The sequence below is a fragment of the Heterocephalus glaber genome, unplaced genomic scaffold (genome assembly GCF_053883595.1).
Source record: "Heterocephalus glaber isolate CG9 unplaced genomic scaffold, H.glaber_assembly_v1.0 deba00001745, whole genome shotgun sequence".
NCBI lineage: Eukaryota > Metazoa > Chordata > Mammalia > Rodentia > Bathyergidae > Heterocephalus > Heterocephalus glaber.
In genome coordinates this window covers 182,724-459,407 of record NW_028258451.1, presented here as the reverse complement: position 1 = coordinate 459,407, position 276,684 = coordinate 182,724, and the positions used below count along the sequence as shown (strand labels likewise).

General features: G+C 51.0%; 15 protein-coding genes, 5 long non-coding RNA genes and 2 pseudogenes across 49 annotated transcripts; 15 read left to right on the top strand and 7 right to left on the bottom strand.

Annotated features, from left to right (window-relative positions):
- Nucleotides 1-15,112: 15,112 nt before the first annotated feature.
- Nucleotides 15,113-19,874, top strand: Fpr1 (formyl peptide receptor 1). The gene is made up of 2 exons (XM_004866751.3): nucleotides 15,113-15,257; nucleotides 18,674-19,874. Exon 2 carries the CDS (start codon nucleotides 18,685-18,687, stop codon nucleotides 19,726-19,728), a length of 1,044 nt encoding a protein of 347 aa, XP_004866808.1. The 5' UTR covers nucleotides 15,113-15,257; nucleotides 18,674-18,684; the 3' UTR covers nucleotides 19,729-19,874.
- A 17,516-nt stretch (nucleotides 19,875-37,390) lies between these two features.
- Nucleotides 37,391-50,873, top strand: Has1 (hyaluronan synthase 1). 9 transcript variants are annotated; one of them, XR_015447279.1, is made up of 6 exons: nucleotides 37,391-40,932; nucleotides 42,407-42,632; nucleotides 43,141-43,273; nucleotides 45,500-46,574; nucleotides 47,842-47,972; nucleotides 48,044-50,873. XR_015447279.1 is itself a non-coding variant. In XM_087200896.1 (5 exons), the coding sequence occupies exons 1-5, from the start codon at nucleotides 37,532-37,534 to the stop codon at nucleotides 46,173-46,175; spliced, it is 1,722 nt and encodes a 573-aa protein (XP_087057022.1). In that variant the 5' UTR covers nucleotides 37,391-37,531; the 3' UTR covers nucleotides 46,176-50,873. The 9 variants fall into 9 exon arrangements, 3 of the variants coding, with proteins under 3 accessions (XP_087057022.1, XP_087057021.1, XP_087057020.1); XR_015447278.1 differs by adding an exon at nucleotides 47,168-47,239 and having other exon boundaries at nucleotides 47,842-50,873; XR_015447276.1 differs by having other exon boundaries at nucleotides 47,842-50,873.
- Nucleotides 44,009-63,972, bottom strand: Spaca6 (sperm acrosome associated 6). 11 transcript variants are annotated; one of them, XR_015447281.1, is made up of 10 exons: nucleotides 59,856-60,269; nucleotides 59,386-59,463; nucleotides 54,036-54,104; nucleotides 53,556-53,579; nucleotides 53,204-53,319; nucleotides 53,024-53,126; nucleotides 52,608-52,764; nucleotides 52,315-52,525; nucleotides 52,040-52,201; nucleotides 50,308-51,897 (listed from the first exon to the last, which is right to left on the bottom strand). XR_015447281.1 is itself a non-coding variant. In XM_021246275.2 (9 exons), the coding sequence occupies exons 1-9, from the start codon at nucleotides 63,695-63,697 to the stop codon at nucleotides 52,168-52,170; spliced, it is 834 nt and encodes a 277-aa protein (XP_021101934.1). In that variant the 5' UTR covers nucleotides 63,698-63,970; the 3' UTR covers nucleotides 44,009-52,167. The 11 variants fall into 11 exon arrangements, 8 of the variants coding, with proteins under 8 accessions (XP_021101934.1, XP_012921777.1, XP_021101933.1 ...); XM_021246275.2 differs by lacking the exon at nucleotides 59,856-60,269 and adding an exon at nucleotides 63,625-63,970 and having other exon boundaries at nucleotides 44,009-52,201; nucleotides 53,022-53,131; nucleotides 53,204-53,281; XM_013066323.3 differs by having other exon boundaries at nucleotides 44,009-52,201; nucleotides 53,022-53,131; nucleotides 53,204-53,281.
- On the top strand, nucleotides 52,599-54,900 carry LOC147821284 (uncharacterized). The gene is made up of 2 exons (XR_015447283.1): nucleotides 52,599-52,710; nucleotides 52,954-54,900. It is a non-coding gene; the product is annotated as an uncharacterized LOC147821284 (long non-coding RNA).
- A 26,331-nt stretch (nucleotides 63,973-90,303) lies between the features above and the next one.
- Nucleotides 90,304-115,095, top strand: LOC101708758 (sialic acid-binding Ig-like lectin 5). Its single transcript, XM_087200902.1, has 14 exons — nucleotides 90,304-90,774; nucleotides 90,847-91,227; nucleotides 91,437-91,715; nucleotides 95,086-95,194; nucleotides 95,323-95,354; nucleotides 105,732-106,037; nucleotides 106,110-106,493; nucleotides 106,704-106,982; nucleotides 107,253-107,300; nucleotides 108,034-108,291; nucleotides 108,371-108,655; nucleotides 108,899-108,998; nucleotides 110,155-110,236; nucleotides 114,889-115,095. The coding sequence occupies exons 1-14, from the start codon at nucleotides 90,738-90,740 to the stop codon at nucleotides 115,093-115,095; spliced, it is 2,787 nt and encodes a 928-aa protein (XP_087057028.1). The 5' UTR covers nucleotides 90,304-90,737.
- A 304-nt stretch (nucleotides 115,096-115,399) lies between these two features.
- LOC101701247 (cytoplasmic tRNA 2-thiolation protein 1) lies at nucleotides 115,400-131,658 on the bottom strand. The gene is made up of 4 exons (XM_021245719.2): nucleotides 131,533-131,658; nucleotides 128,567-128,764; nucleotides 127,789-128,328; nucleotides 115,400-127,179 (listed from the first exon to the last, which is right to left on the bottom strand). The coding sequence occupies exons 3-4, from the start codon at nucleotides 128,300-128,302 to the stop codon at nucleotides 126,617-126,619; spliced, it is 1,077 nt and encodes a 358-aa protein (XP_021101378.2). The 5' UTR covers nucleotides 128,303-128,328; nucleotides 128,567-128,764; nucleotides 131,533-131,658; the 3' UTR covers nucleotides 115,400-126,616.
- An 11,191-nt stretch (nucleotides 131,659-142,849) lies between these two features.
- LOC101708523 (sialic acid-binding Ig-like lectin 13) lies at nucleotides 142,850-149,664 on the top strand (annotated as a pseudogene). The gene is made up of 8 exons (XR_015447284.1): nucleotides 142,850-143,626; nucleotides 143,814-144,091; nucleotides 144,309-144,355; nucleotides 144,777-144,903; nucleotides 144,988-145,394; nucleotides 145,732-145,825; nucleotides 146,155-146,225; nucleotides 146,527-149,664. The product of XR_015447284.1 is annotated as a sialic acid-binding Ig-like lectin 13 (transcript).
- On the top strand, nucleotides 146,303-158,991 carry LOC101701613 (sialic acid-binding Ig-like lectin 9). The gene is made up of 4 exons (XM_087200901.1): nucleotides 146,303-146,357; nucleotides 155,728-156,111; nucleotides 156,318-156,590; nucleotides 156,770-158,991. The coding sequence occupies exons 1-4, from the start codon at nucleotides 146,303-146,305 to the stop codon at nucleotides 156,913-156,915; spliced, it is 858 nt and encodes a 285-aa protein (XP_087057027.1). The 3' UTR covers nucleotides 156,916-158,991.
- Nucleotides 158,992-164,847: 5,856 nt separating this feature from the next.
- Nucleotides 164,848-170,586, bottom strand: LOC110346087 (uncharacterized). Of its 2 annotated transcripts, XR_002389886.2 has the most exons (6): nucleotides 170,052-170,586; nucleotides 169,243-169,438; nucleotides 167,868-167,945; nucleotides 167,421-167,614; nucleotides 165,787-165,983; nucleotides 164,848-165,137 (listed from the first exon to the last, which is right to left on the bottom strand). It is a non-coding gene; the product is annotated as an uncharacterized LOC110346087 (long non-coding RNA). The 2 variants fall into 2 exon arrangements; XR_002389885.2 differs by lacking the exon at nucleotides 164,848-165,137 and having other exon boundaries at nucleotides 165,405-165,983.
- Siglec10 (sialic acid binding Ig like lectin 10) lies at nucleotides 166,141-172,227 on the top strand. Of its 3 annotated transcripts, XM_004867190.4 has the most exons (11): nucleotides 166,142-166,631; nucleotides 166,705-167,085; nucleotides 167,201-167,485; nucleotides 167,667-167,714; nucleotides 167,839-168,102; nucleotides 168,347-168,394; nucleotides 168,489-168,746; nucleotides 168,814-169,098; nucleotides 169,350-169,440; nucleotides 169,542-169,653; nucleotides 171,905-172,227. In XM_004867190.4, the coding sequence occupies exons 1-11, from the start codon at nucleotides 166,481-166,483 to the stop codon at nucleotides 172,187-172,189; spliced, it is 2,208 nt and encodes a 735-aa protein (XP_004867247.2). In that variant the 5' UTR covers nucleotides 166,142-166,480; the 3' UTR covers nucleotides 172,190-172,227. The 3 variants fall into 3 exon arrangements, with proteins under 3 accessions (XP_087057019.1, XP_004867247.2, XP_021101698.2); XM_021246039.2 differs by lacking the exon at nucleotides 168,814-169,098 and having other exon boundaries at nucleotides 166,144-166,631; XM_087200893.1 differs by lacking the exons at nucleotides 168,814-169,098; nucleotides 169,542-169,653 and having other exon boundaries at nucleotides 166,141-166,631.
- An 11,443-nt stretch (nucleotides 172,228-183,670) lies between these two features.
- Nucleotides 183,671-185,844, top strand: CUNH19orf84 (chromosome unknown C19orf84 homolog). Its single transcript, XM_013066310.3, has 2 exons — nucleotides 183,671-183,831; nucleotides 184,563-185,844. The coding sequence occupies exons 1-2, from the start codon at nucleotides 183,797-183,799 to the stop codon at nucleotides 185,068-185,070; spliced, it is 543 nt and encodes a 180-aa protein (XP_012921764.1). The 5' UTR covers nucleotides 183,671-183,796; the 3' UTR covers nucleotides 185,071-185,844.
- A 538-nt stretch (nucleotides 185,845-186,382) lies between these two features.
- Nucleotides 186,383-190,171, top strand: Lim2 (lens intrinsic membrane protein 2). The gene is made up of 4 exons (XM_004866755.2): nucleotides 186,383-186,557; nucleotides 189,084-189,233; nucleotides 189,813-189,947; nucleotides 190,110-190,171. The coding sequence occupies exons 1-4, from the start codon at nucleotides 186,383-186,385 to the stop codon at nucleotides 190,169-190,171; spliced, it is 522 nt and encodes a 173-aa protein (XP_004866812.2).
- Nucleotides 190,172-190,921: 750 nt separating this feature from the next.
- Nucleotides 190,922-198,383, bottom strand: LOC110346067 (uncharacterized). Its single transcript, XR_015447313.1, has 3 exons — nucleotides 198,246-198,383; nucleotides 197,492-198,070; nucleotides 190,922-196,622 (listed from the first exon to the last, which is right to left on the bottom strand). It is a non-coding gene; the product is annotated as an uncharacterized LOC110346067 (long non-coding RNA).
- Nucleotides 194,700-195,591, top strand: Nkg7 (natural killer cell granule protein 7). 2 transcript variants are annotated; one of them, XM_004866761.4, is made up of 4 exons: nucleotides 194,700-194,856; nucleotides 194,933-195,079; nucleotides 195,159-195,293; nucleotides 195,381-195,591. In XM_004866761.4, exons 1-4 carry the CDS (start codon nucleotides 194,700-194,702, stop codon nucleotides 195,437-195,439), a joined length of 498 nt encoding a protein of 165 aa, XP_004866818.1. In that variant the 3' UTR covers nucleotides 195,440-195,591. The 2 variants fall into 2 exon arrangements, with proteins under 2 accessions (XP_004866818.1, XP_087057060.1); XM_087200934.1 differs by having other exon boundaries at nucleotides 195,159-195,591.
- Cldnd2 (claudin domain containing 2) lies at nucleotides 196,978-198,333 on the top strand. The gene is given in 5 exon segments (XM_021245845.2): nucleotides 196,978-197,407; nucleotides 197,602-197,699; nucleotides 197,701-197,743; nucleotides 197,995-198,114; nucleotides 198,223-198,333. Coding segments are annotated over 5 exon segments (651 nt in total). The 5' UTR covers nucleotides 196,978-197,091; the 3' UTR covers nucleotides 198,297-198,333.
- A 459-nt stretch (nucleotides 198,384-198,842) lies between the features above and the next one.
- Etfb (electron transfer flavoprotein subunit beta) lies at nucleotides 198,843-211,470 on the top strand. Of its 4 annotated transcripts, none has more exons than XM_087200933.1 (7): nucleotides 198,843-199,025; nucleotides 200,025-200,101; nucleotides 205,024-205,182; nucleotides 205,291-205,449; nucleotides 207,547-207,609; nucleotides 210,251-210,409; nucleotides 211,256-211,470. In XM_087200933.1, exons 3-7 carry the CDS (start codon nucleotides 205,078-205,080, stop codon nucleotides 211,424-211,426), a joined length of 657 nt encoding a protein of 218 aa, XP_087057059.1. In that variant the 5' UTR covers nucleotides 198,843-199,025; nucleotides 200,025-200,101; nucleotides 205,024-205,077; the 3' UTR covers nucleotides 211,427-211,470. The 4 variants fall into 4 exon arrangements, with proteins under 4 accessions (XP_087057059.1, XP_087057058.1, XP_004866813.1 ...); XM_087200932.1 differs by lacking the exon at nucleotides 200,025-200,101 and adding an exon at nucleotides 210,981-211,104 and having other exon boundaries at nucleotides 198,851-199,025; XM_004866756.3 differs by lacking the exon at nucleotides 200,025-200,101 and having other exon boundaries at nucleotides 198,851-199,025.
- Nucleotides 211,471-214,680: 3,210 nt separating this feature from the next.
- Nucleotides 214,681-222,804, top strand: Vsig10l (V-set and immunoglobulin domain containing 10 like). Its single transcript, XM_004867191.4, has 10 exons — nucleotides 214,681-214,790; nucleotides 214,880-215,713; nucleotides 216,107-216,400; nucleotides 216,483-216,767; nucleotides 217,557-217,811; nucleotides 218,263-218,541; nucleotides 218,706-219,002; nucleotides 220,591-220,704; nucleotides 220,939-221,096; nucleotides 221,589-222,804. The coding sequence occupies exons 1-10, from the start codon at nucleotides 214,751-214,753 to the stop codon at nucleotides 221,667-221,669; spliced, it is 2,637 nt and encodes an 878-aa protein (XP_004867248.1). The 5' UTR covers nucleotides 214,681-214,750; the 3' UTR covers nucleotides 221,670-222,804.
- Nucleotides 222,805-223,011: 207 nt separating this feature from the next.
- On the bottom strand, nucleotides 223,012-237,996 carry Iglon5 (IgLON family member 5). Of its 4 annotated transcripts, XR_015447312.1 has the most exons (9): nucleotides 234,248-234,922; nucleotides 230,686-230,764; nucleotides 230,047-230,279; nucleotides 228,578-228,697; nucleotides 227,232-227,366; nucleotides 226,976-227,096; nucleotides 226,507-226,661; nucleotides 223,406-224,958; nucleotides 223,012-223,277 (listed from the first exon to the last, which is right to left on the bottom strand). XR_015447312.1 is itself a non-coding variant. In XM_004866762.3 (8 exons), the coding sequence occupies exons 1-8, from the start codon at nucleotides 237,983-237,985 to the stop codon at nucleotides 224,870-224,872; spliced, it is 1,011 nt and encodes a 336-aa protein (XP_004866819.2). In that variant the 5' UTR covers nucleotides 237,986-237,996; the 3' UTR covers nucleotides 223,012-224,869. The 4 variants fall into 4 exon arrangements, 3 of the variants coding, with proteins under 3 accessions (XP_004866819.2, XP_087057055.1, XP_087057056.1); XM_004866762.3 differs by lacking the exon at nucleotides 234,248-234,922 and adding an exon at nucleotides 237,907-237,996 and having other exon boundaries at nucleotides 223,012-224,958; XM_087200929.1 differs by having other exon boundaries at nucleotides 223,012-224,958.
- Nucleotides 237,997-238,280: 284 nt separating this feature from the next.
- On the top strand, nucleotides 238,281-242,091 carry LOC147821283 (uncharacterized). The gene is made up of 6 exons (XR_015447273.1): nucleotides 238,281-238,410; nucleotides 238,762-238,784; nucleotides 239,459-239,502; nucleotides 239,806-240,086; nucleotides 240,370-240,445; nucleotides 240,541-242,091. It is a non-coding gene; the product is annotated as an uncharacterized LOC147821283 (long non-coding RNA).
- An 8,088-nt stretch (nucleotides 242,092-250,179) lies between these two features.
- Nucleotides 250,180-251,613, bottom strand: LOC147821282 (SIGLEC family-like protein 1; annotated as a pseudogene).
- A 592-nt stretch (nucleotides 251,614-252,205) lies between these two features.
- Nucleotides 252,206-255,018, top strand: LOC110346040 (uncharacterized). The gene is made up of 3 exons (XR_002389816.2): nucleotides 252,206-252,367; nucleotides 253,399-253,483; nucleotides 254,361-255,018. It is a non-coding gene; the product is annotated as an uncharacterized LOC110346040 (long non-coding RNA).
- Nucleotides 255,019-263,661: 8,643 nt separating this feature from the next.
- On the bottom strand, nucleotides 263,662-273,239 carry Siglecl1 (SIGLEC family like 1). The gene is given in 7 exon segments (XM_021245721.1): nucleotides 263,662-263,688; nucleotides 264,697-264,851; nucleotides 266,199-266,312; nucleotides 266,431-266,523; nucleotides 266,526-266,711; nucleotides 266,911-267,045; nucleotides 273,062-273,239. Coding segments are annotated over 7 exon segments (888 nt in total).
- Between the last annotated feature and the right edge of the window lie 3,445 nt (nucleotides 273,240-276,684).

Below are 276,684 nucleotides of genomic sequence, written 5' to 3'. Positions count from 1 at the left end.
ATATGTGTAACTTTTAAACATTTATTGATGAACAATGATTTACTATATGAATACACTGCTACTTGTCCATTCTATGATCGATGAACTTTGGATTGTTTACAATTTGGGAATGCTGTGAACAATTATGCAATAAACATTTGTGAACACGTGTGCTATTAACATGAATATCTACTTATAACTGATAGTATTTACTTAGTTGTGGAATTACAGGGCACAGTAGACCCTTTCTAAAAAAAAAAAAATCTTAGGACCTGGGCATGGTAACATGGTAATGCAAACTTGAATCCCAGCTACCGGGGAGGCAGAAGTGGAAGGATTGCAAGTTTGAGGGCAGACAGGGGAGACCCTGTCACAAAATTAAAAAATAAAAAGATTGGGGCCGGGGATTTAACTCAGTGGTTTCACTGCCTACTGCACAAGCACAAGGACCCGAGTTCGATCCCCGGTACCAAAAAAAATTAAAAGATTGGATATGTATATTGGTGGTAGAATATCCCTGGGTTGAATCCCCAGGACCACCAAAGAATGGAAGTAAGGAAGGAAAGAAGGAAGGAAGGAAGGAAGGAAGACAAAACAATTCAGAACACTGACAACACGAAATACTGCCAAACATATGAAACATCCTCATTCATTGTCTGTGGGAATACAAAATAGTACAATCACATCAAACTAAACACCTACATTCTTACCATTCAGTCCAGCGATTATGCTTCTCGGTACTTACCCAAAAGAATTGAAAAATTTTGTCCACATAAAAACCTACCCATGGATGTTCAAAGCAGCTTACTGCTTTGGCAAAGCTTGAAAACAACCAAGATGCCTTCAGTAGAGGAATGGATGAATAATGGGTGGTACATCTAGACAATGAAATATTATTCAGCACTGCAAAAAAAATAAGCTATCAAACCACAAAAAGACATGCCTACTGCTAAGTGAAAGAAGCCGATTGTAAAAGGCTTACATACTGTGTGACTCCCAAGAGTATGACATTCTGGAAAAGGCAAAACTAGGGAGCCCATAAAACACCAATGTTTACCAGAGATCAGGCAGGAAGGAAAGATGAATTTCCAGAGCACAGATTTTTAGGGCAATGAAAGGATTATTGATGACACTCTAATTGTGGATACATCATTGTACATTTGTCCAGACTCACAGAATGTACAGCTTCAGGAGTGAACCCTAATATAAACTATGGGTCTGGGGTGAAAATGGTGTGTCAATGACAGTTCATCAATTGTAACAATTGTATCCCTTATAGTGGTGTTGGCCGGGGATTTAGCTCAGTGGTTCCGCCGACTGCCTCACAATCCGAAGGTCCCGTGTTCGATCCTGGGTACCAAAAAACCCCTGTTGTTCCAGTAGTGGTGTTGATGTAAGAGTTTGTGAGTGTGTGGGCAGAAGAAGTATATGGACAATTTCTGTATCTTCTGCCAAATTTGCTGTGAATCTAGAGCTCTAAAGAATGAACCAGTAGGCCTAGAGTGTTGATCCATACCCATAATCTCTGCATTCTGGGAGGCTGAGGCAGGAGAATTCCAAATTCTAGCACAGCCTGGAGCAATTTAGCAATTTAGCAAGACACTGCCTCAAAATAGGGAGCTGGATCTTTGGTAAATTGGAAGAGGATTAAGGGGTGGGGGAAGAGGAAAAGGATGCAGAATGAGTTAAGATGTGTCAAGTAGATGTACCCACCACCCGCAGTGAATGTATTCATTATGTGACACAAACATGCACTAATATAATAATATTATTGATGTTAATAATAATAAATGCTGGGGTTGTAGCTCAGTGTGAAGGCCCCAGTAGACTCCCCAGTACAAAAAAGAAAGAGAGAAAGGAAGGAAGGAGATAGAGAAAGAAGGAAAACAAAAGGAAGCATGACTTTTTTTTTGGTACCGGGGATCGAACTCAGGACCTTGTCCTTGCAAGGCAGGTGGCGGAACCACTGAGCTAAATCCCTGGCCCAAGCATGACTATTTTTGAAAAAGAAAATGTTGGGATATACAAGTTGATGTGATATAATCCTTGTATCTTGAATTACTCAGAATTTGCTCACATCTACATAGAAGGATGGCTGGAAAACATGATATTGTAGCTAGATAAATTAACACTTATTTCCTTTATTTTCCAGTAGTGGGGATTTAATGTCAGTCCTTCACACTGAGCTACATCTCCAGCCCATTTTTATTTTGAGGCAGGGTCTCCATATGTTGCCAGGGTAGGCTTAAACCTACAATTCTCTTCCCTTAGCCTCCCTGAATGCTGGCATTACAGGACACCATACCTGGCCACCATTTCTGTTAGCAATGAGGGGATGAATATTGTGTAGCCAGGAACAGTTTTACTGCAGCTCACCCTTTGGCTGCTCAACACCCCTTCAGACTCTTCTCCCCAAACAGAAGAAGTAACCCCATCCCCCCTAAGGGTGATATCCTCCACGTTTTATTTTGATACCTCAGATGAAATCAGATTTGGACATGTATCTTTATGATGAATGTCCTACAAATTTAAAAACATCCACAAAGACAATCAGTAAACAGTAAGGCATCAGGAACTTGGCATCTATAGTGGAAACTCCCAATGAAGACAAGAAAAATGGGGAGGACATAGCAGGTGCTACTGTATTGCAACTGATCAAGGCCAGGAGGGAAAAGCCAGGAGCCGTAAGAGACAGAGTTCAACCCTGTTATGGCTTGTGTCTATGGACGAGTAGCCTGGATAAAATATGAGGGGCAGAAAGAGGGTCATTGCTTGTCCTTTGCTTGCTGCTGGCTGCCTTTTGCCTGCCCTGCTTTGCCATGAACTGTTTTGCCTCAGTGATGCCCCTCGGCCAGGCCACCCTGCCTTGGAGACAGCCAACAATGGACTGAAACCTCTCCTAACTGTGAGCCAAATAAACCTTTCCTCTTTTAACTTTGGGTGTTGGTATTTTGTCTCAGTGGTGAGAAAAGTAACTAAAGCAAATGCCCTAGATAGGAAAACCTGTGTTACTGCAATGACTAAATAAGATAACCTCTACCTTCAGGGTAGGGATGTATTAATCCTCCTGTCCTAGTTGGGCATTAAAGAGTATATATATCTGGAGATCATGGCGGGAAAATATATATTCAGACAAGAATGCCATGAAGTGGCAGGGGGTATCACAATCCCCAACCTGCAACTATACTATAAAGCTACTGTGATAAAAACAGCATGGTACTGGCAAGGAAACAGACTTGAGGACCAGTGGAACAGATTAGAAGATGCAGAAACAAAGCCAGACACACTCAGCCATCTCATCTTCAACAAAGGAGCCAAACACCCTCACTGGAGGAAACATAGCCTCTTTAATAAATGGTGCTGGAAAAATTGGGCTTCAACTTGCCAAAGATTAAAACTAAACCTATATCTCTCACCGTGCACTAAACTAAAATCAAAATGGATTAAAGATCTAAATATTAAAATAGAAACTCTGAACCAGTTGGAACAGAGGTTAGGTAGAACCCTTGAAGACATCGGTGTAGGAAAAGATTTTATGAACAAAACTTCAGTTGCCTGTGAACTAGCACAAACAATCAACAAATGGGATGTCTTCTTATTAAAAAGCTTCTGCACAGCAAGAGAAACCACCAGCAGTGTGAAGAAACAACCTACAATGTGGGAAAAAATCTTCACCTGCTCTTCCTCAGACAAAGGTCTACTATCTCGAATCTATAAAGAACTTAAAAAGATCAGACCTCCCAAATTTAAAGACCCAATCCGAAAATGGGCATCTGAAATGAACAGACATTTCTCACACAAAGAAGTAGAAATAGCAAATAAATACATGAAAAAATGTTCAACATCACTGGTCATTCGAGAGATGCAAATGAAAACAACGCTGAGATTCCACTTCACTCCAGAAAGAATGGCTGCTATCATGAAATCAACCAATAACCCATGCTGGCTGGGCTGTGGGGAAAGAGGAACCCTGCTCCACTGCTGATGGGAGTGTAGACTGGTGCAACCACTGTGGAAATCAGTATGGAGATACCTCAAAGAACTAGGACTGGAAGTCCCATTTGACCCTGCTATTCCACTGCTGGGGATCTTCCCCAAAGAATTAAAAGAATCATACCACAGTGATATATGTGCGGCCCTGTTCATAGCAGCACAGTTTGTAATAGCTAAAACTTGGAAACAGCCCAAATGCCCATCAACTGGAAACTGGATAAAGAAAATGTGGTTTTTTTATAAAATGGAGTACTACTCAGCCATCAAAAATGAGAAATTAGAGACATTTATAGGTAAGTGGATGTACATTGAGGTGATACTCTTAAGTGAAATAAATAGGACACACACATGTGTAAATACCAAATAGTTTCTCTGGTGTGAGAAATTGAAAGTGTAAATAAGGACTAAAAGGTATAATAGGTAACGTGAAATAGGAAGAAAAGAGGCAAAGGGGAAGGAAGTGGGAGGGCTAGGGGAAAGGATAGAAGGGAATGGGATTAATATGAGAAAATGGAAAAATAGAAACAAAATCTTTGTAAATAGGGAGGACTGGAGGGGTTGAAGGGAGGGCTGGGCAAGGGTGAAAAAATAAGAACCAAGAGAGAATATGTAAAGGTGCAAATTTCCAATGATGAATGTCATTATATTGTATACCTAAAATGTACCAATGATTAGAATGAATAATCGATAATGTAAAACAGTAAGAAAAGGTCCAAAGGGGTAGGGGTAGTGGGAGGGACAGGGGAAAGGAAAGAAGGGAAAGGAAAAATGATGAGAAATGGAAAAAATGGAAATAAAGTCTTTGTAAATAGGGAAGGGTGGAGGGCGTGAAGGGAGGGCTAGGAATGGGGAAAAAATAAGAACCACGATGCATTATGTAAAGGTACAATTCCCAATGAGAAATGTAATTGTGTTGTGTACCTACAATGTACCAATAAAAGAATTTAATACAAAAAAATTTTTCCACGACACACCTGATCTTTGATAAAGAAGCCAAAAACATATGCTGAAGGAAAGATAACCTCATTGAAAAATGATGCTGGAAAAACTGGCTATATACATGTGGAAGATTGAATCTAGACTCACATCTCTCACCATGTACTGAACTAAAATAAAAAAGGATTAAAGCTCTAAATATTAAAACACAATCTGCTGGAAGATAAAATAAGTAAAACTCTGAAAAACATAGCCATAGGTAAGAACTTTCCAAATTAGGTTCTGGAATTAGACAGTAGTAATGGTTATACATTCTTGTGAATATGATTAAATTGCTAGAATGTATACTTTAAAATGTTTTATTAGTATATGTTTGTGACAGTTATTATATTCAGCTTGGAGAACTGATACATATACATATCACATTTGATCAGTTTTACTCTCCCTACCCTCCCTTCTCCCTCCTTTACCAGATCCCCTTCCATTTCTACAGGGTTAACACCTTTGATGCTTAACATGGTTCTTTTATTCTTCTCTTTAAAATATTTGTATTTTTGTGGGACTGCATAACTCTGTAATCATAAAACTCCCCTAGCCCCATCTGTGATTGAATGTGAGTAAATAGATAAAGATGCTTCTTAGTTCTGGGACACTAGATAAGATCTGTATCAGCCATAAGGTCCCAAAGTAAATTACTCAACTCTTTGTTTGAAACTGATGTTCCAGACACCGCTACCTATAAAACAATCTACAAACATCTGCTGGCCATCAGTACGTGTCAGCTGACCACAAACCTTTGTTCCTCTTCTGTAAATTTCGCCTGTTAACTTCCCCTGCAACCCCCTATAAAAAGAGCCTCGGACTCTGGGCTAGTCGGCTCTCTAAGCTACTTTGCTTTGGGAGTGCCGTCTGGCCAGACTAAGGTCTATTTTACTTTCCAACTTGTCCGGTGTGTTCCTTCCCAGGTGTTCTTCGCTGAAGTCAGCTCCTTGGAGCGTTTGGTAAGGCCCTCGGTCTTACATTTTGGATCTCTCATATTAGAGAAATCATATAACATTTACCTCAATTTGACTTGTTTCACTTAGTATTATGGTCTCAAGAGCCATACATTTTCATACAAGGCACTGAAATTTATCCTCCTTTATGGCTAAGAAGTACTCCATGGTGTATATATACCACATTTTCTTTGTCCACTCATCTGTTGATGGGCATACAGGCTGCTTCCATGATTTAGATACAGTATTGTGAGTTGTGCTGCTTTAAACAGTGGTATGTAAGCATCAGTGTCTTCTTCATCTCTTTCTTCAGAGCAATATAGGTTTCATTTTACAACTTTTTCACTTCCTTGGTATTATGGTTTTTATCTAGATGTTCCCCTAAAGCCTCATGTGCTCATAGGTGGGGCTTCTGGTAGGTGATTAGATTGTGGAGGTTCAATACTTATCAATGGATTAGTCCACTGATGAGTTTACAGCTAAATGTGATACTGGGAGGTAAAGCCTGGTCAGAGGTAGGTTACGAAGATACAAGCCAGCAAAGTCTGTCTACCTCTTTTCTCCTTGACTTCTCACTGACCTCCTCGATCTCCTTGACTCCCATGCCATGAGCAAGCCTCCTCTGTCATGACATGCCACCCTGCTGTGGAACCAGCCGACTGTGGACCAAAACTTTTACAAACTGTGTGCCAAAATAAACTTTTCTTCCTTAGAGTTGTGGGTGTCAGCAGTATTGTGTCCCAACATCAAGAAACAAAGACACTTGGTTAGATTAATTCCTAGGTATTTAACTTGTGAAGCTATTGTGAATGAGAGTTAGGGTTAGGATTTCTTTCTCAGTGGGCTCCATGCTTTTTGTGTGCCTATTTTGTATCCTGCTATTTTGTTGAATTTGTTTATTATTTCTAAAAGTCTTTTGGTGGAGTTTTTTGGATGTTCTGTGTAAAGGATGTCATCTTTAAGTAAGGATAATCTGACTTTTTCCTTTCACATATACAGAGTCCACCCAAAAAAATGTATATACACTTCAGCAGTTCACCACACTAATAAATGTCTGGAAGCTAATGGCCACCACTATGAGCACCTCTTGTAATTGTAGAGGCCAAAGGTAACTTGTATTAATCTCATGATATCTCAATAAATTTAATATTAAAATAATAATAAAAAAAAGAATACCATGAAGTGGGTAAACCGCTCTTCTTTGGAAATGCACAGAACTTATTTTAGGAGTGAGATGAGGGAAGGAAAAAACAACACAACATGAGAAAAGCAGGAGTGTGAGGAAGAGCCCCTGATGACAGGACTGCCTAATATTTACCTAGGTTGTTTCTTTTGCCAATTTATTAGCAAAGTGTATTACACGATGAAGATAACATTTGTGCATCTTCTGTAGTTATCTACAGAAAGCAAGGAAAAGGGCCGTGTCCTGTGATGGATGGATTTATTTGAATCATCAGACAACAGTTAGCCTAAGTCCTTTATTTGAAGCAGAAACTCAGAACCAGAAATATTCATGGAAGTGTAAGCCACATGCAAATTTATAAATACTGTGTGCATGAGATCAGGACCTCATTAAACAAGGCCTGCTACATGTCATAAGGCTGCAGATCATGTTAATTAGAGATTGCTATGGTTTATCTAGACAGCCCCCAACCTCACACGCTCATAGGTGGGGCTTTGGGAGCGAATGGATCATGGGGGTGTGATATTCACTGAGGAGTGTGCAGCTAAATGTGATGTTGGGAGGTGGAGCCTGGTCGGAGGAGGTCACTGGGGAGGTGGCCTGGAAGGGTCTATCTCCCTCCCTCTTCCCTTGGTCTCCTTCTGCTTCCCACCACCATGCCATGGGCTGTTTCTCCTCTGCCATGCCCCAGCTGACTATGGACTGAAATTAGTGAGCCAAAGTAAACCTTTGCTCCCTAGAGTTGCGGGTGTTGGGTATTGTGTCTCAGAGACAAGAAAGTAAGACAGAAATTAAACATTGTCATTTGACACCTACTTGATATGTTTTATTAATTCACTAATTCAACAAATGTTTATTTATTCATTAATTTAATAAAAAATTTTATTCATTAATTCAATAAACAAAGTCACTCTTCTACATACAAGGGGATAAGGATCCATCAGTGGATGAGCTTCATTGTCAGAGAGCTTACATTCTCATTATTTGAAAGAAACCTTATCAACTTTCATACATAATTATGTTATTTCATGCCAAAGCATTGACATATTTTATTAAATGATTAAACTCCTTAAAAATTATAGTTTTCCTTAACTAAAAGAGAAAGAAAATTGAATAGTCAAGTAACTATTAAAGAAATTGAACATCTTAGTAAAAGCCTTCTCAGAAAGAAAACCCAGGACCCTACTGGCTTAACTGGTGAGTTTTTCTAAACATTTAAGAAATGTACAACACCAGAGAAGAGCATCAGAGGGCTCTCTGCTCCTTGCAGGAACCTGTCTAAGTCTGATGTAAAACAAGGACTTTAGAGGAAAGCAAGACATCTGTATATCAACACAGATATGCTAAGCAAATCAAGTGAGACAGATTATAAAGACAAGAAATATAGATAAAATACCATAAATGAGTGTGCTTTCATCTAAGAGTGCAAGGAAAGCAGAACATTCAAAAATTAATCACTGTAGTTTATGATCACATTGTAAAAGGATAAAAATGATATAATGATCTTAGTATGAGTAGAAACTCACTTTATAAAATCCAACCACCACTCATAATTTTAAAAGACTCAGAAAAATAGTATTAAACTAGAGATGCAAAGACACTTCCATAGTTTTATTTTTTTAAGTTTGGGAAATAGGCTGAGGGTGGTAGTGCACACTCCTAATCCCAGCCATTTCAGAGGTTGAGACATGAAGATCACAAGTTCAAAGCCAGCCTAGGAAAATTAGCCAGGCTCTGTCTCAAAATAAAAGGGGGCCTGAGGATGCAGCTCAGTCTTCCACGGATTCAGTCACCAATGTCCCTCCCCAAAATCCAAGAACTCTGCCCCAAACATTTCATTTAGTGATGAAAGAAGGAGACTTCCATTAATGTGCACTGTCTTATCTAAGACCTGGGACTCAACACCATTCATTTCTCGTATTCTTTCCCCAACTCAGGCACAGGTTAAGGTAAAAGAAGTGACACCAATAGGAAGGAGCCTCACACTATTTCTTCCCCCCAAGTCAGGGGACACGAGTAATTTTCTAGATCATCTTTGGGAAGCAAATAATTTGCAAGCTCATGTTCTGTGTCAAACTGCCTGTGAGCATGAGTTCTGCTAATATTTGTGGGGTCCTCACTAGAGACCTTGCACCCCACTGAGTGTTAGACACAGGGACCAGTCTGATCTACAAAACTGCTCTGCGGTGTTTGTTACTTTCAGTTTCCATAAGAATAAATTGGTGTCAGGGCCTGGGATTTAGCTCAGTGGTGCTGCCGCTTGCCTTGCAATAGCAAGGTCCTGAGTTCAATCCCCGGTACCAAAAAAAGAGAATAAATTGCTGTCAGAACAACTGTGAAGCCTTCTGAGGGTCACAGAAATAGTAAACAGTAGAGGAAATATTTCCATCACCACAGCTCAGAAGTAGTGACTATGGACGATCTGTTCATTCAATATCCATAATAATGTTCTGCAGCAGTCACCATCCTCTCTCTCTTACCCAGCAGAAACTATAGCCCCATTGGCTCTTTTAGTATCATATCCAGCCAGTACATGGGGCCAGTGAGATTTGAAAACCAGGTTAGCCAATCCCAGAGCTATTGCCTTCGCTGCTGGGAAGTGCTGCTTTTGAAAGGGATTCCCCAGGGCTGTTTGGGTTCTGAAATGATGCATTTTCTTCCTTCTTTTCCCATCTTACTTTCTCCTTTCTCATCTTCCTTGGAACTTTCATTGGGGTCTTCTATGGTCACCGTGTAACGTACTGCAGGGTTTCTCAAGCTTGACACTGTTGACATTGAAGCCTGATGCTTCAGTGTTGCTGTGCTGTGTGTGGTAGGATGTTTAGGAGGATCTTGGGCCCCTACCCACTAGATGCTGGTAGCAACCTCCCTGGGCTAACGACAATCAAAAATTTCTTCTAGGAGGCAAAGTCACCTCTCATTCAAAGCCACTGCTGCTGTGGAAAGACTACTGGGATTTCAAGTTAGATAAATCTGTATCCTAATCCCTTCTCTGAAACCTCCCCAATGTGAGTTCTTAGACATGGTCATGTCTTTGAGCTTCAGTTTCCTCCTGTGCAGAATGGAAGTGTTTTGCGGTGAAGATTGACTTTCAAGTGAGGATGGAAGGAGAAAAGACATGGAAATCTCCACTAGACCCTGCGAGTTTCACAAATGGAAAATGTTGTCCTTAGTGGTCTGTGTGCTGTATCCTGAGGCTCACTTCTCAGCTGTGGGTTATGAAAGTTGAAGGTCCACCAACAACAGTGCTTCTTATAGTGGTAGCTGCTATTTATGAACATTATCCATACTAGAACAGCTGCCTTTACTGATCATGGCTCATCTCAGGGCCTCCTGCAGACTGCACGTGTTCATATGTGTAAAGCACTAAATATACCTAAGATATTTAAAATATTGAATAATTGAGCTATAATTAATGTAACCATTGTGTTGGAGAGAAAGTGAAGACTTGAACTGGTGACATTTGTTGTTTAAAGCTCCACCTTAGAAAGCAGCAGAGCCAGAATTGGACCTCAGTCTCAGTGGCCTGATTCTTGCAGACTTGTGCTCTGCACCCTCTCCCACCCCATATTCCTCAATGGACTCAGGTTTTCTTTTCCTATCCTGCAAACATCTGACAAGGCATTTAAAAGATGATGTATTTGGTAATCTCTAACTCACTCATTTTAAAACATCAATGCAACCAGGAAGTACGGTGAGAGATGGGGCCAGGCTAACAAGACAAAGTTGCAAAATGGCGGATCTACCCTGATTGCAAGATTGCGTAGGGAGCCTTGTGTCACCCAGGCAACCTGTGCCAACCTCAGTAGCCCCCTGTGTGGCGAGGTCCTAATATGCACCAGTCACCCTTATGTACAACATCTTCCTTTGGGGCCAAAAGTCACCATCTTCTGATACAAGAGGAAACCACAGGCCAGAGAGAGGAAATTACTTGCCCAGTGTCACAATGATTAAAGTGACCAAAGATTTCCATTCAGTGACCATGGATTCTAAATGGGAACTCTGCAGTTCTTGTGAATTCACCATTTTTTAGTACATTCACATTCCTGTCTTTATGATGATTATTTTAGTGGTTTTGCTTTTTCCTCAGAACCCCTAACTTGCTCCACTACTTTTACACTCAACTTAGGCCCCTGACTGATATTTCACTGAGAAAATGATAATAATTTGAGGTTAACTTTTTAGACTTCTCTCCCCAAACCTTTCCAATCTGCTTACACCTGTGCTATGGCTAAAGAGTTCTTGTACTCTCAGAAGACTGACCTTTTAGTGTGGTCCTATTCTCTCTCTCTCTCTTTCCCCAAAATTTGCCTCCTGCATTTTTCTTTTAATTTTTTTGCAAAATAACTCCCCAGATTTCCTTTCTGCTATTTGAGTCCCAGTGTCATATGCACATTATGATAGCCTTTCCTTCAAAAAGATACAATCCTTGGCCTATGTTCCTTTCCAACTTCAGCTCTATTTCTCTGAAAAGGTCACTTTCTGTGAGAAGAATTAACAGCCAGACTTTAGAAGGGGGTGTCTCTAACTGTCCTCTCCTCTTCTTGTCTCACATCTGCTCCTGGTCTCACTCCACATAGCCTTGGCCCTCAGCACTCACCAGTGTGGTCTCCTGGAGGAGGCTTAACAACTCTGTGTTACCAAATCCAGCAGTCCCTTCTCCGTTCTTGTCATGATTCCATTGCCATAGGATCCATGAGACTTCTTCCTTCCTGAGACAAGTTTTTCTTTAGCTTTGAGAAGATACCATGCTCACATGACCACTTACAGCTCATTTGGTAATCTCTTTCCAGTGCAATATGCTGGTGTTTTGTCCACCAAACTTGAGTCTAAATTTTGGATTGTGCCTGTCCCCACCCGCCCATCCTCTGCAGTCTTTCCATAGGTGATACAACCCAGTCTCACAGCTTAAAATGTCTTACTAATGATTTCTAATCTAAATCATCAGCTTTGCCCTGAGGCCCTATGGTGATATAATCAACTGATTTCCTGACACCTCACCGTGGGAATTCAAGAGATACCCCAGGCCTAACATTGTCCACACTAAACTTTGATATGTCCCACTCTCCCAGTGCTGCCTATTCTGAACTTACTGATGCAGTTACCAAAGCTCCACATACAGATCTCATCTTCAGTTTCTTTCCCTTTACCCTTTCAAGCCAATCCTAGGCCAATGGATCCCAAACATACTGAACATGGAGCCAGATTCATGCCCACCCCACTATCCTGGTCCCCGGCCCTTCAGATTTTCACTGACCTCACAAACAATTTGGTCAAACATGCAGCTCCCTACTAAAATACATTCTCTACAGAGAAACCCAATAATCTTTCGAAAGGACAAATACATGGCATTGAGGATGGCATGGTGGTGCATGCCGGTAAAGGCAACTACTCAAGAGGCTGAGAAAGGAGAATGGGCACTGGGTAACTTAGGCTCTCTCTCTAAGCAAATTTTGTTTTCAAGTGTAGGAGTGTAGCTCAGTAGTAGAGGAGTCCTGACCCATGACACAAAGTCGCTTCCCCAGGCCCAGCCTGTCTCAGGAGATTCTTGTCTATTTGTTGATTAATTTATTTTCCCCCCTCCAATACCCTGTGCACTGGAACATGTTACTAAAATAAAAATTAATCTCTGCATGGTGGCACACATCTGTAATCAGGAAGATAGTGAGTTCAAGGCCACATTAGCAATTTACTGAGATATTGTCTCAAAAAACTAAATACATAAGAATAAAATGAATAAAAATTATTAATGACATCCTTTGCATCCTGTTTTTCATACTCAGAACTGAACGTGCCAGGTGTGTTTTACACTCAGTACATTACGAGTTGAAAGCTCAGCAGCTGTCTGAGTCAGGTGGGTACTATATGGACAGCTCCAAATGAGAAGTTAGGAAGTGTCTGTTATACAATAGCAATTCAAAACATAATTCTTTTTTTTTTTTTTTTTTTTGGTACCGGGGATTGAACTCAGGTCCTTGCTCTTGAGAGGCAGGCAATGGAACCCCTGGGCTAAATCCCCGGCCCTACAAAACATAATTCTTACATCTTCAGACTACAAGTTACCACCAGCTGAGGTCCCCTTTCCTGTGGTGACCTCCTGGCTTCCTGTGGAGTCAGTTAGGCTGTTAGCCTCAGCAGAGATTTATTGAAGGAGAGGGAGGGACAATCAAACCACACCCAATCAGGTGAGAGAAAAATAGAGGTTCCTTACAGTTTCCTGAAGGTACTGCAGATGAGACAGCAGTAGACTCTTAGAAAGTGCAGGTCTGGATGTTTCCTCAGCTCCGTCCTTCTGTGTGAGACAGAGGGTCTGTGAGTATCAGGGCGCAGGAAGCAAATGCCAGGCTCTGTCTTCTTCTTGCAAGACCCTGTCTCTAAAAAAAAAAGAAAGAGAGCCAGAAAAGGCAAGGCAGGGTGGTGTAGGGTGGGGCGAAAAGGAAAGGAAAGGAAAGGAAAGAAAAGAGAATAGAAAAGGGCTCACCCTGGCTACATGGCTTCTCCACCCACATAACTGTTGCCTTGCAGGATTACAGCCCAAACGTTACCATCTCAGGCCCCCAGCTAGAGACTTTGCTGTCCTCAGAGGTCACTGGAGAAGTTCAGCTACTAACAGGGCTGGGGATTTGTGCAGCACCAGCTGGGATTCCCTGCCCTCCAGCTCAGCCCCAAGGCCACTTCCCTTGGGCATGCCTGAATTAGGCAATGGGACCACACAAGGGCACAAGTCTACCCTGAGACTTTCCTCCTTTTCTTCACCCTAACAGCTTTGCTGCACACCCTGTTCAGAGTGTTTTTGCAGACCCTGGTGCATTAATCATTGGCCATTTGGGAGCAAGAAACAAAACCTGCTTATGCTTTAATAAAGGGAGGTCACGATGGGGCACAGGCAGGAGCATACCACTAGCCCAGCCGCAGGAGGAACTGTCCGACTTCTGAAGACTTCCAACTTTGTCCAGCAGCACTCTGTGCCATCCCTGGTCCCTTCTTCTCCATGCATAGCTCTGCCCTTGCCAGTCTCTTCTCTGTAATTCTCCCCCAGGATTTTGCCTTCCTTGTGACTATTGAACATATTCATTCTTATTACCTCTCTACCCCCTGAGAACCTTCTAAAGTGCATCTGTTATGGATGACCACAAAGAAATTTTTATAACATAGAAATCTGTACATAACTCATTTTTTATTTAAAATCTTTGGTAATTTTCTGTTTCATCCTTATTCTTCTGTCTTGGGATTCTGTAGTATGGAGTCAGGAGCTGTGGCAGCTATATTGCCACCATGAGGTATCAATCAGGAAGAAATCCACAGTACTGAAAGTGGCACAGTTAAAATAGGCATGGTTTTTATTATTTTATTCAAAAAGCACTTAGCCTATTGCTGACCACCTCCAAAATTTTCATAATGTGTGCTATAAATGTCCTTGGTTTAAGTCATTGGTAAGTGTAACTGTTTACTAGTTAGAATTAAAAACATCCTTTTTGGAACAAGGCATTGGAAATATTTTTTGGATAACTGCTCTTACCTCTGTCTCTGAACCAGTCTTCATGTTTTTATCCAAAATACCCTGGAACTTTAGTTAAGATTTCCTGAAAACTCAAACCTCGCTGGGCTGGAGCCCTGTGAAGGAGCTCACAGGGGAGGGGGGCTGGGGGGCTGTCTTCACTGCGGTGGCTATGGGGAGTGCTTGGTCCTGTCCAGTTGCCTGAACTCCTCTATCTCCTTTTCAACTCCGTGTGTATTTCTGGTTTGTGTCCCTTTCCTTTTCATCTATGCCTTTCACTGCTTACTACAGATCCTTCTTACCACAATATTTCCCCTCTCTCTTGATTCCTTGACAGAGAGGGACCCTATTCCTTGAGCTTTGATGCTGAGAGAGCTGAACCTCCGCTTCCCATGGAGGACTGAGGTTGAAGAAAACATTCAAGCACTCCAGGTTCTGAAGGGATCCAGGCCACTCCCCAAATGCTATGAAAACAGATGTTCCATTGGTGCATTCTTGTGGTCACTGTAAATCATCAGGAACTTTTGTTTCCTGTTTCATTTCCTAATTGGTCAGTTCCTTTCCCCCTTTCCCCTTGGTATATCTTCAGCTTCCTTAGAGCAGAGTCACTGTCCCCAGGAGATCAGAACTTAGAACCAACTTAGGCAAGGACGGCAGCTGGAGGATCATCCAGGTGAGAGACTCACGTATGGGGCCTGGGGAGCTTGGCAAGGGTGAATGCCATAGATTGGTGGGCACAATAAACACTTTGTAGTGAACTGTAGTGGAATGCAAGAGGAAAAAGTGAATATAGAAAATTCACACCATTCTCTCTGGATGTTTCTCTATGAAGGAAAGCCAAGGACTTGTTTAGAAACTAAAAGTAATATAAAATTGAGGAGTAATATTTTTTAAGATGAAGAAGTTTTAGGAGATATGGGGGTGCTGAAGGGAATGTTGGCATAGAGGGGTAATATTGATGCTGCTGGGGAAAGGGGACAAATGAGAGGGAAGCTCTTAAGAAAGAGGATGGGGTAAGTTTTGGAGGCTGAGTACAGAGCATGTCTGGGCCAGGACACTTGTTTTCTTACATCATGGAGGTGAAGCCACACAGCAGAGTAGGGATCAGGCCAATGGTCAGCTATCGTGGGAGGCAAGGGCATTAGCTGTGTTGGGGCGGAAGAGGAGGCTCCAGTGTCGAGGAGAAGGCAGCAGGACATGAAGTCTGGTCTTGAGGTTCTCGTGGGATCCATCAGCACAATTCAGCTTTGTCAGCTGGAGAACTGCAAACTTACTTCCTCTCTCAAAGGCTGGTTGTTTTTTTTTGTTTTTTTGTTTCTTTTGGGGTTTTTTTCCTTCACTCAGTGTTGAGGTGTTGCTTAGTCAGTATAAACTCCCAGAGATCAGAAGCAGGTGAGGGTGTGGTACAGTGATGGCCAGGCTGAAAAGACTCAAAAAATGGCAGCCATGGTGACTTATGTTCACTGTGAGTCAATTTTTCTCCTCCGAATCTTGGTAGAGACATAGTTCATAGCTTTTCTCTCTGGTGTGCCCTAACCTGTTGTTGCAGAATACCAGAGACTGCCCAGTGTATGATGTGGGGTTGAAGAAAGACTCAAAGATAGAATTAAAGAAAAAAGTAGAGAGCCAGGATGGCCAGTGCTGAGCAATCTGCAAAGGCCCTGGTCAGTCCAAACCACTGATTTTTATTGGTAATCAGATTGCGGTAAAGGGGAACTATGTGCGAGGATGTGCATTCATGCAGTTGCTATGGATACTAATGCAGGCAAGGCTTGTAAAGGAAAAGACAAAACATTCTCAAATTAAGAACAGAATAGACAAAATATAGGGTTCTACTTAGAACTTTGTCCTTCTAGTTAAGAAAGTTTTAGTTATGGGAATGGAATTTGGGTGTGAGTTACTACGACCTCAGCTACTATATGATCTCATATTGAGCTCCAAAGCTTCACAGGCCATTTCTCTGGTCTCTGCTGTGGCCATTAGCAAGAAGGTTGTGCTAACCTGTGTGATACTGTAGTGCTTACCAAGTGCTTCTGTAAGTCACGTAAGCTTCAGTCAAACTCACTTCTTAAAATGAGCCAGTTGCAGGGTTAGCTTTGCAGCCTACACTGCTCACAGCCTGCTTTGAGTAATCAGCAAGGTGGTCCCCTACAGCGGAATCTTCCTTTTTCATTGCACTTATGTTTTCCACCATACTTTAGAGATTCTTGAGAACAAACAGTGCTCAGCCTGACCTGGCAGTTGGAGGGAGGGTAGAGGGGCATCTCAAGTTGTTTCTGAGACTGGAACAATGAGGATCAGCAAGAATGTAAGCTACCTATGAAATTAAAATTGTCTAGCAGGCACTTTAAGAAAGTAAGAATAAACTAATGAAATTAATCTTAATGCCTTCTTTTATTAAATAATTATATATTTTATATAGCCATATTATTATTTCAACAGGTAGTCAGTGCAAAAAATTGAGATATTGTACATTACTCTCTTCCTGCACACTACTTTTATATTAAGTCTTTCAAATCTGGTGGACATTTGCTCTTACAGCCTATGGCAATCTGGACTAGTCACAGGTCCAGTGTGTGAAGCCCCATGTGATGAATGGTACTGTGTGGTTCTTCAGCTGCAGACGTGGTAACATACAGGCCAGGGTCAGAAACAGACCTTTGTTGGAGTTTCATGGAACTGTTAAGTGACTTTAAGCAATTAACTTAAATGTTCTGTTTCCTGACCTGCTCAAAGGGTGGAAAGAAAGGAAGAGAGGGAAGAGCAAAGGCAGGGAGGGAGGGAGGGAGACAGAGGGAGGGGGAGGGAGAGGGAGGGGAGGAAAGAGAAGCATGAAAACTCCTAAAGTTATTCAGTATGGACTCTGTCAATCCACGACTCATGCCTGATGGTGTTACCTCACTACATCCACACAAAAATTATTTGAAGAAGCCTGCTGCAAAGATGAGAAGAGAAGGCAGCTCCCTTGCCCAAGCCTGACATATACTTTGCATATCTCATCACACGAAATCTCAGGCCCAGCTCATGTGTCATGCTGTTCTTCACCCCAAGAACACTGAGCCATGCGCTGGTCAGAGAAGAGCATCCTGCCCACCTACCAAGATGATCACAGAGAACAAGGGGGAAGTGAAGCTCCGTTCTGACTCCTCCTACCACAGAACCAGCCAGATGTAATATGTGCTCTCTCAATCCCTCATGGTTCCATTCTGCCTATCTTGGAAAACTAATCAAATATTTATTATGCTTTACCTCTATAACGACAGAGGGAAGGGTCCTTTCATGGCCCCTAGCAGGAAGCAGCATCTGAGAGTTGTGGATGGAGGTTTTAAATCGTGACTGTGTGAGTCTGGTCACTGAAGCTTTCTACCACTGACTTCCTGATGCTTATAGACCTTTTTTCCTTTAAAAGTTTGTGGTAAAATACGCATAATGAAATTTACTTTTTAAGTATACAATGCAGTAGCATTAGGTGCATTTAAAATGTTTTGCAACTATAACCACTACCTAGAAACTGCTTTCCCATTAATCAATAATCTAATCCCCCAGCCCTCGGAAGTCGCTAGTCTGGATGTGGTGAATTCATAGCAATATGTGGCATTTTGTGCCTGACTTTTTATGTAATGTTCCAAAATTCATCTATAGCATGTATCTGTGCTTTGTTCTTTTTTATGGCTTCGAAATATTCAATCATGTGGAAATACCACATTTTCATTATCAGTTGATGGACAGCTAGGTTGTTTCCATATTCTTTCTACTGTGAAGAGTCCTACTATCAATGCTCATGTACAATATTTGTTTGAGCACCTATTTTCTCTACACACCTATTGCTCAATATACAGTATACAATATCACAGGGCCAGGATCTTCCTTAGGCACGTAATCTGCCTGGCAGGTGTATGGTAACAAGTGCAGGAATATGCGGCACACCGTTAGGCATAGGGGACTGTGGTGAGCTCGTTCTGGCTGGCATAGGAGCTCAAGGGGAAGGTGAGAGAGTGTGGCTGGGGAAAGTGGTGGGTGCTGAAGGAAGACAATGAGAACCCGAATGCAGGTCATAACTAAACAATACCCATTGCCAAACAATTTCAGGTAAGGACAAGATGGTGACCAATGCCTCTCTCCCCATGAACGAGTCTGCAGGGACTCTGACTGCACCTGCCGGCTATATTGTCCTGGACGTCTTCTCTTATGCAGTACTGGCCGTCACCTTTGTCCTGGGTGTGCTGGGCAATGGGTTGGTGATCTGGGTGGCTGGATTCCGCATGAAGCGCACAGTCACCACCATCTGTTACCTGAACCTGGCCTTAGCTGACTTCTCTTTCTCTATGACTTTGCCTTTCCTCATGGTCCAGCAGGCCTGGGGAGGAAACTGGCCTTTGGGTTGGTTCATGTGCAAGTTCATTTTTACCATAGTGGACATTAACCTGTTTGGAAGTGTCTTCCTGATTGCTCTGATCGCTCTGGACCGCTGTATTTGTGTCCTGCATCCGGTGTGGGCCCAGAACCACCGCACTGTGAGTCTGGCCAAGAAGGTCATCATAGTGCTGTGGATATGTGCCCTGCTCCTTACCTTGCCAGTTATCATTCGTGTGACTACAGTGATCTGTTCACCTGGGAAAACAGCCTGCACCTTTGACTTCGCACCCTGGACCACAGACCCTGAAGAGAACATGAAAGTGAACATCTCCATGCAGACTGTGCGAGGGATCATCCGGTTCATTATTGGCTTCAGCCTGCCCATGTCCACTGTTGCCATCTGCTATGGTCTGATTGCCACGAAAATGTACAGGCAAGGCCTGATCCAATCCAGCCGTCCCTTACGGGTTCTCTCTTTTATCGTCATTGCCTTTTTTCTCTGCTGGTGTCCTTTTCAGGTGGTGGCTCTCATAGCCACCATCAGAATCCGAGACTTCTTGAGTGGGATGAGTGGACACCTTAGAACTGCAGTGAAAGTAACAATTTCCGTGGCCTTCTTCAACAGCTGTCTCAACCCGATGCTCTATGTCTTCATGGGCAGGGACTTCCGAGAGAGACTGATCCGCTCCCTGCCCGCCAGTCTGGAGAGGGCCCTGACCGAGGACTCCACCCCGACCAGTGACACAACAACCAATTCCCCTGCACCTCCTGCAGAGGTCCAGTTATAGGAGATGTGAGGAGGAGGCTGGGAATGCTTTTGTGGCTCCAGATCCCCCTCTCACGCAGGGTGACCCACTGATTAGGGACAATTCCTGGTGTCCCCTGCTTTGAAGTGAAGAAATAAACATGAGGTTACTATTGCTGTCTTTTCTTTATTTTGGGATTTCAACCTGGGGTGGTCAGAAGTGAGAAAAGATCGGGGAGCTCATGCACCCTCATTAGCTGGAAATGGTCCTGATTATGCTCTAATATAATTATTACTGAGATCCACTTCTGTTCTTAAAAGCTATGCTCGCTGGACAGTGAATAATTAGCTCTCTCCAGGAAAATGAAGAAGGTGGGAGAAGTACAAAATATAAATTAAGTACTTTCTAAAAAGCTTCAGCTGTTAGTGATCAATAAGTAGATAAAGATAAAAAGCCAAGGGCCAGGGATTTAGTTCAGTGGTGCCATGCTTGCCTTGCAAGCACAAGGTCAAGAGTTCCATCCCCAGTACCAAAAAAAAAAAGACCCCTAATACCTAGAGTTACACATGAAATTGCCCAATCTCTTGCATTATAAAACTTGGAAACTCAACTATCCTCCCCACAGTACCTCTCTTTTCACTTTTTACTCCAAATGTGGCCGGAATAGAATTAATCCAGTATCTGGTGCTTACTGCCCTTGTCCCCAGTGTGATTAACCCAGGGTATGACTCAGGCATCAGCCTCAATTTCCTTGTAAGCTACTTGCACGAGGGCCTTAGACATGGGACATAGTTTGTGTGGAGTTAGGTAATGTGGGATGTGTCCTGCGCAGCCACAGATCATGAGAAAGCATCCAGTTGAACTCTAGTAGCTCTTGTCCCCGAATGTCCTCCTCTGGATTTTTGCTTTTCTGCAATTCAGAGACTTGTACCTTTGACTCTTTGACTTCCTCTCCGTGGGTCTCCTTTTCTAATCCAAGCCAATCATTCATGATCACATCCTCCTTAAGATGATTGCTGGTGCCAGTGCTGAAGGAATCATTTAGACACCACCACACTCGTCATATTTTTGTCATTATCAGGATAGACAAGAGAAAAGAAAGAAGGTGATAAATGGAAGAGGGTTGGAGAAGAGGCCTAGGAGGGCCCAGAGTCAGCAGATACCAGATCACAAACTTTGGTGAGGGGCTGGATGATGCCCGTTGGCTTCGTCCCAGTTCCAGGGAGATTCCTGAGTTCCTGAGATTCCTGAGTTTGACCACACTGTGTGTTCTCAGGAATCAACGCCTTCTCTGGAGTCTCAGGGTGGCCTTTCTGTGCAGCCCCCAGCAAGTGTCATAGCCTTGCAGTGCAGCATCCAGTGCACTTATTAATCTATGTCTGGAGGGCATCGACTGATCCTTGCCTTCCTCCTACCTACAAAAGCCTTCAGTAAATGTTAGTTTAACTGAATATTGTGCTCAGCACCTCTTTTATCAATACTCAGGAACTTGCATATGCATTAACTCTTTGGATCACCAACTCCCTGAGATCAGCTGGGTTTTTCTTGACGTACAAGGAAATGAGAACAGGAACGGGATGTGATACGGTGGGACCCACTGATGGTTAGAGGTCACAGTTCTCACGAAACATTGTCCTCCCTTCCACACCAACTGCAAGTTTACAAGGGTCTCCAAACACGCTCAGGTTCTCTAATTTGCTACAAAGACTCACAAAGAGAATGGAGCAAGTAATCGGAACAAACAAGAGGCAATATAATCCAAGACTACTGGGCACAGAGAAAAGCCACTTGGTAACATTCAGTTCCCATAAGGGCCAGGTGTCCTTTCTGCAGTGGGCTTCCTTTAAATCCCCTTTGTTCTTCCAACAAGCGGGTGAAACTTAAGCTAGCTTTAGTGAGTTTCTGTAAGTTAACTGCGACTAAGGATCCATTCCTGAGATTCCCATACTATTTGTCAGAACAGAGATGGGGTGGTGCCTACAGGTGAGACTGACACGCTGAAAAGAGGGAAAGAGGCATGCATGGGAAGGGCATGAGCCTCCACACGATTTACTGGGGCATCTCTACTTTTGGTGAAACAGCAAACAGAAGAGGAAACGGCCTGTGAGGTGGAATCAAGTGGAAGGTCAAATGATGGCCCTGTCCAATCTCATCCTGACAATATCCAGCTCACCCTTGCATGGTGGTCCTCAGTGGAAAACAAACCCGTACAGCAGAACAGAGATGTTTACACGGACTCTCCTATCACACTGTCTGGGCTGGAATCCCGACTTCACTTCTCATGAGCTCTGTGATTTGAGGCAAGTCGATAATTTTTTTTCTGTACAAGTACTGGTCCCCTCAGGGAAGAGATGGCATACTAAAATTAATCAGTTAAAAAGAGTTTAGTGAGCAGGATGTGGTGGTGCACACCTGTAATCCCAGCATTTGGGAGGCTGAGACAGGAGGATCGCTGCAAGTTTGATGCCAGCCTGGACTCCACAGTGAGTTCAAGTCCAACCTGAACTACATAGGGAGACCCTGTCTCCCCCCCCCAAAAAAAACCCAGAGAGATAGAGAGATATTAATGAGGGTACAGACAGGGCTAGGAGAATTACTGAGGGATGATGATGTACCCAGCCCCCCGCACTGTGGTGTATTAGTTTCCTGTGACTGCTGTAACAAATAACCACAAACTTGGCGGCTTAACACAGAACAAGTTTATTAGCTAAAAGTTGTGGAAATGAGAACCCTGAAATAGGATTTACAGGGCTAAAATTTAAAACGAGGATGTGCTTCCTCTACGTCCTCAAGGGGAGACTTTTCTTGCCCTTGCCAGCTTTGGGAGGCCGCCGATTCTCTTTGGTTTTGCCCCCTCTCTCCATCTCCGAAGCCAGCAATGGAGCTCTTGCGAACCTCTCTCACACTCAGACACGGATATCTCCCCACCCCAAGATCCTCACCTTTGCACAGCTGCGAAGTTTCTTTTGGCAGTAAGCCCACACACTGCAGCTCCCAGTGACCGAGGCGGACATCTTTTGGGAGATCATTGCTCTGCCTGCCACAAGTAGGAGCTGTTACCTTTCCTAACCCTAAAGGGGCAGAAAAAGGAATGATTTACAGAGACAGGTATGACAGCGGGAGGATGCACACCCCCACCCCAAAGCAGAGGTAGGTCCACGTGGGGCCCAGGGGTGGTGGAAAAGATCCCAGACCTCAATCTCTTTTCGTCCTGTGTCTGCTGACCAAACTTAACTGGAAAGCAAGATGCAAGGACACTTGTAACGCAGTCCCTACAACTCCAACTTCTGGGGCACAAAGCAGAACTCAGAGAACAGAGAATGGGTGGAGGGGCACCTTGCTCGTAAGTGGAACATGCTCTGCACCTTTTCCTCATTTGGTTCTGTAAACTGCACCCAAGGATCCAAGGAGATTTTTGTACCTATTTCAAACAGTAAGGATGTAAAAATAAAAAACTAAGCATTTAATATAGGTCTGGACATAGTACAAACTCAGTAAATATCAGCTTGCTTTAATTAATTAGATAACAGCAGTCACCTTTAGTTCTATGCCCTCTCCCCAGGTTAGCACACCTATGCCCCAAACTTCAACCACTGGTTCTGCTAACACTTTCCAAATATCTCTCTCCACCCCAGACCTCTCTGTCTTTTGAGACCCAGGTCCTTGTTAATGATGTCAAGGTATAATTTGTAAGTCACAAATGTACCTATTTTAATTTTGCAGGTTATGATTTCTGGTGGGTTTATAGAGTTGTGCAGCCATCACAACAGTCCAGCTTGGGAATATTCCATCAGGTCCAAGAAATCCCTCATGGACCCCGCAGTCAATCCCCACTCCCACCTCAGTGGGAATGCTCCCAGAAACCACAAATCCACTTCCTGTCTAATTCTGGACATGCCACATGAATGGTTTCTTACAGTGTAGGGTCTCCTGCATCTGGCTTCTTTTATGTAGCATCTTTTCAAATGCATCCATATTATATTTGGTATGTTTTGTTTCTTTCTTTTTGCTGGATAGCATCCCTCTGTGTGGACGTACTGTATTTGTTCATCTATTCACTGGCTCAGCCTTAGACTCCTAGCCTTACTGTTTCCGAAACACTGCTCCCACTCAAGATACTCCCTGTGTACCTCCTTCCAAGGCAACAGAATTCACCAGTCCTCAGCCCATCCCACCCCAAACTCTTGCCCTCTATCCCCAAATTTTACCTGGGGTTTTAATTCATGGAGATGACTGAGATGTGCTATGGACAGGTCACTGTCATTGGACAGGAAATATATTACTGAGGCTTAGGCCACAGGGAAGCATCAGGTTTGGTGAGGAGGCAGAGCAGAAGGGAGAGCAAAACTTGGGACAGAACATGTGTTGAGATTTCCGTGGGAACGGTGAGGTGGCACAAACAGATCAAGATTGGCTAGTTGGAGTCGTTCCCGCAGACTACGGGGTGTGGGGTGATCTCTAGACAACTGGTTCCTCGTCCCGGTGACTTGGGCAGGGAGATACTGGCTCAGTGTGTTAGAGTTCAGTAAAGAACTGGCATCTGACAGGCATGGTTTTAACAATAGTTATTATCTTTAAGAATTAGCCCACCCTGGGAGTAGTCTCGTCCTGGACCTGTAAGGCCCCCAAAATGTCAAACATATCAAAAATAAAGAAACATAATTAACACACTTTTAGGTTCTCCACCTTAGTCGTGACTTTAACATGAAACACATGATTCATCTTCCATCCACCCTTCTCTTCCACATCCCATAGTAAACTGGGAACCCATATCCACCCCTCCTCCCTCCAGATATGCCTCAGATGGCTCCTCCTCTGCCTCTCCAGCCTCACAACCATCACCCTGGCACACGTCTTCGGTGGTTCTGCCCCAGAACTACCCACTGATCCTCACTCCATGTGAGAGGCTGTGGTAGACACGGCTAGGCTGGCTCCTGCATTGGAATGCTCCGGAGAAACAGAATGTATCGGGTGCATGTACATCCTGGATAGAAAGAGCCTTGTTATAAGGAATTGGGCCATATGATGGAGGAGGCTGACAGGTTCCAAGCTGTGCAGGGTAAGTGGGTGAGTTGGAGACCCAGGAGAGCTGATGTTTACTTCCAGTCCAAATCTAGAGGCCAGAGAACCAGGAGAGCTGATGATGTAGTTTAGGTCCAAGGCCAGCAAGCTCAAGACTTGGGAAGGACGGATGTTTGAGTTTGAAGAAAAAGTCAGTGTGTCAGTTTGAAGGCATTCAGGCACAAGGACTTGGTGAAGGGCCAACATTTTCTGTTCAGGCCTCCAACTGACTGGACAAGACTCACCCACACTAGAAAAAGCAACCTGCTTTACTCAATCTACAGAAGCAAATGTTAATGTCATTTTTAAAACGCCCTCACAGGAACTCCAAGAATAATGTGTGAGCAAATACCTGGTCACCCTGTGTTCCAGTGAAGTTGGCACATAAAAGTAAACATCACAGCCGTTCCCTACTCTGGACAACCGAGCAGTACAGACGCTAAGAGGTGGTGCACCCCGACTCCACAGGAACCCAAGCTCGGGATCCTGGGACCTTCCTGGACCTCTCTCTCTGTACCTCTTCACTTGGCTACTCATACGTATTTTTATAATATCCTTTATGATAATCCTGTCATAGCAAGGAAAGTGTTCTCCTCGGAGTTCCTTGAGATCCTATAGCAAATTATAAAACCTGAGGAGGGAGTTGCAGGAACCTTTGTTATGCACCCCAGGAGCCCTCCATTTATGTAAACTGGAGGTTGTTTTAGGGGCTGAGTTTTCCCTTGTGGGGGCTGTGCTGACAGGGGTAGTTATTGTCGGAATTGAATTAAATTAAATCATTCCCAGTCCAGAAGATGACAAATCAACCCCAGGGTGCAGAGGGCCACGAGACAGGGAACTTGGGGGTGAGGGGACTGGTGGAAATCTGGATATCTGGGAGGCTCCAGCCCACCACAAATTGCCCCAACACATCTGGGCTGTTCAGAAATCAAGAGGAAACCCAGTTCCTGTTACTCAAGTAGCCCCAAGTTTACATGCCCAGCTTGTGGGCTTGAGACACAGTTGACCAGAACTCGGAGAAACCCCAGGGCAGAACGGAAACCGCAGTAGGAAGTGGCCTCAGTCAGAAAATGGACCGGGGTTGGGGGAAGTGCCTGGGTGCTACTGAGTCCCAAGCTCCTGAAATTGAGGGCTCCATCCCTTTGAGCCTCCATCTTCTCATTTGTAAGGTGAGTATTCTAACAGTCCTCCCCAGGCAGGACTTTCCCACTACAGAGGTGAAGAGGAGCAGATCCTCACTACAGGCATGACTGTGGGTGTAAACGAAGACGCACTGTACTGTTCCACCCACACGAATCTTAAAGATGGGGCAACTGGCACATGCTGATGAAAAGTAGGGCAGTGTTTACTGTGGGAGGTCAGGAGGGTGCTCTGCTTCCTGATCCAGGTGCTGGTTACAGGGATGCATTAATACTGTAAATTTATTGATTTATGACATGCACAATATTCTATAATAAAATTGTTACTAATGAATAGGGTGAGAGAGAATGGAGAGTGTAGAAAAGGATGGAAAGAGACATAAAGGAGAGAGAAAAGGAGAAGCGATGGAGGGAAAAAGGAGGAAGGAGGAGCAAGCACTTCCTTTGCACACAGGAGACAGAGAGTGGGTTTTACTTCTGCAGCCTAACAGATCAGGTGGGGTGAGTGGGCACAGGCTTAGGAGAGACAATGAGAATCATTTCTGATCTTTCCCTGCCCCGCCATCCTCTACACATCTCCAGACACAAAGGGCAGGTCGAGGTGACACCAGCACCAGACAGAAATGGCTGGATTCCAAGCACAGTGTTCAGGTGACCTGACACATCTGGACGGTGCCTAAGGCAGAGATGGCACCACTGATAAATCCCTCTATGATTATTGTTATTCCCATGGGGAAGGGACAGCATCACCTCCCACACCTCAGAACAGCCAGTAGCCTTGATTTCTGGGATTCTGTCTTTTAGAGACCCGGTGTTTCTCTTCCCTATTCGTAGATGGGGCACAGCCTCAGTGATGTGCTAAAATGGTCCATCAGCTCCCAAAGAGACAATTGTTAAAATTTTAGGAATTTTGTGATCCACCTTTAAAAGTTAAATCATATGAACATCAATGAAATAAGTGATATTAAAAACAAGGGGAATGAATTATTAAAATTCATCACTTCTTGATTATTTTGCTATATTTTGATGAAAAAATGAATCTCAACACACAGCTTGTTTTACCAATAGTAAAAAACATATTAATCTCCATTCATGTAACAGCTACACATGTCCAACTTGACATGAGCCATTTCTTGGCTGAACTGCTCTGTACAAAGTATTCATTTGTAGCCTGATTCTGTGACACGATTGTTGGCAATGGAAGAAATGTCATCCTGAAGTTGAAATTGTATGGAATGTATAACACAGAGAATTGTGTGTTATTATGCCTGCTGCATCCTTTAAAGTCAATACAATGTATCGTCACATTTTTATATAGACACACATTTTCTCCCATGGAGAGCCAGTTGTTAGTCATTTACCAGAAAACCACAGTGTAGACAACACATGTTTTTCGGATTCTGTAAGAGCCTACTTAAATCCCAGCTCTGTCACCACCTGTGTGACCTCAGACCAGTCAGTTCCCTCTTTGTGCCTCAGTTTCCTCTTCTTTGACACACACACTGTAACTATCCAAGGGAGGTCTTTCGGTTAAAGCTCATGAATATGAGGTGGGCAGCTCAGACTTTGTCGGGTACCACGGCCACTACTACATCAGGGCTGGGGACAGGTTCACTCTCACTCTGTGTTCTGTCCTCCAAGATCAAGGCAGGAGTGACATGGTACTTCCTGTCCAACCTGTATTTCCCATCCTCACATCCTCCTTTCCTTGTTCCATTTCCCTTTGCAACCATTAGATTGGAGAACCATTGAGCAGATTTTATTCTGGAACCTCTGGACCTGGGGTTCTGGGAGAGGAAACACTCCTAGTGACCCCTTCTGGTCCTGATTGACTCGGGATAGGAAAATCCTCATGAGCGTCTCCAGAGAAAAGGCCAACAATGTCTTTGTCACGACCAGTTTACCGTATTAGTCTGCTAGGGTCACGGTAACTCATTACCACAATCCTAGTGGCTTAAAACCACAGAAATGTATTATCTCACAGTTGGGAAACCAGTAGTCTGAAATCAGTATGTTGGCAGGATTGGTTCCTTCGGGAAGCTCTGAGCCTCTTTCCTAGCTTCTGGTGGCTGCTGGCCATCCTTGGCATTCCTTGGTGTTATTGATCAAATTGTGGCCCCCATCTCTATTCCTATATTGAGGTCCTAACCCCCAGTACATCAGAATATGTCCTTATTTGAATTTGGATCATTGCAAGTATAATTATTTAAGTAAAGATGAGGTCATTCCAGAGTAGGGCGGACCCTTAATCCAGTATGACTGATATCCTAATGGAAAAAGGAGGTTTGGACACGGACATGACACAAGAAAAACACCCTGTGAGGAACAAGGCAGAGATTGCAGGGACACTTCCACTGGCCAAGTAATGCCAAAGGTTGTCGGCAAGTAGCCAGAAGCAGAGGCCTGGGACAGATTCTCCCTGCCAGGCCCAGGAGGAGCAACCACAGTGAAATACCCTGATCTTGGAGTCCCAGCTTCTAGACCTTGGAGGCAGTGAGTTTCTGTTGCTGGTGGCATTTTCCCTAGCTCATGGTATGGAAGCCCTGGAGAATGCATACACTCGGCTTGTAGGTGTCTCCCTCCAATCTCTGCTTCTGTCTTTGCATCATTTTCTCTGCCGCGTCCAGAGGACACCTGTCATTTTATTTAGGGCTCACCCTAAATCCAGAACAAGCTCATCGAAGAGTCCTTAACTTGGTGACGTCTTCAAACAAGACCGGCAACCACAGCTTCTGGGGGTCAGGACTTGGAGGTGTCTTTTGAGGGTCATCAGTCAATGGGCTACGCGTGGGGATTCATAAGCACCCTTTCCCGTGGTCCTTGCTCCCAGTGTCAGAGGGAAGAAACGGAGGCTGTGGGAGGATTAGCCACTTCCCCACATGCAGGTGTCGGACATGGCATAGGGAACAGGTCCTTCAGACTCACTGCTGAGTCACGCTCTGTCCCAAAGGAGGCTGCACTGCAACTAATGGATGAGGGAATGAATGAGGCATCTCTGTACAGGCAGGCAAGTTACCTGGTGCAGATGTTTCCTGGGAGCACAAAGTTATGGATGGAAGCATTCAGGAGCTCATTTAAACAAGCCAGTTTGCAGAACACTTGGATTTTCATCTTCCGGTGTTTGGGAAATGGAAACCATCACAAGGATCAGAGGGGCATTGTACGAGATGGGATCTGGGCTGAAAACCCATAACCAGTCGCTGAAGAAAGATAGAATAGGGGTTAAGGAACCTTCCCTTTCCCCTCTGGAGATCCAATATTTGAGTCAGAAAAACAGTCAGTAGACAAATTAACAAGAGAAAAGACATGCAAGTGTGTTACACGCATACACATAGGGGCATCACAAGAACAAAAGGCGATTCAGAGTCACAGACACCCTTCTTCATAGGCGAAGGGATGGGCGGGCTGTGGGCGACCTAAAGGGAGCATGTATGATGTAGGGGGAGGGACATGGACCTGGAGAACGGGCACTGGCCAGGGACAACGTTCACTTGAGCTCCAGGTGTGGTCTTTGACCTTCAGTCTCTCTGGTGACAGGAGCTTAAGCTCCCTCAGTTGGTGAAACAGCAGAGACGGGAAAGGCAACTGTGTTCCTGCCTTTCACATCCTGCCTTCAGGAAGAAGAGAGGACCCCGGGGAGCCCCTTCCCTGCGCTGCTGCTCCCCGACTGCTCTCAATTTGAAGGTCAAAATTGCAAATTTGGGGATAATTTTTAAGCCCCAACAACAGACAGGAAACCATGGCAACACTATTTCCTCTTCTCCACCACGCTGCCGATGACATCACTGTGGTTCTGAGACACTGCCCTGGGGCTCCTGCAGCACTGACCACAAGGGGCCCCCAGAGCTCTGCTCCTGCATCCTGTGGGGGGCTGTGCGCCACCCCTCTGCTGGCCTGCCATCTCTGCAGCACACTTCCGCTGTCCGCAGGACGGCCCCAAGATTCTGCTCTGGGACTCCTCTGCAAGGTCTGGACAGGAGGGTCTCCTCAGCCCCACTCAAGTGACCAAGTGACGGGCTAGACCACAGACTCGGCGGATGCCCAATAGAGTTCTGCCCACTCCCACCAGTGTGGGATGGAGTCGCTGGTCTGAGTGGGGCTGAGGTGGGCCAGGAGCTCAGGGCCAGGAATTGCCTAGCTCAAGGCCACTGCCCTTGGAACCTAGTGTGTTCCAGAGCATAGGTGCCTTCCAGAGGACTCCTCACAGGAGGGCTGCTGCACGCAGGGCCGGCAAAGGGCCCCCTGTGGCCACAGTCATGGAGCCTCTTAGCTGCTACTGGTGCAGGAACAGCTAAACTCAACCTCGTGTCCAATGTGCCAAGTAGATGTTCTTTTGACCTGAAGAGCTGCCCTGCGAAAGATGCCTTGAGATAGTCCTGTTTCACAGATGAAGAAACAGAAGCCCAGGGGAATGAAATGGCTCCTTGCCAAGAACATGCGACTAACCGTGACATAGTGAGGTGTTTGCGTCTCCCTAAAATTCGTTCTTGAAATCCTAACCAACAAGGTGATGGCATTAGGATGTGGCGCCCTCATGACTGGGATCATGTCCTTACAAAAGAGGCCCTGAGAGACCCTGTCTTAATGTGTTTTTTGTTGCTACAACATAATACCTGAGACCAGGTAATGTAAAAAGAATAGAAGGTGATTTGGCTCATGATTCTGAAGAGAGGGAAGCCCAAGAACATGGCGCCAAGACCTGCCTGGCCTGTGTGAGGACCCTGGGCTACGCTGACAGGGACAAGTGGGTGCACGTGAAGGGGAGAACACAGGGGGACGCACTTTGTGACAACCTGTGCTCACAACAACAAGTCCAGTCCTGTGAAAGAAAGAACTCGCTCATGCAAGAACCCACTCGTTGGATCTTAGCTTTATCTTTTATTAAGTTTAGTTATTGGTACATTTCAGGTGTATAATACAGTTACATTCATCATTGGAATCTTGTACCTTTACATGATGTATCTTGGTTCTTATTTTTCCCCTTCCCCTGCCCTCCCTTCCCTATTTGCAAAGACTTTGTTTCCATGTTTTTCCTTTTCTCATATTTTTTCTTTTCCCTTCTTTCCTTTCCCCTACCCCTCCCACTTCTCCTACTCCTTTAGACCTTTTCTTCCTATTTCACAATATCAATTATACATTTTGAGCCTTATTTACACTTTTAACTTTTCACACCAGAGAAACCCTTCAGTATTTACACATGTGTGTCCTATTTATTTCACTTAAGAGGATGGCCTCAATGTGTATCCATTTAGCTATAAATGACTCTAGTTTTTCATTCTTTATGGCTGAGTAGTACTCCATTTTATTAAAAAAAACCCACATCTTCTTTATCCAGTCCCAGTTGATGTGCACTTGGGCTCCTTCCAAGCTTTAGCTATTACAAACTATGCCACTATAAACACGGGTGCACATATATCGTTGTGGTATGATTCTTTTAATACTTTCGGGAATATACTCAGCAGGGGAATAGCTGGGTCAAATGGGACTTCCTGTCCTAGTTCTTTGAGGTATCTCCATACTGATTTCCACAGTGCTTGCACCAGTCTACAGTCCCACCAGCAGTGGAGCAGGGTTCCTCTTTCCCCACAGCCCCACCAGCATTTGTTATTGGTTGATTTCTTGATAACAGCCATTCTCTCTGGAGTGAGGTGGAATCTCAGCGTTGTTTTCATCTGCATCTCTCGAATGACCAGTGATGTTGAACATTTTTTCATATGTTTATTTGCTGCTTTTACGTCTTTGTCTGAGAATGATCTGACCACCTCTTAAAGCTCCTACCACTTCTCAACACTGTCACGAGGAGAATCAAATTTCTACATGACTTTTGGAAAGGACAAGCCATATTCAGTCCTCCCTCCTCCCTCTCCCTCTCAGCCAGAGGTTGGCTATGTTGCCCAAGCTGGCCTCGAACTCGCAGCTGAAGCAGTCCTCTTAGCCAGCACCCCCCTAGCTGCAGGTGCACCATGCCGTGCCCATCAAACAGGGTTACCAGGATTTCCTGTCCAACTCCCTCCTCCCTGGTGACTGGGCAGTTGATTGGGCCAGCCCTGACCCTGCTGCCCTACATCCATCTATTTGGGGGTCACACTGTGTGCCCCCTGTGGAGGCTCTTCTGTCCTGGCTATGCGGGGGTGGGGTTGGGACACAGGACGACAATGGGAACCTGGCAGTGAGGGGGAAACACAGAGCTCAACCCAGTGTGAGAGTAACCTAAGTCAGGGAGATTTTGTTAGAGATCAGAGGTGGTAGACCCAAGAGTCCAGGGCCCAGATGTTCTGTTTAACAGAGATGTCCAGGCCGGCATCCTCCCTCAGACCCAGAAGTCTGCATCCAAGCCCCCAGGCCCCACTGTGACCTGCTCAGTAGATAGAAACCTAATCCTCAACACCTGACTTCTATTACCTGGCTCTGCTACCCTGCAGCCTACATCACTTGGAACAGGAAACTCATCTGAGCCCTCTGTTTCCTTCCCTGGGAAAGTAGATTCCTCTCTGCTTGCCTGGAAGAGGATGAACAGCAGCTACAAAAGGAAGTCACCCTCCCTCTTTCACCTGCTCTGTCTCCTTCCAGGGAGAGGGCAGAAGTGGTGGAGGTGTCTTTGGCTGGTCGCACAGCCCTCCTCTTCATGATTTCTCCTCCCTCCAAGGCCTGCGGCTCCCCTTCCTCCCAGGGTTTCCTAGGAGTCCCGGAGACCTAGGTGTTTCCCAGAGTGCAGTGCGTGGGAGGAACAGCCTGGTCTAACTCCAGCCTCCACCGGGAGCGCATGAGTCAAACCCTCTGTATTCCTGGAAATCCAGAGGCTGCTGCCTGCTCCCGGATCCCAGGAACTCCTGCCTAAGCTCCCACCTTCCTGTGAGCTCTGTCTTTCCACACTGGCCATTCTGAGTAGAGCCACGGCCCTGTGCAGCAAGGGTGGGATGGGGACTGTCCCAGCCGTGGGCTCTCTCCCTCCTCCTCATCTCCTTCAGTCCTCCATCCTACCCTCCCTTCTCTCCTTTCCTCTGCCTCCCCGGGGAAACCCAGGGTGTGGGGCCTTGGCTCTGCCAGGCAGATGGTCCAGGGCAATTGGGAAGGGATGGGGCAATGGGAAGACAGAAGACTGAGAAACTCAAACACAGAAACAGTGAAGGAAAGAGAGACTCAGAGGACAGAGAGGAACACGTGTAAGATACGGCCTCAGAAGGAGAGTCAGGGATGTAGGGGTGATGGAGAGAGGACAGAGACAGCTAGATCGATAGGCAGACACACAAGAGAGCACACACACACACACACACACACACACACAATGAGAACTTCAGGGAGAGACACTCAGTCACAGAATAAGGAAGTCAAGGAGACCAAGAGTCAGAAGTTTAGAGACAGACAGCAACCCTCCTTTTCCTTTTCTTCTTTTTCTTTCTCTTTCCCATCCCCATCCTGATTCTCTGTCCCAATCCCACGCCCTCATAAGCCACCTATTTATTGACCATCTATTAGGTACCAAGTTCTGGCCTAGGCTCCAAAGACCGTCATGAATAAAGCAAGTGAAGACCACTGCATGTGCGGGACTTGGTTCTAGCAGTGGAGACACGCTTTACATAAAACTCAAGATCCGAAAGAGCAGCTAGGTGTGGTGTAATCCCAGTATTCAAGAGACTGAGGCAGGAAGAATAATTGAGAGTTCGAGGCTAGCCTAGGCTACACAGTGAGTTCAAGAACAGCTTGAGCTATGTATATAGAGAGACCCTGTCTCCAAAATAATCAAAACAAAATACTAAATAAGCAAGTTCATATATTGTGTTGGAAGGTGATCAATGCTATGGGAAAAAAGGAACAGCAGAGGAGGGTTAAGGGGGTCAGGGATCCAGGGATGGGCAGGTGTCTGAATTAGACGGGTGATCAGATAAACCCGCCTCCCTCTCCCCTCTCACCTCCTTCTCTCTGATCTCCAGTATCTGGATTCTCTCAAAGTATTTCCTTTCCAGACCAGGATATCTAGCAAATAAATCATCTACCTGGATTCAAGCTTTTAATAAAATACAGACTTCTTCACGTTACTTTCTGGGGCCCTCTCATCCCCTCTAGTTCTCCAGGAAACAAGTACAGTGCTTCCCCCCCCTTATTTATAGGGGATACTTGGCAAGACCTGGAGTGGAAACTCGAAACTACAGATAACTCTGAACTCTATAGATAAGAATTGCCACCTAAAGGGAGCGCCTTTCAGTTTCTCTTTGACATATGTGAATTGCCAGAAACATGAGTGTTGTGCTCTGAGGTCACTTTTCCATTTGATCGTATCCAAAAGACCAAGAAATGACTGGGGCCATTTTTAGTAAAATAAGGGCCGCTTGAAGCTAAGCACTATGATACAGCAATAGTTGGTCTGATAACCCAGATGGCTACTAAGTGATGACAGCTAAGTGACTATTGGGCGGGTAGTGTATAGGATGTGGATACACTGGACAAAGGGAAGAGAGAGCCACAGCCCAGCAGGACACAGAGGGACAGCATTGGATCTCATCACATGACTCAGCACAGCACACAATTTAAAACTAATGTGTTGTTTCTATGACTTTCCTATTAGCAATTTTGGACCATGGTTGACTGCAGATAACTAAAACCTCAGACAGCAGCCTATAGTCACCATCCAGGTCTGCACCTCCTGACACTGGGCAAGGACAGGCACAAAGCTAGCCTGGGCCGGCTCAGATGGAGGGTGCAGTGAGTTGCTGGCCAAGGCCCATGCACCCCCAGTCTGCATGCTACACACCCTTCAGGGTTTTCTCCAGCCCCACCAGCCCCCACAGCTCAACCCCTCCAGGCTCAGCCTCAGAGAACACTCTTATCTCTGACAGGACCTCACCAACCACTGAGTCACCCTGGCCAAGAACCCCTGGTCTCGCTGCCCAGTTTGTCCCTCGTGTGGGACCAGAGCTGCTGCTGCCCCTCCCGGCCCGCATGCCCCTGTGGCTCCCTGGAGCCCCAGGACGAAGCCCCGGCCCCCGAGGCTGGTGTGCAGTACCCTGCGTGGTACACACACCAACAGCTCAATGCGGCCACCCTCGAATGTACACAGGCATCACAGTGTCCTCTTGCACACCAGAAATATGTGCAGGAATAGTTCTGCTGGTCAACTGAAATTCTGTAAAACCCTGCTTGGCCTTGCCATGCACCCCCTCCCGCCTGCTGCTATCACCCTGTACACTTCCTCAGCATCGACTGCCCGCACTCAGACCCCATCCCGGGCCCCTTTCCTGTCCCACCTTCCGCACCCGTCCTCAGCATGGCGAACCCCTCACCCATTGGGATCACCTCCTCTGCTCAGGCTGGGTTCACTGTCCCTGCCTTGGTGCGTGGTCCTCTGTTTACACAGCTGTCTCCTCCACCAGACTGGCACCTCCACAAGGGCAGGGCCCCCCACTGAGTCATCTGTGTCCTGGGCATCGCCCGGCCCCAAGCCCCTCCCACCAGCAGCTCTGCAGATGTCCCTCTAGTGAATAAACGCCTTTGCCTCTGTCTGGCCTCTATCTTTCCCTTGTCTCCCTCCACCCTTTGGTCCATTGGTCCTGGTGTTCCATAAACCACATCTAGACATTCTCCGCAATGCTCAGTATCTTGGGAAGAACACTGAAGCCCAGGGCAGGACCAAAAATCGGTCACCATTGGAGGGAAGGGTTCTGGGTGAGATGGCTGCTGGTGTGGAGTGCTGGAAGCCCTGCCTTCTGCGGAGCATCCCAGCTTCATCTCTCTTTGGCGTCTGGCTCTGGTTTGCCTGCTTCTGGCCTTGGTCATCTCCTCCTGGAAGGAATTCTCAACAACTGGATGCTTAGACTGAGGGAGGAGGCTGGGCCTGGACCCCGGGTCTGAGGGAGGAGGCTGGGCCTGGACCCTGGTTCTGAGGGGATGGGACTTAGAAGAAACTTCTTGGGTAACATCCTGGTCTCTCTCTCTCTCTCTCTCTCTCTCTCTCTCTCTCTCTCTCTCTCTGGTTTTAGAAACATCTGGTTTTATACAGCGGCTCCACCCGAGCAGGGCAGGGTGGAGGTTGGACAGCCAAATGCCTCGCTTCTGGGAGGGACCTGGGCTGCCCCCTCCCACGGTGCAGGGAACCACCTCCCCCTCCTCTGGGCTGGGCTCCATCAGCAGATCCATCATTCTGACACCCGGCGCCTGGGCTCCAGGCAACAGTGTCAGGCACCGCCTGGTCTCCTTGTGTGGGTGGGAGGCCCCTGGCTTCTCCCTAATGGTCAGGCCGGGACAAAGCCCTGACCCAGCAACCATACCCTGACTCCCCATCGGGGAAACCCAGGGTGTGAGGACTTTGGCAGAGGAGAGCTCCAGGCCAGGCCAGAAGAGATAGAGCAAGGGGGAGAAAGGAGGATGGAGAGACAAAGTCAGAGAGAAAAGTGACAGAGCAAGCGAGTCAGAGGGACACAGAAAAATTCCTGCAGAGATAGCACCTCAGAAAGAGGTGGGAATGGAAAGAGACTGAGGGCGGAGACAGATAGGTGGGCAGGGAGAGACAGAGCGACAGACAGACAGACACACACCCAGGGTGGGAAAGACTCTGAGTCACAGGATCAGGAAGTCTAGGAGGCCAAGAGTCAGGAACTGAGAGGGACGCAGACCCAGAGAGAAGGGGGGATCAGGCAGAGGCGACGGGGGACAGAGAGATGGGGTGGAGGGTGGGAGAGCAGCAAACAGAAACACGTGGAGCCAGAGCCCCGGGTGGACAGAGGCATGGAGTCAGTGAGTCAGAGGCCAGCGATGAAGACAGGGAGCCCCTGACAGCTGCTGCCGTGGGTCAGACGCCATCCTGACCACTCACAGCGAGAGGAGCACTGGGAGAGTGTTAGACAGAGATTTTTAAACTCACAGAAAGAAAGGCATGAAAACGCTGACGTTTACAATGAGTCTTCCGGCCCCCGGGAGCTGGGGTGCAGGTGGCCCAGGTCTGCATCGCTTTTCCACCCTTGATCTGACTCCGTTTCCTGGCAGCTGTGACAACTCTAAATTCACCCTTGAGTCTCGGGGGAGGCAAATTCCTGCCCTGTGCCCCAAACTCTGGCACACACATGTGCAGACACACACGCAAGCGCGCGCACGCACATCAGTCAGGCCGATGTTCTCGGGACTCTGGTTCCCGGCAGCCCTGCCTCCAAGCCAGTGCACACAGCCACCCCCAGACACACGCGTGTGCGGGCTCCATTCCCCCTGCCTGTGGCTGAGACGCTTCCCTGCAGGCGACTCCAGGGAGAGAAGGGTGGGCCCAGGGGAAGGGGCAGTGTTGGGGTGACGGGAAGGAAGGTAGGAGGGGCGGGAGGAGAGCTGAGGGTGGGGATGGGGTGGAGAGAAGTGGAGGAGAGGTGGGGACCGGAGGGAAGGAGACCTGGAGAGACGGCTGAGAAACACAGCCAGGGAGGGAGAGGGCCGGCAAGACTCAGGGGCGGGGCATGGCAGCGAGAGGGGGCGCCCCACGTGCAAGAGAGGAGGCAGGAGAGAGGGGCAGACGGCTGCAGGGCCAGGCAGGAGGCTGAGGTGAGCGCGGAGCTGGAAGGCAGGTGCCTGGCGGGGAGCGGCCCTGGCGGGAAGCGGGTGGAGCTGCCACCCTGTGACCTCACAGGCCCTGGCCAGCTCCTCCTGACGTCAGCTCCTCCGCTCTTCAAATGACGGGGCTGCAGCTCTGGGCCACAGACTCCAGAGCGCCAGAGCAGCGACCCAGTCCGCAGGATGACCCAGGTGTGTGGCCACGCGTGCCGGCACCCACGTGCGTGCGGTGTGATTTCGTGGGTGTCCTGCGAGTGAGGCTGAGACGGGTGTGTGCGGGACGCGGAGCGTGTGGGGCTGAGCATGTGGGTTCCTGCCTGTCACTGCCGTGTTGTGGGCCGCCATGCAGGTACATGGATGTGCGCTGTGACGTGTCCACGCTCCCGTACATGTCTACCTTGCTCTAAATCCGTGTAAGTCTGCCTGTGCGCCCTGGGACACAGAGACAGAAAGAGAGGGCAAGCAAGCAGAAGGCAGGAGAGAGCTGTATTTGCCTGTCACCCATGACTGTGGACTCAGTAAAGTATTTAGTTGAACCAAATGAAATGGCCCATGTTCAGCTGCACCTTAGCTATAAAAATGGCAATTTCGTATGGTCCGATCTCATCTGAAATGTCTTGTTTTTGTTTTTTTGGTACCCGGGATTGAACTCGGGACCTTGCACTTGTGAGGCAGGCGGTGGAACCAGAGCTAAATCCCCGGCCCTCTCATCTGAAATGTTAACTACTGCTTGTCTTCGTCCCAGACACAGGGGGAGGGGGGTGTGACTGAGTTTGTTGTCATGTGCACACCTCTTATCCATGCTGCTCCTTCCTCATGAAGGCCGTGTGTCCACGTGGATGGTGTATAGTGGGTGTGAGCAGGCTCACCTGTGTGGCTGATGTGGCGCCACCAGGTCATGTGATCTGAGAGAAGGTGTCAGTGGCTGTGTGGTAGAAAACGAATGTTTTTAGTCTGTGTGCCCCGTCACATGTGAGCACACGTGTGTGTGTGGGGGGGGGAACATGGATGGGTATGTGGGTCCATCAGTATGAACTGGGCCACCACCGTGAGCTTGGGAAAGGCCAGGTTTGGGGTAAAAGGACCGAGAAACAAAATTCTAAAAGAAAGAATAATCATTACTGAGCAATTAAGTTCTCTACCTCAAACTGGGTATCACATGCCTGTAGTCCAGGCTGCTCAGGAAGCTGAGGCAGGAGGACTGCAAGTGTGAGGTCAGCATGGGCAGCACAGTGTCCTGTAAAAACAAATCCTAAATGCTCTACCTCACCTCACCTCTGTCCTACAGAGGCAGCACATGGGCCACAGATATGATTTAAAAATTTGAAAAAGTGAAAACAGGTGAAATTAATTTTAATAATGTATCTGTTGTTTAACCCAATGTGTTAGGAGTCGGAAACCATTCTCTGTGAAAGTCCAGATAATAAATACTTGAGAATGTGGGGGTCTTATGATCTCTGATCTCTCTTTTCTCGACTTTGATGCAGTAGACAATGCATACACAGAGGAGAGCAGTGGTGTGCCAATAAAATTTGGTTTAAAGGGCTGGATATTTAGCTCAGTGCATGGTGCCTGCCTCACAAGGGAGTTTGATCCCTGGTACCACAAAAAAAATATATATATATATACATATATAATTTTCATGTGTTACAAACTATTATTTTCCTTTAGGCTTTTTTAACCGTATGAAAATATAAAAAGCTATTATCTTGCAGGCTATCGCAGGCCTTAACATTCCGACCTTTGCTATTTATTGAAAATATGATAGTTTCCATGAGTAATCTATACAAAACTATGAATGAGATATTTTACATTCTCGGACTCAGGCTCAAAGTCCGGTGTGTACGCACAGCACTGCCAAGGAGAGCCTACATTTTCGTGGGAAATACTTAATCTGGGCTTCAGTTTTGTAAAATTTATAGTTGTGAAACAGAAGCTTCGTACACTGAATTCATTCTAAACCTATGTACCATAAACGCTTGCCGATAGCTGGAGTGTCCGTTTTAATTTCTTAATTAAAACTAAACAGAAGAAAAATTTCGGTCCCCACTGCGTTCCAAGGGCGGCTTAATGGGCTCCGTGGCCATGTCACCTGTGGGTCCGGAAGACTCATTTAACTCAGCCGGGAAGCTGCGTCAGGGGGTCGGAGGCAGGGAGAGGGCAGCGCTGGAGCCTCGCTGTCTGAGTCTGAAGCCTCAGGTACTCCTCTAGGTACTCACCTGAGCGGCCCTGGGCAAGAGAGTTCACCTCGCTGGGCCTCAGTTTCCTCACCTGTAACAGAAAAGAGCAGCAGCTCCCACCTGGCAGGGCCAAGGCAGGTTGCTCCGCCTCTGCGTGACTCAGTTGCTCCATCTGTAACATGGGACGATGACAGTCCTTACCCCACAGACTAATATGAGGGTTAAAATAAGTCGGTTCATATGAAAGGTGCCTGGTACGGGCCATTTTACCTTACCCTTCCAGTCCCTTGCGTTGTGAGACGATCTTGACTTCATGTGTCACTAAGACGGAAGAGGGAATCCTGCCACACTCCACTGTGTCTAGAGCTAGTGCATTTAAGGGAAGATAAAAATGTGAAAAATAACTCGTTATCAGGACGGATGAAATCCGGCTTTCCCCTGGACACCGGTTTGCCACAATCGCCCTCACCAATAAAAATGTCTTTCTAGTATCTCTAGTAAAAATATCTTCCTCCCGGGGAAATGTTCTGTAGGAAAGCTGGGACACCTCCCACCCAGCCTGGGCGCTGTCCCCAGAAGCGCCTGGGGCCTCAGCCTGCCCGTGCTCTATGCTCTCTCCCTCCCCGCGCCCGCAGGACCTGCCCAAACCCGCCCGGACCGCGCGCCGCTGCTCCGGGCTGGCCCGGCGACTGCTGACCGTCGCCTTCGCCCTGCTCATCCTGTGCCTCATCACCTGGGCCTACGCGGCCGGGGTGCCTCTGGCCTCCGATCGCCACGGCCTCCTGGCCTTCGGCCTGTACGGCGCCTTCCTGTCGGCGCACCTGGTGGCGCAGAGCCTCTTCGCATACCTGGAGCACCGGCGGGTGGCGGCGGCGGCGCGGCGCGCGGCCAGGCGGGGGCTCCCGGACGCGGGCTCGGCGCGCACCGTGGCTCTGACCATCTCCGCCTACCAGGAGGACCCCGCCTACCTGCGCCAGTGCCTGGCGTCCGCGCGCGCCCTGCTGTACCCGCGCGCGCGCCTGCGCGTGCTCATGGTGGTGGACGGCAACGGCGCCGAGGACCTCTACATGGTGGACATGTTCCGCGAGGTCTTCGCCGACGAGGACCCCGCCACCTACGTGTGGGACGGCAACTACCACCAGCCCTGGGAACCTGCGGCGGCGGGCGCCGTGGGCGCGGGCGCCTACCGGGAGGTGGAAGCCGAGGACCCGGGGCGCCTGGCGGTGGAGGCGCTGGTCAGGACGCGCAGGTGCGTGTGCGTGGCGCAGCGCTGGGGCGGCAAGCGCGAGGTCATGTACACGGCCTTCAAGGCGCTGGGCGACTCGGTGGACTACGTGCAGGTGAGCGGACGGCGGCCTCACCCCGGCCCTGGGCCCTTCCTTCGGTGCAGGCGCCGCCTTGGCTGAGATCAAATGCAGTGTCGAGACTTGAATTCCTTCCTTCCTTCCTTCCTTCCTTCCTTCCTTCCTTCCTTCCTTCCTTCCTTCCTTTATCCATCCATCCCTCAATGGAAGGACTTTCCTTCACTCAGCATCCGCACACGCATCTGTCCACCCATGCAATGTGGAGATCATTTGTTCAATGCACAGAATCCTTCCTGGCGTTCTCATTCACCCAACTGCCCTTCATTCACTTATCTAGTCATCCAGCCATTCATTCAGTATGGAGACCATTCATTCATTTATCTGATCAGTTAGAGTCATTTACTCTCCCTTTGTTCAACTAGCCATTCCAGGCAGAAACTTTTTACTTCCTTGATTCAGTGATCATTCATCTGTCCATTCATTTCATGTAGAGAGCCATTTATTAGTCTCTCATCCATTCAGTATAATATTGCTTCCTTCCTTCCTTCATTCATCAGTGTAGAAACTCTTTCCTTTACTCATTCATTCATACACCCATCTCTCCATCCAGGGTGAGACCAGTCACTCTGACTCATTCACTTATCCATCAAACACAGAGCTCTGTTCCTTCTCTCCCTTTCTTAGATGTTGAGATTCTCTTCATCCATCCATCCATGTACTCAGGGTAGAGAGTTGTTTGTTTACTTAGTCATTCCTTCAGCCATTCCATGTGGAGATTTAGTCACTAATAGACTGCATTAGATTTTTATTGCTGCAAAACAGATTACGATAAATTCAGCAGCCCAAACAACACGCGTCCCTCGGTTGCCATTACAACTTATTATCTCATGGTTTCTGTGAGTCAGGAGTCTGGGCACAGACTGGTGCTCTGTTCAGGGTGTCACCGGGCTGCAGTCAGCTGCCAGCTGGGTCTGGGTCTTATCCGGGGGCAGATGTCCTCTCCCAAGCCTGTGTGTGTTGGCAGATTTTTTCTTGAAGCCACAGAAGCTTCGTGGTAGCTTGCCTGGTCCAGGCCAGGGGGCGAGAGTCTGACCTCCAGACTCGCTGTGTAAAGGCCTTGCCTGATTAGGACAGGCCCACCCAGGATGGTCTCATTTTGATTAACTTATAGTTAACACACTTGGGGCCTTCGTTATATGGGAAAACCCCCTCACCACTTCCATACAAGGTGATAGAATTAGAGGCAGCATCACCCATCACTTTTACCATATTTTGTTAGAAGTAAGCTACAGGTCCCGTGCACACGCTAGAGATGGGTATTGTCCAAGAGCATGGGTCTTGTAGTTCATCTTAAGAAATAATTAGACGTGGAAAATGGCTGAACGTTTCACAGTGATATTCAGGTTGTTTGGAGAACGCCCTGGTCACACATCCCCCACCGGGGATGCCCTTCCTCCAGGCACCAGCCCTGTGCAGGTTCTGGTCTGATCCTGGCCCTTCTACCTCACAGGTGTGTGACTCAGACACAAGGCTGGACCCCATGGCGCTGCTGGAGCTGGTGCGGGTGCTGGATGAGGATCCCCAAGTCGGGGCGGTTGGGGGAGACGTTCGGATCCTTAACCCTCTGGACTCCTGGGTCAGCTTCCTGAGCAGCCTGCGGTACTGGGTTGCCTTCAATGTGGAGCGAGCTTGTCAGAGCTACTTTCACTGCGTGTCCTGCATCAGCGGCCCCCTGGGTGAGCACCTGTGGAGAAGGGGACCCCAGCGGGGGCTGAGGATGTGCTCGGGCTGGGGGCAAAGACAAGCCTGGGGTGGAACTGGGATGGGGTAAGATTAGAAGTTGGCATGGGGCTGGGGATGGGGTGGGGTGGGGAATGGGTTAGAAAAGGGTATGCATGGAGATTGGAGCTGTGCTGGGGAAGGGAGTCTGGAAGGGGATGGGACAGGGCTGCAGTCAGTGACAGGTCGGGCTCAGCTTGGTGCTGGAGGCGGGTTTTGAATGGGGCGGAGGGTAGGTGGGGCATTGGCACCAGAGTGGGCAGACCTACACTCAAGTGGCATGGGCCAGTGATTCGCATGTTGGAATGGGGTTGAGCATAGGACCGGGGCCGGAGCTGTAGCTGGAGACAAGACAGGCTGGGCTGAGACCCTGAAGGATGGGGTTGGAGTTGAAGGTGGGACTGGGAGCGCCCTGGCCTTGGGACAGCGAAGGCTGATCCTCTGGCACACCCCACGCCCACCCAGGCCTGTACAGGAACAACCTCCTGCAGCAGTTCCTGGAGGCTTGGTACAACCAGAAGTTCCTGGGCACCCACTGCACTTTTGGGGATGACCGGCACCTCACCAACCGCATGCTCAGCATGGGCTACGCCACCAAGTAAGCTGAAGAGACTGGATGGTGGGGTGTGTGGGGAGGCAGTGAGCATTCGTGTGTGTGTGTGTGTGTGTGTGTGTGTGTGTGTGTGGTTGGGGGGAATCCTCCAAGCCCAAGGTCATCTGCAGGACAGAGGGCTCTACCAAGTGAGATAATAGGGGACATAGGAAGATACCATCAAGGGCCAAGGTACATTTGCATTGAGCCATGTGACCAGTGAGCTCCACCAAATGAGACAAGGCGAGGGTGGGGAATTCCACCCTAAGAAACAAGCTGGGAGGGGCCGTCAGCTCCACCCTGGAGATCAAGGCAGCCCTGGTCACTGCAGGTAAGGAGGGAGGTGAGAGAGAAAGGTGAGAGATGGGTGGATGGGGTGGGATCTAACTAGTGAGCAAGCCAACAACAAAAAAATAAAATAAAATAAAAAGGAGAGGAAAAAGAGGAAGAGGGAGAAGGAGGAGAGAAAAGAGGAGAAGAGTCAAGTGAGAGAGGAGCAGAGCTCCCGATCTCCAGGAAATGCTAAACGCTTTGGGAGAAGTGGTTCAGTGTGACTACCTGGAGACCTGTGAAAGATCCAGAGAGAGTGGGATCGACCCAGGGAAGCACTGGCGCTGTGGTGGGTTCACTCACTGGACAGATACTCATTAGATGCCTGCAAGGTTTAAGCTCTGGGGACACCGCAGAGGACGGAAGGGACGCAGACTCGTGCTTACACTGATTGAGGAGACAGACAATAAATCAGGTAACACGTAGCACGTTAACCATCTGCGCTATGGAAGAGCCCCCCATACACACACAGAGGGGAGGAGTTCCGGGGGCCCCAGGAAGTGTTAAATGCAGTGCCTGGGGTGGGGGGACTGAGGCTTGAGTAGTGTGGCTCCAAAAATGAGCCAGCTGGTTGAGGAGCTGGAAGCGTTTGGGGGACAGGAGCAAAGAGATGGCAAGCAGGTCCTCAGGAAGGCTGATGGGATTTGGACGAAGGTGAGGGAGCCCTGGAGGCAGCTGGGGTTTGGGTTTTGTATTTTGGTTCCCCCACCTTCACCCCCCCCACTGCCATACTGGGGTACTTGGGATTAAGTACCAGGGCCCTTCATATGAAGCCTACCAACCTTTTAAAAAAACATTTTATTTTGAGTCAGGGTCTCACTAAGTTACTAAGCTGCCCAGGCTGGACTCAAACCTATGATCCTCCTGCCTCAGCCTCCCAAAGTGCTAGCATTACAGGTGTGAACCACCACGCCCAGCTTCCTAGAGGGTTTGGAGCAGAGGAGCGGCATGTGACAACATCCCTCTGGCGGCTGTTTTGACAACAGATGGCAAGGGCAGAAGCAGGCAGGCCACTGTGGGTGCCAGGTGACCTGAAGGAGGAGGCCTGGACACTCCACTCGGCAGTGGCTCTGTGGAGACAGACCCCTCGCAAGGAGCAGACTGCGCGTGGCCCGTGACTTTCCACAGACGGGCTTGGGACGGGTCACTGACGTCCGCCACAGCCACAAGAAGGGGTTCCCTTGAGAACGGCTGACACGAGGTCTCCCCTAGTTAGCAGCCCCAGGCTGTTCCTCCCGCCAGGACCTGCCAGGAATAGCAGGCAGAGTCGTGTTGGTAACGGCTTAATGACAGCGGCATTAGTAACGGCTTCTCAGTGACCGTTAGGACGTTGGCCCTGTCAGGAGGAAGGTGTTAGTCACAGCGACATCACAGCGGCTGACATCTGTTGAGCAAGTACTGTGGCCTGGTCCCAGGCACTTGGCCTTTGATCCCATGCGGTCCTCACAGCAACCCTCCCTCCCTCCCTCCCTCGTCCCTCTTTCTCTCGCCTTCTTTCCTTTTGCTTCTTTTTTCTCTCCCTCTCCACCCTTTCTCTTCCTCCTTCACCCTCTCCTCCCTCCTTTCTTTCTCCTTCCTTTTTTCCTGATCTTCTTTTGGCACTGGGGATTGGATTCAGGGCCTCTGCACTGAGTTACGGCTGCAGATCTTTTCTATTTTGAGACAGGGTCTCTCTAAATTGTCCAGGCGGGGCCCTGACGCCAGATGCCCCTGCCTCAGCTCCCCAGACTAGATCAGCACTTCCAGGGACGCTGTTTTTACATACAGGAAACCAGAGAGGTTGACCCGCCCTCCCCCAGGGTCCGGCCGAGGCGACCCCCCCCCCACGTCCCTCCTGTCTGGCACCGGACCCCTGGTGGCCCGGAGGAGCCTGACCCCTTCCTGCTCCGCTGTCCCCGCCAGGTACACGTCGCGCTCGCGCTGCTACTCGGAGACGCCGTCGTCCTTCCTGCGCTGGCTCAGCCAGCAGACGCGCTGGTCCAAGTCCTACTTCCGCGAGTGGCTGTACAACGCACTGTGGTGGCACCGGCACCACGCGTGGATGACCTACGAGGCGGTGGTGTCGGGGCTCTTCCCGTTCTTCGTGGCGGCCACCGTGCTGCGCCTGTTCTACGCGGGGCGCCCGTGGGCGCTGCTGTGGGTGCTGCTGTGCGTGCAGGGCGTGGCGCTGGCCAAGGCGGCCTTCGCGGCCTGGCTGCGCGGCTGCGGGCGCATGGTGCTGCTGTCGCTGTACGCGCCGCTCTACATGTGCGGCCTGCTGCCCGCCAAGTTCCTGGCGCTGGTCACCATGAACCAGAGCGGCTGGGGCACCTCGGGCCGCCGCAGGCTGGCGGCCAACTACGTCCCGGCGCTGCCGCTGGCGCTCTGGGCTCTGCTGCTGCTCGGGGGCCTGGTGCGCAGCGTGGCGCAGGAGGCCGGGGCCGACTGGAGCAGCCCCGCGCGGCTCGCCGAGGGCCGCCACCTGGCGGCGGGCGCGGCCGCCTACGCCGGCTACTGGGCCGCAATGATGGCGCTGTACTGGGTGGGCGTGCGCAGGCTCTGCCGGCGGCGGGCGGGGGGCTACCGCGTGCAGGTGTGAGCAGGGCCGGCCCGGGGCCCAGGACACCCGCAGCCTCGGACGCCCTCTCCGGGCCTCAGTTTACCTCCTCGGGGGAGGACGGACCCAAGGCTCTTCGGCCTGGACTGCGTGCGGGCTGGGACGTCTGGGGAGGGTATTTATTGATCGGGGTGTGGGTTTTTAGGAAGGGGGGAAAGGCCCCACTTCCGCCCTGTGCTTATTTAATGTTCGTACTGTGATTAGGAAATAATAAAGAACTTTATTTATTTTCTTCTGAGCACCCTGGCCCGTTTTCTGAGAATTTGGTTGGGGAGGCCTCCTCGAAAGAACTGCGTGCTCTGGCTGTCCGGTGCTGGCTGTTTGAACCTGGGCTGGGGATTCTCCTTCCTGGAACCCGTGTTCGCCCTGCGGGGAGCAGAGGTATCAATCCCCGGACCAGCGTCCGTGAGGCCATTCGCAGACCCGGTGGGGCACTGCCATCGCCAATGGGTGATGCCCCTGGCCCGGGCCACCCTTGCCTAGGCACGGAAGCCGAGATCTCGCTGCTGCTTCCGGTTGCAGGGGAGAGCTGTCTTCGCTGGGACCCGAACCCAGCCCCACTGTGACCCCTACCCCCGCTGTGGGTCGAGGTCTCACTCTGGCTCTTTTCCCTACCTGGCCCGCGATAGCACTGTTTCCCCCCCTTGGAGCTCTTTCCCACAACCACCTGAATATACTGTTCTCCCCTATGTTTCAAATTCTCTCGACCTCAGTTTCCCCGTTTCTTTTCCTGTTAATAGCAAAACTTGAGAGCCGCCTGTATTTGTCTCTCCCTTTCCAAATGTACAACCCAGGGGTTTTTAGTAAGTTTGTAGATTTGTGCAGCCATTGACATAATCTAATTTTTGGAACTTTTTCATCACTCCTGAAAAGACTCCCATACCCACTGATGATCACCCCTCATTCCTCATCTTCCATCCTCCCAAGACCTACACAGCCACTCATCTGCTCTCTAATACATTTACCTATTCCAGAAATTTCATAGAAGTGGAGTCAAGCAACATATGCTGTCTCGTGACTTTCTCATCTAGTGTGATGTTTTTAAGGTTTGTTCATGTTGCCACATCTATCTCTGATTCATTCCTTTTTATGGCCAAGTAATATTCCATAGTACGGATACAACACCTTTTTTTCTACCCGTTTATCAGCTGATGGACCTTGGCAATGTTCCCACTTCGAAGCCATTATGAACGTTCATGCACAAGTTTTTCTATGGACAGAGTTTTTTTAGTTCTCTTCAGTTTTGTGTTAGGTTTCCACTGCTGGACAAATGCACAACATACACAACTTAAAGGGAAAAAAAGCTTATTTTTGGCTCACAGTTCCAGAGGCTTCAGTCCACAGTTGGGTGGCTCCCAGGCAGAAGCACTAGGATAGGGAAAGCTCCCATCTTCTGGAAGCCCGGAAGCAGAGCAGGAGGAGAGTGAGAGAAGGTACACCCTCCAAAGGCATGTCCCAGGGACCTCCGACAGCCCACCCAGCTGTACTCAGGCGTGAGTGATCACAGGGTTAGGACCCTCATAATCCAGTCACCCTTTAGGCCCCACCCAAGCAGGGAGTCACTGGGGGAGCTTCATCCCAGCTGCTTACCTAGGATAGCAACTGCTGGGTTCTGTGGTAATTGTTTCATTGTCTTTTTTCCCTTTAGGAATTGACAGGCCGCTTCCCACAGGGACTGTACTACTTCACATTCCCACCAGCAAGGCCACAAAGGTTCCAATTTCTCTACACCCTTGCCAGGGTTCTTACGACGTGACATTCTGATTACAGACTAACCTAGTGAGTGCAAACTGGTATCTCGTTGTGGTTTTGATTTCTATCTCCATAATGAATGATGTTGATTCCCACAGGTTCAAACCCATGCCAACCAGCCAGGCAGCGGCCTGCTCCACCTACTCACTTCCACAGAAGCCACTCTTGTCAAGCTCACTGCGACATCCACACCACTAAGGCCAATGACCAGTTCTCAGGCCTGCTACAGTGTGATCTGGCAGCATTTGGTGCAGGTGTGCTCTCTTCCTCCTTGAAATGGTTTCTTCTCTTGGCTTTAAGGAGGCTGAAGGTGCCTAGCTGTCTTTCTCCCTTGGTTTTCTTCTCTGCATCCTCTTCACATGGCTGCTGTACACTGGAGAAGCTTCTTCTCATCCTCTTTCCCATCTACACTGGCTTCCCGTGATCCACGGCTTTGACCACTGCATCCATGCTCTATGCTTAGAGACGGGACTCCCAATCTTTGACTTTCAGACCAGGCCTTGCCCCTCCATTCCAGATGTGTATCTCCCCATGCCTCTATGGCAGAGCCAGATACTTAACAGTCCCAACACCCACTCCCATCTCTCCTCGTTCCTCCCCTAACCCCTAGAAACTTGCTCCCCCCGTTTCCCTGCCTCAGCAGGCACAGCTGTATTGTCCAAATAGTAGCCACTACTACATGGGACTTTATAATACTTATGTCATTCACTGATCCAATAAGTCACAAACATATCTACCAAGTACTTCCTGAGTTCTGTGCGCTCTGCCAGGTTTGCAACTACAGAACTGAGTAAGAGCTCCTGGCTTCGGGGAGCTTCTCAAAAAGTACACAAGAGTGATTTGTTAGGCATACCCAGGGGCACATGCCCCTGAGACTTCTGTTGTCACAGAGCAGGGACTATTTATTATACTAATCAAAGTGACCGAAGGTTATCTACTCAGTTCCACACTGGGCACAGGCAGTGGGTGCTGCCATACTGGATCGTACAGACCTAGGATATTTCCATTGTGCCAGGGGGTTCCTAAAACTCTTCATTCTTGAGCAAACCCCACTGGGTCTACCTTTCACACAAATCTGAAGCCACATCTCTTCACCTTCCCTGTCACCACCTTGTCCCTGAGCTTCATCTTTTGCCTCAATGACCGCAGCACCTTCAGTGGCTTGACTTCCACCCTTGTACCGAGTAGCCTTGTCCATCAGACCACAACCTTCCTTGGCTCGCAGCTGCCCGTGACTCTCATCCTAGAGGAAAACCCACAGACCTCACAGTGGCCAAACGTCTGGCTTGGTCTGGCCCCCTTCCCTGTGGGTTCTGACCTCACCCCGTACTCATTTCCTGAAGTCCTTCTCCAGCCACACTGCCCTGCTGGCTGTTCCTGCATAGACTCCCCCTGCCTCAGGGACTCTGCTCCAGCTGTTTTTGCCTGGAATGCTTCTAACACAAATATCCAGACGGCCCCACCTCAGCTCCTCCAGTCTTTACTCAAAAGTCACCTTCTCAGTCCGGTCTCCCCGAAAGATCCTTCTGAAACCTCCTCCCTCGCAACACTCCCAGTCTGTTTCTCTGCCTTATCTTCTTCCTTACATATATTCTCATATGACTCGATGTTATTTTAATTTCTTACTGGAACACGGTAAGAAAAATCTGAGGTGTTTGTCCTCAGGGCCTGATCTCCAGCTCCAAACACCCTGTAACTTGCATCTTTCACAGCTCCTAAACCCTGGAATTTCCTGGGTGACAGGAGCAGCCTTTGTTCTACTCCTGAGTCTTGAGGGGCCCCTGGATGGGGGCTGGTCACCAGTGAGACTAAGCCTTGATGAGGTGCATGGAGCTTTCAGCCTCAACTGCCATCCTTGGGAGATTGACAGTCACTGACTATACCTGAATCATGGAGCCACAAAGTGCGGGGCGCCTAGAGAGCTTCCAGGGTGGGGCACACATCCACGTGCCGGGAGGGTAGTGCTCCCCAGCGGAAACACTGCCACTTGAGACCCTACCGGCCCTTGCCCCATGTACCTCTTGACCTGGCTATGAACATTCTCTGTATAATATCCGTTATAACAAAGTGAAAAATGTTTCATTGAGTTATGTAATGATTCTTGCAAATTATCGAACTGGGGATGGGGGTGGGTTTCCAGGGACCCCTAGGACCCACTATTTGTGAGTGGTACCTAAAGGGACAGCAAGCTTGCGGGTCTGAGCCCCTAAATCCTTAGAGCTTGACACTAACTCTGATAGTTGGTGTCAGAATTAAATTATAAACACTCAACTAGTGTCCAGAGAGTTGGGGGATATGTTGTAAGGCCAAAACAACAAAAAAACACTACAAAAACGGCACTACACTTTGCACTTTGGTGTCATGAGTAGAGAAAGTTTTCGTTTATTATCAACTAGAATCTTAGTCTGATGAGAGGCCAGATTTTTTTTTCTTCTTCTAATTTTTCATTACCAGTTCTAGAGTGCTCTGAAAATACCTGGTACATAGTAAGTGCTCAGTAAATCCATGCTGAGTGAATGAATTGATGAAAGGGAACACAAGAGGGATCGAGAATGATTCCATGCTCAGCAGCTTCTCTTAGGGAGAGAGGACAGAACCGATGAAAACAAGAGTTAACACCAGTACACCCAGATGAGCGCTCCACAAGCTAAAGTGTGGGGGGGTGTCAGGCAGTCACAGGGGTGGGGAGCAGTCAGAGAAGGTGGCACGTGGGCTGGAGCCCATGTGAGGACAGCGGGGTGCGTTCCTGGAGATACTTCTCAAGACCAAAGGCCTGGGGATAGGACAATGTCTGGGGGACTAAAATCAGAGGCCCCTGGGGCTGAGAAGTAGCAAGTGGGGTGAGGGGAGGTAGAGAAGCTAAAACAGTGCTGGCTGGACTCACAGTTGTCATGGAGATTAAGGTACATAATGGCTGCTGGAGGAAAATCATAATTAACTGGACAAAGAAAAAAAAGAGAAAAAACACTATCCTAGGCAAGAAACAACATGTATATACAAGATCCTGGGGAGACAGGGAAGGCTCACTAGGAAGGAGAAAAGGCCAGAGAAAACTGCAGGGTAAGAGGTTGATAACTCCACCTTGACCCCTGGGAGGGGGCAAGGCCAACAGAGTCAGCAAGGACTGGAACCTGTGGAGCCCTGGAGCCCTGGAGCAGGAATTGGGTTTTGTTCTACTGGCAGGAGGGAGTCACTGAAAAACTGGGAGCAGGGAAGTGACCCAATCTGATACGCTTTAAGATGTCACATGCAACCCTGGACAGACAAGGCAGAAAACAATGATGTGATATTCAGCAATATTCTTTCTGACTCCACTGCACAGTGTCGGAGCACAGTACTGACACACAGGTGACAACAGAACACTGTAGGGGACGGCACAGTATTGGGGGCCTGAGGGCACCTGCCCCACGCAGTCAAATAATCAAAATCCACGCAGGTCAGACATGACACACACGTGTGACACAATCGCCAGTAACAGTATTCCAGCCTACCTACAGGTGTGTGTGTGTGTGTGCCTGTGACACAATGTTAAGCAGACATGTAAGTGTTCTTAGTTATTATACCTGGGTTTGTAATGTTTTGTAAACTTTTAAGTTCAAATATTAAAAAGGGAAGCCTTGTCACATATTCATTAACCATAGTCTGTATTTTATATGTGACCCAAGACAATTCCTCTTCAACCAGTGCAACCCGGGCAAGCCAAAAGGCTGGATGGACACTCGGATGTAAAATATCACTCCAGGTCCGAAGAGAATGGACTACAGAGGGACAAGGCCAAGCAAGGACAGGGAGGCGAGCTCGGAGGCTGCCACCGTGATTCAGACGCGACACAGTGATGACTGGGACCGAGGGGTCCGGAGTTAGAAAGGTAGAGACCTGGCAGTGGATCTGAAGCTGAGGAGGTATTAAACATGACTCAGCACTCCGTCATGAGCTGTGGGCGGGTGGCGGTCTAAGAGGATGGAAAACAGCCACGTTGGGGGCTCTAGGGGTGTCTCCTGGACAGGGCAATGTCAGGCAATGCCAGAAATGCAGGAGGGGTCTGGGGTGGAGCCTAACACCCTCAGCACGGGCCCCACTGTCACCACAGTCACCTGAGCACGTGGAGTACACTGCCCTTCGCCGAGTCAGCAGTGACCACCTTCAGGAGTCAGAAGAACACAGCGCTGAAATGTACCCTTTACTTTAGGAATGAAAATGGCATACGGACGAGGTACCTTCGTTAGTCACCACTCAAATACCATCGGAAGAATGCCCTGGGGAGATAAGGAGGCACGTGTGTGGGAGGTGGGCTGGACAGAAATCCGGGTCTCAGAGGAGGCCAGGCCCGCACCCCGGGTCTGAGGGGTCAGCCGCACGCAGGGCTCACCACACCAGCACCGTTGCAGCGGCCGATGCCAGGCCAATGACGGCGGCCAGCACGGCCAGGTTGCCCAGCGTCAGGGCCTCTGGCAGGGCCAGCAACTCGCCCAGGCTGGGCCTCCAGGGCTCGATCATTTCCGCATCCCGCGGCGCCCAACGGAGCACTTCCCGGAACTGGACCTGCAGCTCGGTCTCCCCGCGCGGGGGCGGGCCGGTCACTGCGGGGGCGCGCGTCAGCCCGGCCGGCCCCGCCCCGGCCCCGCCCCAGCCGGCCCCGCCCCCGCCCCGGCCCGCCCGCACCATTCAGGAAGAAGTAGAGCCGCGCCAGGGGGCGCTGGTCGTGCAGGATCATGCAGGAGAAGGTCCCGCGGTGCGTGGGCTGCACCGGCCGAATCCGCACCAGGTACCCTCGGGCCCGTGGCATACCTCGGAAGTAGGATGCGTCCCGGGTCCGGAGCTGCGGGCCGGGGAGCGGGTCCGCCTGGGCCGGGTCCAAGAGGCGCAGCCCAGACCGCAAGCCCCGCCCCCGGACGGGCCACGCCCTCGTCCCTGCCCCTCCCTACTCCCAATCCCTTTCCCAGCGCACCCGGAGTCCTGGCCCCACTCTGGGACCCCACCCCTCTAAGCCCCGGGGTTCCCCTTGCAGGAGGCCTGTGTCTACACCGAGCTCCCGGTGGCCACCCCTCGCAGGCGACCCCCTGCGCCCCGACTCACACCTCCCCCCGCGAAGCTCCAGGAGTAAGCGATCTCCTCCTCTGCCAGCGGGAAGCCCACGACGCAGGAGAACATGGCCTGGTCGCCGCGACCCACCGTCACGTCCTGCACTGAGGACACGGGGTCACACCGCAGGCCCCCACCCACGTCCCCAGAGGCGGCCCGGTCCCCGGCGCCCTCACCTGGACAGTCCAGCGGCAGGTCGCACACGGTGGAGTAGCACCCGCGGCAGTGGAAGCGCCGGGAGGCTTCCTGGATCCCTGCAGACGAGGACCCGGGCCTGGGCTCCTTCCGCGCCCTGGCCGGTGACCCTTGTCCGGGTGGGTGCTGACCCCGCCTTGCTTGTGTCATCGTTTAAAAGCTCTAGAGACCCCTACTGACTGGGCTTGGCTCTCGGACCCGCCCTCCGAGCAATATCTAGTTGACTTATTTTCTCCAGGGTTCTTAGGTGCCTCCATATCTGAGACCCACTCATGCTCTCCGACCCAGACCGCCTCCCTTGCCCCAGATGTGAGTTTGGGATTAAATCCTTACCGCAAGGAGGGATGCAGGGCTGGACTGCGGAAAGAGAGGAAGCGTCACAAGCCCCAGGAAGGTCCCTGAGAAAGCTTCCAAAAGACATTACCAAGCAAGACACCTTCCGGAGGGGGCGGGAACAGGCCCACCATGCACCTCCCACGGGGCTGGACCAGACCACATTGTTCCTCCCAGGGGCGGGACTAGGCCCACCTCGCTCCACCCAGGGGGCGGGGCCAAGCCCACAGTGCTCCCAAAAGCCAGGCAGGACCAGGCCTCCTTTAGCCATCCGAATGGGGTGCAGGGGAAACATGCACATAGGACTGTCCCAAGAAAGGTGCTAGCTGGACAGGAAACACGCCAGAGGGGCGGAGGCAGCGTAAGAGTGATGAGGCGAGTCAGAAATCCTCCACTCAGGGCTCCAACTCTGAAGTCAGTCAGGAGATTGGAGAGCTACCGACGGGTCTCTAGTGGGATCTTCTCACTGTGCTACTTTACCTTTTTTAAGCTGCAGAATGGCCCTCTTCATTTTTTCCGCGGCAGCAGGGAAGGCAACCTCAAAGGACCCTGGAGGGGGGAGTGGGCCCTGTAGAACAGCCCTTGCCTATGGTGGGCACAGTCGGTTGGACTTGCTGTCATAGGATCTGCCCCTTCTGCACGCCCAGGTCTCTCTCATTACCAACGCTCTTTCCTCCTCACCTCCTCCTGCCTCCTTAGTCTGTCCCGGATGGAAGCTCTCGCGACATCGGCCTTTAACTTGTTGGGAGAAAAGGGAGCCTAACCAGCAAATTCCTCACCAGGACCGACTAGGCCTTCTGGGGACTGACCTAATTCTTTCTTCCTCTCTGATGCATCCTTCTGCTCACTTTCATTTCCCTTCAAAAGAGAACCACATTTCCGAGCACCTCAGGGCCTTTGCACACGCTGACTTCTGTTTGGACCACATCTGGCCTCTAGTCTTAGGCATCCTCCATGTCTTAACCTCATGTCACCTCCTTAAAGGTTTTCCATTGCCACAAATCTGCTCTAAGCCAGTTTTTCTCATAGTAACCTATTCGTTTCATGCACACTTCTCACCAGTTTGAAATGACAGGTCTATATATGTTGACATTTAAGTCCACCACCCAAATAAATGTCTTTCTTTAGTGCTGTGTCCTCAGAATTCAAGAGAGCCCTCTTTGAAAGAGCTCAATAAATATGTGAAGAATGAATTCCGGAAGCCTGGAACTGGAGACCACAGGCCGGGGCCTGGGGCCCAGATACATCTCTTGGATGTGTTATATTTGGCCTGAGAAGTGCTTTCTTTTTCTTTTTTTTAATGAACTGGTTGCCAACATATAAAATTTGGGGAAGTCACATAAAATGCTTGGCATGTCTTTAAAAAAGAATTTTTTTTTTTTTTGGAAAAGCTGTACTGCAGAGACCGAATTGCCATAAGGCAGCAATTAGCTGGAGCTTGGTGGGCCACTCCCTCTAACAGGGCGCGCCCTGCAACTGCTCCACGCCCCCAGCAGCTATTCCTTTCTAGCCCTCTCTGCTCTTTTGTGTGCTCCATCTGGGGACTCCAATTCTGACTCCTCGAATGGCCTCCCGGCTATAAGGTTTGGTGAGGCCTGCAGAGAACAACAACAGCCAAGTTCATCTCACTGTGGAGGCACTTTTGGAAATTGGACGTGAGGCACAGTGTGATGCTGCCAGGGTGCTGCAGGGTATGAATTCTGTCCCCCCCCCCCCCAGGCGATTGTTGAAGTCCTCAGCCCCAGTGCCTCAGAATGGGCTCATCTTAAAGAGGTGATTATGTTACCGTGAGGTCATAGGGAGGGGCTCTCGTCCAGGACGACTAGTCTCTTACAAGAAGAGGAAACCAGGAGGCGGACATACACAGGGAGAAGTCGGCCATCTGCAGGCCAAGCAGAGAGGCCGCAGAAGAAACCAACCCTGCCTTCACTGACACCTCCATGTTGAACTTCTAGCCTCTGGAACTGTGAAGAAAATAATGTCTATTGTTAAGGCACCCAACCTATGGTGTTTTGTTACAGCTGCCACCAAACGTCTAACTTTTCTCCTTAGTAACAGAACACTGTGTTTCACCTGAGAAAGTGCTTCCCTCCCCTCCCAGCTAAAAGATTTCACTTCTAGGCCTCAGTTATGGTCACATGACCAAGTTCCAGCCACTGAGATGTGTTAGAATCATACATGAACCACACAGGAAGTACCTTTGAAAGGAAGGTACCATGTTACCTATCTCTTCCACTTTCTCTATCCTGCTGCAGAAACTAGGCTGTGACGGCTGGAGCTCTAGTAGCCATACAGGGCATGAGTACAGGGCTATATTCTAGGATGGTGGAGCAGAAAGCCGAAAGGGGCTCCGTTCCCCAAGAAATTGGAACTGCCAACTGGGGCTTGCCCTAAGTGCTAGCTAAATAAATTTCTAGTTTGCTTAAGCCGTTATGAGGAGGGAAGGAAGGTTCCTCTGTGATTTGATGCCGTGAGAGGAAGGAGGGAATCTGAGACTATTGGCAAGAAGAGAGTGGCTGAAGCGCCCAGCATTCAGGGAGGCTGATGCAGGAGGATTGCAAGTTAGAGCCCAGCTTTAGTGACTTAAAGATATCTTGTCATCTGGAGGAAAAAAAAAAAGATTGGGAACATGGCTCAGGGTGAAGGCCCTAGGTTCAATCCCCAGAAAAGCAAAACAACAACAACAACAAAAAAAAACAACAGAAAGAAAGAAAGAAAGGAAAAGAATGGCTGAAGGCTGAAGCACTGATCACTACATGCACAATCAGAGAGAGGGAGCCCTGAAGCCAAGCAGTGGTTCCAAATGAGAAGTCAAGGACTTGGGAGGCCTGTCCTGGGCCAGGAGGATGTGGTCAGAGTGGGGCGCTCAGGTGAGAGGCAAAGATCTTGGAAGAGTGGTTGAAAGCTCCATGGGCCAAACCAACTGACTCACAGGAGGGTGAGTGTGGACTATACCAAGTGACCTGAGGAGGTGTGGACTGGAGTCCGAGCAGGGATGGGGCGCCATGTTCAAAAAGGCAAAGGAGTAGGTTATATCACCGCACCACAAGGCCCTGGAGGATGTTTGAAAGTCTCCCTCAAAGAGCAGCACGCTGCTGGGAGCTTCAGCTCTGGTCTAGCTCACCTGGGTTTGAGTCCTGGCACATCCATCTGTGAGCACACCTGTCCCACACCTGAGGGATGGAGAGCAGGCCTTCCTCCCTACACAACCCTTGCCCAAGAGACTGAATGTCCTGATGCTCAGTCTCTGCATTCACAACATGGGGCCCTTGTCAGTGTCTGGCTCAGAAGAGCTGGGGCATCCCGGTACTAAACCAGTCAGTGGCACAGTTTGGGCCTGGCGTCTATCAGCCCTTAGGAGAAGGTAAGCTATTAATATTACCATTTCCAATGTGGCTTGGGGACACTGAGACAGAAATCAGTTAGGGGCCGTCTGAGCTACATCGGACCCCAGACATTCGGGCTCCAGATCCCCCACTCCTGATCCTTGACCTAATACACTGCCTGCTTTTCTGCAAAGCCTGAGTATCCCTTATCCAAAATCCTTGAGAACAGAAATGTTTCAGATTTGTAGGCTTTTTACAGTTTAGAATATTTGAGATATATTAGGGATGGAACCCAATTCTAAACACAGATTTCCTTTATGTTTCAAGTGCACCTTATACACAGAGCCCATGGGTAATTTCATACAGTGTTTTGAGTGTGGTCTCGGTCACACATCCCTTGGACTGAGGCCAGTCGCGTGACGTCAGGTGTGAGATTTTCCACTTGTGGAATCTTGTTGGTGGCTCACAGTTTCAGATCATGCAGTGCTTCAGATTTCAGAGGAAGGGGAGCTCCACCTGTGCCGCACTCTGCTCTCCATAGTTCAGACACAGACAACAGCATTCGTGGCCACCAAGAGGCAGCCCTATGCCCACTGGTCCCTGTCTCCCGCCCTCCATCCGGGAGAGACCAGGAGCCGCCCTCGCCTCCTCCCATCACTGTAGTCCAGCATCTCCAAACATCTCTAAGCGCCCCCTTTCCGGTCCAGCTGAGCCTGGCTTCCTCACCCACCCCATGGGCTGGTCCAAGGCGTCCTTCAGGGGCACAAGGAGCATCCAGAGCTGGGCAGGCGTGGCACAGTCAAACCCTTCAAGTCCCTCCTCCATCCTCCTGCCCTCAACCAAGAAGGACGCTGGCCAGAAGGAGAGGGCAGGCCCAGACATCTGCATGTTAGCAACACCCCGAGAGATCTGACGCTCCTGGGTCTTGAGAACCACTGGTCTCCGCGGACGGGCACCCTGAGCACCCGTCTGAGCTCATCTCCTCTCCAGCCCCGCTGGCCCCAGGGCCTTCCCACTGACTCATCGCTGCACCCGGACCCTTTGCCCACATTATCAATCGGCCGCTCACTGTCGCCTCGCTCAGCTCTTTGCCCAACTGGACCTTCTCACCTGCACCGCGTCAGCCCAGCCTGTTCTCAGTAGCACCCCGTTCCCTGCTCCCTGTTTTCCTCCCAGCATAGGCCACCACCCAAGACCCGGAAGCACTGTGGGACTGTCTCTGTCTGTCACCCACACGCCCCATCTAAGGGTGGGGAATCCGCAGATTTGGCCCCAGCTGTGTCCCCAGCAGGGCTCCTGTCACAGTAACGTCCAGCCACCCCAAGATACCCAGGGCGTGCACACAATCACCACTCCTAACCCGGCTAACCCTCTGCCCCACTGGGCTCTGCTCCCACACTCATCTCAGGGACAGCCCACAGCCCACTGATCCCTGCAGCCAGGCCCCAGGCACTGTCACCTGCCCCCCTTCCCCAAACAGCCCATCAGACCCAGACCCCAGCACTCCATCTGGGCCCCAACTCCTATTCCATCCTCACAGCCCCAGCGCCCATGCTCCTCCAAGTCTGCCCCATACACCCAAATCCACACCTTATTCCTGACTTCTCAAAGCCTCCTCCTTCCATGTCTCCCTAATCATGCACCCCTCCTTCCAGCTCTGGGGTTCCTCAGGTCTCCCTTTGGGGATGAGGGATCCCCAGCTGAAGCCTGCTCCACCCTGGCGGCCTCTGGAGGCCCACGGAAGGATGGGAGCTTCTCTCCCTTTGAGGAATTTTGACATTGAGTGTGGTGGGAACAAAAGGAACCCAAGCAGATGGAGAAATAAGCCCTGAGCTGCAGACCTAGGAAGTGGCCAGTCTGTCCTAAAATCAGGGCCCCATGGTCTCCCTGCAGACCTCTGACTCCACCACAAGGCCACCCTCTGGCACCTTCGGGGAACCAGGCCTAATGTTGCCTCTCACGACGACCCCAGAGAGACACGTGTCCCCCGAAGGCCCAGGCCCCTCCACAGTACCACCGAGCAGCACACATGTGTCTCACCAGCCTGAGGCTGGCACATGAGCCTGTCCCAGCAGGAATCTGGCCCTGTCCCTTCATAGCTCTCACCTCAGCAATCTGCTCCATGGCTCCCTCCTTCCTGGCTCCCTGGCCCTAACTGCTTTAACTGTGAGGACTCATGCTTGTGTCTGTCCTGTCCTCAAGCAGGCCACCTGGGAAGCAAGGAGATGAGCCCACTTCCCTGGCTGGGCAGGCTGAGGTCAGGTGAGGAGCAGCAACACTGCCGACCTCAGAGGCGCAGTCCATGTACCCAAGCCCCTCCCAGGTCTCCTCCACCCACCCCTCACTTCCTCTCCATCATCGGCAACCTCGTTTGCCTGTGTACCTGTCCTGCTGAACGTGTCTCACTCACGGTGCCAATGTCGCCCCTCAGAGACCACCACCCAAACCCAGAGCCCCCTTCCCGGTCCTGGGGGCTCCGAGCCTGAGCTCCAGGAGGTACTCACCCCGGGCCACGGCCTCCTCCTGGAGGGACAGTGTCATCTGGGTGAAGGTGTCATGCAGGCGGCTCCTCTCCTCGTAATCTGAGGGTGGGAGAGGGCAGGGCCTGGGAGGCAGCTCCACCCAACACCGTCCAGCCTGAAGCTCTGCGGCATCCTCTGCTCTCCGGCCCCAGGCCCCAGTCTCCACCCGGCCTCTCCAGCTCTCCAGCTCCCTCTCAGGGGCCTCGGGCCCTCGCCATCCTCCTCCTCTTCTCTGCTGCCTGGTCCCGCCCTCGGAGTCTCCTCTCTGCCCTTCCTACCTCTCTGGCCCCTTTCCCTGGCTCTGTGAAGCCCCTCGCCACGCCTGGGCTTTCTTCTCTGAGTGTCTACTCTGCGCTTGTCTGTCTGTCCATCTGTCTCTCCCTCCCCTGGTTTTCCAAAGCCTTGTCCGCCCTCCCAGGCCCCGGTCCATGTAGAAGGGTCTCCCTTCTCACTGATTTCCATGTCTGAGAGACCCTGAAAGGCAGCGGTGAAGGCCTCCTCGCACTGGGCAATCCTAGGCTCCTGCACCCCGGCAAACATCCTGCAGATGCCAACGCGCTCGGTATAAGTGGTGAAGCAGAGGAGACAGGCCCACGTGGACACCCTGAGCACCAGCAGGGCCCGCAGGGCAGTTGGGACAGCACTCGCCAGGACCAGCAGGGCCATGGGAGGGTCTCGGCCTGAAGAGAGGCTGGTGACCTTTGTGAGGTCACTCCAGGAGGGGGAGGGGCCAGCGGCCTGGGGTCAGAGGTCAGATCTCGGGAAGAAGGGTGTCAGGGGTTGACCTGCAATCCCCAGGACTGTGGCTGGGCCAGACGCCAGGCTCCCAAGAACCTCACCTGTGACCCTGGACGTCCTCACAGGTTAAAGGGTCTCAGGGACCCAGAGGCCGGCAATGCAGTGGCCCTGACAGGCCCTGGTTGGGGGTGAGAATAGACAGAGGCAGATCCAGGACACCCTGAGCGCCAGGAAACTAAAAGCAGACCAAAGAAGGCAGGAGCAGACGTGGAGAGCCAACAGAAGGTCACGGACCAGAAAGCCTGGGGCAGTGCAGGACCTGAGGGGAGTGAGTGTAGGAGACACAGAGGACAGGAAGCAGGGACGTGGGGTGGGCAGAGAAGCTAGCCCAGCCCCTGCAGGGTCCCAGGGCAGGGTGTGGGCCTGGGGGTGCCCGCTGCCCCGTCCGGGTCCCATCCCGTGCAGGGCGCAGCCTGGGGAAAGCTAGGAGGCCGTATAGTGATCTCCGTGGGTGTCCTCCTCAACTATACAACCTCCTACCTCAGCCCGGGGGGCGCGGCAGGGGGACAGATCGGCCAGATGGACAGACAAGGTGGGGGGCCAGGAGGGCCGAGGAGGTCCCAGCCGCGATGGTGAGCCCCCGACACGGACCCACAGACACGAGCTTGTGTGTGGCGAAGGCCCCGCAAGGTCGGTTCTACGGGTGGGTGCCAGGACCCAGGAATCCAGGCCCAGCCCCTTCCTCCCCAGGGAACCCAAGTCCAGGATATGCCCCTATCCTTCCCAACATCCCAGTGGTCCAGGCCTCCAGTCTCCTCCTTCCAAGGAATTCAGGAATGCTGGCCCAGACCTCCTCCCTCAGACTCTGGGATCCAAACCCCAGGTCCTCCTCCCCCAGGATCTCAGAGGTCCAAGCCACGGCAAGGCACGGTCTCCTTTCCCCAAAACACCCAAGGGTCTAAGCCACAGGCCCCTAGCACCCCCAGAAACCAGAAGTCCTGGATGCAGTCCTCTGCTTTCCAAGGAGCCCACGGTTCCAGCCCAGCCTCCTCCCTCAGACCCGGTCCGGCCAGGTACTTCCCTCCCGGAGGAGGCACGGCCTGAGAGGAGATTCGGCTCCCAGGGTGCCAGGGGGTGGGAACCTCATCTGTCCCACCTTCCCTACTTCCCTGTCAGGCTGCAGTGACTCCCGGCTGGGGGAATCTGGGAGCGTGGACTCTTCCAGCCTGCCGGGTCATTTCTTCCCTATTCTCCTCCCTTCTTTGGCCTCCGGACACTTTGAAGGATAACAGCTTCGGTCCGGGAGGGCTGGCTGTCACCGCGGCGCCCCGAGTCCCCCGCTTCTCTGGCCCCTCCCAGCCCAGCCACCCGGGTGCTGTCTGCACTCGCACCTTGCAGGGGAGCAGGGGAGGAGGCTGGGCCAGGAGAGGGGAGAGCCCGGCCCGGAAGGCCTGCCGCAGGTGGGTGGGGCCCCGCGAGCCGCGCCGCCCTCCAGCCCGGGCCCCAGCAGTCCCGGGAGCCTCCGCTCCCCGCAGCCCCGGGCCTCGAGCTCCCCCTCTCCTGGATCCGTGTCTACCTTCCAGTTTCCTTCTCCGGGCGCTGTTCTCTCTCACCCTCTCCCTCTGTCTCCGCCCTCCCGGTGGCCTCCGCGTCCCTCCCCGCCCGGCCGGGCTGCCCGTCGGTGGCCCGGTCGCGCCCCCCGCCCCCCGCCGGCCTCTCCCTCTCCTCCTTCCTCCCACCTGGGTCTGTCTCCCAGCCTCCTCCCGCCCCCGCTTTGTCTCTTCCCGTCCCCCGGACCCTCTCCGGCTCTCCCTCCCTCAGTTTCGCTCCACCTCTCCTCCTCTCCTCTCCTCCTCTCCCTCGTTTCCTGCCCCCGCTTTTCGGTCTGGCCTCCGGCTCCGTCCGGGATCCCGACCCGCAGCCTCCTCCTCCTCTCCCGGTCTCCGTCTCTCCCTTTCTCTCCGTCGCCCTCCCCTCCCCCAGCGCCTCCCTCTTTCTCCTTCCCTCTCTCCCTCCCTCTCGCAGCTCAGAGCCAGGTCTGGAGTTGGGGGTGGGGGTGGTGAAGCAGGGGCCCCGGGCCGGGGTAGCGACCTGCTGGGGAGGGGGAGGAGAGCGGGAAGGGGCGGGGAAGGAGGGGAGGGACGGGGCCGGAGCGGCTTGCGGTCCCGCACCGGCCCCTTCCCTCCTGCAGCCTCCCAGAGCCTCCGGCGGGGGCGAGAGTCAGGCCAAGGTGGGGAGGAAGGGGAAGGGAGGAGCCCCCCCCACCTGGCCCGGAGCCCGGCCCGGGTTCCCAGCATGCCCCGGGGCTGCCTGGGGCCGGGGGAGGGGGAGCGGAGCGGGAGGCGAGAATCTTGAAGATTCTCGGACCGAGCATCCCTGTTCCCCACTGCCTCCACCCCGGGCAGTTTCTCCTGGGGGAAACTGAGGCCCGGAGACACGGGTCAGGTCTCGTTCCAGGTCACTGGACCAGACGTGGGCGGAACCCGCGGTCCAGGCCCGCTTTGGGGAAGGGGTAGGGGCTGGACTTGCCCCAGATCTGGGTCCCCCTCCCGCTCTTGGCGGACCCTGGAGAGCCCCCAAGGGTCAGAGAGCAGACCCAAACAGTCTGGCACCATAGCAACTAGCTGGCCCCGCCCCCTTAACCCCTGGAGGGCTGCACTCCAGCTGGGACGAAAGGGGAGGGGTTCCGGGTTAGGAGCCCCCCCCCAGTCCGGGCGGCGAGGTGCAAAGCTGCAAGGGGACCCCAGGCTCCTGGGTGCTCCAGGAAGAGGGCGCTGGGATCCACCCTCTGCGAGAGACTCGGAGGGGGTGGGGCTGCAGTGTGGACCCCCAGGTGCATGTGAGGAGGAGGCTGGGGGCCCCGACGCCGGGTCCTGGGGAGACCGCGGATGCTAGGATCCGAGAAGGGGCTGGGTGGTGGACTCCGGGGTCTGAGACGAGGGGGTTGGGGCCTGGAATCCCAGGTCCCCACGGGAGCCCGGCTGCTGGGCCTCTCCCCCGCCAGACATCCCCTGCCCCCGGCGCTGACCCGGGCCTGTCTGGCAGCCCAGACAACCTCCCCTCCTCCCCGGGCCCCTCCGGCTCGCACGGCTCACCCTTGACCCCTCCGAGCCCCGCAGCCCCATCCCTGCCCCTCCCCCTCCCCGCGGCCAGACATTAACCCTCTCGCGGCCGGGCGCTGGCCTCCACCTCCCCAGAGGTCTGGGGCACCTCGCGCCCAGCCTTCTCCACCCCACCCTGCCCTCCCTACCGCAGCCCTGCCGCTCTCCTCCCTCTGGAGTCCAGGAGGTGTTGCAGCCTGTGCAGCCTCGGGACCCCGGAATCCAGCTCCCCAACCCCCTCCTTCACGAAGTCGGGAGTCCGGGCTCCTGGCACTCCCCCCCCCCACACCATCCTCCAGAATCCCAGAAATCCACGCCCCAGGTCCTCGCCCCTCGGGGACCCCGGAGTCCGGCCTGGCCGCAGCCCTCGGCCCGCACTCACCTCCTGTGGTCCGCGTGGTCAGGGTCTCCTCGCCGACCGCCCGCCGGGGCGCAGGGCCGCGCGTCCTCTCCATCCTCTCGCGCCGCGCCCCGCCGGCCTCCTCCCCGCGCCTCCCCGGCGCCGTGGACTCCGTAGCCCGGCTCCCCTCCCCAGACCCCGCCGGCGACCGGCCCCCTGCCCGGGGGGGCCCCGCCCGGCCCCTCCCAGCCTCCCAGCCCAGTCCGGCCTGGCTCCCCCCTTGCCCGGGAGCTGGCCCCGGTCCAGGGGAAAAAATTCCATCCAGCCCCGGGGAGGAGGAGCAGGGCGGAGGAAGGAGCGGGAGGGGAGGCCGGGCCAGGGGAGCGTGACGCAGGGAGGAGGGAAGGGACAAAAGAGAGGCCGGGAGGCGGCGGCGGCGGCGGCGGCGGCGCGCCCACTTCGCCCGCGCCCCCGCCCCCGGCTGTCCTTCCTTCCCTTCCGCCTTTCATCCTTGGCGCTCTCTCGTTTAGGTCTCTCCTTTTCTTCCTCCTGCTTTCCCCTCCTGTGTTCTCCCAGCCCGTCTCCGGGTCTCCATCCTTCCTTCCTCCTCACACCCCCTCCCCAGGCAGGGTCCTGCTCTCCCTCCCTGGGCTTCGTCTACCCCCCCCCCGCCCCCGTGCCACTGGGGACCCAAAGGCGAATCTGACCCAGATCTGCCCCCTGGAAACGGCGCACGTTCTGTCTGGGGAAGGAGGCAGACCCGGTGGGAGAAAGTCCCCAAAAGGGGTGACCAGGGAGTGACCGGGGCGGGGGGGGGGGGGGGGAGCGGCGGCTCTGAGCACCCGGGAGGGCGGGAGGAGTCCGGGCCGCGGGGACCGGCGGAGAAGGCCTGAAGTTAGACCTGAATTGTTGAGAGCAGCAGTCGGGGTGTCCCAGGCCGCGGGCACGGCTCAGGCAAAGGTCCAAAGGCAGGAAGCCAAGGTGGTTCCGGAGGACGACAGAGCAGTCCAGTCTGATCACAGCCGTTGGGCCGGGAGCCAAGGAGCTGGGAGAGGTTGGGATGAGTGGGCGGGGCCGTCCTCAGCGCGTGGAAGGCCAGGCTGGGAACTTGGTCCTGCGAGGGCGCGCGGGAGCCGTGGAGGGTTGCGGAGAAGGGTCAGGTCTGAATGTCCGACCTGACCTTTCCGGAAGGATGAGCGAGGCTGGGATGGAGGCATCCCCTACATTTAAGGATAGGAAGCAGCGAGGAAAGGGTGGGGCACCTGGGGATCGCTGGCTGGAAGGTTTGAGAGGAAGCTGGAGCCTGGCCAGGAGCTGAGGGAAAGGGGGTCAGTCCCAGTGGGGAGCCAGGAGAGAGAAGAGGGTACAGGAGAGAGAAGATGCTGCCTGCCTCTCCCAGCACAGTGGACAGCAAGTGGTGGAGACATTCAGGGAGGACATGCAGGCCGTGGTGCATGTTTGGTCCTGGGATTCCCTTCCAGCCCCGCCTCTGGAGAACCACCCAATCTTCCCCTCTGGGGACAGCTTCTACTTACTAATTTCTTGTGCATCTTTCAAGCAGAATTTTATACATGTATGCATATGTGCTGCACCAGCCTCTTCTTTTTATATTTTTTGTCTCTAGATGGAGTTACATTATTCTTCAGTGTTTTTTAAAAAAACAATACCCTAATGATTCCCCCATATCCACGCTGTTAGAGCTACCTCATTCATTTTAATGGCTATATAATATTCTGTTTATCCATAATTTATACAGCATATTAAGAAATTGGGACTATTTAAAACAAACTAGTTCATATGCCTATTCAAATCCTCAGGTTTGGGTGTTTAAAACATAAAATTTTGTCCAATGCTTGTAAGTCTCAGAACCCAGATATTTAATAAATACTTCTAGGACTTTTAAAATTCATTGATAGTTCCTATAGTGGTCTCCCCTTACCTATGATTTCATTTTCCAAAGTTTCTGTTACCTACAATCAACTGTGGCTCCAAAATATTACATGGAAAATTCCAGAAATAAACAATTCATAAGCCATATAGTGAAATCTCACGCCATCCTTTCTGGAACCTGAACCATCCCTTTGTCAGGCGTATCCATGTGTATATGCTACCCGCCTGGTAGTCATTTAGTAACTGCCTCAAGTTGACAGTAGTTATCAATGGACTACTGAGGCACTGCAGGGCTAGGTTTCAAATAATCTTTCTTTTATTTACTAATGGCACTGAAGTGCTGTTGGGATTTTTATTACAATGCAGTTATAATTGTTCTATATTATAATGGATATATTAATTTGCTAGTGTACCTAATTTAAAAAGTAAGCATTGTCATAGGCATGCATGGCTAGGAAAAACATGCTATATAAAGTGTTCAGTACTACCTGAGGTTTCAAGCATTTACTGAGGATCTTGGAATGTATTACTCCCTCCCCTGACAAGGGGAGAATACTGTAATGATAGGAACAATGATGATTATCAAAATAACACATACTCTTTATTGAATGATTACTAGGGGCCAGACCCTGGACCAGTTATTTACTATGCATTACATCATCTATCACAAAGCCACCTGATTATTAGAAAGTTATTTTCATGTAAGGATAAGGAAACTGAGGTTCTGAATAATGAGTTACCCTTTCACAAAATAAGTGACAGAGATAAGAAAGTTACCCTTTCACAAAATAAGAGCCAGGAATTCAAACTCAGGCTGCTCTGATCCCAATTATTTCTTGGGGCAGAGGGCTGCTGCTTCACAGAATGTGCTACCACTAGGAATTGATGTTGGGCATGCTTAGACTTTGCCATACATACAAATTCACATGTGACTAAGAAGGAGCCTATATCAGTCCCTGAACTGTGCCTCAGTGTCAGAGGCAGTCCCTCTGCATTCGCCCCAGGTGCCCTGTGGACATCAGGACAGTAGCTGCATCACGGGGCTGACCTCTTGTCCTGATCCTGCTGTGTTGTAATGTCTGGGTCTGTGTCTGTCCATGGGAACTGGCCGAGGGCACAGGGTAGGTCTGAGTCATCTCTGTGTCCTCAGTATCACCCAACAAGGGTGTGGCTCGGAGCAGGGGCACAGAGAAATGTTAAGTGACTGAGTGGAGAGATGGTGACTATCAAATGATTTATGGTCTAGGCTGGGATTTGCTTAAGTCCCTGTGATAAAACCGTAGTTTCATTCCTGAAACTTTAGGCCTCCATTTCCATAAGTTAGTAAGTCATGGGGACCACTGTTTCTATCATCCTGTGATACACAGGGCTCCAAAACCTTCAGCACATAAAACACATCTGTTGTAATTCCCACAAATCCTTGAGATTCAGGACCTGCCAATCCTATCAAACCTGGAGGGCTTAGGGGCTACCATTCCCATCAGTGCCTGGAGCTCGGGATCCACCATTCCCATCACTCCCTGAGATGTGAGGTCACCTTTCCCATCGGACACTGGCACACAGTGCCACCATGCCTGTCAGGCTCTGCTACCCTGTATCCATAGTTCCATTCCACTTAGACATAGAAGCCACCATTCTAACAACTCCTGAGACTCTGGTGCCACCATGCTTGCTACCCATTGGAACAGTGTTCCAGTGGAAAGTAGAAACTCCCCACCCTTCACAAGGCCATCCTCAAGTTTCTGACACAAGAACAGCTAGACAAAAGGACAGCTATTCCTTACCTGCCCTGAACTAGTTCTGAGTCAATGACTCACATATTAATACCCAGGGGACACTGAGCTGGAGAACCCTGTGTGAGGGATCAAGCTGAAACCCAGGATACTACTCCTGGGGTGCCAGTTATTCCTTACAGGTGGGATAATCCTCAGATATATAATGATACAGACAATTCAAATGCAGCAGGTACTCCTATTGCTGTATTAATCCAAAATGGTAACTTCTCCCTGGTAGACTTGTAGGGGCAAAATTTTTGTGTTGAAGCAGAAGTGGGAGAATGATAAATCTTGTTCCCACTCTTAGCGCTCTTCTAGACAAGGGGCCTGGGGAATGAGTGTGATTATTTGGGGAGGGTTTCCCACACCTTCTCACCTAGCCATGCACCACACCTCCTGTTGATTTGATGATGTGCTCTATATCAAATGTGTAAGCAAAGGGCCGGGAAGGCTGCGCTGAGGAACAAGGATCCTGAAGTGGGTATGGTTTTTACAAGCCTCTCAGCTGCCATCTATCTCTCCTGCCTCTGGTAATGGCAGCTTTTCCCATGTGGGGCCCACTCCATGAGACTGACAGGAATACCACGCTGAGGGCCGGGGATTTAGCTCAGTGGTTTCGCCTCCTGCTGCGCAAGCGCAAGGACCTGAGTTCGATCCCCGGCACCAAAAAAAAAAGAATGCCACGCTGGAAGCAAAAATATCCTGACTCCCTCTCAAAACTTGGCCCAAACATATGTCACCAAAAGGGTAATCAGCACATTCGTCCATGACCCCCAATAACTGACTAGAAGCCAAGGTTTTATTTCTGATACTGATACTTGATTTTATGTCTTTTAAAAGATGCAAACATTTATACACGCGTATAGTGTTTTTATTTTCCAAGTACAGCCTCATCTTGTGTATATAGCAAGGTGATTAAGAGTAGAATCTAAGGCTGGACTGCCTGAGTTTGGGTCCTGGCTTTCCCGGTTTACCAACTATGTCTCTCAGTGCCTCAGTTTCATGATCAGTAAGAAGGGAATGATAATAACAGTACCTTTCTCATGGATGGAGACGTAAGGGATTAGAGGAGGAGCATGCCTGGCATCTAGAAGAATTGTCTGATATTCCTACAGAGCTAGCTCTTTATTCCAATTTCTTTATGCACATCCACATAATATTATTTATTTTATTTGGGGGGGCTTTTGAGACAGGGTCTCACTATGTAGTGCAGACTGGCTAAGTGTATATAAACAGAACAATTTGTTCTTAATGGAGATTGTTTTTCTTTTTGGCTTGCCTTTTTTTTTTTTGGTACCAGGGATCAAACTCGGGACTTTGCTCTTGCGAGGCAGGTACCAGAACCACTAAGCTAAATCCCCAGCCCCATGCTTGCCTTTACTGACTCTTCTCTTTCTGTCCATTCTCAAGTAACTCTCCACCCAAAATCATTTGTCATGTCTATCTTGACAAATCTATTAAATTTCCCTATTTAATAAAACAGGGCAGTTTATACTTAAGGAGGTATTTTTCTTTACTTACCTGTATTGATCCCTCTCTTTCTGCCCATTTTCCCAGTCCAAAAATCCAAAGCCATTTATCAAATCTATTACAGGTTGACTAATATCTCTGAAAAGATATGTTGATATCCTAATCCCTAGTACTTGTGAATGTGATCTTATTTGGGGGTCTTGACTGATGTAACCAAGACGAGATCATACTGAGTTATGGGATCTAAATCCAGTGACTGGTAGCTGTAGGAGAGAGATCAGGATGCCCTGCCGTTTGTTCATGGTTTCCGTTTCTGTGGTTTCAGAATGCATGGTATCTGCATGGCCCCAGGAGACTCCTCCTGACAAATGGCCAGAGGTCCAGCAGCTTAACACTGCATCATGACACCACAACACTCACCTTACTTCATCCCGTCAGCAGGCACTGTGTCATCTCACATCAGCACAGGAGGGAGAGTGTGGGACAGTAAGATGTTCTGAGGGAGGCCATTCCCATAACTTTTACCACTCTACTATTATGATTGTTCTGTTTATGATGGGTTATTGTTAATCTCTTGCTGTGATTAATTTATACACTAAACTTTATCCTAGGGTGAATGTGCATACATCACACACACACACACACACACACACACACGTTTTAGTACTGTCCATGGTTCCAGGCACCCACTGGGTATCTTGGGATATAGTCTCCATGGTTAAGGGGTCTACTGGACCCGAGGAGAGATTTGGAAGACGATGTGGCAATGGAGGCAGAGATTAGACAGATGCACCTCTGCCCCATGGAGGACCAAGGATCCCGGCAGCTACCAGAAGCTGGAACAGGGGAGGAAGGAGCCTTCAAAAAGAGCTTGGTCCTGCAACACTTCAATCTCCAAAGTTTAGTCTCCATGCGCATAAGACAATACATTTATGTTGTTTGAAGCCACGCAGTTGTGCTTTGTTAGAGAAGTCCTAGGAAATCGATGTAGTTAGAAAATCCATGATAATCTGTGGTTCTTGATATACTTTCATTTCATGCTTAAGAAACAAACTCACATGTAGGCACATATTTGGGTTGCATCAAAATTCAGTTTCAGTCACAGTGTCTGTTCAAACTTTTCTGTTTAATTTTGCCTTACTTCAGTCTTCTGAAGACCGAAATATTGACTGCCAGCCTAAAGGTCATTTCTGGCATCCCCGAACTTGTGTGGTCTCGATTGTGTCAGTGTCACGTCTAATCACCACAATGCCATTAATAATATGGACAATCACTTATTTCTAGTGAATCTTTAAGATCTTAATAGTCAATTTCAAATTTAAACATTCTCATGTAACTTGGCGAATCTTGTGTTCATTCCAGGTCAAAACTGTGTCATTCAGTGGAAGGCTAAGCATGTGTGCGCACACTTGTGCACATGCATAAGCGCATGTGTTTCTGTGCATGTGATTATATAACTACCAGGAGCGAGAGGCTGAAGTAATTGATGATGATTGTGAAAGACTGTGGGCTGCAGGTGTTTCTTCAGGAGAGTGACTCTGAACCAGAAATTTGAGTTCAGCAAATTAACTGGGGGCCTTCAGAATCCACACGCATAGGGGAGAGAAGGGAACAGGACTTGGGGGTGGGCAAAGTTGAACCTCTGTGCAGTCCTAAGGAAGGCCTCAGCCCATCCCACAGGCCTCCTGAGTAGGGGGAAGGGGACCAAGCCCTACAATACACGTCAACCTTTTAAAAGAAAAGAACTTGACAATCAATTTTTTATTTTTTAGAAACATTTTTATTAGTACACGTTTGCCAAACATAATGAGTACACTCATCGTGGGGAGCTGGGACATAAACACATCACTTCTTAGTCCTTTGTACTTCCCTTCCCCTCCCTACCTCCCCTCTCCCTCCATCCCTGATCCCGTCCTCATTTGCAAAAAGCTAGACAAATTAAATTTAACAGCGTTTATTTAAGCAAAGTGTGATTCATGAACTGGGCATCACTCAGACCCAGGAGAGGGTCAGAGAGCTCCGCCCAGCAGTGTGAGCAGTGAGCTTGCACAGGCAAACGCAGAAGGAGAGCGGAGAATTTCCCTGACTGCTACCACTAGATGTCTGCCTTTTGGGGAGCCATGCAGTGATTCCCTACCTGCTTGTGATTGGCTGAAGCTCTGCTGTTTGTGACAGGCTGAATCCTGGCAATTTGTTACCAAAAAATACTATAAAGTTAGTGCTATGGGAAATGTGTCTCCCAAAAAGCGGAGTTGGGGGTGAGGCCTAAGCTGTTTGGGTCATGAGGGTTCCCCCCTCCTGAATGGGTCAGTGTGGATTCTAAAAGGGCTTGAGGCTACAAGGTCAATTTCTCTTGTCCTCTTTTACCCTCTTACATTCCACCATGGGATGACAAAGCAAGAAGGCCTTTCCAGATGTCGGCAGCTGCACAGCAGACTTTGTAGAACTGTGAGGAGCAAATTAATTAATCTCTCTCTCTCTCTCTGTCTCTGTCTCTGTCTCTGTCTGTCTCTCAGGTTTTGGTGTAGTTGCACTCTAAGTTAGGCTGCAATTTGTTAGGTAGGAACTCAAAATACAGGGGCAGCTGTAGTCCCGTGACCTCCTGCCTCCTTTGCTCGAACAGACCCACTGCTGGATGTGGGCTGACCAGGAAGGGCTGTGGCCTTGGGGAGGCAGCTGCCCTGCTCTGATGGCTTCTTCGGGACACAGGAATCAGCTGAAAGCTGTCAGCCACCAACTTCCCCCACAGCTGGGCGAACAGGGTCCCCACTACACCGTGCCTTTGACACCCACAAAGAGTAACTGAGGATTTCTGCAGAATTACCCAACACAGGAAATAGACTTGGGTTGGTAAAAATATTAGAAATGCTTTGGTTAGATCTCTCATTAGGAAGAATATTTTCTCCTCTTGGAACCAACAAGTAGTTGCAAAAAAATGTAAATAATATCATAAGACAGAACAGCAAAGATTAGATAAGATGGAAAGCCAAAGATCATTTTTTGTGATAGGCAGCTGGCTTTGTAGAATTGTTTGGTATTCCAGCATCCACACTGTTACAGAAAATAATCTTCAGTAACTATATTTGACGTTTTAGTTATTTAATTCCATTTAGGTCATACATCTTTTAAGATGAAAATTTGTCACGTTTGTGAAGATGAATTTTTAAAAGACTGACAACTCTGCCAACTTAAGTTTCTTGAAGTGGAAATAACACCATCTAAAATCATGTACAACAATTTCTATGATAATCCATCTTTGATCCAGGCATCAAAGACTGCAAAGGGGAAAATACAGTGTTAGCAGTGAGGTGCCCCAAACACATTTTGTTCTCACTCATCAAACTTCAAAACAACAGGTTTTGAAAGAATACTTTAAAAATATAAATTCTTTGTAGTTTTCAGTCTACTGAAGCCGAAACCTTAAATCTATCAAATTGACTGCATAATACTGTCAACTATTTTTAGAAGTGGAAGATGGGGGCTTTTCAAAATTTGCCCAAACTATGATTTTTGAAAGTTCTTTCTAGACAACATGTTTTGAAAAATTGTTCTGGACATTATTAAACTGTATACAGAATTATTGTAGTCATTATGTACAGCTTCAGCATGTTGTATGGGAAACATTTGGGTATGAAGAAATAATCCAGTGTCTTATTTGATTTATGACTAATTTAGCTGTATTTCTACTTGGTTGCTAAGATATATCTGGCTCTTGCACATCGTTAAAACACAGTGTAGGGCTGAAGATTTAGCTCAGTAGTTCCGGCGCCTGCTTTGCAAGCGCAAGGTCCCAAGTTCAATCCCCAGTACCAAAAAAAAAAAAAAAAAACCACAGTGGATAGGAATTACAGAATATATGTAGAATGGAAAATGGTAATTGTCACTGACAATGGAACCAAAAAACGCAAAGGCTATGAGTGGATTAGAACTTACAGACATATGATGTTGTTTAACTGTGTCCACAAATGAGCTCAGTATCAGGTAAAATAAATGACTGCTCACAGCAAAAACATGGGACAGTCACATTTGCATCCATGTTGAGCTCAAATCAGACTCATGTCAGATCTGTATTCATACAAGGCATTCAAGCAGGATAGCCAAGCAGCTTTGCTATCTTCAAGGCGTGATTTAAGCAAAACAGAGCCACTGTGTTATGCAGATGTCAATACTGATACAGCAGGACTTGCTGAAAATGAAAGTGAGCTGCAGAAAAAGTAGCTTATTTGAAGAAACGGCTGAAGAAGGAGCCAGACCAGTGCACCTGGAGGGTGGAACTATTTCACACAGGACACATACAGTAGAAACTGCGATCATTCTGTCTCTTCAAGACGCTGAAATAAGCGCTGAAAGCTCAGATGGAGGTGGAAATTCAGAAGTCGTTTTCACAACGTTGTCCACCTTCTAAAGTGTCTTTTAGGGCCAGGGATTTAGCTCAGTGGTTCCACCGCCTCCATTGCAAGCGCAAGGTCCCGAGTTTGATCCCCAGTACCAAAAAACGTGTCAAATTTTAATGGTCTCCACTTCCTGACGTTCATGTTCATGCCAGATTGCCAAACACTGTGGCACCTGACTTGCTGGCAAACTCTCTGCTGCCTGCTTGCTGTTTCAGGTACTAATGATTTATGAAGTAAGTGGTTATATTGCAGGTGCCATTTTGGTAATGCCTACGTGGACAGGAACTGAGGGGAACCTGTGGCAGACAGCCAGCCAGCCAGAAACTAAGGCTCCCATCCCAGTACCTTAGGAGAACTAAGTGTTGCCACAGCCCAGTAGCAAACTTGGGTCATGCATGCCCCAGGGGTCTTTGATGAGACCACAGACCCTGATTCGGCCCTTGATTCCATTTGCCGAGAGACGGAAGCAGGGGATCAAACTAAGCTGTGCTCAGATTCCTTCCCATGGAAACAATAGGATAATGGATGTAGCCTGTGCTGAGCTGCTTCATTTCAGAATAATTTGTTATGTAACAATAGATACTTAACTGACTTTCACTTCTGATGTCTTATAAGTCAATCCCTTGCTCTATCATCCTATTTCTTTTTTTTAATCTATCATCCTATTTCTCATCTAAGATTTAAGGACAGATTCTTCCCAAGTGACCATGTGAACCATCTAGTGTTTGTTAAGATCTTAGGAAATGTAAAAGCAGGCTGGAGTTCCTCATCTTGGACAATGGTGAGCCAGGCTAGGTAGATCAAGCATTCTGCTGAAAACAACTCAAGGTACTGCAGCCTTTATAAAAGCACAAAGCACTTGTAAGTTTTAAGGGTTTCTTTAAAGTCAACCGAGAGCCATGACAATCTAGTGAGGAATTTCCCAGCTAAGATTTAGAAAGTGAGAGCTCCCGAGAAGCAAGCAAAACATACAAAGCTGCTTTTGATTGAAGAGCATTTGCTTATTCTGATTATAAAAATGAGCTGCAGTTTTAACAGTCTCCTGGGGCGTGGGAAAGAGAAATAAAAGTGGTACCTAACTGGTGCTGCTATGGCACCTGGAACCCTCGCGGATGGAAGACATTTCAATTGCAGAAGAAAAATGAGCACGTGTGGAGAGTTGAAGACACAAGGAGCAAGAAAATGGTGAGTAGAGGACTCGGGATCTCAGTAGGAAAGCAACGGCACATTCAGGGGCGTAGTTAAGCAAAGAATAATGGAGGGGCTGGAAAGAGACATAGGCAGGATCAAGAGGCCCAATAAGGGGTGGTGCAGGATCCAAGGCAAGCAGTGGTAGAAGCAGTTAGCACCTAGAGGGAGGGAGGGTAGTGCTTGCAGTCAGCAGGAGCTACAGGCCTGCAGGGTGGCCCATGGGATAGAACTGGGGACCATATAATAATGCAGCTACTGTCAGAACCATGGGGAAGGAATGGGAGGAACAAAACTCTCCTTTCCTTCCACCTTCTAATGTCCTGCCATGGCCTCCTATTGACTAATCCCAGTGGGCAAGGGGAAGGAGAGGATGCAGTCCTGAGAGGCAGCCTCCCAGTGCACAGAGCTGAGTTAAGGAGCACCCACATTGTCATTTGCTGGATGAACAAGCTCACAGAGGATCCCAGGCGCTCTTCTGCATTGCCCAGGATGCTATTCTAGCGCTATATCAAGTGAAACCTACATGATTCCAGCAGCCACCTGCCGGGCTTTTTACATCCGATAGCAGGGTGAAAATGAGGTGGGAATGAGACAATTAGTTCCCGTAAAACACCACAGCAGAGTTGTGTGTGAGTCTACACTGACAATCACTCTTACACCCTCCTTCCCTTCTCCTATACTTTGACTTGACTGGGGATTTTTGCCTAGCAGGAAAACCTAAAGGAACCAAATTATCAGTGTTTCCTTTCTATTGCTTTGCTGCAGTTTCCTGTTGACCATTATTATTCTGGACCCAGGAGTACAAAAAGTTTCTGCAGTGAAAGTTCTGGGTGCGGAGAATAAGCCCTCTTTATCCCACTGTATGCAGTAACCCAATTTCCTCATAATATACTGGATCAGTCGACTACCTTAGTAGAATTCTTTTTGTGCCTGTTAGTTTAGCATCATGTCTTGCCCCAAATAGCTTCCACTTTAAAGGACTCACGACTGTGTCCTTTGGTAGAAATGTTTCTCCTTTTGACACTAGGACTCTCAAACCCACTCACTCCAAGTTTGCAAGCTTGGGAAGTAAAAATGGCTTAAGTGTGTGATTATGTCTGTCAAAAGGCAAAACTACAACACATTTAAAGATTTTTTTTTCAATTATTTGAGACAAGGTCTCACTATGTAGTTCAGGTTGGTCTTGAACTCACTCTGTAGCCCAGGTTGGCCTCAAACTCACAGTGATACTCTTGTTTGTTTGTTTTTGTTTTTGGTACCGGGGATCAAACTCCGGTCCTTGTGCTTGCACTGCAGGCGGCGAAACCACTGAGCTAAATCCCCGGCCCTCACAGTGATACTCTTGCTTCAGCCTCCCAAGTACTGGGATTATAGACATGTACCACCACACTCAGCTAATTTAACGGTCTTAATCAGTTTTATTTGTCATTTTTGAATCAGCAACACTTCATTCTTTACAGTGTTCCAATGAGCAGAGCCAGAGGAGTTTGGTTTCAAAAGTAGACCAATGAGGTCCAGGGATTTAGCTCAGTGGTTCCGCTGCCTGCCTCGCAAGCACAAGGACCTGAGTTCGATCCCTGGTACCAAAAAGAAAAAAGAAAAAGTGGAGAAGGGCCAAGGAAAGCAGAAACAGAGAACAAAAAATAGATGTGCTGTTTCCATTTTACTTTCCTTGTAACAGTTAAAAGCCAAGGAGACTTTCTTATCAAGTCAGCTACAACCGGTCTGTTTGGGGATTTGGCTACTACCTCTCTCTCCTTATTTCTCAGAAGATAAGATAAACAACTTGGCTGTGCTTTGGTGACATGGAACTTTGGCATAAGTGACTCCATTTTCGTCAGTTTGGTCTGTTGGGCCTAGAGCAGGAGCTCACCCAAGCCAATGGCCCCCTGGGCATTTCACCAAACAGGTGGAAAAAGCAAGAGGGCTCCTCCTGCCTGCCCTCCTTGGTGTTGACATTGTATATTCCACCTCGGGGGTGGGAGGATGTATCTGGTGTTGGTTTCAGACAAAAACTGTGCTGTGCGACCCCACCCGCCTCACCAAGCACTCACTCTCTGATGGCTCCATGACAGCTGGAAACAGGTCGCCCCTCAGCAAGCCATCTCCTGTGTAGTCACATATAACTCCACTTCCTGGGCCCTGACTTTTTGTTCACTTGTTTAGTGTAGAAGACCAGGAATTGAGCCTTAGGTGGCATCATGATAAAGATAAGGGATTCTTTTAAGGTAGCCATAAACACTTTCCGATATTTCCAGCACGTGTCTTGAGCTGCGAGTTCAGCCTTCACTTATCTCTTCATTTCTGTTTGGTCTCCCAGTGGGTGAGAGGCCGCCTATCTGCCACACGGTCTTCACACTGGCCTTTATCACCAAGGTGACTAAGAGCCACTTAATCTCCCAATGATTTGCCCTCCACCTGGCCTCTATCTTATTCCGCCATTGGTAATAATTAGAGCAATTGTAGCATAATAAAAAAGGCTGAGAGGCTTAAAAGTAGGACGGGTATAAAATAAGAGAAAATATTAATATATTGGAGATGTGCACAAGTTTTCTAATGTCTTGGAGAAGCATAAATACATTTTAGACTTTATTAAGTGTGCAAATTATAATTTGTACTATAACTAAAACTTAACTCTAAATTGATAAATGAGAAATGAGCTAAGGAAAGGAAATGTACTTAGTAGTCCAAAAACAGGATAAGGAACAAAATGATCGAAAAGGCAAAACACAAAGGAGGCACAAATATGGTAGACTGAAACCCAAATATGTTAGTAGTTGTAGTAATCATAATGTAAAGCTCCTGTTAAAATCAATTTACACCAAAAAAAGGTAATCTAACTATATGAATTTTACAAGATGCATCTAAAATATACACATGCAGGCATGTCCGACAGAAGACACGCAACGCGGCACAGTCTCAGCACAAAGCTATGTGGCTATATAAGTATCAGCCAAATAGACTTTAAGGTAAATGGCTTTATTTACCAGAAATAAAGAGGATTGTACCACAAGGATGAAAGTTTCAATTCCTCAAAATAGTAAAATTCTTAATTAATATACACTGAATCACAGAGCTTCAAAATATATAAAGCAAAAACTGACAGAGCTACAAAAAAATGCAAATTCACAAACAGTGGGAAATCATGGTGTAAGTATTGCTCATTAATGAATAAGCAGGAAAAAAATCAGCAAATGTATGGAAAATCTTAACAATATAATTAATAAGTGGATTACACTGAAAGACAAAACCTTGCACACATAACTGTAAGAATGCAAGTATTATTTTTAATCTGTAATCTTTCCAGTGCAAATAAAGCACACAAGGAATATTTGTAAAAATTCGCCATAGACTAAGCCATAAAAAAACTTCATACTTCAAGAGATTTACATCACAGAAAGTATATTTTTTGACTACTTTACAGTTAAAGTGGAAATCCAAAACAAAACTATTAGATTCTTGAAGGTTTGCAAATTAAGAAATCACTTTTTAGCCAGGGATTTAGCTCAGTGGTTTCATTGCCTGCCTCACAAGTGCAAGGTCCTGAGTTTGATCCCCAGTACCAAAAAACAAAAGACAAACAAACAAACAAAAAAATCACATTTTAAAAGTTTGTGGGTCAACTGTGCAGTCAAATTGGAAATTAAAAATATTTTGAGGTATATTAATAGCTTAATATTATTAATATTTTAACATTAATATTATTAATATTTGAGATATATTAATAGCTTAAATGCATATTTTAGAAAATAAATAAGCTAAATTAAGTTGGCTATTTCTTTTCAAAAGACAAAGAATGTGGAACAAAATAAATAATAAGCAAAAAATAATGAAAATTAATCAAAGCTCTAAATTGTCCTTTGAAAGAATAATAAAATTGGTAACCCTCTGATGAGCCTAACCACAGTGAAAAAAGAAGGAATATTTAGCTGACATCAGGAATAAAATACGGAACGTAAGAGATGTGCTATACATTGAAAGATAAAAAGATAGTATTTTGAACAATTTTATGTAAATATCTTTGAAATTAGAGCAAATGAAAAATTTCTAAAATATTCAATTTAGGACAATAGCTTCAGGAAAAAAATGGAAAACTTGAATAGTTCTACAATTTAGAAGAACCAGTGGTAAAAATCATCACACAAGAAAAAGCTTTAGGTCCAGAGGACATAATCAGTAAATTATATCAAAAATCAAGGGAAAAACTTCATTATTTTCCAAGTTTTGGGATGCCAGTACAGTATAAACATTACACCAAAGCCCAACATAAAATGAAAGTTAGGTACATTTTAATCAGGTGCAGAAATATTTTTTTAAAAACTAGCAAGCTAAATGGAACTAGCTATAAAAGGCTAATGTATCATATCAAAGATGTCTTTACTCCATCGCATTTGCCATATCGCATGTTCTGAATAACCACACTTAGCTAACAACTCCTACGTTGGACATCACAGAAAAAGAACATTTCTATTATTGTGAAAAGCATTATTACTAGTAGACATACTATATGTAAGGATCATTTATCTATGAATCAGAATGGTTAAAAAAAAACAACAAGAACACACACAGCAAAAAATGGTAAAAAGCCATTCTCTGAAAAAAGGCCAAAGAGAAAAATCAAAACCACTGTATCAGAATATCAGAAAATAGTTTATCAAATCCAACAGAATCCAGCTACCTCACCTGCTAAAGAAATGTAGAAATCATTGGTGATAATGGTGAAACTCTAAAGTTGTCCCATTAATGCCAGGAACAAGGCAGAGTCCCACTATTACTACAATTATCATTATTGTTGAAGTGCCAGAAAAGGCAGCTTGACAGGAAGGTAAAGTGAAGTACAAATATGAGAGATAAAAAGAAAAGACTGTTACCTTTCACAGGCAATGTGATCATTTACCTAAAAACTCCAAGAGAATTTGTAGATAAACCTTAGAATTCACAATCAAGGGGTTTTTTTTGGGGGGGGGAATATAAGACCTGTATCCTAATCAGATCTCACGATGAGTCAACAAGTAGAATCAGATCCCTACCTCACACCATACACAAAACCATTCCTGATGAATATAACATGATCTGGAGGTTATAATTTTCAAATGATTATCTTGTAATATACAGAAGTTATTAATTTTTATAAATTAACTATACAACCTGTTTCAAGTATGGGTATTTTTGTCCTTTCCCCTGGACAGATTTTGCAAATGTGGAGATATTTTTGTCTGTCCTAACTGGGTGGGGGAGAAGGTGCTATGGGCATCTACTGAGTAGAAGGCAAAGACGCTGCTAAACATCCCATAATGCACAGCACTGCTCACTCTCCTCACAGCCCAGCAAAATATTTTCCAGTTCCAAATGCCAATCGTGTCCAGTTGAAAAACTCTGATATAACCTGACACTTAAATGAGTTATTGTACGGCTTCTAGTTACTTTTCCATCTAAGTTTGCATTTTTTAAGTACATGGTCACACTAACTGCACATAATGCTGACACGCCCTTCCCAGCTTTTGTACCTTTTTACTTGGTTCTTTTTGTATTGCATTTGGCTGAGACTTTCAGAAAACTATTTATAGTGAGCAGCTGCACTCTGTTTTGCTGATTCTACCCTTCTATGAGTTATGGATGACAGTTCTATGTCCCACCACTGAGGACCTAAAAAGTAGGCACTTGTTCTTCTGAGAAACTACTACCTCATGTGCACATATCTGCCTAAACCCAGCTTCATATTTTATAAAGATATGGAGAAGGCTCAGCACTCTCTTTGATGGCCTTGGCAGTGAATGAACCTGTAGCAAAATTGGCAGTGGTTCTCCTGTCAGTTTCCTTGGGTTCTGACCCACTTCTAAACTTGGTACTCTGGCTTTCATGTTCAGTCTGTTAGGTGCCCAATGCCCTATGAATGGATTCTTTTTTTCTTTTCTTCTTAAGTTAACCCAGATTGGTTTCTTTTGCAACAAAGAATCCCACCGTTAGAATATTAACAGGTACCATTTCCTTGTTCCTGACTTTGTTGAAAATCATTACTCATTTGCATTCACAGGATCCATGAGTTCACTACTTCCAGTTCCAGTTCAGTACCATATGGGTCATTCTTGTTTTGTGTCTTTCCATTTGTGTAAATTCCTTCTTTGAGAACGCAAAACCAGTTTCCCAGTTGCAGTAATTATGTTCACTTTTGTTATCAATCCCCCTGAGTCCAACGGGTCCTTCATCTCGGCCACTCCTCTTCCCCAGCGTGGCTGTGGCCCTCGTCCTGCTTGGCTCTGCTTCCCCTGGCCAGGATGCCTCCTTTACCACCCCTGGGGGCTCCTTTGTCATCCTGTTCATGCTCTGCCACCCTAGCAGGGCCATCCTTGAGTTTGCAAACACATGCAAATGCCTTTCATGCTCAGGCTCAGACATTATTCTCTGATATTCTTCAGTAGAAATTATCTTTACTCTTCTTTTAAAAATTATTAGTAGTATATGTTTGTGGCACATAATGAACACATTCATTGTGGATAGCTGGCACATGTACATGACACATCTTCACTCTTTTTACATCCCCTGCCCTCCATCTCTCCCCTTTCCCAACATTTCTTGGCCCACTATCCATTTGCAAAAGATCTAGCTCTCTACTTCCTACTGTCTCTTTTATTTTTCTCTTTGATTTATTTATAATTTGGGTTTCTCATGTAAGAGAAAACATACACTATTTAAGGTTGCAAGTTTGATTTATTTCACTTAACATTATGGACTATTCTTCTGAAAACCTCATTGCACACCATCGGTCTGCACCACCTTGCTCTGCAGTACCTAACGATTTGGACTGTGTTGACCAGAAAATGTAGGGAAGGGATGAGAAGGGAAGGAAAGGGAGAAGAGGAAGGAGAGGAGGAGGAGGAGGAGGAGGAGGAGGAGGAGGATGGGAGGGGAGGAGGAGGAGGAGAAATAGTAGAGGTACCTGATATATTTCAAAGGCTGATCTGAGAGGATTTCCAATGGCGGGGCATATGAGAAGGAAAGGAACCAAGTATGACTCCAAGATCTTTGACCTGAGAAGCTGGAAAACGGAGTTAACATTTACCGAGAGAGGCAACAGCTTGTAGTTGAAGTCTAGAGTCTGGTTTGCACATGAGTTTAAGATGCCTGTCAGAGAGTTAAGCAGGCAATTAAAGGCATGAGTCTAAAGCTCCAGAGAAAAGATGAGGATGAGGATGTATACTTGGCAGGCATCACTATTTGGTGGCATTTAAATAATTTGGGCTGGATAAGATTGCCTTGGAAATGAATAAAGAGGCTAAAAGGAAGGGGATTAAGGAGTCCTGGGGTAGACAACATCATGCTCACAGGGAGGCATCTGACTTGTCTTTGGTTCTATGTGGCTAGATAGGTAGACAGATACAATCCTCGAGTATGAAAATAATTTTCTATAAGGAGATTTTTCTTTTGATAAATGTGCCTTACTTTTAATAGATGCCCTTTCAGCTTCTGACAAACTGATACGTAGTTTTTCCTTTGGCCTTTCTATATGAAGATTTATTTTATAGATTTTCTAGCATTCAATTCTACCTGTATTTATGGGTACTATCCATTTGGCCTTGGTATTTTTTTGAATTTAGGAGACATTTTTATTGCTCATCATCTTTTTGGAAAATTTCTGTTAATATTTGTGAAAGATTCCTTTGTAGTTTGTCCTTTTTTCTGTTATCATGGTAGCTTTTTATGTTATGTGATGCTGGCTTTGCACAAATAATTGCAAACCTCTGTTTTCTTCTTCAATTCATGTTGAATAAGAATTGTCTGTTGGTAGTTTTAAATAATTTAATAGGATTTTTCAGTTTATATCATAGTTACAAATCTACTTAATGTGCCAGTTCTTGAGAATATTTCATAATCTACATGTTCCTGAAAAATCGTCAATGTACTTGTATTCCAACTTCTTAAATTATAAGCAAGGAACTTAGCAAATTATTCTTTAAATAATTGGCTTCTTCAGAGCTATTGACTCCTCATCATTTTTATCCTTTGCTTATTTTCCCCATATCCTATGTGATTTTCCTAAATCTGAAATTTGTATCACTTTTTTTTGTTCTTGTCATCTGTGTGCCAAGCATTGCATTTTATGTCTCTAGCTCAATTTGATTTTCTCCCATTGCCATTATTTTCTCCTTAATTATTATCTCTAGATTTTCTAGTTTCACTTTTATGCTGTTGTCTTGTCCTTGCTCTTTTTTTTTTTCTTTTTTGGTACCGGGTTCGAACTCAGGACCTTGCACTTGTGAAGCCTGCGGTGGCACCACTGAGCTAAATCCCCGGCCCTCATATTTTATAACAAAGTTTTAAGTGGGAAGCTGTGAACCTACTTTTTTGTTTCATACAGTTAATTCGATCACCCTTCTCAATTATTATTATGCTAAATTATTTATCTAATTTATTGTTTGGCAAACATTGTGTTGGAAGAGCACTGGAGCCTTGGGCATTTAATTTAGTGCTCCTCCACTATGCAGCCCTGAACATCTGCCCTTGTTCAGCAGGGGGCACCCTTGGACTGGATTAGCTTCCCATCTCTCCTGAGCAGGATTCTGACCAGGGGAACTCTTGTTTGATGGGTCAGTGAATCTGTTTCCAAGGGGTTACAAAAGCACGCATAGAGCTGTGTGTAGTAGGCCTAGGGCAAGAAAAACAGTGGCAGGTATCCTGGCAGGGACACCTGAGCCCTGGCCTCAGTGCCGGGGAGCCCACAGCAGCTGGTGGGGAGATGCGAACAGCACGCGTGGTGGCTCCTGCAGGCCCGAAGGGAACCAGCTGCCTGTTGCCGTGGGGGAAGGCCAGCTACTCAAATATTTCAAGAGAAGCCGTGTATTCTATTACTGGACATCTCCAAATTTTAAGCTGTAATCAGTGGATTTAAAATATTTTGAAAACTTTATGCAAGCTAAATACAACTATGAACTAGAATTTTTTTGGCAAGTAGCACTGGATTCACTGTACTGTGAAGCATGGGCTTCCAGCTATACTGGATCAATGAAATACTCACGTTTCCCTTAAGGTCAAGAAGATAACTAGGATTCGCACTATCACCATGTCTAGTGCACATTATAGTGAAACAGGAAGAGGAATGAAAGGCACAGTGATAGGAAAGAAGAAGCAAAGCATCACTGTTTTCAGTGACAGCAAATTGCATACAGAAAATCCGAAATATCCCATGAATGAACTATTGGCCTTCATATGTGAGTTTAGCAGAGTAGCAAACTATCACAGTGTCTTTGATTTCTGTTACATGCTTTTGATTTTCAGCCTATCCTCTTGGCTCAGGGCTCCCATCTCTGTGATACATTGCCCATCTCTTCTCCCATGTTGTCTACTTCTTCCATTAGAGCTCTTCACATGTGATTCCTAGGTATTTAAAATTCCTTGTGAGTTCCGGCACCTGCCTTGCAAGTACAAGGGCCCAAGTTTGATCTCTGGTACCAAAAAACAAAAAAGTTCCTTGTGAGATAATTTCAATGTCAGTGTCATATCTGAGCCTTGGACTGACCCTTGGTTGTCTCTTTAGATTGTAGTGGCTTTTTTAAAACAGACTTTATTTTTAGAGCACTTTTAGGATCTAGTGGCCTCCCATACTCCTTGGCTTGTGACCCCTTCCTGTGTCACTGTGACCTCTGCTTCCTTCTCACACTGTCTTTGCTTCTTCTGCAGTCAGTCTCCTTCTGCCTGTCTTTAAAGGGCTCCTGTGATTCCATTTAAAGCTCTCCAAGATAATCCAAGGCAATCTCTTTATCTCGAGATCTTGAACTTAATCACATCAGCAACGTCTCTTGCTATTCAAGTTCACACTCACAGGTTCTAGGGACTGGGCGCCTCTATCTGTTTGGGGGTCATTTTCCCGCCCACCGCGTCCTGTGATTAAACCCCAGACTTCAGTGGGCTGTGGCCTTGACAAATGAGTCTCAGCTTTCCTCAGCACATTTTCGGAGAGACAGGAAGGTACCAGTGTGCTGGGAAGAATGGGTCCCCCCTGTGGGAGAAGGTGCTGAATGCTCTCCCCTCAGCAATAGCCTCTGTTGGGGAGAGTGCTCTGTGTGCATTTAGAAAAGTTTGCTCATAAATAAATAAATAAATAAATGAATAAATAAATGTTTAAAAAGCCAGGTATGATGGTGCATGCCTGTAATCCCAGCACTCAGGAGGCTGAGGCAGGAGGATTGCCACAAGTTCAAGGCCAGCCTCAGCTACATAACAAGACTCTGTCTAAAAAAAAAAATAGAGAAGGTTGCTCTTGCTCTTTCTGGGCTCCTCCGTGTGTGAGCCTGGTGGAGCTCCTGGAGATAAAAACCATGAAAGTGTGAGCATCCCTCAGACCCAACCCCGCAGAGTTCCTCACCTCTGCACTAGTCCACGCACAGCCTCAAGCAACTTGTCAAAATTACTGCACAAGTGTCCCTACGGGGTGTACGGCTCCCAAAGCTTCTGCCTGAGCCCAACGTAGCTCCGTTGTAGCTCCAGACTTGCCAACCTCCTCAGATTTGAGGGTGACGGCTTGACCTCAGTTCTCTTGATGTGTCTAAGAACGTTCAGCTCTTACTTGTAAGGATGAGAGTAACGATTTACACGTTGTTTGCCTGCCAGAGCTGAAACCTGAAGTCTCCTGCTTGACCATGTTTATTCTCTCTTATTCTTTTTTTGCTTTGTACATTTTTGTTGGAGACCCAGCCTTGCACATTTATACCTCGTGGATGTTGTCTCCTCAAATTCGATGCCGATTTCACTTGGCCCAGCAGGGGGAGCCCTCGGGCTTTGTTTTCCTCCCTTCTCTCAAGGTGCGCTTGACCTCTGCTGGAAAATTAGAGGAAGACACTTTCTGGAACTTTGGTATGGTCAGGGACCCCGTATCAATCCAAACATGGGAGAGGCAGCTGTGGTAAAAGAGTAAAATATGTTTGGGCAAGAAAATAAAACTGGGCAAGCATTTTGACACATGGTACCTGGGACTTTGGCTCCGCTGGAGGGAAACAATAAGGGCAGCAAAGTAGGTTGATTAGTTATTGCTCAGCCTCCACTGACTTCTACTATTTCGGGATGCTGGGTCTTCCAATTCTTCAAGAAAAACCTGCACTCTTATGTTGGTGTGAGATGTCTCCCACTTTTTCGATGTTGTAAATTAGTTTAAAAATTTCCAAACTGTTCCAAGAAAATAAAATACAATTAGGAGCTGGACTTAGCCTGCTCAGTGGAAGCCAAATCAAAGGGGGTGAGAACCTGATGATAAATGCCTAGATCTTCCTTCAGCTGCAGCTGCTGCTGGTCAAGTGTGGGCACTGCTGTGGCTGGGATCTTAAATATGCCCCAAAGGCTCGTGTGCTGAAGACTTGGTCCCCGGATGGTGGTGCCCTTGGAGGTGGCAGGAGTAGAAACTGTAGGACTTAGGTCATTGGGGGTGTGCCCTGAAAGGGTAAATCTTCTCCCCAGGTCCCTGTGTCCTTTGTCTCTCTTCTTCTTCCCCTCCCTCTCCTCATTTTGCTTCTTGTTTTTCCTCACCGCCATGATGACATCCTGCTTCACCATGGGCCTCAGAGCAATGGAGCCCACTGAGCATGAGCTGAAATCTGTAAAACCATGGGCCAAAAGTGGATTTTCTCAGATATTTTGTCATAGTGATGAAAAATGACTCCCACAGACGCCATGCTTCCCGTGGTGCGTGCCCACGCGATTGGGAGCCCGTCTCAGCTCCGCCCAGGCTGCAACCTCGCGCCTTATGTAGCGAGTTCTCAGACATGGGTTCTGCCTTCGTGGTCGGCTCCTTCTGTGCCCCCCCCCCCAGTTCTCTTCAAATTGTGTTGCACAAGAATGACATCCCCGGGGAGTTCTGCATCACACATGGTACGAGCGGAAGACGCTTAAATCCTGTGGCCCTCAGGATTTTAAAATCTAGAGAAAATAAATGGAAAGCCCAGTCCACAGAAGCATACTGAATTAGAACGTGCCAATGCTGCCCTCCACCAGGGAGGGTGACCGAGAGGGATGGGCTCTCCTGGCATATGCGCTCCGAACCTCTTTACTCTCCTACATGGGAACAAGTATTTGTTTCGCATTCCCCAGGGCAATTAATCCAATGATATTGTGTCAAAAATACTGAAAATGGGGGGAAAGCAATGCGGAGCGACCCCACTAAACCAGAAGCAATCTACATTAGATCTTAACCTCCACCACCCATCTCCACCCCACGGGGCCTCACACCAGCTGTGGAGCTTCTGTCACCACGTGGCCGGGGTTCCCAGAGAAGAGAAAACCAACGCCCCTCCCCGCCACTCCCACTGACCTAGATCATTACCCACCACATTCTTCTTCTCAGCCACAGTCTCAGGGTTCATATTATTTTATTATTTATGTTGATTGGTCAGTGTTGGCTTACAGATTCCCCCAGAGCAAGAGGTGGGCCAAGAGTGATGCAATGGTAGGCCAGTTCACCAAAGGAAAATCCGAATGGGGCCATTAGAGATCTGGGGAGTCAAAACAACAACCAAGCAAGTGAACAATACAGTAACAGCACAGAACAACAGAACTATGAGAAACCCCTGGATTTCATTCAAGCTTGGGAAATTCAGAAATGCAGGGGAGCAAGTGAGGAGGAGGGCAAGTATGGCAAAATTTGTGGGCTGGAGTCAGGGTAGCAGCTGCAGATCTGGACCTGGAAACCTGGTGTTGTGTTAGCATTTCCACATAGACTCAGATATCCTCAGAAGGAGCTGAGGAACCAGGCTGGGTGGACTCTTCTCCCTCAGTCCATGGTCCTGTAGGACCTTGAGGTTGGCCACTCCAGCCTCTTTCCTGCCTTAGGGCATTTCTTCTCTGCAGACATGATAGGGGAACTTCCTTTTCTTCTATCTGGTTCTTATGTCTATGTGCTATGGCTTCTGAATGCAACTTCCTTCCCACTTACTCATCTCTCCTGTGTTCCTGCTTGAGTTAGAGAATGGGATCTTTCCCAGGGCAGGGCGCTGACCCTCCAACCTACGGATGCCCCTGTCCTCCCTGCTACTGGCTGGGGCAATAGCCAGAGGGTAGGGAGGACAGGGAGGGTGGGTTTTTCCTGCTGGCATCCACCTACCTCAGCCTCCCAAGTGCTGGGATCACAGGTGTGTGCCACCATGGCCGGCTTCCCCACGGCATTTTTGAGTTTGGGGCCTTCTCTGAATTTCCACCCTTTTTTAGAATTTGGACTGAAACATCTTCTGTCTCTTTATTAGCCTTCCCAGGGTTTTAAGGTTTAATGTCATCCAAACATTGTCACATAAAGACCCAGAATAATGTTTGACCAAATGGGCAACCCTGTGGCCCAAACAGACATCTAAGTTGCTGAGGTTACACCCTGTGTCTCGTGGGAGGTGAATCTGACACCTGGTCCAAAGTCTCTGGAGCTGGTTTGCACCCCATTTCCGGTTAAGCTTATGCCCTTTGGGATATTTCTCAGGCTCCTGACTTCAGATACCCTCTGTCTGGTGGTGACTGTAGGCTCATATGTCCAGCCAGAACTTTCTCTTAAACTCCAGATCCACATACCTCACTTCCTCTCCTTTTATGCATCTAATATATCTGACCCAACATGTCCCAAGCTGAGCTTCAATTCTCTTAAAAATTTTCTTTCTTAGTTCGATCCCCGGTACAAAAAAAATTCTCTTTCAGTCTTTCCCTTCTCTGGTAGTGGCAGCTTGAAGCTTGAAACTGCTCAGAACCAAAACTTCAGCTTCATCCTAACTTTCTCTTTCTCTTCCTACTTGTATCTGATCTGTCAAAGAACATTGTGAATTCCTTCTCTTCCCAGCACCTCACCAGTACACTGAGACCCCGGCACCCCCATTGCCCATCCCCAGCACTGAGATAACTCTGGAAGGGTCCACGTGAAAGCAAATCATTCCCCATCCTGTATCTGTTCAAGAGCTGTTTTTACAGCTCACTCAGTGTGAGGTGTGACCATTAACCTCAGGGGCTGAACATTTGGTCAAACATTGTTGAATAAGATTAACATTTGAATCAGTGAACTTTGAGTTTGCCCTCCCCCATGTGAGTAGACCTCAACCAATCAGCTGAAGGACTGAACAGACAGCAAAGCTGGCCCTCCTGTGAGTAAGCAGAACGCCCTTCTCTGAAAATCTTCAGTCTGAGCATTAGTTTCATCCTACCTTTGGGCTTGAACTAGAACATCGGCGCTTCCTGGCTCCCAGCCTGCCACCTTGTGGCCTGAGGCTATACCAGCGACTGCTGGGTTCCAGCTTGCCGACTGCAGATCTTGAGACTTGTCAGCCTCCATAGTTGTGCAAGCCGATTCTTTATACAGTAATTCTCCCCTTCTCTGAAGGAGATACACGCCAAGACCCCCATGGGTGCCTGAAACCACAGATAGTACTGAAGCTCATATCTGTGGGGAGAACTTTCACCTTTTCACTTAAAGGAAGCACTTCATGGCTTCTCTTTGGCAAATCTACTTTGTCAACATGATTACTCGGTGCTTTGGCACCACTATTAATGAAAACAAAGGTTATATTTGTAGGAAAATGGATGCAACTTGACACCTTAATGTTAAGTGAAATAAATTGGACACACAAGCTTAAATATTACATGATTTCTCTTATATGGAAAACCTGAAATATAAGTTGTAGAGCAAAATAAAAGATAATAGAAACCAAGGAGCTAGATGGAGGGAGAGGAGGGGAAGGGGATGAAAAAAAATAAGATGTGTTATGTCCATGTAGCAGCTCCCCACAATGAAGGCATCATTATGTACTGCGAACATGGACTAATTAAAAACACAAGCACTGAAATACAGTGCAAAGTGACCTGGCCACTGAGAAGCTCACTGACTGACTAATGAATACGTATCGTACATAGCACGGACACCCTGGACAGAGGGATGATTCACTTCCTCGGTGGGGCCTACGGGGCAGCACCAGACTTCATCACACTCCTCGGAATGGTGTGAAACTGAAACTCACAGATGGCTGATGTCTAGAATTTTCCATTACTCTTCTTGGGTGATGATTGACCACAGGTAACTGGAACCTGAGAAGGCGAAAACATGGACAAGGGGAGCGTCGGTAAATAAATGCACACAGAGATGCCCTGTGGGTCCTTTTCTCTGGTGAGCCCTGATCAGCGCACTCCTGCAAAAGCCTCCAAATCTGTGTGACCTGGCCCTGGTACCTGGTGCCCCGCCCTTCTTCCCCTTTCCCAGCAGTCCCTGCTCTTCTGCCTGTCACCCGGCTGCTGCCCAGTCCCAGGACGTGGTCCCTCCGTGGGACCCTACAAGGCTCCTGCCCTTGCAAGGGCCGCTTGTCTAGTACCTGCAGCACTCACTGTCTCCCTCTCTTCTACCTTTGCTTGAGTGCCACCTTCCACAGGCGGCCTTTCCCAGCGGCATGTTAGGAAACACCAGTCCTCTTCCACCTGCCTCTCTACTTTCCCCCTAGGGTATCTCATGCTCTGGGAGAGGGAACATTTAAATTCCCATATTAAACGTCCATCTCCCCACCAGAGCTTTTGACTCACTCTCCCATCACGAGCTTGCCTTTTGAAGCATCTGCACCTTCTACAACAGGGCCTGGCACATAGTAGGCACCCACAAAACATTAAGGGAAGAGAGAGTCCTCGGCACCAGGCTCCTGAGTGTGTCACACACCTGAACTCCTTTAATTCCCATAAGCATCTCTAGAATTATCTCTGCTTTCCAGATGAGCCAGCTGAGGCACAGGGAGTTCGAGCAACATTCGTGAGGTTGCTTAGCTTGAGGGTGAAGGGGCTGGGTTCTCACTCTGTGTTCTTCATACCTGCAGGTCTCCAGCCTGGTCTGGACATCAATGCCAGGGCTACGGTCCTCCTGGGACAAGGACAACCATGGGATCAGAGACCCCAGGGGTCCCTGGTGGGGATCATATCTCTCATGAATGAAGGGGATGAAGTCATAACCCCCTGAGGTATTTGTGGCTGAGACCCTGCCTTCCCTCCTGTTGGGGGAGACCCCTGCCTGCGCTCAGCCTGGGCTCCCTTCATCACACCTCCCTTCATGGAAGGGTGAAATTCCTCTCTTTTCCCTTTGATTTTCCCCGAGCATGTGGAGCTCTGGTGTCCAGGGAACAGGGCAGGAGGTGTTCTCCTCCCTGTGTTGTCAACACGCACGAAGAAAGATTCCTCACCCTGCACTCCTGGCTCGTAAGTCTGGACACATCTCACACACCCCTGCACCACCCCAACGGGGCCTCGTTTCTCTGTTCTTTCTGCTCTGCCTCCACTGCTGATCTCAGTCCCTGGCTTCATCCCCAACATCACGCGGCACCTAGTTCCCCTTTGATGGTGACCACAGCTTTCCTGCACCCAGTGTTTCCTGTCAAGCTTCCTCATCCCACACCACAGAGGGGATGGCTCCACTGACAGGAAACTGGCCTGGCCTCGACCCTGGCAGTGCAGGATGCTGGCCCTGCTGCTACTGTTTCTGCTGTGCACCCGTGAGTGGGGTGAGGGAGGGGGTTTGGCAGGGCTGGGGGCCAGGCTGCAGCTGAGCGTCTATGTCCCCACAGGGTCGCTGCAGGAGGATCCAGGGTTCCAGCTACGGGTGCAGGGGTCAGTGACGGTGCAGCAGGGCCTGTGTGTGCTGGTGCCCTGCTCTTTCTCCTACCCCTCCCGTGTGTGGTCTTCTTCCGGACAGCTCTTCATCTCCTGGTTCCGAGCCAGGAGCCACATGAACTATGATGATCCTGTGGCCACAAATGACCCAGACTATGAAGTACAGGAAGAGACCAAGGGCCGATTCCAGCTTGTCGGGGAAGTCAAGAGCAGAGACTGCTCCTTGAACATCAGAGGCGCCAGGATGGAGGATGAGGGAAGTTACGCCTTCAAAATAGACACAAGAAAGATAAAATATGCTTACAGAGACAAGAAGCTGAATTTGCAGGTGACAGGTAGGCAGTGACCCAGGAGGGGACCTCGAGTCTTGGATGCCCCAGATGAGAGCAGGAACAGGGTGTTAGACGCTCCGGGGCTTGGTCTTGGGTCTGGGGAGGTCACAGGATTACGGGGCATGGACCCACTCGAGCCCTGAGGAACAGTGACTCTTGGGGTCACACTGTGGTCCCCACGCTGGGCCCAGGCAGCTCTGTCTCCTCCTCAGCCCTGACAGAGAAACCCATCATCCACATCGCTGAGCCTCTGGAGTCCAGCCGCCCCACACAGCTGACCTGCAGCCTGCCAGGATCCTGCGAAGGAGGGCCCCCCCTCACCTTCTCCTGGTCGGGGGACGCCCTGAACTCCATGGACTCTGGGGCCCTGACTTCCTCGGTGCTCACTCTCACCCCTCGGCCCCAGGACCACGACACCAACCTCACCTGCCAGGTGCAACTCGGAGGAGCTCAGGTGACCACGGAGAGGACCATCAGGCTCAGTGTCTCCTGTGAGTGATGGGGGCACCGCTGGGTCCCCAAGACCTGGGGGAGCTGGGTGTGCATGGAGGAGAGAGCTGAGAGGCAGCACCCCCTACCAGGCCCCACAGCCCTCCTCTGGGACTTGCTGCACCCCACGATTCTGCCGTTCACTGACGCAGCCCCGCTTCTCTCTGTCTCCCCACATGCTCCACAAACCCTCCGCATCCACCTCTTCTTCAGAAACAGCTCGGGCAGGAAAGAGCCCGCCCTCTCCGGGCAGTGGGAGCCCCCTCAGCCCACGGGTCCCAGGGCTGGCCCTGCATCACGCCACAGTCTGTGCACACAGACCCGGGAATGCATTGTGGATTTTCCCCGTTCCTTTCCTGTCTTCCCTTCTCCCCTCCTGCCTGTTCCTCTCCGCTCACTTCCTTTCCCTTTCTCTCTTTCCTTCATTCCTTCCTTTCCATTCTTTTCTCCTTCTTCACATTTATTTCCAGTTGGGATGAGATAAATATGGAGAGTTACCGTCTTGGCCCTGCCTGTGAGCACAGCTAAGCAGTGCTGATTCCGTTCCTCTTTCCAGTCACCCTGCAGAGCCTCCTAGTCCTGAGGAAAGGACACTGCACCTGTGGGCCCTGCTCCCGGCGCCACGCCCTCCTCTCTGCCTCTGTGCTGCCGCCTGCCCGGGCCCTGGCCCTCGGCTCTGCTCTCGACTGGGTTTCTCTCTGCCCACCTCCTCTGAAGCCAGTCTCCTGCATCTCTCATCTGATCTCTTCTCCAGGCCCCACACCCCACTGCCCAGCGCCCTCAGTCCTTGCTTCCCTCTTTCCTGAGCCATCGCGCTCCTCTTTACTGCCTGTGCTGATGCCTACCACCACTCACCAGCTACATGCTTTTCCCCTTTTTTGCCCCAGATCTGCACATTTCCCAACCTCCTGCATGGTGCCTCTCCTGCCTGCACGGTCCGAGCGGTGTCCTGGAATCCACTGTGATTAACTCCCTTTCTTGCCAGTGGTGCCCAGACTCAGTGAGTTTCGGAGTCTTCATTTCCAAAATCTCTTCCCTCTTCTCCTTCCCCTTGGTGTGAGCCCTGCCCCAGACTTGTGCCCATACTGGACCACTCCCTGCCTCCTGTCCGGTGTCTCTGATCCGGGCCTGCTTAGCCTCATCAGGGCCTTTCTTTCTTTCTTTCTTTCTTTCTTTCTTTTTCCTTAAGTTCCTTTGTTGGTACATTTTAGGTGTACAATATATTTACATTTCTCTTTGGCTGCTTGTTCCTGTACACGGTGTATCTTCATTTTCATTTTTTCCCCATTACCTGTGCGCCCCTCACCCCGTCCACCCTTCCCTATTTACACAGACTTTGTTTCCCTTTGTTTTCTTTTCTCGTAATTTTCCCTTTCCCTTCTTTCCTTTCCCCATCGCCTCCCACCACCCCTACCCCTTTGCACCTTTTCCTATTTCAAATTATCAATTACTCATTATTAATCCTTTTAATCCTTATTACACTCTCAGTTTCTCACACTAGAGAAACTATTCGGTATTTACACATGTGTATCCTATTTATTTCACTTAAGACTATGGCCTCAATATGCATCCATTTAGCTATAAATGTCTCTAGTTTTTCATTCTTTATGGCTGAGTAGTTCTCCATTTCAGGAAAGAAACACATCTTCTTTATCCAGTTTCCAATTGATGGCCACTTGGGCTGCTTCCAAGCTTTAGCTATTACAAACTGTGCTGCTATGAACATGGGTGCACATATATCACTGTGGTATGATTCTTTTGGTTCTTTGAGGAAGACCCCCAGCAGGGTAATAGCTGGGTCAAATGGGACCTCTAGTCCTAGTTCTTGAGGTTTCTCCATACTGATTTCCACAGTGGTTTCACCAGTCTGCACTCCCACCAACAAGGGAGAAGGGTTCCTTTCTCCCCACACCCCTGCCAGCATTGGTTATTGGTTGATTTCTTGATAGCAGCCATTCTTTATGGGGTGAGGTGGAATCTCAGCATTGCTTTCATTTCCATCTCTGGAATGACCAGTGATGTTGAACATTATTTCCTGTATTTATTTGCCATTTTTACTTCTTTGGGTGAGAAATGTCCGTTCATTTCAGATGCCCATTTTTGAACTGGGTCTTTGAATTTGGGAGGTCTGAATTTTTTCAGTTCTTTATATATTCTAGATAGTAGTCCTTTGTTTGAGGTACAACTGCTAAAATTTTTTCCCACATTGTAGGTTGTCTGTTAGCTCTGTTGGTGGTTTCTCTTGCAGTGCAGAAGCTTTTTAATAAGATGACATCCCAGTTGATTCCTTGTGCTAGTTCCCGTGCTGCTGAGGTTTTGTTCATGAAGTCTTTTCCTATGCCAGTGTCTTCAAGAGTTCTCCCTAACTTATCTTCCAGCAAGTTTAGTGTTGCTGCCTTAAATATTTAAATCTTTACTCCACTTTGATCTTAGTTTAGTGCATGGTGATAGGTATGGGTCTAGTTTTAATCTTTGGCAGGTTGAACTCCAGTTTTTCCCACACTAATTGTTAAATAGGCTATCTTTCCTCCAATGAGGGCGGTTGGCTCCTTTGTCAAACAATGAGGTGGCTGAGTATGTCTGGAGTTGTTTCTCAGCAGCGTCTTTCTGGATCAAGCTTCTGTTTCTATTCACAGCCCCCTGCTGCTCCCCAGAACTCAGAGGACAGAGCCCAATGTCCCAACCCTGACTCTAGAGGCTCGGGAGACCTGGCTGCCTCCTCCTCTCCCATCCCGTGGCCTCTGAGCCGCTGCTTGCACTGCTCGTTGCACCTCTTCCATGTGGGCTCAGTTTCTGGCACAGCTCTCCCCAAGCTGCCCTCACAGTTCTCCTCAATACCTGACAAACCCTCTTTCTGACAGTCTGAGAAGAGCCAGGGTTATTTCCCCTTCAGCTGAGCTGAATCCAGGCTCACCCTCTGCCACATGATCTTGTCTCTGCTGAAGCTCGGTGGAAGAGCAAAGTGACACTTGTCACTCCCACCCGCCCGTGCTGTACATTCCTTGCCAACCCTGAAGATGCTGGGCAATGGCACATCGCTGTCTGACCTGGAGCAATAGTGCCCGTGCCAGGTCTGTGTGGCTGACAACACCCCCACGCCTACCTGAGCTGGTGCTAGAAGTGAAAAGCCCCGAGTCCCTCCCTGGACCTGGGGTCCTGGAGCTGTCCCCTTAGGGGCTGAGGATGGAGGGGACTCACCTGCAGGCTCAGCAGGCGCTGGGCTCTGAGCGCTTTTCCTCAAGCCTCTCTGTGCAGAGTGACTGGCCGAGCAGGAGCTGGGGCCTTGGCCTGGCAGTTTGAGACAGGGAGGTCCTGGGCCTGGCACAGAGCTCCAGCCTCCATTCCCTTCCCCTTCTCTGCACCGGAGTACAGCTGAGCAGCAGTGGGATTCCTGGCCCCTGGTCTTCATGGTGATCAGGGGGATCCTCATGGCGGCTGGCTTCCTCCTCACCTATGGCCTCACCTGGATCTACTACAGCAGGTGAGCAGGCGGTGGCTCCAAGGAGGTCCTGAGGAGTCCTGGGTTCCAGGAGGGGCTGAGTCATCTGCCTGTGTCTCCAGCTAGGGTTCCAGAGGCAACTCTGATCTGAGACCCTCATGACTCTGCAGGTGTGCAGATGCCCAAGGGCCCAGGGCAGAGAGTTCTCCCTGAGCCCCTTCTCCTGGACCTGGGACAGAGGAACGATGCAGAGCTCAGAGGGACAGACTGAGGACAGCAGCTCCTGCCTGGAAACTCTGGACTCGCGCGCTGCTGGCTGCCTGGGTCCTGCCCGACCTGGTCCCCACACTCACCCCATTCCTGTCAGTCCTGCCCTGCTCTGAGCGAGACGGTCCCGTCCCTTCCCTCCCTCCCTCCCTCCTCCTCATTCTCCACCCCCAGCCCCATGATGAGACGAACTTCGCATCCCACTCCCACTCCCAAGATTCCCACGGGAGCCTCTGGCCTCCCGCTCCCTGTTACCGCTGTGGATGCTTACAGCGTCAGGTGCGCAGCTTTTCCTGCTCAGGGAGAGCCCTCCCTCCTTATACCTAGCGTAAGGTGTCCTGGCATTGAGAGATACAGAGATACGGTATTAAACAGTGCACCGCACACACTGACCCCACCATTTCATATCTCTGTGTGGGAGTTTTTCAACATCATCTTACTGTTCTATTTCACTGGCTGTGTTTCAACTAAAATTTGTTGTGTTTAATTTTTTTCCTTTTTTGAGGGGAGGGAATGGAATCCACATGCTGAGCACGTGCTCTACCACTGAGTTGCACCGAGACTTCTCTATTCATTTTGTGACGCACAGGATAAATTCCACATGGAAATCTAAAGGGGACAGCTGGTAGACCTCTGCACATGGACCCACCCTGCCTCCACTCTTCAGCTCAGAGTGGGGATCCATTCCAGCCCTCGTCTCCCACCGTGGGTCTGTTGTCCCCCAGTCCACACACCCCGTGGCGCCACCATTGTCTCCCCATCCATGGGCATCTGTACTCCAGCGACCTGCTCCATATACTTGGAATCAAACCTTATATACGAATCAGTGTTTGGATTCTTGAACTCAACATAGTGTTTCTGGTTTATCCATGTTATTGCTTGTATTTGTAGTTCATGTTTTTGAAAATGCTTTTATTGCTATATGTTTACAACACATAATAATTACATTCATTGATATATTTACATAATGTTAATGCATTAAGAAATCGAGGCACAGTATAATTTTTTTGCTTTACTTGTGATGGAATACACACCCTTCACACTGCACTACAAGCCCAGCATTTATTTATTTATTTATTTACTTACTTACTTACTTACTTATTTAGAAATATGGTCGCACTAAGTTGCTAAGTTGCCCAGGGTGAGCTCAGACTTGCAACCCTCCTACCTCAGCCTCCCAGAGTGCTGGGATTACAGGAGTGCGCCACCACGTCTGTGAGCTGACAATGATATATGCATCGAGTAACTCAAAACCAGCCTGTTTCCAGACCTCCAATGAGGGGACAAAAGGGATGGCTTTTGCAGGACACACACACAAGTAAAGCAAAGAAAACATGTGATTGGATGCAGTTATATCGCTGCTTTATTTGCTCTATCCCACCTGAAAGTACCAAATTATTTAGTCTTTCATAATCCCAAGGTTTTAATTGTACCACCTCATACCCAGGGTGGATGAGATCTTTCTCTTTTTTTTGTTTTTGGTACCAGGGATTGAACTCGGGTCCTTCCGCTTGTGAGGCAGTCAGTGGAACCACTGAACTAAATCCCCGGCCCCCAAATTATTTAGTTATACATGTTTTGGTGCCTCTGACCAGTTGAGATACATCCTGTTTTTCTTTACAAGAAAGAGCTCGAGCTTTCCTCATGTTCCCAAGTCGGGCGAGGTCACTCATGGGGCCCTGCACATCTATCTGCTCTGGAATTCTTTGGGCCAGTTCCACTTTAACTTGCATTCATCGATGGTACTACGGGTCACACCTTTCACAATATCCCATTTTGGTTTGTTATTTTAATATAGGAGTAAAGTTGATTTTTGAAATTTCACAAACCTCTATCAGTATCATGCTCCTTTGAAGCCCACAGATACACCTGGTATCCTTTTATATTTTGGGTGAAATAAAATAGCCTATTGTGTCCTCTCGATGCTTATACCACTGACTTATTTTCAGAGTTTTCTTGCTCTAGGACCTGAGTGAGTGTGCTGTTCACTGAGATGCACTTTGTTATCTCTTAGGGAAATTCTCTTCGGCCCTGGTTAGCCGGCAGTTTCATCCTAGAGGAGCTGGAAGTCACTGTGCTCTCTCTCCTTTTTCACGTCTTGAGACAGAGGCCATCGAGGAGAACAGGAGAACAGAAGCCGCACTATGCCTTTCAGCTGAGGGGACTCATCACACGGATTTGGGATCCTTGTGGAAAGAACGCTTATAGGATGTAACATAAAGGTGTGAGGAGTTTTTTGCTCTCGTCAGAAGGCTGAGGGAGCAGAGCTCACTCTGCGCTGAGTTTGAAGGAATCCCCGTGCCCAGGCTGAGAACTGCTGCACATCTGCTCATGTGGTTTAGTGCTGGCCGCTCCTATGGAGCCTGGCTGCTTCCTCAACTCCCTTCCCTCCTTCGACCCCGACCCTAACCCTAGCCCAGAATAGCCGTACCCACAAAATCATGGTTCTTTGTCGCCCACCTGAACCCCAGGCAGGGCACAGCCAGGGTTTGTGGAGCCAGATATTCATACTTTTGATGAAGACAAATGCATCCTGAGACTAGTTAACCTGGAAAGGGCGATTCCTGGGAGTCTTGGGGAAAGTGTCCAGGCTGTGCAGTTGGGGAAAGAGACCAGACTCAGCCGAGAACACACTTAGGAGAAGGAGAAGGTTACAGGAAGGCACAGTGTCGCAGGAGGGGCTCCAGTCAGCAGGTGGAGAACTGCTAAGAGTATGGATCAAAGGAGCCGGGGCATTACCGCTAAGGCAACTTGACAGGATACTTGAACACGGCCAAAGCGATCAGGTGTCAATGGCAGGGGTTGGCGAGGTGGGGGCAGGATTCTCTCTAAACTGACTTAGCAGGATACTTTCTACAGCTGCACAGGGTGGGCCCAATGCACCTGGATATAGTTGCCTTGTCCACTTAGAGGACGTTTCCTGCTATATACTAGTTATGTACTACAGCGGTACCCCACATCCCCCCATAGTTACTGAGTGCCAAAAATTAGGAGTATCAAATAGATGGCTTGGGCTGGAAAGAGTAGTGGTCACAAGGCAATTGACGCGTCCGACTTCTAGCTTGTATGTTGAGAACCAGAACAAAATGTTGCTGTCGAAGTGCGTCCAGTACCAAATTGGACCAGTTTCAAAGCTGTCCAGGACCAACCTATGCCTGCTCAGAACTGACTGCCTCAAGTTTGGCCAAGGAAAGTCTTTGTCCCACTTTAGGTAAGAAAAACTATAAAATCCGGCACGCATATGTTTGTTCTCAATTTGAAAATATCACATCAAGCCACTAAACCCAAAATGCTGGAAAATAAGAAAATGTAAGTCCACTAGGAAATAGGATACTAGCTTCATTACTAGCATAGTCTGTCCGCAGAACCGGTCCCTCATCCTTCTCACTGACACCCTTCGGTCACCTTGCTGTAGCTCACACTTGTGCCATGGAATTTCCGTACGAGGAATGGACACCGAAGTCAGGATTTCATTTGGAAGGATCGACTGACGTTCCTCTCCTTCGCACACGGTCAGAAACTCTCTTTATTCCCACAACTCAGTATCAGGAACTCCTAAAATTATTTGAAATCACTGTTCAATTTGAACATAGTGTTATTAATTTCTGTCACAACAGAGCAGGAAGATGAGAGGTTATTTCCACACATTTCTCAAGCCAAGGAAAGGTCAGAAGACTGAGCTCCACATTTTCTGCCAGGGAGGCATCCTTCAGCCCTGTGTCCTCTCAGTACCCTGTGAAATGGGGCAAAGTCCTCCTGCACTATCCGGTCCTGAGTGGCCTGGGCCTCACAGCTGTCCGGGGACACCCCCACACTCATGGCAGGCACCCTGCAGTGAGGGCTCCATGTTCTGGTCATCCCCACCCCCAGCGCAAGTGATTGGCCAGAGCTCATTAGTGACGTCTTGGCCTCCACCACTTTGAGATGGAAAATCTGTCCTTTCTTAAAAAATTAATTTTATTAGTAGATTTTACGTATACAATATAATAACATTCATCATTGGAAATTTGCACCTTTACATAATCTCTCTTGGTTCTTATTTTTTCCCCCTTCCCCTGCCCTCCCTTCAACCCCCCACCCCTCCCTATTTACAAAGACTTTGTTTCCATTTTTTCATTTTCTCATATTAATTACATTCCCTTCTTTCCTTCCCCTACTCCTCCCACTTCCCTTTCCTCTTTGCCTCTTTTCTTCCTATTTCACACTGTCTATTATACCCTTTAGTCCTTATTTACACTTTCAGTTTCTCAGAGCCAAGAAACTATTCGGTATTTACACGTGTGTCCTATTTATTTCACTTAAGACTGTCACCTCTATGTGCATCCATTTAGCTATAAATGTCTCTAGTTCCTCCTTCTTTATGGGTCAGTAATACTCCATTATATTTTTTTTTTAAAAAACACATTTTCCTTATTCGTCTCCAGTTGATGGCCATTTGGGCTGTTTCAAGTATTAGCTATTATAAGCTGCGCTGCTATGAACATGGGTGCACATATATCACTGTGGTATGATTCTTTTAATTCTTTGGGGAAGATACCCAGCAGGGGAATAGCTGGGTCAGATGGGACCTCCAGCCCTAGTTCTTTGAGGTGTCTCCATACCGATCTCCACAGTGGTTGCACCACTCTGCACTCCCACCAGCAGTGGAGCAGGGTTCCTCTTTCCCCACAGGCCCGCCAGCATTTGTTATTGGTTGATTTCATGATAGCAGCCATTCTTTCTGGAGTGAGGTGGAATCTCAGGGTTGTTTTCATCTACATCTCTAGAATGACCGGTGATGTTGAACATTTTTTCATGTGTTTATTTGCTATTTCCACTTGTTTGGTGTTTTTTGATTTGTTGGTACCGGTGATCACACTCGGGACCTTGTGCTTGCAAAGCAGGAGGTGGAACCACTGAGCTAAATCCAGGCCCTATTTCTACTTCTTTGTCTGAGAAATGTCTGTTCATTTCAGATGCACATTTTTGGACTGGGTATTTAAATTTGGGAGGTCTGATTTTTGCAAGTTCTTTATATATTCTAGATAGTAGACTTTCATCTGAGGAACAGCTGGTGAAAATTTTTTCCCACATTGTGGGTTGTCTCTTCACACTGTTGGTGGTTTCTCTTGCTGTGCAGAAGCTTATTAATAAGAAGAGGTGTCACTTGTTGATTGTTTGTACTAGTTCACGTGCAACTGAGGTTTTGTTCATGAAATCTTTTCTTACGCCAATGTCATCAAGAGTTCTACCTAACTTTTCTTCCAGCCGGTTTAGTGTTTCTCTTTTAATATTTAGATCTTTAATCAATTTCAATTTTAGTTTAGTGCACGGTGAGAGATCTAGGTCTAGTTTTAGTCTTTAGCAGGTTGAAACCCATTTTTTCCGGCACCATTTATTAAAGAGGCTATTGTTCGTCCAGTGAGGGTGTTTGGCTCCTTTGTCGAACATGAGGTGTCTGAGGGTGTCTGGAGTTGTTTCTGCATTTTCTAATCTGTTCCACTGGTCCTCAGGTCAGTTTCTTTGACATTAACATGCTGTTTTTATCACAGCAGCTTTGTAGCTATAGCTTCAAGTTGGGGGTTGTGATATCCCCTACCTTGTCTTTATTGCCTCTTACTGCTTTTGGTATTCTAGGGCTCATTCCAAATGAATTTTTGGATTGTTTTGTCAAGGTCTGTGAAGTATGCTGCTGGAAATGCAATTGGGATTGAATTGAATCTATGTAACAGTTTTGGTAGCATGGCCATTTTCACTATGATGGTTCTTCCTACCCAGAAACAAGGGATGTCTTTCCATTTTCTGGTATCATCTTCAATCTCTTTTTTTCAGAGTGCTGTAGTTTTCAGTGTAGAAGTCTTTTGCTTCCTTTGTTAGATTGATTCCTAGATATTTCACTTTTTTGGATGCTACTGTAAAAGGAATTGTTTCCCTAATTTCTCTCTCAGTGAGTCTGTTATTAGTGTACAAGGAGGCAATGGTTTTTTGAGTGTTGACCTTGTATCCAGCTACTCTACGGAACCTGTCAATTAAGTCTAGAAGTTTTTTGGCAGAGTTTTTTGGGTCTTCTATGTGAAGTATCATATCATCAGCAAATAATGACACTTTAACTTCTTCCTTTCCTATTTTTATTCCTTTTCTTTCTTTCTCTTGTCTGATTGCTATGGCTAATGTTGCCAAAATTATATTGAACAGGAGTGGTGATAGTGGACATCCTTGTCTTGTTCCTGATTTTAGTGTGAAGGATTTCAGTGTCTGACCATTTAGTATGATATTGGCTATTGGTTTTTCATAGATGGCTTTTATCAGTTTGAGGTAGAGACCGTCTATTCCAATTTCTTTGTAGGGTTTTTATCATGAATGCATGTTGGATTTTGTCGAACGCTTTTTCTGTATCTATTGAGATGATCATGTGGTTTTTGTCCTTGGCTCTATTAATACAGTGTATTACATTTATCGATTTGCATTATGTTGAACCATCCCTGCATCCCTGGGATGAATCCCACTTGGTCAGGGTGTATGATCTTCTTGATGATCTTCTGCATTCTATTTGCCAGTATCTTATTAAGGATTTTTGCATCTATGTTCATTAGTGAGATTGGCCTATAGTTCTCTTTTTCAGTTGGGTCTTTCTCTGCTTTGGGGATCAAGGTGATGCTTGCTTCCAGAATGAATTTGTGAGTATTGCTTCCCTTTCAATTTCACTGAGGAGTTTAAACAGTAGTGGCAGCAGTTCCTCACTAAATGTCTTGTAGAATTCAACAGTGAAGCCATGAGGACCCGGGCTTTTCTGAGTTGGTAAATTTTTAATTACATTTTCAATTTCATTGATTGATATTGGGTTGTTTAGCATTTTTAGGTGTTCTTTGCTCAATTTTGGTAATTCATGCATACGTAGGAATTTGTCCATTTCTTCTGTTTTCCATCTTATTGGCATATACGTTCTCGAAGTAGGTAGTGATGATCCTCTGGATTTCTGCTGGATCCACTGTAATTTCATCCTTTTCATTCCTAATTGCATGGATTTGGGCCTTTTCTTTCCTTTTTTGGATAAGCTTGGCTAAGGGTTGGTCAATTTTATTGATTCTTTCGAAGAACCAACTCTTTGCTTCATTGATTTTTTTGTATCATTCTCTTAGTCTCATTTGCATTGATTTCTGCTCAGATGTTTATAATTTCTTCCCTTGTCTGAGCTTTGAGTTCGTCCTGCTCTTCTTTTTCTAGAAGCTTGAGGTTCGGCATCGGGTTGATTAATTAGGCCCGCTCTGTTTTCCTAATGTGTGTATTCACTGCTATGAATTTCCCTCATAAGACTGCTTTCATTATGTCCCATAGATTATGATATGTTGTATTGATATTGTCATTGAATTGTAGAAACTGTCTGATTTCTTCTTTAATTTCGTCTGTGACCCACTGGTTATTCAGAAGTGTGTTGTTCAATTTCCATGTGTTTATGAAATTCTTCTGGTTTCTTTTGCTATTGATTTCCAATTTCATCGTACTGTGATATCTTCAGTTCCTTTGCACTTACTTAAACATGTTCTATGAGTGAGTATGTGGTCTATTTTGGAGAATGACTGGAGTGTGCAGCTGAAAAGAATGTGTCCTCTGATTCTGTGGGGTGGAACACTCTGTAAACATCTGTTAAGTTCATTTGTTCAAGAGTTTGACTGAATTCTACTATTTCATTGTTTATTTCTTGTCTGCTTGATCTATCAATTTGTGACACTATTATATTAGTGCTTATTTGATTTTTCATGTCCATTACTATTTGTTTTATATAGTTGGGCGCATTAGTGTTTGGTGCATAGGTATTTATGATTGTCATCTCTTCCTCTTGGATTGTTTCCTTTACAAGGATGTAGTGTCCTTCTTTGTCTCTCTTAATCAGTGTTGGTTTGAAATCCACTTGATCTGCAAAGAGGATAGCTACTCCTGCTATGTTTTGGGTTCCTGTCGCATAGAGTATTGTTTTCCACCCTTTAACTTTCAGTCTATGAGTTTCTTTTCAAATTAAGTGTGTTTCTTGTATGCACCATATTGTTGGATCTTGCCTCTTGACCCATTCTGCCAGTCTTTTTCTTTTGATTGGTGAATTGACACCATTAACGTTGATGGTTATAACTGATATGTGTTGATTTATCATTGTCATGACTCTTTCTTTTTGTTGGATTCTCCGCCTTTGCTTTTAATTTCTTGTCATGCCTGATGGATTCATTCTGCCACACTTCCTGTGGTTGTGATCTTCATTGTCTTTTCCTAGGATATGGTTTAAAAGTTTTAAAGTGCTACTTTGGCATTCATGAATTTTCTCAGGTGCTCTTTATCATGAAAGTATCTTATTTCTCCATCAATGTTTAAAGATAGTTTTGAAAGATAGTTTTTTGAAAGATAGTTTTACATCAATGTGGGTTGGAGGCTGTTTTCCTTTAGGGCTCGAAATACTTCACTCCAAGTTCTTCTTGCCTTGAGGGTTTGTGTTGAGAATTCTGCTATGATTCTGATGGACTTTCCTTTGTATGTGATTTGTTTCTTTTCTCTACCTACTTGTACAGTTTTGTTCTTCTGTTGGGTTTCTGGAATCTGAACTATTCTATGCCTATGTGTAGATTTCTTTTGATCATGGCTAGTTGGAGTCCTATATGCCTCACTTATCTGTATGTCAAGTTCTTTTCAACTAGTTGGGAAGTTTTCCACCATTAATTCTGTGAACAGTTGTTTTTTTTTGTCATCTGCAATCTCTCCTGTTTCTTCATTGACTCTCACCAGTCTTATGTCATTCTTCTTTGCATTGGCTAGCACCTGATGGATTGATTTCATGTGATCTCTTACTATTTTTAAGAAATTTTTCTTTCCTGGGCAGTAATTGCCTTCCTAATTTCTACATCTGAAATTCTATCCTCACATTAGCTCATTCTGCTGCATAAACTTTCAATGGAGTTTTTAATCTCTTGGAAACCTGATTGCAACTGTTTTATGGATTCCATTTGTTTCCTATGTTAAGATTCCATCATGTATCTCAGGCTCTCTATTTTTTTAATCTGTGTCCTCTCTAGATTTATTTATCATGTCTTGCACTATGAGTACAATGTCTGTTGTTATCTGAGAAGTTATTTCTGATTTCACTTTTTCCAGATCCTCCTTTGTTGCCAGTTCAGGGAGTCCAGGTGGTTGAGTATCAGATTGTTCCATCTCGTTGCCCTTTGGGGTTTCCATACAACTAGGGCATCTGGAAGTCTGATTCTGAGACTTGTTTACATGTCTTCTCATTTCATCAGATGCAGCAAAGTTTTGCTCACCCGGTGGTCTTCAATTATCAACAAGCCACTGAGCAGCCTTTTCTCTGCTGTTCACCAGTACACCAATTCCTGGGTTCAGAATGGTTGTCTTCTGGATCTTTCAGCTGACCTGTTGTCTGGGTGGGCTTCTGGCTGGGGCCTGTGCACACTTGGGATGGCATCTAGGCAGGCCTCTGGCTAGGGCCTGCCCCACTACATAGCTGTTGTCTAGGAGGGCCTATGGCTGAGGCTGTGCACCCCAGTCCCTGGTGTCAGTGCAGGCTTCTGGCTAGCGTCTCTGCACATTTACTGATGGTATCAGGGTGGGCCTCTGTCTATTGCTCGTGAACCTGTGAAGGTCTTTTGTGGGCAGACATTAGGCTTGAGCCTGTGTGCCCAAGCAGCTAGGGTCAGGGCGGGGCACTGGTTGGATCTGAGTGAAGCTGCGCCACTCTGGTCCACCCCACTACTCACAGGGCAAATCTGTTCTTTCTGGACAGGATAACTACATCTTGGAAGTAGCCTATTTACCCACAAACATGTCAAAGAATGAAGAAAATGTGGTATTTGCACACATTAGAGCACTACTCTGCCAGAAAGCAGGAGAAACTTGACTCGTTTGTAGGAACATGAATGTACCTTGACACCATAAGATTAACTTTAAAAAAAATCAGACACACAATCTGAAATATCACATGGTTTTTCTTACATGACAGAGCTGAAGTACAAATAAACTAAATCAGGGAAACAGGGAGATAAATTTTGTGAAAGAAACGAGGCCCCAGAAATGGAAGGCAAGGGGAGGGAGGGGAGGCAAAGGGGATGAGAAAAAGAGTGAAGGTGGGTTACGTACAAGGGCCAGCTCTCCATGAGGAATATGCATCTTACTGCACACAGGGACTCACAAAAAGGAAAGAAAATGCAAACTAAGTTCTTCTAGAATATGCAGCGGTGAGCCAGCCAGAGCATGGAAGGGACGTGCATCTCCCCACACCCCAGGCCAGGCCCTCCCTGCTCTTTTCTATCTAGGTTCATGCACTGCTGATGTAACTGCTGATCTAAACAGCATCTAAAGGGCCACCATTTTCCTGGACAAGCTCTCATCTGTGGGGCACCAGAGTCTGGTCCCCTGCAGTGCCCAATGGGGACGGATTCAGCTGACTTTCCAAAACCTGCACCATCCCCAACTTCACTAGTTCCCCTTTGTGGTGGCCACAGCTCTCCCTCACCAGCTACTTCCGGTTCTGCTTCCTGGGCTCACCCCACAGTCCTCCATTGCTTCCCTGACAGGAGCCGAACTGGCTCTGCCCCTGCCACACGCAGGATGCTGGCCCTGCTGCTGCTGGCCCTGCTGTGGGCTGGTGAGTGAGCTGAGGGAGGGAGGTCAGGAGGGCTGAGGGCTGGGCTGCAGCTGAGCGTCTGTGTCCCCACAGGGTCCCTGCAGCAGGATCGAAAGTTCCAGATCATAGTGCAGGAGTCAGTGACGGTGCAGCAGGGCCTGTGTGTGCTGCTGCCCTGCTCCTTCTCCTATCCCTCTAGTCTGTGGATTTCCTCTGGAGAGTTCTACATGTCCTGGTTCCAGATCAGGCATAACCCTTACAACGGTGATCCTGTGGCCACAAACAACCCAAACTATGAACTGACGACAGAGATCAAAGATCGATTCCACCTCCTTGGGGACATCAGGACCAGAAACTGCTCCCTAAGCATCAGAGGAGCCAAAATGGTGGACTCAAGATCCTATGTCTTCAGAATAGAGACCAAGAAGCATGACAAATACTTTTATGCAAAAAACCCAGTGAAATTGCAGGTGACAGGTAGGTAGTGTCCCCAGGAGGGGACCTCGGGTCTTGGATGCCCCAGATGAGAGCAGGAACAGGGTGTTAGACGCTCCGGGGCTTGGTCTTGGGTCTGGGGAGGTCACAGGAATACGGGGCATGGACCCACTCGAGCCCTGAGGAACAGTGACTCTTGGGGTCACACTGTGGTCCCCACGCTGGGCCCAGGCAGCTCTGTCTCCTCCTCAGCCCTGACAGAGAAACCCATCATCCACATCGCTGAGCCTCTGGAGTCCAGCCGCCCCACACAGCTGACCTGCAGCCTGCCAGGATCCTGCAAAGGCGGGCCCCCCCTCACCTTCTCCTGGTCGGGGGACGCCCTGAACTCCATGGACTCTGGGACCCTGACTTCCTCAGTGCTCACTCTCACCCCTCGGCCCCAGGACCACGACACCAACCTCACCTGCCAGGTGCAACTCGGAGGAGCTCAGGTGACCACGGAGAGGACCATCAGGCTCAGTGTCTCCTGTGAGTGATGGGGGGACTGCTGGGTCCCCAAGAGCAGTGTGAACTCTGTGTGTGTGTGTGTGTGTGTGTGTGTGTGTGAGAGAGAGAGAGAGAGACAGAGAGAACAATGACCTGAGAAAACTGTATGGACTGAGCTCTGCTTTTCTGGTGGGGAGAGAGTCAAAGCACAACACTCCCAATTTCCATTTCCATGACCTCCCTGTGTGCCTCCCGGGCTGTCCCATCCCATCCCACTGCTACTCTGAGGTGAGGCTGCGTCTTTCTCCCCAGATGCTCCACAGAACCTCAGCATCAGCCTCTACTTCAGAAACGGCACAGGTAGGAATGTGCCTGCTCTCTCATCCTGGGACCCCTTGAGTGGCATTGGGGAGTCAGAGCTTGAATGAGGCAGACAGTGGAGGAAGAGGCACAAGGATCATCGCCCTCTGCCCCCGCCTCCTGCACATCCCATGTGCACATGCATGTGTACACGCCCAGACCCACAGACCCTACTCTGCTGCAGAGAGGAGCAGGCTGTGGACTTACCCATCCCCCACCTCTTCCATGATCCGTTTTCTTTTTTTTTTTTTTTTGGAACTGGGGATCAAACTCAGGTCTTTTTGCTTGCAAGGCAGGTAGCAGAACCACTGAGCTAAATCCCTGGCCCAATGACCCATTTTCTTACCAGGGTCACTGAGCCCAAATCCATGCCTACATCACCTCTGCATGGCTTGGCTGTGTGGTCCTCCTGCCTCTCTGCTCTGGCTACCTTAGTCTTATTTCCCACCATGACTAAAACTGTCTTGCACAGCCACTGTGCCTCCGTTTTCTGTGTCCCACACAGTCCAGGCATGTCCCAGTGAGATTGAGCCTCCTCTGAAGATGCAAAGCTCAGTCTTTTGATCAACATCCTGCAGGTGTAAAGGCTCAGTCTTTGAGAACCAAGAGGAAAACAATCCAGGATGGGCCAAGGGAGGAGAGAAGAGGGAGGGGCATCAAACCTCAGGAGGAGGTGAACCACAGCCCCTCCTGTGCATTCATGTTCTCTCTCTCCCCACCCCCTTCCCCAAAGTCCTCCAGATTTTACCAAATGCCTCATCCCTTTCCATCCTGGAGACCCAGGCTCTACAGCTGACCTGTGCTGCGGACAGCTACCCCTCTGCCCAAGTGAGATGGTTCTGGGGATCCCCTGACCTGAATACCTCCCTCATCTCCAATACTGGGGTCCTGGAACTGTCTCGTGTAGGGACTGCAGAAAGAGGAGGCTTCACCTGCCAAGCTCTGAATACACGGGGCTCCCAAAATGCCTCTGTGAGCCTCTCCATGCTCTGTGAGTGTGGGAACACCAGGGGCAGGACACCTGGATCCTGGAGCAGATGGCACCTGTGACCCTCCTCTCCCTCCCACAGATGCCCCCCAGCTGCAGGGCCCCTGGTGCTCCTGGGAGGCCAAGGGTCTGCACTGCAGCTGCTCCTCCCGTGCCCGGCCTGTCCCGTCCCTGCACTGGCGGCTCGGGGAGGGGCTGCTGGAGGGGAACAGCAGCAACGCCTCCCTCACGGTCACCTCCAGCTGGGCCGGGCCCTGGGCCAACAGCTCCCTGCATCTCCTCGGGGGACCGAGCCGAAGCCTCAGGCTCAGCTGTGAGGCCTGGAATGCCCATGGGACCCAGAGTGTCACTGTCCTGCTGCTGCCAGGTGAGGCCCCAGTTCTGGAGGGAAAGTAGTGGGGGAAGAAGGGGGGCAGCTAAGGGGAGATGCGTGGATCTCAGAGGGATGGATGGGCTGGGAGTAGGGCTGGAGTCGAGACCAAGCTGTCTGGGAAGACAGGGTCCTCCTTTGCCCGAGTGAGCAGGGGTTTGGAGCAAAGCTCACAAAGGGGCAAGATGACAAGAGACTGAGTCCTGAGAGCAAGTCCTCTCACTGCCCTCTCTTCCCCAGGGAAATTGGAACCGATGGCAGGAGCCATGGTTGGAGCCCTGGGAGGTGCTGGTGCCATGGCCCTGCTCTGTCTATGTCTGTGCCTCATCTTCTTTTGCATGTGAGTCTTGGCCCCAGCAGAAGCATTGTGATTAAGGATCTTATGATAGTGTCCCTCTGATGATTAGAGAAGACACTGATGGAAATAAAGATTGCATTTCTCACAGGGACTGGGAGCCATGCATGGGAGGTCAGGAAGCATGTGGAGAGAGCAAGCGAGGGAGGGAGCCCTGGGACAAAGCCTTTATTGAGATCCAGGGCATTTTCCAAACAGGAAATTCGCAAGGATTGGTGATTTAAAGCAGGCGGGTGTGAGATCAAAGAAGTCACACTTTGATGGAGGAGGAGGCCCCTACAGCCACTCAACACAGTCTAAGCATACGGCAGTCAGCAGGGCCACTCAGATATGCCCAATGTGGCCGTGCCACAGGGCGGTAGTTACCAGGAGGAAAGTATACAAGGCAGATATCTGGATGAACACCGAGGAACTTGTGGTGATGGAGAACTGGAAACTGTGTCGAGGTGGCCAAGCCTGCTTCCAATGCAAGAAAGTACAACACACTCACACTGGATGCCCAAGACAAATAGAATTATAAGAATTCACCACAGGGGTGTGGAGGTGTGTGGTAGGGCAGAGGAGAAAGCTCGCTGAATTCCAGGAATGTAGAGGTGAATATATCTGGTGGGGTCTCTTGTTTCTCCTGACAGATTTATTAAGAAATACTGCACACACTGCACAATAACTCAATAACTTTTGGTATATACAGTCATGATCCCATTACCACAATGATTTTAGAACTTTTTCATTAGCCTCAAATGAAAAAGAAACCCTTCATCGCTCAGCTGTCATGTGCCCTGTTTCCCCAGCCCCAGCCCAGTCTCTTCTCTCTAGCTTGGCTTGTTCTGGATGTTTCCTGAAAATGAAATCGTGCGGGGTGTGTCCTCATGCCTGGCTGCTTTCACTCAGCATCATGTCTTCCAGGTCCCTCCATGTGTAGCACATGTGTGCAAGTTTTGTATGCAAGAGAGATCTTTAGTGAAGGAAAGTCAGGTTATCCAGGAAGGTAGAGTCCTCTCTCACATGTCAAGAAGGCCTCTGAGTTGGGTTCCAAGGCCTGGATACCCGTTACCATTTTTGCCCTCTTATCAGGGGCTAGGGCAGCCTACTCATGATGCCTGAGCCCTGCTCATTTCAGCGTGTTGCTCTCTTCCCTTAGCATGAAGGCCCGGAGGACTCAAGCAGCTGGAAGACCAAAGAGAATGGACGACGAGGACCATGTCATGGGTACAGTCACCTGGGTGAGTCATGTGGAAGCCCTGCCGTGCATAGGGGCCCCTTTTCAGTCCATTTGGCAAGTTCAGATGGAGCTCCTGGACATTTTCCCAAATCCATTCCTCCCTGCTCACGTGGGACTCCCTTCTCTCCCGCTCTGCCCTTCATCTCCCAGAGCCAATAAATCACTACATATGGTGCAGCCCTCCTTCTAAATAAACCTGCCTGGTCCTCTGTTCATCCTCCTATCCTACCCCAAGTGACCAGAGTCCACCTCACATCCCTGCCTCCATTTCCCACCCTGGGCCAAGCCTGCCAGTCCACCTTCCCCGGAGCACTGGGTTCCAGCCAACCCGGAGTCTCAGGGCAGTTGCTTGATCCCAGTACTCAGAGAGCCGAGTCCTCATTCTGTGGCTCATCGTCTGGTGGCATCCAGCCTGTTCCCTGCCCCGAGGACCGGCCACATCGATCTTCTCACCCCCTCCACACGGACCCCTCTTCTCACAGCTTCGGGCCTTTGCATGGACAGTTCCTTCCTCCGAAATGTACTTTCTTCCCTCCTTCACCACCCCGCCTCGTCTAACCCTCCTCAGCTCATCTCATCTCATCTCTTCTCTCCCACCCTGGGAAAACTTGGCCATCTCTCTCCCACTGGCATTGATCCCTCCCCCTTCTATGTGCTCACAGCCTCACATGCACCCCTGTGCCGATGGGCTCCTCAGGTACATTTACCTGTCTCCACCGTCGCATCACACTTGAAAAGTTCTTGAGGACTGGGTCTGGTTTTCTTCAGTCTTTCCCACTCTGTTCCTGTCCAGCACAACTCTCCTCTTCTTTTATAAAACTGGACCCATGTTGCCTTGAATGGAATTACCCAAGGTGCTTGGTTCTTCATCACCCTTCTATCACTGGCACAAGTACTGTTCACCTTTACTTGCTCGTTTTTATTCATAGCATGACAAACAACTGCTTCCACCATCCAATTTAAGACCAAAACACTGATAACTACTTATAGTATCCACCTGCGGCGCTCCTTGGTCCATCTCCCATAACCACTATTCTGATCTTCATTTTCCTACTGAGCATCTCTGAGGACTCATTGAAGAATATCTTTCCCATCCTAAGATTAGAAGTATATTCCTGTATAGATTCTACTAAAATATTTGTATTTTCCTTTTTATATTAAGTACTTCATCAACGTGAATTGGTTCTTGTGTGTAGTATGCAGTGCTGATCCATCCATTTCTCCTTCATTTTTTGATAAGCCCCTGCCACCAGCCTCCAGGGATCAACTAAGACACTTCTCTCACATACTGACATTCTCTACATGTGTGAGTCTCTTTTAGTGGCTTCTATTCTACTACAATGGCCAATTTTACTGTCTCTGAGTCAGAACCATCTACAGATTCATTAGTCTATAAACTTTTTTTAAAGTTCTGATATCTAAGAGGGCAGGACCCACCACTGATCTCTTTCAATAGAGCCTTGGCTATTCTTGGCCCCTTGTCCTTTCATTTCAATGTTAGAATCAGTTTGTCAAATTTCAAAAAATATTCCCATCAGTGTTTCGATTGGAATCGCACTGAGTCTATATCTCACTTTGGGAAAAATCTGCTCGTTGTAAATTCAAGTCTTATTCACGGAAACAGATTCTTATTTGTCTAAGTCTCTTTTAGTGTTTTCAAGAAAGTTGTAGGATTTCTTCATGTAGATTTTCCAAATTTTTAATTTTCTCCATAAGTACTGTTGTTTGTTGCTGTTTTAACTGCTGTCTTTTCAAAGATGCATTTTCTTATTGCTTATTGCTGCAATGCAGAATGAAAGCATTTTTTTGAAGTACAGGGGTTTAGGCAATTGACAAATATCACAAGTTGGTATGGGGTGTCATTTAGAATCTTTGCTGCTTTGGTAGTTGAGGAATTCTTAGGGAATCCTAAGCCTACTGGCCTGTTCTTTTTTTAGAGATATAGATAATATCCCCCAAATTTGCATTTTTAGATTTGTAAGTGTAATTATTTGCTGAATCGAAGCAGTTGAAGTGTAATGTTAGTTCTGTCAATAATTAACACATCCTTCTGGGCTTCAAGCACTGAGCAAAAAGCCACCCAGCCTCCTACACACCGTGTGTCTTTTTCTTCTAAGAGGATGCAGATTTCTACCCACGACTCACTTCTGAGTACTCACTCTGGTGGGGAAGTGAGGACACGACTCACTTCTGAGTACTCACTCTGGTGGGGAAGTGAGGACACGCATAAACCCAGCCCCCACCGCACCAGAAGTCTCCGCAACACCTCCGGCTGCAGGCAGCACTCAGCTCCAGCTCCTTTCAACAGCGGCCACTTCCGTTCATTTCCACACAGCGCCTCTCCTTCCCTTCCAGAAGCTGTGGTCAGCTTGCCTGCGGGCTCGTCAGGCCCTTCGCAGTAGCTGTGCACCTCTCCACGGTAACACCACTCCTGCTGGGGTGTCCATCCTCTGGGTGCTGAAAATCATCTTCATCCTCTCAGATACAACACATGAAACTCAAATTATATTTTTAAATAATGTATATACAGAAATTGAAGTATTTTTAATAATTTAAAATTTAAAAATATTACATATTGGTCTTGGGAATTATTTAGATTCTTGAAATTTCAAATTAGATGATTATATCATCTGAAAAATTATAACAATTTATTTCTTCCTTGTTTATAATCTAAGCACATCATTCCTTTTTCTTGTTCTACTATTCTGGCCAAGATTCTAGTCAAAATGTGACCATGAGCATCTTTTATTACTCCCGTTCTGAAAGAAATGCACTCAACCTGCCAGTTAAAGTTTTTGTGCTTGTTTTTTGCTTGCTCTCATTACCTTAAAATAGTTCCTTTCTATCACCAAATCACTTAAAGTTTTTATCATAAATTTATGTTGAACTTTTCAAATGAATCTATTGATAGGATTTTTCAACCTTTAACCTTCATCTGTAACCTTCATTAATGGCAAAGATGTTCTAAGATGAAGCTATTTCTAGGTTTCCTGGAAGAATCAAAATATTCATGGTATATATATTTTTGATACTTTGATAGATTCAATTTGACAAACTTTTGCTTTACAGTTTTGCATCTACATCCTTTTCCTTTCTCCTGTTAACTTTGGGCATCAAGATAATATAAAGGAAGTAGAAATTATTTCTAATTTTTCTATTATCTGGAAGAGCATGTTTAAAATTGGAATGGCTTGTTTCTTGAATGACTAATAGATATCACTTACAAACCATCAGGGCCTGGTGTTGTTTCTATGTGCAATTTTCTAGTGCAATCATTTTATGTGTTCTTTTGTGATCTTTTTCTTGAGGATTTGGTCATTTCACTTAAGTTTTCTAATTTTTTATCAAAAGGTTATGAGTGATGTTCTCTTTTCTTTTTACTATTTTAGTTGAGGGTACTTCTTTTATATTCCTGACATTAGTCACTTCCCTATTTTTTCTAGGTAAATCTTGTTAATTGTTTTTCTATTTCATTATCAGTTTCAAAGAACCAACTTTAAGAATGTTGTTTTTTTTTCACTTTATCTTTGTTTTCTATTGTACTTATTTTTATTTGCATTTTCTCAGCATCTTCTGTTTGCTTTAATTCTAATGTTTTCTTACAGACTTTTAAAATTGCATATTCAGCTTATTAATGTATAGCTTTCTTCTTTATGAAAGTAACTATGGATACATTTCTCTCAGAATACCACTTTAGCTCCATTTCAAAAGTTTTTTTGTTCAGTTGGTTGTTTTGTTGTACAGGAGATCAAACCCAGGGCCTTGTGCATTCTAGGCAACCACTCTACCACTGAGATGCATCTCCAACTCATCCATTCTGCAGATTTTTATTTGTGTTACTTTAATATCATTCACTTCTAGATACTGTTAAAACCCAAATGTGAATTCTTCTTTGAATCTTAGATTCCTTGGCATTAAAAAGTTCCTAATGTATGGAGATTTATAAACAACTTTCCATAGAAGCCTAGTGCCAAATTCCAAACCATGACCAGGGTCCCTCTCACAGGGAACATGTTCATGTTACCAGATGCCCACTGTCTCATCTAGCCAGTGTCCATTCCATTCCTACCAAGTTAGCTCTCTCTGGGAGAGCCCTGACCAGGAAAGAAGTTAGGTTCGGGTATGTTGGTCGGGTGAAACACAGAGAAGGCAACTGCAGCACTGTTGTTACTTACAGACCCCAGGGAGAACAGGGCAGCATGCTTCACAGGACCCATGGGAAGGAGGGGTAATGGGAGGTCATGAAGAGTAAAGCCTTTATTGGGGTCCAGGGTGTAATCCGAGGTTTCCCTTGGGGAGTTCTAATGGGTGAGTTTAGAGCAAACAACTGGAACTCTGTGGAGTTGTACTGTGACTGAGAAGCAGATACTGCACAGCCCATGTGGGATGTGGTGGCCAAAGGGTTAAGTCAAGTAAGTTATATCTCGCTGTCCCATGAGGAAGTGGGCACCAGGAGGTGGTTTATAAGGCAGATATCCAGAGTAATCACCTGAGGAACTGGGAGGAGATGGGAGGCCAGAAACTGTCAAGGATGAGAAAGTTTGACTTATACTCAAAACAGATGCTGAGGCAACAAAAACTATGACTTCGCTTTAAGAATTCACAGCATGCGTGACTCTATGCTCCTGCTGTGACCGCTGTCTCTCCCCTTAGAGTTCCAAGCAGAAGCCCTGGCCGGACAACCCTCAAACTAAAGCGCCCCCTGTTGGGGATGCCTTGCCCCAAGGGGAACAACAGGAAGTCCATTATGCTTCTCTCAGCTTTTGGGAGATGAAGTTTTGTGAGGTGAAGTCACAAGAGCCTCAGAACTACAAGGCCACAAGGAGCACAGAGTACTCAGACATCAAGACAAGCAAGTGAAGACCCACCCATGGATCCACCCTGGCAGGAAGATGCACAGCCTGTCTAAGGGAAAGGGGGAGTCAGGGACTAACTGTTGCCACGTGAAGAGCTCTTGTGACAGTGTCAACTTTACTGCTAAGAGCATTCCAGAAGGACTGCTGATGGGATTAGAGAGACTTGGGTTCAAACCCCCAACTCCCAGGACTTTCTAAGGCATTGTTCTTAAGCAATTCACTTCATCTTTCTGTGCCTTGGTTTCCCATCCTGTGAATCTGAGATCGTGTGTCCCACCTAAGGCTGTTATTTGCATTAAATAAACAATACATGGAAATCAATCAACAGAGGTCCTGTCAGGGGGTGAGCTTGGTGTCCCCTTCACCAGAAAGCTCCCATGGGCGAGTCTTCCTGAGCTGGGTGGCCAGGTGCAGAGAACATGGCAGCAGCATACTGGCATCTCTGCCCTCCCCAGAACTCTTCAAAGCCTCCCCAGGAAAGACTGGGATTTAATCTATGATGTGGCATCTTCTGTCTTCTGTCACTTCTCCACCCCACCTTTATCTGTCAGTCCTTCCAACATATCTCTTCTGCTCCATTTCCTTCCTCATCTCATTCATGAGACCCAGAGAGGCTGGCTAGCAGCCAAAGGGCCAAGCCAGACTCTTTCCTGCTCGTGTTAATTCATGACTCCCTGGCTGTAAACAACACACAGCAAGCACCTCCTCCTCTCACCCCTGAAGTCCTTCCTAATCTGCCTGGTACCCACTCATCCATCTTCTCGTCTTGGCTCTCCTTTCCTTAAACCTCCCATGCTGGTTCATTGCACAGTGTCCTTGTAGTTTCAAATCTTCCTCCTGGAAGGCACATCACCTTACTCTCATCTGGCTTACACCATCTTGTCCTCCAAATCTTGGTGCAAGGTTAGCCCTGTGTTGAGAGGGTAGGCTGAAGACAGAACCCATACGTCCCTTTCTCTAAGGCTGAACTAATTAAGGTCTTTAAGTGCTAACACAAACACTATGAAAGAGTCTACAGCACCACCTAAGCTTAGCGAAATGGCACTGTTAATTCCTGAACTTTAAAGTGTCCACGGGAAAGGAGTGAAGAAATACCGAGGTAATACTAGAGGGACTGATCCCAAACATCAACTCTCCAAACCTCATTTTCAGTACTGTCAGTTGAGCTGTAATTATTACTTTGGTTTTTTTCTTTGTTCTTTGTTTTTGAAGCAAAACATTTATTGGTACATTTTAGATATACATAATGGTAACAGTCATCATAGGGAATTTGCTATTACTGTGATTATGACAGGCTGAATCATTCTGATCGAGCTTCAGGTTGAAAGCAATAAAATCCTCTGGGGGGAAAATGATAGAGGAAAAGCCTCCACTCAAAAAGCATAGAAAACCTGAAAGGAAAATGGAAACTAAACAGGCTACAAGTTTGGGGAAAGTATGAACTCAGAGACTTAAGCAGAAGATCTAAGATGAAATGACAAAACTCCCAAAGGTCATTTGCTTATATTGAAAATATGATTTTTGGGCTTGTAGTCTTGCATGTGGCCCTAGAAATGAAAGTCCAGACTCTGGCCCTGCCTAGGTCGGGAAGGTTTATAGGAGAATATCCTCACATTGAGTTTGTATCAGGTTAAACTAAGTCAAAGAAAACCAAAGACAAGGAGAAACTCTGAGCAACACCAGAGAAAAAAGAGATTACCTTCACAAGAAGAGCAGTTTAATGGACAGCTGAATTAACAGTGGTAACCATGTGGAGGAGAAGAAAGAACAATCTTTAACATCAATTTGTAATCCATATTTAGTACTGAAGCTCAAATTAAGAACCAATAAAGATCTCTTGGAGCAAATAAATGGGGAAATTTATTATATGAATAAATCAAAAGATAGTTTTAGAATTCCTGACAATAACAAGCTAAGTACAAATGGAAGTAAGAAGATTTTCATTTCCTAATATCTACATATTCTGCAAAAGGAGAGAGAGGTTTTCATTTACTGAAGACTTCAGTAAATTAATTGTGCATGCTGTAATTTTTGTGGCAATGACTAAAAGAGCTAGAATCATGTAACTTATAAACAATATTTAAAAGTGTACTATAACAACTTAGTAAGCTGAAAGAAGGCAAGAATGGAGAGATAAAGTAGAATTGGTGACACGTACTGAAAACATCTAATATGGAATATTTATGTCAAATATAATTGGATAAATGTTTCAGTTAAAAACAATCAGCTTGGATTAATATTTCAACTGCAGGTGCTTGCCAATTTAAGATGGCATTATTCTCAATGAATCTATCATAAATTGAAAATATAATAAATTCAAAATGCTTTGAAAACACTGACCACTATGGTTAGCTGCACGGCACACTATAAAGCACCCACAGTTCACTCACAGTTTCAGGGCTGACCGGACGCTGGGATCACTGGCACTGTCCAGCACCATGAGATGGGACTTTGTTACCTAGCGCAGCGCAGGAGATCAAAGTCCAAAATTCAAACTACATTTTCTTTGAAATGTTTTTTGCTCTCATGCTATTGTAGTCAAAACATCAAAAGTCAAACCCTGAAATGTCAGGGACCATATTTACATGGTCTTCAAGACACATGCACTTGAAGTGTAACAACAAGGAAGGCAAAAAGGAAAAAGGAAAAAAATTGTATATTATGTCAACATTCACGAAAAGAAAAATTAGTGTATTGTACTTGGTAATTCAAAATACACATTACCAGTGTGGTGGTGCACACCTGTAATGCCACCACTCAGTAGCCTGAGTCAGGAGGATAGCCAAGAGTTCAAGGCCAGCCTGAATTACAGAGAAAGACCTTGTCTCAAAAAAACAACAACACATTATTACATCACTCTATAGGAAATGATAAAGTACTAATTTTCATTTAAGGATATGCACACAAGTATTATGCTTACAGGCAAAGGCAGGAAAAAAATACGATCCCAAACCTTAACATGGCCGGGTAACTCACAAAGAAGATTGGACTGGATGGGAAACAAAGAGTGTCCTAAGGTGCTGGGTGCCTTCACATTCTATTTCTTGAACTGAGAGACAATTACACACTGTGAATGGTAAAGATATTTTTCACAGCAAAAATACATGAAAATATTCCAAGCTAGGAAATAGCTGATATTCCGATAGTCATCTTTCATTGAAAATTTTGAAGAAAAATAATTTTAAGACAATATGACCAAAACTAGCTCATTTAGCTCATTCTTACCCAATATCTGGACAGAACTGGCAACATCAAAACTGAAAATGTTTTGACAAAGGACATTTCAGACAGAATCAGTAGCTGCAAAGTACAAAAGCAGTGAGAAATTATGGGTTAGGGGGATGCAGGGAAAAGTCCTGCAAATCAGAAAGACCCAAAACAAGAGGCCTGGTGGGGCCTGAAATAGTTAAGGGAGGAGCAGCTAGGGTAGGTGAATGTTGGAAGGAAGTTACTCCCGGTAGAAGTGGAGCAACCCAGGATCCCAGGTCCCCAGTGCCCCACCCACCCCACTGAAGCTCCCAGGGTCCCTCAGGGCGATGGTGTCCACTGAAATTTACAGATGAAGACACTGAGGCTCCACCCCAGACCAGATTCACTCTGATGTCAGTGCCAGGCCAGCCCTGGGTGCAGTGTGTGCCTACAGCAAGTCTCAACATTTAATGACTGTCTCAAGTAGTTCTCACAATACAGTTTATTTTGTAAATCAAATTTCTACATCTTGGTTGCAATCAGGAAACATGCAACATGCTAACAGCTCACAGTTTCCAGCCCAGGGTAGGAAGTGAACACATTTTACCAATATTTCTTGTTATTATCCTTGATCCCTACACACTCTAGTTAGACACTCAGCTTCTTTCTCAGTCTCCTCCACAGCTGACCTAATAGTCCCCAAAAGCTATGTTCTCTCTGTAGTTCACCCTGAGATCTTAACTGTCAGTGGTGGCTGACTAGCTTGGTAGCTCCCCTATGACATGTAGAAATTCACTGGGCAATTCCTCCTCTCGGGACCTTGCAGTGGAACGTGCGGAGTGACCACTCCTCGGTAATAGTAAGCATTCTGTGTCCACTGGAAATAGAGTGCCCTGGACCAGTGGGAATGTAAGCGTCAGGAGACGGTCCTTGGAGACTTGACCTCAAACCTGTAGATTCCCTTCCATTGGGCACCTCTCCTACTCTGCTGCCACCGCCATTCCTAGAGTATGGTCTGTTGGCCCATGTTTTTTAGATGGAAAACTTTCCCAATCTTTATCTTCTGATCTTCTGGTTTCTCTTGTGATCCAGTAGCAAGGTGATCCAGGAGCACTCTCTCTATTTTACCAGGTAAGAGTGGTTGCAATTCCATGTCCAAATATGCACCAATGATGTGAGAGATCCTGTGAAGGTAACTTACCATGTCAAGTCTTGGTTTTTCATTCTGTCAAATGAAGTAGGAGTCTGTGTTTGTGTGTGACTCTGGAAATTGAACCCAGGGTCTTCACACTGAGCTACAGATGTGTGCCACTATGCCTGCCTCAAATAAGAATTATTAACCAACCTCTCTCATATTGATGGTGAGAGTCAGATGGAGCAATATATACAAAGACACAGCCTGGGCCTGGCACTCAGGGAGCTCCAGAGAACATCCCTCTCTTTCTTAATCTCCTGCAACTTAACTTACAACTTAAGTGTAACCTGGGGACCAGAAACATCAGTGTAATACAAAACTTCAGAAAAATACCTCTTTCTTCCTGTCCCTTCCTTGTCACCACAAGTTCTAAAGAATGAACTGAGAGCAACAAGAAGGGTGAGAAGGTAAGCAGAGATGGCCTTCCCACTCCCACTTTCTCCCCTAGCTCCTTTCCAAGAAGGACCCTGCTTTTCTGAAGCCCTCTGGCTCAGCTCCTCTGCTGACTTGAGCCTCAGGACCTTGTGACCTCGAATTTGGGTCCACGGCGCTAAGGGCGAGTTTCCTAAAGTCAGCCCGGCTATGAATCAGCACCGTGGAGAGCTCCCGCCCTGCAATTAGTTGCCTCCCAAGTCAGGCATGGTGAACGGAGCGCCCTCTGCAGACAGAGCTCGGCAGTCTCAGATGCAAACTAAAGGTTGTGGAGTGAGGCTGGTGATATTCTGTCCTCTGGACATAAGTTCAGGTAAGGGGCATCCAACTTCCTCCTCGGTCTCCCCCTGAACATCCCCGACCTGGTCCTAGGAAGGCCCGGTTTCACAGACGGCACCTTTCTCACAGGCCACTTCTTTGCCTGTCAGGGTTGACTCTTTCCCTCTACAAAACTGTGTCAGATTCCTTCCCCTCCTCCCCTCACTGCCCAGCTGGCTGATGTTTTCCTCTGGATTTTACTCCCTTCTTTGTGCTGTCAGGGAGCTCTGGACAACAGAACACTGTGTCTCTATTTTGTGCCTGGCTCTATGTCAAAGTCCTGATTTAGCTCAAATGAAGGAATGAAGAATTAGGAGTCTGGTTGAGAGCTTACATTTTTAGCTGATCAGTTACAGAAACACATTCTAACTTTTCCTCCATTCTACATGAACAGTAGGTACTCAGATTGGGAAAAGGATTCTGTGGCCTCAGCAACCCACGAGATGGACACAGTTGTTGTGAGGGGCAGAATAGGCCAGGCAAGGTCAGGGGAAATGGTGGTGGGGCGAGGAGAGGGAGATTTGATAGATACTGTGAAGGGGAGGCTTGTAGGGTTGGTGAAACGGTCCAGAAGTCAAAGCTCATTCCAAAAGTACAAATGAAGGGCTCGTGGGAAATCAGACAATGTGCTGAAAGATGCAGGTAGGTCCAGCTGCAACCTGAACTTAACTAACACCAGAAAACTGCAAACACTACACCCAAGTCTGGGGCTCGGTCCAAGGCCCCAAGTCTCAAAGGCTGCTTTGACCATTACAGACACCTTTCTAGATGGGCGTGAGGTCAGCCACCCCTTCTGAAAGCTTCTTTTCCGACCACATCTCAGCTGAGGTCCATGAGAAAGAGAAGATTCAGTTTTAGGCATGTCCTGGACTCCAGGCCCTCCTGCTCTGAGAGAGATGCTCCAACAACTCCAAGTGAGGAGATATGGAGGGGGGGAGGAAGGGAGGGAAGGAAGGAAGGGACAATGAGTTAGACAACTGGAGGAGACACCATGTGAGTGACAGAGGAGCAAGCAGAAGGGGCCACAGACCCGTTATCACTCAGCTGGAGTGAGAAGAGTTCAGCCTTTACTTCCTTGGTAGTGGTTTCAGGGAATGGGGGGCAAAGTCTGGGACAGCCCGATACAGAACATCTCCAGCTGTCTGCTCTTCCTGTCTCTGCCCCTGACCTTGAGACAAGGGACTGACCAGGTGACATCAGCAGTTCTAGACTTGCTTACTCCAAATCCTACTCCTTTTCCTTCTGTGAGTGTGTAGGGGGTCCTGAGTGTTCATTTTGGGGTGCTACATGGAGGAACATGCATGGTAGGGGCTGCAGACATGAGAACTGGAGATACACTGTAGGAAAAACTGCCTCTCATCCTCTGACCTCTCATCCTAAAACATCTGTGTCAATTCTAAAATTGTATCTCTTGATTTGTGGATGGGGTCAACATATACCATAGCCCCCTTATCTCTACACACAGACCAGGCCAAGAGATGCAGGAAGAGAGCCAAGGGCCCTGGCCACCTCCGGAGAAACCTCCAGACCACCAGCTGCTCCACCAGCACCAAGGATGCCAGGATGGGGGAAGAGAACATTTTTCCTTTGTGGGAAGACTTCTTGTGAGGTGCTATTACAAATAAAAGATGCACTGTGTGCATGTGACAGGTAGGGAGGAGCCTCATCCAGGGGCTGGGGCTGACAGGGGGCATGGAGGGCAAGTGGAAGGGGCCAGCTCAAGGCTGTGCAGAGGCCACTCCTAGGGCCATGCCCGCCTCTGTATTTTAGGTCCTCCATCTCCTCCACTGCTGACCTAAGTACCTGACATTCACATCCTAAGAACCTGGAGTCTGGGGACAAAGGGATCCTGCTGTCCCTATACTGGACCTATCCAGGAGGTAGGATGTCCTACAACTTCTACTGGCAATGGGCCACCCTGAGACACTGTGCCCAAACACACACTCCTTGTGGTGGTGATGAGAACACTCCATGCACCCTGTTCCTTGGACGTTCCCCGTCAGGATCCCCCACATGGATTCAGATCCAGTCCACGATTGCTGATTCTCAGAAGGAGCCATCCTCGTCTGGATAATCCAGTGACCACACCTAACAGTCTACACTATGAGAGAAGACTAGGGCAAACCCACCTCTCCCAAGACCTCCATCTCAAGCGTAAAAGATGCTCCCGATGAGGAACACAGAGACACCTAGGTTTTCCTTGAGCACGGCAGATGTTAAGAGTTTGCACCTTCAGTGTTCCCCAAAAGCTCATTGTAGGGCCAGGGATTTAGCTCAGAAGACTAGGGCAAACCCACCTCTCCCAAGACCTCCATCTCAAGCGTAAAAGATGCTCCCGATGAGGAACACAGAGACACCTAGGTTTTCCTTGAGCACGGCAGATGTTAAGAGTTTGCACCTTCAGTGTTCCCCAAAAGCTCATTGTAGGGCCAGGGATTTAGCTCAGTGGTTTCGCCACCTGCTGCACAAGTGCACGGACCCAAGTTCAATCCCCAGTACCAAAAAAAAAAAAAAAAAAAAAAAAAAAAGCTCATTGTTGAAGACTTGATCTCCAGTGCAGCAGTGTTCAGAGATGCAGCCTTCAGAAGTGATCAGATCCTGGTGGCTCTGAACTCATATTAATCTATTTACAGATTCATAACCTAACGGGTTATTGAGAGGTGGTGAAAAATAGGTGGTAGGGCCTAGTAAGAGAAGTCTGTCACTGGGGGTGTGTTCTTGGGAATATTTTGTTCCCAGCCCCTTCCTCTTTCTTGCTTTCTCTTTGTTTCCTGGCTTCCCTGAGGTGAGCATCTTTACTCTACCATGTACTTCCACCACAATGCACTGCCTCACCACAGGCCTAGAAGAGACTGGGCCAAGTGACTGTGGGCTGAAACTTCCGAAAGCATGAGCCAAAATAAACTTTTCCTTTTTATAAGGTGTTTATCTCAGGTATTTTGTCACAGTGATAGAAATATAACTGGCAGAAATGTCCTAGAAGAGAACACCAGGGTGGGGTACGCAGGCCCAGAGACAGCATGGACTCCTGAGTCATCTGTTGGTGACACTTCCCACTGTTGGTGAGGCCACAGAGCAAATAACCTTCTGGTGTGGCTCATGGCTTGGAGACAGGTTAGCCAGTCATGGGACAAACAAGGGCTGTGGAGGAGTTCCTTGGTGGGTGGCATCCTACACAAATAAGGGCAGAGGCACTAGATCAGGATGGTTCAGCAAACTCTCTTCTTCAGGTGACATGATTCTGACAGTGGTTTTCCAGGCCATTGGTTTGAAAAGAGAAAAAAAATTGAAAAGCTAGATAGTGTTTGGAGTCCATGGAAAGAAAATGTGCACAGTAAATGTATAAAAGTAGGGTGCCATGAGACATGAGCCAAGTACTGTATTCAGGCATTTTTCTTCAAATAGATTGATTCCAAGCAGACAGAAGCTATGTAGCACATGCATGAGTCTCATGGGGCTAGAGGACTGAAAGTTGTGGCTTAAGACCTGCCAAAGAAGAGTCCCTGGTGAACAATGAGATCCTTCTGTAAGTTGGAAACTTACAGAGTAAAGGTGGGCTGGAAATAGATGATACTTCATGAGAATTGAAACCAGACTCCAAACTGCCTCAATCCCTGATCAGATGAGAGTGATCTACCTGCTACAAGCAACAGTAAATATGCTCTGGAGAAAGATTTTATGACCCAGAGTCTACAATTATCTCTAACTGCATCAGAGTGCAGCTGGAGAAACACAGTCAAAGGAAATTATGAGAGTAAGGGGCTTATTGGAGGACCTAGGCTTCAACACAAACATGATGCAAGCTAAGAGGCAATGTTCTGAAGAGGGAAGGAAAGAAAAGTGTTACTAAACCATTCACAGGTTTAAAACATGGATGTGGGTGGACAAGATGGAGTTTGAGAAAATCTGAAGAGCTAAGCACATCTTCTGCTAATGTGAGACACCTAAGGGGAAGTCTGCTGAGGATCCTATGGAAAGCCACTGCCTCCGCCCAGCTACTGAGCACAAGAACAAGCAGCGGGTGATGGGCCTGAGGTCGTTGGAGTCATGATGGCTGGTGGCTGGGAACACAAGCTGCCTGTGGAGCAGAGCAGAGAAAATTGCCTCGTATGTCATTTTATAGTTGTATATGGTGGAAGGGTAAGTCTGGTCCTAGTTATTCCTTTCTGTCTGCCTGCTTTTTTTTTTTTTTTGGATGTTTTCTAATTCAATTGTGAAATTTTCCACTTTAGCATCTAATCACTTGAACATGAGAGTTAAGTTCTACACCTAAAATTCCTAGATGTGGATGACCTGTGATCCTATCCATGCTGTTTTTCCTCTTGGTGTTCAGTTATTTTGTCATACCTCCTGGCATCCTTGTTAATTTTTTATTGAATACAGTATTTTGTGTAAAAAAAATAAAGAGATGTTCTGGGGCTATAGCTCAAAGAGTCTTCCTCTGTGTTCAGGAACAGTCTAGAACAGCATTGCAGCGATGATGGAAACCTTTTGTGGACTGTACTGTTCATTATGGTCACGTGTGGCTGTACAGCACTTACAGAGATGAGTTTTAAACTTAATTTTAATTAGTTTAAATGTAAACAGGTTTGACAGGCTCAGAATATCCCATTTCCCTTTCTTGCAAGTACATAGATAGGTCCCCTCAATCCAATCCCAGTCTGGGCTTGGATTTGAAACTGGGTTTGGTCCTTTGTGGATGGGCCTACTTCCAGTTGACCCTTACTTCTAATTTGTCACCCTTTTCCACCCCTATTTGTGGTCTAAGGTCTCTAAACGTCAAATTTTACTTACCAAATTTCAGGAGATTGCCAAGGGGAAAGTCTAAGCATAATGCTGAGGTCACCACGGTGTTCCTCCCTTTCCTCCAAGATTTTGGTCCCTACATCCTGTCTTCTTTGCTAGCTCCGGACTTCTGTCTCCTGTCCCACCCACGACACAGCTGAAACCTCAGTTTAGGTTCCCACCTCTTAGCCTATGCTTCCTGCTTGCTTCCTTGGTCTCATGGCTCCTCCAATAGAATAAGATTCTCTGGCCTGTAATCCCAGTACTTGGGAGGCAGAGGCAGGAGGATCACGGCAAGTTCACTGCCTGGACTACATAGGGAGACCCTGTCTCCAAAAAAAAAAAAAAACGAGTAAGATGCTCCTTTCTTTGGGATACTGGCCAGTTTGGCAGTTCTTCAATGTCTTCAGATTGTCTTGTATAGGTATGTGTGTCTCATGGTCTCTGCTGTCACAAGCTCTCTGTAAAGCCTAGTAATCTCTTTATTTTATTTTGGTATCTGCCTAAAACTCACCTTCTCAAAGACATCTTGGCTTCCCAAACTAAAATAGCACTATTTTATGCTTGCCTTCTTCTTCTGATTTACTTTTATTCACAGCACTTCTCATCACCTGGCATGGTATATTCATTACCTCTGTCCTGCAAGTCTGTAGGCTCCAGGAGTTTTCTTTTTTAACCAACACCTAGAAAAGCCCCTACAATGAATAAGGGTTTCTTGAATGACTGATAGTGTATTATCTGACGAGGGGAGATCTGGTCTGCATCCTCAGACATCGGTCCAAATGGCCAGAAAACACCGAGAAGCATCAGACGGCCACACAGTCAAGAGAGGGCTGAGGGGCTGGGGTTGCGGAGAGCCCTACACCAAGGGCTAGATGTGGTGGGAGGACAGAAGCCAGGGAAGCTTCTAGGAGGACCCTGCCGGACTGGAGCAGGGGGATGAGAGGGGAGGGCGTTCGTGACAAGGGAGCCAGCGCAGCAAATGCCAGAGAGGGTCTGAGATCCCTGAGTCTTCCCAAGGGTCAGGCAGGAAGTGTCAGGGTCTGGACTTCCCTACCTCCTGGACAGCAACCCCCAAACCAAGAGCCCTGGGGTGGCCAAACCCGAATATGATCGGCCAAGTCACACAGCACTGAGTCCTTCCCACAGCGACTTGATTTCATTCTCAGAGGAGAACAGGGAGGATCAGTGGGGTTTAGTCACTAGCCCAGGCTCACCCACCTCCGCCTCCAAAGCCACGGAGGCGCCAGGCGAGGTTCTGGTGGGGAAGGATGCGGATGGGGGGGGGGGGGCATAACATCAGGGCGCCGTGGAGCCACGTGGGGTGGGGGACGAGGCGAGGAGCAGCCTGCTGGGCGGGAAGCACGGGCAGAGGCGTCCAGACGGCGACTGTGAAGGCCACGCGCCACCCTGCGGGTGACTTTCCCGATGCCAGCGCAGGGCCACCCTAAGCTGCGCAGACCCCACAGCGGCGCTCAGTAAGCAGCGGCCCTCGCAGGTCTCGGTCACAAGGTCACGGCCCGTCCCCTCCCAAGCCTGCGTGGGAGGCCAGGCCGAGGCAGCTCCCCTTTCTTCGGAGTCCCGGGCACGCGCAGGGTCCCGGGTCCTACAGGGCGGCGGCGGCCTTCACTTTGGCCTGGGCGAGGCCCCGCGGCCCCTCCGCGTCCCCTGCACCTCGGTGCTCGCCGATGGCCAGGCGGGGCCGGCCGCGGGCCAGGCCCTCCAGCAGTGCCCAGGCCTGGCAGAGCGCGCGGCTGGCCAGCGCCCCGCAGCAGGAGCAGGCGCCGGGCCGCGGGGGCCGCACGGCCGGGACCAGCGCCAGGCGCTCAGCCGAGTGCACGAGGTCCAGGGCCGCTGTAGGCCGCCCCGCCTCCAGGCGCTTGAGCAGGTCGCGCTCGTGGCCGCGGAAGGCCTCAGGCGCGTACACGCACTCCTCGGAGAAGTAGTCTAGGCGGCGGAAGTGCGCGTACAACACCACCTCCTTCTGTGAGGTGAACTGCAACGCGGCAGGGCGCCCCCTCGACCAGTCGCCGCGCAGGAAGGCACAGCCAGAAGCCCGCACAGCTGCCCCGGAGGACTCGGGGCGCGCTCGGCACCCGCCTGCTGCACCTCTTTCCTCTTTCTCTTTTTTATTATTTTTACTTTTTGTATTTATTTGTTTTTGCGGCTCTTGGGATTGAACTCAAGGGCGCGCACATGCTCAGCAAGCGCTCCACCACTGAGCTACTTCCCTACCCCTTTCACGTATTTCTTTAGCGACAGGGTCTCCATAAGTTGCTCAAGCTGGGCTCAAATTCGTGCTCCTTCTCAGGCTCTGGGGCAGCTGGTACTACTGGCATGTGCCATCGTGCCTAGCTACAGAGGACCTTAGATGGGAGAAACTGCTTCACACCCCTCCCTTTGTGAAGGGAGACACACAGAATGCTACTAAAAATTTAGCGTTTTGATTTTTAAAAATATGACAGATGTCTTTTTTTTCACTAGACAACCAGTCCTGACCCCAAAGAGTACTCCGTCCATCCCTCTATTTGCCAGTGTGTATATAACCAAAATGATGGCAGGATCAGAGCCTTGCAAGGCCAGCCCGATTCCATCCCCAAAATGGAACACACACATATCCGCATCCTTTGTAGGCTCCTCCCCTTCGGTCAGGCCAGAGGTCGCCGTTCTTGGGCATGTGCCTCACCCTCCTTTCCCTGCCCTCCCCTCTGCCCGCGAATGTGCCCCTTCAAGGGCATGGGCTGCACTCCTCCATCGCCCTCCCTCTGCCGTGCATGCGCTCACCGGTCACGATGTGCGTGGCTCCCACGAGGCGCGCCCCTTCCTCCAGCGCTCGGCGCCGCAGCACCCCGCAGAAGGTGCAGCAGGAGCGGCCGAGGCCGGTGCCGGCCGTGCTGCAGGCCACGGCGTCCATCGTCCAGCCCCCGAAGAGGTCCTCGTAGGCCACGACGGTGAGCGGCAGCTCCCAGAGCGCCGCCTGGCGTCGCACAGCCGCCAGCGCCTCGTCGCGGTAGCCGCCGATGCCCTCGTCCACGGCCACGAGGCGCAGCGCGACGTCCAGGCGAGGCGCGAGCTCCCGTAGCACGTGCGCGAGCACGGTGGAGTCCTTGCCGCCCGAGGCGCCCACAGCCACCACGGCGCCGGGCGGTAGCAGGCGGCCCGCGACCACCGTGTGCAGCACCTCGGCCTCGAAGGCGGCGCAGAAGCAGGGTCCGCACAGCGCCTGCCCCGAGCGTGGGCGGCGGAGGGCGGCGCGGGCCGCGTGGCAGGAGGCGCAGGTCGGGGCGGGCATCGCGGGGTCACGGGGCACGGCGTTTCCTGGGGAGAGAAGTGGGTGACGCGTGAGGCCTGGATGGCGTCGCTGTGTGGAATGGACCAGGACACGTGGGCAAGGGGAGGAGCTTCGTCTTGAGCTGGGATTGGAGGTTTCTGCCGGGTTCCGCGGAAAGGGTTTCGCTGTCTGCGGGAAGGCTTCCTGGATTGTACCCTTTACGCACGGAGAGAAGAAGAGTTGGTTTCAGGAGGAAAGAGGAAGAGAGAAGCAGGTTATACTCACAATTAGGTCTGTCCATTCAGAGGGATGGCGGTGCCTTTAAGGGCCAGTTGCACAGCTCCTTGCTACAGCCCTGATCTGAGAGACAGGACGGCTGTGGTTGTTGTGGACCCGTGGGTAGTTCAGAGCTTAGGAGAAGAGCGACTTAAGTGCAGAGGGAGGCCAGGGCCTGCGCTTCTGTTCAGGGGAAGGAGGATAAACCTGAAAGACCAATAGGATTCATTCTGGGAGGCTGGACGCTCTGCTAAAATGGGCCCTCCTTCCCTCTTCTGAAAGGCAGGGCGATCACCTCTTGTGGAGATAGAGGCAGAGGATCGCGGCTCTGCCTCCGACCCAGGCTGCACCTATTTTACATGCAAAGATTTTGTAGCCTCCTGGAGACACAGGTGAGCCCATCCTTGACCCCTCGCATTCCCTTTCCTGCCTCATCCCTCCCCGCCCAGCTGGGGCTCCAGCCTTCCACCCACACCTTCCTTGGTCTTGCTTGCCTGGGGAACTCGTAAAACCTCACCGGGCTCAGTCCCCCTGCTCATCTCCAGATTGCACTGCTGCAGTAGCCCCTAACGATTCAGAGCAGGTCAGGCTTTCTTGGATTAACGAGAAGGTTCAGAATTACTTTATGACTATATTTTTAGTGTCTGTACCATGAGGCCAGGGACCAGTGCCACTCAGCTATCTAATGGGTATCTCAAATCCCAAATTCCCAATTCCTTTAAGCGAAGAGGTTTCTCCTGCAGTAAAGGGCTCAGGCCAGAAGCCTTGAGGACCAGGACCACGCTTGTCTCCCTCCGTCAGCGCTCATCTTAACTTTAAAAGCCCCACTGAGGATGGAGTATACTCAAATTCTGTTTGTCTGTAGCTTCAAAACAAATCCAGAAGCCAGGCACTTCTCACCATCTCCAGGGCTGGCGATCTAGTCTGGGCCATCACTGGACGCCTTGCCTCTGCCTCCCCTCTTCTATACATGCACTTCTCCACATAGCAGCCAGTGGGACCCTGCCCAGTATCTTCTCCGGGATCTCATCTCACTTTGGTAAATGTTAGTTGCCTATGAGGCCGTAGGAACTCTGACCTCTTCTCTGAACAGCGTCCACCTCCTCTCACTGTCATTTCTGCCACACTGGTCTCTATAGGAACACGCCTGCCTCCAGATGCTGGCACCGGCTCTCTCCTCTGTTCAGAGCATTCTTCCCTCTCCCTGAAGCAAGCAGCCTTCAGGACTCACCTGTCATGACCATTGGGACATCTGTCACAGGTGAGCACAGCCTTCTGAATTATTTTTCTCCCTATTTTTGACTCAGTCCTCCCTCTGTTCTCTTCATACTCAATCTCTTTTGGAAGGGTTCTAAATGGCCCTCCCAGCACATCTTTTCATTCTCTTTGTGGTGACTCTAAATCACAGTGCCCACCACCCTGGTCCTCCAAACGCCCAAATGAGGATCCCCACTGGCCTGCTTTCACATCTTTTCAGTGCCCAAACTGACCTGCCACTGCCACCCAAGGCAGGAAGTTACTGAGCTGTTTTTCTGTCTCTCCAGAGCAGCCCCTTCCACCCAGTACCCCACCAGAACTGGGCTCATCTTTCACATCTTCTAAACCTACAGTCACCTAGTCCTGGGGTTCATCTCCTAGTGTCCTCATCAGATTCACTCCCACCCCTGCTACAACCCTGCTTTGGGTGTTTCAGGTCCATTGTGGCCCTTCATCCCTTACCCTCACCAACCTCACCTGGAAGAACTGCTGGTGGGATTTCCACCACCACCCTGCGCTTTGGGCTAATTTCATTGTGTGAGCATTCTTTGCTGAATGCTATGGTGACTTGGTTCTTTTACTTTCAGCTCAAGCTACAGTATCATTCATTCAGCAAATACCACTGAGTGCCTTCTATGTAGCCAACATGCTCCAGTCACTGGGGACATAGCAGCAAAACAGAAGGGGTCACAGTTCTGTGGGCACTAAATGTCCTAATGGAAGAGCTAAACCATGGATAGAGTAAACAAGTTTTACGAATAAGAAAAAGCAATGTGAGGAAATTATCCTTGGTGGTGCAGCTGAGGGAATGGGGAGGCGGTTCTTTAAGCAGGCGTGGTCAGAGAAAGCCTTTGAGCTGAGCCCAGCAGGTTGAGTCAAGAATTAGAAAAAGTAGGAAGAATGTTCCAGAGTTGATAGTAAGTGCAAAGGATCCAAAGGCCAGGGTCTGGCTATGTTCATTTGGCCGGAAAGTTATAATTGAAGACCACAAAGGAATGGAGCCTTGGAAGTTGATAACATGAAGAGCTTGAATTTTATTCTGAATGAGATGAGACGACTGGACTGTTTTAAGCTATGGGGTAACTAGATCTGATTTATATCTCAACGGGATCCCTTGGCCTGCAACAGTGGCAAAAGGCTAGGGCAGAAACAGGCAGAACGGTGGGGTGGCTCCTACACAGATCCACGAGGACTGGGAGCACAGTGCAGGCAGTAGGGGCCGAGGGCGGGGAGAAATGGTCAGATTCTGGAGATACAGCCCGTGCGATTCGCAGACTTGGTTCTGGGAGGATGTGGACGACAGAAACAAGATTCGGGACAACTCCGAAGTATTGGCTTGGGCGCTTGGAAGGTTCGTGTGGAGGTGGGAGACAAGCGAGAAGGGAAAGACCTGTGAGACGGGTGGGTTTAGGGCAGAGAACCTGAGTTTTCCTTGAACGTGATAGCGCTGTCCTCGGCCCTGGGAAGTGGGTCCTGAACTCGGCTAAGTAGCGCCGCCTCTGCGCTCCCACAGCCTTCTGAGCACCCCAGGCCAGCCCTGACCACGCAGGGTCTAAGCCGCACAGCATCTGCTGAGGGCACTCCCGCGAGAGAGGCGTCGGGGGTCACGAAAGGGGGCCTTTCCAGGGACGCCTGCCAGAATGCTGGGAGAAAAATACAGAGAACTGCAGCTCCGACTCGGCAGTGTAGCAAAGGACCGGCAAAGGGTGGGCGCTCACCTGGGCCGAACCCGCGCGGGAGGATCCGAGCCGCAGAAAATGCGGAAGCGGGCGGTGGGACTCGGTCTCCCAGAAGGCTCTGGGTCAGCCGTGTACAGCTCACTGTGGGCGCCTACGCTCTCAGACGAGGCAGGACTACAACTCCCGGCGATCCTCGCGCCAGGGTCGTACGTCCGACCTTCTGACCCCAGCGTGCGCTAGGAGGGCCCGACCCGTTTGCGGTCTGCGCCTGCGCAGGAGTTCGATCGGTATTTGGAATTGATGTGGTGCTGGCACTTAATTCCAAAGATAGGATGGCTATTTTTCAGTTTTTGTGGTCTTGTAGGGGTGTGAGAATTGGTGGTACGTCGGGGAGGAAAAGATGGGGGTGAGAAAGGGAGAAGTAGGGAGGCGCGGGAGTAGGTGCGTGCCTGACTGGGACCTCTGCTTGCATGGAGCTGCTACTGGAGGAAGCGGTTTGCAAACCTCTACGCGTGCGGTGGGCCGGGTCAGGAAGTGTAGAGTTCACAAAGTTCTGCAGCCTTACAACAAAAGCGCGATCTGATTTAGAGCATCCATTTTTGAACCTTACAGATAGATCTACCCCAAAAGCTATTTCCCTGAGAAAAGATTAGATTCCGTTCTTTAAAAAAAAACTTTTCTAACGACAGAATGAATGCCTTTGGAACAGAGGCTTCTGCATGGTTTGGTTTTGCATCTTCCCTCTTGGGAGCTGTGTTTTCTGTATAATGTGGGCGCTGGGGTGCTAACTAGGTCAGCCAAAATCCTCTCTCCCTGAACCTCTCTCTTTTCATGGAAAAGAGGTACCTGATGAACCTGGTTTGGGGTAGAGAGAGGTGTGGGCATTGTCATCTCTCAGCACTGGCTCCCTCAGCCTCAGAAAAGAGGTGGAGTGGGGGACACATGTTAGGAACCTTCTGAGGCCACTCACAGAGCAGAACCAGGAAGTCCAGCCTCCCTTAAGAAACTCCCTGGCTCCCCCAAAACAGTAGACTTCTGAGGGATGGACAGGCACACCATGGAAACCAGAGAGAGCTTTCCACGATTGAAAATACAATTTATTGTTAAAATAGTTTGATGTCACTTGGAAAATATGGATGTACACTAATGGTTTGAATGCAGCATACATGAGAGTTCCTGCTAATTTAAAACATCAAAAACCCTTTCTGAACTCAATATAACTCTGAAGTAACCTTTTAAAAATGTAATTGTTTTTGTCATGCTTAGTTCACCTTTACACAGTAGTGAAATGGAAGTCGCCTAATTGCACCAAAACCATTTTTGTCATTGTTTAAAATTAAACTTTCATTATCCATAATCCAAGAGTCAATGGCAATGTGTCTTAAGTCATAACCTCCTTAATTCTGAGAACGGTTACGAAAGAGGAATAAGGAAACAGTCATTTTTTAAAATCAGTGAAACTCCCCGGCTCTAAGGTGTTTGCAGTGTGGGGAGAGGATCTGTCTTTGAAGACCACACTTTGCACAACTGCGCATTCCAGGGCAGCAGCCTTTCTGGTTCTAAGAGGAGAAGAAGGTCTGGAAATGGAACTCATTCATACTGAGCAATGTGTAATGTAACACTTGTTCTGTTCGTAGCTCCACAGAAGCCACCAGCCATTCTGACTTCTGCAGGAAACATGCCCTGAGACTGTGAGACCACTCATACCATCTAAGACAAGTCATTCCTCCAAGTTCACCAGCACCCTTGCTTAGGAAAGGAACGTAAGAGTCACCATTGAAGCTTTGTTACAGAGCAGCTGAACACCAGCCAACGTGGCATGGGTCACACATCGTCTTCATTCACAAGCATTCACAGCTGGGAAGTTGAAACTATGAGCCTTGCTATCTTCAGCCTATATGTCCATAAATTGCTGCTGAGCCACTCTATCAGGATATTTCAAAGACTGGTGTTGGTCCCCCAAGGGACAGCATCAAATCTAGCTGATGTTTTCAACATTTGATTATGTGAATGGGATGTATTTCCACCTTATTGGTGGGGTCCAGTTTTTCCTCATTTTGCTTAATGAAGGGATGGCTGAGTGTATGAATCTTACTCAAAAGCCTGAGGGCATGGAGCAGTGCTCCTTTGTAAGCTGTCTTCCAGCTAAAATGCTGGAATAATTCCAGCAGGTAGTTCTTCTTAATGCCTGTCTCACAACAGAGAATGCACAACTAAAATTGGATTCTTATTCCTTCAGTGCTTTAAAAACTTAAAGAATTTTCTATGCCTGCCTTACATTTAAGATTTGATTCCTTGGCCTGCTTCTAGTTTGCCTGAAGATGCTTGCTGATTTAAACCTCTAAGAAGCTTTTCAGTCCCTTTTGACAGGCTCCTGTATGCATCTATTCATAAACTTTGACTTCAAAATGATAATTGGGACCAGTGTGGAGCAGCACATATCCTACAAATCTTGATGACACTCGTTTGCCTTCAGCCCAGAGGCATCCCAGGGATAAACCTGAAGATCAGAGATTACATTCTCTACCATCATTCCTAAAATTGCCAGTATCCCTTGTAAATATAGTACTCTTCTCTCCAATTGTACATTTAAATAAGATATCAGTTAGGAGTCAGAAGCACAGGAGAATATCCCAGGATTTGTTCTTTGTGGCATAGGAAAGCCTTCAGGGTCTGCAAGTAGGTCCTTTCGCTCAGTGTGTTTGCAAAAGCAGGAATTCTTACACACACACACACACACACACACACACACACACACACGGTTCTTAGCAATGCTGACGCCACTCTGGGAGGGTTTACATGGGAAGGAAAGGAAAAGACAGGGAACAGAAGATGGAGGGATGGAGAAAGAAGGAAGAAAGGATGACAGAGATAGGCAGACAAGGACATTCTTTTCTCCCAGGTCACCCTCCATTGGTAGAGACCTAACATTGCCTGGAACAGTTCCTCAACGTGGCGCTCCTGATGTGCTTTGGGAGGGTAGGAGTAGAGCAGCATCCCTAGCTTCTACTTACCGGATGCCAGGACACTCATTGCCCCACCCTCAAGTGGTGACAATCAAAAACATCTTTAGATATCACCAGATGCAACTTGGGGGACATGCAGACCCTGAAGGCTTTTCTATTCTAGAAATGTTTTATATTTTATTTTCATACAATTGTCTTACAAACTTATACAGCGATTCTCTTAATGTTATCACTTTGATGGCGTTTAATTTATACAAGATGTAACTATTCTGCCATTTTTATCTACAAAATGGTGATTTTTTTTATGGTCTGACATAATAGAGCCCAATTGTCACTTTTGTAATATTCAATTATCCTATAAAGATGCATATACTGGGTTTTTTGCAAGATTATTTTTGCTTTTTAAAAATTCTAGCTTCAGCACTTTATCAGACTAAGATCCAGTCTGTTCACATATTCTAATCTAACAAGTATGTTGAGTCGTTTCTAGTCTACTTATGTTTCTCTTCATGTTTGTTCATCGTACTGTATATATTTCCTGAAGAAATTGCATTGTCTTTGAGATTGTGATAGAAGCTAGATGTGGCTCACCTGCGTTCTCAGTGTCACTTGTCATGAGCCTCATCCTTGTATTTCTGGTGAAATTTGTATTTAAATCTTAACATGTGTGTGATCTTAGTATGATAGATCAAGTGTTGATTGTATTACTAGGTATTGATGATGATAAGAAATCTCAGACACAAGATCATCCATGTCGTACATCAGCCATAATAGAAATACAAATTAAATCCCCAAGGAGATGCTGTTTTCAGTTATCAGATTGGCCACAATCAATACAAAAAAACCTGTGCATGTCTACTGACGAACAGAGGCTGGGTCTGTGCCTAGGGGTGGAATTGCTGGGTCATGAAGGTGTATGTTCACTTTTAGTAGAAAATTGCAAGTAGTTTTCTGTATTGACTGTACTATTTTATGCTCTCCCCAAAGTACAAGAGCGTTCTCTCTGCTTGCTCAGTCCTCTCACTCACACTTGGTGCTGTCAGGGGTTTAGTTTTGCACCTTCTGGTGGAGGGAGCCATGGTCATTAAATGAGCACCGCCCAGATGGCTCAGAACACACTGCTCATGTTACTGAAACTTGCTCACTTTTCTACTAAGTTAAGAAGACTTCACCTTCACATTTCATAAGAGTCTCTGTAGTTTTATGTGTGGAAACTTTTCTCACCCCGTGGCTTTCCTTTAGAAGATAGTTTAAAAATTCTCCCAGAAAACTGGTTATAACATACTGGTTATAACAATATTTCCAGCCTGTGGCTTCAACACCAGACATTTATTTTCCACAGTTCTTGAGGCTGGAAAGTCAAGGACCAAGGTACCAGCAGACCAAGTGTCTGGTTTGCAGATGCCCATCTTCTCCTTGCGTCCTTATCTTCATCTTTCTTGTGTTTCTTCTTAAGGAAACTGACCTCATTTATGAGGGGTTTGCACTCAAAATTACCTCTCAAAAATCCCACTTCCTAGGCTGGTGTAGCAGCACATGTCTGTAATCTCAGCACTTTGGGGAGCTGAGGCAGGAGGATCATAAATTCAAGCCCAGCCTGGACAACTTAGCAACTTAGCAAGATCCTACCCCAAAAGAATACAACTAAAAAGGGCTGAGTGCATAGCTAAGTGCAAAGACCCTGGATTCAATTCTCAGTACCAGACAAAAACTGAATTTTTTTTTTTTTTTTGGTACCGGGGATTGAACTTGGGTCCTTGCGCTTGTGAGGCCAGCGGCAGAACCACTGAGCTAAATCCCCAGCCCCCAAAAACTGAATTTTGAGGATGGACCCAAACCTGTCCTTGAGGACCTCATGTGGTAAATGTCATCTATTGATATTTTCCAGACTAGATATTACAAGTGAAAAATTCTTAAATTGTAGATTAATTCCTTACGATTATAATACCATATTCAATGTGTTAATGTAAATAATTTTAATGCAAAGTAACCAGTTACTGAAGCAACTGGTTTCCATACAAAAAGAAAAAGGCTGGTAATGCAACTTAATGTGAAGGTCCTGGGAATTGGTTTTTCCACTGGGTTCAATCCTCAGAGAGAAAAAGGAAGGAAGGAAGAGTAAATACAAGGAAGGGAGAAAAGGAGGGTGTGAAGGGAAGAGAGAAAAGGAGAGAGAGATGGAGGAAGGATAAGAAGAGAAGGAAGAGGAGGAGGAAGAGGAGATAAACAGTCAGTGGGAGGGATGGCACTGTTTTACATTTTTGTGAATGTCTTTAATGTCAGTGTAATAGATTCTTTAAGAGGAACATTTTAAAAATTCTTTTTTAAAACTATTGCCAACCCCAGAAAGGGACATGTGTTCTACTATTCCTGCAGATATTCTGGTTGAGGTTTTGGTTGTAATGGAAGATGTGTGTTTCACTGGTGTGTTTCAACTGAGCATTGTTAAACATTTTCAGGCATAAGCCAAATAGAATATATGATATGATCCCTTCTCTTGATAATTTTAAGCATAATAGCCCCATCCTGTTTTATCTATAACCCCTATTGCTAAAATATATTACTTTATCTATAAATGATTCAATTTGTATCTCTGACATATGATGAACTTTCTTATCCAACTAGAAAAATATTCATATACTTAAAAGATAGCAATGTCTTCTTATCAGTACCTAGTCATAATATCTATATGAACTTCATTTTTTTTTTTGGAAAAAGATGTTTATTAAACAATTTTAATTGTCATAAAATGACTAAAATGGGTTTTAAAAATTAAGGCTCTTCTCTTTCTGTGGATTGCCAGAACAATGTAAAAATAATATCATCAACCCTACCCAACGCGTTGTTCCTAAAGTTAAATTTCATAGATTCCTAAACATTTTATGATTAAGATAAAAAATTGGACTATAAATGACAGTTAATGGCCATCTGTACTGAACACACTCTCTGATCTGGTGTACAATATTCTAGTTGAGTGGTTAAGAAAAATATTCCAGTTAAAGCATCAATTTAAGTTCAGCGTTTGAAGTCATTGCTCCCCATGGTCATGATTCCCTAAACTGCAGGATCGCTACCCGGGGCTCTACGGGCTCCCTGGAGGGTGACGGACTCGGCTGGCAATTAGTTTGATTATATAGTTTTAAATGCTCGAAGGTGAATTAGCAAATGACTCGGAATTACATGGCATGCAGTATCCAAAATTATGGCTCTGATGCATTTAGATTTACATTAAGAGTAAGAAGTGTCATTCACATTCATTGTACACCCCGCCCCTCCCGCAAGAAAAGAAATCACTACCTATTCAAGTTCTAGATCTGGTGCAGCATTAAGGGTTAAAACTTACCACTTTACCAGGCCTTCCCCATGTGCAAATAAATCCCTCCTGACAAGCAGTGACTATACAGTCTTCAAGAAAAATTAACATGGTCAGTCTTCCGTGTGCTGCCTTTTTACAGATCAGCGGCTCTAACAAGGGAACGTCTTCCATCCGGGGACACAGGGGTGTCCGTAGAGTTTTGGCCGAGTCTGTTTTGGTTTTGGTAACGAGGTTCAGTTTGTCACTGCTCTTGCTGGAAATGTGCCCCATGCTGTGGTTCCGCTTGTGGTCTTTTCGGTGGTGCCTCTCCTTCCGCCCAGGTCCCTTTGGGTGTGAGTTTCCACAGCTCAGCCCTGGCCCTCTTTCCTCTCTGCTCATTTCTCATGTTCTCCCCTGATGGCTGTCACCCCTTTCTGTCCTCTCCAGGCTACTGAGATCCCCACACTATCACATTTTCTTCTCTTAATCATTATCCAAAAATCATTATCCATCATTATCCAAAAGAAGATCCCCAGAGTCACAAAAGATGTCTCCCTGTCACCCACCATACCCCAAAAACAGTGAGTCTTGCAAATTTCCCTTCCTGGAAATGGCTCATGTTACTTCCTCTTCCCTTCCTTTTGCATGTCCCCTCCTCCAGGTCCTGTTCCTCCTCTCCTAGGACCCTCACCCTGGTGTCCTCCCAGCTTCTTGGCCTCCGCCTTCCTCTGCTCCCCGAGGGGTTTCTCACCTCACCACACAGGGTGATTTCTCCATCCAGGAGCCCACTCTCACCTCCCCTGCTCTAGACTCAGGCAACTCTCAGGATGGCACTGGAAGCCGGCAAGGTCTGCTTCCCACCGATTCCTTCAGGGTCACCATGAGCTGAAACCTCTGGGGGTCATTAGCAAACTCTCCTGCCTGCACTGGACATTCTCCACTCACAGGGTAACTTGTCCCGAGGAGGAGAAGCAGGTGTCCCACCTGGCTGTACTGGCTCTGTGTCTGCCCAGCTCTGGGGCCCTGGGCAATGCTTCCACACTGCCCCTTCCCGGGGAAGTCTTCACTGGACCTGTGGTACCCGATGGAAGCATTTTTGTCTGTATTCTTCACCCAGAGGAGTACTTGACACACAATAACCTCTCAATATCGTTTTGAAATTTTAAAATGATCCTGTTGGTTGGCAAACATTTTCATTCCAGGTCTTCTTCCTCCTCAATCACTCTCCGGATTGCTGTGTTGCTGTCTATAAGGGAAGTTTCAGTGGTCCCTATCCTGCCCCATGGTGCGCATATAGGAATAAGGACTGGGTGTGCTCTGGCTCCAAGAGCAGCTCAGTAAACTCTGTTGATAGGACAAAGCTCAGAGAAACCTCAGGCTCAGAGTTTTAGGCCCAAGTGGCAAAACTGGACATCTGGAGAATCTCATTCCTTTATAGCAAGCAGCAGGTGAGCTTGCTCTCTGTCCTGGAAGGAGACATTGTCTCCCCCCTCAAGGCTCCACCCTGAGACCCTGTCTAGCTAAAGAGAAGTCACGGCCTCAGACTTTTTGAGCACCTAGCAAGATGAGTAAGAGCACAAGACCTCACAGAGGACTGTCCTTCCCAACAAACCTTTCCAGTCTTCTCTATGATGTGGGAAGCCTCAGATTTCTTTCATAAAATTCATTTGCCAGGGTGAAGATTCTTTCATTTGTGATGGACACATTGCATATAAAGTGGCAACATCTGTGCAGTTCCCAATCAGAAGACAGAGCATGTGGTAAACAGAGGAACCCAATACTCTGATTTCACAATTCCGTGCATCCTCTCTGCATGGTGTGTTTGAGGAAGTTAAAAAGGAGAAGACTGTGACAGGGAAGATAAATACAGCCCCTGGTGGGGGGCTATGAATCCATTGCACTCCCCCTTCTAACAGAGGCCAAACTCTACCTTTCACAACTCCTCCACATTCCTCAAAGGACGTGATCTCCAGGAAAGTGAGATTCTTGTGTGAAATTTTGTTGAAACACAGCCTCACTATGTAGCCCAGGCTGGCCTTGATCATGGTGATCCTCCTGTCTCAGCCTCCCAACTGCTGCAATTAGAGGCATGCACCACCATGCCCAGCTGTGTGACTTTTATCAGGCGGAAGTTGGCTGAGTTGCTGTTGAGGGGAAAATGAGTGAGTGGATCACTGAAAAATTACAATTGGAAGTAAAGCTCTGCTGATTTTAGTTCTAGAAAGTTTAGTGCTCCTGGCCCCTGGTCCTCACCCTGATCAGAGGGATCCTCGCGGGAGCAGGCTTCCTCCTCACCTAGGCCTCGCCTGGATCTACTACACTGGGTGAGCAGGACAACCCCACTTCAGGGGGCCCTACCATAGGTCCCCAAGTCCTAAGGGGGGGCTGAGATCTCCTGCCCTACCTAGTTAGAATTAAAGGGGCCAACCTGGATCCGAGACCTGTTGGTTCTGCAGGCCCCGGCGGTGGCCAGAGGCGCAGGGCTGTGAGGCCTCAGTGAGATCGCTGCTTCTCCACTCCAGAGACTCGGAGGGAGACTTGCCTGGACTCACACTGCTGGCGACCATCTGTGCACCTCCCAGTCCTGTTCCCCTGTCCCAAGCCCAGCCCTGCCATGAGGGACCAACCTTAGGGACTTGTTTCCCTCCACTCCAATGTCACCTTGTTGACACCCACTGTCTTGTAACTCACACCTTAGTTCCTGCTGCACATCAGCTTCACTCTCTTTCCCCCATAAATCTGTGCTTTCAGATGGTCACTTAGGGTGGGCAGAGCGAAGCCCAGGCTCCCAGGGTCACAAATGTGAATGAGGGCCCTCCTGCACCCGGGGACAGGAATCCCCATCCATGACCACAGCGATGCTAAGCAGCCCAGCTCCTGCTGGGTCCCCGACTCCACTGCAGCTGCCCCTTCTGTGCACCCAGGACGGCAGTGTGGACCTACAGAGCACGATGTGTCTGGCCTCTCAGGCTCTCAGCGTCAGGGGCTCCTGTCCTCACGGAGAGAGTTGGAACACAGCCCAGGAGACTTTGCTGGTGCTATTTCATTACTGTCTATGTTAGTCTGCTTTCCCCAGAGAAACAGAACTCAAGTGCTGTGATTTTAGGGTTTTCCCCAAAAACCTATGTGTTGGAAACTTAACCCCTAAAGTTGTTGGAGGTGGCGACCTTGGGAGGAAATTAGGTATGGATGGGGCTGTGGGCTCCAGGCCCTGCCATGGCATTAGGGGGTTTACAAGGAGAGGAGCAGAGACCCCAGCTGGATGCTGGCTCTGACTCATCATATGATGGCTTTTGCTGTTACACTGCAGCAGAAGGACCTCACCAGTGTCCAGCAGATGCTGAGTCACGCTCTTTGACCTCCCATCCTCCACAGCTGTGAGCCAAATACACTTCTACTCATTGTAAATTACCAGCCTCTGGTTGTTTGTTATAGCACTGGGCATGGTGAGTGCTGAGATGAGCCTTATCCTGCCCCTTACCCTGAGGAGACAGAACTCCTGTGAATAGACAGATGACCCTAGGTGACAGGGCACAGGACTGTAGGACAGCATCTTAGTAAGGGAGAAAGATTAGGAATGTCATTTTCCTGGGTGATTTGCAGGTCACTGTACATTTCACTCAGGGCCACTTGTGACCACCTGGGCCACCAGTCCTTGTACCACAACCCAGCAACCCCTGCTCTTACTGACTGACCCCAACTGCCCTCCTTTGTGCCCAGCAGATGTCACACGTGCAGCCCAGTGAAGGCCACCATCTCAGTGCAACTATCTGGAAAAGCCCAGGGCAAAGGTATCAGTGAAGCCCCCTGGCTGGGGCCCAGCTGGTTTGCAGCAGGTTGCGATGCAGTGAAGTGTTTGGGGTGCTCTGACGTGCAGCAACGCAGCACTGAAACAGTGGCCCACACAGGCTCCAGCTAATAGGGAGAAGGCAAAATCGGAAGTCCACTTGTCTAACCAACTTTGCTACCTTCGGTATTACAAGGATTATTTTAAATGGCAATTCCGAGTCTTCTGTGAGGACCCTGTGAAGCTCTGGGTTCTATCCACAGCCAGGCTGGAGCTGCACTTCCAGATTCCTGTCCCTGTACGTTTCTGGGTTAGAGGTGGCCACGAGAGAAAGAAGTTAAATAAGTCACAAGACCGAGGGTCAGCAGGGCCCGGGGCTACGGCGGCTTTCGCAGATCCCTGCTGCGTCGTGTACTCGCCTCACTGGTGTGACATAACCGCTGACTCCTTGGTCTGATGGGAGGTGCTTTCCCTTCCTGGTCAGGAATGGGCGGAGGAGGCAATGGGAACAGGTATGCAGAACAACAGCACAGTCTCCACCTTCCTTGCCCTTGGAATGGGCAGCAACAGCCCATTCAGGCTGTGCCTTGCAGTTTCTAGCAAAGGTAAAAGGAACAGGTCCAGTGGTTTCCTTGAAAGGGAGCAGCATGGGTCTGGAAACAGTCACTGGGTAATGGGCCCAAAACCCAATCACCTCCAAAAGCCCCACCTATGAGCACATGAGGCCTTTGAGGACATCTAGTTATAAACCATGGAACCCTGAGTTCCATCCCCAGCATGAAGTTCAGCTTTCCAGAACAAAGAGAGAAGTTTACCCCTTTCAAAATATGCCTGTTTCCTCTTGACTTTCTTCCCTACCAAGTCCCCGCTGTTCTGTAATGACCACCTCACTTCCTCAGGCCGCTTGTGAACCAGGTTCCCCTCTGGGTCCTCATTATGTTTTAACACTCAGCATGCTCACCCGCACCGCCCCAGTGCCTCCCCTGCTCAGCCTTCCTGAGACTGACCGTCCAACCTGGGTGAGACCAACCCTCTGCCCCACCTGTGCACCCCACACTGAGGCTCCTGAGAGCTCTGGATGCTGGGAGATTCATGGTCTCCCCTTGGGGTGGTGGCCCCTTGGGGACAGAGTCCAGGTCTGCTGTGCTGACCTCACTGTGCAAGGAGGGTGTGTCCACTGTGGCTGCTGAGCAGGGGAGGGGAGACTGTGGCTCACGTAACTGGGCCTCTCCATCCGTCCTGTCCCTGGGTCCCACCCCAGACTCCGCAAATGTCGATGGCCTCAGGGGTGACATGGGGGTCTGGTCAGAGGCGACCCATTTTCACACTGCAGAAAATGTCACCCAAGGGGAAAGATATCAGCAGGGAGGGAGGCGATGGGGTTGGTCCCTGCATGGGGTGAACTGGGGAGAATCTCTCGCCCCTCTGGCTCCAGGATCCCAGGAGCAGACTTGGGTGGTGGGTGGCTGATCTCCAAGGGCTGCCTAGGCCCTGGCGCTGGCAGGTCTGAAGCTCCTCCCAGGAGGAGGCCCCCATGCTGACCTCACCCCTTCTTCCTGTGGGGCCTCCTGCAGGTCCTGCAACTCTGGGTTCCTCAGAGTAGAGGCTGGAGGAGGAGCAGACTCCCCTGGGTGGACCCGCAGCTCCAGACCGACATGCTGCTGCTGCTGCTGCTGCCTGTGCTGCTGCTGCTCTGGGTGCAGGAGGGGGTGTGGGGAGAGGCTTACTCCTTGAAGGTGCAGAGCCCGGTAACGGTGCAGGAGGGCCTGTGTGTCCATGTGCCCTGTGAGTTCACCCACCCCTATGAAGACCAGACTGAGTTGGACGCGGCTCACGGCTACTGGTTCCGGGAAAAGGCTGGGTTTACAAGACAGACTGTTGTGGTGGCCACAAATGATCCAAGTCAACCGGTGGAGAAGGAAACCAAGGGCCGATTCCACCTCACTGGGGATCCGCGAGCCAACAACTGCTCCCTGGACATCAGAGACGCCCAGAAGAAGGACGAAGGGTCATTCGTCTTTCGGATGGAGAGAGGATGGAAACGATACAGTTACATAGCATACCCGGTCTCTGTGCGTGTGACAGGTAGGGCCCGGGCTGCAGTAGCAGCCAGAGGGAAAGACAGGGCTGCGGGCAGAGCTGGGATGGACCCGCCCCTGGGAGGGTTTAGGGGTTAAGTTTTAGGGCTCCGGGGAGCAGGGGCCAGGCCTGGGCTTCCCTCAAGGCCACCTCAGAGCCTCCGTCCTGATCCTGGGGTCCCCTCTCCTCCCAGCCCTGACCCCACCCCCGGCATCCTCATCCCGGGGACCCTGCAGCCCGGCCGCCCCAGCAACCTGACCTGCTCTGTGCCCTGGGCCTGCGAGCGGGGGACGCCCCCCATCTTCTCCTGGGCGGGCGCCTCTGTGTCCCACCTGGACCCCGCGGTCACGAGCTCCCCCGTGCTCACCCTCACCCCGCGGCCCCAGGACCACGGCACCGCCCTCAGCTGTCAGGTGACTCTGCCCGCGGCCAGTGTGACCACGAGGACGACCGTGCAGCTCAACATCTCCTGTGAGAGCTGGGCGGGAAGGCGGGCTGCGGACGGAGAGGGCTCCGGGGCGGGAGAGGGGCTGGGTCCGGGCTGGGCGCCGGTCCTGGAATCTCGGGGCTGGGGCAGGGGCCGGAGGGCGCAGCCTCCCCCCTCCCGCCTCTGCAGCCCCTGGGGCGGAGGGCCGATGTTCCCGCCTCGCCACGGCCACCGACGGCCCTGCCTTGTCTCCTGCCCCAGACGCTCCGCGGAACCTGACGGTAACGGTGGCCCCGGAGCAGGCGCAGGTGCGGCGGGCGGGGCCTCCGGGGCGGGCGGGGTGGGCGGGGACGGGGCCTGCGCACCCTGGAGGCGGCCTGGTCAGAGACCCCTTGTTGGGGAACCCAGTGGCTCCTCCCCACCCACGGCCCCACCGGCCTCTCCCTCCCTCAGACTCCTGCACAGACCCCTCGGCCCCGCAAGGATGGGGCGACTCGCACGCAGCGGAATTGAACTCTCCAGGCCCCTCCTCGCCCCTCCGCTGGATCCGCCTCCACCCTTCTCTCTCTCTCTATTCCCCCAATAGCTTCCATCCAAGTGCTGGTGGAGGGAGACACACACGCACGCACACGCACGCACGCACACACGCACTCAGAACGCAGCAGTCTGTCCCAGGAGTGACCGTGACTCCCAGGCTGCGCTGACCCTAGCCTGTCCCCCTGAGGTCAGAGAGGGCACCGCGGTCCCTGGCGCACACGGCCCTGCTTCTCTGCGTTCCGCGGGCCTCTCCTGCCAGTGGACAGCCGTGGCACTGATCGCATGGTTCGGACAGAAATGTGTGTCTACTTCCATACGAGTGCGTGTGTCAGTGTGTCAGCTCCTAAGTCTGAGACACAGCCGGGTCACCGAGAGCGAGGGTCGGGTGGCCCGGTACTGCTGTGACAGGCTTACATGCCTGCCCTCACGGGCGGAAGTGCGTGTCTCCCTGTGCTTCAGTCCATGTCCGTGAGTCTGTGCCTCTCTCTGGACTCCAGCGCCCTTCTTTCTCTCGGTGTCTCCGTCGCTCAGGCCCTCTGCGTCTTCTCCGCAGCACCCACAGCCCTGGCGAACGGCTCCTCCCTTCCAGTCGTGGAGGGCCAAGCTCTGCGCCTGCTCTGTGCGGTCGACAGCCACCCCCCTGCCAGGTTGAGCTGGTCCTGGGGGAACCTGACTCTGTGTCCCTCCGAGCCCTCGAACCCTGGGGTACTGGAGCTGACCCCAGAGCACCTCAGGGGTGAAGGAGAATTCACCTGCCGGCGCAGAACGCTCTGGGCTCCCATCAGGTCTCGCTGAGCCTGTCCCTGCAGGGTGAATATTGAGGGGCTGTTCCCAAGCCCAGGCCAGGAGGGACCTGCAGCTCCCAGGTCTCTGAGCAAACAGCCCCTGTGGCTCCGCAGTGGGGTAGGGTGCACTCTGCTCAGCCTCAAGACAGATGCATGATCCAAATGTACCTCTTGGGCTTGGGGCTCCAGGGCCTCTGAGTGTTCCTAGAGAGTCGGAGTATGGGGTGGGGAGGCCTGGGCTGATATGGTCTCACACTGAGGGATGAGGAGGGTCTAGGAGGTCCATGACAAGTGCTAATATGAGAGGAGGGACTGAGGTTGTAATTTAGCAGGAAAATCTAGCTGCACTCACTTTCCCACAGGGAAACCAGGATCCATGTCCGAGGTGGTGCTGGTGACCATTGTAGAGGTGGCTGTCAAGGTCCTGCTCCTTGGGCTCTGCCTCATCTTCCTCAGGTGAGCGCTGCCCAGGGGTGGAGAGGAGGTGTGGGGGGGGGGCAGCCTGACCCCACTGAACCCCAGACTCCCACTGCTGGGAGATGCAAAGAGTTCAAAGGGACCTGGAGCCAGGCAGGGGCTGAGTGAGTGGTGAGGATTCACAGGGGCTGATGTCTCCCCAGCTCTGGCCTGATGTGGGTAGGGAGCCTGTCCCATGGAGGAGGTCTGGGGGCTGCACCTCCTCTCTCTCAGTCACCCCCTCCAGCCCTTAATGGGCACAGGTGAGGTGACCACTGCCCTCTGCACCCCCAGTGCCCACACTGAGAGGCCCTGCTCTCTTCACGCAGGGTGAACTTGAAAAGGAAAAAGGCACCCGGGCCTGCAGCGAAGATGCACACTGTCATGGCTTAGCTCTCAGGTGAGCGACACAGCTGTTCAGCATCCCAGTGCCCCTGGAGTCCTCCTCCGGGAGGTTTCCAGGATGCCTGGCTCAGCATGGCCGCAGGCGAGCTGACCATCATCGTCCTGAGCCCAGTTCTTTTTGGCCAGGGTCCCCATGTCCCCATGACTCAGTGGCCCCTTCTCTAAGCCAGGAGCGGCATGTGGTTCTCCCCTGTGAACAGTCTGCATCTTCTCCATCCCATAAGTGACTTACTGGTCCTTCTTCCCTGCCGAGCCCTGCTCACCTTGATTCCCTTCTCCATCCTGGTCATTCCCAGCCCTCATCTCTTCCCTGGCCACTGAATCCACCTCACTCACTCCTGCCTCGTCTCTCCCAACACCAGCCTCCGGCGTGTGTGTGCAGACAGTCAGAGTCCACTTGCTCCACATTGCTCTCCGTGGAAAGAGACGAGTAGATGCCGTTCCTGGACCAAGCCTTGCACGACCTGTGTCCTGCTGGACTCTGCTCCAGTGCCTCCTCTCCATGCTGGATGAAGCTGTCACCACAGCCACTGGCCAGGCCCTCTGGGACCTGAGACTGCGTGTGCAATTCCTGTCCCTTCCACTTTTTGCCCACCCAAGGGCTGGTCACCCTTCAGGCTCGGTCTACAGTGTCAGTTAGGAGTGTGTGCCTATGTGTGTGCAATCCTTGGGTACGACTCTGGGTGGAGGAATTCTCCACCACTTATGAACTACTTTGGTGACTAATGCTGGGCTCTTGCCATAAGCTGATGTTTTCATGGTGCCAGGGATGCCTCAGTGCCTGGAGCAACACAACCTTTGTCATTGAGAAGCTGTCATTCTAGAGATAAGAGGAACGGAAATAAAAGGAAAGAACCGATCAACCAGGAGCCAGATGTGTTGATAGGTGTCTGTAGAGAAAGCAGGCAGGGAGAGGATCAGTAACACTGGGGCCAGTCTCTGTGTCTGGTGGTGTGAGTGAGGAGTGATGTTTGAGCAAAGACTCAAAGGTGGCCGGAAGCACGGTCTGAGTTTTACTAAGAAGAATTAGCTCAGGAAGAGGGAAAGGGGAACAGTGAGGGCCCTTGGCCAGACCAGGCCTGGTGCATTCTGCAAGCAAGGGCCTGTGCTTTAGGGGAGAGGAAGGCCAGACGGGGGCTGGGGCTCTGTTGTACAGACTGTTGGGGCTCCGTGCGGTGAGGCAGAACCCACAGAAGATGCAGAGCCCTGACTGGGCTCACTTTACCAAGAACCCCAAGGCTGCCTGCTCACAGGGAGCACAGGCCAGTGCAAGTGCTGGCAGCATCAGAGAGAAGGGTGTATTCATCAGTTTCCCTCCACTGTGACAAACTACCTGAGATAAACAACTTACAAGAGTGGAGAGTTTGTTTTGGCCCATGATTTCAGAGGGTTCAGTCCATGGTCACTTGGCCCCACTACTTTGGGCCTGTGGTGCTGTCAGGCAATAATTAGACATCAGTGGGGCTGAGGGACTAGGAGGACCAAAACAATATGCTTTGCCAATTAGAGTTAAATAAATGAAGACCTCAGCAGATGATACATTTATGGTTAGCTATTAGATCACAGGCCCTATACAGCATCATGAGGCCTCACAGCTGTGCAGAGTGCTCAGCTGCACTTCATGGCCAGCCAGAACCACAGGGTGGTTAATTCTTAACACCAGCCAGACGTTCAGCTTTCCTGGTGACATTCCAAGGTGACATCTGAGACGAAATCAGCATGATCAGCGCAGAAACCAAGCAGTGATAATCACTACAGTGCCTAAGCCCAGGAGTTACTGCCCTGTGTACGAAATGCCACTGTACAACTGCCTCCTTGGCTTTTGCCCACCCTTTCCCTTAAGGTGCACTTTGGCCTTGCACTGCTGTTTTCATTCTCTGTATCATTGTGCCTTTACTCTCACAACTTTCTGTGTCTTGACTAAATTCCTTCATCAAGAACAGAAGGACCAAGGAATCCTCCCACCAGGCTGCTAACAATGCCATGGCGAATCAAGGTGGCAGTGCAGGGCTGAGGTCTGTTCACCTCTTGCCAGCTGAGGAGCAGTAAGAGATAGCAAGGCACTGGATCCCAGTGTCTCCTGCAAGGCTGCACCTCCAGTGACCTAAGTTGCTACCACCAGGCAAGTTTATTTCAACTCACAGATCCAGAAGTTTCCGTCTGTGGCCTTTGGGCCTTTTCTGGCAACGGGAGTGTGTGGTGGAGGAAGTGTCCACCCCATGGCAGCCAGGAAGCAGGGAGAGGAAAGAAGGGGCTGAGATCCCAGTATGGCCTTCAAGGGCCTCCGCCAGGGTCTTAACCTGCTCTCAGTGGGTGCCATGTCTCAAGGGTTCCGCCGCCTTCCGAGAGCACCACAGGCGGGGACCAAGTTTTCAGCACATGAGCCTTTAGGGGAACATATTTTTCTCCTTTTTTCTTGTATTCCACACCTTGTGAACTCATTTTGCTGGCTGAAAGAGTATGGAATAATATATCTCATGTCATTTTCGTAGAAGAAAAACTATTTGAAGGTATTTTTTGGTTTTCCCTCATGTGTATCCCCTATAAACGTTTGTCATGTGCAAGCTCAGAGCTTGGACAGAATTTTTTGTATATGTAAATTGGTTCAAATACATGGAATTTCATACAGGTTTTCTCCTGTGTTATATATGCATTATGTGCAGGTATGATATTTTCTTCACTACTTTTTCTATCTTAATATCATGCGGAATTTTATTGTATTATTCTTCCATTCTTAATACTGTACCACATTCCTGCTCCGCAACTGCTCACTTCTTCAAATTGTCTCCCCCACCCAGCGTGAAATTTGTAACTGCCTGTTCTATTAGCACCCAAAAATGTGGAAGGCCTCCCAACCACCATTTCTGCTGTGTCCTTAGGATGTGGAGTAAAAAATACAGATCTAACAGTTTATGTTATAGAATGGCTTGCTTTGCTCTGGTGACTGTTTATAGTTTTTAAATAAAAGACTGAACATTAAAAAACAAATCCAAACTCAGCCAAGGGAAGGGGGAGATGGATGCTCACAGGGGAGGCCAGATGGTGAGAGACAGGGAGGTGGGGCGCTGAGGACGTGTCTGATGCGTGTGGAGGGTCAGGGCTGACAGGGTTCCCGTGGATGTGGTCAGGAAGGGAAAGAGGGACAGCAAGGCTGATGGCAGGACATTTCTGGAGCGCCCAGAACGCTGGAGTCCTGCTCTGTGGAGGAGCAGATGCAACACAGGGAGAGAGGGTCTGGGCCGCAGAGTTAGGGCCCACGGCTGGGGTGAAGGGAAGCCAGGGGAGGTGAGAAAGAGGTGACCACACACAGGGGAGGGGAAGCTTGTTACTGGTGACCTTCGTAACAGCAGCTTTTTGTTTATGAATCCTAATAATTTCCTTTGGATCACCTTTGAATATGTTCAAGAAATAGTTTCTGCTCGTCCAGGTATAATCAAAAAATTAAAATTTTATGTTTATATTGTGTGGTGCAATTTTATATAGGTATTCATTCTGCACCTTATTATTTTCTTGACCAGTAGAAATAACATATAATTATGGTGTCACGGCAACATTTCAAAGTGCATTTGCACTGTGAAATTAAAGCAGGCTAAGTCACATATGAATTACTTTGCATATTTATTGACACCTCTGCCTTCTAAAATAACACACTCCCATCCATGAAAAGATTGCTTTACATCTGGCACTATTTTCTTGTATTGCTTTGTGATGACAACATTTGAAATTCAGTCTCATACAATTTTGAAATGATTAACGTAGTCAGCATGCTGGACAGATCTCCGGGACTTGTTCCTCCTGTCTAACTGCAACTTTACTCCCTTTCATTAACCTCTCACCATGCTCTTCCCAGTGTCTTGACTCTTGCCACCACCTCTGCACTCTTGCTGGAAGAGTTTGAATTTTTCAGACTTAACATGATACAATGTGATATTTGTCTTTCTATGCCTGGATTACTTCACATAGCATAATATCCTCTAAATTCATCTATGTTGTTGCAAAGAACAGGGTCCTTTCCTATGGATGTATAATCACTCTGAATGTGCCTGTGTGTGTGTGTGTGTGTGTGTGTGTGTGTGTGTGAACGCCACATGTGTGTACCCATTCACCCATTCAAGGACATAGTTGTTTCTGCATCTTAGCTATTTTGTGCTGCGATGGATATGGGAATAATAAGGGATATAAGAATGCAGGTATCTCTTTGAGATATTGATTTCATTTCCTTATCTGTCTAGGCCAAAAATGGAATTGCTGGATGACATGATTGTTCTGTTTTTATTTTTTTGAGAAATCTCCTTACTGTTTTCTACAATGGCTATACTAACTTACACCCTACAAAGAGTGTACACGGGTTCCTTTTCTTCGACTTCTTTGAGTATCTTTTCTCTTTAGGAAAATAGCTGTCCCTACAAGGGTGAGGTGACATCATTTTCCTGATGATCCATGATGTTGAGCATTTATTAGATACCTGCTGTCCACATAGATCCACTTTTGAGAAAGTTACATTCAGGTCTTCTCCAATTTTCATTAGAGCAATTTATTTTCTTGCTATGAAATTTTTATGTTCCTCACGTGTTTTGGATGTTAAGCCCTCACCCATTGTGTGGTTTGTGAGTATTTTCTCCCTTTCTATTGTTTGCCTCTTCCCCAGACTGATTACTTATTTTTCTGTGCAGAAGTTTCCTATTTTGGTCTAGTTTAGTTTTTATTGCCTGTGCTTCGGGGCTCATCTCCCATATGCCTGCATCCGCTCCCTCCCTGTCCTCCAGTGGCTTCCAGGGCTTCAGGACTTACGTTCGAGCCTTTCATCCACTTGGAGCTGATGGTGTATTTGGTGTAGGATCCCCGACCACAGAGCTTTAATGGACTGATGGAGAGGGTATGAAAACTAACCAGGGAAAGTTTGGGAAGAACTGGGAGAAGGGAATGGGGATGAGGAGCAACCTTGTGAAACTGTGGCTGTGAAGCGGACCAGAGAAATGGCCATGGGACAGAGAAACTTGCTTCTTATTCTTCTCTGCAGTTGTCCACAGCTGCTCCATGATTCCTCTCCCATCATCTCCAAGCCACTGAAGCAATTGCCGCACAGCTGGTGTCTGAAACAAAGACACTTATTCCCAGCTGTCCTCACCACTGTTCAAGGCAGCCCTGCAGCTCTGTCCCTTAATGAAAGCCCTGCCGTGGGTGTTTGTGTTTCAGCTCATTTTATTTCTCTCATTATTGGTGCCAGACACCCAGAAGGGATGTGATCAGGATTTTCCAAGGATCCCCCCGCTGGCCTGGGCTGATTGGCCTCCAGACCTCCCTTCTCCGACCCTGCCAAGCCAACAGCCAACCAGAGGCCTTCACTCCTGCCATTGCTGACGCTTAACATCCACACCGGCCTTCAGTTCCTGGTTTGGAGACCAAAACTGAAAAAGTAACTGGGCTATGAGGATAGCCAATATTTTAGCCCCAGCCCCTCAAGATCAACAAAGATTCAAGACCTAAGGGAACCTTCTCTACAGGATCCTACATCTTTGCAGCAGTTGCGGGCCTTTACCAATCAGACAGTCAGTGAACTCATTATGGACAGTTATCAACCTCTCACCAAGGGAGACCATGCCACCATCACGAAGGACCCAGACCTGTTACCCTTTATTACCGCCCCGGTGCCAGCAGGAAGCAGCTGCCAAAAATAGACCTCCGCCCTTAATCCGTAATAATATCAAGAGTCTGGAATGATAGAGTTCTCTGCTAGATAAAATGGCCCCAACACCCCTGCGTCCTAAAATGGCCCCTGCCTACAGGGAAAGAGTCATTCCAGAGAGAACAAAGACCTGCTCTTTCCCACCTCACCCCCAGTTGTAGCCAATCGTCTGCATCCACCACACTCCCCCAGCCCCTATAAACCTCACCCAGCCAGCCCCTGGTTGCTGCTCTCGCCATTGTTTGAGACAGCCCGGCAGCTCTGTCTCTTAATAAAAGCCCTGCTTTGGGGGAAAAAAAAAAGACATTCCCTCACAGTTCTGGGTGGCAAAATGCTGAAGTCATTTCTTCCAGGGTCCAAATCTAAGAGTTCCATGGGCAGTGCCCCAAGTAGGGACCTGGGGGCCAGGGGCCAATGCTGGCTTCTCCAGGAATGTGAGGCTGCTGTCCGCTGGACTGCTGGCTGTGTCACACCAGCCCCTGCTTCTGTGTTCATTGGCCCCGTCCTCCTCAATATGCAGGAAAACCTCCTCTGCTTGCCCAGTACAAGGGCACCTGGGATTGGATCGAGGAGCCAACTGGGTGATCCGGGGTGAGCCTCACTGGTTCAGGCCCTGACTCCATCACATCTGCAAAGACTCACAAGTAGCACCCACAGCTCTGGCAGCTGAGGCCTGGGTTCCCCTGGGGACTCTGCTCTGCCTGCTGAGCAGCTGCATGACCTTCTGAACGCCCATGTGCCCCAGACCTCATCTCCTGTCCTCATCTTCGCTCTGCTCCTCCGCATCCTCACACACATGACGGTGTTGCCATGGGTAGCACACATTTGGGGGGTGCAGCCCTTGTGCCCTGAAAAAGAGAAAAGAAAATGCACACACAATGGGAAAATATCTATAACTAGAGGATATCTTGTATCAAGAGCATACCAAGGACTTTCAAAACAAAAACAATCTGAAAAACAAGAAAATGAAAAAAATCCCAGTTTTTTTCTGGACAAGAAAAGAAACAAAAATCTGTGTTTAGAAAAGGACAAAGTATAGTCACGTGACAAAATGTTCAACATCACTAATTACTAGAGAAATGCAAATCAGATCCACAATACCAAAATATCATGTCATCTGAAATATATGCAGTAAAAATGAGATTCCACTCTATACCCATTGCTGATGTTGTTATTTTTAATAATGAGAAATTACAAGTGTTGAGGAGGATGAGAAGGAACTAGAACTCTTAGCATTACTGCTGAGAATGTAAAATTGTACAACTGCTATGAAAACAGTACAGGGGTTCCTCAAAAAATTAAAAATAGAATGATCATATGATCAAGCAGTTCTCACCATTAGACCTCAAAGAATTGACAAGGGCTTGAGGAGGCAATTTTTATGCATCCATGGTCAGAGTAGCACTATTCACAATAGCTAAGAGCGGGGAGCAACAAAAGTGGCCATCAATAGAAGCACAGGTTAAAAAAAACGTGTTATACACTATTATTCAGCATGAGCTATGTCAAGGATGGACCCAGAATAAGTGCAATAAGTCAGTCACCAAAGGACAGATAAGTGTCTGATTCCACTCATAGGAGACACTTAGATTGGCAAATTCTTCAACACAGGAAGTACAGTGCTTGTTGTCAGGGGCAGGGGAAATAGACCGGTATCTTCTAAGGGGCCGGAGCTCCTCTCTGGAAAAGGGTCTTGGCAATGACTGCACAGCAGTGTGAAAGTGGTTAATGCCACCAACCTGTACATTCAAAACAATTAGAATGCTAAACACTTCCCATTCATTTTACCTTAGTACCTACAAAAGTAACCAAGTATTTGACCATCTTTGTCACCAGAGGTCAAAAATGAATGACTAATAACAAGTTAAAAACATGTTCGACATCATTTACCATTATGAAATTGCAGGTTAAAGTCAGAAATTACAGGGTAGCAACACATGCTAATTAGAATGGCTAAGAACAAAAATAAAATTTAAAAATCCTGACACTGCCAAATGCCAAAGAGGATATGAAGCAAGTACAGAGAGCACATAGAGTGTTATGAGAACACAGAATGGTGCGACCACTTTGGAGAAGAGTTTGGAAATTTTGTACACATGTAAGCTTACACTCATCATTTGATCAGGCAGCCCCAGAGAAGTATTCACCCAAGTGTAGTCCAAACACATCCACACAAAAACCTGCATGGCATATTTATGGCAACTTTATTTCACAGTCACCAAAATCTGAAAACAATCCAAATGCTCCTCGGCCTGTCAGTGTATACAAAAAGATGGTTCAGGGCTGGGGATTTAGCTCAGTGGTTCTGTCGCCTGCCTCACAAGCACAAGGTCCCGAGTTCGATCCCCAGCACCAAAAACAAAACAAAACAAAACAAAACAAAAAGATGGTTCATGGGAACAGAGTGATACCTTCAGTAATTAAAAGGAACACAGTATGATACACACCCCATCACACGATGACCCCCAACGCATTATGCCTGTTGGTGAAGCCACTGTAAAGACTGTACTGAGTAAGATGGAAAACAACACAAACCAAACAAAAAAGAATTTATATAATCACCTCATATTGGTTGAAAATATGTCTTCTGAGGCACATAAAACTGTGGGAAGCAGATTTGCTATGTGAAAGGAAGAACTCATCTGTAAGATAGGAACAGACTGAAAATCACCACTGTTTACAGCACACCAATGGCAGGAAAGTGGACAAGTTTCATCTGCAATTAAGAACATGTGTCCTGCCGGGTGTGGTGGAGCAAACCTGTAATCCCAGCACTCAGGAGGCTGAGGCAGGAGGATCACTGTGACTTTGAGGCCAGTCTGGGCTACATAGTGAGTTGAAGACCAGCTAGAGCTACATAGTGAGACTCTTGTCTCAAAAAAAGAAAAAGAAAAGAACATGTGTGCATTTTCATGAGGATGCCGCATGGCTCTTATTCTGGAAGTGTCACTGACACTCTGGAAGCTGGTGGAGTAGATGACAGAGAAACAATTCCATGCTGAGAATTTGTCAAAATACCTAATGCATCGCCATGGCCTGTGGCAAGCTCACAGGCAGCTTATGTGTCTGGTGTGGTCCTGAGGATCCTGCATCTCAGGGCAGGGACCCCAGCAGTGCTGTCCTGCTTGTCTCCTGCCTCACCAATCCTGCAGCTCACTGCATGTTTGCTGAATGCGTGAATGAATGAGTGCATGAATGAATGCATCAGTGAGTAGACGCTGCCTTCTCTTCACCTGGGACCTCTCCTCACTCTCGCTCACACAGACCCTACCAAACCCTGTGTCCTGCAGGGCCAACCACCCTGAGGACTAGGGAGCTGACTCTCCTCAGCCAGACAGGAGGCGCCCAGCTCCTGGTACACAAAAACCGTGACCAGAAAAACACCTCAGAGTGGGAGGACCTTGAACTTTTGCCTGTGCTACCTGCCTAAGATATCCCCAAGGGCCTGGTCCAGGCCTAGATTCCACAGGAAGTGCTTCACCTGGGGAAACAACATGGCATCTGCCTCTTTTCTGCTCCCTGAGTAACAGTTTTAGGGTTTCGGTCCCTTCTGACAGAGGGGATAAACCCCAATCACATGTAGGTCTGAGTTCCTCTTCTATGAGCCACTGGGGTCTGGTGCTCCTCCCACTTTCCATGGTCACACGCCACTTCCTCTACACAAAGATCTTTCTCTGCTCACTCACAGGAGCCTGCAGCCTCCAGCTCTGAGATGCTGCCCTCTCTGCTGCTGCCCCTGCTGTGGGCAGGTGTGTGGGCTCAGGGAGAGGGGCCGTGGGGGCTGCACAGAGCTGACCTTCCTTTCCCGCAGGGTCTCTGGCTAATATTCCAGGATACCAGCTGACAGTGCCAGAGCCCGTGGTGGTGCAGGAGGGACAGAGCACCTTCATACCCTGCAGAGTCTCCTACCCCGGGAGATACTGGAGCAACTTTTCCCCAGCCTGGGGCTACTGGTTCAAGAAAGAGGCTAATTATGACCGGGATCCTCCAGTGGTCACAAATAACCCATCTCGTGAAGTGCAGAAAGAGACCCAGGGCCAATTCCACCTCCTTGGAGACCCCAGGACCTACAACTGCTCCCTGCGCATCAGAGATGCGCGCAACAAGGACACAGGAGTCTACTTCTTTAGGGTGGAGAGAGGCAGTGGCATGCAGTACAATTACAGACAGAACCAGCTCTGTGTGTTTGTGATGGGTAAGGAGGGAGGCTAAGAGGGCTGCACAGATGGGGGCTGGGGGCAGAGCAGGGTGGGGCTGGGATCCCCTGCTCCTCAGGGGGTGCAGAAAGAACGGGGCAGAGGGCTGGCCAGGGAGATGACGGAGCTGGGACTGTTGCGCTGAGGGCCACACTTGGGGTCCCCTCCAGGGCTTCAGTGCCTCGCTCCTCCCCGGCTCTAACAGAGACTCCTGACATCCACATCGCGGGGCCCCTGGAGTCTGGTCACCCTGGGAACATAACCTGTGCAGTGCCGTGGCCTTGTGAGCAGGGGACACCCCCCACTTTCTCCTGGATTGGGGTGAACCTCACTTCTACCCTGGGCCCCGAGACTCCCCGCTCTTCGGTGCTCACCATCAGCCCGGGACCTCATCACCATGGCACCAACCTCACCTGCCAAGTGACTTTCCCTGGAGCCAGTGTGGCAGTGGAGAGCACCGTCCAGCTCAGTGTGGCCTGTGAGTGCTGGGCCAGAACACACAGGGCCCAGGGAGGAGCGGAGTGAGGGGCCAGGGAGAGCCCGGGCCAGGGATTCAGACCCCTTTCTGGAGGTGCGGCTGGGGTCAGATGAGACACACCAGGCAGGCAAGCTGCTCATTGCCACCACCCACCAATCAGTGACTGATTTCTGTTCCAGATGCACCGCAGAACATGTCCATCCATGTCTTCAGGGCCAACAGCACAGGTCAGAGGGGCCCTCACCTATGGGGGCTGTGGAGGGAGTGGGTGTCTCCATCCTGCTGGCTGGGTGATGCTCTCCAGTGTCACTGTGAATTCCTATGACAACTCAGCTCACCTCCAGTAGCTTCCTGTGTGCTGATCCCTCTTCTTCCTCTCCTGCGGCTCCTTCTGTCCTGATTCTCTAGCAACCCTCTGACAGCGCCATCTCACTGTCCCGGAAGCCTCAGTGCCTGAGTGCCCACAACTGGGCAGGCCCTCTCTTTGGGAGCACATCCCCCTGAGTTATTAAGTCCAGATCCTGGAAGCCTCTTCAGACCGCTGGGTCTCACCAAACAATACAAGTCAGTGAGTTTTGCAAACTGGAATTCTGGAAAATGTCACTAATCACTTCCTTCCTCTATCAGGGCCTTGGGCCCTTCTCATCAGGAAGGACCTGCTCCAGCCTCCCTTCTGACCCCTCTCCACTGCTCAGAGCCAGGGGGATCGCTCTGTAACCCAGGTATGACCCCATCCCTGCCCTGCTCAGAACCATCCCACGGCTCCTCGGGAGAAGGCCCAAAGGCACCACCTGCCTTGGTTCCTCCAAGATGTCAAACCTGCCTGAGTCAGCATGAATCCTTGTTTTGCACATCGAGGTCCGTTGTCCTGGCCTGTCCTCCCTCGAGTGTTGATGGGCCACCTCTTGCTTGTATCTCCATCACCTGTGCTGGGGTCTTATGCTCCCTCCACCCACCCTTCCGTCTCATGGGCCCTTGGCCCTCCTTGCCCTCACTTGCAATGCTTGAGCAGAGATGCTGTTTGCCATGCCTGCATCTGAGGGAGGGCACAGGCGGAGAAGGGTCTCTCAGTCCTGCCCCTCTGGCTCTCTGCCTGGTCGGTCCCACAGCTCCTGGGCAGCGCCACCACCCTGTGAGTCCAAGGGGGCCAGTCCCGGTGCCTGGTCTGTGGCACTGACAGCCCCCCTCCAGCTGAGATGAGCTGGGCACAGGGCAACCTCGCTTTGAGCCCCCCACAGACCTTGGATGCTGGGGTGCTGGAGCTGTCCCAGGTGGCTGCAGAGGATGGCGGAGATTTCACCTGCTGGGCTCCTGCCACGTCTCCCTGCGCCTGGCTGCCCAGGGTGAGCATGAGATGGGCCCCCTTGCAGGGTGAGCCGCAGACCTGGGGGAGCCATACCCATCCTCCCCCTTCCCCTCCCCCAGGTACTTCCTGTTCCTGCACCCAAATCTGTGGGGAACAGCAAGGGTGCTGGTCCCTAGTCCTCACCCTGCTCAGGGGAACCCTCATGGGGGCCAGCTTCATTCTCACCTACGGCTCACCTGGATCTACTACACCAGGTGAGCAGAACGTGCTCAGAGTGTCCTAGGTTTTCAGCCCCCAGTCCTTGAGTGTCTTCACCCATCTTGTCCTCCTAGACCAAACCTTCCACAACAGAAGTCTCTCACCTCACCACCGTTTCCCTCACAGGTGTGAGGACTCCTGAGTGCACAGAGCCTCTCAGCACAGGGGGGCTGAGGTCCAGGCTGCAGCTCTCTGACAGGTGAAGAAGACCCACCAGGCCTCTGTGTCCTGAGACTCAGCCCTGCCCGGCTCTGTGGAACAAGGAGCAGATAGTTGGCTTGACCCTGCCTCTTCCTCTGAAAAAGAGTCCCTTGCCCTTCCCCTCCAGGCTCTTCCTTGGGGTTCTAATGGAAAGCTTGGGAGGGCCAGTGAGGAAATAGATGCTTCCACCTCAGCCTCCAGAGGGCTGGGATTATAGACATGCACCACCACACCCTGCTTTTGTGTGGTTTTGATAAATCCAGATTTTTTTATCAATACTGTAATATATTTTTCTATAAATCCATCAAGTTCTAAGGAGTTTGTTGTTAGAAAAATCAACTTTTTTGTATTTGTTTCCATGCTGGCCATCTCCTCCCTCCTCTGCATCCTCAAAGACCCCCGGATCCCAGGTCTGCGGGCAGCTCAGGGTGAGGTTTTCCCGCACCCCGCTGAGCCTGGCTGGGGTTATTGTCAGCATCACAGACCAGGGGCAGGGGAACTGCTCCTCACTCCCTGGTGTACGTCCAAATTTCTCCAGAGTACGTTTTTCCTCTGCTGGCGATCTCCTACATTTCTCATAGGATACATATACCGGTGAGAAGTACTCTCAGCTGTTGTTTATCAGGAAATATTTTTACCACCTCTTGTTTCAGAAGGAAATTTTATTGGAATTGGAATTCATAAGGAGTTCGAGGTTAACGTTTTCTTCCATTCTGCACCTTAAGTTTTGGTGACTTCCATAATTTCCTATGGGAAATCTGCTGTAATTATTTCTTCACTTCTTTCTTTGTATTTTTCTCTGGTTGGTTGTAAATTTTTACCCCGAGCTTTCAATTATTTGATTATTATATGTCTTTGTGTAGGCAAGGGTGTGTGAGAGAGAAAAGAGAGGGAAGGAGGGAAGAAAAAGGTGAGTATTCTATTCGTGAAAATTTGAGGCCTTTGTTTACATTGATATATTGTTTTCAGTTTCTCTTCTCTCTGAATGGTGCATATGGAGTGCTGGGGGTTTATTCCTTTAAGGAGCAGTGGTCTTTTTTCTTGACAACAGTTAAGTTGCTTGCAAGTTTGGTTGATCTTTCTATTAAGGCTCTCTGATTTTTGTGCTTTCCAGTGATAGGGCACATGTGTGTAGGGCTTTGGTCTAGGGCTACTTTAGTCTCATTTCAATGCTGTGGCCTTTTAGGGCCCCTAAGTGAACCTGTGAATTCAAAGGGACATGTTTCCTCTGAGAAATAATCTCTTAAATTTATGGTCCACTGATTTTCAACCAGGGCACAAAATCATTTAGTGGGAAAGAATAATTTCCTCAACAAATGTTGTGCATGGAACTGGTCAGGATGATGTTGCTTGCAGTCAAAATATGCCAAAGAGAGGGTTGTGTTTCCAGCTTCCCATCAGAAAGGGGAGGCACCATGGAAAAGTCTAACAGAGGGGATAATTAGAGTAGATCACACTGGGGAAGTAGCTCATTATAGAGCACTTGCCTCCTATGTCAGAGGCCCTGGGTCTGATCTCTGATACTGAAAAAGTAAAGAACGGAGAAAAGATCCGAGCATGCATTCCACTCCTTTCTTTTCTCTGGCCTGGACTGGAGGAAAATAACAGCTGACTGAGACCCATGCATGGTGTGACGTTGTCAGTCACCGGTGCACGGGGAAGGGGAACCCAGCCCATAGGAGTCATCCAAAGTACTATCAATGGGACAGAGAAGTTATAAAATCAAATTGCGGAACAACTTACCAAAAAAAATTTCAACTTCGACCAATCCACAGACACATCAGTGTCACGTGGCCAAAGGCCACCAGGGAAGGCACTGTAGTGGGTCCCCACTTGTAGCAAGGGTCAGAGGGTGCACACCATAGAAACCACAGAGCAAATCACCAAGAGAGTCTTAGGGATTGTTCACTACCTTTGTTACCAACTTGGGGAGAATGTGAAGGAAGGAAACCTTGCTCTGGGTTGGATGTCGGGGAGCCAGGGCTACTCTATCATTGGATGCTTTAATAACCCTTATCTAGAGTGAGGAAAATAAGACTCCGGCTGTTTTAGTCTGTGCTATATCTTAGGCCGTTTTTGTTGCTAGTAACGTAATGCCATACACTAAGTTACGAAGAGCAGAGGTGTCTGTTGGCTTATGGCTTCGGTCTGGGGCAGAGTAACGAGGTGGCCCTGGGCATCACATCAGGACAGACAGGGACACCCCAGAGACCCATCCTACCTGGCTGTCCTAGCAGACCCACTCTTCAGATAACCTAGTCACTTATTCATCCGTTAACCACATGAGTGGTTTTAATATTTTCACGAGGGTAGAGGCCTAATCACCTCCTAAATGTCCCATTGGCCCACCTGTGTGAGTGTGTGTGAATGTGTGTGTTACTGGGGAAGCATCCAGGCCTTCCCGCTGAGCGACATTCCCAGTCCCATTTCTATTTTTATGTTTTGAGACAGGGTCTGGCTAAGTTGCCAAATTGCCCTGCCTCAGCCTCCCGGAGTACTGGGCTTGCAGGCCTGCGTCACCATGCCTTGCTTGGCTCCTCAACTTAGCCTCTCATAAGGGGAACTACACTTCAGCACGAGCCTCAGAGGGGATAAAGCAAACCACGCCATGCTGCTGTCACGAAGGCCATAGCCTGGATTTCTTAAACGACAAACACGTGACTCTCAGCATTTTGGATGCTGGAAGTCAGAGACCAGGGTCTCAGTGCAGTCAGGACCTTCACGAGGCCCCTCCTGGCTGCAGACAGCTGCCTTCTGCTGCACCCCGCTCACCCCACAGCTCGGCAGAATCTGAGCGCACTCAGCGGAGAAGGCGGGAGTGAGGCTTACCTGGAAGGACTGCCGTGGCCACCGCTGTCCTCTGGGTCCTGTGCCACCAAAGTGGGAGGGACGCCTGGCCTGAGAAGCATCTAGAAAGTGAGAGTGGCAGGAGGTGGTCTGCTCACAATAGAGGGAGGTGGAACGTTCTGAGGAGGCCAGAGAAGCCACAGACATCTCAGACGCACGTGGGGAGGGAAAGGGGATCTTGCTTTATAAGATTCGGAAAGGCGCGTGTGAGGCGGCGGCTTCGGAGTGAAATGCAGCCGGAAGGGGCCTCCGGGAGCAGAGCCTCCCTGGAAGAGCACGGGGGGTCACGTTCCTGAAGAGGGGCAGAGGCGGCCTGCGCGCGGGGACACGGGCGAGTTAGCAGAGGCCAACGGGGCGCGTCCGTTAGAGCCTTGCAGGTGCAGCGAGCAGCTCGACTGTTCTTCTAAATAAAATGAGAGGTCATGGAAATGCTTGAGTGAAAAAGCGCCTTGGGCTGATGCACATTGCAAAAGTGACTCTAGCTGCTGTGTTGAAAAGCCAAAGGGGGCCAGCAGGGGGCATCATCACTCACTCATTCAGCTGCGTGAGGGTGGTGGCCTGGAGACAACAGGCAACAGAAATACCTACAGGCATTGTTAATTGTCACCATCGGGACGGGAGGGGATGCTACTGCATCTAGTGACCCCAGGTTGGGGTGCTGCTCAGCATCAAGGGTGCACCGGGAGCCCCCACTCTAGAAGTGCCTGAGTCAGATGTCACGAGTGTGAAGCTCAGCAACCCCGCTCAAAGGCCATGGCAGCAGATGTGGGGACTCATGGGTGAATATTTTTTTAGTGTCACATGATAAGTGCATAGACTCCTGCGATGGAGTGGGATCGTTCAGTGCACATATACAATGTGGAATGATCAAAACAGGATAATGAGTGTCTCCAGATCCTTATCATTTCTTCTTTTCTGGAGCTTTTGAGCTTCTCTTCTACTTTGTCATAAAATATACAACAGCTTGTTGTTGTAGAACACTAGAACTTACTTCTGTTTAATATGTGTTGGTATCCAGTATCCCAACCCTCTGTCCCCTCTCCTGCCTACCCTTCCTACTCTCTCAGAATCACTCCTCTACTCTTTTGTACATGATCAACATTTTTTACCTTCCACACATAAGTGAGAACATGCAGTATTTTTCTTTTTCTGGTTCATTTCACTAAACATCATGTCCTCTAGTTCCATTCATTTTGGCACAAGTTACAGGATTTCAATTTTTTGTGGCTGAACAGAATCCCACTGCATACATACACCGCATTTCCGTTATCCATTCATCCATTTACAAGCATCCAGTTTAATTCAATATCTTGGCTACTGTGAATAGTACTGTGGAAACACGGGAGTGTAAGACGCTGATTCCATCATGTACTTTGGATATACACCCAGAAGAGGGTGACTGACTCACACGGCAGGTTTTTATTTAGTGGCGAGGCGAGGAGACTTCTATACTGTTTGTCGTAATGTCTGCTCCATCAAATTTGAACACTTTGTAAGTTGAACTGATAGAAATGTAGATGTGTTGTAGATGGAAATGAGCCAAAAGGAGACATCAGAAGATGCACAAATTATGCAGATGTGGACACGTCACAGTACTGATGTTCAGAAGTCTGAAAAGGAGTTTGCCATGGTAACTATCGAGTGATACATGAGATACTCATTCTCTACCTCCCTGAGTAGGTGTCAAATGAGCAGCGAACAGTCAGGGTTGAAAAGAAATTTTATGAGCCAACAGCATGCTTCTTTGTCGTTGTGTGTTTTGTGATGATGTATTTTGCTTTGTTTTTAATTTTCTTTTTGAATGCCACAGGAAATTGGGAAGAAACATAGAGAGAGGTCCCATGGGCCCTACCCCCAGCGTTCCTAAATGTTAGCATCTGACATGGGCCTAACACAGCACGGAAATCAAAGCATCAACATCAATGGCTCATGTTTTCAAGCCACAGATGAAACAGGATGTGTAGGGAGAGGATCCTGATGCATTCCAAAATTTAGAAGTCAGGGACTGAGGAGGAACTATTAAAGGAGTTGAGACAGTGTCTAGGAGGCAGGCAGGAAGCCATGGACATGAGGCCTCCTCTACGCCCTATGCAGAAGGGCTCCTGCAGGTGCCTCCACATATAGCACACGGGGGCGGTGCCCCAGCCCAGTGCAGGGTGGCAGCTCCAGGTGTCCTGATAGCCAAACTGCAAAGCTCTTCATGAAGGAATGAGGGACTGAGCATGCCCAGTGCTCCTGAGAGGGAGACACCCTAGGGAAATGAGAATGGAAATTGTCTATGGGTTTCAGCAATTTGGAGGTTTGGGGAATCTTGGTGGAACCATTTGAGTGACTTGGTAGGAAAGGGAAGCAAAATTGGGCAGGGATGGAGAGTGATTACAGAAAGACACGTCCCTGGAGAAATCTACCTGGGAAGAGAACTCGGCTCCTTGCAGAGTAAAGGGGAGGAGCTGGGGGTCTCAGAACCAACTCTAGACACTCTGGCCAACTGCCTTCAGGCTGGCCCACAGCAGGGTGGCTGAAGGGTCCTCATGCACTCTCTTTCCACCCCTTCCTCGAAAGCTGGCCTGCTCTGGTTCAGCTGAGGACACGAGACCCACACTGTCCTCACTGGGTCCTAGAGTCGGCACCCTCCCCACCCCAGCACTGTGGAGGAGAAAGTTGTCAGTATCAGAAGAGAGTCTCTTGTGTCACTCTATCAAAAATACAGAAACAAATGAACCTGGAACGCAACAAAGGAGAGAGAGTCATGTAAGGCTGACAACAAGGACTTCACACAGACTGCCAGAACCACAGCTTTCCACAAAGGTTTACCACAACCTTACACAAAAACCTCTTCAGCCAGACGTCTGCCCAGCAACTGTGGACTTTACCTTGGGCTGGCACCACCTGGGGCACTAGTCCTCACAGCCAAGAATTATGGTTCCAAACACCGCGTGGATCCCTCCTTGCTTTGTTTTCAAACTGTCTCTTCCTTGACCTCCTTCAATGCACAGAGTAAGTGCTGCACGCACCTGCCTGGCCCCGCAACGCTCCTCCCACACAAACTTAAGCTTCGGAGGTGCTCGGTGTGTAATTTAGGCTGAAAGGAATCCAATCTGAGGTTCAAAGCAGGATCTCCCCAGTGAGAGGCCACACTCAGGTGGGGTCAGCGTCTAGAGGCCAGGGAGGTGAGGGCTGGCATCTTCCACCCCAAGGTGGCAGAGTCCACTCTCCTCCTCTGAGTCACGGGCTGCAGGACACGGCCTGCACGAGGACAGGCACGGCCGATGCCCTGGTTCCTGCCTAACTGATCCCATGGGGTGCGAGGGTGCTCACAGCACAGGAGGGGTGAAACTAGAACTCAGGGGGCTTAGAATGCACTCATTCAGGGTGAGCTCCCCCCAGACCCAGGCACCCTCCCCCTCTGTCACTTCTGCTTGTGAGAGGATCTTCTGCTGGAGGCTCTGCGTAGTGGAGGGTGATGTCCCTCAACAGAAAGCCTCCTGATCCTCCCCAGAGACCATCCAGCTTGGCGCAAAGGGACATGGGACCCAAGCAAAGGGGTCAGGGGTTGCTATTGGCTGAATTTGACACCCAAACTCACATGTAGAGGTCTTACTCCCAGCAACTCAGACTGTGACTCTTCAGAGAGGGAGATGGGGCCATTCACAAGGTGGTTTATTTCAAATGAGATCATTTGTCTGGGGTCCTCAGACAAAGTGTTTAAGTCACAGATGCACAGGCAGGAAAGACCATGTGAAGACAGGGGGAAGGTCAACCCCCTCTCAGGTGCAGGTGCAGGCTGGGCAGAGAGGCCTCAGGAGAATCCATCCCTGCCCACACCTTGGTCTTGGACTTCCGGCTTCCTGAACTGTGAGGAATTGAACTTCCGTCATTTCAGCCACTCTGTCCGTCTGTGGTAGTCATCCTCAGCATCCCCGGGACAGTGGTTCCTGTGAAGGCCCAAGTCCCTTACACTGTACAGGATGATGGCACTTCTGTACAACCTGCACACTTCTGCCCACATACCTTCAGTTAGCCCTAGGTGACGTATAATGCCCAGAACAATGTAAGTGCTGTGGGAATAGCTATTGTTCTTTAGGGAATAAAGACAGGCACAAAAAATATGTGCATGCGCAGGATAGATGATTTTTCTTAGTGCTTTTAATCCATGGTTAGTGGAATCCACAGACAAGGAATGCACATATTCTGATGGTTGACTGTTCTCTATATCATCAGCTTGGGCAGATGGATCCAGTGGAGTTAAGAACAGAATCAAGGGGCAGCAAGGACAGCTAAGGGTCGCTTCCTGCCAGTGACCTGTCCTGACTTCCTTCCACTAGAAGGGAATGACCACTCCATCCCTGGGTCCCCCATGAATGTCAGCCCCATCATCTGGGGCTATGAGCATCTCAGTGCTTTTCTGTTCCTAAGAAGTTTCGTTTACCAAAGCAGGTGCTCTTGAGAGCAGACACCAGTGCCCGGTTCATGGGTGTGTGGAGGCTGAGTGGCTGAACACTGGGTCTCTATCTGACCCAGGATCTTCTCAGAAAAGGTCAGGTGTGGGGCCCACACTGCGGGGAGTCTGTTCCTCCTGCTTACATGGCCTGCTGCTGCCCTTTCCACTGCCAGCTGTGGGCTCCAGTATTCAAATCACAGCAGATGTCACCAGTGAGATGCCAACTGTAAGACGGAAGAGGGGGTGGGCGGAGCTTCTAGGGGAGCGAAGGCCACTGCCTCACCACAGAGGTAAAGGGTGGGATGGAGACCATGCTAGGTTGCCGGGCTTAGAATAATTCCTAAAAGAAAAAAAAGCAAGACATCTACTTAAACTTGACTTTCTAATGAAACAGAAAATATTAACATAAGTAGGTGCCACGGAATACTTCACATATCCTTATACCAAGACAAAAAGCAGATTCATTTTTTAAATCTGAAATCCAGCTTCACCAGGCCTCCACCTTCTCCTCCGACAGGACCAGCCCCTCTCCTCCCTCCTCCACCGCCATGCCCAGCCCCTCCAGGACCCCTGGAAGTACTCGCTGTGGACTTTCACTTCTCCTTCCCCAGTGACCCAGGGCCCAGAGGGACAATCCAAGCTGCCTTCCCTGCCACAGCCAGGCCCCGAGGGACAGACTCAGGGTGAGCTGTGGGAAAGATCAGCTCTGCATGCTCACAGGCCCTGCAGCCCAGCCGGACACAAGATGGAGAGGACAGGTGTGCAAGGTGGGTGGGGGCTGCAGAGAAGGGGATCGCAAGTCCTCCATCTGGGGAGCTCCCTTCAGCTGCTCATTTCATGCCTGAGTCCCCAGGGCCCAGCTTCCGGCTCAGCTTCCCCTTCTGTTTGGCTACAATCAGCTACAGCACAAGTGCAGAACGAGCTCATCTGGGGCAGGTCCAGGTGATGCCTAGGACCATGCTGCTCCTGCTGTCCCTGCTGCTGGGCGGTGAGTGGACCTCGGGCCTCGGGGCCCCGGTGGGGCTGGGTGGGGCCGTAGGCTGAGCCTCTGTCTCCCTCAGGGTCCTGGGCTCAGCAGCCAGAATACCGGCTGGAAGTGGAGAAGTGGGTGTCAGTGCAGGAGGGCCTGTGCATCCTCGTGCCCTGCTCCTTCTCCTACCCCGGGGACACCTGGAACTCTGACCAAGTTTACGGCTACTGGTTCAAAGAAGGGACTGAAGTGGACAAGGGAAATCCAGTGGCCACGAACAACCCAAACAGAAACGTGCAATGGCGCACCCAGGGCCGATTCGAGCTCGTGGGAAATCCCCTGGAGAAGAGCTGTACCCTTCTGATCAGAGACGCGTGGTGGGACGACCAGGGGAAGTACTTCTTCCGAGTGGAGAAAGGAAGAAAGGTGAAATACAGCTTCAAGGACAAGATGTTCTGGCTAGAAGTGACAGGTATTCAGTGTGGTGGGGCACCCTGCCTCTCACACTGGGGAGGGACCATGGAGACAAGCCAGGGCTGAGCAGGGCTGCTCACAGGCATCCACCCGGGTGGCCCCATTTCTCCCAGACCTGACTCAGAAGCCGGATATCTTCATTCCTGAGACCCTGGAGCCCGGGCAGCCCGTGACTGCACTCTGCGTGTTTAACTGGAACTCCGAGCAATGCCCAGCTCCGGCCATCTCCTGGGCAGGACCCGCCCTGGCCTCAGGAGGCACCAGACCACCAGGCGCCCCCTACTTCATGCTCAGCCTCACCCCAAGACTGCAGGACCAGGATGCCGAGCTCACCTGTCGAGTGGACTTCTCCAGGGGCGGCCGGAGCACTCAGAGGACGGTCAGACTGAGCATAGCCTGTGAGTGTGCTGTGGGCTCCGGGTGTGTACGCAGCCCCGGCACACAGAGGGCTCTGTGTTGGAGAGGTCCGTGGAGGGGAGGGTGCAGAGTCTGAGCCCTGCGAGGGGTGGTGTTGGGAGGAGTTCTTCCTGTGGACAGCAAAGCAACCTCCCCTGAAACTGGCCCTCAATCTTGTTGCAGATGCCCCCGAACACCCTGTGATCAGCATTTCCCATGACAACGGGTCAGGTACTGAGGGCCTGCAGGGTGGGGCAGGGCCAAGGCTTGGGGAAGGCATGGAGGGGGTGGGGAGATCACTTCCTGCAGCCCTTCTCCTCTGCCTCTCTCTCCCTGTGTCTTTCTGTCTCTCCAGCCCCGGACACCCAGGGAAATGGCTCCTACCTGGAAGCCCAGAAAGGCCAGTTCCTGAGGCTCCTCTGTGCTGCTGACAGCCGGCCCCCCGCCACGCTGACCTGGGACCTGGAGGGCAGAGTCCTTGCTCAGTCCCCTCCCTCAGGACCCAGACCCCTAGGGCTAGAGCTGCCCGGGGTGAAGCCTGGGGACGCGGGGCGCTACACCTGCTGGGCAGAGAATAGGCTGGGCTCCCAGCACAGCACCCTGGAGCTCTCAGTGCAGTGTGAGTGACCAGGGCTCTGTTCTGGGAGGCCAGGGTGGGGACAGGGGCCGGGCAGGTCCCAGAGCTGGGAGGGGGCTGGAGCCCCAGGCCTGCAGGGCCAGGCTTCTCATCTGCCTGCATGAGTGGGCAGTGTGTGGGGCCCCAGCGGGTGCCTGTCCCCTCCCACCACCTCCCTCTCTGGGATGGATCCTCTGCCCAGAGGGAAGCCCAGCCCTCCAGAGCCTCTCCCCTGTCTCCACTGCAGATCCTCCAGAGGACCTGAGAGTGACGGTTTCCCAAGCAAACAGGACAGGTAGGAGGGGGACAGAGGGACCAGGGCCTCCCGCTGCTCACTTGGGGGCCCAGGTGGTGGAGCCACACACGGATTCTGCCTCTGCCCTCCCCAGTCCTGGAAATCCTCGGGAACGGCTCATCCCTGCCCGTCCTGGAGGGCCAGAGCCTGCGCCTGGTGTGTGTCACCCACAGCAGCCCCCCAGCCAGGCTGAGCTGGGCCCGGGGAACACAGCCCCTGAGCCCCTCCTGGCCCTCAGCCCCTGGGGTCCTGGAGCTGCCCCGGGTGCAGATGGAGCATGAAGGGGAAGTCAGCTGTCACGCGGAGAACCCGCTGGGCACCCGGAGTGTCTCTCTCAGCCTCTCTGTGCACTGTGAGTGGGGAGGGGACCCCGGGGACCTGGCAAAGGGGCACCTGTGACCCTCCTCTCCCTCCCACAGATGCCCCCCAGCTGCTGGGCCCCTGGTGCTCCTGGGAGGCCAAGGGTCTGGGGTGCAGCTGCTCCTACCATGCCCGGCCTGTCCCGTCCCTGCGCTGGCGGCTCGGGGAGGCGCTGCTGGAGGGGAACAGCAGCAATGCCTCCCTCATGGTCACCTCCAGCTGGGCCGGGCCCTGGGCCAACAGCTCCCTGAGCTTCCCCGGGGGACTGAGCTCTGGGGATAGGCTCAGCTGCGAGGCAGGGAATGTGCACGGAGTCCAGAGGGCCACTGTCCTGCTGCTACTGGGTGAGGGGCCAAGGGGTTTCAGGTTCTGCTGTGGAGGAGGGCCTGAGTGGGCAGGTGACCTGCCCTGTGGTTGGAGCAGGAGCTGGGGGCATACAGGGCCTGTGCCTGGGATTTGGGGTGCAGAAAAGAAAGTCTGGCACCCACCCAGGCTGCAGTCGTGGTTCCTAGAGTGAGGAGGAAGTGGCTGCAGACAGCGAGGGGGGTGGCACCAGACACTTGAGGGAAATGGTCACCGCTGCCATCCTGTGCAGACAGGGCGCCCGTCTCCACCGCGTTATCCAAGGGAGTGCTCCTGGGAATCGGCGGCACAGTGCTCCTTTCCCTCTGTCTCCTTCTCATCCTGTGAGTTGGGAGAAGAGCAGGGCCTGGGGGCTCGGTCGGGGGCTGGGTCGGGGCTGGGAAGGGCAGGTGCAGCACAGGCCAAGGCGCGGCTCCCTCCCCAGTGTGAAGGCGCTGAGGACCAGGTGGGCCCAGACCGAGACCCCGAAACCCAAGTTCTCCCGCAGCAGCACCATCCTGGAGTACATCAACGTGATCCCTAACGCCAGGCCCCTGGTGCGTGCACCCCCACTGCCTGTTCTGTCCCCCGACTTGAGCACCCGCTGCCCTTTCTGCACACAAACCACTTCCCTGCCTTCTTTATCTTTGCCTTGGAGACATTGAGGTGGCAAAAGCATCGAGTACTGGGTTCAAATTCTTGCTCCCTCCAAGTCATCTCTTCCTCTATTCCCATCGAGGACTGGTTTGAGGATTAGAATCAGGCACTATCTCAATACATAGTGGTTACATTGTTACCATCACCAAGGACACTACTGCTTGTAACTATTTCATAATCCAGGTTTTGCTGAGGCACAGTATTAAGTACCCTAGTAATTAGTATGAAGCCACCTCTGAAATTAGCCTGCCCAGCTCAAATGTTTCTTTTGCTATGCATTTTTGAACAAGTTACTTACTTAACTTCCTGCCTCAACTTGAACTGTAACCTGGAGGTAGCAGAATTGTCTTTCTCCTAGAATTAAATATATTGCACCTGTAAAATATTCAAAAGAAGCCAGGCATGGTGGCATGTGCCTGTAATCCCAGCACTCTGGGAGGCTGAGGTAGGAAGATCTCAAGTTCAAGCCTAGTCTGGGCAATTTAGAAATTTAGCAAGATCCTGTCTCAAAGTAAAAAAGTTAAAAAGAGATGTAGTTTAGTATAAAGACCCAGGTTTGAATCCCCAGTACCAAAAACAAAAATAAAAATAAAAAATCAGGAGAGCACCTGGCCCCTACTGCAGCAGGAAACTGCGTGAGATTCCCAGACAGATCACTCTGACACATGAAGAAGGAGCATATCGGCTTTTAATAATGCCGATGGCTCAGCGAGTGACTCCTGTCAGTTTGTGCCTCTTTTATCTACCTCTTTTTACATTTATGAGGCTTAATTCCATTGGAGTTTCCCCGGGAATATAGCAAGCAGGATTTACACACACAAAGCAGAGCGGGGGGGGGGGGGGGGGTCCTGGCAGGACTTTCTGAGTCCATTACGCTCCTTTAGTGACAGATTACAGAAGTTGTCATGGCTACTCAGGTGCATTCTACAAAGAGCATAGTTACCTAGTTAACCCATAGTTGCCTAATAACACAGTTAACAATTGCCCAATTCCATATGGTTTCCAATTCCATATGGGTGGTTTCCTCTCTCACTACTAAGTGTTCAGTAAATGTTGGGTATAGTTAGGTCACATCTGTCCTACCAATGACTCCCAAATTTATGTCCCCTGGCTTCTCCCCTGCACTCCAGCCTCACAAGCAACTGCCCATGTGGCATTTCACACTTAGCTGCTAAAAACCCAACTTCCAATGGACTCTACCATGGATATTTCCCCTCCACCCACCCTGTCTTACCACACACACACATCTGCACAGCACACTGAGAGCGCCCCCCTGGACAGCCTGTTTGTTTATTATTATTGTTGCATCATAATTGTGCCTATCTATGGGTGCAGTGTGCTACACTGATGCAAGTACACAGAGTGCAATGACCCAGTGAAGGTCATTCACATATCTGTCACCTTGAACACTCATCATTTCTTTGTGGGGAGACCATTTGAAATCCCCTCATCTAGCTATTTTGAAATGTATGTTACGTGATTATGAACTGTGGTCGCCCTGCTGTGTAATCAAACATCAGAATTTTTCCTCCTGTCCCTTGGAATCCATAGACTAATGTCTCCCTATCTCCTCCTCCTCCCCTCCCTAGACTCTCAGAACCACCACTGCATTCTCTACTTCAATGAAAATAGCATTTTTAGATTCCTCCTGTGAGTGAGATCATGTGCTGCTCTCTTTCTGTGCCTGGTCCATTTCGCATAATACGTCCTCCAGTCCCATCCATATTGTCACAAACGACAGAATTCCCTCCTTTTCGTGCCTGAATAATATTCCACTGTGTATACAACAAATTTTCTTTATCCATTCATCTGTCAAGGGACACTTGGGTGGACTCCATGTTGTGGTTATTGTGAAGTGTCACAATGAACATGGGAGGTCAGATGTCTCTTAGGGACAGTGATTGTGTCTCCTGAATGCCTTATATAAATACTCATCTCACCTCCCTTTCCACTGTCTTTTTTATTTTTGTCATGGCATTTATTGCTCACTTTTTATTGTTTTATTACTTGTTCCTGCCCCCAAGATGGAAAGAAAGCAGGCTCAGCACGGGCAGGGACTATGTCCTCCTCTCAGCTGGGACCCCACTTGCTAAGGCATGTGAGTGGCAGGAGCTCAAATATTTGTTGAGTGAATGCTTGTTATCCTCTCAGGGTCGGAGTCGGAAGGCCAAGCCAAGCAGCACTTCCCAGATCCCGTCTCCAGAAACCCACTCCCCAGCACGGAAGAAGAACCAAAAGGACCAGCGCTTGGCTTCCCTTGGCTGTCCAGAGCCCAAGACATCCACCAGCACCGAAGACTCTGAGATCAGCCCCGGGGGGCTCCACTATGCTACTATCACCTTCCCAGGCCTCCGGCCACGGGAGAACCAGCAGCCCACGGTCACCCATGAAGACTACACGGAAATCAAGTTCTACCGAGGGTCTCCTGGGCTTTAGGGCGGGCAGCAAGGTGGGGTAATAAAGGGGTTCTGAGAAAAGAGTACAAAGTTTCTCTTCTTAAAAAAAGATCTTCCAGGGCCGGGAATTTAGCTCAGTGGTTCCACCGACTGCCTGGCAAGCGCAAGGTCCAGAGTTCGATCCCCAGTATCGCAAAGAAGATCTTCCAAGGCTGGGTCAGCCCAGCCCAGCGCAGGTGTGTGGAACAGCATAGCAGATCAGTCTATCCGAGTGGGCATCGCTGACTGAGTCCTGGGAGCCCAGGCATCACCAGCAAGATGCCCACAACCTCCCAGATTCTCCAGGGGGCAAGGCCTTAGAGGTGACTGCTGTGGCTTGGATGTAGTTTAAATGTGCTCCTCAAAGGTTCGTGCCCTGAAACCTCTGTCCCCAGCGCTAAGGTGGTAAAACTTTGAGGAGGTGAGGCCTACAGACAGGTGGGTAGGGCCGGGGGACTTCACCCCGGAAGAGGCCATGCTGATCCCACAGACTGGGTCAGTCCTAGAGAAGGGGGTGCTAGTCGGGCTGCTCAGCTCCCTTGCTTTCTGTCTCCTGTGTAATCTCTCCCTCTCACGTATGTATACTTACCTCCTTGCATAACAACTGCTTGAAACAGAGTATTCATTGCGAAGATGTCCCAAGCTCAGGCCGGGGAATAAACCCGTCCAAAGCCGCCCGAGCCTTCAACAGTTTCCCCCCGCTGTTTCACAATCTCTCCTGCAGTGGGCGCTGCTGAATGAAAAGCGGCCCAGGCAACCCCGGGTTAGAAGGCAAGTTTACTCTTTTATAGCCCATAGGAAACAAGATGCTAAAGAATAGGGAAAGGATTTAGAGAGGACGGCATCTAGTTGCAAAAAAGTGATGTAAAATGCAAAGAAAAGTCAGAAGTGGACTGAACGTTTTCCAAGCAAGGGCAGATGGTCAGTGTCAATTAACCCTTTGTTTTATGTCCTGAACAAGAAATTAGCAAAGACTATTCCCAGATAATCTCCTCTTCAGCCAGACCCTCTCCTCCAGTCCTATTTCTTTGTGGAAGTGTCTATAATAGTGGCTGACACGTGTTGAGCACTTAGTGGGTCCTAGGCTGTTTGGTGCTTACGTTGCCCTGTCTATACTCACACATAGTTGTAAGGAGGTCTTTATCCAAAGACAAAATGACCTCTCCCTTCACTTACCAGGCCTCAAGCAACTGGTTCATTTAACCCAAAAAGTGCAGGAAGAAAAGTGTCAGAACATTAAGAAATAGAAGTTTGCCCAGAAGAGTTTGACAACCCTAACCCTAATCTAAGGTGACAGTCAATAGTGACTTGGGTTTTTGCACCGGTTTCTTAGCCATTGCTGGCAAGAGTTTTTCATCTACTTGTGCTTATCCTACTAAGAAGTAAAGACCCACCACCACTCACCAGTCATCTTAGCAAGGGGAGAAAGAGACCATCAGACGGGCCAGCTCTGTGGACACGGCCAGCCTCTGCCCCACTAGATGCCAGATGAGGTGAGCAGTCTCCCCCTCCCCCCTCCTCCTTCCCACCCTCCCTCCTTCCCTTCCTTTTTCTTTTGGCACTAGGAGTCCAACCCTGGAACTGCACACTGAGGTCTATCCCCAGCTCTTTTCATTTTTTATTTCGAGACAGGATCTCGCTAAGGGGCCCAGGCTGCTCTTGAACTCACTATCCTCTTGCCTCAGCCTCCAGAAGAGCTGGGATTACAGGTATGTTCCAGTGTGTCCAGCTCAGATAACTCTTTCTTACATTCTCTTTTTATTTCTGCAGTGCTGAGGATTGAATGCAAGGGCTTCACTCTGAGCTATATCCCCAGCCCTTCAAAAAAAAATTTTTTTTCGGTACCAGGGATTGAACTCAGGTCCTTGTGCTTGCGAGGCAGGCAGCAGAACCACTGAGCTAAATCCCCAGCCCAAGGTCTCCCTAAATCACTAAATTCCCCAGGTTGGGCAGCCCCTTGTGATCCTCCTGCTTCAGCCTCCCGAGTGCTGGGATCACAGGCGCCACCGCCACACCAGCTCACGAAGCTTCCTTCTGTCTGAGGTGATTCCCAGTCCTGTTTCACTTGCACCAAGGGCCAGGTTCTGGCTTTTCTCTACTAAAGATATAATGGAGAAGTTAACTTGGGCTGGAGATTTAGCTCAGTGGTTTTACCACCTGCTGCGCAAGCGCAAGAACCTGAGTTCAATCCCTGGTACACCCCCCCCAAAAAAAGAAGTTAACTAAATATCCCTACGACATGGGGCCAGCTCTGTAAAATGAACAGCTCACAATGTTAGTTCCTTTCCGTCATAGCTCATTGAAACATTCCCTCTCGCGAATGAAATGGTTCAAGCTTTGGGGTTCCAGGATCTCCTAAGTACAATTTAATAGATCAATGTGTTACCAGTTGAAGATGACTACTTTGCAAATAGCAACCACAGTTGAGCTAGAGTCTTCCGGGACTTGCTTTATAGCTACCATATCATCTCCGCCTTGCAGCTGAGCAAGCTGAGGCACAGGTGAGCACACCCAAAGCCATTCCTTTGGTGTGACATGGGCCGCCTGGTGGGTTGCTGTGCCCCAGTGCCCACCACCCAGATGGACAGAGTAAAGGACCTGTGTCCGGCTTCCACCTCATCCCGCAGAGTGAGTAGAATCAACTTGCTTTCCCTGTCAGCCTGTTTCCCACATTAGAATGGGACAATGCACAAACCTCAGAGGCACACGGAAATCACTGAAGAAGAAACCTCAGTGAAAGCTCTTTATGAACTGTAAACTGTGCCCCTAAAGTTAAGTGTGATTATCTGAGGTGGGTGAGTATCCTCTGAGGCAGAACGGAAGTTAGCAAGACCCAAGTTCTGCCAGGCACGGTGGCACATGCCCATGATCCCAGCCTTCTGGAAGCTGACCCAGGAGGACCCAGAGCTAGAGGCCAGGTAGCAAACTACGGGCTGTGCAGCAAAAAAAGGTGCAAATCTAAAATTTGCTTAACAGCGATTCTAACACGTTCAAAGTTCTCAGCTTGCACAAGGTATTCCTTGGCTCCCCCACTTCAGCTAGCCAAGGGGCTCCCGCCTGCAAGGGAAAATGCAAACAGTTTGGAGAGTAGGAAAGCAAAGGGGAGTGTGTGAGGCATCTCCTGGGCTCTTCCTCCAACCGCCTGAGTGGCCTTCGTCTCCTAGTTACCGGGCAGTTGATGATGCGGCCAGGGGCACTATCTGGCATGCTTTGTCTCCTGGCTGTGCCAGTGCCTTTGGGTACTGAGCAAAGCAAAAAACCAAACTACTTGCAAGGACTGAAGTCAGCCACTGAAGCCAGCACCCATAGAGTAATAGAATCACAGTCATGAGGCGGGTCACAGTGCAACCACTGATCTTACAGGTGAAGCTGAGGAGGGGCAAGGTGTCGCTGAAGGTCACACAGCTAAAGAGCAGGGCTGAGGGTGAAACTCAGACGCACACCAGGGGACATGGGCTCTGCAGGTTATGCTGCTCCCTCCAACAAGGCTTGAGGTGGATGCTGGAGGGGCCTAGAGAAGAAGGGGGCTCTCTACAGCTACACAAAGGACGGGGAGGAGTCTGTTTCCTTCCCTCTGCCACGACAGCATTCCTGAAGGTCGGTTTGACCTTGGAAATGGGAAGACTGTGTTGCTAGAGCAACAGGTTTGGCCAGGGTCGGTAACACTGAAATGTAGAGTAGTGGTTAAGTCCTGACCTCTGCAGTGGGATCGGAAGGAGGGCGAACATTGTTATCCAATACTCTCTGGGAAAGGCGATGTTGTGTACACTTGATCTTAGCCAAAAGCCCGAGAAGCAATGGGGCGATGTTGTGTAAATGGAGGGGGCCAGATCACCAGACTGGGAGTCAAAAGACTCAGCTTGGGCTTTGGGTATTTTCAGACAGTCTCTCTAACAACCAGTTAATTGGGAACTGTCAGCTCCTGGAAGTATCAATACAAAGCAGTACAAAGCTAGGCGCAGTGGTGCATGTCTGTAATGCCAGTACCCTAAGGCCTGGGGCAGGATGGTTGCAAGTTTGAGCCCAGTGGGGTCAATTTAGTGACTTAGAAAGAACTTGTCTGTAAATAGAAGAGAGAGAGAGAGAGAGAGAGAGAGAGAGAAAGAAAGAAAGGAAGGAAAGAAGGGAGGACTGGGAATGTAGCTCAGTGCAGAGGCCCTGAGTTCAATTCCCAGTACCACCAAAAAAAAAACCTATTTTTCTAATCACTTATTGGATTGGATCATGCTGTCAAAACTGTTTTCCTCACTGGGTGTGGTGGTGCACACCTGTAATCCCAACACTTGGGAGGCTGAGGCAGGAGGATCTCTGAGTTCCAGGCCAGCCTGGGTTACATAGTGAGCTCAAGGATACCCTGAACTGCAAAGCAAGACCCTGTCTCAAAAACAAAAGCAAAAAACCTGTTTTTCTTGTCCCTTAATGTCTAAACATTACCTAACTCTCCAATCAGTTCTGATTACTAAAACTCAGCCTGGTCTTAAATGTTAACTTCAAGTCCACTGCTCCCCTCCCCCAACAGCTCAGGTTTAAACTGGGACCTGACTCCTAAGGAAAAGGGTTGACCAGCTGACTCTAAAATGCTTTTTTTTTTTTTTCCATTTCCACTTCATGATTCCTTTCTCAAAATATTTAGGTCTAGTCAGGTGAGGTGGTGCACACCTGTAATCCCAGTACTCAGGAGGCTGAGATAGGAGGATCACTGTGAGTTTGAGGCCAGCCTGGGCTATATAGTGAGTTCAAGGCCAGCCTGAACTGCCTAGCAAGACCCTGTTTCAAAAAATGAATGTATAACATATAAAAACTGTATGACAGCTGAGTACAAGTGACTCTTGTGACTCCTGACCTCGCTGGCCATAGCTGTGGCCCCTGTTGGCTGAATCTAGCTGCTTTTCTGGCCAACACTGGCCGGCCCTCAGCATGGCCCAAATACTGGCTCTCTCAGGGAGTAAAAGTATGATGACTCACTGTCTTAGTTATTTTTCCTCTTGTTGCTGAGACAAAATACCCGACACCCAAAGTTAAAGGGGGAAACATTTATTTAGCTCACAGTTTGTAGAGGTTTCAGCCCATAATCAGCTGGCTCCAAGGCGGGGTGCACAGTGGACAGGCATCACAGAGGAGAAACAGTTCATGGTGAGCAGAAGGCAGCAAAAAAACAAGGGACGACCACAGCTCTTATATCTTATCCAGGCTACTCAGGGTGGGTAGCACTCGAGCCCCTGATCCTAGTGCCCTTGAGCCTAGCATTGCACCATGAATCAATCCCATTGTCACACACTCTAGATCCCACCTCCTCTGCAGAAGCCCCACCTAGGACTGCATGAGGCTTGGGGGACATCTAGACACTGCCATGCACTTACTTGAGTGGGCCCAATGGGGTTTTCTCAATTCCTATTTCTGGATATAGTCATGGTCCCCACCTTCTCCAGTTCCATCACTGGCAGACAGCACACGGCCTTTTGCTGCTTCCTGGGTGAGATTCCCTGTAGTTAGCTACAGCTGAGCCACACCCACCGTGCCTCCTGAATCCACTGCTGTACACTGAATGCTGTGCCTCCCTCAAATTCTGGGTTGAACTCCAAACCCCAAACATGACAGCATTTGAAGGGGGAGCTCTTGGGTGATGACTAGGTCATGAGGGTGAACCCTTCATGAACGGGATTAATGTGCTTATAAATGAGACCCCAGAGTGCTCCTGAATAGATGCACATGCATGTGAGGACACAGTGAGAAGGTGCCATCTGTGAACCAGGAAATAGGCCCTCATCAGACACCAAACCTGCCAGTACCTTTGGCCTCCCAGGCTCCAAAACTCCATAAAATAAATTGCTATTGCTTATAAGCTACCAGGTTGGGGCATTCTGTTACAGCTGCACCGACTAAGGCTATTTTAAGCAGGAAATCAGCTCCCTGGTGGATTGGCACACCTGAGCCCATAGCCTCCAACTCTAGAGGGCGCCACAGCTATTTCTTGTCTCCCAGGCATCTCTATCCTCTCATATGCTCTTCAAACCCCCACTCCCAACACCTAAATGCACTTCCTCTCCCATGTATGGACTTGACCTTGGCTTACCACCCTGCTGTCCTCCCCAGATGCCCAGACTGGAAATGTTACAGATAACTTTGACTTGTCCCTGGCTCCCTCTCATCAGCAATCCCAGCCATTCTCCCTCCTAAATGTCAAGCACTGCTGCCTCCTCTACCCGCCCAGCTACTGCTGATCCTAATGCTGTCATCAGTGTGCGTGCACTCATGTGTTAAAAACACGAAAACATGGGAACAAGCTCTGAGCTGAGCCCTTCACCTACACTACAGCATTCTAACATCACAACTCTTGAGACAAGTGCTACTGCCCAACCCCAGAGTGAAATTGAAGCTCAGAGAGGCTCAGTAACTTCCCCAGGGCAACAGCTTGGGGATAGCTCAGGGTCAGTCAGGATGTGACATCACTGGGCTGCACTACGCGCTCTGACCTTCACTTTCCTGCACCCCCTCTCACCATTGCAGTGGGTTTCAAAATTGTCTTGGTCCTCCGGATGGCTTCCAGAGGCGTTTTCTACAACCTCTGCTTAAAAAATCCTGCAGCCTCACCAGGCCTCAGGCACCACTTCTTTCCCAGTCAGCAAGGCCACATGTAAGTGGCTCTTGGCTTCTCTTTTGACTCTGTTTCCGTCTCTCCCCTGATGAACCTTCGGACTACCACTTCTTAGTTCCCTGACTTTACACTTTTTCTTGTGCCTGAAAGAGTCTTCGTCTGTTGGCAAAGTCCTACATCCTACAAGGTCCAGCCCAAATATATACTTTGTCAAAATGAATCCATAGTGAAAAAAAATAAGTTCAGTGGTTGTCCATGAAGTTTGGCAGGAAATGACTGGGGAGGAATGAACTTGCTGGTGGCAGTCATGCTCTGCATCTTGACAGGAAGGTTGTATTTGGGGAGGAAAGAAACCTCATCAAATGATTGAAATACGATTCCTGCATTTCATGAGGAAAGGTTAATGAACCAGTACAGTTACAGGCAGATTGCAGCAGTCAATTCTGGTGAGATATTGCATGGCAATTACTGTAGATAACACTAATGTACTATATATTTCAAGAGTTGGAAGAAAGGATTTTGCATATTTTTGCCACAATGAAATAAACGTTTAAGGCAACAGATTATGCTTACCTCCATTTGAACACACAATGTATAGACACACAGTACCCCACAGCTATGTACACTTCATGTCGATTTAAAATAAAAATAAATTTTAAACAAGAATGACTTGATTTGTTCACTTCATTATAAGCTGTACTTCAAAACAAACAAGTGGTAAACTCTAGTTAATGACACATATCTGCAGTGTATATGACTGAATGGTAGTGATTACTGCAGTTTACTTTGAGATGTATCAAAACAGTAAGACAGATTCCTCTAATCCCAGCACTTTGGGAGACTGAGGCAGGAGCCATTTATTGACTTAGCAAGACCCTGTCTCGAAACATAAAAAAAGAGCTGGGGTTGTATTGGTTGTTTTATTGTACAACCAATAAAATAAAACCAGATCAATGGGGGGATAAAGGAATGGTGAGACAGGCACGATAATAAAATGTTTTAGTATTTGGCAGTGGGTACACCGTTATTCATTGTAAAATCCTCGGGTTTCCTAGGTGTTTGGGACTTGATTAGACCATGAATGCTCTCCTCACGAATGAGATTAGTGCCCTTATAGAAGCCTGAGAGGCCTGCCCTTAGGCCAAGAGCACCAGCTGGAAGCACAGAAACCTACCCGGTTTGTGGTATTGTTACAGCAACCCAAAGAGCAACACTGAGCACTGACTGGGAGGGCTGGAGACTACTCCTTGTACTCTCAGGACTCCCCAGGACCTCTGGGGGGGGGGGGGGGGCGCTGGAGCTAGAAAGGAGGGGGCGGGATTCAGAAGCTGAACCCCCAAGGCAAAATCCAAAGATGACCCCCACACCTTGAAAGGGCTGGAAGGGGAGCAACCAAGGGAGAGCACCTAGCCGACGGGAGACAGTAAGGGGGCCAAGGACGGCCTCCCGCACCTAGAACGAGGTTCGGATAGACACCCTGCCAGGTGGGATGGCAGTGACAGGCGCCCCAAGACCCAGAGGCCCTGGGTTAGCTCTGCATTTGCAGGGGCCTCATCAGGGGCTGAAAGCGTGGAGAGCAGGGCCCCAGGGGCTTCCCGGGGTGGGTTGGGGGCAGGAATACTGAAGGGGAAGTGGAGGGCGTAAGGGAATCCTGAAGCCGAATGGGACCGAGGAGGCCCCAGAGGTCGGATTTTGGAACTCTGGTGGTCTGAGGCTGGCGAAGGGGCAGTGACAGAAATAAACTGATCCTAACTGACGGATACAGCAGTGGGCCTCCCCGATGTCTCTCTCCTCTCGCTCCCATGTTCCTCTCCTCTCTCTCCCATGTTCCTCTCCGCATCTCCAGGACTGGCGAAGTCTCCGCGGTAAGTCGCAATAGCCCTCGATGGCGGCAGGAAGGCGAGGAAAGGTACTAGCCAATCAGCGTCCGAGGGCGAGGAGACTCCCGTTGCCTGCGTTTGGATAACCTGAGCTCTCTGGCCAATCAGAGCTGAGGATGTTACTAGCCCGCCTAACGTAACAAGGGATAGGCGGGGCTTGAATCCATCGCTAACAGAGAATCCAGCAAATTGGAAGCCTGGTTTACCCAGAAGCAAATTTGATTGGTCCGTTTTTAGAACTCGCCTGTCTAATTTGGAAGCTAGATAAAGAATAATTCCTTAGTGATGCAAATTCCTGCCTCCTTTCTCCTAGCTGGGGGGAGGGGGGAGGGGGGAGGCAGGGGGGGTACCTTAAAGGGTCACATACCCTAATACCGGGTAAGTGAAGACGGGGACTTCTTCAAGCGGAGAACCCTATTCGCAGAAACAGGAAAAACAATAAAATGCTATCCCACCACTCAGGAATGGGGCTGTGATCGCTGTCTCACGAAGAAACAGATTCAGAAATCCTAAGCAGCTTTCCACAAGGTCATGCACCTATAAGCACCAAATTCTAACTCTGATGTCCAAGCCCTGTATAGACAAAAACTGCCTCTTTGGAGTTGAGCTAAGTAGATGATAGACCCACACTCGAAATCTGGAGATCCAAGTTTTCACCAGAATCGCCAAGAAAAAGAAAGCCGAGCATCGTGATCAAAATCCTTAAGCCCAGCCTGAACAATTAGTGACATAGCTCCCCCTCCACTCCTGTCATCATCCAGGGCTGGAAATGTATTGCCACGTGAAGGCCCTGGCTTCGACCCCCAGTGTGAAGGACCTGGGACTGCTCCCCCTTCACATGGGACGCTCTGACCTTCTTGTACGGAAGGGGCTGCTGAGGCTGAAGACAGCATCCTCCTTGATCCCTCTTGCCCACCCTCAGCAGTCCAGCAGCGGCCCATGCCCTTCCCGAGACAGATGCTGCCCCATCTCCCTGCCCTCCTGGGAGCCACTGTTCCAGGAGGACAGCAGCGTCCTCCTCCCTGCACCACACCCCACTCTCCAAACGCCAGGCAAACTACGTCACAGCTCTGCTTACCGATGTTCGCAGTTTTTCAATATTCTTACTTTTTACATTTTTGTTACTACATGATTGCAGCACATAATGATTACATTCTTTTTTAGGTTTTTTGTTTTGTTTTGTTTGTTTCCCAGTACCAGAGATCGAACTCAGGACCTTGCACTTACTTGCAAGGCAGGCACGGTGGCACTGAGCTAAACCCCCGGCCCAATAATGCTTACACTCATCCTAGGAAATTGGTACATGTACACAACACATCTTAATTCTTTTTACCTCCCATTCCCCTCTTCTCCTTCCCCCTCAATACTCATATTTACAAATTAGAGGAGCTGGTGGTGCAGCTCAGTGGTACAGTGCACTACAAAAAAGAAAGAAAGAAGAGAAGGATGAGGAGAGAAAAATAAAGAGCCCCAAATATTGTAGCTAACACGAACCTATACAGTCCAGCTCCTACTTGTATCTCCATTAAAAGCACAGATTGCAGGTCCAAGTCCTGGGTTCAAATGCCAGCTGTGCCACTTAGTACCTCTGACTTTGGACAAGTTAGGTAACCTCTCTGAGGAGGATTAAGTGGATTACTGTCATTCATTAGGACCTCTGTTGTATAGAAATACTGCCTTACATGGTGCAGGCCCCTAATCCCAGCTCTCTAGGAGGCTGAGGCAAGAGGATCGAATATCGGAGGCCAATTTATCGACTTAGTGAGATCCTGTCTCAGAACTGTATAGGCAAGGGGGGTGGGGGTTAGGGATTTATCTCAGCGCAAAGGCTCTGGGTTCCATCTCCAGGACTACCAAATAAATAAATATGCTTAGCACTCCAAAAAACTATCACGGTTGTGAAGTATAAGGATCAGAACCAGCTGCTGATCAGTGGAGACAGGAGGACTAAACGTGGTGTGGTGATCTGAACTGGATCCTGGGACGAGAAAAAAAAAAGAAAAAAAGACATGGCTGTAAAAAGTAGCAAAACCTAAATGTTAGGTTTACTTAATATCATGTTGGTTTCTTAGTTGTGACAAATGTAAAGACAATGTAAGATGACAACGTTGGTGGAAGCTGATTAGAGTATAGGAGAACTCACTGTGTTCTCTATGTAACTTTTCTATAAATAAAGTATTTTAAAATAAAACATTTACTTTTTAAAATGTCAAAAGCCTATCGCTGCCCCCAGCTCCTTCCTTCCCAGAGCCACACACACCACGCCTGCTGCACCCTCATGGGCTGCTTCCCCACCGAACCTCCGGCCTCCAGGCCGGCCGGCCGCACCCACCTACACATCCCTCGCCTGATTCCCCGCCTCCAGCTTCCTACTCCCAGAGACAACGCACTGTTCCTGTGCTGTCCTCTCCCTCACACGCAGGCTGGTTTCTTGGGTGGGGGCTGCATGTCCTGTCCCCCGCTGCCCAGGCCACAGCAGGCGCTGAGTCATTCTTCAGCGGGCAGCAGGATGACTGCGGCGGGGACTGCCCACACTGAGTCTCACTGCTGTGGGTTTACGCCTTTACACCCGTGGTACCCAACATACTCGCTAAGGCCTCACAGGCACCTGGGTGACAACATCAGTCTCTTCTCAGGTGGGGATACTGAGGCAAAGAGACCAGGAAGACCTAAGGTGACAGAGAAGTCAGATCCGACACAGAACGAGAATCCAGCCCTTAAAATAGTTAAAATTCCAACTATCTCCTACTGCGCATGCCCACCGGAGTGGTCAAGGTCGGGATTTTCTTGGCTAAACCATCCTCATAGTCCTGAAAGCTGTCCCGAGGGCACCTGCAGAAACAGAAGGGGAAGGACAGGACCTGGAACCCGGGTCTGGGAGAGGAGGCGACGCCCAGAAGCCCAGTCCGAGGAAGGCGTGCTGAACGCCTGACCCTCCCGGGTGGGAGGACCGGGTTCTGAGCACCGCACCATCCGGGCACGGTGCGCCCCTCGAGCCCCGCCCCCGCCGCTCGGCCACGCCCCCGCCGCCCTGGCCACGCCTCCTGGGGGCCTCGCGCCTCCGCCGCCACCCACGCTGCCCCCGGAAGGGTCCTGGAGAAGTTGCTGGAGGTCTTCGGTGACTCCTGTGACGATGGAACAGCAAAAAGACGAGGCTGGATCGAAAGGGTGAGGGAGACAAAGACGCGGCCGAAGGGGACAGAAACCAGAGAGAGGAGGGGACAGAGAAAATCAGAAGGGGGGAGGGGAGGTTGGAGCACCCAGAAAGCGCATCCGAAAAAACAGAAACGGCCCAGGTATCATCCCATAGGAGGGGAACTTTACAGGATCTCGGGGAAGGCTGTGGGTGGAGTGGGATATTTAGAATGGAGAGAGCTAGAAACGTATTCAAAAAGTTTCCAAACTGAGCATGGTGGCACACGCCTGTGATCCCAGCAGTCTCGGAGGACGGCAGCTTCCAGCCCACCTCGGGCAATTTATCGATGTAAAGATGCCCTGTCTCAAAGTAAAAAATGTGCTAGGCATCTAGTTCAGCGTGAAGGTCCTGAGTCCATACCCTAGTACCGGAGGAAGGAAAATTCCAAGATTGAACCTGGAGACTTGGTGATCCCAGGGACTCTCATAGGGCTAGAGGAAAATAATTGGCGCATTTCTTGAGCACTCACAGCCATCTTTTGTTAAGAAAAGTTAAGGTTCCAAATGGGAAAATGGTTTGCCCAGGACGCACTTCCAGAGGAAGTTGGAGCTGAGGTGTCTGGTGCTGGGACGAATAGCAGAGTTGCTGGCCCCTCTGTAGAGATGGATGGGGACAGAGGAAGAAAGGCCGCGGGAGTCGGGCGTGGGCTCCTGGCAGAGGTGCCGACAGTGGGACCCCCTGACCCGTCTTCTTGTCGCCCTAGGAACAACGTGTCCCTGCAGTCACCTGGGACCGAGGCCTGGCCGCCCTTGCCCTTCCCAGCCCTTCGCCCCTCACTCCTGGGCACCCCAGACCCAGCCCATCTGGGGCTCCCGGAGCAGCTGGCCTCTCTTACTGTCCCCATCCGCCTGGACGCCCTCTCCTACCTCCTGCACAACGCCCTGCTGGGGGCCTACAGGCTCCAGCAGGCCTTGCCCTCCTGCCCCTGCTCGGCTCAGGCCTACCATGCCCAGCCAGGCACAGCCCACAGGCCATCCAGGGGGCGTGGGCGCCGGCCAGCCCGGGGCTGGGGCCCACAGAGGTGGGGTGCTGGGAGAGCTGAGGCCCCTGAGAGGGCCAGGGCGGAGGGCCCTGGGGCTGGTCCCCAGGCCTGGGCGAAGAGGCTGCCATTCCCGCCCACACTGCCGGCCCAGAGTGGGAAGAAGGAAGCCTGGGATGTGGAGCCACCCCCGGACGCCCCTGCTCCCGAAGACTGGGACACAGAGTACTAGGGCCCTGGAGGGCGGCCAGCAGCCACCACAGTGGGGTTTCCGGTGCAGAAGGAGCCTGATTGTCACCTGGACCTGCTTAGACCCCAAGCCAGAAAAAGTCTGCACCTCACACCCCTGCCCAGACCCGCAGCGGCCGCTCTGTGTCCTCACCCTGCCTCCCAGTGCCATCCCTAACTACAGCCACGACCCTAAGGTCACTGTCGGGCCCCGGGGGCTGCTCCGGGCTGCTCCGGACAGATGCCTCAGAGCCATTCCCCAGCCCCCTCTGCCCTGGGTCCTATCCCAAGCCCGCTCCCTCCCACCATCTCCAGCCGGCTCTGTGCCTCCGCCCCTGGCCTCCCTTCACCACCAGCCTCGGTTCATGGTGCTGGGATTGAACCCAGGCAGGGCCTCAGGCACCCGGGCAGGGCCTCTGCTACCCAGCTGCCTCCTCAGCCCTTCTCAACTCGTATTCCCTTTTGAGACAGGGTCTCCGCAGCTCGAGCAGGCTGACCCTGACCTTGAGCTCGGCCCCTCAGCTAGGTGTGCCCCGCCCCGGCCCAGCCACTCCCCGCGTCTTGGTCTTTATTCCGTGCCCCAACCCTTCCTGTCCTTTACCCTGGTCCTACCTTCCAGCCCCAGCCGCAGCCCATCGCGTCTTCAGGGTCCTTCCTGTCCCAGCCCAACTCTGACCCCCTCAGCCCCACCCCAGGGAGCCCCAAGGCCCCCGGCCCCCACTCTCCCCTGCTCCTAGGGGTGGGAATCCCTGGTTGAGCAATAAATGGATGGCGTCCTCCATCTCTGCGTGTGTGGTCGTGCTTACCCTGCCCCTGTCACACTTGGCGGAGGGCCGGGGCCCAGGAGGGTCACCCAGAGAGGCCCCAGGGGTCGGGCTGGGGGGAGGGGTCCCCTCAATCCCTGCTTCAGCGAATTCCATCCTGGGCCTCTGCTACCGCTGCACTTCTCCCTGCTGGAAGCTGCTGGGCCTTGGGGCCATTGTGTAGCGAGGCTTAAGGGATTTGGGGGACCCACCGGGCAGAGGGCAGCGACCTGGCTCGGCTCAGTCTGCACAGAGGGGCCGTGGCAGAAGGAGGGCTTGGGGCAGGCTCTGCCGCTCAGGTAGGCACCAGGCACAACTGGCAGCTCCCTCCCCGGACTCAAGGCCCCGGGGCCCAGCTCCTCCCCAGGGACCCGGCATCCCAGCCCTGCCCCCTCCCTTCATCGGACCCAGGCCTCCTCACCCAGGACCAAAGCCTCCCTGGCTCCGGCCTGGTTGCCCCCACTAGGACCCGGGCCCAGCTCCCAGCCCGTGTGTCCCTCCCCGCAGATCACCATGTACAGCTTCATGGGCGGCGGCCTCTTCTGCGCCGGGGTGGGGACCCTCCTCCTGGTGGTGGCCACAGCCACGGACCACTGGATGCAGTACCGGCTGTCGGGGGCCTTTGCGCACCAGGGCCTGTGGCGCTACTGCGTGGGCCACAAGTGCTACCTGCAGACGGAGAGCATGGGTGAGCTCGGTGGGGCATGGGGCTCGCAGCCAAAGGACCCCGGACCCCGGGTGTTCCAGGACAGACCCAGGGAGGGCGGGGGGACTTCGCGACTGTCTTCTGGTTTCGGTGACAGAGTGTAGTGCTTTGGAGGCCAGGCTGAGGAGATGACATTTCCTGACACCAAGAAGTGTCAGGCGTAGCAGGTGGGCTGCGGTTGTGGAGAAAGCTTTCTTTCTTTCTTTTTTGTTTTCTTTATTTTATTTTATTTTTTTGTGTGACCCTGGGGCTTGAACCTAGGGCCTTCTCACTGAACTACATCCCATGTTTTGTTTTTGTTTTGGTGTGTGTGTGGGGGGGGGTGTTTTTTTGTTTGTTTTCTGAGACAGGGTCTCGCTAAGTCCCCAAGTTGCCCAGGCTGGGTTTGAATTTGTGGTCCTCCTGCCTCAGCCTCCTAGAGTGCTGGGATTACAGGCGTGCACCTCCACACCTGGCCAGAACAACATTTTATAAATATCTGCTATGGACCAATGATTATGTAGGGACTGGAGGACAGAGAAATTGTAAATGTGTAAATACTGGATGAAGGACTTTGTCCTGAGTGCCAGGCTGGAAGATGATACATGACAGATGGATAGACTATTACATGGTATATGCTCTATATGGTGTATCATGCATAGTGCACTATATGAGCTATGCTAATTAATAATTTAATACACAATATAGTGCGTAATGAAAATTAATAGCAGGTAAGATGTAAGATGCTCTGTCACACCGTACTTTGTGTATTGCTAATAACAGCAGCATTTGTTCAGTGCCGGGGTCCCAGGCGCCCCCCCCACAAGCCCCGGCCTGGAGCAGCCCCCGTCCACCTCCCAGCAGAGCAGCTCAGTGCCTGTGAGCAGAGCAGAGGGATTTGACCTCCATGGCCAAAGAATTCCCAGGGTGCACTGAGGAACAACGTCCTCACCGGCCCTGTGACACCACAGGCACCTCTGCCCCCTCCCTGCAGCAGCCCGAGGGACGGGGCAGGAAGCCCATCTGCCAGAGGGGTAAACTGAGGCAGGGGCAATGACGAGGCCTGTGTAGGCCTGCCCCAGGCTTGCCTTCATCTGTGGCTGGCCATGTAGGACACTTCTGCTTTTCTCCTGCTCCAGACTGGAGACCACTCCCGGGGCCAGGGACAGCGCTGTCGGTCCCATCTGACCCCTGTGGGGATGGGGAGCCAGGAGGGACCTGGGCCAGGTCCACAGTTCTTCCTTTTTCTTTTTCTTTTGAGGGGTGGGGGGGGGATTCTGGGCTTTGAACCTGGGACTGTTGCCCTGAGCAGCCCCCTCAGCCCCACCCCCCGCCCGTTCTGAGACAGGGCCTTGCCAAGTTGCCCAGGCTGGACTTGAACGTGGCCGCCTCCTGGCTCAGCCTCCCAGAGTGCTGGGAGTATAGGCTCTAGACACCACAGCTGCCTCTGTCCATTCTTTTGACATCCTCAAGGCCACAAATGGAACAGTGGCTTCATTTGCCTGGCAACAGTAACCCACTCCCAAAGTGGGAGCAGGAGCGGGGCCTGCTTCCCAGGGCCAGTGTGCGACTGTCAGAGGGGCCCAGCGTGGTTCCCAGGGAGGGCCCGAGGGTTGGGCCTTGGATGTACCGCTGGGTGCCGGGACCCGGCTGTGAGCCCCACAGCAAGATCCTTGTCCTCGTGGAGGGGAGACCTGTGGGCAGAGGCAGACAGAATAAAAACAGGGTAAAAAGCCAGATGCAGTGGCACATGTCTGGGATCCCAGCATTCAGGAGGCTGAGGCAGGAGGGTCATCAAGCTCAGCCTGGACTGCATAGCGAGACCCTGTCTCAAACAACAAAGAAATAAACAAGGTAAAAGCCAATGAACAGGACTTTACAGAGGCTAGTGGTATGAAGCTAATAGAAGATAGCAATGTGAGGGAGGATACAGAGTGATTAGTAGGAGGATATGTGGCATCAGCTTTCATTCATTCATTCAACAAACACTTCTTCAGACCAGTGGGTAAACCAAACCTGTGCTTTGAGTGTTCATTTTTTTGGGGGGGGGGGTGGTACTGGGGATTGAACCTAGGGACTTTGCACTGAGCTACATCGCCGGCCCTTTTTATTTTTTATTTTGATACAGAGTCTTGCTAGGTTGCCCAAGTGAGGCTCAAACTTTTGATCCTCCTGCCTCAGCCTCCCAGAGTGCTGGGATCACAGGAGTGCATCACCATGCCGGCTTGGGGTGCTCTTGGCAAGAATCAACCCAGTCCCTGCACTGGGGGAGAAATCAAGCTGGAGGGAGAAAACAGAAAAAGAGAGTCTCAACCCGGGGCAGTGGGTAAGAATGGTGCCCAGGGAGGGAAGGAGCTTTGAGGAGCTGGGCTTTGGAGGATGAGCAGGAGCTTGCCAGGTGAGAAGGAAGGCATTTGTAGTGAAGGAGAAACCAGGTCTGACCCATGGGGAGGAGGGAGGCATTCTCACCTGCGAGCCAGCAGTGGCCGGAGAGCCAGCGGGCCCGGGAGTGACCACGGTGCCCCACAGCATCCTGGAATGCCACCCGGGCCCTCATGATCCTGTCCGCCCTGTGCGCCGCCTCGGGCATCGCCCTGGGCATCCTGGCCTTCACCCAGCAGCCCGCCTTCGCCCGCCTCTCGAGACCCTTCTCCGCCAGCAGCATGTTCTTCGCCGCCAGTGAGTGACCCCAGCGCCGCTGTCTGCACCCCAGTGCCCGAGCCCGACTGGAATGCTAAGCCCCACACCCCAAGCCACCCCAGGACCACTGCCTCCTTACCCGCCACCCAAGCAGGGACTCAGCGGCGGCGCTGAGCTGCATCCCAGCCCTTCCGGGCTTTTTGCTTTGACAAGAGCCTTGCTAAGTCAGTGAGTCGCCCAGGCTGGACTCAGAGCTGTGGTCCTCCTGCCTCAGCCGCCCACAGAGCTAGGATTAGAGCCCCACCCTGAGCCACCGCATCATAGTAACATAAATTTGTGTTGGACCTGGGGTGCAGATCCCAGGGGTGTCAGGAAAGACACCCTTAGGACTCAGGACACCCCAAGAACTTAGTCTCCCTCCCTGAAACCAGACATCCGACCACCCAACCACCCCGACCCTCATTGGCCTCATCCTACAATTTAAAAAAGAGGAAAACCCCCCAAATCACCCCCAGATCAATCGCACCCATTTCCCCCCTCATATCCCCCTCTCCCCTCCCCCTTCCATCCCCCACCCTCTCCCCCTCCGCCTTCCACCCTGCACCTCTCTCTCCCCAGCCCTTTTCCTGCTGTTGGCCTTGGCCATTTACACTGGGGTCGCCGTCAGCTTCCTTGGCCGCCGCTTCAGGGACTGGCGCTTTTCCTGGTCCTACATCCTGGGCTGGGTGGCTCTGCTCATGACCTTCTTCTCAGGTACTGGGCTTGGGGAGGGTGTGCAGTGACAGGCTGTCCCCTGGGGACCCCACGCCCTAGTCTGAAGGCCGGCTCCAGGCCTGAGCAGGCTGGGGACTGTGGGCCCCAGGGGCAGAGGGCGTCGAGGCATCTGGGGCTCACGGGACCTCTTTCTTCTGCAAGGCATCTTCTACATGTGCGCCTACCGCATGCACGAGTGCCAGCGCCTGTCCACCCCGCTCTGAGCCCGCACTGGCAGACGGAGGGAAGTCGCTGCAGGGGAAGGGGTCCCAGCCCGCGGGGCACAGGGGGCTCGGGCGGGGCCCTGACTCCTGTGTCCCGAGGGGAAGTCGGGGAATTGGGCCTGGAGGGAGGCAGCAGAGAAGCCCAAGCCCCAGCAGCCAGGTGGGTTGTTAGAGAAACGAGTATCCCTTAGTGCGGCTTGGAGGCCTAATAAAGCGACGTGAAACTGTGCAGGTTCGAATCCTTGCGGGGAGGGTGTGGGGGGGAGGCAGGAGCTGGGTCACGGTGGCCGGGCTGTGGCACTCCGTGGGGACAGGACTGAAATCATCTCATCCCCACCCAGACTCAGCCCCAGTTCCACTTCAAGAAACGGGCACAGGGGATGTTCCAGGCACGCGTGCACGTCTGCAATCCCAGCACGCCGGAGGCTGAGGCAGGAGGATTGTCAAGTCAAGCCCAGCCTTGGCAATTTGTCAAGACCCAGTCTCAAAATACAAAGTGAAAAGGTCCAGGGGTGTAGCTCAGTGTGACGTCCCTGGGTTCAATCCTCAGGACCTCAAAAAAATATATCAGCAGGCCTGGGATGTAGCTCAGTGGCACCAGGCCTGCCTGGCACACACAAGGTCCTGAGTTTGATTCCCTGTACCAAAAAACAAAAAACAAAAAAAACCATATTAGTGCCGGTGTCGATATTATATAAATGTTATAGGAATAGAGGCTTTTTTCCTAAAATATTCGCTGGGACCTCCAAATAACAATAATATTTTATTTCTAGAAGCTTCCTCTAACAGAATGGCAGCTGAGGCCTTCTGTAATAATTCATTGGCGCCTGTATAAGTAGAAGCGTCACCAAGGCTTGTTCTAGTAATTACGTTCACAGGGACTTACGTTAGCAGTAGCAATAACGGCATAATTACAATATCACATCCTGTCTCTAACGACTTACTCAACATTTCCACTTGAGAATCACAGGCATCTCAAATGTCACAGGTCTGAAAATAAGTTCCAATCTCTCACCCCCAACTGCCTCTCCCTTGGTCTCCCCATCTTAGGAAACGATGATCCATTTGTAATCAGTTGCCCAGGCTGGCCTTGAACTTGGGACCCTCCGTCCATTCTCACCCAACCACAGCCTCCCAGGGGGCTGCCTGGGCTGGCCCTCCACCCACTGCGGAATACACTCCGCTCCCAGCCCTCCTTCTGAGGAGCAAAGCTAAACTCCAAGGTGCTGGCCCCACCCACTCTGACTTCAGATCCTCAGGCTGTGAGTTGTCTCAGGGTAAACTCTGTCCGGGCTGCTGTGGTTGGCCGAAGGCTGGAAGCTGTGGGCTTAGGGGCTGCCTGGATTCACACCTCTCCCGTGGGAATGGGTGAGCCAGACTTCAGCGCCCTCCAGAGGTCAGATGGCTGCACTGTGCCGCAGGCCCTGTGGCAAATCACCATTTTGGTCCTAAAGCACCGGTGTGGCCTGCGGCCCCAACTCATGCTCACCAGGTAGGACATTCCGAGGGCTTGGAAGGCCCCTTCCCAGCTGGGCAGGGCCTGGAGCTTCCTCCAGGCAGAAGCTTTTCCTGCTCACTCAGACTCCTTCCAGTCCCGGCATGGAGCTGTCTTCCCAAATGGGCCACAGTTCTGTGTTCAGAAGTCACCTTGGCAGGGAGGAGCCCTGGCCTCCCTACGAAAAACGCAGCACTCCCACCCACCTCCTGCTTTAGTTTCACCACAGCACTTCTCACAAACACAGTTTACTTTTCTTTAGCGTCTTAGTGTCTGTCCTCCAACAAGAAGATGAGCACCAGAAAGGTAGAAATCCATGCCCACTTTTGGTCATCTCTAGATCCCCAGTGCTTCCAGGACAGCACTTGGTGATCGCTGGGAAGAACATGTGTTGGGCAATAAACATTTATTCAAGCCAATTGATGAGTATTTATTGACATCAATATTATTGGGATTTACTCTAAGTATATTCAGATTTAATCTTCATTGCTGAAATAAACCACATTAAATATTATTAATAGAGTAGGTCTAAGTAGAAATGGTGATACTTTCCATAATAACTGTTTACTAAGAGCACAGGGTTGAACCCCGGCCCCATGCATGCTAGACAATACTGAGCTCCTTTTCCACCCCTTTTATTAATTAATTAATTATATGTTTATTTATTTAAATGGGACTCTCACTAAGTTGCCGGGGTTGGCCTCAAACTTGCTGTCCTCCTGCCTCTGCCTCCCAAGTAGCTAGGAGGCCCCCTCCTTGAGGGTCCTATACATTTTGTGCCATCTCCAGATTTGAGTCCTGCGATGAGACCTCATTCTTGCTTTAAAGTTCTTGAGGTCTGAAACAAACGAACAAACAACAAATATGGGAAGCGGTAGAGGGCGAGACACTGAATCACACCAAGTGAAAGAGGACATAACTGGGGTAGCAGAGTGGGAGAGGGTCCCAGGCTGGGGGTGGAGCCTTGGGGACATTAGCGATGAAGGTGAAATCAGCACCCACACAGCAAAGACCAGGTCTCTGGGTGCTCAGGGTGCCTCCGGGCTGAGCAGAGCTTTAGGGGACCCCCGGCCTGACGACGGCGTCCTATTCTATGGCAGTTGGGAGCTGGAAGTTTTGGAGCCCGGGAGACGTTGGAAGGGCTGGAGAAAGCTGGAAGAGCCCTGGGTTGATTCAGCAACCCTGGCAGCGCTTGGGCATAGCTGGTAGAGATCCGAGGAAACCAGCAACTTGGACATAGTGGTTGGGCTGGGGACAAACTCAGCAGAAGCTCCACACCAGGCCGGAGGTTCCCCTCCGCCAGCCAACCCGAGACTGCACCTCAGACGTGGCACCGCAAGCCCACGCCGCTCCAGCCCTGGCCCTGTGCTCTTCTCGGTGGCCTTCAGCTGCCCCTTCTGGCTCATGGCGTGTGTGCCCAGGGCACCGAGCGCCTGCGCCTGCCACAGGGACCCATGGGGCTCACCTGGGGAGGCAAGAAACAAAGTCACCAGCTTGACCTGGAGGCCAGATGAAGAGGAAGGTGGGCGGCTAAGGAGGAGCAGTGGGGCTGCAGAGTGAAGAGCCAACCGGTCCGGGGCTGGGGCTGGAGGGATGAAGGCAGGGTGCAGTTTGGGGGTGAAGATGGGGTTGGTCCTGGAGTGGGATTGGGGTCAAAGATGGAGCGGCCCTGGGCGGCTCAGGGACAAGGCCGAGTGTGCAGGTGAGGCCGGGTTTGGGGTCAGCATGGGGTTCTGCCTGGGGCCAGGCTGAAGGGCTGTATTCACGAGCGGAGAAGGCTGAGGCTGGGGTGAGAATGGAGTCCAGGTCACAAGACGAGCTCTGTGCTCACCACACACCCAAGGCCCTGACTTCCTGCTGCTCCTCACACAGCCCTGCCCGTGGTTTTCACTGTGCTACCCGAGGTGAGACTTCCGGCCGTCCCTGGGTGACTTCCGGCCCCTGAGCACGGGCTCAACAGTGGCACCTTCCTCACTGGCAAGGGCCCAAGCACAGAATGGGCCTGAAAGTTAAGCCTCCCAGATTAAGGAGAGGACGCTGCCTCCTGGGCCTCGCTGGTCCTCCCCATCAGCAGGCTGTCCTGGAGCAGCTGGCCCAGTGTGTCACCATGATCCAGGGCCTTGCCCACTTCACAGAGGCCGAGTTTTCCTGAGCCCCCTGCCTGGACTGGGGCACATTCACCTTATACCTGCTGCAGCTGTGGCGTCACCCAGGGCCCGCTGCTGGAAGAGACAGGTGCTTGGAGACCAGAGGACCCTCCCCTAGCATTTTTGTCCCCACTCCCTGGGCAGCCGATCCTCACGACAAGGCCCCCACCCCGTGCTGGAGGACCCACCCTAAGCAGAGTTGGTTATCTCTCAACTCATTATCAGATGAGGCTGCAGGCAGCTCCTTCCTCTCCACAGGCCCTTCTGCATCCCGACCAGGGACCTGCGTGGAGTCAGAGCCCCTCGCCCGTCACTTCTTCCCTCAGCTCCAGAGTGCTGAGCCCCAGGCCCCACCTTTGTTAGCTCCTTGGAGCTGGGGCCCAGCTCCCACCAGCTCGGAAGGTTGCACAACCACAGGAAAGCATGACACGTCCCCGACTGCCCCCACTAGCCACATCTCCCTCCCTTTAACTCACTGGGGAGCTGATTGGCCACCTCCCGCCTGTGGCCCCCGGGCTCTCGCTCTTGTCCGTCCAGGAAGCCCTGGTGTGGGGGGTGCCCAGGGTGGGAGGTGTCACACCCCTGAAAGAGGTGAGTTCTACATCACACCCAAACCACAGACGACCTGACACCCTGCCCCTGCGGAGGGAAGCCTTCGGGGAGGACAGGAAGGCAGGCTGTGTGAAGCGCGCCCACCCGCCTGCCCGCCTGCCCGCCGGGAACTGTGTGAAGCCTGTGTGCTGTTGCGAAGCACCCCGGGCACCATCGCTGCCGCTCCTTCTGCTTCGCCAGCTCAGGGGACCCAGGAGCCCGCACAGCCTGCTCCCTCCCTGTGACACCCAGCAGCCTCTTCATCCCCCAGAAGCCGCAAACCCAGTGCTGGCCCATGGAGCCCTGCCAGTCCTTGGCCCTGCTTGCTGGCTCCCTGGGCCTGGCGTCCTCCCTGGTGGCCATCAGCACCGACTTCTGGATAGTGGCCATGGGGGTGAGCTCAGCTCACTCGGGCCTCTGGCCAAAAGGGGGCCAGGACGATCCTGTCAAAGGTAAGGGCCGGGCTGTCCCGAGGGGCGATGGCCGGGCTGGGGGACACACTCGGAAGTCTTCATCTCCAATGAGCAGGCTACATCCACGTGACGCAGAGCTTCTGCATCCTGGCCGCCCTGTGGGGCCTGGTGGCCGTGGGCTTCCTGGTGCTGTCCTGCATCCCTTCACTGTCCGCCCCCGGCCGGGGCCCTCTGGTCTCCACGGTCACCACGTTCGCTGCAGGTGAGGCCTCTGGGCTGGGCTCCGTGCTGGAGCGGGGTGCCCCCGGGGGCTCACCTGTCTCTCTGGTCCTTGTCCCCAGCCCTCTCCATGCTGGTGGCCATGGTGGTGTATACCAGTGAACGGTGGGGCCAGGCTGTGCACTCCCAGGTCCAGACCTTCTTCTGCTGGTCCTTCTACCTGGGCTGGGTCTCCGCCTTCCTGTTCCTCTGTGCAGGTGACCACGCGGCCTCCTGGAGCTGGGAGGCCCCAGGGAGGGAGACACAGGCGGGAGGGGAAGCACTTACACTCTGGGCCACCCCAGGTGCCCTGAGTCTGCGCGCTCACTGCGGTGCCCAGCGGCCCGGCTACGAAAGCTTGTGAGCAGACGGAGGCGGCCCCGGAGAGCTGAGCGCCGTGCCTGGAGTCTCCTCAGGAGCCACAGAAAGGAAGGCTTGACTCTGCCTCCAGCCCTCCCTCCAAGCCCACCCCCCTTCACATATTTCTTCACTCGGTCAATAAAAAATTTGCTAACATCTGGGTATTCCAAGATTCACTGGGCCAAGACATAAGCAAGTAGCCGGGAGGCTGAGGCAGGAGGATGAAAGTTTGAGCCCAGCCTGGGCAGCTTAGTGACTTAATGAGGCCCTCTCTCAAAACTGAAAAGGACGAAAGAAGACATAGCCATAGGTCAGCTCCAAGGTGGGTGTGACGGGGCACCCAGGAAGGGGGACAGTCAGCCAGGACAGGGCGGGGGTGCAGTCACAGGCCAGCAGTTGTTACGGGCCAGGCAGCAGCCAGAGGCTGTCAGGAGACGGACACAGGGGTGGCCTCTCTGGGGAAGGCGTGCAGGAACTTCTTGAGCGCCAAGGGAAAGTGCTCTCCAGGCAGAGGGGCGAAGCTGGAGCCGTGGAATATCCAGGGGCCGTCCGGGGATGAAGCAGGGCTCCATGGTGCGGGGGACACAGTGAGCTCTGAGTCCCTCTGGGGACATGGGGTGGGGCCGGGACTGGGGGACTAGAGACCAGAACAGGCTGGCAGGGTGGGGCCCGAGAGAACCAGGTCCCAAGGTGAGAAGGAGGGAACAGGCCAGGTGGATTTGGGGGCAGGAGGAACAGCGCTTGGGGGACCGTGGCTTTGTGGGGTGATGGGAGGAAGAGGATAGGTAGTGCCCAGGGCTCTGGCCCAACAAACTCGGGGTGGGGGATGTGGAGCCATCCTGGGGTTGGGTGTCAGGGCCCCTGGGGACAGTCGGGAGCAGGGGAGGTCTGGAACCTGGGGCCGAAAGACACCTGTGCTGGAGATGGAGTTTGGCTGAGCAGGACCAGGGTGGAGCCTCCGTAGAGGGGCGGAGGGCCAGGGCCCCAGGCTGCAAGGGGCCTTCAAGGGCACAGCCAGAGATGTGGGGGCTGGGAGTCCTTCTGGAGTGCCCACGAAGTCAAGGGAAGAGAGGCTTCGAGGAGGCTTTGATCTGCCCTGTTACGGTGAAGCTCCCGGGACCCGCTGTTTCACCGTGAGCTGTCATCCTGTGAAGAGAGCTGCTGGGGCCCAGCATGGTGGGTCACACCTGTAACTGTTAGAACTTTAGTAGGCTGAGGCAGGAGGGTCAGAAGTACAAGTCCCACCTGGACAATTTAGCAAGACCTTGTTTCAAAAAAAAAAACAAAAAGACTGAGGATGTGGCTCAGTGGTGGAGCATTCTGGGGTGGGTTCTATTTTCAATACTGCAAAGGGTGGGGAGCTGCGGATGTGTGTGTCTCTTTAAAGAGCTGCTGGGAGAGGGGTTCTAGAACTCCTGGCTGTCTCCCAGAGACCCAGGCTTCCTCCCCCTCCCCCTTGGACTCTGAGTCCAAGGAGAGCTGGGTTTGAGTCTCTTGGGGGGGAGGGATGTGTGTGTGAGTGTACATGGTGTGGGTGGGAGGGGCACTGGACCGCAGAGGGGACTTTGCCCTGGAGGAGGGAGGTCCCTGGAAAGACAGGTTCCTCAGCTCTGCGGCTGGGGGAGGTCTCCAAGTCCCCTGTAGGAGGACTGGGGAATGGGGGGGGTCACGTGTCCCCAGGCGGGGTTGCTAAGGGACCCGGATTGTGGAGGGAACTGGATTGTGGAGGGACCTGGGGTGGGCTCTGAGGGGGTCGGGTGTCAGCCTGTCCTACCTCTGTGGCCCGGCAGCAGCCTGCCTGGCATGGGAGTGAAGCGGAACCTGCAGGGCTGGGGCACTTTGCTCAGCCTCTTGGCCAACATCTTCACCATCCTGTCCACTGCAACCAACTACTGGATTCGCCAGCAGAAGGGGCACAGTGGCCTGTGGCTGGAGTGCACCCAGGGCCTGTGCTCCAACATCCCCTGCCAGAGTGAGCTCCCCAAGGAAGTCAGGCCACACACCCCAGCCCCCCCCACAGCCCGACCTGCCCCGGGCCACCGCCGACCCGGTGCACCTGGCTTCCCGCTAACCCGTCCCTGCTGCGACGAGGACCCTCTGGCCCACAGTCCGGCTCGGGGTTCGGGGCGGCGGCCGCGCGGGGCGGATGCGGCCCGTTGTCCCCAGCCACGATCTCATTGGCCGGGGCGTGCATGGTGCTGGCGGGTGGCGTCTGGGTGGTGGCCACGAAGGTGGCGTTGTGGATTCTGTGTCAGGGCGGACTAGTCGCTGCGGGGCCGGACTACAAGCACGCTGCTCTTCATCAGCGGTGAGCAGGCGGAGGGTGGGCCCAGGGTGCCCGTGGGGCTCGGGGAGCCGGGCGGAACCCAGAGCCAGGTTCCAGGCGACCGTCGTCCGGGGGCGGGGTCGGGGCGCGGGTCACGAGCAGTGGGCGTGGCTGATCAGCGCGAGGGGCGGGCCACGGGGTGGGCGTGGCAGTGCGAGAAGCGGGGCCTAGGTGGGCGGGGCCTGGTGCGGCCGCACCTGGCTGCGCTCACCTGGCGAGCGGGCGTGGCCCAGGGCTGCTGCTGCTGACGGCGCTGACCAGCTACACAGCGGGGAGTGAGAGGAAGGATGACGCCTTCTTCTCCTGGTCCTATTTTTCAGGGTGGCTGGCTTTACCTTTCTCTGTTCTCGCGGGTAACCTGGCTAGTGGGAAGGGGGGGGACTGCCCAGAGGAGCCCCTCCCCCAGAGACTCCCCGAGCCCAGCGCCTCCCGCCTCGCTCCCCTCGCTCCCCTCCCCGCAGGCTGCTGCTTCCGGCTGGCGGACCTGATCCTGCAGAGCACCGAGGCCATCGGCGACTTCCCCGTGTGCCTGTGAGCGCGCCGGCCCGGGCGCAATAAAGGAACGGCTCGGAGCGCGCAGCTGCACGTGCCTTTCTGGGGGTCGGCGAGGACAGGAGGACCGGAGCCCGCAGGGGGGTGGAGACGCGGAGGGGCGCGGACGAGGGAACACGGAGGGAGCCGGGGGGGGGACGCGCGCTCGGAGGGGGCGCGGAGATGGCGGGGAAGGCAAATGGAGGGCGAAGCGCAGTAGGACGCGGATTAAGAGGGACAGGAAAGCGGGAGAGGCGAGACCGGGGGATGCAGAGGCGTGGGACAGGGAACGGCGACTTGGGCAGGCGAGGAGTGAAGGGGAATCTGGAGGGGAATAGCTGATTTAGGGTCGCAGGGAGATTAGGGGAATCCTGAGATCCCCGACCCCAGCGCGCGCCTCTCCTCGGCTCGACCTTTCGCCTAGTTCCCCGCCACGCCCCCTTCAAGGAGCCCTCGCGTCCCGCCTCTCTCCCCGGGCTCCGCTTCCCATTGGCCTACTACACGTACAACACCTCTCCTCCTTTCTTCCTTCTGACTGGTTTTGTGGGCGGGGAACAGTCTCTGCAGTAGTTGACTGGCTGGTGGTGCGGCGCGCAGGCGCAGACACTCACGGCGGGGCGGGGCGTGCAGACCGGCCGAGTGTACGGACTGACTCTGCAGGTGGCTTCGGCAGAAGATGGCGGAGCTGCGCGCGCTCGTGGCTGTCAAGAGAGTCATCGACTTCGCGGTGAAGGTGACCGGGCCCCCTCTCCCACCTCCCTGAGACCCGCGGTCATGTGCTTCCGGGATCACGAGCGCACGCTGTCTGGGGATCTGCTCCTAACCTCTGATCTCTGCCACTCTAACCCAGAACGTCAAAGTCACACCTAGGGGCAAAGATCAGGGGCAGTGAGGTTGTGAGGTCACGACCGCAGGTCCCTCTGCCGTCACGACCTCGCTCCCTCTTCTCTCCCTGGACACATTGTCTTGTTACTTGTGTGCAGAGGGAGTTACCTTCTCTAGTCCTTAACGGCTGGAAGAGTCATAGCTCCTGTTTAACAACACGGAGAAACTAAGGCACTCCGCTAAGGAAGGGCAGAGTGGTAATCCTAACCAGCTCCTCTGACTCCGCATTGGGACTCTCTAGACTGCATCGCCTTCTCCTTTGATTCTTAGAGTACCCCAAATGCGCTTTAATGGGGTCAGGCAGGGCACTGTGGGGTCCAGAGTCTTTCAGCCCTTACAGCCACAGAGTGAGTAGGAGGCTGTAGCCAGGGGGAAGGAGAAGTGTGTGCTAGAGAGGAGAGTTCAGAGGGCCAGCCAGCCTGAGCTGGTCACATTCTCCAGGAAAGGCCAGGGGGAGACGGCATCCCAGAGGCCTGGACTGTCCCAGGGCAAAGCTGGTGTGAGCAGAGGTGAATCAGATGCGCTCCCCAGGCCAGTTTTTCCCAACACTTGGCCCAAATTGGACTGACCTTGACTGTTCATGTCTGGGAGCTCACCACTGTGTCCCCAGGGAGGCCTCCTCAGAGTGGGTGAAACAGGGCCACGAAATTCACATCAACACTGGCCCTGCCTACTTGGGCTGTGGGGTGGAGAGGAGAGTCCGGAGGGAGACAGACCCAGGCCTGAAGACCTCAGTGATCAGGACAGCTGACAGTGCCCGGAAGCGTCCTAGGTCCCAAGCAGGGATTATCCACTCAGTCCTAACCCATTTCCGCATCCTCTATGCCTTTAACCCCATCGGACACAGAAGGAAACTGAGGCCTGTGGAGATTCTGTTGTCTGCCAGATCACCCAGCTAGTAAGGAGCAGTCGGGACCAAAACAGGCAAGTCTGGCTCGAAGTCTGTGCTGTGCCTCAGGGTCCCTCCTGGGACCCTACAGTTCCCCAGGGCCTCCTGCCGATGCCTGAGCCGTGGTCTCCCTGGCATGGGAAATCTGGACTCCACTCTGTCTCTGCTTGTTTCAGTTCTGGTCCCAGCATCACTGGGCACGGGGGTGCCTGCAGTGTGTCCCCCAAGAGAACAGGAAACCCAGAATCCACCAGCTCCTGTCCTTCACTGAGGATTGGTGCCGCTTCCGCTCCCACACCCTCCCTCCTTTGCCTCCTGTCCGGATCCCTCTGTCGGCCCGCTCAGCACAGCTGAATGGTGCACACACTGCTGGCCATGTAGTAAGCAGGCCAGACCCCACCCCAGCTCCTTGCTCTCCACAGCTGTCTCCAAGCCCCTCCTCCCTAGCCCCGTCCTCTTCCTGGCTCCTGTCTCTCCCCTCTAACCCATCCTCTCCAGCTTAATGATCTTCCTGCATTGGCACTGCCCTGTCCTCCCCACCCGAGGCCTTCGAGTGGCTCCCTAGAAGGCTCCTTTGTCTCAGGACCAAGTCCTGGCCCCTTGGCCTGGTCCAGCTGTCCGTGTCCCTACGGGGATGCTGCCTTAAGGTTTGTTTCCACAACCCAGCCTGCATCTTCTCTCCAGATAAGTCAGGCTACTACTCTTTCCTCTGGCCTTTACCTTGGGGAGGTGCTGCATTTCTAGCTCCCATCCCCCCTCAGACAGGCGGCACCTTGTGGGGAGGGCCAGGCCCCACCTCTGCTCCAAGCGTTGCTCCTCCCTCAGAAATCACCTCTGGCTGCCTGGGCCCACTTCCTGCTGCTGCTTGCTTCCTCACTGAGTTTCATTTCCCTGCTCTGGAGTGGGGATCACGGCAGCATGGATTTGGGGGGGCTATAGTGGGGGTGCAGTGACCCCAGAGAGCAGTGCTTGGCACATGGTTGGTGCTGCCTGGTGCTCAGTGCTGCTGCTACCTTGGAGTCCAAAATGGAGGTTTATTTAGCTGCTTGTCCAAAACATCACCCCCTCTGCTCAGACTGTGCCCTAGGCACGGGGCATTAACAGCAATGTGACAGCCCAGTGGTGCCCACCCCCAGCTAGGAGCACAGTTCCACGAGGCTGACATGGCCGAACCCCCAGGACCTCTTCCTGGTATCCCAGGTAGCTGGAGAATTCGTAATTAGGGCTTTTTTTTTTCCCACTGCTGAGATCGAACCCAGGACCTTTCCACTGCGCAAAATCCCCAGGCCTTTTAATTTTTTGATTTTGAGACAGGGTTTCTCTAAGTCCCGAAGTTGCCCAGGCTGGGCTCAAACTCAAAGACCTCCTGCCTCGGCCTCCCAGGGTGCTGGGGTGACAGGCCTGTGCCACCACACCCAGCTTGGGATGCGTTTTCTTAAAGAGGACCCGGAAGGACAGCAACACCAAGCCATCTGTCAACCAGCCCTGCCCTCCCAGGGCTGCAGCAGTGCGTGGTATTGCCTGTATTTCCTCCTGGCTCCTTGCACTCGGGCCTCCCGCTCTCCTCCTCCATCAGGCCCTTGGGTCCGCTTCTGTCGGCCCCAGATGAGCTGCTGTTGAAGGGCTTCAGAGCCACAGTAGCAATCCGCGCCTGCTGCCGCCATCCCCCACCTGGCCTCGCTGTCCTGCTTGCTCTGTGCCCCGGCACCTGCCCTTTCCTGTCATGCTTGGCAGAAGAGTGGAGGAGAGAACCCCACAGAGGGCCTTTCGCTATGCCAGGGCGGCCCTGGGAAACCATCTACACACGACACACAGCAGCACGGAGCAGAGGCCGGCGCTCTAATGTCACACTTGCCTCTTCCAGGGCCGTGGGTTCTGAGACAGACTTGGGGGTCAGACCCTTGCTCCTGTCCCTTTCCTGCTCTGTGTCCTCGGGCAAGGCACCTGTGCCTCAGTTGTCCCATCTGCAAAATGAGCACGGTTTTGGAGAGCTAATAGATTGCTTCTTAAAGGGAAAGCCATGATGCTCAATGTTGAATCACCCAAGCAAAACAACAAAAAACTTGCTGGTGTTCCTGGCCTGCCATTGCTTCCTGACTTCTGTAATTTAACTAAGCAGTGCTTCAAGCCTGAAACCAACTCGCGCTGAAAAGGTCTTCCCCTGAGAGCTGGTGAGCTGGCAGGATTCACAGTGCCCGGAAGTTCTTGTCTGTTTCTTCTGGGAGCCAGTGCCAGGAGCTTGGGGCAGGGTCCAGCCTGGCAGGATCCAGCGAGGGAGCTGCTCATGCAGGGGTCTGGGGTCCTCTAACCTCCCTGACTCCTCAGTGTAGGCCTTTCTGGATGGGGCTCTTTCCTGCCTTGTATTTTAATATAGTTTTGAAGGAAAGAGAAGGTGTTTGGGTTTTATTTTCCGTGCTGAGGAGGGAGGGAGTGTGTGGCCGGGCAGGGCAGGTCTGAATGTATGACAGGTTCTCAGGGCCTCACCTGACAGGACTGGGCCATACCAGGCCCGGGGAGATGGTGGTGAGAGGAGCACATGAAGCCCCTGCCCTCGTGGGCTGACACTTGAGGGAGAGGAGAGATGATGGACAGAGAGGAGCACACCGGTGGGCCATCTGTCCTGGGCCGGTGCTGCCGAGAGTGGAGGAGTGAAACAGCACAGAGGGAGGGCGGAGCCTGCAGGACGCCTGGAAGGATCCTCCCAGGCAGAGGGACCCTGGCTGTGAGGGGCCAGTTTCTGCCCTGTGAAGTGTGCTGGGCTTAGCACGTTCCCGTGGAGAAACACTACAGGTGGATTTCCTAAAAGCAGACTTAGTTCTGAAATGTGAGCTGCATTTTTAGTGTTAAAATGACTTTGAAGGGGGTGATACTAGGATGGAACCCAGGGCCTTTGCACTGAGCCCCATCCCCAGCCTCCTTCTTTGTCTTTTATTTTAGACAGCGTCTCCAGCAGGGGATTTAGTTCAGTGGCACCACACCTGCCTGGCAAGCACAGGGTCCTGAGTTTGATTCCTGGTACTGAGAAAACAAGAAATGCCCATTGAGACAGGGTCTCTAAGCTGATAAAGTGCCCAGGCAGTGCTCAAACTTGTGGTCCTCCTGCCTCGGCCTCCCGGAGTGCTGGGGTGACAGGCCTGTGCCACCAACCGCTTTGTAGAATGGCTTTTTGACAGTGAGATAACAGCAATTGGAAGGAGGATTGTCATCATCCCCCAGTCCTCCTCCCCTCCTCTCTCTGTCCGTTGCTGTTTCCCCTTCTGAGGAACACGTTCAGCCTGGGGATCCTCCGAGCGAATCCCACACGAGTCTGATCCCTTCCAGCCCAGCGGAGGAACTGCCTCACCCCCAAGCCCCACAGGAAAGGCGGTGGGGACCTAGCGAGAGGGAGTAGTGGGTGTCGTGGTTGCCGGTGGCTCAGCCAGCTCCTTCCCTGCCCGTTCTGCAGACCCCAGAGCTGGCCCGCGCACGCTCGCTCGTCTTTCAGCCCAGCACCAGGGCTGTCACTTCCACTTGGACGCCCTGTCCAGTGCTCCTGTTCTCCTGGCCATCCCACTGCAGCGACCCACAGGGCCCAGCGCGCTCCCACTTCCTGGTTGTTCTCCACTTTTCTCCACCAAGAGTCCAGAATGCTCCAGAACTTGAGTTGGACCCAGCCACCCCTTTACTCCTCCTGTAGCCCCAGGAGCGAGGGCCAGCTCCTCTCCGGCCTCCTGGGCCTGCACTGTTGTGTTTGTCTCCTGTGGGTTGACCCAAGGAACCGAGGCTCAGGGGCTCCCGACCACACATCTTGTCTTGCAGTTCTGAGGCCCAAGTCCAGAATCGGCCTCCCCGGGCTCACAGCGGGGTCAGCGGAGCTTCGTTCCCTCTGCAGCGCCTGCAGCTTTGGGGCAGTTGTTTCCCTCCTGCCTGTGCTTCTCAGGTCTCTGCCTTCCTTGCCCAAGGCCTGTCCTCCATCTTCAAGGCCAGCAGCCTCATGTTCCAGCCCCTGACTCTGACTCTCTCATAAAGCCCCGGATGATGCAGAATACTCTCCTACCTCAAAATCCTTAACTCAGTCACATCTGTAAAGTCCCTTTTGCCATCGAAGGGTCCCCCCACTTCGATGGGCCACTGCTATACCTGTCACTGTGCTTCCCACTGGCTACACAGGCCTCTGTGCACCTCCCAGGGCCCCTGCTCCTTCCTACCCCAGGGCCTTGGCACCTGCTGCGGACACAACTCCCTTGCACTCCACCTCGTCAGTCTTGTTCACGTTTCAGTGTCTGTCCAAGAGCCACTGCCCCGGCAAGGCCTTCACAGTCTCCCACATCAGACCAGGCTGGTCCCCTGTCACCCTCTGACAGCTCCCCGATGCTCCAGGTCACATGCCGCAGGTCCAAGGCACTGACTTCCAGGAGGGCAATTGCCGCTGTCATGGAGGGAAGGATCTTGGGGGGTAGTGACCCCAGGTTATCCAGGTGCACCCTTACTGCCCTCTCAAGTCCCTCTCGAGTCTCTCCAAGAGGGGAGGGGCGGGAGAGAGGACAGGAGGAAGGGGAGCCCCAGGAGTGGGGGGTGCAGCCCCAAGCTAAGGAGCACCAGGGGCGCCATCCCAGGCCTCCAGGACCCTGAGGCGCTGACCCACAGCAGCCCCCGGAGGCGGCAAGGAGGGTGTCTGCATGTACATATTTCCAGTGCTCTCCTACAGCCCCTCTCACTGAGTTACAGCAAACAAGATTCACATGCAGCCCGGGGAGCAGAGCGGCTGGGATGATCATGGCAGGGCCCTGGCGCTGGGAAGGTCTACAGGGGGCAGTGACAGTGGGGTCAGTCCCCACCTGGGCACGGAACCAGGGACCCTGGTCAAGGAGGCCCCGCCTCTTCCCGGTCACTGTGGTCCCCATGGAGACTACTGCCATGCGAGCCGTGGCCTTTGCCGCAAGAGCCCCTGACCCTGCCCTCCCCTCCTGCTGAGCAGATCCGGGTGAAGCCTGACAAGACAGGGGTCGTCACTGATGGCGTGAAGCACTCCATGAACCCCTTCTGTGAGATTGCTGTGGAGGAGGCCGTGCGGCTCAAGGAGAAGAAGCTGGTGAAGGAGGTCATCGCTGTCAGCTGTGGCCCCGTGCAGTGCCAGGTGCCAGGGGATGGGACAGGGTGTCCGGGGTCTGCGGGAGGAGGAGCTCAAGCCCAGCCTCCTTTTCTCCTTATGACAGAAGCCATCTCACTCCTTCCTCCTGGGCAGGAGACCATCCGCACGGCCCTGGCCATGGGTGCAGACCGAGGCATCCACGTGGAGGTGCCAGCTGCAGAAGCCGACCGTGTGGGTCCCCTGCAGGTGGCCCGGGTCCTGGCCAAGCTGGCTGAGAGGGAGAAGGTGGACCTGGTGCTGCTGGGCAAACAGGTAGGTGTGGCCAGCCCCTCTGCCTGTCTGGTCCTGCCCAGCAAAGGTTGTGAGGTGACCCTGCAGCCATCCCCTGATTGACAGCTGGAGTGGCACGGGGTGGGTCACTTCGAGTGTCCAGTGACCCCTGAGGCCCTTGTAAGCCAGCTTGGCGCCCCTGAGGCTGTGGTTGGGTCTGGGCCAAGGACAGAGAGACGGTCACAGCAGGTGGGGCTGGAGCCTGGGTCTGGCTTGCAGACGGAGGCGGGAAACCCAGGGAGAACAGGATGAGAGGAAGCGCCCATGGAGCAGGGCTGGGAGCAGGGCTGGGAGCAGGGCTGGGAGGAGACTCAGGAACAACACAGATGCCTAGGAACCGGGCCAAGGCCCATTCGAGACAGACTTTGTGGCCTCCTATCACCTCAGGGAAGAGGAGGCCGGAACAAGAGCCAAGGCCTTGGGAGAGAGAAGAGTATGGGAATTAAAAATGGGTGCTGAGAAAGAAGGCCTCGGTCAGCGGTGGCAGAACTATGCGTGTGTGGCATGCCTCGGTGTGCAGTCGTTCTCATTGACAGCTCGAAGAGACTCACCACCACTGCCCTGCTCAGTCTTTTCTGCCGGTTTGGTTTTTGGTTTGTGAGACAGGGTCTCGCTGTGTAGTTCAAGCTGGCCTTGAACTCACTATGTGGCCCAGGCTGCTGTGAATTGTGGCGATCCCCCTGCCTCAGCCTCCTGAGTGCTGGGATTACAGGCGTGTCCACCACACCCAGCAACTTTCTTTCTTTCTTTTTTCTTTTCCTTTTACCTCTTTTTTCGAGGTAAAATGAGGGCCAGAGACAGCAGGTCAGTGGAGGCTCAGAGAGAGCTGGGGTCCCGACGGGGAGAGGCAGGAGAACAGGGAGCCAGGTCAGCCCTGGGGAGGAGAGGCACACAGGCTCAGGTAGGTGACCGGGTGTCACGGAGATCACCCACAGCAGGGAGACAGGGACAAATCGGTAAACAGGCTGAGAACAACCCGAGATCCCAAGGCCTGAGTGGGGTTTTAGGGTCCAGGTTTCACGCTGGCTCCCGGAACCCAGCCGCTGGCAGCAAGGCCCCGTGCTGGTGGATTTCTGCTGTCCTGGCTGTCAGGGGCAGGTCCTGGGAACTGGTCAGGGTGCTCTTGGATCGGCACAGCAGTCACAGCTCAAACTGCCTGAAGCCCTGAACTGCATTTAGAGGTCATAGAGGGAGCCTTCAGGCACAGCCTGATCCAGGGCGGCACGTTCACCGTGTGCTGCTCCATTGGGTCTCATCCTCTGCATCTCCAGCTCACAGCCACCGACCGACCTAGCAGCCCAGTGGGAAGAACAGAACCTCACTCCCAGGGGCTCCAGCCAGGAGTGAGCGCTAACTAGGTCAGAGGTTAGGACATCCGCCTTGGCCAAGATTCTGTTCACCCAGCTCCCGGATGTGGCTGGCACGGGGCGGGCTGGCGGGAGGCTCACACGAATATTCATACAGAAGGCTGGGATTTAGCAGTGGGGAAGCCAGGTGGCTCCACCCACGGGCCCCAGACTAATGACTGCTTATCTCCATGTCCAAGTAGGAGGATCTTTCTAGACTAAGAGTCAGCAAACTTAGCGCCCAGGACATAGTTAACTTATTTTATAAATAAAGTTTTATTGGAACACCCACATGCAATCATTTACATATTGCCTGTGGTCGCTTATGCACTGCAATGGCAGGGTTTAGTAATTAACTAGTTGTAACGGAGACCGTGTAACTCGCCAAGCCTTTACTATCTGGCTCATTATAGAAAGTGTTTGCCAGCTGTGGGTGGTGGCTCACACCTGTAATCCCAGCACTCTGGGAGGCTGAGGCAGGAGGATCACAACTTTGAGTCCCACCTGGGGAACTTAGTGACTTAGCAAGACCAAGTTTCAAAATAAAAAGTAAAATAGGTCGGAGATGCTGCTCAGTCCAAAGGCCCTGGGTTCAATTGTCAGTACTGTGGTGGGGCAGGATGAGGGAGAGAAGGAGGAAAGAAAATGAAAGCAAATGTTTCCTGTTCTAGACAGAGGCATGAGGGGCTGAGAGGCTGCATGGGTCATTAGTCTTCTCTCTGTGCCCGCTCAGGCCATTGATGATGACTGTAACCAGACGGGTCAGATGACGGCTGGGCTTCTAGACTGGCCACAGGTGAGGCTGGAGGGGAAGCGCTTGCCATGGGATGGGCCCTCGCCCCTCGAACTCAGCCCTGCCGCAGGGCCTTTGCAGTTGCTGTCTCTCCTCCCAGAACACTGTTTCCATCCTCATGGCTTTGTCGCCCTTCTCCTTTGTGTCTTGCTTCCGTATTGCTTCTTTGGAAGAACCTTCCTGTCTCACCCTGTATGGAAACTCACACTCACCCCCAACTCCAGGGTCTCCGGGTCTGTCCATGCAGCTCCACATGGATAATTCTAGGGTTTTCCCCAGCCACATTTTAAAAGTAAAAAGAAACATACAAACAAGTTTTCATGGATTTGCTTTTTCAGTACTGGGGATTGAATCCAGGGCTTTGTGGATGCTAGACATGTGCTCTACTACTAAGCTACATTCCTAGCCCTTTTTTTGTTATTTTATTATTTTTTTTAAGGGGGAAAGGTTTATTTGGCTTACAGTTCGTAGAGGTTTCAATCCATAATCGGCTGGCTCCAAGGCAGGGTGGCAGGGGGTAATAGTTCATGGCAGCAGAAGACAGCAAAAGCAACAGGATTGCCCTTTTATTTTTTTGTTTTTGAGACAGAGTCTCTCAGAATTCCGCAGGTTGGCCTTGAATTTGCAATTCTCCCGCCTCAGTCTCCCAAGTAGTTGGAATTATAGCCCTGTTCCACCATGCCTGGCACCTTTCATAGTATTTTAACCCTATTATATGTAAAATATTGTTATTTTAACATGCAGCCAACATAAAAAATATTGAGATATCTTATATCCTTTTTTCTTTTTGTACCAAGACTTTGAAATGCAGTGTGTTTACAGCACATCTCAGTCCAGGTGCTACATTTTCATCCAAAATATCTAATTTGGATACCAACAGCTCACAGTTGAAAAAGTGGGTTCATGTACCTGAGTTATTCCAAGCAGACTTGAGAGTTTTCCAGTCACTGCATGGGGTTTTGTTGACAGCTTCTGAAGCATTGCTGACCTACAGTAAATGCACCTATCGAAAGTATCCACCCGTGACACCATTATCACAATCCTGATCAGGTATCTCCAGTATCAGTTTTTATTTTTTAATTTTTTATTGTTTCATTTGGCACACATTTATCAGTGCTCTGTTCAGCTTTTCTACTGGAGACCCCTGCAGAAGGTTCCAGTTTCCTGCCCAGAGTACGACACGGGGTTGAAGAAAGACTCAAAGACAGAACTAAAGAGCCAGGATGGCCAATGCCACTCAACCAGCACAGGCCCTGGGCAGTCCAAGCCACTGATTTTTATTGGTAATCAGGTTGGGGTAAAGAGGAACTGTGTTCGAGGAGGTACAGTTGTGCAGTTGCTATGGATATTAATGCAGGTGAAACTTATAAAGGAAAAAACAAAGCATTCTCGAATTAGGAACAAATATAGGAATTCTCGAATTAGGAACAAATATAGGGTTGTAATTAGAACCTTGTCCTTCTAGTTAAGAAGGTTCTAGTCGTGGGAATGGAATTTGGGTGTGAGTTACTCCGACCTCGGCTCCTATGTTCTCTCAGGTTGAGCCCTACAGCTTCACAGGCCGTTTCTCTGGTCTCTGCTGTGGCGTTAGTGGAAAATCATGCTACTCTGCGGTGCTTATAAGGTGCTTCTCTGAGTCACGTAAGCTTCAGGCAGACTCACTTCTTGAAACGAGCCAGTTGTGTGGTTAGCTCTTTACAGCCTGCACGGCTCACCCTGCTTTGGGCATAGTCCATAGGACAGTCCCCTATTCTTTTCACTCACCACACTACATTGGTGTCCCCAGAGCTGGGCTCAGGGCCACCCGGGTGAGGTTGTGATCATGTGACATTCAAACTGTGAACGAGTGAGTGGAGAGCAGAGACTGGCTAAGCAGACGTGTGGGTTGTGTCCTTCCCCAGGGAGGACATGTTGATCCAGGACTGGGGGGCCGAGGGGCCATGACCAGAGAAGGGGCCCCAGGGGACAGCTGAAGAGCTGAGGTGAGCAGAGCACAGGATGTTCATTTGTCAGCCCAGTGGAGGGGCCTCACTGGGAGCCGGCTTTCAGGGCTGTGTTATTCAGCCTCTGCTGCCTCAGTTCCCAAATTTGTCAAGTGTGAATAATAGCATTTATCTCAGAGTTTCAACTGGATGTGATACAAATACATGTAATTTCCATGTTTCTCCTAAAATAAGACCTAACCGGGGGGGAGAAGAAATGCCAGCCCCGATCAGCCTCTCCTTGCCTTACCTGCCATTGCAGAGCGGCCACAGAAAGAGAATAGTGATATTTAACCTGCAGGACACTGGCCGTCACCTTGGTAATGAGCGGCTAGGGCTGGCTCCAGCTAGGTGGGTCTGTTAGGTCTGATTTGGGGAGTCACCGTTGCTTAGAACAGGGCTCAGCTCTCTATACACGTTCACTCACCACTCTTACTCAGGAGGGGACCTAAGGGCTGGGCCGTTTGGGAAAGGGAGCCGCCCTCCTGGGTTACTGAGGTCCCTTTCTGTTCCTCTCTGCCAGTTTTGCATCTTACAGGACTCTCCCTCCTTTCCTTTCGCATCTGTCCGCTTGCCTTTGTGGGGCAGCTGTGACTGAGGACCGCTGTGTGCCTGAGCTGAATTAACCTTGCCTGCTCTCCTCCTGCGCTGTCCCTCCCTAGGGCACCTTCGCCTCCCAGGTGACGCTGGAGGGGGCCAAGCTGAAAGTGGAGCGGGAGATTGACGGGGGCCTGGAGACCCTCCGCCTGAAGCTGCCGGCTGTGGTGACCACAGACCTGAGGCTCAATGAGCCCCGCTACGCCACGCTGCCCAACATCATGGTGAGCACACTGGGGCCGTGGGTGGGCAGGCACATTGCTGCCCGTGCCGTGCTGATGATCTGATGGCTGGGGGAGGGCCAAGGGACAGCTCACCTGGTCATTTTGGCCAACAGAGCGTGTATGGGTTGAGAGTTCGGGGTGGGGGAGCTGTCTTGGCAAATAGGGAGACTTGGCTGGTCATGCCAGCCAACAAAAGGCTTCCCTAGGCAGCAGAGGGGTTCTGCTTGCCATTCCGGCCCATGGGCAAGCTCACTGGGCAGTCTTGGCCCAAGAAAGAGGTGTGTTTAGTCGTCCTGGTTCCTTAGGGAAGGTACCCTTGATAGTTTCTGCCCTTGGAAGTGGGGATGAACAAGGAAGGGTTCATGGGGTCTCTTGGCCAACAGGAAGAGTTCCTTGGGTCATCCTGGAGGACACGGAGAGTGTGTAGGTCATTTCAGCCAAGAGAAAATGTCCAATGTAACATCTCAGCCAAAAGGGAGGGTTAAGTGGGTCATCCAGCCAATGAGGATCATTTCAGTGGGTGGATAACCAAAAGGAAATGTCCTGAGTCCATTGAGTCATTACTGCCTAGACGATGGGTCCCTCAGTCCCTGCTGGCCAACACGGGGCTCCCTGCAGGGGGCTTGCTAAAGAAGGGCTACTGGCATAGAAGAGCCTGTTGGACCATCCCAGCCAACGGGAATTGTCTGCACTGGGTGAGGCCCGGCCCTGTGAAAGGTTGCACATGTCCTGGTCATTCTGGAGGCTGGGGGAGGGTCCTGCACTGCGGTACCCTGGGAAGGAGGTTGGGGGGGAGGGGGCTGGGGGGGCTTCAACAGCCCTGTGGACCTGACTCCCCACATGCAGAAAGCCAAGAAGAAGAAGATCGAGGTGATCAAGGCCAGCGACCTGGGCGTGGACCTGAGCTCCAAGCTCACCGTGGTCAGCGTGGAGGACCCACCCCAGCGCACGGCTGGTGTCAAGGTGGAGACCACTGAAGACCTGGTGGCCAAGCTGAAGGAGGTTGGGCGGATCTGAGCCCCCTCCCTGACACTCAGCAATAAAGCTATGACTCTCGTAAAGTCTGTTTGCATTACCTCATTCCTTGGAGGTCCTGCCTTTGATTCATTCAACAAACATTTCCTTAAATCCCTTGTTCCTGGTCCTGTGCTGGGCGAGGCAGGGGAGCGAGGTGAGTCAGGTCCCTCTGACTACCGAGGGGACAGGGCGGCAGGGGCTGGGTGCAGAAGCACATGGGGACCTGGATGGGGCACCTGGCCAGGACAGTGGCATCAAGGAGGCTTCCCAGGGAGCAGAAGGCTGTGTGCTGGGGCCCTGCTGGGACCCGGAACACAGAAAGAACCAGGCCAGAGGAGCTGGTTCTGGCTGGGGAGACAGCCCATAGCAGACATTCAAAACCTCAGAGCCCAGGCCTGCAGTCGGGTTTGCTGATTGCAGATCTTCATGCTGACCTTTGCCAGTTATGAGGCCCGGGCTGAGCAGCATCCGTCTCTGACCTTCAGTTCCTCAGCTGCCAGTCCTACCATACCTACCCTGGGTTCTGGGTCCTGAGGCCCAGGGTTCAAATCCACTGACATGGACCAGTGCCTGACTATGAGAGGCTCCCAGGCAGCCTCAGTTCATCTTTTATCAGGAGGCTGAGGCAGGAGGACCACAAGTTCAAGCCCAGCCTGGGCAACTTAGTGATTCAGTGAGAACTTGTCTCAAAATAAAAAAATATAGAAAGGGCTGGAGATAAAGCTCAGTGCCAAGGTCCTGAGTTCAATCCCCAGTACTAAAAAAAAAAAAAGGATACCTGTGTGCTGGTTGTCTTTTTTGGGGGGTACCGGGGATCGAACTCGGATCCTTGCACTTGCACAGTTGAGACAGGGTCTTGTACTTCTGGCTGTCCTTGAACACACAGAAATCCTCCTGCCTCGGCCTCCTAAGTGCTGAGCTTACAGGCACGTACCACCATGCCCAGCCTGGTTGTCTTTTGCAGTGTAACAAACTACCCAAAAAATTGGTGATTAACTTTTTGCTCATAAATCTGAACAGGGGCAGACATCGGCTTGTGGCCACCACTCAGCATCAGCTGAGGTGACAAAAGGGGCCACAGGTCCAATCCTGAGCACCTCACTCTCAGGGCCAGAAAGCTGGCTGGGGCTCTTCACTCAAACTGCATTGCCCGGAGGACTCAGCCAGGGGCGTGATCAGGACCATGATCCTTCTGTGTGGGCTGCTTGAGTGGCCGCAGCATGGCAGCTGGGGTCCCAGAGGGAGGGCTCTATGATACAGGAAGTGGAGTAAGATGGTCTGGAAGCAGGAAGTGGCCCAGGGCCACCTCCACTGACCCTCTTGATCTAGCAGTCGCAGAGTCTACTGAGACCAAGAAGGAACGCAGACCCCACCCACTTCTTCATGAGCCGAAGCTCATGCCGAAGCTGCAGCCATCACTAGGCTGCAAGGCCCACCTGAGTGGGTTTTGAGAGGTGAATTTATGTAGCTCTTCAGAACCATACCTGATACACAGAAAAAGCTCAGCATATATGGGCGTGGTAAAAAAACTGAATGTTTAACAAAATTTATTACAGTAAAAGACACAGAGCCATGAATCCTCCTTCAGACACGGCCCGTAATTTCAAACAGGCATTGCATCGTCCTTGCCACTCTCTGAAGCAGCTCTGGAATTCTTTTTTAGTGAGTGTCATTTAGTTTTGCTTTTGCAGCTGCCTGGATGCCTTGAGTCTACACAAAATGGTTCCCTTTCATGATTATTTTGATTCTGGCAAAATAATTATTTTGACATCTGGCACCAGAAATCACCAGGTGCTGGATTGGGTGAATGGAGACATACCGTAACGCTTGTGTGAGCCTGCTCGTCCATTGGATGACCGCAGCAGCACTCACCATGTTTGTGACTACAGCTCATAAAGACACTCAGGAAAGAGGACTTCCAGCACTTCATCTGAAAGTGGCCAGAACAATGGGCTAAGTGTGTTTGAAGTGAGGCGGAGGATTTTGAGAGGGCCTAATGGCAATGCGACTTTACTATTAACATACTTATCATGACTTTCACTCACACTTCATATCATCAGCATGATTATCATCAGCATGATTATCATCAGCATGGTAAGGATGATGTTTGTCTCCGAGGACTGGGAGCTGAACGGAGGCCCTACTCCCAGAGTGGGAGGTAGGAAAGACTTTGGAAGCAGGGAGCATTTTGAGCAACTGGGGCCTAAATCCCGCTTCTCCATCTGGTTCTACAATGAACTGTGTGTCCCTTGGCTTCCCTGAGCCACAGTCGCTGGTCTGTAAGGCAGGGACAGACACCCAGCTCAGAGGGCATCAGAAAGGGCTCAGCCCGGTAAAGCAGGGGAGGAATCTAGCATGGTTCCTGGAAAAACATAAGCAGTAATTATTATTATTGTTCTTAATAAGGTGAGACCTGAAGGACAAGTTGTGGGAAGCGAAAGAACAGGTCAGTAGAGGAAACAGCATGAGGGCTGGGAGCTGAGGGGGCCTAGGAATCAGCACGTTGCGGGGGGCAGGGGTGCTGGAGCCAGGAGGCGTGGTGGGGTCACTGGAGAGGTGGGACACCCCCAGAGGGCACTGGAGAGGGGAGGGTCACCTCTGATGTAGAAAGACCCTCAGGTGGACTGCAGGGACTTTCGGGGCCTGGGTGGCGGAACAAGACAAAGTGAGGGCAGAGAGACTCAGCAGGCAGGAGGGAAGGGAGAAGGAGGGGTCCCCAGGACCTGCGGAGATGACTGAGCCACTGGAGACGGAAAAGCAGGAGGGCGGCTGGGCTGGAGGCAGCTGCTGAGTGCAGGGGGTGCAGAGCTCTGAGGCTCTGGGAGGCAGGAGAGATGGCTGTGTGGGAGTCAGTGACTTGAGCCTGCGTCGGGGACAATAGGGAGCCAGGGGAGGTTTGGGGGAGAGGAGGAGCCGGGCAGACAGACAGACAGACAGACAGACCAGGGCAACATCTGGGGAGCAGGAAGCCATCAGCAGGAGAGCTATCGTTTGTCTCATCCTCCTCGAGGAAGCCTTCCTGGCTCTGGTCCCAAGACTGGCCACCCCATACATAGCTGGGACTCCGTTCTCCCCGTCTTTCCATGGGGTGGAAGTGCAGATCTGGCGGGGCTTCCACAGACAGGGCCAGCAGGTGGAGACCAGAAGGGTGGGGTGGGCGGCTCAGCCGCCAGGTGGGGTTGGGGACCCCAGCACCACCCGCTGGATTTGGCTGCCTTCCCCGCCCAGGAAGCTAAGTTACCAGTCCTGTTGGACTCGTCCTACCCGGGAGGGACCAGTGCAGGTCCTGGCTCTCCCCAGTGTCCTCTCCTTGGCGCCAGCACCATGGACACCTTGCGGGCTCTGCCACTCTTCCTGCTCCTGGGTAAGTTCCCTTCACCCCCTCTCACCCGTGCCCTTCCCAGCAGCCTCTCCAATGCCTTGCCCTTCCCTCCCCTCCTGTCTTCTGAGTAGGGGTCTTTGCCACTCCTGGGCTTCAGCAAGCCAATTCCACCTCTGCCTCCTCCTCTTCCTCCTCGGGCTCCATCAGCTCCTCCTCCCACGGCCACACTTCAAAAGTGCCCCCCATCAACGGCCCCAGCCACCAGACTCCAGGGTCACCACCCTCTGCTGAAATTCCTGATTCCCAGCGGTTTCCCGAGACCCTGAATCCGAAGGATGTGCCTCAGTCCCTCTGGTCAAATGTTTCTGCTGACAGCCGGCAGTGGAGCTCAGAGCTCACCTTCTCTGAAATTCCTGGTTCTGAAGCATTTCCTGACACCTTGGATCCTCAACTTCCAGCCAAAGGCCCTGCTCCCTCCTCTGTTAAGACCCCAGCTTCAAACACTTCTGCTCAAGTCCCAGACACCAAAGTATCCACTGGGGGCCCGGGCTCAAAGCTCCCCACTAAAAACCTGGACCTTGAACTCTCTGGCCCGAACTCCGAATCCAAAGTTTCCTTGGTGACCCACCCAGCCGCAAGCTTCCCCCAGCAGGTCGGGGGCCCCCTGGCTGTGCTGGTGGGGACCACCATCCGGCTGCCCCTGGATCCAATGCCTTACCCCGGCCCCCCTGTCCCCCTGGTGGTCTGGCGCCGCGGCTCCAAGGTGCTGGCAGCTGGGGGCCTGGGGCCTGGGGCTCCCCTGATCAGCCTGGACCCTGCTCACCGAGCGCGCCTGCGATTCGACCAGGCCCGAGGGGGTCTGGAACTGGCCTCTGCCCAGCTGGCTGACGCGGGAGTCTACACGGTGGAGGTCATCCGGGGCGGGGTCTCTCGGCAAACCCGAGAGTTGCTGGTGGGCGTGTACGGTAAGTGGACCGCAGTGCAGGTTGCTTCAAGACCTTTGGGCCAGTCACTAGTGTCCCGTAGACGCTTCCTCCCTGCAGTTAGGGCCCCTGGATGGGAGTGAGGACTAGGAAGCTGGAGGTGGGCTGAACACTGGAAGAGGGGCCTGAACCCCTGGGCCCGAGGGAGAGGGCTGAGGCCTATTTGGACCCCCGGGTCTGAGGGAGGAGGCTGGGCCCGGACCCCAGGTCTGAGGGAGGAGGACTCTGAGGAAAGACTCAGGGGCAACCAGCCACGGGGCCCCGACCTCCGCGGTGAAGAGGAGCCGGCGGCTGGGGCCCAGAGTCCTTGGTATAGAGGAGCAGTGACCAAGGGCCCGGCTCCCGGACGGTTCCTGATCCCATTCTCCCCTCCAGAGCCCCTGCCCCAGCTCTCGGTGCAGCCCCAGGCCCCTGAGACAGAGGAGGGGGCGGCCGAGCTGCGGCTGCGCTGCGTGGGGTGGAGGCCTGGCTGCGGGGAGCTCACCTGGAGCCGGGACGGACGCGCCCTGGGGGCCGGGAACCCCGAGGGAGCAGAGCCGCCCCGGATCCGCGCCGAGGGCGACCAGCTGCGCCTGGCGCGCCCCGTGCGCAGCGACCACGCTCGGTACACGTGCCGCGTGCGCAGCCCCTTCGGCCAGGCGGAGGCCGCCGCGGATCTCCGCGTCTTCTGTGAGCGGGGAGAGGGCCTGGAGGCGGGGAAGGCGCTCGGGCCGCCGGGGAGACCCGGTGACCCGGCTCCCTGGCCCCGCAGACGGGCCCGACCCTCCGGTCATCACGGTCGCCTCGGATCGCGACGCCGACCCCGCGCACTTTGTCACAGCGGGCAGCAACGTGACCTTGCGCTGCAGCGCCGCCTCACGGCCGCCCGCCGACATCGCGTGGAGCCTGGCGGACCCCGCCGAGGCCGCAGTGCCCGCGGGCCCGCGCCTCCTGCTGCCCGCCGTGGGACCTGGCCACGCCGGCGCGTACGCCTGCCTGGCTGCGAACCCGCGCACCGGCCGCCGCCGCCGCTCGGTACTGGACCTCACCGTGGCGGGTGAGAGCTGCGGGGGGGGGGGCCTCCTGCGGGGAGGGGAGGGGCCGCCTGGGTGGGCGGGGCCGCCTGGCGGGGCTGGGGTCCCTGGGGCTGGGACAGAGGGGCGGGAAGAACAACGGTGGGCGGGGCCATCTGGGAGGAGGGGCCACCTGTGGGCAGGGCGGAGCCAGCGGGGGGTGCAGATAGTGTTTGTGGAAGGGTCGGGAATGCCTAGAAGTGGCGGAGCCGGCAGGAGCAGAAGCAGACGTGCCTGGGCAAGTGGCATTCTCAACAAGGCAAGCAGCGCAGTTAAGTGGCAGGGTGGGATTAGCGAGGGGACTAGGTTGCCTGGGCCGGTAAGTGGGATGGCAAAGAGAGTAGTTGCTTGGCCACCGGGTAGAGTCACAAGCCCAAGGGGTGGAGTCCACGCAAAGGGGTGGAGCCACCAGTCAAATGGGCGTGATCCGAGTGGGCGGAGCTACCTGGACAAGGGGTGGCTCCACGTGGAGTAATCAAGGAGGGGCGGGGAAATCTGCCAGAGGGGTGGAGCCGGAAAGGAAAGGGCGGGATTACGTTTAGAAGAAACTGTGAAGATGCAGTTTTCTTAGGAAGGGTGAAGGTCAGAGGGGCTGCAGACTGCCCTCTTAGCTGGGCAGTCACTGGGAACAAGGAGCGGGGTCTGCCAGATAAGAGGGGGAATTAGCGCCTTGGGGGCGGGACCAAGTGGCGAGGGGCGGGGCCCACGCGCAGAGGCGGGGCTAGACCAGTAAGAAGAGACCGCTGGATCCCGGATGTTCTCCCCCTCTGCAGATCTGCCCCCCGGGTCCCCACAGTGCTCGGTGGAAGGGAGTCCCGGGGACCGCAGCCTCCGCTTCCGCTGCTCTTGGCCCGGCGGGGTTCCCGCCGCCTCCTTGCAGTTCCAGGGTCTCCCCCAAGGCGTCCGCGCGGGCCCTGCGCGCTCAGTGCTCCAGGCCACCGTCCCCGCCCACCCTCGGCTCGGCGGCGTTCCCGTCACCTGCCTCGCTCGCCACCTGGCTGCCACGCGCACCTGCACTGTCACCCCGGGTGAGGGGCCGCGTTTCTCCGCGGTGCCAGAGAAGGAGGGCGATTGTTTCTTTGGTGCTCTGGCACTTGCGGGCCTGGGATTGGGGTGGGCGCTTCCTTACTCTGGGAAAAGGGCGGAGCCTAGAGAAAGATCAAGGTTTTTCCTATACCTGAGGGTCGGGAGGGGGAAGAGGCAGGTTTTATTCCATGAGGACTGTCACTTTCCCATGTATTCAGAGAAAGAAATCAGTGGGTTTTAAAATTTTTAATTTTTGAAAGTAATTCATTTTTAAAGTAATTAAGGATAATGAGTTTGACAGTCCAGGGCCTGGCCTATGGTATGTGTTCAGTGTATGCGTGCTGAGGATTGATGCATAGATGGATGGATGGGTGAACGAACGGCAAGTTCCCACCTCAGGGCGTCACCCTATTTGATTTAAGGAGAGGCACTGACTTGTTCTCTCCCCTACAGAGGCCCCCCGGGAGGTGCTGCTGCATCTGCTGGTGGAAGAGACGCGCTCAGGAGAGGCAGAGGTGGTCCTGCAGGCCTCTGGCTGTCACCAACCCTCCCGAGCTTTCTGGGCCCGGGAAGGCAGGCCCCTGGCTCCGGGAGGCGGGGGACGCCTGCGGCTCAGCGGGGATGGGTGCAGACTCCTCATTGGCAACTTCAGCCTGGACTGGGACCTGGGAAATTACTCCGTGCTGTGCAGCGGGGTGCTGGGTGCGGGGGGCGACCAGATCACCCTCATTGGTGAGCCTCAACCTTTCCAAAGCCCCTGGCTTTCAGTCCCGAGGGCCCGCCCTAAAACCCGGGCCAGCAGCCGCCAGCCCCTCCTTCTCAGACCCAGGGGCCCAGACCCCCAGGCCCCACCCCACTCCCCTGTGCACCCCAACATCCACCCCTTCTTCCCCCAGGCCCTTCCATTTCCTCCTGGAGGCTGCAGAGAGCCCGAGGCGCAGCAGTGCTGACTTGGGATGTGGAGCGCGGGGCCCTGATCAGTGGCTTTGAGATCCAGGCGCGCACAGAGGGGGCCGACCTCAGCAGGGCAACCGCTTACAGGAACTGGGTCTCCCTGCTAGTCCTGGGGCCGCAGGAGCGGTCAGCCGTGCTGTCTCTCCCTCCTGGGAGCCCCAGGACCTGGGCTTTGCGCATCCTGCCCCTGCTGGGGACTCATCCAGGGACTCCATCACAAATCCGACTCTACCAGGCAGGTGAGCGGGGCTGTGGGCACCTTGCCTGGGCGTCTTAGTGATCTGAGTGTCACTGCAGGCTGGCACGTTGGGTCTCCCATCTCCCTCTCTTGTAGTGGCCCCCCTTCTAGTGCTAGAACAATGTACCTGACTGGGTGAGCAGAAACATACTGTGTCACAGCTCTGGAGGACAAAAGTCTGATATCCAGGCATCATCAGGCCTGGGCTCTTCTGCGATTCTGAATGGAAGCCTCCCTTGCCTCTTTCCGGCTTCTAGTGGTGGCTGTCCATTCTTGGTGTCCCTCAGCTGCATGTGGGTCACTCCGACCTCTGCCTGCAGCTTTCCTATGGCCTTCTCCTCCTGCTGTGTGTCTCTGTCCTGTCTGTGTGTCTGTGGGACAGGGACCACGCTAATGACCTCAAGTCCACTTGGTTACATTTCAAAGTAAGGCCACATTCACAGGTACCAGGGATCAGTACCTCAATACACAATGTAGCTTCTACATGGCGGAGTATCCCGGGTCTTAGCCGTTGAACAGGAATTGTCCCCAGCAGGATCTGGCGCAGACTGATGGCCTTCAATATCAGTAATGCTCACATGACTCCCAAGTGACTTCTACCCAGCCCGGTCCTCTCTCTGGGACTCCAGGCCTCGGCCAAGCTGCCCACTACCTCATGTCCTACTCTGGGGCTCCCATTGGCGTCTTAATGTCACTTGTCCAAAATAGACCCCTTGATGTTTCCGTGGCTAAGCTGGATCCCCCTGCCCCGCCCCAGTCTTACCCATCTTACTGATGGTGCCAGTCACGTTCCCAAACCACCCCTTGCCAGTTACCAGCAGGTCTGGTCAATCTGCTTTCCAAAAGGCTTTTTCTAATCCGTTGTCTTCTTTTCACTTTTCCTCTAATGCCCTGTCAAGCACAGTCCTCTCACCTAGACTGCCGCAGCCGTTTACCTGGTCTCTCTGTCCTCCCCTTGCTCTCCTATAATCCACTCCAGGTAGATGCCAAAGTCAGGAAGTGAGATCGTGATGCCACCCCTCAGAAACCCATGCCCCCCATGAATTCCTACAGGCCCCTCCAGGACCTGGCCCCTGGTAACCCCCTAATGTCACCTCTACCTTTTTCACCTCGTTCCCTGCCCTCCACCCACACTGGTCCCCATCAGACTCGGGAAGCTCCTTCCTGCCTCCGAGTCTGCATTTCCTGTTTCCTCTTCCTGCAGGACCATCCCCCGGGTTCGGCATGATGGCTTCTTCCTCGGATCCCTACTCACCACCTTTCTAATCACCTTCCCTCCTGTTACTTCTATCACAGCGCATTTTTTCCTTCTTAGTACACGCTGCAATTATGTTACTGTTGCTCATTTATTTCTCCCTCCTGGCTTGGGGCTAATGCCCACCAGTGGAGTCTCCCCCCACCCACTCCAGCCTAGTGCCAGGCACATGATGTCACTCAGTAAATGCTGAATGAACTGAGGGTGCTGGGGTTGGAGATTCCTAGGTCCCGAGAAGAATGAGCAAGGGGCTGGACTCCTGGGATGAGTTAGGAGCTTAGGAAATGAGTCCAGCCTCTGCCCTGCTCCCTTGTGTCCCTTCGGTCTCTTCCAGGTCCCATCCTGGGCCCTGGGGCCATCATTGGCATTGTCCTGGGCTCTCTCCTGGGCATGGCCCTGCTGGTCACACTCATTCTCCTGTGTGTCTGCTGCCTGCTGCACTGTAGAGGTGAGTGAGGGTTCTGGGGGAAGAGGTGCCAACTGGGAGGGTCCCTAGAAAAGGCCCACTCAGACCTAGCTGAACCAGTCAGCACAGTTACAGTTCGCCCACCCTGCCTTCCTGCCTGTGTCTCAGCCAATCCCAGTTCCCCAGCTCTCAGACTAGCTTTCCTTACTATTGGCTGAATTGGCATGCTGGAGCAGCCAGTCACTGTTTCTCTTTCTCTCTTCCTCTCCTTCCCAGGAAAGTCTCCTAATTTGGAAAAGAAATATCCCCCGACCTCGGCGCCTGTGGTCTTCACCCCAGAAAAGGAGACGTGTGGTGTGACCCCAGTGCAGACCCCACAACTGCCGCCCTTCACATTTCTGCAGGAAGACCCCAGCCCAGCCAGGGCCCATCCAGTGAGTACAGTGCTCCATTTCCTCCCGGAACAGGGCGGAATTTATTACAGTCGGGGAGATGAGGTGTAAAGGTGGTAAAACCTTGTCCCTTTATTTAAAAATACATAGTGGACAGAGGCCGGTAGCCCCAGCACTCCAGGAGGCTGAAGTGGGAGGGTCACAAGTTCGAGCCCAGCCTGGGCATCTCAGTGACTTAGTGAGACCTGCGTCAAAGTGAAACGTAAAAGGGGCTGGGGACGTGGTTCGTAAAGAATTGGGTAAGGGTTCCACTTTTCTCTCTGAGGCGGGACGGAATTTCCTCCCCACCCCCTGCAAGTCGGGCTGCTTTCTGCCTTAGTCTCCCAGGGACAGCTCCATATTTTTCTTCTCCTGGCAAACCAGGAGGCTCAGCGAGCATCTGAAAGATCGGAGTTACAGCTGGAGAAGGTGGGAGGGAGAGCCAGCTCATGCCCGGATTGCCGCCTGAGGTCCCCCGCCCTGCCTCTCTTCCAGGCCGCCGGCCCCAAGACCCCCAAGACTGTCATCACTCCAGCTGGGGGCCCCAAAACTGTCCGAGCAGCCACGCAGGTGTGATCCGCACCAGGAGCCCCCTCTGCGCTAGGAATTTGGGGCCAAGACTTCCTGTTTTGCTCCGTATCCAGTAGGGCCTGCTGTGCCTGGGAGTTGGACCCCAAAAGTGAGACTCCTATCTTCCCCTCTTGTTGGAGAAGACTCAGCCTGTGTCTGTGCAACTACGCAGTGTGGTCTGCACAACCGAGGCCCCACAGCAGCCAGGCCGGCCTGCTGCGCTGCTCCCGACTGGTAGAGGAACCTGGCTGGGTCTCTGGCTGCACTTCCTCCTCCACTTCTGGCACAGCTCCCAGAGACTTCATCCTAAGGCAGATCAGATCACCTCCCTGTCCTTTTCAAGGCTTCCAGGGCTGTAAGCTGCCCTTCAGGCGTTATCCACACCCTCCTCCTGACCTGCAAGGTCTCCTGGTTTGGCCTGGCCTGTGTCGCCGCCCGTGACCTCCCTTCCTGAGACTGACACCTCCTCGGGGACACAGGCTTTCTCCCAGCCTTGCTTCTGCTCCCACCAGCACTTTGCCAGGGCACTTCTCCTCCTGCGGCTCACTCGGCGAGGTCAAGGCCACCATGCCTATCTCAGGAGACCTTTTCCTTTACCTTGGTCATAGGTTCAGTCCCAGCATCCCTGAACTTCCCCTGCTCATGTGCAGGGATATAATTCCTCCAGTAGCTCAGATCCCCTCAACAAAAGTTCACGAAGACGAAAACCACACCATTATCTGAGCACTTAACGCAGGGCCTGGCACACACCAGACAATCCATACACATTTGCTGATTGATCAAGCGCTTTGGTGCCAGTCAAGAGAGCTGCCTGTGTCCTCCCCAGCACGATGCCTCATCCTGGCTCAGCACCTCAATGGCCCCATCCAGGACCTGGACCCTTTGAATCTTTCAGCTCTGCCACTATTTGTTGAGGGGTACCGGGGATCGAACTCAGGTCCTTGCACTTGTGAGGCAGGCAGTGGAGCCACTGAGCTAAATCCCCGGCCCAGCTCTGCCACTTTTTAATGGGTTGGTGTAGTTTATCCACATGTTGCCTCCTGTAGTAAAATGGCTCCTGCCGTTCCGTTTGTCACATCTTCACATACCAGCATCCAAAGACAAAAGGAAGAGGACAGGGCTCCCTTCCTGTAAAATGAGATTTCTCCCCTCTCTCTCCCGTGTGTGTGTGTGTGTGTGTGTGTGTGTGTGAGCAAAGAAAAAACGAAAGTGTAGGCGACCAGCACATGTCTCAGGGCAGGGAGCTTCTGGAGTCTTGGGTGCCTGAGCCCTCTTCCCTCTCTCCCATATCAGGCAGATTTTCATTTCCTTTGGATCACCAGAGACAGAAAGCCCACCACACAAGGGGTACACACACGAGACTTTATTGCTTGTGTAAGTGAAGGACAGCATCAGGTACACTTCGATCCAGCTGCTCAAATCAGGTCCCCAGAGACTCAGTCTCAGCCCTTCCACTCTGCGTTCTGCGGTGCAGCTCAGTCTCAGCCGCCACACGCGTCTTCCCGGCCGCTGCTGGCCCCACGGACTCGTCTCTCCACCCGGCAGACAGCAGCTGCTGTCTCGGAGCCGGCCACCCGCAGAAGGGCGCCCTCTCATTGGCCCGGTCAAGTATATCTGAACCAATCACGGTGGGAAGAAGCACTGCTGAGTGGCTTAAGCCACTGAGGGACCAGCTCTCTAAGGGGCCAATTCCAAATCTACCAGAGAGAAACGGGGGCAGGCCCGCTTGGGACTCCACTTACCCGACTCCTCAACCACACGGACATCTGTAAGCAGAGACTTTGGAAAAAGGCGTTTATTGGTGTGGTGGTCTCAACACTCCCCATGAATTGGAACACACGGCCCCCAGGGCCCCCCGCCCCCCTCCCTGCGCCCCTCCCCCACCCCACCCGGTCCCCTGGACCCTGGGAATGGAAGACAATGTGGGATGGGGCCCACGCCCCCGTCTGAGGTACAGTCACTGCCCCGTACCCCCCTCTGCCCTCTTCACGCTCCGGGTGGGGTGGATGGTTATACAGGGTCTCGGGAGTCGGGGCTGGTGACACAGCGACTTCGTCCGGGCTCAGTGGCTCAGGGTGTCAGTGCACCAGCTCTCCCCCCTGCTCTGTGTGGTGCGGGGTACCAGGGCTGGGTGTTCCGGCCATCAGAGCTGAGGCCACAGTCTCACAACGTCCCTTCCTGAAGACAGTGCCCACTTTGGGGACACCATGGCTGGGCACCAGCCACAAGGCAGCCGGAGCCAGGGCCTATTGCTGGTCACAGTCACGGGTGTGTGTGTGTGTACGCGTGTGTGAGGACGGTCAGCTCAGCCTCTGGGGGTCCAGTGTGTGGAGGGGCCGGGGAGCCCACGCCTGTGGGACAACTGCAGGGGCCCAGGGGCAGCTGGTTGGTGCTGCAGATGGCCGGGGAGGGCAGAGCACTGGGACAGGCAGGCGGCTACGGCCACCAGCCTGACAGTTGGATGGAAGCACCGATTGGCCCGGGAGGGGGCCAGAAAGTACAGGGTGGGGACGGAGAGGGACGTGGGTAGGTCTCAGGCCACTGCGCCAGCAATGGGGGCTCTGGCTGCAGGCAGCTGGTGTACAGCAGGGAGGGACAGAACCATGGGAGCCACGGAGGAGGTCCCCACCTAGACACAAAGGCTGGATGACTGGACGGTGACAGCTCCCCCCACTCCCCACCTGTCCGAGGTGCAGCTGGACGACGTGGGATGGGGTGGGGTCGGTGCGTGCATGCGCGGGAGGGCGCATTCTAGTCTCACTTCCGCCGGAAGCGCCCACACCTACCTCCAACCAGAGGGCAGGCCGGCAGGGTCGGGCGGGGGACGTGGGGGGATCGTGCTCCCCTGCCCGGCCCACTCCTACACATACACACAGACGTGCGGACTCGGACACACACACACACACACACACACACACACACACACACGAGCCAGTGAGCAGCCTGAGCTGAGGGAGGGGTGCGGGGCGACCGGGGTGGGTCACAATCGGAACGGTGAACGGGTGGCGAGAATGGCTGTAGAAAGATGCATAATTTTGCGTTATCCCTCACAGTGATGGGTTCTCTAAAGATCTTTCCTCCTCCTCCTCTTCCTCAGTGACTGAGAGCTCTTCTGCCCCCTCGAGACCCACGGCGCTTGCTCCCCCTCCTCCTCTTGCTCTGGCCTGAGGCCCCCTGGGGGAGGCGCCCCACCGCACTGGCCGAGACTACATTCTCCACCACAACCAGCCCAGGGCGGAGAGGAGGGCCAGTGGCCCCGGGGGCCTCGGGGCTGAGTTCTCCAGGGATCCGGGGCCTGGGGAAAGAGAGAGAGGGACCTGGGTGAGGGCCATCGATGGGGAGGCCCTGTGTCTGTGCCTGGTCTCTTCGTCAGTCTCTAAGGGTCTGCTTCTTCGGATCTGGTGCTAGGGATGGAACCCGGGGCCTTTGCACTGAGCTGCTTCTCCAACCCTTTTCTGTCTTTTGAGAGAGGGTCTTGCCAAGTTGCCTCGGCCTCCCGGTGTGTGAGAGCCAGGACCCAGGGGGCCTCTTGAGTCTAGCTCTCTGGGGGCCTTTCTGAGCTTCACTCTCTGTGCCTGTTCTTCTGACTGCTTTGAGTCTTAGCATCCTCTCAGATCCTCTCCACTTCCCTTCCACTGTTTTGTTTAGCTCTAAACTCTCAGCGTTTGTCTTTCTGTCTGCCGGCTTCTGTCCGGCCAGCACTTCCACCTGCATTTTATCCTCAGCTTGTCCAAAACTGCTCTGGACTTCTCTCACACACCCTGTTGCCTTCCCCTCAATCCTGCTGCACACCAGAGCCTCAGAACTCGTCCTCATCCGCCCCACTACTCAGGCCCAAGCCTCAGGGTGCCTCTTTCCTCGCCCTTCCACCCCCAGCACCCACCCAAGCCCCTGGGCTCCACCTCCACAGCACCCCAGGCGGAGGTCCTGCGCTGTGCCTGCAGCTCTGGATGGCCACACAGCCTCCTCCCACCTCCACCTCGAAGCTCAAATCTCCACCAATTAAGGGAGTCTCTGTGCAGGCGCCAACCACAAGTCACTCCCACTCAACAGCCTCCAGCTGCGGAGCCCTGCGGCCTGCAGAACTCAGCCCTTACTGTGGCTGCCGGCGCTGAGCTCTGCCTCCCTCGTGGACCTCCGATGCCTCCAATGGCTCTGTGGGGTCCCGATAACGTCCTCTCTGTGACTTTGAAAACGCTCTTCCAAATCTGGGCAGGGTTGTGTTTTTCTTCTCTTTCTTTTTTTTTTTTTTTTTCGGTACTGGGCATGGATCCCTGGGGCGCTCGGCCACTGAACTATGTGCTCGGGCCTTTTAATTTTTTATTATGAGACAAGTTCTCCCTAAATTTCCTGGGCTGGCCTCAAACTTGATATCCTCCTTTCTCAGCCTCTCTGGTACCTGGGATTACAGGTGTGCGCCCCACACTGGGCCGGTGCTGATTTCTTAAATCTGGGTATAAATGCTGCCTCCTGGAGGAAGCGTCCTCTGATGACCTCACCTGCTAGCTGCCACCCCAAACCTCTCCATTCTTTTCTCTCTAGCTGTTGCTGATACTCAAAAAGTTATAATTTGTTCAGGTGTGTATCTTATGTTTGCTTATTTATCTACATGTCCGCTTCATTGCTTTTCTAGCACCGGGCTGTAAGCTGTGCGTGTCCCCAAACCGTGTCACTGCTGTGTCCCCAGAGCCCTTAGTGCGCGCGTGCTCGATGAATACTGAGTAAACGGGTCGCTTTCCTGCTCAGTCGCATTACTGGACTCAGCATCTGTCTGTCGTACGCTGGGAGTCGGTCGGGGTGGCCCCGAGTCCCCCACCTCACCGCACCCCGCCCGCGGACGCACGCAGGAGCCGCATGGAGGCGCTGGACGCTCCGAGGCGGTTGGCGGCGCGACACGTGTAGTTCCCGTAGTGCCGGGCGCTCACGTTGGCGAAGAGGAGCATGGAGCGAGTGCGCTCGGTCTGCACCTTCAGGCCCTCGGCCGCGCCGCTGCTCAGCCTGCGGGACGGGGTTGGGGTTGGGGTTGGGCCGGGAAGCCTTCGGCGAGGCGCTCAGCTCAGCAGCCCCACTTTCCGCGGACGCCTGGCATCCGGGTCTAGGCCCCCTCCAGGGACCCCCTTTCCAGGCTCCGCGGCCCCTCGGGATACTGGGCGCTCCCAGTGCACACTAGCATCCCCAGGGAGCTTCCTAACCCGGCCCCAGGTAATTCCGGGGAGGCGCGGCCCAGCATTCGTCCTGGACCCCATGCCCTGGAAGCCCGACCCCGAGCTCTGCGCTCCCGCCGTCCCTCCCGCCCCCGGCGCCGTCCTCACAGTCTGTCGTCCTTGTACCACTGGAAGTCCGCGGGCGGCACCGCCATGGCTTCGCAGCGCAGGAGCGCGGCCCGGCCCAGGGCTGTGCGCGCGCTGGTCACGTCCGTGATGGTCGGGGGATCTGGTGGGGAGCGAGGGTCAGCCGGTGCTCCCAAGCCCCTCCCCGCGCAGGCCCGGGAGTCCGCCCCGCCTCCCGGCCCTCTGACCCCCCTCCCCCGGACGTGGCCCCCCTTCCGTGCCCAGGGCCGAGGCTCACAGTTGACTGTGACCAGCACGCGGCGGCTGTCGGGCGCCGAGTTCACCCCGTTGTGGGTCACGCACTCGTACTCCCCCGCCTGGCCCCGCTGGATGTCGGAAATCTCAAGGATCTCGCCCTCCGAGGTGAAGCCGTCTGTGGGGGAGGGCGGAGGAGGGGGCGGGGCCGGACACAAACACTTAACACGGGACAACACGGGCAGCACAACGGGACACACATCAGCAGGGCAGCCCTGCAGGGCCTGGAGTGCCCGGGTCAGCGGAGGCCGCAGGGGGCTGCGGGTGGGCGGGGAGTGAGGAGGCTCAGGGCTCAGGAACTGCAACCCAGAGGGAGGGGAACTGGAATTTGGGGGTTCCAGAGATCCAGAGATCTGGGATCTCTGATCCTGGTGCTCAGGGGACCCCACTGGGTGGAGAATTTCGGAATCTTGGATCCAGGAAATAAAGGCCCACTGGGGAGAGTCCAGAGTTCCGGTATCAAGTTCTTAGGGTCCAGAGAACTAGGATCTGGTGATGGGCTCTGTAACCCAGATAGCTGGGATCTTATGACAGATCTGTGGTCACAGAAGATCCTCTGGAATTCAGGGGACCCAGGGATCCAGGATCTCAAGACTAGGATCGTAAGGCTCAGAAGACAGTGCTGCAGAATCCAAGTGTCTGTGGCCTAGTAATTGGGTTCTGCGGTGTCAGGGGGTCAAGTATTCACTGGGGCCCAGTGTTTGGAACTCTGGGTCTCTGCAGACAGAGGGAGTAGGGATCAGAGATTTGGATCTGGTGGGGAGATCAGGTAAAGAGCTGGCGGGATGTGGTGGCCCTAAGCTGTCACATTCAGGCAACCTGAGCTATGTTGGGGTACCTGTGAGGGGTGGAGGAACTCCGATTCTCCAGGGGTCTAGTCCGGGGCCTGAGAATGTGCCTTTCTGGCAAGTTCCCAGGGGAGGCCGATGCTGGCACCTGGGGGCCACACGTTGGACCCGCTGGGCTTCAGCACCCAGCGGGAGAGGTGGGCTTGTGAGGAGGAGGGGCGCTGTGGCCAGAACCCGGGCTGTAGCTGCACGTGGGGTGTCTTGTGGTGGGAACCCGAGTGCAGAATTGGTGAGGGGTGGGGACGATCGGGAAAGGGGAGTCTTCACGGGTGATTTGGAAAACCTGGCCCAGGTCTGAAGGGCTGGCAGAAGCCAGTGCTGAAGGCTCTAAGTGGCTGGGGTCTGGTGACGAAGTCTCTGGGAAATGGGGGTGTCCCAGTGAGGAGGAAGGGGTTCTGGGAACCCAGCTCGGGACAGGGATTGGAGGGGCCCAGACTGCAGAGTAGGAGAAAGGGCTTTCTGTTTGGGCTGGGGTCCTCACCTCGGAGCTGCCTCCAGGTGACGGTTGGCTCTGGTCGCCCCACGGCCAGACAGAGCAGATTCACACTGCCTCCCTCGTTCACCGTCACAGGCGAGGAGATGTTCACAATGCGGGCAGGGACTGCGGGCAGGGACAAAGGGCACTGAGAGGCTGGGGGTCTACTCCGGAGTCCGGCCCGACCTCCTCCCTCAGACCCCAGGGCCCAGGCCCAGCCTCCTCCCCCGGCCAGATGTGGGCTGACACTTGGTCTGTCCTTCTTAGGATCCCCTGTGTCTGTCACTTCCCTCTTTGGCCTTCTCTCCCCAGTGTCCCTCAGCCTCACTCCTTTTCTAATTTCTGGCCATGTTGAACTCTGTGTCTTTCTCCACTTCAACCTCACTTGATTTCTCTATCTTCTGGTCTGAATTCCTCTCTCCCTGTCTTTTGATTTCTGATTATTCTAAAATTAATGTACTTAACAGATACCCATATAGCACTTCCTGTGTGGCAGATTCTGTTCTAAATGCTCTATAAAAATCCACTCATTAGTCTCTTCCTCCCCATCCTGGGCTGGACAGTGCTATATTTCTCCAACTCTAAGACATGACGGGAATTTTTTTTTCCTGTTCCCACTTGAGTTTCTCACTCAGGGCAGCCTTGTCATTTGGGGTGCCACAGTTTAACGGGCAGAGATCTCTCTTCCTTTCTTGTACAGCATGAAATACAGCCAGCCCCTCTGACTGCGGCTGCCCTGGATTTGGTGAGAGACAGCACCATCCCTGGTCCGGAGGCCAGGGAGCCCCAGGGCTCTGCTTCCTCAGGGGCCCTGGCTGGCAAGGGTCATCACTGAGGCCAGAGTGGGGTGGTCTGGCTCCTGAGCTGGTGCTCAAGGTGACTCTGTGGGTGCGCTCTGTGTCTAGGCTCAGCCTCTCTGGGTGCCCGCTGCACACCAGACCGTGTGTGCTCCCCCAGGAAGTGGCTTCTGAGCTCTGTCTCCCCACCCGCTAGAAGCCCAGCCTCGCTGTAGGTCCTTGCAGCTCCATCTCTCCTGCTCTGAATCCTTTCCCTCCCCTCTCCTCCCCTCTCCTCTCTTCCCCTTCCTTCCTGGTTTTTTTTTTTGTGGGGGGTGGGGGGATGTTTTCACCAGCTCTGTTAGCAGCTAAAGTCCCCAGAGCAGGCCTGGAGCCTGGAAAGCCACCTCTGAGCTTCGGGAAGCCGCCTGCCCAGTTCTTCACGTGCTCAGTACAACCCCTGCACATCGTGGCACTGGGTAGAAGGGGTGCCCTCTCCCCTGGAGTTTTCCGCCCTGGACCCTGTCACCCTGAAGCATCACTCTGCTGCGGTTTCCCCTTGCGTTAGGCGGAAACTCGTCTTGCACTGGATGTGTTCCAGGCCTGGGGACAGCGTGTGGTGAGTGCACATGGGTTGGGGGTCCGTGGGGAGCCCCGTTATGCAGCCTGCCACCCCCTGCGCTCCCCATCCGTGCTCACCATGGACGATGAGGTAGACCTGAGTGGTGTACGGCTGGTGGCGGGTCTGGAAGGAGCAGGTGTAGAGGCCCTCGTCACCCAGCCCCACCTGCGTGATGAGGATGGAGAACTCCTCGGGTGTGTTAATGAGCAGCCGAACACGGGGGTCACTGGTCCAGCGGTCATTGCCAGCGTACAGGATGTTGGAGCGGTTCAGCCAGGCCACTCGGGTCACATGCTCATCAATGAAGCAGCTGGGGGATGGAGGGTTAGGGTGAGGGTCGCACCTCCCCGCAGCCCACAAGGCAGACTGCTGGTGAGTGAGCCGAGTCTCAGTGGGAGAGAAGCAGGCTCAGTGTCCCATGGCCGATAGCTATGGGGTGACTGTTGTGTACCAGAGACCTGGAGAAGGGCGAGGCAGAGATGGGGGAAGCTGTGACCCTGGCTCATTTACAAGCAGGCCGATGTGCAAGCTCTCTAAGCACTGTGCATGTAAACTCTTGAACCCCTAAACACCTCCCAGGGCAGTTACTGTCCACTCCTGTGACACACGGGCACATGGAGGCCCAGGGTGTGTGGTACACATGGCCTCCATGCCAGCCCCCACCCAAAGCCAGGACCACTGGGCTCTGCTGCGTGTGAGCTGCTGACCCGGCGTACCTGAGGGTGGCATTGTCGCCTTCACACACGGTGTAGTTGTCGGCGGGGGAGCTGAACTCCAGGCTCTGTGACAGCAGCCCTGGGGGAGGGAGGGGGCTCAGGCCTGGGGGGCAGGCAGGCATGGCAGAGACTGCACACACGGGCCACACCTGTGCACACATGCACACTCCCAGGGGACACAGATACCTTCCACACCCACTGCCACACACATCCACTGATGTTGCAGAGATGCACACACAGCAGTCACCCACCTGTGCCTTTCCCCGGGCCTGCACAACTCACAGACAGCGTGGGGCGCGGGGCACGCAAGCTGCATACCTCCAGGGACACGAGACTACACCCAGCCACGGCACAGGAACACAAACAGACACGTGCTCACTCATGCAGAGACCTGTGTGGACACACGTACGAGGCACTACACACACACACAGAGGCACATCCATGTGGATCCATAAGCACAGACACACAGATCATTGTACGTGTGAGACACGCTCAGGTGTGCAGACATCCACAGATACATGTGTGCACAGACACATGCATGTTCAGAGGTAGTGTGCAGAGACACATCAATAGGCACTCACAATCCCATACATGCACACACATACATAAGAAACATGCACAAATTCACACATGCACACACGCATTAAATCAGAAATACACTGACAGACACACGTGCTCACAGACATATCTATCACACACCTTTAGACACGGTGCACAACACACACGCGCCTTTGCACACACATCTGCCCCACGCATCCTGTGCCTCCCCCGCAGGGCACACTTCCGGGTGTAGGCCCACACCCACTGCACACTCCAGCACGGCCCGCAGGCCCATCACCCGCACTATTCATCTCTCCGTGGACCGTGGCCGGCAGGCTGGACCTGGGCCAAGGGCGGGGGCTGGGCCAGCGGAGGCAGAGGCCGCAGAGCCAGAGGGAGCGAGGCCAGGCCCGCCCACCGGATGACCTTGGGCGCCTGGAGCAGGAGGCCGGGCCCGGGCCGCCCTGCCCCCGCCTGGGAAGAGGAGCTAATTAATCTAATGAATTAATTGCCCGTGCGGCCCCAACGACTCCCAGGGGCCTCTCCCTCAGCAGCCTCTCAGCATGGGGCGGGACAGGGCCAGCTGCAGTGGGCTGGCCAGGGCCTGGCATGGGGCTAGGCCCTGCGTCCCTCAGCCCAGGCCACCCAGGCAGGAAAGAGCCCCAGATTCCCGGTCACACACAGTGGTGTCCCTGCTCAGATGGACACGCACACAGTCACAGTGACACCCACAGACCCAGACACACGCCCAGCGGAAGGTCACCTGGAAAGGCAGCTGTCTGAGGAGCTGGCTGTCATGCTTAGCCCCAGAGCGACAGTCCCCAGCCCAGCAGCACCGACTCTGAGCCAGCCCTGACACTGCTGCCCACAGGCTCTAGTGAGCCTCACGGCCCCACACGAGGCTGTACAGTCTCCACACGGGTGTAGCCTGACCCATTGGGCAGACACACACACACACACACACACACACACACACACGAGAGGACGCTCCCACCCCCACAAAGTACAATCCAGCTACCCCGCCACACCTCCTCAAACACAAAGGGGTGCCCTGGGCTGAGAATCAGGTGCACAAAGTCATGCTACCACCTGTGATCAGACCATGCATGGCCACACACACACGCACGCACACACAGAGCCAGAAAGCCACATACAGAAAGATACGCTGGACCGAAAGGCAGTCCGGGTAATGCAGGCTGGGTCTGTGAAGCACTTGCCCCCAGGATCTGTCAAGCTCCTGCTGACCCACTGCTAGGCCAGGAGCCCTAGTCTTGCCTGTGCTAACATCTGGGGCCAGCTGGCCCTGGCCACTATAGGGAGTTTGGCAGTGTCCCTGGTCTAACCCACGTGATGCTGCAGCTCCCCACCACAGTGGTGATAATCAGAGCTCAGGACCCACAAGAAAGGGAGTTCTTGAGTCAGGAGTGGTGGTGCACACCTGTAATCCTGGCCCTCTAGGAGGCTGAGGCAGGAGGATTGCAATGCGAGCTCAGCCTGCATAATTTAGCAAGACCCTGTCTCAAAATAAAAAATAAGAAAAGGGCTAAGGATGGAGCTCAGTGTGAAGGCCCGGGGCTCCATTCTCAGTACCAAGTCGAAACAAAACAGCAACAAAAAAGAGACTCTCCAGGAGGCAGGAGGGGAGCTGTCCAAGGTCCCGAGCTGGGACACCCGGAGACGTCCTGAACCCAGCACCACCCACTAGAGTTGAGGCCACAAACCAGGGCCATGGGGCAGGGTGTGGCCCCAGGGTGGGCAGGACCTCAGCGGGGAGACACACACCCTCACCACCAGGACCTTTCTAACCCTCAGAGCAGACCGTGCCCCTCCTGGGGCTCCCGCCGCCCCGGAGGGTGAAGGACCAGTTCTGGCCTCGTCCTGGCCCCCCACCTCATCACCTGGTGCATGCGTGTTGCAGCTCCACATTTCCCTCTTCTCCTGGACCTGCAGTTGGGCCAAACCTTCTGCCCCGGCAACCTGGTGCAGTGACCTGGAAGCTCCCTGCCTGGAAGCCTGGGGCACAGGGCCTCGGGGTTGGTCCTGGCTTGTGGGCAGTCCCAGGAGACAGAGAATAAACAAATCCACCCCTCAAGGGGGCCTGGGTGCTTGGTCCATGCATCTGTGCGTCTGGATGTCCTGGGCCTTAAAATCACCAGCCCCAGGATCAGGAGGCACCCTCTTGCTATGTGACCTTGGGCAACTCCCTGCCCCTCTATGGGCTTCAGTCAGTGCAGGTAGGGCAAGGTTAGCCACTTACTTGTTCTGGGATAACCTTTTTGGTTTGTTCAGCAGAACTGGAGATTGAACCTAGGGAGTGCTGAGCTACACTCTCAGCCCCTTTTAATTTTTTAAATTTTGAAACAAGTGTTCACTAAGTTCCTCAGGCTGAGCTCAAACTTGCAACCCTCCTGCCCCAGCCTCCTAGGGAGCTGGGATTACAAGCATAAGCTACTGCACCCAGCCAGGGATGACCTTCTTAGGAGTCCATGACCTGCTCAGCCCCTGGGCCTGGCACCTCCTGATCTCAGCCCTGCTCACCGGGGACTGTTGAGGCCCTCTCTGGACAGGCCCTCCTCCAGGGCTCCCATGTGGCCTGCAAGATGCTTCAGGTATCCACACACAGATGCACTGTGAGAATTCTGCTCCAAGCGCTCCAGCCCCTCCAGGCCTGGGCTCAGCTCCCACTGTGCCTGGACCTCTTCCAGAGAGTTCGGGTCACGAGGTGATGTTCTTCTTCCCCAGCAGACTAGAAGCTCCTTGAGGGCAGAGCCTGGTCCTGACTCAGTTCCTGATGCCCATCCACCTCCCAGCACAGGGCCTGGCTCCCTGGAGTCCTTGTTGATCAAATGAATATGAGCAGATGCCTGTGACACTCTTCACCCCTTGAACTCCTCAATTCTCAAGATCCCCGTGTAACTCCTTCCCCCAGGAGGACCTCCCTGACTCTTCAAGGCAAAGACTTGGCCCTTTTCTGGGTGCCCTTGACTGGCTGAGGCAGGCTGCCTCCTCTGGTGTCTCTCACCTGGCCAGGAGCCCCACCAAGGGCTGATTCTTGTCCACACGTCCCAGGGTTGGGCCAGGAAGTGTTTGTGGAGAAGGAACTGAAGGTCTTCAGACACCAGATAAAAGATCCTCAGGATCCTGAATGGGGAAACCAAGTGCCTGCCCACTATTTCCTGCCTGGGTGACACCCTGCTTCGTCTGGGCCTCAGTTTCCCCATCTGGAAAAAGTTAAAAATGTTTTCTGCATGGATTTTTGAAATATTCCCTGAGAATATGGAATCAAAGTGCTTAGCTTGGTGCCTAGCTGCAGATCAGGCCCAACAGATGCCAGCTGCTCCTGACAGCACCGTTTTGAAAAAGAATCATCTATCAATATGCTATCCCTGGTTCGGCATTGACCACCCTGGGTGGGGACTGGGCTGAGTCCAGGCTCCTGGAGATGCCCCATAAGCATCTGTCTCTTTTTTTTTTTTTGTACCCGGGATAGAACTCGGGTCCTTGCGCTTTCGAGGCAGGAGGCGGAACCACTGAGCTAAATCCCCAGCCCAAGCCCCATAAGCATCTGCTTGATCAGTCTTGGCCCAACTGGCTTAGGGCTCCTGTCCAGACTAGCAGGGCCTCGCTGGGAGTGACAGTCCAGTCCCCTATGACAGGAAGAGGTCCCTGACTGGACCCCCCAAAGGAGGGGCAGGGCGGGACTGCTGTGCTTCCAGAGTCCCCTGGGGCACTGGGGCCCTGCAGAGTACCTGAGTGAGTGCAGGGCACTTGGAGAGTTCCAGGCCTGATCCAGGGAGGGCTGGGGACCCAGACAGCCTGGCCCCGGCTAGGAAGAGCGGTGAGAAGCCAATGAGTCCCAATCGGGCCCTGGCTCCTCCTTGTCTTTGCTGAACTCTGAGGCCTTCACATCAGTGATGTTGGCCCTGGGAGCCTAGATGCCGGGCTGGGAGCCCCGGAGCCAGATGCAGCATTCTGAGATTTCGCAGCCACTGCCCCTGGGATCTTGTTAAGGTCGACTTCTCTTCCTTCCAGTCCTCCCTGCAAGGTTTCCTGCCTGGGGTGTCATCCTCAGCCACCTACGCTCTCAAATAGCCAACATCCCCCAGGTCACACTTCCTTCTGTTATGTCACTGACAGTCCCCCAAATGACCTATTTACTTGTTTGTGTTAGATTTTGCAACTGGCTTTTGATCTCTCTCCATCCCACTGTGATATAAGCTCTTCAGGGGCAGTAACTAGGTCTGGCTATGAATCCCTCTACCCATCCACCCATCCACCCACTCGTACATCCATCCATCCATCTACCCATCTATTCATCTGCCCATCCATCCGAGGCCACAGCAGCAACTGTGTGCTCCGACAACATCTGCTGAATAAACCCCTGAAACTGAGCCCCTAGCCCATCAAACCCGAAGCTCAGAGGTCCCATGGACAGCGAGGTGGACAGCAGGGACCTCAGCCGAGGACCCCAACAGTAGGCAGGGCTGCGGGGCTGCTGGGCTTGGCCTGCCCCCTCCTGGCTACGCCTACCCACCTGCTGCCAGAAAGCACAGGAACCCCAAACTACTTGCTGCAGTTTGGCTGCTACTGGAGCTGGCTGAATTGTTGTCGACTGTGCAGCTACTTTTGTGAATGAATATGCACGTGTGAGTGTGTGTGTGCGTGTGAGTGTTGGCATAAAGGATTTAGGAGAACATTAAAAGTGGCTCAGTATTTACGGATGCCAGGGAGCTTTCATTAAGTGGAAATAAGCCAGCCGCAGAGCAATGGGCTTATTTTGTTTCTGTTTTGGGAAAAATATCAAAAAGTCAAGGAGCCTTCTCCTCACACTGACCTCGACGGCTGCATCTGCATCAGTGGTAGGGGCGAGGCATGGGCGTGAGGGGCGGGCGTGCTCCCGAGTCAGCCCAGTGGACTGTGTCACCCCCTGCTCCCCTCCCCACTTTGACAATGTCCTGAGCGAAAGACAGGGCGCCGTTCCGCACATCTCGCCATAAGCTCTTAGGCACAAACTGTCCGTGGGCGGCTGGTGGGCGCTCAGCGCACGCCATCCTCGGTCACCCTCGTTCCTGAGTGGGGAACCCATGACCGGAGGTGGGAAAGCACTTTGCCAAGGCCAGGTGGCTTTGCTAGGGCTCCCACCTCAGGGCTGGAGGGCCATGATGGTTTCTGGGGTTTAGAAGAGGAAGAAGTGGGAAAGGGGGAGTTACTTTGAGAGTAAAGGGGCAGCGGGAAGAGGAGAAACAGGTAAGGGGAGGGGAGCAGAGAGGAGTGAAGTGGGGCGGGGGAGAGGCCAGGAGAGGAGGGGCTCGCGTGTGGGGTGACAATGAGGAGCACAGAAGTGAGTCCAGCAGGCAGGAGACAAAGCCCAGAGACAGGCACAGGGTGGAATGTCACCAGCACACTACAGAGGGCGGGACAGGAGCTGCTGGAAATTCGGAGTCTCACAGACCCCCGAGACCAGGGACAGAGGTGCGGTGCGGGTGGCCAGCGAGTGGCTTCTGCACCAGCTGGGGGCCCACGCGGTGGCCTGACACAGCCTCCTTGGCTCAGCAGATCTGCATCCGGGACGTGGGCGTCCTGCCGGATGGGCCATGTGCATGGCTGGTGCCCGCAGGTGCGCCTGGGATGGACTTTCTGTGGCAGCGCGTGTCTGGGAGAGAGGCCAGGAGCCGCAGCTTCCCTGGGGCTGCTGGGGTCACTGTGTGGGGGCCGTTGTCCCTGACTGCCGGTCCCTGACTCTGTGACCCAGGGTTGGGTCAGGGCTGGGAGGAATCCCCGGAAGCTGGGTTTCCCGGGCGCCTGAGCACCGGGGCCTCCCGCTTTCTTGGCCTCCCCCCATTCCTCTTGGGGACATCTTGACCATGCTCTCCCACCAGGCCCAACTAGAGAGACCCGGGCCCAGCCACACGCTGTCCGTCCGGTGCCCAGACCTCCCTCTGCTCCCCGAAGTCCTCCCCCAGGCCCCCGCGCCTGAGCGCAGAGTAACCCTGTGACCCTGCATTAACCCTTCTCTTCCCTGGGCGTCTTTCCCCTTCCTCCCGGTCTCTCGTCCTGTCCGGACCCAGGGTCGCAGGTGCTCACCTGAGCCCACAGCCTAGCACCCCAACTTCTGGATCCCCAGCACCATTCCCGCACATAAGTACAACAACCGAATGCTAACGCTCTCAAGCCCAGGGCCCTGCCGGGCTGTTTCAGCCCCTCCTCGGCCTGTCCTGGCCCTGGGACTTGGTCAGCGGACTCCCGGTCGCCACCTCTTACTGACCTAGGAAGACATCCATCCCCCACCTCCTTCCAGAGAGGAGAACCCCAGCCTCAGGCAAGGACTTCCTCGGGTACCCTCCAGGCAGACAGGACCCGCCGCAGCCCCACTCAGTTCAGAGATCTGGCCCTCCCGGACCCTCAGCCGGCCTCTTGAGTCCCTGCAGGGACCAGGTGTCTGCGGCCCCCTGGCGGGCTGGGGAAGCGACCTCCGCCCCTAGGCCCAGGACGGACCCTGCCCAGGCACGCACCCCGACTTCCGAGGACCCCCTTTCCCGGCCAGGGATGCAGCCCCCTCCCTGGCCCGGAGCTCGGCGTCCAGGGCCTCCCCTCCCCCGGCCCGGGTGCAGCCCCAGCCTCAGCCCCACCCCGCAGGGTCCCCGGCGTCCCGGCCGAGCTCCCGCCCCCGCGCTGCGGTACCTCGGCTGATGACGGCCAGGCCGGCCAGGGCGGCGGCGGCGAGGAGCCGGAGCCGGGCCCCGGGCGCAGGGGGGGGCATCGCGGCGGCGGCGGCGCGGAGGGGGAGGGGAGGGGCCGGTCCGGGGCGCGCGAGGCCGGGGGGGGGGGGAGGGGGACCCCGCCTGCGGCTGCACCGGCCCGGGGGGCGGCGGGGGCGGGGGGAGGGGCTGGGGGCGCGACGAGGCGGCCGGAGCTGCTGCAGACCCGGGAGGGGGCGGCGCTGACGGGCGGGGAGACCGGCCAATCAGGGCAGGCGGGGGGCCGCGGGGGCGGGGCCGCGGGGGGCGCTGGTTGGAGGGAGAGGCCTTTGTTACTGCGGCCCGGCCCCCCCCCCCCCCCCGCCCCCCGCCCGGGCTCTGCACGGGTGCGAGGCGATGCTGAAGCCGGGCGCCCTGCTCCTCTGCGGCCAAGGCATCCTCCTCCGGACCGGGGTTGCAGACCTCGGAGCCTCCTCCTAGACACCAGGTGCAGATCCCAGAGCCTCCTTCTCCAGATCCTCCTGCCCCAGACCCGGGGCGCGCACCCCAGAACTTCCTCCCTCACACCCAGGGCTTCAGACCCCGGTCACTGTCCCCAGACCCAAGATCCAGATCCCAGCCCCCTCTTCCAGTGGGACATTGTGAGCTCCTCTAACAAACACTGTCTTTGGGGTGAAGATTTCTGTGTTCCTCCACCGCAGCCTCATCCCCAGTGCAACAGGAAATGGCGGGGGGGGGGGGCTGATCTTGGAAGTGAGGGTCTGGAGGCCCGGGCTCGGGTGTAAAATATGCAGCGACTCGGGTGTGACTTTGGGCAAGTCAGGCTCTTTCCCTGCAGGGTGGAAGCGCCCAGTTCCCGAGGTGAGTGAGAAGAAACAGGTCCTGGAGGGACCGTTGGCCCCAGCTGCAGTTAGCACCTTCCACATACTTCGCATCCCATGCTCCAGCCGTTGACCTGGGGCCCCCAACACTGGTCAGTGTGGGAGCCCCAGAGGGGGGCCAGGCCTCTGTCTACTCCAGGGAAGGGTCTAAGCCAGGGGAGCCCCAAAAGGAGGCCTCCGCAAACCAGACTGTGCCGGACACTCAGTGCACAGAGCTGCTTGGGAAACTGCAGCAGGCAGCGCTGACTCTGCCCAGCTATCCAGGCCCAGAAAGAGAGGTAACAGGAGCTGCTCTCTGAGAAGTAGGAGTTGGGACCACCAGACTCCTAGGGCTTGGGACTCTTGGCAAAGGTCTCAGGAAAATCCAGTATGTTATTAATACCGGCAAACGGCCTAGAGCATGGTGAACACCATAAAGGGCAGCAGTCGATGCTGAGCGACAGGATTGCACAGGGGAACGGTGCGGTGCTTGGGACCGGCCCAGCTCAGTCCCCGCTTGCCCTCACTGAGGGTTTTCCAGGGCCGCTGCACCTCTGTGCAGGCCTCAGCCTGGTTCCTCAGCATCCCCTCTGCCCCCCAGCCTGTCCCACTCTTCCTTGGTGCTTAGGGCGAGCCCATGCATCCTGTGTGTTTGTGTCCGTGTCTGTTTCTCAGGTGACCCCACTCCTCCCCGATCTCACAAAAAAATGCATATACAGGTGAGCGTTGCTTCTCCCAAATGCTCGGGCAAGGAGGGTTTCAGATTTTGAAAGGTCTGCAAATTTTACTAGTTGAGCAGCCCTAATCCAAAATGTGAAGTGCTCCAAAGTCTGAAGCTTTCAGAGGGTCATATTAGGGCTCAAAAAGTTCCAGATTCCAGAGGGGTTGTGATGAATGATTTTTAGCTTAGGGGTGCTCCTCCTGTAATACTGCTTGGCGGTCAGCTCTCATGGCCAAGGCCTCCCTTTACTTCCTGCACAGCAGAAATGGTGCTTCGGTCCTAAACTAGGTCTGCTTTGCAGTGGGGAGGACGTTGGACTCTACCATCGGGAGGAGCCAGACGGACAGACACTGCAGGAGGACCAGGCCATGTCCCCCTCTTCCTGTTTGGTCTGTGGGCTGCTGTTGCTCCTGTGTCCCACTGACGCCAGGTGGCAGGTGCAGGTCCATCCAGCAATGAATGGTCTTCACTGTCGAGTTTCAGTGGTATCACTCTGGATGGCTTCCCAATCTGTCTCGGACGCCTCCCTCTCCACCTCAGCCTGATGCGCTGTGAAGACGGAATTGTCTTCCCCCTGCCCAGGTCTGTAGTGAGCTCTGTCCTCGAAAACTTCCCCATCATCCCCTGGGCCACAAGCAGACTGGCTTCAGGGTGAGCTGAATCCCAGCCTGGAGGACAATGGCCCTCCCCAAGTTTGTTCCTTCTTAGGGCACCTCCCCAAGTCCTCAGTGCTCTTCTGAGTTATCTTTTACCCCTATAGAGGTCACCTGCTATACCTAGTAATTCCTTGTATTAAACTTTCCATGATTAAATCAGAAAGAAAAACACTCAGCCAGGAAAGTTGTTTAACCTTTCTGTTTCTCAGTTTCCTCATCCAAAAAACTGGCTTAATTCCCACTTCTTAGTGCTGTTCTGAGAGGGAACGGGTCACCAGACACATGGTAAGTGTCTAGCCTAGCTGAGTGGAAGCCGGGAAGTTTGGATGCCTTGCTGCCTCTTGTCCATCTATGAATTAATTTCCTTTATTTTCATACAGTTCTGGAATCCAGAAGTTAAGGAATCGAGGTGTCTACAGAGCCACATTCCCTATCAAGGCACAAGAAGGAGAATCCATTCCTTGCCTCGCTCCTTCCTGGTGGCTGCCCTGGGAACGACTCCCGCTGGTCTCTGCCTGTCTTCACATGACCTTTCCTCTTCTGTCTGTGCTCAAGGCTCCCTCTGCCTCTTTGTTGCTGTTGCTGGGACAAAATACCTGACACACTCAACTTAGAGGAGGAAGGGATTAGTTTGGCTCATGGATTCAGAGGTTTCAGTCCATGGCTGTCTGGCTTTGAGGCACAAACCTCATGGCAGAAGGGCCTTGTGGAAGAGAGCTGCTCAACTCATGGCACCTGGGGAGCAGAGAGCATAAAGAGCTGGAGAGCGGCCAGGGACCAAATATAGTCCCCAAGGTCATGTCCCCATGACATACCCAGACACACTCAGAAGGGTGCTTTATTAAGCCCCTAGCCAATCAGGTTGACAAACAGGATTAACCACTACAGCCCCCTCAGAAGGATACTTGAGATTGCATTTAGGGTTCAGCCAGATAATCTAAGATCATCTCCTCATCTCTGAATTCTAAACACCATCACATCTGCAAAGACTTTTCTTCTTCTGAAGTAGCATCCACAGGGCCCAGGATTCAGACCTGATGCCTTTGGGGACCACTGCACAGCCCAGCCCTGTCCGGCCTCCACCCTCTGCTCATCTGCCCCATGCCCAGAGGCTGACCCCTGCTGACCACATCTGGAAGCTCTCTTGTCCCTCAGCCTCGAGGTGGCCTTGGCTGGAGGGTGGTGCTGGACAGTGGCTGCAGGGTGGCTCTCCTTCCTCCCTGTGGGCCACTGACCTTGGCTCTGGCTGTCTTGCTGTGACAGAGGCAGGCGCTGTCAGCTGTCATCTGTCCTTCCTGCTCCTCCAGGACCCTGCGCTCCCACTGCTGGTACCAGGAACCTCCCTGGCCTTACACAAACAGCCCCTGCCTCACAGTGGCTTGACTTACGATTTCTGAATTCTGATGGCCTGAAAACGTGTGTGGTAGAAAGGGCACTTTGGGTTTTGAATCTGGATCTTTCCCTGGAAAGGCAGATAGATGCTCCACCACACTCCCTCGTGATGCTGGGCAGCAGTCGAAAAGGTCAACAGCCAACACTGTACAGTGCCATGTGGCTCAGCTGTGCTGCTCAGGACTTTTGTGTGGACTGCACTTTCAGGTTACGATGTTTGCTCCTTGGCTTATTGTGCTATGATTTCACCGTAGGTAAGGAGCTTCTATGTCTGCAGCCCTGCGCTCCCCTCTGGAAGTGAAGCCTTTCTTAGAAAGTCTGTTTCAGGAATCCCACTGCAGGGCTGACTCTTCCCAGCTGGGGCCCTCCTGATCCAGTGCCATCACTGGCTCCTGTCGCTTAGCCCTCAGGGCCTCCTTTATGCCGGGACTGAACAAGGACAGAAGCTCAGCGATGATGGCACTTAGAAGGCTCATGGATGTGGAAAGATGAAAGATGCTCAACTTCACATCAAATAAATGAAATTTTAAAAATCTCAATAGCCAGTCAGTGTTGTGGCGCACGCTTATAATCCCAACACTCTGGGAGGCTGAGGCAGGAGGCTGGTAAGTTTGAGCCCAGCCTGGGCAACTTAGCAGCTTAGCAAGACCCTGTCGCAAAATTAAAAAATAAAGAACTGGGGATGTAGCTCAGTCCAAAGGCCGTGGGTTCAATGTGGAATGGGTTCCAGGCTCCTGAGAAGCAGCAGAGCACGGAGCGCTGGGAGTAACGACTGAAGGAAGTCAGGTCCTCTGACCTGGGGCTTCTCACCCTTGCATCTGTGGGCATCTTGGGCTGGGTGGTCTGGCGAGGCTGTCTCGGTGCTGTGCCTGCTGAGCAGCATCCTGTCCTCCACCCACTAGATGTCACCAGCGTCCTTCTCCTGCACTGGTGTCAACCAGAAATGTCCCCGGTGAGGGGCTGGGAGGTTTAGTTAAGCACCACTGCTCTGAAAAGAACAAAAAGCACCAGGAACAGTCGTGGTCTCTGGGGAGGGAAACTGAGGCAGGAATCTGGTTTCTTCATCTTATTTCCTTTCATAAATTGTTCTTGCAAAAGTCCTCACAGGGCGTGGTGGCACACACGTATAATCCCAGCACTCTGGGAGACTGACGCAGGAGGGTTTCAAGCTTGAGCCCAGTGTGGGCAAATCAGTGACTTAGCGAGACCTTGTCTCAAGGAAATAAAGTAATATAATAAAATAAGTGGGTTGAGTATGTGACTCTGTGCAATCTGGGTCCAATCCCCGGTACCAAAAAAAATAAGAAAAGCTCTCAGAAATAACATATTAAAACCGAAAGTTGAGTTGAAACCACCGCAGGCACTTAGTATATTTTGAGAGTAAACAAGTCTCCCATTGCTTTTTTTTTTGAGACAGGGTCTCACTATGTAGTTCAGGCTGGTCTTGAACTCATGGCTGTCCTCCTGCCTCAGCCTCCTGAGTGCTGGGATTACAGGGGTGCACCAGCACAGCTGGCATCCTGTCACTGACTTACCCTCCCCAGCTTGTCCCCAGGACAAGGTTGGCCACGGTGCCCACTGGGACACACCCATCCCGTGTCCTCCCTCGCTCCCGCTGAGTCTCCTGGCCCTGCTCCATAGGATGCATTGGTGGTGCCCACCCCTCCGGCTGTGAGGCCCTAAGGTGTGGAGGTTGGTTCTGAGCCCCAGACATTCAGCCCCACACCGGAAGAGGGGCTGCCCTGGAGGGGTGCTGTCAGAGCTGACATCTCTAATCCAGGACTCTGCTGTATATATTTAAGGTGCACAGCATGATGTTTTGATGTACATTTACATACGGAAGTGATTACTGCAGTCAGGCAAACGAACACATCACACATCACACATCGCTGGCCTCACAGAGCTGCCTTTGTTGTTGTTGTCGTCCTAATCAGATGACTTTAAGTGAAGGTGATTACCTGCAATATTGCAGGGGAGCCTGGTAGGCAGGGAGAGGCCTCAGAAGAAGGGAAATCCCACCAGGGACCGAAGCCTGCCCTCCCTCCCACCGCCTGTGGCTTTCAGACCTGCGGACTTAGCCTCAGCTGCTGTAACAAATCTCAGAGACTGGGGCTTGACAACAACAGATGTGTGCGACTCACAGTTCCATTGTTGGTTTGTTATTTGTTTTTTGAGACAGGGTCTTTCTGTGTAACTCGGGCTGGCCTCAAATTCCCAGTGATCCTCTTAGCTCAGCCTCCCGGATGCTGGGATTACAGGCGAGCACCACCGCCCACCTGGAGGCTGGAAGTCCGAGATCAAGGTGCCAGTAGAGTCAGTGTCTGCTGAGAGCTGAGAGCTGCATTCACCCACTCCTGAAGGCTCCGGCCTCCTGACCAGGCCACCTCCGTAAAGTTCCAGATTCTGCTTCTGGACTGGGGGGACACAGACCCTAGCACCGGCCCTGAGACCCTCACAATCTGAATGTGGCCTTGTTTCTGTGTGGACTCAGACACAGGGTGTCTGTGGAGGACCCATGTCCCGCGCCCTGAGCCTGGACAGAGGGCTCGGGAGTTCCGCTGCCCTCCACGCCACGCTGGGTGCTGAATAACCACACTCCTCTCTGCCTCAGGGAGAGCGGGCTCTGTTATGCTCCCGCTTTGCAAAGGACGCTGCGGTTGGGGACATTGCTGCCCCACACTCAGGGCCAGAGCTGGGACCCAAATCCGCCCTGCAGTGACCCAAGGGGGGTCCTCATGCTGGGCAGAGGCAGGAGTGGGTGCAGCCAGGTCCAGGGCCAGTCCCCCCGGGTGAGGCACACTAGGGACGAGCCTGTGTGATGGGGCTGCGACAGAAAGAGACAGACTGCAGGCTGGGGTGGGAGGCGGAGCCCAGGGCTGCTGCTTCCAGATGTGACAGAGCCCTGCTTGTCGGTCCCCTTCTTGTTCCCGCTGGGGAGAAGCGATCCAGGGCCGTGGCTCTCAGGAGAAGGCAAGCAGGAGAGGGCAGGGGCACCTGGATCGAGCTTTGCCCCTCAGGCTGAGGCCCTGGGAAGGACCTGCTTGTGAAAGCCTGCTCCCTCGTGGGTGGGGACAGGGGACATCTTGGGTGTGACCTTAGGCCTCCGTCTCCCCCTCCGTAAGGTAAGTTGGGTGTGACAGCCCCCCCCCCCCCATGCCAGCAGATGAGCGGATGAAGGTGCTCGGGCCCAGCCCAGGAAGCGGCAGGGCACAGAGCAGGGCACAGAGCTCTGCACCGTGGTCTCCCGGCCTCCTCCTTGTTACCTCCCATCTCTGCGACTCCCCTCTGATCACACTAGGTCTTCGCTCTGGGGACTTGGTCCCTTTCTGCTCCACGCGGGGGATCCCCAGGAGCCAGGAATGGCCTGGCCTAGCCAGGGGCCCCAGTGTCCCCCTCTGAGAGGGCTCAGTGGTTTAGGCCATCTACCCCAACCCCACCCCATTGGATAAAGTTGTCCTGGTTTGGACAAGAAATGGCCCATCTCAGCTCTGTGTCCTCAACGTGTCCAGTGCCAAGTGGGAAACCTGGGCTGTAGGGAAATGGGAACTACATGAGCAAATGAAGGAAGGGAGAGAGAGAGAGAGGGAAAGAGGGGGAGAGAGAGACAGGGAGAGAAGGAGATGGAAATACACACACACACAGAGGAACACTATACAGCCCTAAACAGGAAAGAATCCTGCTGTTTGTGGCAACATGCTGGACCTGGAGACGGCTTTGGGAAGTGAAATAAACCATACATAGGTAAATACTGTTTGACTCACTTACATGTGGAATCTAAAAAACAAAAAGTCAACTAGATAAAAATAGAAACAAAGCAGTGGTTACAGGGGTGGAGGGTGGAGGCGGGGAAGAAATGAGATATGGTTCAAAGGACACAAAGGAGCAGGCGTGGAGGACACTCGAGCCTAGAGAGCAGAGGTCGACACGAGGCCTGCAGTCAACCACACTGTACTGTGCAGCTACCAGCAAAGCAGGTTTTAGGCGGCGGCGTCAGACACAGGGAGGGCGACCAGTCGGCCCCGGCCAAGCCCTCGCCCTCCCAGTGGCGCCCCTCATTGGGGAGGCTCCCTGGCCCTGCAGGGGTGAGGACCCCAGCCCCAGGTGAGGCCCTGTGTTTGATTTCCGAGTCTTGTGCGCCCTCCCCAGGGCCTGGCGTTCGGGAGCCTGGGAGGGGCCCTGGTGAGCATGTGGGCGAGGCAGGCAGCGCTGCGCGTCCAGAGTCAGTGAGGGGAGCCTGCAGGTCTGACGGGGCTGGCGGAGGTGCATGTGCACCGGGAGCCATGTGGCGGTCGCATGCCTAGGCCCTTCTCTCTCTGTCCAGAGCCCTGGGCAGTGGAAGACACATAACTGGGAGAGAATGAGTTCCTGGTGTTGAAAGCTGCCTGTCCGAGGTGGTTTGTTAGGGCCGCCCAGGCAGACACGATGCCCCCTCTGGTGTTCTCTGCTCCCTGGCCCTCACCATGGGCCGCCCACAGCTCTGCACTGCGGGACCTTCGTGAAGAGAGGGCCAGGTCGGACAGATGGCCCGTTGAGAGCCAGCCCCGTGAGCCTGCTGTGAGCACAGACTGCTTAGTGCTGGAGGAAGCAGGGCTCTGGCTCCCAGGGCCAGGGCTGCTTGGGGGGTGGGGCCTGAGAATCTCTCTTCTCTTTTCAGAAGTACTGGAGATTGAACCCAGGGCCTTTGCAGTGAGCTGCATACCAAGCCCCCTTTGTATTTTGAGACAGGGTTTTGCTAAGTCACTAATTGCCCAGGCTGGGGCTCCAACTTGTGACCTTCCTGACTCAGCCTCCCAAAGTGCTGGGATTCTGGACCTGGAGCCACCATGCCAGAGTTGGAATCTCCTTTTTGTTTTCTTTTTCTGGTTACTGGGGATCGCACTCAGGACCTTGCGCTTGCCAGGCAGGCCCAGCGCCGCTGAGCGGCATCCCCCGCCTGGAATCTCCGTCTTAAATGGTGGCCCCTGGTGGTCCTGCCGGGCGGCCTCGCCTGCTCTCCACCCGCGCAGGGCCTCACCTCCGGGCGGGGCTGGTGGGGTTGCAGCTTCAGACTCAGGTGCTTCTGGCTCCCGCTGTGGCTGTGCTTTCTTGAGGATTGGGGCTTCTTCGGTCTTGAAAATCTGCTTTTCCTCCCACGGCTTAAACAGCTTCACTGTAAGACAGCGAACATGTGGGGACGATGTACTCAGTCAGCCTGTGCCCACTCCGGCCCCCACTTCCAGAGGCTCCCTGGGCGGGCCCCGCGGACCGGGCTCCTCCACTTGCTGGTTCTGTGACCAGCACCCCTCACCCCACTTGACAGGGCCACAAATCTGCACCAAGGGCCCCCGCGCCCTCTCTCCTGGGCCCCCGTTCATCCGCCCCCCACCGGGCCTCGGCGCTGGCCCTGCCTCTCCCCTGCTCAAAGCCCTCCCGTGGCTCCTGGGAGCCCCAGGACAAACTCGCAGCCCCCAGCCCGGTGGCCCCACGCCCGTGCCTTTCCTGAGCTCCTCTTGCAGCCCTGTCACGTCTCGGTCTGGACACTTTTTGTTTGGGGAGAGGTCCTTTTTCTTTTCTTTTCTTTTCTTTTCTTTTCTTTTCTTTTCTTTTCTTTTCTTTTCTCTCTTTTCTTTTCTTTTCTTTTCTTTTCCGATTTCTGGTATCTGGGATTGACCCCAGGGCCCTTGCACTGAGCTACACCCCCAGACCTTTTTATTTTTTTATTTCAAGACAGGGTCTCACTAAGATGCCTGAGATGGACTCAACCTTGTGATCCTCCTGCCTCAGCCTCCCAGATTGCTGGGATCACGGGCGTGCACCACCACACCCAATCAGGACAGATCTTTTTTTGCATCTTTCTTTTTTCTTTTAATATTTCTGTCATATGTCTGTGCATCAGTATATTGGAAGCTTCTTTTGTCTTTTTGACAGCTGTGTAGGATTCTGTTACACGGAGAAACTATAGACACAGAATCAGGGCCCTCCTCTCTTTTTCTGGCAGCTGCAGGGGCCTGCTCACTGGTCCCCACTGCCTCTGTCATGTGTCCCCCACAGAGAGCTGGAGTCAGAATTACAGATGTTCACCTGACCCCGTCCCCGCTGAGATGAGCAGCCTTGCATGGCTTCTTTGTGTATTGGGAGAATTAAGATCCAAACTTCCACTTCCTGTCTGAAAACCCTCTGTCCACAAAAATGCCTGGAAATACTGATGCATCACCAAATAGAGACTGGACTGAAGTTGTAAGAAAGTAAAGAACTGCAAGTCAGAGGTCTTAGAACTGGAGGGCTGGCTGCACTTCATAGGCTGGGGGAGGGGAGGAAGGGGGTTATACTAACCGAGCAGTTTGCTTTGCATGGCCCTGCGACACAAGGCAATACACAGAGCGCAACTCGCAGAATTTCAAGAAGAAAAAGACAAATCTGTAAGCACTGCAGAATATTTCAAAATACATCTTGTTTTCATTAGAGCAAGAAGGAAAATAAATCATTACAAATAAGGGAGAGTAGGCAACATGATGAATGAACTTGATTTAAAAATATGTACACACACATACACACACACACACACACATACGCACACACATACACACAAACATGCACACATACACACACATACACACACATACACACAGGCACACAGACACATACACACACATACACACACACACATACACGTACACACACTCATACACATACGCACACACATACACACAGACATACACACAAACACACACATACATACACACACATACACACACAAAATTACACACGTATACATACACACACATACACACATACACACACACAAAATTACACACGTACACATATACACACATACACACATACACACAAACACACACATACACATACACACATACACACAGACATACACACAGACATACACACACATATGCATACACACACATTCACACACATACACACACATAAACACATACATATACACAAACACACATACACACATACACACAAAATTACACACGTACACATACACATATACACACATACACACATACACACATACAAACACACTCACACGTACACACACATACACACAGACATACACACATACACACACAAATATACACACATACATACACATACACACATATACACACATACACACAAACACACACATACACACACATACACACACAACACACACGTACACACACAAACACACACATACACGTACACAAACACACACATACACATACACAAACACACACATACACATATACACACACATACACACGCACACATACACATACACACACATACACAAACACAAACATACACACACGTACACACACAAACACATACACGCACACCTACACACATACACACATACACACATTTATACACACATACTCACATACACACACATACACACACATACACTCAAACACACATACACACATACACACACAAACACATACACACAAACACACACATACACACAAACACACACATACACACATACACACACATATACACATACACATATACACACACATACACACGCACACATACACATACACACACATACACAAACACAAACATACACACACGTACACACACAAACACATACACGCACACCTACACACATACACACATACACACATTTATACACACATACTCACATACACACACATACACACACATACACTCAAACACACATACACACATACACACACAAACACATACACACAAACACACACATACACACATACACACACATATACACAAACACACATACACACACATATACACGCACACATATATACACCTCACTACCTTCACAAATATAGAATACATATTCTTTTAAATCCCACATGGAATGTTTATAAAAACTAAACAATTTGCTACAAAGAAAATAAGAAATTGAGGGCCGGGGATTTAGCTCAGTGGTGCCACCGCCTGCCTCGCAAGTGCAAGGTCCAGAGTTCAATCTCTGGTACCAAAAAAAGGAAAGGAAGGAAAGAGAAGAAAGAGAGAAAGAAAGAAAGAAAGAAAGAAAGAAAGAGAGAGAAAGAAAGAAAGGAAGAAATTGAAATTATGTCTGGTATATTTTCTGATTTTAGGAAGCTAGGAATAAAAAAGATCATTAGAAAATATTTATGTATCTAAAATACACCAGGTCAAAAAAATCATAATGGAAATTAGAAATATTGTAACCAAATGCTATTGAAATAATCTAAATCAACATATGTGAGACACACTCATACCCATGTTTATAGCAGCACAAGTCATAACAGCTGAATCTTGGAAGTGGCCTACGTGTCCATCCACAGATGAACAGATAAAGAAAATGTGGTATTTACACACAGTGGAGGACTACTCTGCCACAAAAGGATAACCTTGGTCATTTGTAGGAAAATGGATACATCTTGAGAGTGTAATATTAAGTGAAATAATCAGGCACAAGCTTAAATATCACATGATTTCACTTATATGAGAAACCCAAATATAAAGACTAAAGTAAAAGATAATAAGAAATATGAAGATAGGGCCGGGGATTTAGCTCAGTGGTTCCGCTGCCCTTGCTGCGCAAGCGCAAGGACCCGAGTTCGATCCCCAGTACCAAAAAAAAAAAAAAAAAAAAAAGGGAGAGGAAAGGGATGAGAAAAGAATTAAGATGTATTAGGTGCCTGAACCAACTCCTCATGATGAATGAATCGTTACGTACTGGAAACAGGGACTGATAAAAAGTTCCTTAAGTGCAAATAAAGAATGGCTAAAAGTCAATGATAGGAGTCCATTTCAAGAAGCTGGTCAAAACAACACAAGCAGGAAGAAAGGGAGGAATACATGACGTAACGGAACATAGCGAGCTTAGGGAAGGGCTGACGACTTTGGGCTTGGATACTCAACCCAGGAGGAGGAGGAGGAGCAGCAAGGCGGATACGATGGCCCCATGCGAAAGGCCCTGGAGCAGCCCTTTCAGGAACACGCCGGAAATGGGACTCTTGTCTGGAATCAGAGGGGAGAGAAAGTGCTTTTCTCCCATGGCTTCCAAGTCTGAGCCCCAGCTCTCCTCCCCTTGTGCCTGTGTCCAGCCTCACCCTGGACCCTAGGTGTCCCCTTCTGGCCCAGTCCCCAGGCCCCTGTGCCCTCGCCTGGTATCAGGAAGGCACCGGAAGTGCGGACTCCATACTGGCTCCTCCCCTCACGGCGAAGCCGGGTCTATTTCCGGTTCCCCCACGAGGAGGGGGATGGTGGTGTTGGCCCACGCGGTAAGCGTGGCAGAGTCCCTCGGAGGATGTTGTCTGTGCGCTTCACGCCCACGGGGTCGCCTCCCATCCAGCACTGCCCAGATGGCGTGGGGACCCCGTGGGAGGCGCAGCTGCACCGCAGTGTCTTCTCCAGGGAGCAAGAGGGGCTGAGCAGCCTGGCGGGTGCTGTGGAGAGGGAGCCAGGAGCCAGGGAGGATTCTGGCTTTCCTTCCCTTCCTCCGAGGCCCAACTTTGCCCTCCTCTGCGATTGAAAGGGGCTTCAGAGAACTTTCTGGAAGCCTGGGGTGCTGGTGGGGGCCGGGACTCAGGCAAGTCGCCTTCGTCGTCTTCTCATCTGGCCCAGAATTTGGCTCAGCTTTTACTTCTGCCCTTGCATCCAGGGAGAGCGGGGGAGAGGGGACTGTTCGCCCTGGAGCCCAGATCGTTCTCTTGGGCCCACTGTTTCCCCAGACTCCAGACACTGCCACGTCCACAGCACTCCCAGAAAACCTGGCCCTTGACCATGCTGCCTCCGGTCAAGTCATCCAGGGAGAGGTTCAAGTGACCTCCGAGGGTCGTCGTGCGGTCCTCAGGCTTTGGGGTGAAGTGCAGCCCCGGGGAGCAGGAGTCCCCGGAGACGGCTGTGCTGGAGGAGGTGGCAGGCCCCTTCTGAGAAGAAAGGAGGGCTTTGGTCTCTTTGCAGGCGACTGGAGTGCCACAGGCTGCCCAACCACACAGACCTCTGGGTGTAGAGCTCTGGTTTGGAGTCAGGTCTGGGGGAGAGAGAGGGGTGCGTTCACCCGTGGGGGAAGGGACCTTCGCGGTCACTTCACTGTCACACAGTGTTTCCATTTGGAAGCCTGCTCCCCTCCACCTTCCCAACAACCTTATGGAAGCTGGGATTCTTATTGGCCTGCAGTTCTTTCCTTCCTTCCTTCCTTCCTTCCTTCCTTCCTTCCTTCCTTTCTTTCTTTCTTTCTTTCTCCTTCCTTCCTTCCTTCCTTCCTTCCTTCCTTCCTTTCTTTCTTTCTTTCTTTCTTTCTTTCTTTCTTTCTTTCTTTCTTTCTTTCTTTCTTTCTTTCTTTCTTTCTTTCTGTTTTGTGTGGAGGGGACACACCCCATTGTTCAGGTGAGCAGGCTGAACACAAGGTGCCAGAGCTTGAACCCTAACACTAGACCTTCAAGACTCGGGATAGGAGAATGCTCTGAGGAGTGACACTGCCTGTCCCATAGACTAGACTTCTTGCTGTTGGCTCCTACCCAGACTCCCACCATCCAGCCCAACATCCCTTAGGCTGTGCTCCTCCCTACACCCCTCCCTGGTGGCTGCTGGGCAGAGTCACTTCCCCTCTTCCTGCCATTTCTGTTTGGAAAAATGAAGTAACCAACACTGCCTGTTCATTATTCTTGTAGGTATTAAACACCTCATGCTGCATAAAGCCCAATGACTGGTGAAGTAAGAACAACACAATTTCCAGAACCCCCTCTGAATTTCCTCCTCTCCTCGCTACTTCCTGCATGAGACTGAACATCGCCTGACACAGAGAGTGCGATATTCTCCCTCAGGAGAAACACTTTTTTATTCTCCTACATCAGCATAGAACAAGTATGTCATGCTGTCCCTTTGAGTGTATTGTGGGTCAGCAGGGCGCAGTCTTGTTCCTCAGATTCCCAATAATGAAATCTGTCCTTGGTGTTATTGTAGTAGCAATGGGTTTGTTGGTAGCTACAAGGGAGCTGACACTTTCCTTGACGTGACAGCGGCATTGCTTGGGGATTCTCAGGGAAAGTCAAATATGCAAGAGATTGTAGTGCACAGCCTGTCTTAGACTGGTATCTTCTTGCCTTCCCTCAAAACATGAGGCAGTAACTCTGGGGAGAGATCTCAGTTGAAAGCCAGACTCTCCTGGTGTGTTCAGTGCCCAGCCTGCGCATTAAAGGATTAATCATGCCCACGAAAGGCTCGGCACTTGCCCAGCTCCTGGGGATAACCTCTTGGCCTGTGGGTGTCCCTCCTGATAAGAGAGGCCATGTTCTCCCGGAGCCCTGGAGCATGGCAGACAGTCTAAGCTGACAATGTGAACCGTGGTGGGGACCCTTGGCCACATGGCATCACCTTGATCTCTGGAGGGGCTGGGGACTAAGGTCAGCCATGCCTGTGTGACCAGAGCCCAGTGAGAACCTTGAAGGCTTGCTGGGTCTCACCGGCTGGCAGTACTCTGCGTCACACACGTGGCTGCTGGAATAATACAGGACTGTCTGCGTGACTCCACTAGGAAGGGACAACTGGGGGCTTGCACTGATCTCCCCTGAACCCCACTCCCGTGTGCCTCTTCCCTGCACTGATTTTAATCTGCCTGCTCTTACTGTGATCGACTGTGGACCTGAGTATAATAGCTCCACTGGGTTTGCTGAGTGGTTTGTGGTTGTATTGATTGTATCTTGTGACCTTCACCATGTTGCATCATCTCTGAGTCTCAGAAATGATTACAACAGTGCCAGTGCTGCAGTGGTATAAGAATTAAAGATAATAACTACAGAGGCCTGTGGATCCTTATAATAATGATTAAAGACTGCAACTTAGCTGCTGGCTCTTTGTGGACAATTATTCCTTTCTTTTCCTTCTCCATTTCCTAGGTAACTGGTCTCACACGTATAAACTGGATGGGCTGGTGAAGCACATGGATCCCAAGGCCACTTCCGCTGACATCCTGAAATGATGGTAGCAATACTCACCCAAATGAGATTTTTTTTGTTCAGATCTCCCTGTTTATAGATATCTGCTTAGTCCATTTCCATAATCGTTTTATTATTGCTCCCTAGACACAGGGGGAGATCGAGGGCCCTGAGATTAAAGGTCTGGCTCCAGGTCATAGATTCAGCAGTAGCAGCATCAGGTCTAGACTACAGCTTCCCTTGCTCTGGGTCATGATTCCAGGTCCTCACATCCGAGGATCTTGACATGCTCAGTTCTGAGCCGCCATGCTGTGCTAACACCCACCACACAGGTGAGGAGGCTGACAGCAGATGTGGATGCCTTATTGTTTAAGTCCTAGAGCAGCAGGGCTTTGATATCAAAACCAAACTAGGTCTGGGATTTAGCTCAGTGGCACCATGCCTGCCTTTCAGGCGCAAGGTTTGATCCCCGGTACCGAAAGAAACCCCCCAAAAAACAAAACAAATAAAAACAAACTAGGAGTGAGAAGAGTCGGCCACAATTTCTAGTGACTTTGAGCAGTTCCTTCACCCCTCAGAGGCTGTTTCTTCATCTGTAAAATGGAGATAATCATTTCTTGGTGGGGGGTTGTTGAGTAGATGACATGGTGGGCCACGGTGCCAATCACAGACTATGCATACACAAGACAGCTATTACTTTTGATTATTTGTCGCTTTACCTTCAAGGATCTCCAAGACTCGGCCCCACATTTGCACCATCTCCACTGACCTCTCCCCATGCTGCCATCACTCTTTCCAAGCCAGAGAGGAAAACGCCCTTTCTATCCATTCTGCACACGTTCCTACTCTGCACGTGTACTGGATGCTTCCGCATCCCCTTTTGCTGTTTCTTACATTCGAGTCTGACCTTTGTCCACATCCAGGTCAAATGTAACTTCCTCCTGGAAGCTCCTCCTTAGATCTGTACAAGCTGGATCCCAGATCTCTTCAGCACCCTGACTGATATCGCATCTCAGGTGATGTCTCAGGCAGACCACGAGAGAGACCAACCGACTAGGTATCCACCTTCTGCTTGCTCTGTATTATTTCAAGTTTGTTTAGGCAATAGAGATCCAAGTTTGAAAAAACATCTCTAAACCCTATCTCTCTTTTCCTGCCTCTTACATCTTGGGGTGATCACATGACACAGTTCAGCTCAGTGAGCCAGTGGAAGACAAATGCTAAAAAGTGATTGCCAGTAAATAAAATTCAGCTCCCCATTGCCATCACAATTGGACTGTTTTTTTGCATATAATACTAGCTAATAAAATACCGAAGCTTGGTTTGCAAAACCTAAGTTTTCATAATAAAGTAAATCAATTTCAGAAAGAGTTGAAGATGCTCTTTCCCCGGCAGCAATAAATCAACAGATTTTGTTGGGTGTTAGAAAATGGCTCAAGGAATTGAATTTGATACTGTGCAAAACTGAGAATGTTTATAAGAATACCAGTCGGCAGTAGATTTGTATGAATATTCATGACTATGACTGACTTGTTCTAGTCTGTGTTAATATAAATCTGCCCTTGGAAGAACAATTTGAACAAAGTGGTCTTATGAGACACTACAGACATTAGAAATTATTCCATGTCTTATGAAAATGTTCTCCAAATAAAAAGGCTGTGTTGTTGTACCTGATGATTTCTTGCTCTGGTAACGCGAATACTGTAATTGACATCTCGGTTTTCCCAAGTTGTAAACCTCTCTGTAGGATCATACTCTTCTCCTCTCCCACACGAACCATGGAGAACTAAAATCCTTGACTCTGCTAGATTAATTATCAAGCACATACTCTGAAAGACTTGGTTTGCCTAAAGCCAAGAGGCTGCTTGCTGGAGATGTTAAGAAGTTCATTTCTAATATTGGCACCACTACCTTTTCCTTGTTGCTTGCTTCCTCCTCCCCAAAACAGGGATGCGATGCTGCAGAGGGAGCAGCTGCCTGGCAACCTCCAGGGTGAAAGCCTGATAACTCGAGGATGCTGATAACCAGAGCGCAGAGAGCCTGCTCCCGATGGCCGTGTGGAGCACTAGTTGGGAAATTTAGAAAACACCTTGCCAGTGAATTCATCCCAGACTCTTTCTTTGAGGGAAAGGCTTGCATTAAATGTCCCTGTGTGTCCACTCAGTGCTTAGATGGGTTCTAGTCTGATAAGTATTTGCTGGGAAAAATAAACAAGCAGAGTTTTGTGACGAGCGCTGGCCCGGGTCTGGGACGCCTGAGTCTGGGCTTCTGGATGCTGTGCCTGGCGCTGTTTCCGGCTGATCCAGTGGACGCTCACAGCCTAGTATCCCTGCTGGTGCCTCTACAGGGTCAGGAGAAACTGATGGGTGCTTTCCTGGCTACATTTGCAGCTTGAGGTGACAACATGACGTGGTTCTGATCAATGCAGTACGAATGGATGTTGGCAAAGCTCAGAAAAAACTTGAAAAAATCATCCTTATGAGATTAGAGTCTACATCAAGAAAAAAAGCATCCATTTCTTGTGCACAGTTCCATGAATTGAAAGATGAATGCATGCATTTGATCAACACCACTAGCAAGATGCAGAAAACTTCCACCAACTGCTTTTTTCGATAGCATATAGACATCCAGTTAGTGTTTTGTGTGTCTACCATCTCCACTGACAACCAATAAGCTTATCTATTAATTTAAGCCCCCCCTTCCAGATTCTTTGGGATTTTCAATGTACACAATCATGCTGAGTGTAAATAAGGACACTCATTTCTTTCTTTTCAATCTGTTTTTTTCCCCCTTAGCTTATTGTCCTAGAGAGGGTCTGCTATGCAAAGCTGAGTAGAGAGGTGCCTGTATATGTCCTTGCCTTGTTCCTGATCTTAGGTAGTTTTTTCATAGATACTCTTTATTAGCCTAAAACATCCCTTTCTTTTGAGTTTGCTTGGGCTTCTTTTTTAAAAATCATAAATGGAGGTTGAATTTTGTCAAATGCTTTCTCTGATTCTATTGAGACAGTGGAACTCAGAGAGCTTTTCTTTGACATTTTACAGATTGATTTTCAAATACTGAATCAACCATGTATTCCTGTGATACACCCACATGATCACATGTCGCACTTGCAGGAAAATGATGCACCATGGGATTACAATGTTATATGAAGTAAATCAGACACACAAACATAAATATCACATGGGTTATCTTATGTGAGAAACCCTAAGTGTAAATAAAGAGCAAAATAAAAGCTAGATAGTAAATAAGTAAAGCTAGATCTTTCACAAAAGGCAAAGGAGGACCAAGAGACGATGGGAGCAGAAGGGATAGGAGGTTAAGGGGGTGAAAAAAGACAAATTGTGTTATGCACATGTACCAGCTCCCCATGAGGAAGGTAACCATTGTGTACTGCAAACATGTATTCATAAAAAATAAAAATTGAAAAAAACATTCTTGGATTTTGCTAATATTTTTTGAGCATTTCTGTATCTATCGTCAAAGGGATATTGGTCCCAGCCCTCTGGGAGGCTGAGGCAAGTTTGAGCCCAGTATAGGCAACTTAGCAAGACCTTGTCTCAATATTTAAAAATAAAAATAAAAAAGGCTAGTGATGTAGTTCAGTGTAAAGGCCCTGGTTTCAATCCCAAAGGCCACACACACACACACACAAAAGACATTGGTCCATAGTTTTCTCGTAATCCTATGGCAGATTTTTATATCAAAGAACTGTAGTCTTCATAAAATAATGGAGGATATAGTATTCTTTTTCTATATTATGAAAAAATTGCATATTATAAATACTTCTTCCTGAAGTGTTTGGGAGAATCTACCAAGGAAGCCACCCAAACCTAGAGTTCTTTTGGCAGGAATATCTCTAACTATGAGTGCAAGTTCCGTAATAGATACAGGACCATTCCTTCTGACTCCCAGCCTCCAGACTGTGAGATCAATTTCTGTTGTTGTAAACCACTCAATCTGTGGTGCTCTCCTATGGATTTCCGAAAAAACTAATGTATCTTGTGGTTTTTTAAAATATTTGATCCACTAGTTGTTGAGAAATATATTGCTTAATTTCAAGATATCTGCTGATTTTCTAAATGTGTCATTAATTTCTAATTTAAGTCCACGTGGCTAGAGAACATATCTTACATGATTTTCATTCATTTCAATTTGTTGAGTATTTATTAATGACCCAGAATATGGTCTATGAGTAAGTGTTCCATAGGCCCTTGAAAATAATGTGTTTCCTACTGTTGCTGGGTAGAATATTTTATAAATGTTGCTTAGGTCGATTTTGCTGACGGTAAGGCAGGAGATTACGGCAGGGCTAAGACTAGCTGAGGAAGTAGGCGGAGCCTGTCAATTACAGTGTTCCAGGCTACCTGCACAGAACAGTTCCCCAAGCTGGGCATGTGGACTTCTCACGAGGACTCACGCAGGTTTCTGATAGGATGACTGAGACCTGGCACCAGCCTCAGGAGCGGGACATACAAAAAAGGGCGGTCGCCATTGGGCTCTGGTTACAGTGTCTCCTCACGGTAGCCTGGTCCTGTCCTGTTAGGTGTACTTACATTTTCCTACTTTCACTAAGCCCAGATAAGCTCAGCAGAGCCCCTTCCTCTTCCCATCTTTAATAAATGTAAAACGTTGCCACTGTTTGCGCTTGTCTTGACCAACTTTTTGCTCAAGACAGAAAGAACCTAGAAACCATCGCTAGGAGACTCCAACACCCCCAAACCTGAGAAGAATAGTGCTTCATATCCATAGTTTTCATCTACTTGCTCTGTCAGTTACTGAGAGGAGAGAGTTGATTTGCCTAATTCTCCTTTCAGTTAGAGCAGCTATGTATGTATATATGTATGTGTATGCATGTGTGTGTATATATGTATATGTATGTGTGTATGCATGCATGTATATGTGTGTATGGGCGTACATGTATGTGGATATGTGTATATGTGTGCATTCATGTGTATGCGTGCGTGTATATGTGTGTGCATGTGTATGGGTGTGTGTGTGTGTGTGGATGTATGTAGCAGTACTGGGTCTTGAATCTATGGACTTAAGTTTGTACCACTGAACTATATTCCCAGGCCTTCTTATTTTTCCTTTTATTTTGAGATAGGGTCTTTCTTAGTTGCTCACACTGTCCTTTAACTTGTGATACTGGTGCCTCAGCATTCTGAGCAGCTGGGGTTATAGACATGCACCACAATGCCTGGTTGGTTTGTTTTTAAAATAAAAATTTTACTTAGGAATTCCCAGAATCTAACTATTATGGAGACCATAATGGGGTGTGTGTGCGTGCATGTGTGTGTGTGTGCATGTACCTGTGTGTGTGTATTCTGGCTCCATATCCATTCAAGTTGGAATTTGGTTAAATCTCAGTAAACAAAGAACCGAAGGTTATTGCTGATGAATTTTTCTTCATCTGAAACTGACTCTGAGCTACTGTTTTTTTAAACAGATTTTTTGAGATATAATTCAGACACCAGAAAAATCCGCCTCCTTAAAGTATGCAATTCAGTGGTTTTTAATGTATTTACAGAGTTGTGTAAATTTCACCACTATCTAATTTTAGAACATTTCCATCTCCCTAAAAAGGAACTCAGTACCCATTAGTGGTCACTTACTATTTCTTCTTTTATGTATTCTGAAGCGACCTCATTACAGGCAACCGTATTTAGACTCTTATACAACTCACTTGTTCTCTGTTAATTGACCTCTTATCATGCTGTTTCTATCCTTCATGACTTGTTTTGATTCCTATTTTGTCTGATTGCAACATGATCTCTCTAGCGTTCTTTGAATTAGGCTTTTGTTTTTATAATTTTGTCCTTTTACTTTGAAATTATCTAAGAATTTATATGGAATTTAGGTCTCTTGTAGATATCGTACACCTGGAATTTTCTCTGCTTTTCAATTTGAATGCTTATGTTATTAATAGTATAATTATTTATATGGTTGCCTTTAAATCTATCATCCTCCTAATTTTTATTTGTTCCATGTACTCTTTGTTTCTGCTTTCTTCTTTCTTTTCCAATATTGCATACGGAGAGTATTTTTATAATTCTATTTTATTTCCATTATTAGCCATAGTTTTAGTCACAATAGTTCATAGTTTATAGTCCACTATAGTTTAGTTTTAGTTTTAGACAATTTTTAAGTTGTTGCTACAGGAATATATCTCTTAAAGTTATTATCCTATTCACCTTCACATAGTAACATGCTGCTTAATGTGGAGGAAAAAAACTTCATAACACTATATTTCTATTTCTCCCATCCTTTGAGCTGTTGTTTTTACACACTGCATCTCATGGTGTTTTATGCACCCCTAACGTGCTGTATTTTCTTTTAGGATGTCGCAGGATGTGTGTTCTCCACTCTGCCCACCCCCACCCCCCAGCTGTACTAACCAGGGTGTGCAAAGCACAGTGGTCAGGACTGTGGCTCTGCAGTCAGCTGCCTGACTTCAAGCTTGGCTCCATCACTTGCCAGCTGTGTAGCTGCGGGCAAGTCACATCCCCTCTCTGGGCCTTGGCTTCTTCACCTGCAATGGGTAGATTGTAACAGTAACCATCTTGTAAGATTACGGGGAAGATTAAGTGAGCTAATGTATGTAAAATCCACAGAACAGAGCCCAGCACAGTGGAAGCCCTGAATAAGAGTTCATGATCACTCACATCACCACTACCGGCTTCTGTCCTTTTCAAATTATGACTACTTTCCACTGTCATCTCTCTCCAGTGATGTTTTGGTTCAAGACACAGCTCTCTGCTTTTCCACCCTGGTTTCTGCCTTTCTTGAACTTCTCCCTCCTTCTCACAGCAAGAAGATGTTACCCAGGCTTCTCCCTCCTGTTGACCAACTCTTTCCCTTTTTACACCCAGACCCCCCCCCCTTAAAACTCTTCCCTCTTCCTCTAATTTACAACCTCAAATTAAAGGTTAGGAAGAATTATAGGCTGGTTCCAGGTGAGGCTTTGCCAGTAACTGGCTAACTCTGGGCAAGTCCTGGTCCTCTCTGGTACCCCTCATTTTCCTCACCTGTAACCGGGGAGCGTTTTATTGCGGAGTATGCAGTGATCCTCCAAGTCTCCTTTCCTTCCCCAGGCCCCCAGCCCATCCATTGGTTGTCTTCAGTCCATCACTTTCCTCTCCCCCCAAAATCATTTCCTTTTCCAAATTTACCTCCTAGTCCCAGGTTCTGAGTACTCTCACCAGGCCCTTCCTCACCATGTCTCCACCTGGCTATTTCCTTGAAAATTGAATGTCCTCCTGGGATTTTGCTGCAAGCACCAGGTGATTGATTGGCTGACTTATAATTATAGAAACTCTGATCAGAAAAATTACTTTCTTTTTTTTTTTGGTACTGGGGATCGAACTCGGGTCCTTAGCTTGCGAGGCAGGCAGTGGAACCACTGAGCTAAATCCCCAGCCTGGAAAAATTACTTTCTAGAGGAACAAGTTGATTGGAAGGATTTAAGGACTCAGGATGACCTTTAAGTCCTGACACGTGGAATAGCTGTGAACAGGCCACTGAGAGGGACTCAGAGGGAGTCACTGCATGCACAAGGCTAACTTGTCAGGTGGCCTGGGTGTCCCGTGGAGCCTCGCCACTTTCGCATTGCTGGATGTCACGTGCTACCATAACCAGTGGATATCACGTGGTACCCGCTGGAAGTTGCAGGGATGCCCCGGCCAAGTCAGCTCCGTAGGTGCACCAATCAGCACATGTGCATTGTTCAGAGCCAGTCAGGACCTGCGATGTTCACGGGGGCTGCTGGGAAGGGGCAGACTGTGGAGAACCCATGGGTTTCTACCACCCGACCGGGTACGAAGTAACTGTCACTCCTGGACCACTTTTAGCCCGGTGTCCCCAGCCATCAGGAGAATCATTGTTCTTGAGCAAATGGTTGTTGACTCCTGCCAGCCCTGGGTGAATCAGCTGTTGAGGGACACTGCTCTCTTCTCCCAGTACCTGTGGGCAAACAGGTGATGGGCTGATTGGAAGCCATTGATCGAGAGACAAATGCCCAGTGCTTCACTCCTAGGGTTCATCAAAAGGCACCCAGTGTACCACATTTTGTGCCGTGCAGCATATACCCTATTGACAGCAACAACACTCACGAAGAAGCCTTGTCTCTCCATTCTCATCCCCAAACCTATACCCGACATCCCCAACCTGGTTCCCATCCTCTCTCCCATGTCCCTTTTGAGTTCATTCTCTTCTCCTTTCCCAAACCTCCCACTCTTCCTCTCCTTTGTTTGCCTGCCCTCTAGAGGATTTGTTTTCTTTAGTCAAAGCAAACACCAAGACATTAGAGGTTCCTATCTTCAACCCAACACTCCTGCAGCACGAAGTGCACACTGACTATAATCCCTCTCCCCCTAATTACACAGCCCTGAAGGAACTAACTCACCACGAGTGAGGATAAAATGTGCCTGGGAAGTTCTGATCCCTCTCTCTTGCTGCTCACTCTGTGTTCCAGCCTCGTGGGCCTGATGTGGGCCCCTGAACTGGCCAAAGCTCTCCCTTCTTAGAGCCTAGAATCTGCTGGCCCCTCTGGCTCGCTCCTAATAATACTTTAATATTCAACACAGCTGTTATTTTCTCTGAGATCCAAACTAGAATTCTGATTCTGTGATTCAAACTCTGTTCTGTGATCCAAATGAGGTTCATTTCCTGTAACTTTCTGTCAGTGTTCTGTCCTTTTCCTTCCAAGCACTTACCAACATTTCGAACTACATATTTGTGTTTCTTCATGTCTGCAGACTTTGTGGAGACCTGCATGGAGGCCAGGCCGCTGTGCTGCCTGTTCCCACATTATCCGGCACATTGTTGATGTTTGTGTTTCTGCGGAATGTGTGAACCGCATGTGTGTGTGTGGGGGGGGGTCCCTGTAGCTGTGAGGTTTTATATAAACATTTGCCCTCAGCACAAGATGAATATCTCACTAGTGCTGCAGGATCCCTGTGTTTACTCACAAATACTGCCCCAGGAAAAAGATGATCCCCTTCCCACTCAAGGAAAACTACTGACATCTAGCTCCAAAAAGGAGGGTGTCCTCCATTTTGAGAGGACAATACATAACCATAGTCCTTTGTAATGCCAGGATACCATTCTTATTCCTGCATCTCTGTCTTTCAGCTTGGTGAAGAAATACTGCAATAATCTCCTTTCTAGACGCTCTGCCTCCTGTTTTATCTCTTCTAAACAGAGAGAGGGAGAGGGGGCGGGAAGGGGGGAGGGCGGAGCAACAGGAAGGCTCACAGCCAGCCGGCCTGGATGTGCTGTGCAGCCTCTCCAGCTTCCCACCTGCTGGACGTCAAGGGACGCCTGCTGGGAGTCGCAGGGATGCCCAACCAAGCCCCACCCTACAGGTGCATCAACCTTGTAGGGCTTCAGAGAGAAAGAGAGGGAAGGGGAGGGGAGAGGAGAGGAGATTGGGATAGGGAGGGAAGGAGGAAAACGATGATTCTGCTGTATTGCTTCAAGCCATATAACAGCATATAACCCATCCATCCAGTTATTCGATGAACACTTTTGAAAGCTTCTTACATTTTAGGCATAATTCACGGTGCTGGTGATAGAAGTACAAAATAAGACAGAGAAGGCCCCTGTTCCCATGGAGCTTATGTTCTAAGAGAGTCGGGGACAAGGTCCTGTGCGCTCAAGTTCCAGGCCCTTAGCTTGGCATTCAGGGCCAGCGTGGAGTCTCTTCTCTGCCTGACTCTGTGGATACCACGTCCTGCTCCCCCTTCACCCAGATATGTGTCATGAGGACAGTGAAGTTCAAAGAGGGTGACAGGGCGTAGAGCCCTGACACACTGAAGTTAGAATCTGATCCAAATATGGTGGCTTCAGCGCTCTTGTATGTGCACCTTGGATGTTGACCACTTAGCAGGGGCTCAAAAGCTACTTCCGGATGGTTCTGCTTTGTAGTTTTTTGCGTATTTGTCCTTCCTGTGACACTGTTTCAGGTTGGGGCATGTTCCTTTCGGCTCACCCAAACAGCCAGGCATAGGATTTGCCTTCACAGGTTGTGCGGTCAGGTCCAAGTTTAAGTGTTCATCAATGGGGAACCAGTGTGAAGCACAGAGAGGGGTTGAGAAGGCTTTGTGGACTGAGGGCATCAGATTTGTTATGGCCTCCAGGGTTTCTGGGGCTCCAAGGGCTTTGTGGACTTTTGTAATTCTGGGGTGAATGGGGTCTCCAGGTATGGCGCCGATTCCACAGGCTTCACTGACTCCGGTCTACCTTGTTTGCCTAGAAGGGGCACAGAGCAGGGCAAAGGAAGAAGAATGTCAGAATAGCTCTAGAGGTGACACATCCGAGCCTTAGAAGGGCACCCCTTTGAGAACAGAATTCAGGCAACACGGGTCAGGCACTCTGTTCACCTTGCCTCACAGACCCCTGCTCAGAGCCTGCAGTGCTGTCTTCTCCTCTGGCTCCATCCCGTCCCTGTAGATCCCCTTCCCAGGAGCCCCAGGGTTTCCCTCAGATCCATCTGGAATGCCTTGCGTGACTTCCTCGACCAGGTTTGGTCCCTCCCTCCTCGGGGCCACAATAGCCTTGTGCTCAGTCCTCTTTCTGGGAGGGCATCTAGCCCATCACCTTGCTCTGAGGCCAAGGCTCGGGGCCGCTCCATTTCTGAGACCCAGCATTGCCCCACACAGAGCTGAGGACATATTGCTGGGCCTGCAGGAAATACTGGCAAGGCTTCACAGGTGCAGTCCTTTACACAGGGTGTTGGAAGGGCAGCTGGGCAGCTCTGGTCTTGGAGAATCACAAATGGTAAATAACAGCAAGGTCCGGCCCCCTCCAGCACCGACCTTCCCCAGCCCCGCTGCGGGTGTGAGGTCTGCTTGGTTTCCAAGTGTGTGGCGCTGACTTGGGCCTGTGGCATCTGTGCAGTGCCGACCACTGCCTGCTGAGCACCCACAGACCAAATCTTTGGTTTCCACTCCGATGCTACAACCACTCCGCAGGGTTCCCCCAGCCCTCCTCTCAAGACTCTGTGTGTGTGTGTGTGTGTGTGTGTGTGTGTGCGCGCAAACTGCTGATTCTAATTGCTCTTTAAATGATTTCTCTTAATTTTCATCTTCCATAAAGCTCTCTGGGACTTAGCTTTATTATAACATGAACTGCTGGCACGTTCTGCATTTAGATGCCCTACAGGATTGGAGATAATCCCTCCAAAGCACTGCAGGGCCTCTGCTCGTGGGTCTTAACGTTATTCTGGTGCACTGGATTCCAGACACAGCGGGTACCTACCAAGAGCTCGCTCTCAGAAGATGGGATGATTATGGATTTTCCTGGTTCCTCAGGCTTCAGAGGCATCTTAGACTCTTGGGCTGCTCTGAATTCAGGGCTCTTTCGCGCTTCGAGGCCTGCAGTTTTCTCTGCCCACTTCATTCTGATATGTTTCACTCCAAGGAAAGGAGCTTGCAGTCAGTTCTGGCTTTCCACCTCTCCATCGGGCTCTGGTCTGCACCAGACCTCCTGCTTCAGAGCTGCAACAACACTCCCAGCTCGCCGTGTTGTCTGGGGCAAGCCACACGCCCTCTCGGGAAACCGGTTTCACTCCCTAAATGACTGGGCAGATGGGGTCAGCTATGATGGGCTCTTTTACACTGCAGAGAGATTCTTACTGCTCTTTACGCCCGGCTGATTTTGTTTTGGAAATGGCCCCTCCGTTTTCTCTGCCACCTGCTCTCTTCTCTCTCTCTCTCACCTGTCTTACTGGCCTGGCTCTGGCCTGGCCCTTCCCTGCTTAGACAGAGACATCAGCTTCCTGCCTGGCTCTTCCTTTCTGGCCTGTGTCCATCTGGAGCTCACACTTTGTTCCCAGCCGTGTAGCCTGCAGGACCCTTGTCCAGCTCTCTGACCCGACCCGCAGCCGCTCTGCCCTGCTCACTCTCGGCTTCTAGCCAAAGCATCCAGCCAAGTTTCAAGGGTCTTTGTGAACTGACCCCGAGGGCCTCGTGCAGCCTCACTTGTAGGCGCTACCTGTCACTCTCGAAGCAACTGAAATTACACAGAGACAATGAAGTGCTCCAAATGTGCCCTGGGCGTCTGCACGTACTACTTTTCAACACAAATGGAACAAAAAAACCTGAATACTTGGTCCTCCAGGCCCACCTCAGGCAGCACCTTGGGAACTCTCTGCTGGCTTCTACAAGGCCACCACTCCTTAGGTTTCTCCCTTGAGAATGCACTGGAAACATCAACCCCGTGGGGCTGTTTCATGGTCCAGGATGGTGGTAGCTATGTTTGGTGCCTCTTTCCCTGCTCAGATTCAGCTTTGCCCTTTCTGTGCCAGAGCCCCAGGCAGTGCCGGTCACATAGCGAGGTATGGGAGAAGCTGCAGGTAAAGTTTAACCCTGCTATTCTAGCTCAGTTTGAATGCATCCCCCCAAGTTTCACGGGTCAGAAACTTAATCCCCCAAATCACTGTTACTGGTGTTTGGAGGTGGGGCCTCTGAGTGGCAACTAGGATGAGGCGGCGTCCTAGGTACAGGCCTCTATAGTGGCATTAGTGGTTTTATGAGGAGAGGAAGAGAGACCTGCACCAGCCCACTTCCTCTCTCTCCCTGTGAGGTGTGGTCGGCCATGTTTTCATGTAGCAAGAAGAACCTCGCCAGACACCAAGGAGATGATGGCTTCGTGCTCTTGGACTCCCCAGCAACTGGACCTGTGAGCCAACGAAACATCTCTTCTTATCAATTATCTGGTGCCAGCAATTTTGTTACAGCAGCATAAAAATGAGGTAAGACAGACTTACACGAGGGGGAAGAGCCACAGGAAGAGCAGCAGGACTGCAGTGGACCCCTGAACAGCACCCTGGACCAGCCCTTTCAAGAAGAACTGAGCAGTCCAAGGACTTCTTCCTGGAAGCAGAGAGCATGTGATGAGGGCTTCTCTCCTGAGACTTCAGTAACCCAAATTCTGCTTCCTCCTCCAGCCTCAGTGCCAGGGCCCTGCCAGACACCGAGACCCCCCCACCACTTGACATCAGTAGGACACTCAGAGCATGGGTTCCATCTTGGTTCTTGCCCTCACAGAGAAGGCCCCTTCCCATCTTTGGCTCCTTGGACAGGCGATGGTGCTGTTGGCCCAGGGGCCGTGTGTGGCGGAAGTCACCTGGGAGCTGCCATCTGCACTGTTCACACCCATAGGGGCACCTCCAATCTACCACGGCAAGGTTGGCGTGGGGACCCCGTGGAAGGAGCAGCTGCACCACACTGTCTTCTCCAAGGAGCAAGAGAAGCTGAGCAGCCTGGCAGGTGCTGTGGAGAGGGAGCCAGGAGTCAGCCAGGCATGCAACTTTCCTTCGTTTCTTCCAAGGCCCGCACTTCTTATTCGTGCAGATTCAAGAGGAGCTTCAGAGAGAATTTCTAGAGGCCCACAAGATAGAGCCTCACCAAGTCCTTCTGGGTGGATGGTGATTGAAATTCCTGAGGATCTACAGTGCCTCTGATCCCTCACCCGCACCAGGGTTGACATCAAGCTTGATGGCCCACCATGCTTTCTGTCTGCCATGCCCAGCTCCCTTAGGCTCTGTGATCCGTTTCTCCTCCATCAGTGTCCAGATACCACTGGGCAAGTCCACTGCCTTCTCTGCTGGAAAATGGGGACATTAACTGAACCTGTCTCACAGCACCACTGCCATAAAAAAAAAGTCCTAAGCGTTGTAGTGTTCTTAGCTCAATGCATGATAAAGTATCACTCATTCAATAAAAACCCTTTTATTTTATTCTTCCCAGTCTGAACTGGCCTTTGATGGAATTTTCATCTGAAGCCAAGATTGCTGTAATGTTTCTGTGGCAATAGACTTGGAAGTGCCTTAATCTACGTAGCTTCGTTAGGCTATATGGACCATTTGGTGAATATCTTGAATTAATGAGAAGAATCACATTCTTCAGGACGACCTCCAATAATAAGGAATCTGAGTTTAGTGCTTTCTGTACTCTTTCCCTGGGGTTTTTTGATGTGATGAGAAGGAAGGGGTTATTTCCCCTTTACTGTTATCCCTTCCTCCTGGGCTTCTTATCTGGGCCACTGGGAGGAGGAGAAACTTTCAGTGGGTTGTGATGCACAGCCCTTTCCACTGCTGCCCCTGGGTGGTCCTTTCCATCTGGAAAGAGCAGCCATGGAGCTAGGGAGGCATCCATGGAGACAGAGCAGTACCCATGGAGGCACAGAGGTGCTGAAAACTCAGTACCCCAGGGCTTCCAGGGGTACCTGCAATAGCTCGTCTGCACAGCAGCCTGACTGAATCACCACCCTCACACCCAGCCCCATTTCCCAGTCCCGCTAGAAGCTGGCACACGGAAGAAGCCTAACCCACATTGGTTATCTGGTGCCTATACCTTTACGTCCTCTCCACTCAGCCCCACAGCATGCCCAACCCCTGGCTTCCCTGCAGGATGCCAGCTCTGTTCCCATCCCACTCACCTGGCACCCCCATGTGCAGCAGCAACAGATCCCAGGACAGGAGAGAGCTCTTAATGTGCTGACTCTAACATCAGAACTGTGGTTCAGAAGACACCGGGTAGTGGGTAACTGAAAGAGGATGTGGGAGAGAGACAGTGGAAAGTATTCTCAGTGAGGCCAGGGCTTCTGTCTCCAGGCCTCCTGTTCACCCGGAGAAGCAGGAATTACATGGGGTGACCCCCAGTAGCACCTACGGACAGGCAGGCTCTGCTATGAGCCTCGGTGATGCCCCAGTGCCATATCCCGTTTCGTAACTCCCCCTCAGTCTTCCACTCCCAGTCTGCACTTCCTTGGGAGGGTCTCCAATGCTGGGTACTCTGACTTCTGTCTTGACTCTAACGGGGACCCATGGAAAGGTTGTGCACATGGAGGGACAGGGTGAGGAGGTTTGCACTGTCCCAGTGAGGCCATAGGAGAAATGGCCTGGATGGGAAGCGACTGCAGGACAGATGGCCAGGGGCAAGTCTGCTGTGGTCAGGAAAGAACGACACCTCCAGTGCCGGAGCTGTGAGGAACGCAGAGTGACTCAGAGGGACAATGAGGATCATATTTCTTTTTTCTTTTCTTTTTCTTTTTTTTTGGTACTGGGGATCAAACTCGGTACCTTACGCTTGCGAGGCAGGCACCAGAATCACTAAGCTAAATCCCCAGCCCAAGATTTCTATGGTCCTTGTAGTGCCCCAGAAATAGCATCAATCAACCAGTCAATTCAAGACAGAAAGTCATGAGTGCATACAGTAAGATTTAGGGTTAAGTTATCCGCTCACAGAGTTATAAATTGTAAACTTTTCAAGCTTATAGGGAAATAAATAGAATAAAAATCAATACAAGAGAAGACAATAATTTTATCTCCTTGTTCACATTATTCCCTTACTTCTACTTTCTTTATGTTTAATATGTTCTCTTCTAAATGATCAAAGCTTCAGCTGCACCCCAAGTTTTAATACTTTTCTCTCCATTATTAAGTTTTCATTATTAGTTTTCATTATTATTAAATTACCAGTGTATGTCCAGCTGAATATATAAAAAGAAGGATAATACAAAGTGTTGGTGAGGATGTGTGGTACTGAGCTTTCACACATTTATGAGACTATAAATCAAGGCAAGCACAGTATTTATAACAGTGGAAGATACACATACTCTATGACTCTCAGTTCTGCTCCTAGATCTATACCCAAGATAAGTATCTGTATGTGTACACCAAAATACAAGTGCAAAGATGTTTGTAGCAGTATTATTTATAAGAACAAAAGTATCCAAACATCATAAAAGTAAAATAGAAAAATAAACAATTTTCCTACATAGCAATCAAAATGTGAATTAATTCTAGATGCAACAACATGGATCAGTTTCACAAGTAAAATATTGAATGCATGAAGCCAGGTATAAGTGAATAATAAAGTATGATTACATTTATTCAGGAAAACACTAGATAAATCAAAATATAATGTTTATGGATGCACTCATAGGTTCTAAAATCATTCTGGAAATGGACTAGCCATGCCTACCCTAAATGTGGGGAGAGTAATTGCCTTTGAGGGGTGGAAGGAAGTGGTGATTAGTAAGGAGTATAAGCACATCTTCTGAGATACTGATTGTAGTGGTTCGCATAGGGTCATACCTTACCTGGGCGGACCTCTAACAGCCCACTTCCAGGGCCCATCTGCCTGATCATATGTCCAGGTCCTTGGCCACTGCCCCTGAGTTTTTCGGGGCTGTTCACCTCACTGAACTGACTCTTCTCTTTCTTCAGTCAAGCTGTCAGTCTTCCAAACAAGGTATTGTCCATTCACTTTGGAATTTCCACCCACAAACCAAGAAGCTCTTAGTTGGTCAGTTAAGAACTATTCCTAGACACCATCTGAGTAATTAAAAGATGTAGCAATTCCTTAAGTGGTTCCAAAGTTGATCCTAGGGGAAAAGCAGCCACCTGCTTCTGAATGCCTTTCCTAGGTGGCATGCTCCTTTAGAAACCATTTCCATTGTATTACAGAATTCTTCTGGGAATGGACTTCATTGTTGGAATGTTTATCCAGCATTACCAAACACATCATGGCTGTCGGGTTTCAGGATTATTCAATATCCTTCAGTCACTGGAGCAGTTTTAAAGCCCAATAGCCAGCGCGCTGTCTGAGAAGAAAAATTTCTGGCCCCAAATCCCAGCATTCGCCACTAGGTGGTGCTCACTGGCTTTTGTGATCGCTCAGTCTGCCTAAGGACTCCTCAAGATTTCTTTGAAGTGGTTTTTTGGGTCACAGCTAGCAGTATTCTGTGGGTAAGTGTGAAAGATGTGTCCTTCAAAATCCAAATAAAGGGGCTTGGGATTTAGCTGAGTGGTGCTGCCGCCTGCCTCACAAGTCCAAGGTCCCAAGTTAGGTCCTCGGTACCCCCCCCCCAAATCCAAATAAAAACCAAAAAATGAGATTCTATCATATTTTATCCATCACATATCCTATACTGTTTCAAATTAACAATCTGAGTGGGTTTGAGGAATTTTTCTGTAAGGTTCCCAGTTAGTATACTCAGTCAATGTTGGTTGAAGGGGGAATTTACACACCTTCTGAAGGTTTTACAATAGTATGAAGAAATGTTCACCAATTAGACACAATATTCATCCCCATAATGCATCCAGGTTAATAAATTCACAGAGTTCTCTCATACAGTCTGGCCAACCATTCCACTTTTCACCCAAACTTTCACCTTAATCCCACCAACCCTTACACAATTCTCTATCTTTCCAATCAAACTTCAAGGAACTCCCCAACAGATTTGGAATTAGGGTTTGGGACACCCATGCCAAAGAGTTCCAGAAATATCGCTTACTTCCAGACCATTTTGCCACTAATGTGTTTACGGGTTTTGGTCCCCAGCTGGGGGTAGGCCAAGGGACTCAGGCCCTTTTGTCACTTATATTGGTTACATTATTTGTACATCACCTCAGGAGATTCGAGGTGAAGTTTCTCCTTGTGGTTTTTGCCTTCTGGCTTTTAATATTCTCCCAAACTAGAGTAAATAGGGCAGAGTCCACTAGGGCTTTTCAATGTTGGGGACAGCATGATGTAATGATATTGTCACTGTTGTGCTTTGGGTCTAGATATGCCCCCAAAGTCTCCTGCGGTCAGAGGTAGCTAAATCTGGAATGTGTGATGCTAGGATTAAGGGCATGTGATTACTAAACCACTAGGCATGAGTGTTTGGTTTGGTACCACCCAAACCTGGTAGTCTGACTCAGATAAAAGGAGCAGAAAGACACAGTTAAGGTCCCTGTTCCCTTTGCTACCTTGTGTGTTCCATGTTGTTTCTCCTCTGCGATGCATTTGCCATCCCTGCCTTGGAGCCAGCCAATTATGGACTGAAACCTCTACTAACTGTGAGCCAAATAAACCCTTCCCCTTTAACTTTTGGTGCTGAGTATTGTGTCTCAGGGAGAGAAAAGTAACTAACACAGTCACTATACGCACAGAAACTCACCCAAGCCTTGAGTTCAGAGTTTTTACTGTGCCTCTATTGCACAAATTTGTTGATGTCTTGCATATCTGACCTTAGTTCCTGGCTCCTCCGGAAGCTGAGCCAATATCACTCAATCCAGTGTCCCCATTCTGAATCACATGGCTGCAGTGTCTGGTATGATCAGGTGTCACTCTGAAGCTCATTGTTAAGAATATCTGGTGTGGGTGGCTGGGACACTGAGTCACATTTTTAGATGACTCAGTGTGACGTAAGGCCCACTGGACCAACAGAGACACTTCTATAAGCATGGCCTTTCAAGAGCCTAGAGATTATCTCCCAGAGGTCAGGACAAAGCCTCTCTTCAGGGAAGGCTAAATTCCTTACCACACAACATGACACATCCTCAATGCAAGACTGCAGTTGTCTCGAGTATTGAAAGTGGGAGCTATGTCTGAGAAAAGGGATATCACCAAGTAGTTTTAAATTGTAATACAGATGGCCGGTATGTGTTCCTGTTATGTCATTTTTATATCTTTCTGTATCTCTGAGCTATTTCATAATATTTGAGTGAAACTTGGATCATTTGTCATTCATGAAAAAGCTTTATGTATTATATGTGAATGTATATAACTACATATCCATATATACTATGCTCATTAACATATATACAAGAATGAATAAAACAAAGATATGGACAACGGAGAAGCTTGCTTGTGCTTATATGATGAATGTTTGATAGAATGTATGATAAGCTTATCTGAATGACAAATGTGTGATAAGCGTACTGTGCTTACTTATGGGTAGAGAGCAGTGATTAGAGAAATGAAGTAGAATTTTAAAGTTGTTTTTATTGCCAGCTTCATGGACGTATAACTGACAAGAATTGTACAAGGGCTGGGGATTTAACTCAGTGGTTCCAGTACCTGCCTTACAAGCTCAAGGTCTGGAGTTCGATCCCCAGTACAAAAAAAAAAGAAAAAAAAAGAATTGTACATACTTATGGGGTGCAACATGATTTACTATAGGAACACGTCGTGAAAGGAGAACCACAATCAAATGAATCTGCCAGCTCACACAGTAATGCAATTAGTCAGGGTTTTCCAGAGGAAGAGAACCAGTAGGACTCAAGGATTACGGAGAGGACTGATGAGACCAGGCTCCGGGACCTGAGGCTGAACAGTCCCACAGCGGCCATTGGTCTGCGGGCTGGGGAGGCCAGGAAAACTGGTAGCAGCTCACACCAAGAGGCCGGAAGACCCGGAACAAGGGGGGTTACTGATGCAGCCCCTTGGAGGCTGCAGACCCGAAAGCTCCTTCCACAGCTGCTGATGCAAGACCTGGGCCGAAGGCAGAAGTGTCTGGAGCCCCCTGGCCATGGGTGGCAGCAGAGCCCGGATTCAGGGCAGGCCTGGCAACCAACGGGCCTAATTGACCCATTACCAGGCAGGGTAGGCAAGGAAGGGGTGGGTCACCCCTGAACTGATTTACAAGGAGCCTGCTCTTTGACTTAGCAGGGCACTGACCCTAACGCTTGATTGCTGCCCTTCGGACTGACCTGGTGACCGAGGGTGACAGGCTGCCCAGGTTCCTGGCTGACAGCCCAAGACCAACTCCTGTCTCACGACCCAGAGCGGCCACGGGGGGCCCACGGGGCTCACGGGCGCTGTCCTAACAGACCGCGTCTCAAGCTCACTGACGGCTTTGACTGACGCGAGTCGTGTGCCCGGGAGCCCTGGAGGGATCCAGCGCGGGTGCCGCGCGCGGGCCGGGAAGGCGGGCGAGGGTGGGACGTTCGCCCTGGGTCCCATCAGCCAATCAGCAGTCGCGCTCGCGCCCCCACCGCTAATCATATCCACGATCATATCAGCCATCTGAGATAGTATTTCTTCCTTTCCGGTTCCAGCTTTTTATTTATTTTTCTTGCCTACTCGATCTGCCTAGAACTTCCAATAGTAGGTTGAAAAGAAATGGCAAAAGCAGGTGTCTTTGTCTTTTTGCTGCTCTTAGAAGACTAGTCTTTTACTACTGAGTAAGATGATGTCAACTCCGATTTTTTTTCATATATAAACGTTATCGTATTGAAATAATTGTCTTCTATTCCTAACTGTTCAGTGCATTTATCATGAAAGGGTGTTGAATTTTGTCAACTGCCTTGTCTGTACCAATTAAGATAGTCCTGTTTTTTCCTTCCTTCTATTAACATGGCATATTGTGATTGATTTTCATGTGTTGAACCGTCTTACATTTTAGGAGTAAATCCCACTGGTCACGGTGTTCGCTTCTGAACTCATTGGGAACTATTTTGTTGAGGATGTTTGTATCAATGTTCATCAGTGCTGTTGGTTTGTAGTTTTGTTTGCTTGTGGTGTCTTTGGCATTTGTAGTAGGGTAATGCTGGCCTTCTGAAATGAGCTAGGTGTTCCTTTATAATTTTATGGAAGAGATTAAGAAGGATTAGTGCTAATTCCTCTTTAAATGCTTAGTAGGATTTACCAGGTACGCCATCTACTCAATGAATTTTCTTTGTGGGGAGGTTCCTTTCTTTTTTAAAAAAAAAAATTAGCAATTCAATATCCTTACTAGTTGTTAGTCTATTCAAATTACCTATTTCTTCATGACTCAGTCTCGGTAGGTTGATTGTTTCTAGGAATTTGCCTAGTCATTTAGATTATCTGATTCATTTATGTACAACTGTTCATAGCAATCTCTCAAAATCCTTTTTGTTTCTCTAAAATCAGTATGAACGTCTTTGTTTTTACTTATGATTTTCATAATTGTGGTTATTTTCTTAATCATCTAGCTAAAAGTTGGTTAATTTTTTCATCCTTTCAAAGATCCAACTTTTAATTTTGTTGATTTTCTCTGCTGGGTAGTCAGCCTAGGGCCTTCACACTGAGCTGCACTCCTAGCCTTTTTATTATTAAAAATTTTGAGACAGGGTCTTGCTAAGCAGCTAAGTTGTCCAGGCTGGGCTTGAACTCTTTGATGCTCCTGCCTCAGCTTCCTGGAGTGCTGGGATCACAGGTGCAAGCCACCACTCCTGGCTTCTACTCCAATCTATATTATTTCCCAGGGTGTGGCACACGGTGGGCATGCAGTAAAAGGAGGGAAGACAATGAAATGGTGAAAAAACCTCAAGGTGTCCTATATAAATACGATGACATGGAACTGAAATGCTTTTAATTGTTTTGAAAACAGACAAGAAGGCAGAAGCAGGAGGATTGCTGTGAGTTCAAAGCCAGCCTGGGCTACATAGTGAGTTTAGGGCCAGCCTGAAGTACAAAGGGAGACCCTGTCTCAAAAAACAAAACAAAAAGAAAAAAAGAGAGAGAGAGAAGGCAGACAAGAGTGAAATAAAGGCATTTTTGGTGATCTTGAGGGGAAGAACTAGAGAACATTTGCCCTTCTTATCAAGCTGCTGGGTAAGCACAGATGTGGTGGGGTCCTGCTGCCCAGTGCGGGCTTTCCTGCACCTGGACACCGGAAGGACATTTCCGGCTACCACAGTGGGGGGACACTGGCGTTTTGTGAGTAGGACCCAGGGATGTCTCTCACAATGCACAGGGCAACTCCCACGCCAAGGGTCACCCAGCCCAAGTGCCCAGACAGACACCCACCAGATGGACACACCCTGCTCCGATGGGCCACCCGCGGGCAGTGCAGGCATGGGGGAGGGGTGTGCAGTGGCGTGTGAAGAGGCCCAGAGCGGCAGGAGGGAGGGAGGCGGCTGAGGGGAGGGCACATGTCAAGGGTGATGTCGTGAGGGGTCTGGAACCGTTCGCCCGATGGGTGTTTCCAGGAAGGACAGGGCTGGGGGTGTGTTAGGAGCCCCCACTGCTGGTGATATGGGTGATGGGCTGGAAGGGTGAGAAGGCTGGGCAGGAGCCGTTGCTGTGGTTTGTGAGAGACCAGTCAGACTTGGACCTGCGGATGGGTAGGAGGGGCAGAGGAGGAATTGGTGACTCCTGGGAGGGGCGTTGAGGGGAAGAGAAAGTGAGACAGAATTCTGGTCATGGACACATGAACTAGGCCTGTGCTTTGCCTTCACTCTCTTGTACATCCACAGTCTTCCCCTCACCCCTGTGGCAGGGGAGATATGCAAGAGGATACAAGTGCAGAGCCAGTGTCCAGAGCCTAAAGGCCATTGAGCAAATTCATCACTTTGGCAGCCTCTGGCCCTTGGTTGAATGCACGTTGACCAGCACCTCAGGCTGACCATGCTAGGGGCTTACTGCGGGTCAGACACTGTGCTGAGTGGACCGCGGTATTGATTCTCTGAATCCTCAAGACAAACCACAGAGCTAAGTGGTATTATCATCCCCATCTTGTGGACAAGCCTAAGGAAGTAGCAAGAGACTAAGCTGTGAAGCATGTATTTGATACCTAGAGGTCTGACTTCAAAACTTACATTATTTTTTATTGAGATAAAATTCACATAATATACAATAAAACATTCCAAAGTGAACAATTCAATGCATCTAGTACATTCACCTCTGTCTAGTTGCAAAACATTTTTATAACCCTAAGAGTAGACCTTCTACCCACTAAACAGTCACTTCCCATTTCCTCCTCCCCCAGACAACCAAACAGCAAATGATTTTACGTTTCTAGGGACCTACTTACTCTGGACATTTCATGTAAACAAGAGCCATACAATACGTGATCATCACTATCTGGCTTCTTGCACATAGCATCATGTTCTCGAGGTTCATCCATGCTGCAGAATCATGAATACCTCAGCGCTTTTATGGCTGGATGGTCCCCCTGTAGAGGGATGTCCATTCATTAGTGGATAGGCTTTTGGGGTGCTTCCACCTTTCCGCTATTACAAAGGGGAAAATAGTTAACTGCTGATCTCCATTGCCTTTATTAAGACACTTGACTTGTCTCTAGCTCCAGTACAGAGAGCTGAGAGGTGAATGGGATCTAACAGGAAGAAGTTTTAGAATCTCCCCAGGTAGTAGTTGGTACGAAGGGACTGAAAAAGGCTCATGTGGGGAGAACTTTGTAGTTAGACCAAGGGCAAAGCACCCTGTGGGCTCGGGGAGCTCACAGTCCCAGGGGAACGGGAGGAGGAGGTGCAAACTCAGGATGTGGTTCAGCGACCCTTTACAGGAACAGGCAGAGAGGACCCTAGAACAGGAAATGAGAGACTGGAAGAGGGAAGGAAAAGACCTGTTTCACAAGATCCTGTGTCAGGAGAGAAATGGTGTCTGGAGGTGCAGAAGTGCCGTCCTCCCCCTGCCCAGCACTGCCACCTAAGTCCTAGATCCAAACTTCATATCTGAACCCCTAGCCTGCAATGTGATGGCATGC

What these genes read in the sequence shown, in the direction of transcription:
- Nkg7 (XM_087200934.1), top strand. Translation starts at nt 194,700, where the DNA reads ATGGAGCCCTGCCAGTCCTTGGCCCTGCTTGCTGGCTCCCTGGGCCTG. An exon ending in CCAGGACGATCCTGTCAAAG is followed by an intron (nt 194,857 to 194,932) that starts GTAAGGGCCGGG and finishes TCCAATGAGCAG; the next exon opens with GCTACATCCACGTGACGCAG. An exon ending in GGTCACCACGTTCGCTGCAG is followed by an intron (nt 195,080 to 195,158) that starts GTGAGGCCTCTG and finishes CCTTGTCCCCAG; the next exon opens with CCCTCTCCATGCTGGTGGCC.
- Fpr1 (XM_004866751.3), top strand. Translation starts at nt 18,685, where the DNA reads ATGGTGACCAATGCCTCTCTCCCCATGAACGAGTCTGCAGGGACTCTG.
- Siglec10 (XM_004867190.4), top strand. Translation starts at nt 166,481, where the DNA reads ATGCCTGAGTCCCCAGGGCCCAGCTTCCGGCTCAGCTTCCCCTTCTGT. An exon ending in GTTCTGGCTAGAAGTGACAG is followed by an intron (nt 167,086 to 167,200) that starts GTATTCAGTGTG and finishes CATTTCTCCCAG; the next exon opens with ACCTGACTCAGAAGCCGGAT. An exon ending in CACTGTCCTGCTGCTACTGG is followed by an intron (nt 169,099 to 169,349) that starts GTGAGGGGCCAA and finishes CATCCTGTGCAG; the next exon opens with ACAGGGCGCCCGTCTCCACC.
- CUNH19orf84 (XM_013066310.3), top strand. Translation starts at nt 183,797, where the DNA reads ATGGAACAGCAAAAAGACGAGGCTGGATCGAAAGG. An exon ending in GACGAGGCTGGATCGAAAGG is followed by an intron (nt 183,832 to 184,562) that starts GTGAGGGAGACA and finishes TTGTCGCCCTAG; the next exon opens with GAACAACGTGTCCCTGCAGT.
- Has1 (XM_087200894.1), top strand. Translation starts at nt 40,201, where the DNA reads ATGCTCTCTCCCTCCCCGCGCCCGCAGGACCTGCCCAAACCCGCCCGG. An exon ending in CTGCATCAGCGGCCCCCTGG is followed by an intron (nt 42,633 to 43,140) that starts GTGAGCACCTGT and finishes ACGCCCACCCAG; the next exon opens with GCCTGTACAGGAACAACCTC. An exon ending in AGCATGGGCTACGCCACCAA is followed by an intron (nt 43,274 to 45,499) that starts GTAAGCTGAAGA and finishes TGTCCCCGCCAG; the next exon opens with GTACACGTCGCGCTCGCGCT.
- Vsig10l (XM_004867191.4), top strand. Translation starts at nt 214,751, where the DNA reads ATGGACACCTTGCGGGCTCTGCCACTCTTCCTGCTCCTGG. An exon ending in CGCGGATCTCCGCGTCTTCT is followed by an intron (nt 216,401 to 216,482) that starts GTGAGCGGGGAG and finishes CTGGCCCCGCAG; the next exon opens with ACGGGCCCGACCCTCCGGTC. An exon ending in ACTGGACCTCACCGTGGCGG is followed by an intron (nt 216,768 to 217,556) that starts GTGAGAGCTGCG and finishes CCCCCTCTGCAG; the next exon opens with ATCTGCCCCCCGGGTCCCCA.
- LOC101701613 (XM_087200901.1), top strand. Translation starts at nt 146,303, where the DNA reads ATGGCCGCAGGCGAGCTGACCATCATCGTCCTGAGCCCAGTTCTTTTT. An exon ending in CCCAGTTCTTTTTGGCCAGG is followed by an intron (nt 146,358 to 155,727) that starts GTCCCCATGTCC and finishes CCTTTCCCGCAG; the next exon opens with GGTCTCTGGCTAATATTCCA. An exon ending in CGTCCAGCTCAGTGTGGCCT is followed by an intron (nt 156,591 to 156,769) that starts GTGAGTGCTGGG and finishes TTTCTGTTCCAG; the next exon opens with ATGCACCGCAGAACATGTCC.
- Spaca6 (XM_087200897.1), bottom strand. Translation starts at nt 60,069, where the DNA reads ATGGCCCTGCTGGTCCTGGCGAGTGCTGTCCCAACTGCCCTGCGGGCC. An exon ending in GCCCTGCATCCCTCCTTGCG is followed by an intron (nt 53,282 to 53,555) that starts GTAAGGATTTAA and finishes CCTCGTCTGCAG; the next exon opens with GGATCCAGGAAGCCTCCCGG. An exon ending in GCTCTACTTCTTCCTGAATG is followed by an intron (nt 52,526 to 52,607) that starts GTGCGGGCGGGC and finishes GCGCCCCCGCAG; the next exon opens with TGACCGGCCCGCCCCCGCGC.
- LOC101708758 (XM_087200902.1), top strand. Translation starts at nt 90,738, where the DNA reads ATGCTGGCCCTGCTGCTACTGTTTCTGCTGTGCACCC. An exon ending in CCAAGGGCCCAGGGCAGAGA is followed by an intron (nt 95,355 to 105,731) that starts GTTCTCCCTGAG and finishes GATGTAACTGCT; the next exon opens with GATCTAAACAGCATCTAAAG. An exon ending in GCTGGCCCTGCTGTGGGCTG is followed by an intron (nt 106,038 to 106,109) that starts GTGAGTGAGCTG and finishes GTGTCCCCACAG; the next exon opens with GGTCCCTGCAGCAGGATCGA.
- Iglon5 (XM_087200929.1), bottom strand. Translation starts at nt 234,446, where the DNA reads ATGGGGAAACTGAGGCCCAGACGAAGCAGGGTGTCACCCAGGCAGGAA. An exon ending in GGCGACAATGCCACCCTCAG is followed by an intron (nt 230,280 to 230,685) that starts GTACGCCGGGTC and finishes TCCATCCCCCAG; the next exon opens with CTGCTTCATTGATGAGCATG. An exon ending in GGTCTACCTCATCGTCCATG is followed by an intron (nt 228,698 to 230,046) that starts GTGAGCACGGAT and finishes CCCTGCCCGCAG; the next exon opens with TCCCTGCCCGCATTGTGAAC.
- Etfb (XM_004866756.3), top strand. Translation starts at nt 198,969, where the DNA reads ATGGCGGAGCTGCGCGCGCTCGTGGCTGTCAAGAGAGTCATCGACTTC. An exon ending in GTGGCCCCGTGCAGTGCCAG is followed by an intron (nt 205,183 to 205,290) that starts GTGCCAGGGGAT and finishes CCTCCTGGGCAG; the next exon opens with GAGACCATCCGCACGGCCCT. An exon ending in GGCTTCTAGACTGGCCACAG is followed by an intron (nt 207,610 to 210,250) that starts GTGAGGCTGGAG and finishes GTCCCTCCCTAG; the next exon opens with GGCACCTTCGCCTCCCAGGT.
- LOC101701247 (XM_021245719.2), bottom strand. Translation starts at nt 128,302, where the DNA reads ATGCCCGCCCCGACCTGCGCCTCCTGCCACGCGGCCCGCGCCGCCCTC. An exon ending in GCACATCGTGACCGGTGAGC is followed by an intron (nt 127,180 to 127,788) that starts GCATGCACGGCA and finishes TTCAATCCCAAG; the next exon opens with AGCCGCAAAAACAAATAAAT.
- Lim2 (XM_004866755.2), top strand. Translation starts at nt 186,383, where the DNA reads ATGTACAGCTTCATGGGCGGCGGCCTCTTCTGCGCCGGGGTGGGGACC. An exon ending in CAGCATGTTCTTCGCCGCCA is followed by an intron (nt 189,234 to 189,812) that starts GTGAGTGACCCC and finishes CTCTCTCCCCAG; the next exon opens with CCCTTTTCCTGCTGTTGGCC. An exon ending in GCTCATGACCTTCTTCTCAG is followed by an intron (nt 189,948 to 190,109) that starts GTACTGGGCTTG and finishes TTCTTCTGCAAG; the next exon opens with GCATCTTCTACATGTGCGCC.